The 237,826-nt window shown below is 51.3% G+C and overlaps 1 protein-coding gene, 1 long non-coding RNA gene and 1 pseudogene across 4 annotated transcripts; 2 read left to right on the top strand and 1 right to left on the bottom strand.

The window, feature by feature from the left end:
* Positions 1-22,666: 22,666 nt before the first annotated feature.
* Positions 22,667-237,174, bottom strand: NXNL2 (nucleoredoxin like 2). Of its 3 annotated transcripts, none has more exons than XM_019463790.2 (4): positions 236,891-237,174; positions 236,345-236,663; positions 54,719-54,916; positions 22,667-23,548 (listed from the first exon to the last, which is right to left on the bottom strand). In XM_019463790.2, exons 2-4 carry the CDS (start codon positions 236,644-236,646, stop codon positions 23,473-23,475), a joined length of 576 nt encoding a protein of 191 aa, XP_019319335.1. In that variant the 5' UTR covers positions 236,647-236,663; positions 236,891-237,174; the 3' UTR covers positions 22,667-23,472. The 3 variants fall into 3 exon arrangements, 2 of the variants coding, with proteins under 2 accessions (XP_019319335.1, XP_019319336.1); XR_002084225.2 differs by lacking the exons at positions 22,667-23,548; positions 54,719-54,916 and adding exons at positions 229,226-229,433; positions 229,518-229,765; XM_019463791.2 differs by lacking the exons at positions 22,667-23,548; positions 54,719-54,916 and adding an exon at positions 229,226-229,765.
* Positions 89,475-94,176, top strand: LOC109275542 (uncharacterized). The gene is made up of 2 exons (XR_002084226.2): positions 89,475-89,571; positions 90,924-94,176. It is a non-coding gene; the product is annotated as an uncharacterized LOC109275542 (long non-coding RNA).
* Positions 200,831-201,617, top strand: LOC109275343 (voltage-dependent anion-selective channel protein 1-like; annotated as a pseudogene).
* Positions 237,175-237,826: the final 652 nt, after the last annotated feature.

Below are 237,826 nucleotides of genomic sequence, written 5' to 3'. Positions count from 1 at the left end.
GAAGGCAGGGACCAGCGCTTGGGCTTTGAACTTGGCTGAAAATCCAGAGCTCAGATAAGACTGTCTGAACCCCCCAAACTGAAGGCGTGTACATGAGCCGGAAGCCACGGCCCCCCCCTCCCCGGGGGCACTAGACAACCGGTGAAGGTGAGAAGCCAAGCTCCAGGCTCTCCAGGGCCCCGGATTTTAATCGTCCCCCAACCTGACACTTCCCACCCTCACCTGGGGCCACACTCAGCACCTCCGGGGACGTCACCATCACAGCTAGACGTGGCTTTCAGGGGGCCCACGGGTTTTAAAATGACACTTATTCGTGCAAGTATCTACTTAAGATCCAATGAGGTGAGCTTAAGACAGCCCACCGACTCCCCGGCCATGACTTCTTTGACTTTTGGAACATTCAGGTCAGAGCCCTAAGTCAGAGTCCGCCACTGAGCTCCACTGCCAGGTACCAACACGGCCCGAGAGGGGCTCGTCCTGGAAGGACCCAGGGCTGCAGTGCTGGTGGCCGCTCTCGGAGGAGAAAGAGAGGAAACCGCGGGTCCCCTCAGGGCACCCTCCAGGTCACTGCTCCCCAGCCCCCGGCGCTGCTCAGGGCCCGGGGTGCCGTCAGCCTGCCCTCTGTCAGCGGGGGGGTCGGGTTCTCTGAGACAGAAAGAGGCAGTGCCATTTCTTCTTTGCAGACTTCCCCAGCACGCAGAAGCGTCCATGCCCTGCTGCTTCCAGAAACCCCGGGGGCCCGGCCTCTGGGAGGCATGGGTGTGTCTGGAGGCGCACGGGTCAGCCCAGTGGACGGCTTTGCCACCAGCCTCCCCTGGCACCGGACCTTCATCTAAGTCCCTCCTGAGAACGGCGATGTCCCCGCCCGCAGTGGGCACACACAGGCCCCACGCCAGCCCGCCCGCTGCCCCCTCTGTCCGCTGGCACCGAGACCAGTCTGCCTCACACCTGCGCCCTCACCTGGGTTTCTGTCCCTGGAACTGACCATGGTACACACGTGGTCCACGTGAGTCACGACCACAGGTGAGTGAGCTAGCATCACAACAGTCTGAACCGCAGAAGCGTGTGAGTGTTACCTACACGGACGAGGTGTGCGAACTGCTCGTGAATCGACGAGACAGGGCTCCACACATCCACATCGGGAAGGTTCTTAAGCCTCGGCACAGCTGCAGCTTGTCTCCGGCCCGATTCCCCCGAGAGAAGTCCACGCCACGCACGGTCCCGCCTCTGCACGCTCCCCACCCCCGGCCTTGCGCAGACAGTGTGGACAGAAGGGACCTTCCAAACCTGCTGGGTCTGGACCTCTTGGAGGTAGAGAGGACGCGCAGGTGCAGGGCTGCAGGGGTGCCCTTGCCCGCATATGCGGGGTTCAGAAGGAACTGAGCTGAGCGGTAAAGTCAGGACCCAGCAGTAAACCGACCACAATGAAAACACGGAAGACGTGCCAGAGAGCCACCGAAACCATGCATCTTGAGGGTGGATGTATCTCCCCACTAATGCTTGATTGATCATTTCCCTTGATGAAATATTCATCATTCAAAAAGCATACTTTTTCAGAACATCCTTTGTTAAATGCTATTCTCCGCCTTTTGTGTAACTGGAAGGCATCTGGCTCTCTCTGGAACTAAAAGCTTATTTTCTTTGGGTTTTCAACATTAGGACGTAGATTCCATCCCAAGAGTTACATGCTGGGCTAAAGGCCAGACTGATTTGGGATGCATCTGAGGGCTGCTATTTGTGGGCAAGAGCATCACAGACGAGTTCTGCCTCCATGTCTCAGGGGCGCGGCAGGACCTGAGTTTTCCGGAAGAATACTCTCCCATCCTGCCCCCAACTTCTCAGGGCCAGGCAGGGCCTCAGCCCGCCGGAAATGTCCCTTCTGGGAAGTGTCGGGCTGGCAGGCACCAGCTCCTGGGAAGCCAGCCTGGCCTACCCTGCAGAGAAGCGGACCCCCAACACTCCTCCCGGTAAGGGGACCCCCAACACCCCTTCTGGTAAGGGGACCCCCAACAGTCCTCCCAGTAAGGGGACCTCCCAACACCCTTCCCGGTAAGGGGACCCCCAACACCCCTCCCGGTAAGGGGACCCCCAACACCCCTTCTGGTAAGGGGACCCCCAACACCCCTCCCGGTAAGGGGACCCCTAACAGTCCTCCCAGTAAGGGGACCTCCCAACACCCTTCCCGGTAAGGGGACCCCCAGCACCCCTCCCGGTAAGGGGACCCCCAGCACCCCTCCCGGTAAGGGGACCCCCAACACCCCTCCCAGCAAGGGGACCCCACTGGCCAGCTTCTCATACCCTCGAGGGCCATAGTCTATTTCCGACCTCTGCGTAAATGGGACCCCACAGCATAGAACTGTGCCTGGCATCTTTGTGCCGATGTGATGCTCAGCAGAGTCCTACGTGGAGGTACGTTCAGATCCAGCAATTCCTGCTCCTGTCAAGGACGGCTGCACCTGTCTGTGGACACAGGATGGCTGCCGCATGTCATCGTCCTTAGATGCGCGGCTGGGGCTGGAAGGGGGCGTCCTCAGGAGTCTGTGTCTGTGCTTCTGTGCGGTGCCTTGGATTTCTGGGCATCGTGTTGGTGTCTAGGAGGGGCTCTGATACGGGGGTCCCTATAAAGACTAATGGCACTTGGCTGGCTGGAGAAGGCCCCACGGGGGTGACATTTATACATTATGCTCACGTTTTGTTTTATTTTAAAAGATAAGCATCTGGGGCTGGTAGTGACCGCCGTCTGGCTTTTCATTGTAAGCATCTGATCACTGCTTAATTTCCCCCGAACAACTCAGAAATAACGGCCGAAAAAGGATGCTGAGGAAGGTGGTGGTGGGCCTTCTTGTCTTGTATGGCTCGGCGCGCCGGCCCTGTTCCAGAAGCTGCTGCACGGTGCGGACCCTCGGGGGAGGAACCTCTGCTCGCTGCAGACGACTTCCAGGCTCCGGAGGGCTGATGTCCACCGGCAGGACTCTCGCTCCCACGGGCTGTGCCCACGACCCCGGGACCCCCGCACACCCCTCCCGCTCACCCGTGCCGAGCAGGGAGGTGTGTGCATCTCACGGTGAACAGATGTACTGCCCACGCCCAGTGCCCAGGGGACGGACTCAACAGAGATCACTACCTACAGTTTTCCCAGCATCCTCACGAAGGTGGGGTCAAGTCTGCCTCAAGGCATTTCAGCACCAACGCTTTTTCCCTTTGCTGAGAAGGACTAAGACGCCTTCTAGAAGGTGGTGCCACCGTGAGCCATCCAGGTTAGACCGTGTCACATCAGTGGGGCTCCCCACCCCTCTGTTCCAAGGAGGTGCATCCGCGGACAGGGGCCGGCCCGGGTCGGCCGATGGATTCCAGATGTGCTGTCTACGCTAGTGATTCACTTTCTCTACACATGGCAATTTGAAAGATAAACTATAAAAAGAAGGAAAAGAAAAAAAGTAAAGGAAAATATTTCCACTAAGTCTGGGGTCCGTCTCTCTCCCTCTCCGTACAGGCAAACAAGAAAAGCACAGGAAGACAGTGAGAAATTCCTCCTGGTCAGAGTCAGGGTGAGATTTCTCAAAGGCACGTTCTCCCGGAGAAATCGACTCGTTCATCCTCTAAACTGAGCTAAAACGCCAAGCCTTTGCCGATGCTTGGAAAATTTCTTGGAAAGCAGTACTTTGTTGTTGTCGTTTATGAGAATTTAGGAAGGAAGTAGGGGGCCGGCCATTTCAACGCTCCAGGAAATTCTTTTGCTAATGAGTACTTCCCCTTGCCCCAGATTTCTGAGGTGACCCCGCGGGGCTTTTAGAGGTGGTCGCGGCAAGAGGCTTCACACACAGCCGGCGCGCCCCATGCCGGCACTCTGCTCCAGCCCAGGCTCGGAGCCCCCGGTGAGTAACCCTTGTGAGCAGGCTCCCTGCTACCCGGCGGCTTTCCCAGGAGCCATTCTCCCGGGCAGGTGAGCCTCAGACGTTAACACAGATCTGGCACACTCCAGGCACGCGGGGTGGACCCAGGAGCCCGGGCACAGGCCCCAGGGTCTGCCTCTGCACTGTCTCTCTCTCCTGGGTCCCCAGGCTCGTCCGTCAAGGTTTTGATACAAGAGGGCTTACCCTCTGCCTTCTGTTCAGACTCCCCCTTCTCTGCTTGTTCTTAGTGAGGGCACAGGACTGGACTCCTGCCACAGTTGCCCCTCTCATGCGTGATGGTGTGAGCTCCCCGGGGGGCCCCAGGGCGTATGCAAATAAGAGACATCTGGGCCCAAGAAGCCCTAACTGTGGGGTCCCTCCCATCCTTTCCCAGAACGACGGGGCCACAGCACGTCTGGTCCCCATGGCGGCATCTGCCTTTTGGATGTTCGAAGAAGGAAACTGAGACTGCGCTGTGGCGGTCGCCGTCCCTGGCGGCACAGCCCGGAAGACACGGCTGGGCCGGCCGGCCCGGGGATGTGATCCCCATGCACCATGTTAGGGGGCAGCTCTTCCGGAGCATCCGCCCCTCCTCGCGTTCTTCACCCGGACGGTGACAAGAGTGTCACCAGGGGCCGAATGCCGGAACGCATGCGGACGGACACCGGGGCGATGGGAGTCACGTCTTCAGGCCAAAGGGCCTCGCAGACTGACTCAGGACGGGCACCCGCTCGCGGTGCCGGGCAGACGCCAGAGCCACCCCCAGGTGCCATGCCGTGCAGTGAGCAGTCTCGTCACAGACTCACCCGGTGGCCTGCCGCCTGGCCTCCCGCAGACACGGTGGCAATTCCACCAAATCAGAAGGAAAAGGACAGAGAACAATAGACGACTGCGTGCCCACTGCTGACACGACAGTGACCGAGATACAGGAGTCTCCACAACGGGGCAGAGGTCACCGCGCCTCCCGTTAGCGCGAAAGCTCCAGAGCGTCTCCTGAGGCAATTAATTATTTCAGCAGAAAATGGGGGCCGAGGACCCAAGCAGTGAGAAGTGGCTCCAAACCCATAGGAGGAGGAGGACGGAGCCACAGGAGAGGGCACAGAAGGCTGGGTGACCCCCAGCAGGCCCTCGGCTCCGTCACAGATGGCCTGAGGGCGCCCCGTGGCCAAGCTGGCTGTGTCACAGCACAAAGTCCTGGCAGAAAAAAAGGGGCTTCACAGCAGGGTAACCCCCACATTTTCGAGACGACGGCACGCTCTGATTCTCGTTTCTCGACCATAAAAACACACGCATACACTGTAGGTATCGAAGCATCTTTAGGAGGACGGAAAAGATCCCAGACGACCAAGTCAGTGTCCTAGTTCCCAGGGACAGGAAAAGCGGTGACTGCGTTCCGAGAACATCATTGGGCCAACGTGGGAGGAAACGGGAGTTTCTACTACCCACACGTGGTAGCAAATCAGGAGAGCCACGCACTTTACCAAGTTCAGAAACGCAAGGGGGAAAAGCAGCATTTTCAAAGATGGGACTGGTTGAGAAGCCATTCCTTCTGTCTCTTACCCGGAGGCTCCGAAGGGCTGACTTTTAGTCTCTGGTGTCAGAGGCCGGATGTGAAGGTTTGCTGACTGAGAACACCCCACGTGTGGCCCTCCTACGGCCACAAAATTACTCATTCCGGCACTGCGCTCGGCCTCGGTCACTTGAGACATCGTACAGATCCAGACATCCCACGAGCCGTGGAGTGCCACACACACACACACACACACACAGCCACACCATCAGCCATGACACGGCCGTCTTTCTCCGCCACGTACCCGCAGAACCTAACCCAGCCCTGGTACTTTGTAGCAATTGTTTCCCTTAACCATGCCTGCAAGACCGCCACGAAGGAAGACGAGAACGTTGACGAGCTGAATTACAAGTAGGTGATTATGTACCGCGTTGTCTCCAACCGCAACCTCCAGACTTTAGAAAGATGCCGAACTCTGGAGTTGGTAAGGGTGCACCCTCCCCTTTAGAAATAATCTTCCAGAAGAGCCCCCCGTATCTTCCTAACCCAGTGTGTTCTCCCTTTCAAGAACCCACAGTAAGTTCCTCTCTTACATCTAAATATAACAACCCACAAAGAATATGTCCCCGGGACTGGCCAGCGCCAGAAGGGAGAGGGGAGAGGCAGGCCACTTGGAGCCCGGCGTTAGAAGGGTTAGAGCACGACTTTCCCGCGACGGCCCCTTCCCCAGGCCTCATGTCAGCTATGAAGGCGGGCACCGCTGTCCCATGGGACCCTTAGGGCTGCACCTAGGGGGTAGGGGCCATGACCTCCAGCCCCGAGTCCGGCCGTCTCCACCGCCTACTTTGAGAAACAGAAGGAAAAGGTGGAATTTTGCCGCGCATGTGATGTAAAGGAATGGTTTCCCAGGAGAAGGCCCACCCCCGGAGCCCCCAGGTGCTCGTCCTGGAAGGGCGCCTGGCCTGCTAACCGTCCCGGGAGGGACAGCGGCACTCGGGTCGTTAAGGGGAGGCTCAGTCTAGCCGGTCGGGCCGTGGGCAAAAAGGAACCATCCCCTGTCCGCCGCGGAATGGCTGGCCCGGGGGACAGCGTGATGCTGAGGTGGTGGCTCGCCCTGCCAGGTCCCCGTCGCGCCCGGGACAGGCTGGAATTTGGCGAGAAAGGGCCCGGCTGGACTCGCCCGCCCAGATTCTGCGCCCCGGCCCCGCCGCCGACTCACCTCCGTCTGGGGAGGGCACTGGGGCCGCCCGCGTCCCGGCGACCCCTCCTCCGCTCCCAGCGGCCTGGACCGGGGCAGCGGGGCAGTCCTGGGGCGGGGATGGGGGGGGGGGGGTCGCACTCCGGCCGGGGGTCCCGCCCGCGCTCGTCCTGCCACCGCGCTGGCGCCGCGTCCCCGTCGCGTGTCCACGGACCGGCTGGCTCAGCCTCTGCGCGCGCGCCGGGGCGCAAACTTTTCCAGCGGCCTCGGGGCGGGCCCGCGCTCCACCCCTGCGCCCGCCCCTCCCCGCCTCCTCCGCCCCTGCAACCCGCCCTCTCCTCTCCTCCTCCTTCCCTGACGCCCACCCCCTCCACGGCTCCTCCGCCCCGGCAACTCGCCCCCTCCCCGCCTCCTCCGCGCCCTGCGCCCCTGCTGCCCCCTCCCCGCCTCCTCCGCCCCTGCAACCCGCCCTCTCCTCTCCTCCTCCTTCCCTGACGCCCACCCCCTCCACGGCTCCTCCGCCCCGGCAACTCGCCCCCTCCCCGCCTCCTCCGCGCCCTGCGCGCTTGCTGCCCCCTCCCCGCCTCCTCCGCGCCCCTCCCGCCCGCCGCCTCGCCCCCCTCTCCCCCTTCCCCCGCGTCCTCTGCCCCTGCAATCCGCCCCCTCCCCGCCTCCTCCGCGGCCTGCGCGCCCTCACCTCCCCGCCTCCCTGAACCCTCACTTCCCCTTCGCCTCAAGTCCCAGACCATCTCCCCCCGCCCCCCCGCCCCCTCCGTCCCCCCCCCCGCCCCTCTCACTTCCCCGTCCCCCGCACCCGCTTCCTTGCCCCCCTCCCTGTGTTCTCCCCTCCCCACCTCTACTCCTCATCTCCCCTGCCCATCTCCCCGCCCCCCCTTCCCACCTCCTGGCGCCTCGGCCCGCTCCCCCACCCCCCCACCTCCGTGCTCGGCCCCCTCACCCCGTCTGCTCCTCTTCCCGAGCCCTCCACTCTCTCTCCTCAGCCCTTGGGGCCGAGCTCGTCCCAAGCCCCTGCCCCAGGAGGCTCCAGACGCTGCAACGGGCTGGCGAGCTCCAGGCGGCCGACCTCGGGGTCTCGGGCGGGACCCAGCTGGACCAGGTACCAACCGGGCCCGTGGATAGACTTGGGCCGGGCGTCTGCAGCGCTGACAGCGAGGGTTTGGGGCGACGAGGACGATGGTGACGACGACGGCTGTTACTGTTCCCGTCCTCGTGATCTTAATGATTTCCATCTGAAACTACCTGACCGCGGGCTGGCTGCCGGGTTAGCTGGTGGCTCAGACCCTGTTCGTTGGCTCCCAACCTCGTGTGCACCCCCGCTCGGCTCCGGGGCCTGCGGGCCAATCGCAGTGATCGCTGTCGCACACAGGTTGGACCCTTTTGTGTGGCTGAATAAAGTAGTCCATGGGAGGTGCTGCTGAAGAACACCCGGGGAGGTGACTAGACTACAGAATTTTCCACTGGAGAAGGAAGGTAAAAGCCAGGTGAATGAACACAGCAACCACTCCTGGAAGCTTCTGGAGGTTGGGAGAAAGAGAGGGATGAGAAGGAAAGGAGAGCAAGGAGGCAGGGCCTGATGCCCAAAGCCAGGGTGCACGTCCCTGGGCAGGCAAGATGGAGGCCGCAGGGGTACCAGGAGGGTGGTGGAGGACAGGGGAAGGGTCCCTGGGGTACTTGCCCCAGATCTGGAGGCCTCTTGCTTCCAGAGAACAAGCCCTGTCCAGCATTCTCTGGAGCTGGGAGCGAGTGCTTATTTGGAGCGATTTGAGCCCTGACTGGCACCCGGCCGGGTTTGCGCTTTGCTGGCAGAGAAACCCCTGCCCTGGAGAACCTGGGGCTGGGGGCGCTGCGGAGCTCCGGGTCCCAGGAGGGCCGATGCTGGTCCTCGGTGCTGCTTAACGAGTCCCTGACTGCTGTGAGCCCCCTCTGCGTGGAGGCCTTCCAGGCTGACCAGCGAGCCCTGCGCAAGCTTCCGGAAGCCACTTCTGTCCCAAGTTGCAAGTGGGATCGAACGTGCCTCCTTCAGCATCCAGCCCAGCGGAGGGGAAGAGAGAGAGAGAGACACTCCTTCGGCCCCACGCCAGAGCGGAGGGCACACACGGCGTGCTGGCTTCTGCATCTGCACCCCACCGGGCACTCGGCTTATCAGTAATTCTGTTCAACTAGGTGCCTCATGCCGGGTAAGATGAGCTGCAGGCTGCTGTTCCTTGTGGCTGGTGCCCGCGTCTCCACTCACTGAGGGCCTGTGAAATCAGACGTAACGGGGCAAACTTGAGGCCTGGTGATGCCTCCAAAAACAGCCCCAGAAGCCCTGAAAAACAGTGGGGCTTTTTACCGCAGGCGCCCCAAGGGAGAGGCGGGGACGTGACACAGAGGCATTCCTGAAAATCCTCTCAGGAAAACCTTCCTTCCCCCAGAGATTCTCCCCACACACAGCCCTCTCACTGAAGCAGTGCTCCACCCCCACCCCCACCCCCAGCTCCTCCCTCCCTGGGCCTTAAGGCTCAGACACTGGACCCTGACGGGGGGGGGGCCCTCTGTGTGCCCCCCACAGCCCCTAGAGACATATTCTCTCCCTCCTTCTCTCCAGGAAACCAGCCCTCCCTGAGGGTCTCTGCCTCCCGGAGTAACGAGGGAAAGCTCTTCACAGAAAATGTCAGCTCATCAGTACGGGAGGAATGGAAGAATTAGGAGCTCGGCATTCTGCACCCCTCAGATAACTGAGCGGGACAAGGGGACGTGAAAGTGTGTCAATCACACAGTGCCACCCGGGGAAGAAAAAACACCCACCCTCCACTTTCATCGGAGACGTCTGGCTGTCAACGCCTTCATGGGGATTCAAACTCAGCACCACCCATGCTGGGTCAGTCTGACGGTAGGGGTCGAAAACCAGCTCACGCAATCGCCGACGCTGTGGTCTTTCTGAAAACACTTCAGCCCTCACGTCCAGTTTACGGGAAGGAGGAGGGATAGAGCACGCGGTAAACAACACCAGGAGAAAAGACCAGACAGGTGCCGAGAGCCAGACCTAGCGCATCCCTCAAACAGGGTAACGTCAGGAAAAGGGTAGGATTGGTTCTAGGATGAAAACAGCTAAAAAGAAGCACCATTTCTAACAACAAGCATGAACCCGATCACCTAAGCAGCACGAAAGTATTGTGATGACATTTCGGTATGAACGGAGTATCACAGACCCATCCGTACTGCTAATTGGGTGTGGTGATAGCACAATGCTTATCTGGAAGAATGGCCTTACTTCTAGGAGATGAGCTGTTGAGGGTGAAATGTCTTGATGTCCGAAACTTGTTTTCAAATGACTCAGCAAAGACGATACTTGCACAGAAGGTCGAGAGGACAAAATCAGTGACCAGAGCTGGGGAGCGGACGTGGTGGGGAGTTGTACAACGTGCTCCCCTTCTCTGGATGTTTGAAATTTTTTCGTAACAAAAAGTTGGAGAAAAATAAAATGTCAGGTACCAAATAACTTAAAAATTTCTCCAGCTCTTTTCTCAGGCCGTCAAATCCAGTCTAGACTTAGGAGAATAAAATCAAAAGATAGTATAATTTATATGTGAATGCTTTTGAAAAACCATCTGGCCCCAGACTTGACTACAGTAGGTACAAACTTATTACATATCACATATCACCGTATAAACGTAACATGTACTTGTTTATAAGTTTACGAAAGGAAACATTCACTTTCCCAGCGCGCTGGCGCCTACAGCCTGGCCAGCAGGTGCAGGGAGCTTGGACGTGGAGCCACGGGGGACCTTCCCGGCAGGGCCAGGGTGCTGCAGGCAGTTTGCAGGAGCTGAGTGGCTGCGAAGGCAGGTCGGACGCTTTGGCCTGCAAATGCGCCTCCTCTCTGCCTCCCTTTCCTCTCCCAGCCTCTGCCTCCTGGATCCCGGGTGCTGTTTGGGTCCCCGGGTCAGATTAGTGGGCACCACCCCTGTTTGAGTTCTGCGTTGGCTCTTCTCTTGAGTAAACGTTCACCCCACCTTCCTTGGTTTCCAGACGCCTCTCTGCAGGCGGGCACCCGGGACGATGTGGTGTGAGCTCACTGGGGACGAGCCCTGGGAGGATGGGAGGCGGGGGAGGGGTGCTGGGTAGGAGGAAAGGAGCCCAGCACCGGGGAGAAATGGCTTTCAAACAGCAGCCTGGATACAGATTGGCAAAACAAAAGTTGGCCTTTGTGCAGTAACCCTGGCTGGACCCGAGTGAAGCCTGGGACTCGCTGACCTCTTGCAAGTAAGTATTCACTGGCCGACAAACACCGAGCGAAGCTGAACCTCATGAATTCATGGTGGCTTCCGCAGTTAGCACCTTGGCGACCCGTCTCCCTGCCTCAGTCACACCTCCCTTTCTCCTCCCACGCTGCGCGGTCAGCCAGGAGCCAACGGAGATCCCGAGATTATTCTGTTCACATTTTGTACGGGCACCTAACTAGTGTGTCTGCGTTCGTGCAAGTGTGCGACTGTGTGTGTGCACGTCCGTGTCTATGTGTGTGCACGTGTGTCTGTGTGTGCACATGTACAGGGGTGTGTGCACAGAGGAACTGCACTGTGAGGGACGTAATGTGTTCGACCCTCCACGGAACATGAACACATGGACCCTCTGGTAAAATACAAAATAAATATTTGGTCTTTGTTCTTTTCTCGGCACAGAGCTCCTAAAAGCCTTAGTTTATTTCTCTTGTATGTTAATGAGATGACCGGGGGAGGTGGCTGGGGGAGGCGACCGCCTCAGGATGGGGCTGGACGACAGGGACACCGGCCCTGTGATCAGAGGGCTGGCATTTGCGGGTCTCCCGCCCCCATCCCCGGGGAGGTGTGAACACCCCGGGCTGGTGCTGGGAGGGACACGCGGAGCTCTGGGCCCCCTCCCCTCCCCTGCCTGCATGTCTCTTCCGTTTGGCTGCCACTGAATTGCACCCCTTGAAATAAGCCCAGAGACATCCGTAAAGTGTTTCTCTGGGTTCTGTGGGTGGTTCTAGCAAGCGACCAGACCTGAAGTGGGTGTGGGAGCCTCGGAATTGGTGGTCGGCTGGGCAGAAGGTTCAGTGGGAGCGGGGGGAAGTGTGAAATCAGCCTGGGGAGGCGATCTCATGAGCTTGTGCGGTGTGCATGCACATGCTTTCCTGCAAGCCTGTCTTCTGAGAGCCGGAGGAGAAAGGATGGGCTGGGCGGGGGGTGGGGGGGGTGGGGGGGGGTGGGGAAGGGAGGCGCCCCTGATCCCGTCCCATTTTGAGAGTGGTCCGAGGGCTGGCTGCGGCGTCTGCAGCTGAAGCCTACAAACGGGGGGCCGGGTGGGCAGCAGCCCTCGGACGCTTGCAGTCCTATTAGTCCAAAAAGTGCCCTGTGTTCGCAGATGCCCCTCCTGCAAGACGGGGGCGGGCGTGGGGTGGGGAGCGGCTTGCGGGAGCCGCGGCCCCCGCTTAGGAAGCCTGTCTGCGCACACCGTCTGCAGCGCAATCCAACAAAAACGCCGGTTGTGTTTATCCAATCGCTCGCAGAGCGTGCAGCCCTCGGCGTGGTTGTGTGCAGACCTGTCCGTGCTCTGCTCGGACCGGTTCTGTGCACTCCTCCCGTGCTCCTGGCTCTGTGAACGAGTGTCTGCAGCCGCGCTGAATTACTTTGCTGTTTCGTGGCTGAGAGAGGGTTTGCTTGGGGGTGGGGGTGGGGACACCGGGCGACCATGGAAGTAGGTAACCGTAATTGCAGATTTCCTCACTCCTCCAACATCAAAGGCCTGTGGGTTTAGAGCAGAAAGGACCGAAGGGGTTTGATGAGACCGTGAGAGTGGAGATCAGCGCTGACCCGGTGCTCACTCCTGCCCCAGACCTTCACACAGAATCACTCCTTAACCACACCAGGAGACCCAGCCCCCAAGACTGGGACCATCCCATCCTCCAGATGAGGAAACCGAGGCACAGAGATGGCCGTTCACTTGCCCAAAGTCACACAGCTAGTAAGTGGCAGAATGCCCCCCCAACTTGGACTTTCTTGACCTAATTTGGCCCTTTGGAGGTTGCAACCTTCTTGAAGCACATTGGCCTGAACTTACTGCACGAACGACCAGTACCTGGGGTGCCTGTGGGGTGCCTGCGTAGGGGTCCAGGGGCCGCTCCCTCCACTGCTCTCGGCTGGAGCAGGAGGGCAGGAAGGCGGGGATGATGGACACCATCCGCAGACCCTCACTCTGGCCAGCCCCCACATCTGCTCTCCATTCTGGACTGTGAGCGGCCGGTTTGGGGAGACTGGATGGAATCTACCCGGATCCTTTACGGACGGCCCCTACTTCAGCCTGGAGGATGGCTAGAGCAGGCTGGAGCGCGGTGGTGGGCAGAGGAGTGGGGGACTTGTTCCTACTGTCGTTCTTAATTCTTCTGACACTTGAATTTCTGCGTGTCAGAGTCCCCCTCCGGAAAATGGTACGTTGTACCACAGTCAGTGGGGACCACGTTAACTATCTGGGTATTTCAATGGATCATAGAAGTTTGCAACTTTCTACAGAATGCACATGTGGGGAAAGCTTTCCTTCTTTATTAATTTAATTGAAGCCGTGCACAAACCCTTCTCCTTGATTAAAAGATGTTTTCAAAAGCTGCATTTAGAAAAGAGGAAAAGTCTCAGATCAATCATCTAAGCTCTCATCTCATGACACAAGAAGAGGGGCAGAAGAAACTCCAAAACAAGTGGAGGGAAGGATAAAAGAAAACCAGTCGAAATAAATTAAAACAGAAAAATAATCAATGAAGCAAAAGGCGGTTCTTTGAACGATCAATAAATTGACAAATTTGTGCAAGACGGGATCAGAGATAAGTGAATCTTGGGGATGAAGCGGAAGGTGTCACACCCAGAGGGCCTTACGAGGATAATAAGGGGAGACTATGAACAAGTCGACACACATACGTTTGACAACTTAGATATAACAGACCAGTTCCTTGAAAAGCACAAATCTCCGCAATTCTTCCAATAGGAAGTACACAGGCTGAGAAGTGGAATTCATAATTTCTGAGATCTCAAAAAAGTAATCTTCCAGTTCAGATGGTTTCACTGAAGAATTCTACCAAGACATATGAAAAAAGGATTAATAATACTAATTCCAAAAATCCCTTTCAGAAAATAAAAAATGATTTTCCAAATCCTTTTTATTTATTTATTTATTTATTTATTTATTTATTTTTTCAACGTTTTTTATTTATTTTTGGGACAGAGAGAGAGACAGAGCATGAACGGGGGAGGGGCAGAGAGAGAGGGAGACACAGAATTGGAAACAGGCTCCAGGCTCCGAGCCATCAGCCCGGAGCCCGACGCGGGGCTCGAACTCACGGACCGCAAGATCGTGACCTGGCTGAAGTCGGACGCTTAACCGACTGCGCCACCCAGGCGCCCCTCCAAATCCTTTTTAAAGCAAGAATTATCCTATCCCAAAACCAGACAAAGATGGCATGGAAGAAGAAAACCACAGACCAATGTTCCTCATAAGTATAGACACAGACATTCCTAATAAAATAGTAGCAAGTAGAATTCAGCATTACATGGAGGTTACAATTACCATGACCAAATTGAGGTTATTACAGGAATGGAATGTTGGCTTAACATTCAAAAATCAAGCAATACAATCTGTAATATGAACAGCCTAAAGAAGAAAAACCATATAATCATATCAATTGATGGAGAAAACACATTTGGCAAAATTAACATCTATTTATGATAAAATCCTCAAAAAACTAGGAGTAGAGTAAATCCTCAACTTAATAAAAGAGCATCTGGCATCTATAGAAATTCTATGGCTGGCATCATACTTGATGCAAGACTGAATGTTTTCCTCTAAGATCAGGAACAAGACAAAATGCCCTCTTTCACCACTTGTATTCAACATTGTCCTGGAAGTCCTAGATAAGGAAAATAAAGGAAATAAAATGTATATAGACCAGAAAGGAAGAAACAAAAGTGCCTTCATTTGCAGATAGCATGATGGTGGCGGTCCTCCTAAAAATCCTAAGGAATCTAGGAAAATACACAAATAAAAATTCCTAGAGCTAATAAACTAGGCTACAGGATACAAGATCAACTTACAAAAATCAATTGTTTTTCTCTATACTATCAATGAACAGATGGAAACTGAAATTAAAAATACAGTGCAACTTAAAATCACTAAAAAAATGAAATTCTTGGGTGCAAATGTGACAAAACAGGCACAAGCTGAAGACTACAAAGCACTGAAGAGAGAAATCAAAGATCTCAATAAATGGAGAGACATACCATGTTCATGGATTAGAAAACTCAACATAATAAAGGAGTCTATTCTCCAAAAGTGATATACAGGTTTAACACAATTCCTAACAAAACCCCAGTAATTTTTTTTTGCAGAAATAAACAAAATTATTCCAAGTTATTCTAAATATTCAAAATTATTCTGTTTATATGGAAAAGCAAAGGAAGTAGGATTGCTAACACAATTCTGGAAACAAAGAATAAAATGGGAGGAGTCACTGTACCAGATTTCAAGACTTATTATATAATTACATTAATTGAGACCATGGTGTTGGCAGAAGGAAAGACATGTGAATCAATAGAACAGAGAACCCAGAAATAGCCCCACATGGAATGGTTAATTGATATTTGACAGATATTTGCAAAAGCAATTCAGTGAAGGAGGAATTGTCTTTTCAACACATGAGGCAGCAGCGATTGGATATCCAAAAACAAAAACATATGTGTGGACCAAAAATGTTTGTAAGATGACCTTGGAGAACAAAAGCTGGTGAAGGCGAAGGTGCAGAGAAACTGAGTCACTCTGGTGGGAATGTGACTGGTGCAGCCACTCCAGAAAACAGTTTCCAGAATGGAGCCTGGAATTCTACACCCAGCCAAACTGACCACCACATCCGAGGGAATCACAGAGATGTTCTTCTCAGACGCAGCAAGAATTCAAACTGTCTTGGGGAGCTACCTGCGAAAACACCTGCAGCAAAACGAGGGAGTAAGTGAAGGAAGAGATAAGCCTAGGCCCTGAACCTGAGAAATCCAACCCAGGGAGGCAAATCCCAAGAGGCCTGAGAGGGAAAGTCTCGGGATGGCGGCTGTGCGGGAGGCTCAGGGAGAGGCCCTGCCTTCTTCCATCGGTTTCCTGTTTGGCTATTCCCACTCGGTCATTCCCAATGCTGTCATTGTGTGTGTCTGTGTGTGCCTGCGTGTTTGCATGAGTGTGCATGTGTGTGTGTGTGAGTGTGCTTGTGTCTGTGTGTCTCTAGGTGTACATAAGTGTGTATGTGTCTGGATGAGTGGATGTGTGTCTGTGTGTGGCTGTGCTGTGTCTGTGAGTGTGTGTGCATGCGTGTGAAGCCTGTGTGTGCACATGTGTGGAGCAGAGTCCCCAGGTCCAGACAACACGGTTCTCTGCAGGCAGAGTTTGGGGGCCACCTGGCACCCCCTGAACTCCTTGCTTAGCCGTTATTTCTGATGCCTGGAGGGTCTGATGATGATGTTTAAAGCTTTCCTGCCAGTTACCACTTTGTCTCTTGTGTTTTCACCCCATTTCCTGTAAACTGTGTTGAAAGACAATTCAAGATGAAAACTCCCTTACTTTCTTCCCTCTCTGAGTCTTACTTGATTTGGATTACAATGAGGCAAAGAATTTTCTGTGTTAGCCTAGAATTTTCCAACACTCGTGTGGCATTTATACCACACTCGCCTGGGTTTCCAGGACAGCAGCTGCCCTCCAGCATCCTTCCAGCTGAAGATTAGCTTCACTCACAGGCTTATGCTCTGCCTCCTTGGGCTTTGATAAAGACCCAGTGATGTCACCAGGCCCACTTTTCCCTGCACTGTGTCAGGTAGAGAGTAAACTCCAGGGCCTTGGAAAGATCCAGAAAACAGGGCTTGGACACGAAATGCTCCCCCTCCCTCTCACCTGTCATTCGTTTATGTTTTATTCGTTCCACCAGCTACCATTGTGGTGGCAGGCCAGAACAGGACCAAATGTCTGTCCTCAAAGAGCCAATAACCGATAGAGTGAGGACGACACCCTCTTGGGCGGCTCTCACCCAGGGCACAGTGGGGGAGGGTGGCGGGGTGGGCTCCAAGCCCAGACAGCATGTGCCCTCTGGGCATCACACACAGGTAGAAATGGCTTGAGGTCTGTGGGTGTGAGGGCGGAGGCGAGAGGTCCAGCTGGCAAAGTGGCAGGAAGAGTCAGACCTGCCAGTGGTCACGCCAAGGAGTTTCCAGCTGTCCCGGAAGGTCCGGGCCTTTGTAGCCTTTGAAGCAGGCGGGTGTCCCAACCCAGTGGGCATGTGAGCCCACGTGGTGGCCACACTTTCTGCTCTTGGGATGGGCTCCCTGTTGCAGCCTCGATGGAGAAGGCAGGCAGAGGGCCGGGGGCAGCCCTGGGTGGGGAGGGGGGGTGTCCAGAACATTCACCTCTGAGCCACAGGGTCGGCAGGTGGCCTGGCAGGCGTGGACAATGCTGTGGTCACTCACCGGGAGGGTCACAAACATGGTGACTTGTGCTTCTGGTCGGCTGCTCTCTATAAACAGGTACATTATCTGTCGACATCCAGAGAGCTACAAGGCGTGTTCCACTGGCTGGTGTAAGCGGTCAGGCAGAGGTGAGCCTGGTGGCAGATCCTGCTCTCCAGACCTTCTCCCAGAGCAGGGACAGAGCTCAGCACCACGGGGAGGTCGGGAGAAACGCAGACTTGGAGCCTCGGGACCCTGCAGGATCCAGTCCTGGGCAGCGGGGCTGGGGGCTGCCGAACCGGGTCTGGGTCACCCGAGCCTGCGTCCCAATCTGCTGGAGGAGGTACGGGTCGTCCCACGCCCTTTGGATCTCGAGGCTTCCACCCTCCAGGGCTTCATGTCCCTGTGCTTGGATGGCTCCCCTCACTCTCCTGCTCACGCTGCCAGCTCCTGCCAGCCCTGCATCAGGATGTCCCTTGGGGCTGCTGTGTCTGTCTCCCGAGTGTCCTGGCCTTTCCCCAGGGAGGAAGGAGTCTGTTCCCACAGTCAGCCCCCCCGCCCCCCTCGCTCCAGCCCTCCCAAACTCCACCCTCTCTGTGCGGTCCTGGGAGCGGTTCAGCCAGACCCTGTGCTGACGGCACCACTGGCCGAGCGGCCAAAGGCGGGCGGGGAGAACTCCAGAGCTCCTGCTGATCGGCCCGCTTTACACCCCTGTGGCCCTGAGAGGCCCCCAGCCCCCAGCCCCCTGTTCACCTTGCTCAGAGACAACCTTTCCCCAGCTCCCCTCCACACGTAGATGCCCGCGCCCTTTCCGTCACCCCCTGCTTTGTTCTTCCACTCAGGAAACAGAAGAAACCAGAAGGGACATGTACACGCTCCCATGTCACAGCCACCGACCCACCAGCTCTGCCCTGGACCTCTACTTCCTTCCTGTTGGAAGGGAGGAACTCTACGGAAGCGGCCCACGGCAGCCTTACCGTTTGCTCCCGGGCCCGGCCATCGTCCTCTCCTTGGCAGGAATGTGACAGGCCAGGGCTCAGCTGTCCTAATTAGGTAAAAGCGTTGGCCCTGAGGTGCGTTATGGGTAAAAGCATTCTAAGGAGGAACAGGCCGAGTGAAGGGGACAGGTGGGTACACGGCTGTGCGGTTCTGGTGACAGGACCCTGGGTGGCTCCCAGGAAGATGCAGGCACCCCCTGGCCCCGGTCCGCACTCCCTCTTGGGGCAGAGGGAAGGAGACTCCCCTCCCAGGCTGGACTGCTTGCCGGGGCCCAACAGCAAAGCTCCCAGAATGCCCTGGGCCAGGGCAGGATGTGGTCAGCTGGGGCGGGCTCCTCCGGCCCCCGGCCTCGGAGTTACTCCAAGTCACCAGTCAGTGGCCCGCAGACTGTCCAGGAATTCCCGAGGCAGGCCCGCAGGAGGGAAGTGGGCAAAACCCTGGCTTGGTGGTCTAGGGAAATCCCCCTCCTCCTAACCACCACCTGAACGCGGATGCTTTACTGGCCATGACTTCGGATACAGGAAGAACGGTCAGAGGCGGTGGCTGGGCACAGTGTCTCATTAATGTGGAAAAAACTATACCACAGCAAAGCTCGAGACAGCTTTCTGGCACTCTGAACATAGCTGCTCTTTAAAAAATTTTCTAATGTTTTTATGTATTTTTGAGAGAGAGAGCATGAGCAGGGGAGGGGCAGAGAGAGAGGGAGACACAGAATCGGAAGCAGGCTCCAGGCTCCGATCTGTCAGCACAGAGCCTGATGCGGGGCTCGAACTCACGAACTGCGAGATCCTGACCTGAGCCGAAGTCGGACGCATAACTGACAGAGCCACCCAGGCGCCCCCCTGAACACAGCTGGTCTTTAAAGTTCTGAGGCACTTTGGGGAGATGGATAAGGACAGTGCAGTCAGGAGAGTGAATGACACCAGACAGTTCTCATCCTGGTACTTTTCACAGATGACCCTCAAAGCAAGGGCATTCGTGACGCTTGGCACGGAGTCTGTGAAACGGAAGCCAGACGTTCAACTTAACCTGTGGGCTCGTCGCTGGGGCTCTCCTTCCTCGACTCAGCCCGCTCCCCCTGTGTCTCTCTGAGACGTGCAGACGATTTCTGCGTCAGAATTTCTGAGCAGTGTCCTCTCCCGAATCCCTGTGCAGGCAGAGCCTAGACTGAGAGGACATCCGTCAAGGTGAGGGCCTGACCAGCGCTCGCTCGCGACACGGCACAGAGCCGGGCATGGCAAGCAGGAACGCAGGCCCAGACGCACAATGACAGGAAAGGCTGGTGTGTCAGGAGGCCTTCGGGAGATGGTAGTGCCCCCGGAGCAGGAGGACCCCTCAGCGCGGCAAGCGGGAGCTGGGGCAGATGCCCTGGGCCACAGTCGGCACTCACCGGTGGCCCATCGGATGGACTCAGGCTGGGAAACCGTGTCAGAGTCCCCACGCAGACTTGGCCTAAGTCCACAAGAGGCGCGGAGCCCGTGGGCCCCAGAGAGGCCGTGCACGCGGTGTGGCCGGGAGCGCTTTGCACGCTCGCCCCGCTGAACTCAGTCCGCCGTGGACCCCTTCCCAGGAGTCCCGAGACACGGTGGTCTGCTTCGTGCCTTCCTCGGGGGGAAGCCGGGAGACCTGGCCAGAGCTAGGGGTCACGTCTCCTCTTCGCGAAAGTCCTGGCCAATTTCTCGCTCGTGTTTCAGAAGCTCAACTTACATTTATAACCAAACTGGATTCTGTAAAGCACCCGTCACTGCTACCAATGTCTTCGGCTTTCACCGTGGATTTTATCTTATTTTTTCCTTAGATTGATTCTGCCTTTGACTCAGGACATTGGGGTCAAATACTTTGGAGGGTCTCATGGGGAAGGTCATCCTCTTGTTTCAGGAGTGGGAGCTGGGCACCCCCACCCAGGCCTGGGCCTACAGGGCGAGGGGACAGCTGCTGTTTCCCCGGCCGCATGTGTGATGTCAAAGTATTTGTGGCTTTTAAAAAAAATGTAATTGCAAGGCGTGAATCTCAAATATGGCTGTTACCATGTTCCCAGGGAACCATCTGGAAAGTGAAAACAGTGTGTTTCTACACTGATGCGCTTTGCTTTAACGGCCCCGCTGGGGCCCCTGGGCAGGTGAGACTGGGGGTCGGGGTCTCCAGGAGGCGCCTGCTGGGCTTTCCATTCTCAGCCCGACGTGAAGCCAGTCTTGACACCCGCGAGCTACAATGAGCAAGGGTGTGTCCTCACCAGGGCCAGGTTTAGGGAGCCCATGAAATGTTGCTAGGTGTGGATGCCAAACCAACAGAAGAAACACAAAGGGAAATGATCATGCAAAGAAGAAAAAGCAGTGACTGTGGGAATAAGATAGAAAGAGAAACGACCAGGAGTGAGCACATTCGAGGCTGTGCACGCACATGTCATGGGACGTCGGGGTGAGTGTGTCGGGTTTGATGGCTTTTGTGCAAATCACTGCAAGTCAGAACGGGAGTGCTGAGGTCGGCGAGGAAGACTCTCTGGAGACGCGCTTGCCTGCGGCTGTGGCTGCTTGTGGAAGGAGCAGCCAGTGCAAAGGCCCTGAGGTAGGAATGGGTGTGGCCTGCCGGGAAGAGTGAGACAGTCCTCTGCCCAGACATGCTGAGACAAGATGGGGGGGAAGCAAGCCAAGGTCGGAGGGACAGACCCTGTGAGCCGTGGCATTGGGTTCCTACAGCTGCTGTGACAAGTGACCTCAGACTTGGTGGCTTCAAATCGCACAGATGTGTTACCCCACGGCTCTGCAGGTCCAAAGTCTGACACCGAGGTCCAGGTGCCTGCCTGCATTTCTTGGCTGGTGGCCCTTCTGCTTCAAACTCTGGGGCCGCCGGGCCAGGTCTTCCCATGCTGCCATCTGTCTGATGCTCTCCTCTCCTTTCAAGGACCCTCAGGATTATGTTGGGCCCACCTGGAAAGCCCAGGATGCTATTCTTTCTCCTGAGTCAGCTGAGGGGCTTCCTTCCACAACCTTCGCCACGTCGGGTCACGTACTCGCAGGCTCGGGGGGTTAGGACGCGGCCGTCTGAGGGGCTGGTCACCACCAGCCGGGTAAGCAGCTTGGGTTTTTACCCCGGGTACGGCAGGAAGGCGCTGGAGGAGAGCTCTGGCAGTGCTCTGACTGTGCCTGGGGCACCCCCGAATTTGAGGCTGCCCGCCGTGTGTGTTAGGCACGGAGGAGAAGGGGAGCTGGACAGCACTGCCCTGCACTGTCCAGCTTCCCGGGGCCCCGCTCGGCCCTCACTGCACCCCGAGCTCTCCACGCTACCTGTTCAAGAAGAGAGGGCAGGGTGGGCTTTTCTGTGGAGAAGCCCGGAGACCTCAGAGTGGGGCACGAACCTATGTCCCCGCAGGTTACAGGAGAGAAATCCATACCCTCGGGGCTCCCAGCCTTATTTTTGGCAACTGTCTCCTTTGCTTTTCCGCCCAGTTTAAGATTTTCTGAGTCATCCCTAAAGTATTTAATCACTCACGTGAAGTTACATGCTTCCCAGGATCAATGTTCCGGTACCACGGATGGTCTTTAGAAAGGGAGTCCTATTCAGCTGCGTCCAGAGGCCGGCATACGAAGCTCCCCGCGACTGGCTAGAATCGTGGCAAATTGGTTTTGTGAATTAGCACAGGTCACGAGCCCCCCTCCCCAGTGAAAGTAGAAAACCGTTGTTTCAGGGGTCATCTCCGCCAAAGCCTGGAAGTTTGCGCCCACAGCTCGCGCTCAAGCAGCACACTGGGTCTTACTCTGCAGGACGCGTTACAACATTTTGAGAACCACCCAAAGGGAGGGAGGCTGCTTGCAAGGCAGCCGGGGGCAAGAGCGGGAGAGGAGCCCCAGGTGGTTCCTCCTCACTGTCCAGGTCGTGGATGATAACGCACAGCGGGTCTGGCGCACCTGGGGTCGCTCGCCGACGTGTGGTCCCCGAGCCTCGGAATAGGTGGGTGTCCTGGGAGGCCAGTAGATAAGCTCCTGCGGCTTTGAGCAGCCAGAACTTCCAGGCTGCGACTCCCGATTACCGCTTCTCCCCGCTCAGCCCCCTCAGCCGTCACCCCGCCAGCCCGCCACGGCTGCGATAGCCAGGACCCTCTGATCGTGCCCGCCCGGCACTCGTGGTACAACACGAATTTTCTCTGCTCTGCCCTCCAAACTTTCCATCGTTTCTTGCCCATTCTCACTTTGTTTCGTTTGCTTTTCACCTCTGTTTTTCTGGTTTTCAACTGTTCCGTCTCAATTTTTATCAGTTTTACACATCACATCAGTCTGCGGTCTACTTGTCCTTCCCCATTTTCCTTCCTTGGTAATGTTTGCTCTTCTGGTCTCACACACTTCTTTTCTCTCAAACCTCAGATTAAGATAAACAGTTGCTAAAAATGCACAAGCTTATTTGAGCAAACAAATGCTCAGAAATCATCACTGGGGCATAACTGTAAATATCCTACTCCGTCCAATAACTCGTGCTTAACGATACACAGAAGGGACAAGCTGATTGCCAGAATATTAAGCAAATAAATTCTCAGCAGCCAAAGTCCACAGATGTACGATTTTGGGGCGATTTCCTGGACTCCCTGTTCCAAGGGCCCCGCCGCGCAGAGGGACGCCCTTGTCCCATCAACCACCACCGGGCCAGCCTTTCTCCCAAGTCCTGAAACGCGTTCTTCTCTAGCTAGGCTGACCCCGATGTGCTCACCGCTGTGACCAGCCCCCCAGGAATCTGAGGGTGGGAATGAGAACAACTCGGCCACGGTCGACTCTGGAGAATGTGTGAAGCTCCTGATCCCGTGTCCTGCGGGGAAGTTTTCTCATACAAGGTTTGCTTCCTTCAATTCGTTGCCCCGTCTTCCTGGAACAAATCCAACAGGAAGCTGGAGCTGGCTTCGGCGGCCGTGGAGCCGTGCGGCGGGCGGCGGGTGGGGGGGTGCCCGAGAGATGGGCGGAAACGTGGTGGGGCAGGTGCAAGGCCAGGGGGCTACCGAATGCTCCTCGTCTCAGCGCTCACTGCAGAGTTCTTGGGGCTCCTCATGGACTGGAAACACCTCACAATATGCTGAGGGAGAAAGGGCAGAGGGAGGCGGGCTGACGGCTCAAGATCTCCTAATCTCCCCCTGCCCGTTGTGCGCACCTGAAGCCCGTCCCCGGAGCCGCTGCTGCTCTGGTCCAATGTCGCGAGCTCCGAGCCCCCTCCAGGAGATACCAGTCTTCCTTGGCAGGGGTCACACTGCAAACCCCTTCTCTTCTCGGCCGTCCGGATCAGTGCTGAGCAGAGCGTTTCCAAAGACTACCTTAGAGTGGATTGGCCGATTGGCTCGCCTCTCCCGGTGCGTTTCTGCTCTGCTGGCAAAGCAGGCGGGGTTGGCAGAAGCAAAGTGACCCGTCTCCGTCAGCCACTTGGATGCTGTGGGCGTTCAGTTCCTTCCTCGTGTGACCAGTACATCTGGGGGTTCCCGGGGGCCAGACTGTGGGAACACAAAGCTGAGTGAGGCCATCGCTGCTGGAGTTTATAGGAAAACTGAGGGTTACAGTGCCCACGTTTGGTGGGGGAGGTCAGCTGGGGCAGCGCCCACGGGTGCCCTGCCCTGGCCCCTTGTCCACCCCAGAGGCCACCTGCCGTTTCTGCAGACAGCTCTGGAGAAAGGCTGGGCAGTCAGTTCCTGGGATTTCCCTGCACGGAGAAGGGGCCCGGCCACGGGACAATGCCGAGGAGGGGGTCCCGGCAGCACTGAGCACAGGGGCCCACCCTTCCTCGGTACCCTCCTCTCCCCCTGACCCAGAGCTTCCTGTAATCACCTCCAGATGAATGACTGCCACCAAATGGTCTGGGAACCTGCCTTGGGAAGGACTCAGACTGAGACACAAACACTAACAGCCTGGGGCCAGGTGGGGTCCAGGTCTGTGGCTCTGTGCAGCGGGCAGGGTGGTGGCGGGTGGGGAGGGGCTCACAGCCGTGAGGAACGGACACAGCCCCTGGAGACACGAGACAGCCCTCCACATTCAGAAAGTGCTCAGGAGCCTACATGCCCGAGAACCACTGCAGGGGAGAGATAAGAAGCCTTGCTCCAGGCTCCGCTGAGGCAAGATTCAGCCCGTGCTCCTGAACACCACAGCCAGTGGCCCCTTTCTGCCATCATTCTGACTCCACTTTTCCAGGGGAACCAGGGGATTTCCATTTCTCCAGCTATCTCTCTCCATGCTGGCTTTTCTCCGGCCAGAAACTTTTGTTGTCTGCTTTGTCTGAGACCAAGCTGTGTCTGCCTCCTCTTAGCAGCCTGGCAGCTCTGTTCCCTACTTCCTTCTCTGGCTGGGGACCCTGGAGAGCCAGGACAGTGTCTCAGGGGCAGGGTCGCTGATGGTGACACTGCTTGGCTTCTGCCCAAGAGAAAGGTGCCATGAGCTCATGATCTTGAGTATCAGGGTTCTCCAGAGAAACAGAGCCAAGGTAGATAGATGATAGATGATAGATAGATAATTAATAGATAGATAAATAGATAATAGATGATAGATAGATAGATGAGAGATTTATTTTTAGAAATTGGCTAACATAGGGGCACCTAGGTGGCTCACTTAGTTAAACGTCCAACTTCGGCTCAGGTCATGATCTCATGGTTCGTGGGTTCGAGCCCCGCGTCATGCTCTGTGCTGACAGCTCAGAGCCTGGAGCCTGCTTTGGATTCTGTGTCTACCTCTCTCTCTGCACTTCCCCCACTCACAATCTCTCTCTCTCTCTCTCAAAAAATAAATAAAAACATTAAAAAAATAAATTGGCTAACACAACTGTGGAGGCTGGCAAGTCCAAAATTTGCAGGGTAGGCTGGCAGGCTGGAAACCCAGGGAAGAAGAGCTATGTTGCATCCTGGGTCTGAAGGCTGTCTGGAGGCAGAATTCTCTCCTCAGGGGAGGTCAGTCTTGTTTCCTCTTAAGGCCTTCAACTGATTAGACAAGCCCCACCCACATCATGGAGGACAGTCTGCTTTACTCAATGTCTACTGATTTAAATATTATGCAGATATGTAAAAATCCCTTCACGGCAGTTGTTTGCCCTGGCCAAGTTGATGCGTAGAATTGACCACCGTGCCAGGGCCACCTGCCGGGGAGCAATGTGCTTTGTGGAGCTGCATGGAGACGAGTCAGGCGGCACCATTGCCCAGCGGAGCTGGCCGCAGGTGTGTCTGCTCAGGGACACATGCGTGCACACATGCACACACACAGACATGGGTCACGGGACGTAGCCACGAGCACCCAAGAGTGCCCCTGAGGTGAAAAGATCGTCACACTGAGGTTTTGATCTGCACCATCTCCCGACACGCATCGTCACTCCACCAAAGTGTCACGTGCCAGTCTGTGTTTACGCAAAGCCCAGACGACACCGGCGGGAGCCCAGGGCAGGTCAAGTAATTCAAAACCCACAGAACTTTGCCAGTTTCTGCTCCGACCCTCCTCACCGGCTGGAGGCTGGGTAGGGAAGTAGGCTTAGTTTACGAGGCACAAATTCCCCGGTAAGTACAGCTGACTGGACACACGCCGGCCATCCCTAACCGTGCCACCATTCCCCTCTCTCCTGGTCTCACCTCGCAAGAAGCTCTTCTGTGTGATGCACGACTATCTCAGAGATGGAACTCAGTGCCTCGCCTTGAGTGGGCCGTGAGCTCCTCTCTGCCATGGTCCTTTCGACCACCATTGTTCACGCTCATCCTCAGAAACGTTGGGGATGAAAGTGACCCAAGAGCCACACCACTGATTTCTCCCAGTCTCCAACCGGGCGTCTCGCACGCAAACGGTCGAGGGGCGTAAGTCTCCCTGAGCTTTAAATGCGCGAAGACTTGGCCAATTTAAACTGATCATGGCCCTGAGCGCATGTAAGTGGCATTTTTAAAAGTCGTCGTCCAGCTCAGAGCCTGGAGCCTGTTTCCGATTCTGTGTCTCCCTCTCTCTGACCCTCCCCTGTTCATGCTCTGTCTCTCCCTGTCTCAAAAATAAATAAAACGTTAAAAAATTAAAAAAAAAAAAAAAGTCGTCATCCTGTTTGCCTCTAAGTTGTGTTTGTACAAGAATGTCTCACAAACGGGTTACTGGGAAAGGCACAGATCACGGAAGAGCCTAAACAAGTTCCCGCGGGCCCCGCTGCTGGTGGTTGTGCAGAAGGTACAGAGGGCAGGAGGGAGCCGGCCCAGCCCCGGGGGTCAGGAGCGTGGGGCCCTGAGGACTCTGAGGGGAACAGGAGCCTCTCAGAGCAACGGCCGTGTCTTGAGCAAAGTCAGAGCTTGACGGGGGGCTCTGGTGGGTGGGGGAGAAGCACCAGCTGCTGGAATTGGCTGGGAAGATGTCACTGTGATTTTAGGACAGGCGTTCAGAAAGCCCACTGAACAAGTGCTGTGTTCTCCTCGGCTTTCACTGTCTCCAGGGACCCCTGACCCGGCGGGTGAACTTCACGTCTGGAGAGAGGAGTGGTGCTCAAAGTGAGCTCGAGGGCGGCTGGCGGAGCACGGACACAGCCCTACCGGGTGACGCGGACGATGCTGTGAAGGGTCTCAGCTTCCAGCTGAGTGTGAGGCTGGTGGCCAGAAGCGCTTCTTCAGAAAGGGCAAGCCAGGCAGTGAGACCCCTTTCCAGCATTTATTGCCCTATTGGGCCGGTGTTAATTTGGATGAGTCACTTCACTCTCAAGTCTGCACGTCTGGAAGATCAGTCTGAACTCCCTCTTTGAAATTATGGCAAAGACAGCTTAGGTGAACCTAAAAGAAATGTGAGCTCTTCAAGCAGGCGGCTTCAGTTTTAAGAGTACTGATAAGGTGTGTAACTTTTGGGTGGAGGCCTTAGGATAACCCTTGTAACAGTAAGCATTCGAGCACGAGAACGTTCACACGCACAAGAGCTGGAATGTTGGCATGTTTGAAATATGAAAGTCTGACCTCAATTTCTCTTGGGGAATTCATATATACACTTTTTAGTTTTTAGCATTTTATTTATTTTTGAGAAAGAGAGAGAGCGTGTGCTCGAGCGAGCAGGGGAGGGGCAGAGAGAGGGAGACACAGAATCGGAAGCAGGCTCTAGGCTCTGAGCTGTCAGCACAGAGCCCGACGCGGGGCTCAAACTCAAGAACAGAGATCATGACCTGAGCTGAAGTTGGATGCTTAACCGACTGAGCTGCCCAGGTGCCTTGTGTGTACCTTTTTAAAAAATGCATTTTTGAATGACTTTGTGTTGCAAATAGCCTGACTGAGGCTCCTGTCTGTCTGCTATCCCTGCAGATTTCGGGGACCCTGGTCTCCGGGCGAAGGACAGAAATGTCTCACCTTCTAAGCATGTGGCCGTGTGCAGGTGGGGCCAGCCGGGACGGTCCCGGATTCAGTCACGTAGCGGGTGCTGCCTGGACTGCCGAATAAACATTTCTATGCTGGGAAGCGTCTACTCCACCTACAAATTTTGCCTATCGGGCAGGAGTGTGTGTGTGTGGATGTTATTGTCTTTAAATAAACTGCGGCCAGTCTGCAGGCCAGATTCCAGATGCCGGCCAATGAAAACGGCTCTCGGGAACCGAAGGAGGCTTGTGTCCTGCAGGGGTATCTCTCAGCTGTGCAGAAACCCTGCTCTCCCACTCCTTCCACAGATCAGCACGCAGAACGTCAGTGTGGCCACCTTCTTTGTTTAACTTAGTTACCTTTCTAGAAACTCAGAGTTGCTTCTCAGACGAACTTCATTGATGAGGATGCTATTTTTTGTTTAATCCTTTCCCCCCTTTGAATGCTTTCGGGTGTCGGTGCTTCGAACTGTCAGCGCAGAGCCCGACTTGGGGCTTGAACTCATGAACCGCGAGATCCTGACCCGAGCCGAGATCGAGAGTCGGACGCTTTACCGACTGAGTCACTCAGGCGCCCCAGTTACAACCCTTCTTAAGGGAAAAATGCCCCGGTGGCCACCGCTCTGGGTGGAGCTGGGACCCCAGGCTGCTTCCTCAGTAGGGGGAAGGCCCCAGGACGGGGACGGCGGGAGGGGAGGGGACCAGCATGCTGGGAACACCTTACACACCCAGTTATGTGGTGATTCCTCAATAGGCTCTCCTCCTCCAGCCTCTGATGGCCGACCCCCTTGTTGGAAGTTTCATTTCTTCCGTTTACCGAAGAGTCATGAAAATAGTGCAGAGAACTCTCGTCTTCACCCCGTGTCCCCGGTGGTGCAATCTCGTGTAACCACAGGACATCGGTCACAACGAAGAAACCCGCCCTGGTGGCACATCATTCACTGAAGTCTGGAATATTCAGACGTCACCCGTCTTTCCACCGATGGCCTCCTTCTGCCCCGAGCCCCCTCCAGGATTCCCCGTGGCATCTGCTGTCTGACCTATTCCCCTGGCGTCTGGGGGGTTCTCAGCCTTGCCTGGTCTCCGTGACTCTGATGGTCGGATACTCCGCAGAATGTCACTCGGTGTGTGTTTGTCTGACGCCTTCTCATGGTTCAGGATTTGGGGGAGAACGCCAGAGGCATGCATCCTTTTGGCCTTGTGTTGGGGGTGCGGGCTACCAGACGGCCCCAGCACCTCCTGGTTAAGGGGTGGTCTCTGTGAGGGGTCTGTTTCCTCTTCCGTAAGTTCGAAGCCAGCTGGCACTCAAGCGGAGGACGAGCAGGAACCACCTCCCGGGGGCGGATCAAAGAATCTGTGGACATAGTTACAACCACCGAGGTAATTAATAACCATTTTGTGGTAGGTACTTTGAGGCTTTGCCTGCGCGCACTAACTTAGCATCAGCCGTGGATGTTGCCAACAGCAACAGTGGCTCATGGGGATTTTCTCTTCCCCTCAGTCCTAATGGATTTGTTATTTGTAATTCTTGAAGGAAGATTTGTGCCATTTCCCCATTTATTTATTTTTTAGTCATTTATTTGTACCAGCAGGCACTCACGGATATTTGGTTACTTCTCCGGGTTACAGTCTGATCTCCTCATTTATTTTGTTGCTCAACTCGCTCGGGCTTTGGCCTCTGGGATTTTCCAGGTCGGCTTCTGTGCTCGGTCAGAGCGCCCCACCTCGTTGCCTTTTCCTTCTTTTCCGAGAACTTCCTCAGTTTCTGGCACCACAGAATGTTCCAGACTCATCTCGTGTTTTCTGCCGCCATGCGGGGGGTCAGACGTGTCTCCGGAGGCTTGCTGCTGCACTGATTGGAAATCGGTATTTAGGAACCCAGACCTGGGACCCGGATTCATTTGCTGCTCCCCGTGTCCCTGCTCTGAGGCCCTCGTGGTGTTCAGAGCTGGCCGCCCTGTGTGTCCCCACACGTCTCTATTGTCCCCTGTCTGTATAACAGCAGTCATGGCTTCATGCGAATGGCTTCAGCTGTATCCCACCATGTGCCTGCTGATTCTGCACGAGGATTTAGGACAGGGAAGTTAAAATGTAATTTTGGGGGTGCCTGGGTGGCTCAGTTGGTTAAGCATCTGAGTCTTGGTTTCAGCTCAGGTCACGATCTCATGGTTTGTGAGTTCGAGCCCCGCGTTGGGCTCTGTGCTGACAGCGTGGAGCCTGCTTGGGATTCTCTCTCTCTCCCTCTCTCTCTGTCCCTCCCCCACTCACGCTGTCTCTGTCTCTCTCAAAATAAATGAATAAACTTAAAAAAAATCTTTTAAAAATATAATTTTGGGGGTTCAGACTAATGGTGTTTTTCACAAATCCTTTTGTTTCATACGTGATTTTCCGAAGTCAAGAAAAAACGAACCCACAACCAGAAGTTCACGGATGTGCTGATAAGCATCAGGTTTGAATTCCAGAAAACCAATTCGGGTTAGCAAGACAGACTCACTTCTCTTGTCTTTTCTGAGGACGGACCCAGCATCTCCGTGCTTCTGGGCTGTGGAGAACTGGCCTGGGATCTCCTGCCCACTCCCCACCCCCGCAGCGAATATCCGTTTGTCCCCTTCGTGGCCGATCTTCCAGATGTTCGGGTGACCTGCAGCTCGGTCTCAATAATAGAAAAAAAAAATCCACTTTTGTGATTGTTGTTTTAATATTCGTGTTCCCGGCCTCCTACACATCGAAACTTTGTGAAAGTGTCTTAAAGTTCATTTTGTTCTTCCGTGTTACCCTAGCATTTCATTTTTAGGAATAAATCATTGGTAGTTCCTTAGTTCAAGAGGTCGCTGATTTACATGCAAAAGTTTGGGGGAGGAGAAATCCGCTGCTAATTTCTGTTAGCAGAATTCCTCCAGCTGAGTTAGTGTCGGGGAGGGAAGAGTTGGAAACACATAAACCACCCCTGTGCAAATAGCTCCCGTATCTGCTGGGGTGTTTGAAGCTGCAAATGACAGAGCCCCCCATTACAAGTTTGACGCGGTAGGAGTGGGGTTCAGATAAGGGTTGATCCAGAAGCTATGTGTGGGACCAAGAACCTTGAATACAGGATGTGCCATAGGGTTCCTTTTAAATCTTATTCTTGATAATATTTTTTGAAGGTATAGGTTCCTAGAAATAAAATGATTAGAAAAAGAGGCTGATGGTTTTCATCTTGCTTTTTTGTAGCTCTTCGGATGTGGAACCAATTCCACATTTACACAGTTCTCCCACCAGCCAGGGACAGTGCTGCCGGAATCGGGGACCACTCCGGGGTCTGTGAGCAGCCGGTGAGCTACCGACCTTCACCCATCCACGTGGTACATGCCGTGGGGCCGTCTTGTCATTGCTCGAAGCCGACATGACCCAGCCCTCTGCTTCCTCCCGTGTGCGAGAGCCTCTCTGACCTTGTAGGGGTTCCTGCTCCTTGGCCTTCCCTCCACACCCAGCTCTCCCGCAGCTCTGTGTTACCTCCTCTCGACACCTGCAGACCCTCGTCCCCCTGTCCGGCTGCCTCAGCTTCTCTACCTTGAATCCTTCCAGACACCTGCCTCCTCTCTAACTAAGGCTTCCCCCTCAGGTCCATGCAAACACCCCCCTCAGAGCCACGCAAACACAGCTTTCCTGCTCCCACCCACAGCCGGGCTGGCGGAGCGGATGGGCTGTGCTTGTCCCGCCCATGCTGTTCCCAGGATGGCCCCTGCCCCACAGGTGCCCCCCTCAGGAGACGCCCGCCCTGGGCATGGAGGAAATAGGGGTGATGCACTCCTACCCCACTACCCGTACTCACCGGCCCTTGCCTCCTTCTCCGGAGCCCTCGTTCAAGGACTCTTGTCCCACCATTGAGTTCCTGTCCCCTTCCTTTCCTCCAAGTCTAAGACTGCTTCCTGACCATCCCTCTTCCCGTCCTCACCACCGCCTCCTTCTCGCTCCAGAACGTCTCATCTCATAACAAGATCCATGAAAGACCAGCCCTCCTCTGGCCCACGTGCCCTCTGACCTCCTGCACTCACTGCCCAGAGCCTGCAGTCTCCCTGCACACCCCTCCCTCCCAGCCTCTCCCGAGATGCCCCACCGCCCCGCCCTCATTCTCCTCTTTGCACTTTGGTTCTCCTTTAAATACAGACGAAAAAACCAGAGAAGGGCCTGCTTCTGCCCCGTCCATGCCTCCAAAGGGGTGCCCACCGGACGTGAGAATCAGAAGTTCCCACAACCTGCCACCTGCGGGGACCAGTTAGGAAGAGGCAGTCTGACCCTCGTACCTGCTAAGGAGACTGGAGACTTGGGATTACGGTTTGCCCTTGGAGATACGACTGTGTGACTTGGGAACACATTCGTGCATTCAGGGCCGACACTCCCCCCAACCCTCCTGCGGTCTGAGGACCGTAAGGGCGCTGATGGCAGAGAAGTTGCCCGCTGTCTCCTGAGGGCTCTGCGGGGTGAGTGGATCTCAGATAACCCGCGTGCCAATGCGGACGGTGGGCAGCAGGCTCACTTTCACCCGAATGATGCCGGGATCATAGTCACAGCCACTGCAGGAAGAAAATCCTGTCCGCTGCACTCGGGGCTCAGTAACTTGTCAAGAAAGAGAAGGATTAACTGGGTAGCGTCCTACTTACTAGACAGTGAGAGCCGGGTTCGTGGAAGCCAAAGAGCCCCGTCAGACTCCGCACTCACGCTGGGCACAAATCTAGAAAGTACCTACCCCGCGCCTGGGGGTTTGACAAGCCTGTTTCCTGCTTCTCTGTCCACCCCTCGCCCCTCCCGTGTACAGAACCCCACGCTGAAAGGATAGGCACTTAGAGGAACAACAGAATTATGCGGTTGGCTTTGTCGCCGAAACAAAGAGAAAAAAAAAATCCCCTGTTAAATTGCCCTGTAGAAATCTTGATTGCTTTGTACAAGCAAAATGTTTTCACTTCATTACTCCACGAAACATCACAACAGTTCTGCGCTAGAAGAGAGGCTATTCTCTGAGGATTTACTAAGAGCACCCTCTCACATGCATCAGCAAGTAAATAAAAACCGAAATGACACGTCTTCTCGTCTTCTCGGTGGCGAGAACTCTCGGGGCAAAGCATTGCCTAAGATTGTTTGCTAACTGCAGTGACGCCTCACTCCCCTGGGAAAAGGCTGAGGCATGAACGAGGTATGTGACTGAAGAAGAAAACACCAGGTCTGCTGACTTCTTCAAGAACTGCGTTTACTGCCTTGAAATTTGTGTCCATCAATCCTTCCTTGCTGGTGAAGTGTTGTACCCACAACTGTGTATGGTTTCATACTGTTTACTTTTGAACTTTGGGAAAGGATGCCATCCTCTATAGTCTCTCCCGGGACTCGCCCTTTGCACGCAACTTTGTGACCGACGCCCCGGCTGTTGGGCGTCACTCCTGCTGGTCGTTCGGATGGCAGTGCAAGTCTATTTGAAATAGACCATAGATGGACTTTTTCATGGTCTCAGAGCCTTAGGCTGGCATGGACTTCTCTGTGCAGAGCTCTGGGGCACATGCGTAGGAGTTTCCCACAGACACACACTTAGGAACAGAGTTGCTGAGTCATCTGTATGTGGTTATCCAACTTGGAGAGATAACAATCAGTTCGCTTCCAAGGTGGTCCTGTGATTTGCACCGGCAGGACTGTGTCGGGAACCCTGTGCATCCTCAACCTTCCCCACTGCTGGCGTTCCCGGGTTCCTTTATTTTGGGGGGGGGGGGGTGGCAATCAAATATGAGTATATTAGTATACATTTTGGTCTTAATTTGCACTTTATAAGGGGCAACCTCCAATTTTCTGATACCAACTAGGTGTCCAACAATTCAATTCATTCTATTCTGACACTGTCGACCCAGAGTGAGCCTAGACCTTGCACTTGTGGCACCAGCAGGGGACCCACGTTGTCTGACCAACTGCAAATGTGGGGGTTCCCACTAAACCCTTAGTTCTGATCATTGTTTTAATGTATTGAATGCAGATAAATATACCTTGTGTTAACTTCCGAGGGCTTCTGTAACGAGTATCACAAGCCAGGAGGCTTATAACCGCAGAGGTCTATTCTGATCCATTCTGGAGGCCAGAATCCTCACATGGAGGTGTTGTGAGGACCGTGCTCCCTCTGAAGATGCTGGTCAGGATCCTTCTTTGCTTCTTCTGGCTTCTGATGGCTGCTGACAATCCTTGCTGTTCCTCAACTTATAGCCACGCCGCTCCAACACCCGCCTCTGTCTTTGCACGGCCTTTCCACCCCTAGGGGTCTGTGTCCCAACTGCCTTCTCTTATAAGGACACCAGTTTTGGGATTTAGGACCACCCTCATGTAGTATGACCTCCTCTTGACCTAATGACATCGGTCAAGACCCCGTTTCCAAATAAGGTCGTGTTCATAGATGCCAGGTGGACATTAATTTGGGAGGACACCATTCAACCCAGCACATACCCCTCTCACAGAGTTGTTGCAAGCAGTAGGGTGAGAGGCTGTTTCTCGGTCACTTAGCAGTGTGCATGGTGGGGCACACAGCGAGCCCTTTACAAATGTGTGTGTATGTGTGTGTAGAGACAGAGAGGGTGGGAGCGAGAGCGCCAAGTGGTGCGTGTGTATGTATTTGTGTGTATGTGTGTTTACATACAATGTCTCTGAATGCAGCATGGGAAGCCTGTGGGAAGCTACCACCTGTTGTGCGGCACAACCAGGACTGTGTATCACGTCTCCGTCATGCTTGTTAGAATAACTTGTATTTTTTCTTTCCGCCATTAAAATTGACATAAAATATCACAAATATCATTTCCGGTGGTGTTTTCCACCGTACTGTGACCATTTATGTGGGACGCCCCCTCCTGCCTAATGTGTTCTGACTCTTCACGGGTATCAGTTCTCCCACAGTGAACCTCGTAGGCAGAGCCCCGGAGGCCCTGCGTGGACGCACCTTCCTGCCCTCGAGCCTCCCAAGAAGGACAGCAGCAAACACATGCTTCTGTGTCTTGTCCGGGCCTCTGATTCTGCTTGCTCTGTCCTCTGTGCAGCTGGCTTCACCTGGAGGTCCGGAGTCACCACCTGACCCGAGTAAGTCAATGATTCCCCCACAGGGTTGATGCCTATAATTCATGAACTTGCCCGTTGGCATGTGAGAGCTCTTAGAAATAAGGTTGGATTACTGGAAGAAGTCAACTTGACTTCTACAAATGTAAGCCTTTTTCTAAAACAAGACACAGGAATTCCGTGAATCCAGTTGTACTCAGGTATAATTTACCAGTGGTCTCAAGCAGGATGATTATTTGCTAAGAACTTTTTATTAAACTGAACTATTATCTAGTCCCTGTGAAAGTCACATCTGCATTTAATGTCTCAGGTTACCAGTTACTTCACCCTGAGCTTTCTTTCTAACACTCGGGGGTTAGGCGACGATGAGTTCCTCTGAGCAGATGCGGTCAGGTCAGAAATTGGGCCATGGTGTCCCCCAGCGCCCCTGTTCTGTGGGCAGGAGCAGAGAGAGCCCATGTGCACCTGTGTTCGTCCCCATCCCCGTGGGCCAGGGCCTCAAGGTGCACGCCCTTGGCCACCCCACCCTGGGTGGTGGCTCAGGGGGGAAGAGCCTTTCAGAAAAGCATTTTTCCCATACTTCTCTACAGCTGCTTTTCCATTCTCAGTAGATTAGCAGTCAGAACACAAATCACACTTGCATTAGTTTTCTAAAGTGTCTAAATGACGACGTGTTTATAACAACGTAGAGCGTGTCCAGAATGATGAGTAAGGAGTCCCATGGACCGTCTCTCCAACAAAACCACACCTTCAACTGGTGAAATTATAACAAACAAGCAAAGGATCATTTGAAGTCTCTGAAGATCATCCCACGGCCATCCAGGAAGTGGTGAAACATTCGCGTAAGAAAATCCACCAAATCTCAGGAAAGGCAGTGAGTCTGCAGCATTTGAGCTGTGACCCGTCCCACTCGCCCCTCTCCCGACAGCTCTGCGTGACAGAAGCTCTACTTTGGCTGCATATACCCAAGGATTCGGGGGCCCCTGCCCCCCGCCGTGTCCTAGTCTGAGGTTGCTACAAGACAAGCAGGCTGTGGTGTCTCTCACCCCCCAGGGCTGGGTGTCAGAAGTCCTATTTCGGGCGGGCACAGCTGAGAAGACCAGGTCTCTCGTCCCCCACATGGGCCCCACTCGTAGTGTGGACGTTCTACTCCAGGTGTGACAGGCCACGTATGTGGGGCAGCAGTCACCATCTGCCCCAGTTCACTTGGGTGGGAGTTGCACGCCGGGAGGAACAGGCAGAGAAGACGAGGGTCCGCCATTCCCCACCCCCCAGGGCCTACCTGCAAAGGAGGGGTGTCAGCCCCAGAGGAGCAGGGGCTGGGTCCCAGCGCTGGGACAGTGATGCAGGGGTGGGAGGGCCATGAGGTAGCTCTGCGTCTCTATGGAGTGGAGCTGGCTGTTGGGAACAGAGGTTTGAGAATCCATGACTGAATGGTTTGGGGAAAATGGCTCACATCTTGGTCAAGAGCAATTCAGAGGAGGTTAGTAACTCCAAGATACAGCAAAATGAAGAGAACCACAAAGGAATGTGGGACACCGTTAAACATACCAATATACAAGTCAAGGTGGTACCAAAAGGAGAGGAGAGAGAAAGGAGCAGAAAAGACTGAAGAAAGGAGGGCCAAAATTCCCCAAACTTGATGCAAAACATTTTCCTACCTATTCAAAAAGCTCAACAAACTCCAAGCTGGACAAATAGAGAGAAAGACAGAGAGAGGGAGAGACAGATCCACACTCGAGCATGCACATCATAGTCACAGATGTTGAAAGACAAGGATAAAGAGAAAAAATTGAAATCAGCAAGAAAAACTGACTCATCATGTACAAGGAAGTAAACAATCAAATAAAATTAGCAGCTGACTTCTCGGCAGAAATAACGGTGGCCAGAAGGCGGTGGCTAACATGCTCAAAATGCTAAAAGAACAAAAAAATATCAAAAAGGAATCTCATATCCAGCCAAAACTATCCTTCAAAAGTGAAGGAGAAATGAAGACATCGCCAGATACGCAGAAATAGAAAATTCTTTGTTTGAGGCTTCACTTTATGAGAAATACTAAAGGAAGTTCTTTAGGCTGAAAGCAAGAGACACGAGACAGTAATTCAAATCCACCTGAAAAAATGAAGTACGCCAGTAGAGGCAACTATGCAGGTAATTATAAAAGAGAGTAACATTTTCTATTGTTTCCTCCTTATGTAATTTCCATATATGTACATTATATATATGTGTATGTATGTATGTATGTGTGTGTATATATATATGTGTGTGTGTGTGTATATATATATATATATATATATATATATATATAACTTGTATAAATTGGTGTATATATATTATCTAAGTACATATAATCTGTATTGTTGGACCTATAATATACAAAATGTAATATATTTGAAAATAACAACAAAAAGGAGGTGGCTGAACCAACTCTAAAAAGACACATTTGCTCAGCCTTTTCCTAAACTTTAAAAAAAAGATACAGAATTATGTATATAATATAGCATGGTATTATTGAGTTTGTAACATATATAGACATAATATGTATAGTAATAGTAACACAAAAAAAGGTTATAACCTCGCTGGACATCAGTGCCCATCTGAAGTAGAATATGATACATTAAGATGTATTTTGCAAACCCTATAGCAACCAGTACGGAAATAACTTTAAACAATAGTGGAAAAAATGTTAAAATAATTAAAATGTCACCCTAGAAAATATTCACTACATTCAAGGAAAGTAAGGGAGGAACAGAAGAGCATGAGACGCAGAGAAAACACAGAGTAAAATGGCAGGTGTATTAAACAATCAATCATAAGCAGAGATTGTACAAATGGACAAAAAAATAAAAATAAAACTACATGCCATCTGCAGGATTCACACTTTAGATGATTCAAAAGTTCAAATAGACTGAAAGCAAAAGAATGGAAAAGATATACCTTAAAACAGTAACCACGGCAGAACAGCTATGTCAACTAATATCCCCAAAATAAACTGGAGAAAAAACCTGTTAAGATAAAGTGGGATGTCATCTAATGATAAAAGGGTCGATCTGTCAGGAAGTTATAACCACACATACGTGCGCCCAACCACAGAGATCCAAACACATGGAGCAAAACCTGACCAAACTGAAGGGAGAGACACAGACACGCGGCTGGGCCATGAGAACTGGGGCTGTGACAGTCGCTTTCAACGATGGGTAGAACCACAGCTGAAGATGAACCAGGAAAGGAACACCTGAGTCCCATTGTTCACCAACTGGACCTAACAGGCTTCCAAAGACCACACATCCTTCTCAGGCACACGTGAATGTTCTCCAGTGGAGATCACCTGCTGGGTGACAAAGCGAACCTCAAAAAATGTAGAAGGATTGATATTTTTGTGTATTTTCTGGCCACGATGCCTGCAGTGAAATGAAATGGAAAATTGTTCGCTGGACATTTGGGTAATTCATAAATCTGGGAGAATACACAACACATTCCTAGAGAACCAATAATTCAAAGAAGAAAATCACAAGGGAAATTAGGCAAGTCTTTGAGGTGACCGGACACAAAGGCGTCACAGGCTACAACCTAGGGGAGGCAGGTAAAGTGAGGCTTAGCAGAGAATTTATGGCTACAAACGTCTATATTAATGAGAGAATAACAATCTCTAATGAATAACCTAACCTCGCCCCTTCAGACACTGGGGGAGCAAATTAAACCTAAAGAGAACAAAAGGAAAAGAAATAATAACAATTAGAGCAGAAGAAATGAGCTACAGAAAAGTAAAATAGAAACAAATCAATAGAACTGAAGCTGGTTTCTGAGAAGATAAAAAAAATTGACAAACTGTACCTACACTGATCCAGAAAAAAGAGAGAAGAGATGAATTTACAGAAATAAAGAGCATTTTTAAGGGCTTATGAATTCAGTGCCAGCAAATTAGTTAACTTACATGAGATGGAAAAATTCCTAGATAAATACAAATCATTATAATGAGCTCGAGTAGAAATAGAATATCTACACAGACCTAACAGGTAAAGAGATCAGATTAGTAATTTGAAACACTACCAACAATGAAAACCCATGCTGAGATGGGTTCACTGGTGGATTCTACCAAATATTTAATGAAGAATTAATATTAATCCTCCACAAATTTATCCAACAAATGGAAGCTGAGGGAACACTTCCAAACTCTCCAAGAGGTTAGTATTCTCCTGCTACCCAAACCAGACAAAGACACCACAGGAAACTACAGACCACTACCCCACATAAATATAGATGTAAGAGGTGCTCAGCAAAATACAAACAGCATCTAGCAACATATGAACAGTATATACGCCACGACCAAATAGGATTTATCTCACTAATGCACAGTTGATTTAATCATCCAAAATTAGTGTGAGGCAATATATAACAGAATCAAGGCAAAAAAAAAAGAAAAAAGAAAAAAGAAAAAGATCCTATCAATACTTGCAGAAAAATCACTTGAGAAAAATCCAACACTCTTTCATAATAAAACCACTCAACAAACGAGAAGTGGAAGGGAACTTCCTAAATCTGATAAAGGGCATTTGGGAAAAACTTGCAACCAACATAATCTTAATGCTGAAAACTTAAAGGCTCTCCTTCTAAAATCAGGAACAAGAGGGGGATATCTGTTCTTGCTACTTGTTGTTGTTGTTTGTTGTTTGTTTTTGTTTTGTTATTGTTGCTGTTGTTTTTGTTACTGGTATTCAACCTTGCACTGGAAGTCCTAACCAAGACAATAAAAAATAAGAAAATAAAAGAAAAAGAAAAGAATACATCCAGATTGGAGAAGAGGTAAAAGTAATTTTCACAGATGGCATGACATTGTATATACAAAATCTTAAAGAATCTACCATAAAATCTACTACTGGAATTAGTAAAGGAGTTCAGCAAGATCTCAGAAAATAAGATCAATATATAAAGGAAACTGTATTTCTACATACTGGCAATGGACATTTTGAAAAAGAAATGAAAGGAAACAAATCAATTCTCAATGATATCAAAAAGAACGAGATACCTAGGAACAAAGTAAGTGCAAAACTTTTACACTAAAAACTATAAAACGTTGAAAGTCATTAAAGTAGATCTAAATAAATGGAAAGGCATTCCACATCATGGTTTACAGGAGCAAATATTGTTAAGAGTGCCAGACTCCCCCCAAATCATCTACAAATTCAATGTGATCCTTATCAAAATCCCAGTTGGCTTTTTTTTTAGCAGAGATTGAGAAGATGATTTTATAATTCATATAGAAATGCAAGAGATGCAGAATAGCCAAAACAATCTTAAAAAGGAAGAATAAAGGTGAAGGACTCATACAGCCCAATTTCAAAACTTAAAGCTACAGTAATTAAGGTATAATGATAGACATATAGAGCAGTAGACTAGAATCGAGAAATAAGAACTAACTATTTACATTTATAAGCAATTGCTTTTTGACAAGGTGCCAAGACAATTCAAGGTGGGGGGTGCGGAGAAGAGTCTTCAACAAGTGGCGTTGGGACAACTGAATATCTATCTGCTGAAGAATAAAGTTGGTCCCATACCTCACACCATACAATGAACTCAAGATGAATCATCAACCTAAATGTAACAGCTAAGTCTATAAAAGTTAGAAGAAAATACAGGACTAAATTTTCATGATGTTAACCTAGGCAATGGTTTCTTAGATAGTCACATCAAAGGTACAGTGACAAAAGATAAATATAGATAAATTAGACATCATTAAAATTAAAAGATTTGTGCCGCCAAACATACATCAAAGAGGTGGTAAGACAACACACAGATTGGGAGAGGTATCCGAAAATCACATCTCTGACAGGGGACTTGTATCTAGAACATACAAAGAACTCTTACAACTGAATTATTAAAAGCACAACACTATTTAAAAAATGGGCAAAGGACGTGAACAGGTATTTCTCCAAAGGAGATACACAAATGTCTACTCTGTACATGAAAAGACATCATCACTCCCTAGGGAAACGCAAATGGAAACACAGCTCACTCCACCAGAAGGGCTATAATCAAAACGACAATGTAACAAGTGTGAGCATGTTACACAGTAAATAGAGACACTAGAACCCTCACACTCCGCTGTTGGAAACGTAACGAGTGCAGCCCCTCTGAAAACAGTCTGGCAGTTCTTCAAATGGTTAAACATGGAAGGACCACATCACCCAGAAAGTCCATCCCTATGTCTGTACCCAAAAGGATAGAAACATACCTCCGTGCACACACATGCACACAAACGTTGACAGCAGTGTTATTCACAACAGCCTAAAAGGAAAAACAACCCAGATCCCCGCCAACTTATGAATGGATATATGGTATATCCATACAGTGTTATATTAGTCAGCCATAAAGATGACATTGAAATGACACAGGGTACGTGAACATATCCAGTCACTGAAGACCTCATATTGTATGATTCCATTCATGTACAATGTCTAGAATACACAAATATACAGAGATAGAAACTGTATTAATGGTTACTTAGGGCTGGGCAGGAATGGGGGAGAATATGGAGTGATGGCTAATGGCTATGGGGGTTCTTTTAGGACGGATCAGAATGTTCTGGAGTTAGCTAGTGTTGGTGACTGCATAACCCTGGGAATATACTAAGATGCATTGACTTATAATGGGTGAGTTGTATATATGTGAAATATATTAAAGAAAGCTGTTTTAAAACAAACAAAAAACCCCCACCCTTTTATGATCTCACAGCATCCGTGAATCAGGAGTCCTGGCTCGGCTCGACTTGGCTCCAAGGTTAGGGTCTCCCAGGGCCGCAACCGAGGTCCCCATCAGGCCGTGCTTTCCTCTGAAGCTTAGGGTCCCCTGCCAGGCTCACATGGCTGTTGGCAGAATGTGGCTCCTCACGGCTGGTGCCTTCCGTGTGTCCCTGCCACGTGGACCCAGCCTTCGGCAGTCCTTCATCGAGGACAGCACGAGTGTCTAGGATGCAGCCCCGGACGCCCGCTGTCGCCTCTTCAGGTCAGGGTTGGCCCACCGCCTGCGCCGGGGGCTCCTGGTGAGAAGCAGGCCCCAGGTCCACCCACAGTCACGGGCACGGGACAGCACACGACACACCGCAGGGCTGCAGGTCACCGTGCTGTCTCAGAACTCCCCCGCTCGCCCACGTCCCGGCTCTCCCCTACGGCTGCCCATTCCACACACACATCGTCTTCCCCAACGGGGCCACTTAGCTTTCAACCGAACTTTCTGCCAGAAAGTTCTGCGCTTCTTACAGGGGCCGCTGCTCTTTCTGTCTCCCTGTCCACTGCCATCCCTTCCAACATTTTAACCCCTTCAGAGGAGGCCTACTTGCGACAACCCTTCCCTAGGGGCCAACCGGGAGCCGGGAGAGCTGGAAGCCTCGGGCTGACACCAGGGCATGGGCGGTTCGCGCAGCGGTCGGGGGAGAAGGTGTTCCCACTGTCGCTGCGGCACAACCCCCCCCCCCTGCCTGCCAGAGGCTCCCCGTAATTAATTAGGGAAAGTTTTTATGTGAGGGTTTCCGTGTTTATGGAGACATGAAAGGACCGTGCTAGTTTCGGGGGAACCAGAGAGCGCCGTCACTCTGTGCCCCGTCTCACATCAGACGCCACACACGACGTGCTCCGGCTCGTCCCCACCAGCCCATCCCGCAGCCCGCCGCCACCCTCCACACACGCACGCCCCTCCACATGCCCCTCTACACACACCTATGCACACTCCTGTCCTCTGCGCCTCCCTCTGCACACACCTGTCTCTCACACACTCCAGGATCACCGTCTACGTGCTCTTTTCCTCCCCAAACATACACCCGATTCAGCCATGCTTAGAATCAGCAGTTTATATTTTTATTGCAGGCCCACCTGACATTGCTTTCTGAGAATGATCTCGTGTGATTCACCATTCCAGGGGTCCACAGATGGCACGGCTTCACCTCTGCACATCACGTCGGTGCTGGGAGGAAATGCCCCTCTGAAACTCTTGTCCCCGTGCCCCCACCCGACAGGAGACAGACCCAGCAGAGGCTGTTCCCTCCGGGGCTGTGGGGCGGCCACTTTCTCTGGCTCACGTGTGCACTGCCCACAGCAGGGCTCTGATGTCCGGGGTGAGGGAAGGCTCTGGGGAACCTTGGAACTGCCGTCAGGTGTCTCCAAGAATAATGCTCTAGCTTGGAGGCCGTAGTGTGGGGCACAGGGGCCCTGTAGGGCCCGAGGGACACCTGGGCACAGACAGGGTTGACTCTGCTGCTGAGTGTCTGCTGATAAGCAAGTCCTCTGCGTCACTGACGCTGTGCCCCTCCCCCAGCAGGTGGAGAGCCGAGCTGTCTGGTGCAGAGGGACCGGGGAGTGCATGTGGCGGAGTCCGTGTGCCGTGACGGGCGTTGTTCCCACAGCGGGTGGTGGGATTCGCTAAACCACAATCTTGCCTTCACAGGGAACACGCGAGCTAGGGTTTGAGCCAACTGGCTGGCCCACCTCCTCCCAACAGAAGAACGAGCTTGTGCAGTCGGGCGCAGACAGAGGAAGGACTAGGGGGTATTTCCAGTCTCAGAATGAATCCCTGCCCCACGTCCCCGAAGCCACCGCCCTTTGCTGTCCTCCAGGATTGCTCCTGAGGGGGAATGCCCCCTCCCCCCTGGAATGCGTGTCTCAACCGTCCAGTCAAGTCCCACAGAGAACGCCGCCAAACATGCTTTGCCAAAGGGAACGTGGCTTTATTTATCTTAAGTGTTTGAAGGGATTTTTTAACCAAGGTGCTCTTGACCTTGACACGAACTGGCTTAAACCTGGAATAAAAATAAAAACCTAGGCTGACGGAGCTCTGGACGTGGTTTTCTGCACTGTTTGAAGGCAGGGTGCTCCTGGAGCCGTTGACCAGCAGGGAAGCCTCCCTCTCTGTGGGGAGCACGGGGCTGCTGGGCCTGGGGTCCAGGGGCCTGACCTGGAGCCCATGTGGTGTTCTTGGCTCTGTGTCTTTGGGGAAAGAACCGTGGACCCTTGGGGTCTGAGCTCCCCCACGAATGAGATGACCTCGTAGAATGTTCTTTGTAAAATCAAATACTTGGGGCTCTCACACTCAGAAATATGTGGAGTGCCCCCCAAATAGCCCACCAGCCGCGGCAGGAGTCTGCAAGGGGACCTGGCGGTGGGTTGTCAAAAGGGGGGGAAACGCATCGCCTGGGGAGGGTCAGAGCCGCAAGCCTGCTGCTCCACGGGGCGTGACGTGGCCGTGATGCCCCCAGAGACACCCCGCCGCCCGACCATCTCATCGGACCGTGGACGCGGGGCAGGGCTCCGGGGTCGCCTGACGCTCTGGGCCTGAGGTGGTGGCTGGTCAGCGGCAGAGCGGGCCGGAGCCTGGCGGGCTCTTGGAGTTCTTGCTTTCAGAGCCAAAGGGAGGCCGGTGCCCCCACCAAGTACCCGCTGTCAGCCTGTTAGCTGTTGTCTCCAGGTATGGACACAGGAGACATACCCCTAGGATCTGGCCAGTCTGTCCCGGTCTTCTGGAGAGCTGATTTTCTGCGGGGAGTAAGTCACGTAGCTTCTGGCTACGACTGGCTTTCCACGCGGCACAACCACACAGCAGATGCGCGTGGCCACACGGACAGTAATCGGCCAGGCCCGTGGGCGCGTCAGTCCCAGGACGCTTACAGAAGCGGAAGCTGGTCCATCGCAGACCCACCGTGTCTGGGCCCTGGCGAGGGCGCACCGCAGCGTCGACGCCCTGGCCTGAGTCACTCCCACGTTGTTCCCCATCCGATGGCCACACGTGCAGTGACGCCAGCTCCTCTCCTGCTCCATGTGCAGGGAGGCCACGGCACTGAGCGGGCAGCGGGGGGCCAGCAGCACCCCCCGGGGCTGAGCCGGCGCGCACGTTAACTCCTGGGGCCCAGCAAACAGACCAGTGAGGAAAACACACGTGGGGAGCACAGCCTGGCCTTTTGTTGGTGATTAATGGGCAATGTCCAGCTGTAGAGGGCCCGGGTTATGCTGGTGCTCCCGAGGAGGGAGAAAGCCATCCTCAGCCGACATTCGGGGACAGGAAAACAGGCAGGAGTGAAACGTGTGGGGGAAAGCGGACAGGGGCGTGCCTCCTGGCGGGAGATGCTGTACAATGGGAGGCCATGGCGGGATTCCGTGGAGGGAGTGTCCCCTTCCATCGGCCGTGACGCCGATGAGTGACCTCGCCACCTGCAGCCAGGGCACCGCAGCCAGCACAGACCCACGGCCACCCCCACGGCCCGCAGCGCCTGCCACGGGGCGCCTCCAGCCCGACTGCACGCCCCTCACGTCTGAACCCTCGTCACTATGCCACGGTGTCTGTGTGTGTGGACCTGGAAGGTGGACACACAGACGGCAGAAAGAGAAAGAAAAAAAAAAACCCCTCCTGCTCTGAATCCTAAAAACCAGTGAGTTGTCAGAATACGTAAAAATCAGGAGGGGAGGGAAAAGGGTCTGAAATTAGGGCACATTAACAGCATGAGACTAATCCACATGGAAGAAAGAATTAGAGAGGGAACAGTCAAGCCACAGGATGTTCCAGGAGACTGGGAGGTCCTCTCCTGCAGCAGAGCGAAAAATGAAAAGAGAAATGTCTCTTGTTATACATCTTCCTTCGGGAGATTATCTGGACTTGAGGAATCCGGGATACTTAACAAAAAATATGTTCATTTCCTTGAAACAAAATGTTAGTTTTCAGTCCTTCCAGTGAGCCAGATCTGGTCAGTCTCTCGGCTCCGTTGATGATCTTAGGTGCAAGACTGAAATCTGCTATTTTATTATGTTTAGTAGATTGCACTTAGGGAGACAGTTGGTCAGAAGATTGAGGTTTTAGTTTGTTTCCAAATGTTCCCGGGTCAAAGGTGGTCAGGTCTCCTTCCTGAGACAGAAGAAAGGAGGAACAAAGGAGGCCCCATCAGGGAGCCCCCAAGTCTCTCAAGATGAAAACTGGGCCTTTACTGTCTCAAGTGCTAAGAACCTACAGGGCTCTTGCCTGTGAACTTTCCAGCCTGTGACACCACAGGTAAAATTCAAAGATCAAGTCTTATGGCCTGAAGTTCACCATAAGAAAAGTCATTTACAGCCTCACACCCAGGTGAGGCTTGTGGTTCATTTGTTCTGTCTGGAGAAAGTGGGGGTCTGGTCAGGGTCCCGAGGAGCTTCTGGGGGCATATGGGCAGATCTTCCCCAGAGGTGTTCAGTGCCTATGCTGTGCAACGTCTGGGGGCTGTCCGACCCTCCTGTCCGGGTGTCACGGGCTAGATTGTGTCTGTCCCCCAGCCCTAACCTCCAGTCCTTGAGAAGGAGCCATTATTTGGAGTGAGGGTCTTAACAAAAGCAATCGAGTTAAAAGGAGTTCATCAGGGTGGGTCCTAATCCAGTATGACTGGTGTCCTTACAGGAAAGGGAAATGTAGACACAGACACACACAGCGAGGGTGCAGTGTGAGGGTGAAGACAGCCAGCTGCAAGCTTGGGGGAGGCCCGGACCTGAGCCTCCCTCCCAGCCTCAGAAGGAGCCAACCCTGCCCACACCTTGACCTGGGACCTCCCGTCTCCAGGGCAGGGGGGGACGAGGGATGTGTGTTGTGGAAGCCTCTCCACCCGGCCTGGGTGCCTTGTTACAGCCCTGAGCAAACTCCTAGACTGGGATGGGGGCGGACGGGACCTGGGGTCACGGGAGGGCCGTGCAGTTTTGGAGCCCAGGGATCTGCCTGTCTGCATCCCACATCCTCTTCCTGCTGCTGGTGTGCTCATCACTTCTGGAGAGCTTCCCAGGTCCTCCCCTGGGCCACTGAATCCCGATCGCATGTGTGGTCCTTCAAATCTCCTGGGGTTGCTGTTACAACATCAGTTCCGATTGGTATATCCGGGTGGGCCTGGGTGATGTGAGGCCACCAGCCCAGGGTCACTTTGGGGAATTCAGTGCCTCGACCTTTGTTATTCAAAGCAGGTGTGTGGACCTGGGGGCTTTGTCCATGTCCGGCTGAAGAGGGCTCTGCCCGGTGCCTCACATGCGCTGTCCTTAGAGCACATGGGGACTCAGTGTCTGAAACAACCATCAACCATGAAGCCAATAGGAGAACTCTTTCATGAAGCAACTGAATTTCATGGAATCTCTGGAGTCTTGAAACTATTTTGTCTTGTGTAAAACACCGGTATCAGAGTTTGTTTCTTATACATCATCATCACCCCCCTCACCATCATCATCATTACCATCATCACCACCACCACCGTCATCATCACCACCATCACCATGACCACCATCACCATCATCATCACCATCATCCCCATCACCATCATCAACATCATCACCATCACCATCATCACCATCATCACCATCAATATCATCACCATCATCACCATCACCATCATCACCACCATCACCATGACCACCATCACCATCATCACCATCATCACCATCACCATCATCAACATCATCACCATCACCATCACCATCGTCACCATCACCATCATCAACATCATCACCATCACCATCATCAACATCATCACCATTATCACCATCACCATCATCACCATCACCATCATCACCATCACCATCATCACCACCATCACCATGACCACCATCACCATCACCATCATCACCATCACCATCATCACCACCATCATCATCATCATCATCATCACCATCACCATGACCATCATCACCACCAATATCATCATGTGATTCATACAAAGAAACATGGCAGAGTACATTTTCATTTGGTGTGGGGGTGCCAGGGCATATTTGGTAAGAATTTGCTGGGAATTTGTACCTTTCCATTGGGACTTCCCTTGTGCTAGTCATGGAAATTCTAAATCTTCCATTTATGTGTGCATGTGTGTGTGGTGTGTATATGGGGAGTGTGTATGTTGTGTATGTATGTGGTGTGTGTGAAAAAGAGAGATTAAGGGAAAAGACACTGTTCAAAAACGTGCTTGATTCGAAACACCGAGAAGACACGTTTCTCTTCCCACTGAGGCGGTCGGATGCCCGGCTCTGGCGTCCCGGGGCCTGACCCCCCGAGACACCTTCGGAACCATCCCCTGGCTGCCTCCCCTACGGATGCCATCAGCCAGTTTTCCATCTTGGGCTTCGGTGTCCCTGAAGGCAGACGTTTGGGAATCTCTGGAGAGAAGAGGTTTAACTTAGAGTCAGCGTGGGCCTCCTTACAGGATGCCCCACCCAGGGGAGGTGACAGGGTGGCTGGAGCAGGGCTTGGGCTGCGGTGGCTGAGGGAGTGAGGGTCAGCCTTGCCCCCTCCTGCGTGGTGCCGGCTGGGCTGTTCCAAAATGTGATTTCCCTCTGCCTGGGCACTGTCTGCTCAGAGCCACATGTCCAGCAGTTTGCAGGCTGACAGAGGTCAGCACCCCAACAGGGCCTCCCTCCTCCTCACCCAGGCCTTGGGTGGACCCCAGTCCCTCATGCCCAGCGTCCCTAGCCAGTGGCACGGGCCACACAGCTGCCACAGGTTTGCCGTGGGTAGAATGTCACACGTCTCAAACCTGGGCTGGCCGGCGAATTTCCCGGAGATCCAGACAGGCTCCGGGAAACCTGTTGGCTTTGGGTGCAGGGACCACGCAGGCTCCTCAGGGGCCGGAGAACAGAGACTGGGGCTGGAGGGGAGAAGGTGTGGAATCAAAGCTAGTTCTAGCACCTGCTTCTGAAAGACCAACGGCCTCCAGAGACGGCCTGCCCACCCCCCACCCCACAGTTTTCAAATTGTGGATCTTGGCCGTGGGGGAACTCTGTGACCCCCACCCCCACCCCTGAGCTTCAACCTTCTTCAGGTGGCCGGGGATGTTGATGCCATTTGGTGCCACTGCCACCAGCAGCAGCGTTGGCAGTGACTGGGAGGGCTCGGGCAGAACCAGCCCAAAGCCAGCTCTCAATCCCAGTCCTGCCCAGCAGCCCCACCATCAGGGTCCATCCCTGCTGCCAGCAGCCCCAGGCCCTTTGCTTATACAACAACGAGCATCCACACAAGGCTGAAGGCAGGAAATCCCAGTTGGCCTTTCCCGCATCTTTAAAAATGTTAAAACACTTTTATGGGTGTTTTATTTCATTTTGTTGTCTGATTGCTAAGGCTAGGACTTCCAACCCTATGTTAAACAACAGCGATGAGAGTGGACATCCCTGTCGTGTTCCTGATCTCAGGGGGAAAGCTCTCCATTTTTCCCCATTGAGGATGATATTAGCTGTGGGCTTTTCATATATGGCTTTATGATGTTTAAGTATGTTCCTTCTATCCTGACTTTCTTTTTTTTTTTTTTTAATTTTTTTTTTCAACGTTTTTTATTTATTTTTGGGACAGAGAGGGACAGAGCATGAACGGGGGAGGGGCAGAGAGAGAGGGAGACACAGAATCGGAAACAGGCTCCAGGCTCCGAGCCATCAGCCCGGAGCCTGACGCGGGGCTCGAACTCGCGGACCGCGAGATCGTGACCTGGCTGAAGTCGGACGCTTAACCGACTGCGCCACCCAGGCGCCCCTATCCTGACTTTCTTGAGGGCTTTTATTTAGAAAAGTTGCTGTATCTTGTCAGATGCTTTTTGTGCATCTATTGACAGGATCATATGGTTCTTATCCTTTCTTTTATTAATGTGATGTATCACATGGATTATTTGTGAATATTGAACCAGCCCTGCAGCCCAGGAATGAATCCCACTTGATCACGGTGAATAATTCTTTTTATATGCTGTTGAATTCGATTTGCTAGTATCTTGTTGAGAATTTTTATTCCGTGTTCATGAGGATGTTCATCCAAATTAGCAGAGAAGAAGTCAAACTTTCACTTTTCGCAGGCGACATGATACTCTACATGGAAAACCTGAAAGACTCCACCAAAAAGCTGCTAGAACTGATAAATGAATTCAGCAAAGTCGCAGGATATAGTCAATGTACAGAAATTGGTTGCATTTCTATACACCGATAATGAAGCAACAGAAAGAGAAATCAAGAAATTGATCCCATTTACAATTGCACCAAGAACCATAAAATACCTACTATTAAACCTAACCGAAGATGTTACAGATCTGTATGCTGAATGAAACCCTGCCATTTGCAACAACGTGGATGGAACCGGAGAGTATTATGCTAAGTGAAATAAGTCAGTCACAGAAAGACAGATATCCTATATTTTCACTCATATGTGGAACTTGAGAAACTTAACAGAAGACCATGGGGAAGGGGAAGGGGAGGGGGAAGGGGAAGGGGAAAACAGTTGCAAACAGAGAGGGAGGCAGACCATAAGAGACTCTTAAACACAGAGAACAAAGTGGGGGGGGGAGGGGAAAGTGGGTGATGGGCATTGAGGAGGGCACTTGTTGGGATGGGCACTGCGTGTTGTATGTAAGCGATGAATCATGGGAATCTACTCCCGAAGCCAAGAGCACACTGTATATGCTATATGTTGGCCAGCTTGACAATAAATTACATTTAAAAAAAAAAAAACTTTTGCGGTAAAACACAGACACCATGAAGCCTGTGCTCTGAGTGGGTTTTAAGTGCACAGTTCACTGGCACGAAGCACATTTCACACTGTTACGCAACCATCACCACCGTCCATCCAGAGGACTCTCTTATCTCCCCAAAGGGAAGCTCTGTCTGCACTACACCAGCCCTATTCCCCGCCCCCAGCCCCCACACCACCATCCTCCTTTCTGTCTTCATGGGCGTGACCCTTCGGGGGACCTCACACAACATTTGTCCTTTTATGTCTGGCTCATCTCAGTTGACGTGATGTCCTTGACGCAGCAGGTGTCGGGACCTCCTTCCTTTTACGGCCAACTGATACCCCACTGTGTGAGCACACCGCCTTTCATTTACCTATTTATCCATCCGATGGCACCTGTGTAGCTTCCACCGCGTGACCACAGCGAGTAATATTGCTGTGCACGTGCCTGCACAGATATCTCTTCCAGACCCTGCTTTCAACTCGGGGGGTGGTATAAACTCACCATCTTCTATTATCAACACGTTTCGTGCTCAAGTTCTATCGGAATGGGGGCAGACGCGGGGACGTCTCCGGCAACCGGCACTCAGTGGCTGCTACCGGCCAAGGAGCTGATGACGCTCAGAGTGACTTGGGATCCCAGGCCCACCTTCTCAGCCCCGGCTTCTTCCCGGAGGAGCCGTTCTGTTTCATGAGGAGCTTCAGTTTTCTCCCGAGCAGTGACGTGCTGGTTTGGGGATCCACAGGCGTCACTGTGCGGAAATCCTGAGAAAGGAATTCATGCTCTTGGCCGCTGCAGCCCCCGAAGGGCAGGATCTGGGGCGGTGTGGAGGCCGAGGACGCCTGGAGGGGGCAGCTCGCACACGGTCCCCCTCGGTCCGTGGATCGCTGACACTCTAGCCTCGAAACTATTTACTCAGAAAGAAGATTGAAGTTGATTACTCATGTGTGCCTCTCAAAAAGTTAGAAGAGAATAACAACTTTAAGTGGAAGAAAGTTGACAGAAAGGAATCATGATGAGGGCCAGTGAAACAGAAGCAAACGCGTGACACAGAAAACCCACAGAGCCACCAGCTGCTTCTCTGAAAAGGCTGATAGAGTTGATAGACCCCGGGGCGGGGGGCGGGGGGCGGAAAGACGGGGAAAGGCAGGGGTAACTGAAAACGGACCACAAGTGCAAGCTCGTTCCATCAAAAGACAACATGAAGATTATAAAAAGGCAATTTGCTATTCACACAAATATGTGACACAGGGCTCATATCCACAACATGTAAAGAACGCCTCTGAATCAATAAGGAGGAACAATAATGAGCAATAAAGGACAATGTGCGTCCTGATAGACACACACACGCTCCTGGAAGAAGGAAGATACACAGACACAACTACTTGGGAAAACTGTTGGTCAACACCCCCGGTAAAGCCAGACACAGGCCTGCGGGGCGCCCCGGGAACCGTGCCCGCCAGAAGAACCCGCCAGCCCAGGGAAGAATGGCCACGCGAGCGAGCGGTGGCTGCTGGTGCAAAACATCCCTGCTGTGGCACCAAACGAGAGTGCGCAGACACAGAGGCGCACACAGGGCACTTGGAAACCAGGTGTGGGATAGAAGTCGGGCACGGCGGGTACGTGGGGGGAGGGCGCCCAGCAGGGAGTTGCTCGGGGACATTTGGAGCGCGGGTCAGTCTGTATTAACGTCGCGGGGTCGCCAGCCTGTGGGCATTTCCTGGGCTCTGGGCTTGTGTGTGCACGCCGTGCGGTGGGCGGCCTGCTACCTTCCGTGGGAGCTCACCTCCCCGGGTGCGTGTTCTCCCCAGAGGCTCCCACGGAGCGCGGACACGCTCCCTCTTCACAGGCTTCACAGTCCCGCTCTGTCTTCTTGCTTCTGCGTCAGAGTGCGCACAAGTTAGAGGAGGGAATACTAACAGGCCGTTCCGGGCCCCCCACAGGTGTCACCGCAGGGAGCGAGCAGTGGCCCCGAGACTGCAGTGTGAGGAGGCCACTTCCCAGGCGAGTCAGGCGCCCTGGCGGGATCGAGCTCGAGGTGATCAGCCCGAGTAAGCGCTTCCCACCCAGCACAGAGGCTGGCCTGAGTTTCAACCACAGTCAATAAAAATGAGCTGTATTTAACGTGAAAGAGAATTTAAAATCCTACTTGATATTAATACAAATGCAAATTACTTTCTTTTTGGCTGTTCAAGCCTCTCACTAATAACTCTTTTTCGTCGTTAAGAAATCGTTTTAACAACATTAAGACTGAGTTATTTAAAGACCAATACTTGCAACCGTACAGAACATTTTTTTTCAATGGAAACAAGTTATAAATACAGAGTCAGTGATAGCAAGAAGGATTTTTTAAAAATAATTTTCCTTTTACAGATGGAAAAGGCCTGTCTGATGATTTGCTGCCGTTAGGGGCTCATTCTGAGTTGGGAAAAACAGAGGGAACAGCAAAGAATCACAGAACAGGCTGATGGACGGCATCTCGGCCAGCTGCCAGGGTCAAGGGCTCTCAAACACAGATGCTCCGATCTGCGATCTGTGTTTTTAAAAGCTCTTAAACACTCTAGAAATATCTCTCCGGGTGATTTTAACAATCAGCCAGGATTGGGGACCAATACGGTTTCCCTCAGCTTTTAAAAAGAAAACCTTTATCTTCTCGAAAAGAAACCGCACAGACAGCTACCTTCCTATTAAAGGTATTTTAAAAGAACCCTCTTGCACTGTCGGTGGGAATGCACACTGGGGCAGCCACTCTGGAGAATAGTGTGGAGGCTCCTCCAAAGGTTAAAAATAGAACCAGCCTATGATCCAGTCATTCCATTACTGGGTATTTGCCTAAAGAAGATGAAAACACTAATTTGAAAAGACATACACACCTCTATGTTTATAGCAGCATTATTTACAACAGCGAAGATATGGAAGGAACCCAAGTGTCCACGAATAGGTAAGTGGATAAAGAAGATGTAGTATATATGTAATAATATATATTCAGTCATAGAGAGGATGGGATCTTGTCATTTGCGACAACATGGATGGAGCTGGAGAGTATTACGGTGAAGACAAATACCACACGATTTCAGCCCGTGTGCTGGTCTGGAGGCTGGCCACCACGCACCACCCGGCGCACCCGCGAAGGAGGGCTCTGTGCTTCCCCCCGGGTGAGGTGCGTTCCCCCAACTCCCGCTCTCTGGCTGTGCGTGGGCCTGGGGTGCAGGCAGGCTCAGGCTGGAATCTGCCTTGGCCGCTCGTTCTCTGGAGGCCTTTGAACTTGTCTCCCTGCGTCTGCGCAGAGGAGGGAGAACAGGAGCAGGCGCAGAGCTCGGCCAGGCCTCTCTGGGGAGGGCATGCCAGAGCACGGGGCCGGTGGGAACAGAGCCCGGGTCCCTGCCGCACAGGCCGTAAGCAGGCTCAGCCCTCTGGCCAGCGGCCCTCCAGGCGCCTGAGGTTTTATGGAGCATCCAGGGCCACTGGTGGGGGGCACGGGGTTCCATCGTGCTAAGCTTGCTTTGTCCAAATACCCCGAGATTCCATCAAAAACGTGTCTTCCCTAATTGCCCATTGGGGCCAAGGTTTGAGTTTCCCTCTTTCTCCTCAACCTCAGTTATTTTCAATATTTCTTTAAGGTATGAACATAACTGATCGCTGAGCTTTCACTTCAGGTTCTTACTTTAAAATCAGTTACACGTTTGCAAAACAGCAGAATATTCTAGAGACACATGCAGTGTGGCACACACACACACACACACAGAGCAGAGCTTATGGTGAAAATAATGTATTTTTTCTTAGCTACATTTTGTACTTTTTCTACGGGCCTATGTACTGATTTTTATCTCTTCATTTTGAACAAACGAAGATCTCGAAGGCCTTGTGACTAAATTCTACTTGCAGAACAGGCTCTACCACATGGGCTCAGGGAAGGGACAGTCTCTCCCCAGGACCCTGGAGGACCTTTCCACCTGCAGACTTGCCCCCTACACCGGGGATCACAACGTCTGCCTTGTCAACCTGAGCACTGTAGGTCCTGGAAGGGATTTTAGGTGCTAACGTGTGAGCTGCTTTTAGGTAAGAAAATTGCAGGAAGTAGACTATCCTGAAATTGCCAACTTCACCCATTTTGGGAGAACCCAAGATGCAAACTCACACTTGCGTTTCCTGCAGGCTGAGAGGCCTGTCTCTGCCCCCGGCCTCAAGGAACTTTGCCACTGAACAGGATAGGCATGGGTTTCTTGTTTTTTTGTGCTTGAGAGATGGGAATTCAAGTCCCACCCTGCTAATGGGCTCTATGGTATTTCTTGTCCTGTTTTTTCTGAGTAGGCCCATGGGCAACCTCACAAGAGACTTGACTGAACAGCCAGGACGGGCTTGAAAGGCTGGGTCCTCAGCTCTGGTGGGTCCTGAGTGTTAAGGGAGGAAGCGTGGCCCTTTGATGATGAGGCTTTGTGCCCATCTGTCCCTGTTCCGACTGTGTGCAGCCCGGTGTCCCTGCAGGTGGAGTGGACCCCAGTGGAGATGCCGGCAGGGGGCCTGTAGCCTTGGGAACCTTCCGGATTCATCCAGTGCCACTCACCTTTTCTGCCATGTTGGGTCATGAGGCCGGCGTAGTAGGACGCTGGCCCCTGAGCAGCTCAGGAGGCCCCAGAGGAAAGAAAAGCAAATGTTTCTCTCGTTTAAACCACTCTTGTGTGTTTTTATTCCCCAGGGAGGGAGGCTGGGGGAGCAGGACCAAATGCTTCCACAGCTAACGGAGCTGAACATGAGTTATTCGTAAACTAAGTCACTGAAACGCGGGTTTTCCCATTGTGGCGAGTTGCCGGGACCACGCACCTGTTGTCTTTCCTCGCAAGGCAGGTGGCTGCGTCACTGTCACCCAAATCTCTGGCAAACGGTGAGAAGAGATGGGCCTTCTGTGGGCGTGTTGGCTGAGTGTCCCCTGGACCTGATGCTTGATTCCTCATGGGAGCTTTGGGTAGAGGAAGGTCTTGGCAAGAATTTGATTTCTCGATCGTCAACGTTTTCTCAACTCTGAAAATGTGCAGAGAATATATTGTTTAAAAGATGTTCGGACACCTCTATGTCAAGCACGCAAACGTAGAGATGATAGTCTAAGGAATCTCAAGCCACCCCACGCCCAGTGCGTGATCACCCCTCGACCCCACGCCCAGTGCGTGATCAGCGTGTTTTGCAATCTTGCTGTTTCCTTCACACAGTGGTTCTGAGAGTGTGAACCAGCAGCGTCCGCAGCATCCCGGACTTGTTAGAAACGAGAATTCCAGGTCTTACCCCAGCCCCACCCGACCGGCAGCTCTGGGGGCCCAGCATCGAGTGTTAAACATCCCTCGGGGGGCCCGTGAAGCTTGAGAACCACTGCCTCTCTCCCCCCTCCAACTTCCCCCTTTGTTGCATGGTTTGTGTTTGTTGACCCTCATTGGTGCAAACAATGGGCTCCATATGTTTGTACTGCTAGACTCTTCCCTGTGCGTCTCTAAACCACAGGACATTTGTCTCTGATATGGCAGACGTGACGTTACCACCTCCAACGAGCGCCCGGTGGATATTCAATCTCCCTGGATTATCCCTAAATTGCTTTTTTTACATCAGGCTTTATAATCTGGGATTAGACAAGGTCATGCATTTCTGAGAAGGCGTCATGGGCATTCCAGCCCTCTGTGAGGTTCAGCGAGCCACGCCGTGACCCCACCCTGCTCCCCACCTGGCAGGAGACCCTTCTAGTTTCCAGCCACACCTCGGCTGGCACCACGTCTGCATCTAGGCTGGAGGTGGGGAGCGGGCTGGCGGGCCCCTGACACACGAGCAGGGGCGCCCGGCACACGTCAGGTGCTCTGTCTGGTTGATGCTTGAACAAGGAAGAGAAACAACGAGACCGATCACCTGCGCCCACAGCCCCAGAGGCAACACTGGGCCACACTGCCAATTAGGACGTCAGACGCTTTCTCCTGGAGCCCCGCACACATGCCCAGGTCGGAGACACGCGGGTCCCCTTGCAGGTACTGACCATGTTGTGTGGTTTCTGCTGTGGTCTGGCCACTCCTGACACAGAACAACTGAAGCCACGGGAACTCCCCTTGGTGGCCGGGGGAAAACTCAACGTGGAAAACGGGTAGGTGGTTTCTTAGCAACTGAACTGCCCTTAGAACGCACAGACTTGCCAAATCACTGTGTCGTACATCAGAAACCAATGTGGCACCGTGGTACAATACTCTATTTCAACACAAAACCTTAAGAAAGGAACTAGGAATCGAGAGGCGGACAGAGCGATAAGAGCTAACCTGCTCTTTCTGTGGGACGCAGCCATCAGCGATCACAGCCCACAGTGTGTCTCCAGTGGATAAGAGCACGGATGTCCACACCACCTGCACGCAGTGTTCACAGCAGCTCTGTTCATAATCGTGCCAAGATGTCCTCCGTGGGTGAATGGATAAGTAAACTGTGGTCCATCCAGACAATGGAATATTATTCAGTGTTGAAAAGAAACGAGTTGGAGCGCCTGGGTGACTCAGTCAGTTGAGCGTCTGACTTCGGCTCAGGTCATGATCTCATGGTTCATGGGTTCGAGCCCCACGTCGGGCTCTGTGCTGACAGCTCGGAGCCTGGAGCCTGCTTCCGATTCTGTGTCTCCCTCCCTCTCTGACCCTCCCCCATTCGCTCTCTCTCTCTCTCTCTCAAAAATAAATAGACATTAAAAAAAGAAAAAGAAATGAGCTATCAGGCCACGAAAAGACATGGAGGGACTGTAAGTATGTTCAGTTAGAAGGAAGCCGGCTGGAAAGGCTGTGTGATTCCAGCTATGTGACATTCGGGAAAAGGTAAAGCTGTAGGGACCATGGACAGTCAGGGGTTGCCTGGAGGTGAGGGACGGGGAGTGAAGAGGACACAGAGCACTCCAGGGCAGCGGAAGGACTCTGTGTGACTCTGTAATGGTGACACACATCATCATACATCTGTCCAAACCCACGGAAGGCACATACCCAAGTGAGCCCCAAGTGAGTGTAAACTGTGGACTGTGGGGGATGACGATGTGTCCCTGTGGGTTTGTGGGTTCATCACTTGCCACGAATGCCCCCCTCTGGTGGGGGGAGGCCGTGCACAGGGGGTGGGCGGGAGGCACGTGGGAAATCTCTTCCCGGGTTCGGCGTGAGCCTAAAACCACTCTAGAATAAAGTCTATTTTTAGAAGAAAAGGTGGACAAAGAGAGCTGGGAATGGGAAGCCCCCTGCACCTGCCGGGGCCTCGTCTGGCAGAAACCAGGAAGGAGGCAGCATGTAGGTCCTGGCAGCACCAGCTGCTCCGCTCCCCTCCCCCCCAAGCCCCACGGCCCCCCTTCCTCTGGGGGCACCTCAGGGCCCGCAGGCTTCTGAAGCCTCCCTACCCCCCTTTCGGCAGCATTTCTGCATTTGATGTTTACTCCACAACAGTGTTTTGTTGCTCAAGTTGCTGTGAACACAGACAAAATAGCAGGGATTCCCGGGAATGGCTTTAGATCTTCAGAAGAAAGGCACCCTATAAATCCAAGCCATTACTCCTAATGAAATGATTCACGACCTCCGTCTCCCATTTGTCCACTCCGTCAAATAAAAAGTACTCTCCGTTTTTCCCGCCTCCGCTTGTCCCACCGCCTCCTCCAGAGAATCTGGTTTCGGTTATTTGTGGGGCAGAGTTTATATTTGCTCCTGGAAACCTTTAGAGATTGTGCTCGTTTTGAACCAAACTGTAGCTTCCAGGGTTGAAATGAAGGCGGACGGGACCTGCCACCTTGAATCCTAAATCCTCAGGATTTAATCAGAGTCTGGGGTCTGGCCGGCCACCAGCTCAGGTGACATGTCCTGGGCTCAGCCCCGCTCTGCCCCCTCCCAGCAGAACCGCCTCCCAGCCCGGACGCTCTCTGAATCTTGAGAAGCCGCAAGCCCCCCATTTTCCTTGAATATCCATGACACCTGATGTGAACTTCTGAAAAGATGTTCCTTTAAACCTATAGACTTATTTGCATCATTTTATTATCACTGTTCTCCGTTTCCCCCTTGTTTATGTCAACCTAATAGCACTGCATGTTTCTCGCAAGGATTCAAGGTCTGGGGTTGGCGGGTGGGCAACTGACCCCTTTCACCCCACATCCCCACCACGTTTTCACTCTGTGAAATAAAACAGTGCCATCTTAAAAAAAATTTTTTTTATGTTTATTTATTTTTGAGAGAGAGACAAGAGTGTGAGCAGGGGAGGGGCACAGAGAGAGAGGGAGACACCAAATCCGAAGCAAGCTCCAGGCTCCGAGCCGTCAGCACAGAGCCCAATGGGGGGCTTGAACTCACGAACCATGAGATCATGACCTGAGCCACAGTCGGACACTCAACCAGCTGAGCCACCCAGACGCCCCAGTGACATCTTTTAAAGTATGAATACCTGATTGTTGCAGGACCATTTAGTGAAAAGGCTATTATTTCTCTATTAACTTGCTTTGGAAATTTGGTCAAAATCAGTTGTCCATACAGGGTGGCTGGATTCCTGGACTCCTTTCCACTCCACTGATCTTTTTTGTCTGTATTTTCCAGAAAGGTACACTGCCTCAATTACTGCAAACTCATTATAGTCTGGAAATCAGATAATGTTAGCGTTCCAAATTAGTTCTTATTTTTAGAAATTACCTTGGCTGTTGTAGGTATTATGCATTTCTGTAGGACTTTTAGATTCAATTGTCAGATTTTTAAAAGCCTGCTGGAATTTCTGTTGGGGTTGCATTGATCAATTTGGGCAGAATTGACATGTGATCCATACTGAGTCTATCCACGCCTGATTAATGGGCTTTTTTTTTTTCCTTTGGGAGGAGGGTTCACGATGCACCTGAGTTTTCAAAGGAGTAAAGGGCCTGAGAATCACCGCTGTCGAGGACTTGTGTGAGTAATATCTCGACGGGGACAGGACAAAATGTCCTGGATGTGGGGAGGACACACAGCCCTGAGCACGGCCGGGAGTCTTGCATGGAGGTGCCTCTCCAGGACCCCTGGGAACACCAGGCGGAGGGAGGAAGGGAGGCTCCAGAACGCCGGGCTTTCCGATTTCCAGCTGGCAGGCAAGAGACCTGGAATCTCAGCCAGGTTGAATGGGCGGCCAGAGTTGGGAAGTGTGGAAGCGGCATCCCATCTCCTGGTGACTGCGTCACCAGGTTCCTCGGCCAGCGTCGTGGGTGTGGACGGTCTGCTGGCTTCAGCGGGTGACCATGGTGCACTAGCCCTCATGGGTGTAGACTGCGCATTAGCCCACGCGGGTGTAGACGGTGCCCTAGCCCGCGCAGAGATGAGTCACTGAGGGTGTGCTGCTTTGGGCTGAAGCGTCTCAGGCCCCCCGGGGGAGAAGCACCCTGCCGTGCGGGTCGCAGGCAGGAGGACACCAGGGGTGTGTTGTCCCAAAGCCCACAAGCCAGTGTCAGTTTCAGCAGGCTCCACGTTGATGAGGGCTCTGCTCTGCAGCTCCGTCCGGCTCACCAAGTGGGCCACCATCGTCTGTGGGTGCGGCGGAGTCCCCAGGCGGTGCCCGGCCACCACGGCGGGCCCGTGTGGCTGTCAGCCTCGTGACCCGCAGCGTGGTTGCACCAGCAACGTGTAGCCGGCAGACCTCCTCCGCCGGCGCTCGAACTTTCCTGGTGACTCTCTGGGGGAGACGGTCACAGTCCCCACACTGGGCACCATGCTGCGCGACCGTGACTCCTTCGCCGTGTGTGGCCCGCCGTCGCGGCACACGTGGACCTGCCCCGGAAAGGCTGAGCCGCGAAGAGCACCTTTTACCCCGTGAAATATTTTAACCTCTGTGTTAGGACGCGAGGACGTTTGTCACCAGCCAGGTCCCCAGCGATGTACTTGTGATGACCGCCCTGCCAAACTTGTGCTCTGTGCCAATGCGGTGCTATGGCAACGACCCCGCCGCTCGCTCCCCAGGATGCCCGGGCTGTCCGCGTGGTGACAGCGTGGATGAGAAAGCATTTCACGGTGGCAGCTGCACAGACGTGAACACAAGACAGACTTCTGTTTCCCGAGGGCATCTGCAAACCAGACTGTTCCCGGATGCGGGCGTGGGGGCTGAGCTCCCGGCCATGCCGCATGTGGCTCAGGGTCCACTCATCCCGCGAATCCCAAGACATGGGAGCGCATCTCTCACGATGACAACAAGCACCCGGGGATGCAAGCCTTTAATGGATTTGGTCAGACTTCTTGGGAAATATTTGTACGTATTTCTGAGCCGAACGCTCAAGTGCGGCTTCTCAGAGCTCCTCGACTGTCTTCGGCAAGACAGCTCGAAGAGGGTCTTTCCTCCGTGGGGGAGGGGAAGGCAGGGAGGCCACGTCAGGTCCCGAAAGGAGAGCCTTCCCGGGTAGGATCTGCTGACTCCCAGTGGGGGAGGAAGGCGCAGGAAAGGGGGCAGGAAGGCCACAGCTGTTGTGGCGTTAGGACGGCCTCGGGAAGGAGGGTCTGGCAGACGGGACTCGTGACAGAAGCCTCCCGTCCACCTGCTCAGCACCTGTTAGCTGTGTGTCTCTGGGCACATTGGCCAACGTCTCTGATGACCAGGCCCTCACCTGGAGAACCAGAGCAATAACCGTGGTAGCAGCAATTTCGTATTCACGAGGTCACTGGGGGCAGCCAATCAGATGATGCATTTAAGTCACTTGCAGAGAGCCCAGCGGACAGTGGGGACCATGGACGGTGCCTGTAACTACCAGTGACAGGTTGGTCACTTAAATGTCCTGAGCTCTGCTTCTGGGAGTAACTCTCGGAACTTCTGCATGCGGAGTGCCCGGACGTGGGGTCACCACTTTGTCCCCAGGCGCTGGGCCCCCACAGTGGCCTGCCACAAGGGATCAGGGAGCTGCCGGCCCAACAGGCCCCAGAGAGAGGGCTTCCCCGGCGGGACGGAGGAACTTCTGGTTCCGGCAACGTCACCGACCCCGGGAGCTCTCCCCGCCACTTTAACTCTGTAAAGCGGGGATCCCGTTTCTGAAGGCCAGACCTCAGCTTCGGGCTGCCCAGCACCGAGGTGGTTCCAGCAAGAGGGACTCGGGCTCTGCCACGAAATTCCAAAGCTGTCTGGACCAGAGGGAGCGTTCCCGAGATGAAGTGGGGCAGCCACTTCCCAGGCCACAGGGAGGCCGTGTCAGGAAAGGGGGCTCCCGACTGATGAAGTGGTCGGAGGAGGGGGTGGCCGTGGCCCTGCGGGCAGGTGGTGGACAGCCACCCGTGGCGGGGGGGCTTCTCAGCAGTGGACGTGGGCAGGGTGGGCTCTAGGGGTCCCCGAACCGGGGGACCCCCAGACGCCTGTCAACAGGTGCATGGTAACCAGAACGAGGTGGAAAGGACACGGTGCTGCAGACGTGGAAGCAAGGCTGAATCTCCGTCCTGCTGAGTGGCTCAGCCAGTCCCAAAGGGCCACGTACTGGACCGATTCCTGACGTAAAACCCCTGGACTGACTTTTAGCAAGAAAAAGCAGAGCGGCGCACGCCCGGGGAAGGGCAGAGGGCGGGCGGGCAGCAAAGAGGCGGGAGGAGATGTGGGGGGTGGGGGAGGTGTCCCGTCTGGCTCACTGGGCTGCAGGCGTTAACACGCGCAGGGTGACAGGTGCACGCTGTCCCCCCTCCACAAAGCTCTTCCAGCCTCCGCCTGAACCCGGAGAACCGAAGCCACTAGCAGGTGAGCCATGTGTAGGCGACCTTGCAGAAGGAGCCGCTGGGAGTCACCGACGCGGGAGCACTGGGAGGCGGCCGCGGCATTCTCAGGGCACCCTCGGGCCGCAGAGCGAGAGTCCGCCCCGTGTTTACGGGCAAACCGAGGCAGGTCACTCGCAGGGTGCATCTCTGCGTCGGCACCGAGTTCACTCTGAAGAGTAAAGTTCTTTCCCCGAAAAAGACTAAATGGTGTCCTGAGACAACATTATGTCTCTGAGGAGCTTGGCCACTGGTAGCCACGAAACAGCCACGTGAAGGGCTAAGGGCCTCCCCGGGGGCTCTGTCCCCAACTGCCTGGGGCCCGGGTGCACTTTCCTGGGAGCTGGACACCGCCAGGACACCCAGGGTCAGGGGACCAGGGGACCTCAGCTCAGGCAGGAGAGTCAATCACCCACTGCTCCTGCCCCAGAGGACACAGGACCTCTCCCCAAGAGGGTGGCTCTTTTTTTTTTTTAATGTTTATTTGTTTTGAGAAAGAGAGAGTGGGGGAGGGGCAGACAGAGAAGGAGAGAGAGAGAGAGAGAGAGAGAGAATTCCAAGCAGGCTCCGAAATGTCAGCACAGACCCCGATGCGGGGCTTGAACCCAAGAACCGTGAGATCGTGATCTGAGCTGAAATCAAGAGTCCGACGCTTAACGCACTGAGCCACTCAGACGCCCCAGGGAGGGCAGCTCTTAAGGGAGGAGCGGCCAGAGCAGGAGCCCAGAGCCCAGGGCTGCCCCAGCGGCTGAAACCGTCCTGCAAAACCGCTCAGTCTCAGCAGATTTCCCGTTAGGAGATGACAGGGTTTGGGGGGATGTGTATGATTGCCATCCTGATTATCGTGATGGCTTCGTATGTGATACGAATGTCAGCCGTGTTCTGAAGGTACCTTCTAAACACGCATTTGACGTCAATTATATACATCTCTTTAATTTTCTCTTTTCTTACAAAAGATTTCAAAGGTTACGGCTCCATTGCCAAGTAGGGGGTTACTCTCTCTCCTCCATCTGACTTGGAATTCTCCTGCCAGCTGACCACCTCTCCTTGAGATCTAAGATGTTCTCATCTGAACCACTGCAGGTTCCCTCACTAACGGGTTAGGCAGGTGCTGACTGGGTGCTTGACGGAGAATTGTTTGTGTCATTTTGCAAGCCACCCTTTGATAAAATTTACACCTATAATAATCATATACCTATGACAGTATAAACAACTGTCTGTAAGATGTCAAAACAAATCCTTCAAGAGACGATAGCTACAGACTTCGTATCTGAAATATTCTGTCCTTCATTGCTCACCCCGTGGAAGCAATTGTTTTGCGAGTAGATTTCTGACGACTTGAAGAATTCACAGGAGTATGCCATGAACCTAAGGACAACCAGCAAAATTTCATGACCTAGGGCATGATGTGAAGATGAGGACTAGACAGGATAATACCTGTTTTTCAAAGCAGGTGTCCAGATCTTTCTGGAAACGTGGGGGGAGGGAGGTGCGGAATCCGGGGAAACTGTGTAAAACAGAAAGCACGTGGTCCGTAAAAGGAGGCACGTAGGGAAGTTGAGGTACCGGGATTTGTGCTTTGGTGTTCGGACTCACAGAGACCTGCCACAGGAGCACTCACGTCTATGTTACCCACTCAGAGGATTAAACCAATGCAGGAAAATGACGGGCAGAGATGGGGCGGTGAGAAAAGGGTCTAAGGAGAAAATTGGACAAGACAGAGGGTAACACAGAGGGTTTGACACACTTATCCGCGCTGACTTAGCCTCAAAGGGAGGACCAAACGTCCTGAGGCAGGTCACACTGGTCTGTGCACCTGTCCGAGACACGCACGCGCAGGCTCCCCTCTCGAGGGCTGCTCTGCCAGGTTCACACGAGGCGAGAACACAGCCCCGAGGGCAGGTGACTCAGCAGACGTGCACAGAGGCAGACCCCCACTGAAGGTTTGATCCCACCACACTTCCTCACCACCGTCTGGCAAGTACACTCATGGAAAGAATTACAGAAGGAAAGTTCCCTCTTTCCAATTTTTTTTGAGCAAAGAATGTTCAGTGTCAGATCTGTACATAAATATTATGCTCACATTGATCATGGCTACTACCCTCCTTGAGGAAAAGGGAGAGAGAGAGAGAGAGAGAGAGAGAGAGAGAGAGAGAGACAGGGACAGAGGGAGAGGGAGAAGGGTGGAGGGAGTAAATAAGGAAGAATACATTCCAATTGTCGGTTATACCTCAGCTGGAGGTATATTCAAGCTGGAAAAAACAAATCTAATATCATGAATAAAGGCTACTTTTTAATGTAGATATAAATACACTGCAAGATCAGAATTGTTCAAGCATAAGAAAAAAATTCAAACGATTTGATCTAAGATGTCAAAGAAATGAAAGGGAAGGGAGTTTCGGTTCAAGATGGTGATGTAGGAAGACCCTGAACTCACCCCTTCCTGGAACGTGGCAAATCACACCTGCCCATAGAGCAGCTCCTCCTGGAGAACCGAGGGCTGACTGACGACCACTGAACAACAGAGACAGAGAGAATGGCAAGAGAGAGAGACACAGTAACAAAGGGACCCCCGCCCCGGAAGAGCCAAAGCAATCCTGAGGAAGAACGAAGCTGGAGGCATCACCCTCCTGGACTTCAAGCTGTGGGTCCTCACCCGAGCAACTGCCCCCCACCCCCGCAGCAGCACCAACCCCCCTCCAGAGCCCCGGGGCCTGCATGCGTCCTCACCCTGGGCTCCCCGGGAGAGGGCAGAGAATGCACAGACAAGAGCACGGCGCCTGGGATCTTCTCTCGACCACTCCCCACCCAAGGCCCCGTTTCTTTGTCCCTCCCGCCACCCACGGGTGGCCGGGTCTCTTCCAGATGCTCAGGAACCCAACTGAGCCTCCTGGATCCGCGTTCAGCCTCCACACCCTGTTCTGGGCCAATGGCCTGGCCGGTTCTCCTGGGAGCCCTGCTCTCACCGCAGCACATTCATTCCCTTCGGTTCTTGGCCAGAGACCATCCCACAGATGGTGGGGACAGCAGGAGGTGATACGTACAGTTGTCATTCTCTCCCCATCCAAGAGGAGAACGTCTAGTTTGGCTTCAATTCTTCAAGTACTTACTACATAGTGGGTGTCGGGGAGGCCACATGAACTGAAACACACTTTCCGTCCTTAAAGAGCTTTACTCTTTTAGGCTTTGACAGTTAGCACAAACTGCTCTATGGCAGAAAAAAAGAAGGGGAACAAGTTGCTGGTCTACGTAAAGCTGGTTTTTATCCCACCGAGCAGGCCCTTACAATCATCCTCCTGAAGAGCACACATCTTGGTGAGGCCCCAGGAGGGGGGTTCTGTCTTGCAAAGATTCCCAGCAACAGACTCTCTCTACACTGGCTAAGCCTTTGCCGTGAACTTAAGACGTGGTTCTGTGTCCTTGAGGTTTTTGTAAGGAGCCACGCTGTGGTTTCCCAGGAGTTGAGATTATAAATTACCTGTAAGTCAATCAAAACAGATGGTAAATTCTAGGAGATTTTTTTCTGCCCTCCTATGGCTTTCCAACACAAGAAGAAACATAAATTTATCTTCTCAGCTGCTAGGAAACTGCTGGCTTGTAAAAAGGATCTTAGGGTTTTGGGCAAACAACAGATTGAAGGTCTGGTGATCATAATGCTTGAACACCTCTCTTTTAAAAAAATTTTTTAAATGTTGATTGGATCCTATTAGTTGATGGTGTTATCGAGGTCTTCTATATACTTGCCAATTTTCTTTCTAGTTCCCCTATCAGTTTCTGAGAAAGAAGGGTTGAAGTTGCAAACTCTAAGTGTGGATTTCTATTTCTCCTTTCCTTTCTATCAGTTTTGCTTCACAGAGTTTGAAACTCTCTTGTTTAATGAATACATATTTATTGTTAGATCTTCCTCATAAATTGACCCTTTAATCATTCTGTAATCTTTCTCTCTGTCTCCGGTAATTTTTGTGTGTACTGTGGTCCATTTTATCTGTTATTATTATAACCACTTTTCCTATCCTTTGATTAATGTTTCCACAGCATATGGCATATATCTCCCATCCTTTTGCTTCCAACCTACCAATATTAATATATTTGAAGTGAATTTCTGAGAGACAGAATATTTTGGATTATGAATTTTATCTACTCTGCCACTCTCCATTTTTAATTTGTGTGTTTAAAGCATTTACATGTAATGTAATTACACTTAATGTAATTATTGATATAGTGGGACTTAAACTATGTATATGTGTATGTACGTATGAATGTATTCTGTTCTCTCTTGTTTTCATTTTTCTCTTTTCCTTTTTCTGCCTTCCTATGGGTTACTTAAACATTTTAGACTTTCATTTTGATATATCTAGAGTGGGGATTTTTAGCGTATCTCTTTGAATAGCTTTTTGCGTGGCTAGCTTAAAAGCACTTTCTCTAGTCCTTCTTTTAAGGTGGGTAAGCTGGTGACAAATACTCTTACTTATTCTTCATCTAAGAATGTCTTTATTAGCCCTTCATTCTTAACAAATGTTTTCATTGGATACAGAATTCAGGGTTGGCAGGGTTTTTCCCCCCTAAGCACTTAAAGATGTTGAACTATTTCCCTCTGGCTTCCATGGTTTCTGGTGAGAAATTACCTGCATTTAAATAGTTTTCCCCTATGAATGTGCCATTCTTTATCACTGATCTCAACATTATTTTTCTTTGCTTTAGTTTTCATTAGTGAGACAATTATATATCTTGATATGGATTTCTTTGGGTTTATTCTGTTGGGAGTTTTCTCAGCTCATTTTGTGTGTGCATGATAAGAATACTTGACATGAGACCTACCCTCTTAACAAATTTTTAAATGTAACATATGGTAATGTTAACCAGAAACACAATACTGTACAGCAGATCTCTAGAACCTAATCATGTTGCATAACTGAAGTTTTATATACATTGAGTAGCAAATCCTTATATTCCCCTATACCCTACCCTGGCCACCACCATTGTACTCTCTGCCTCAATGTGTTTGACTACTTTATATAACTCGTATAAGAATAACATCTAGTATTTGTCATTCTGTGACTGTTTTATTTCACTTGGCATGTTATTCTCAAGTTTCATCTATGTCTATATACCACCTTTTCTGTATCTACTTGTCCACCAGTGGATTTTTAGCTTGTTTCCACATCTTGGCTATTGTGAATAATGCTGCAATAAACACAGGAGTTCAAATATCTATTTGAGATGGTAATTTCAATTCTTTTGGACAAATACGTGGAAGTATCACTTTCACATAATAGAGTATATCTGTTTTTAAATTGCGAGGAACCTCCATACCGTTTTCTACTGTTGCCGACCACTTTGCATTCCCACCAACAGTGCACAAGAATCCCCATTTCTCCACATCCTTGCCAACACTTGCTGTCTTTATATACAATAGCCGTCCTGACATTCTAACCGTGTGAGGTGATAGCTCATTGTGGCTTTGACTGCATTTCTCTGGTGATGGGTGATGTTGAGCATCATTTTATACTCCTGTTGCCATCGTATGTCTCCTTGGAGAAACTGATATCTGGGTCCTTTGCTCTATTTAAACTTAGGTATCTACGTATGCTTTTGAATTGAACAAGTTCCTCATACATTTTCGATATACCCTGTATCAGATGGTTTGCAAATATTTTCTCCCATTCTGTCAGTTGCCTACACTCGGTTGCCCTTCCTCTCTTTTCATTGTTTCCTTTGCTGTGCAGATGGAGTTTAGTGTTTGGCTATACTTCATTTTTAGTTTTGTTGCTTGTGTTTTTGGTGTCTTATTCGAAAAATCACTGCCCAGAACAATGTGATGGGGTTTTCCCTCAGGTCTTCGCTAGGAGTCTTAGAGTTCCAGTCTTATGTGTCAGCTTTTCATCCCTCTCCAGTTGAATTTTGTGTGTGTTGTAAGATAAGAGTCTAATTTTATTGCTTTGCGTGTGGACATTCATTTTTCCCAGCACCGTTTGTGGAAAAGACTCCCCTTTCTCCATGTGTGTTTTTGGCACCCTTGACCATATATGCATCGGCCAGCAGTTGTTTCTGGGCTCTCTACTCTTTGCCATTGGTTTATATGTCTGTTATTATGTCAGTATTATACTCTTTTAATTATTGTAAATTTGTAATGCATTTTGAAATCAGGAAATGTGACACCTTCAGCTTTGTTCTTCTTTCGTAAGATTTGAGCTTCTTTTTGGTTCAACATGAATTTTAGAATTCTTTCCTGTTTCTGTAAAAGTGCCACTGTGATTTTGATAAGGATTGCATTGAATCTGAAGGTCATTTGGGGTAGTATAGACATTTTAATAATAATTCTTCCAATCCATGAACATGGATGTCTTTCCATTTATTTATGTCTTCTTTAATTTTATTCATTAATGAGGCACTTTTCAGTATACAAGTCCTTCACCCCCTTAATTCATTCCTAGGTATCTTATTCCTTTTGATGTTGTCATGAGGGATAATTTCTTAACTTCCTTTTCAGATAGTTCATTGTTAGTTTACAGAAATGCAACTGGTTTTTGTATGTTGATTTTGTATCCTGTGACTTTACTGAATTCAGTTACGTTATTTTTTTTTACTTTAAAATGTTTTTTTTAATTTATTTTGAGAGAGAGAGAGAGAGAGAGAGAGAGAGAGAGAAGGAACAGGAGAGGGGCGGAGACAGAGGGAGAGAAAGAGAACCCCAAGTAGGCTCCGTGCTGTCAGTGCAGAGCCTGACATGGAGCTCTTACTCATGAACTGTGAGATCATGACCTGAGCTGAAATCAAGAGTTGGATGCTTAACTGACTGAGCCACCAGGGCGCTCCCCAGTTATTAGTTCTAACAAATTTTTTATGGAGTCTTAAGGATTTTTTACACACTATTATATTATCTGCAAAAGGAAATTAATTTTACTTCTTGCCTTCTGATTTGGATCCTTTTATATATTTTTTTCATATCTAATTTCTCCAGCTAGGCTCCTCATTCTACGCTTGACTTCAGAATCTAAACCTCATTTGCAATCAAAGTCAATCCTGCAGACCAAATTTGTGATTGTGGAGGTGTTTCTGAGAATGGACATTAACTAAACACACAATCAGTTACCAAGATGTTAAATTTGTTTGCTAACATGCAAAGCAGTGAACGAGTATTGATAGGAACAAATGAGCTCACAAACCTAAGTGGCGAAAATACCAGCTACTTAGAAGCACTAAGGTGAAAATACTGATTTGAGTTTCAAAGTGATTATAGGACTTTTTAACTAACTGCATGTTAACATGGTTTTTTGAATGTTGTCTAGTGCATAAATCCATGATGAAATATTTTACACTTGTGCCTTTGATTCCATCAACTCTTGAGAATTTGTCCTATTCTGAGTTTTAAAATTGTCTACTTCTCGAAAATCAAGGACGATATTGTTTTCTTTCCCTCTCTAATATTAGACTCATGGTCATGTTTGTGGTTATGTTCTGGCTGGGGCTTTTATATTCAAGGTATCATTTGGAAACCAGTATCTTAGTTTTTACTTATTACACTAATGAGGAAACTTGGGAAAGTCTTAAGGGGAATTCCTGACATTCTGCAGTTCCCTGCCCCAGATCTGTCACAATAGATGCCAAACAGTGGGTGTTGGTCTGTCGGACTCTGTTAGTTACTATTCTCCTTTTGGCCGGGCCCCACTATTCAAGCTGAAAATATCAGGTATTCATTTTACCAGCTTTCCTTACAGCTAAACATAGCCATGTGACCCAGTTCTGGCTAATGGAATCCAAGGAGAGATCTCTTGGAAGATTTCTGGAAGATTCTGTCCTCCCTGATAAAAGAAGAAAGGAACGTGAGAAGAGATTCTTTTCCTTTTTTCAGCCTTCGTACATACTTGTATGAGGTTGTGAGAGTCAACTGTGGCAGTCCTCTTGTGGTGACCAGGTGACAAGACCAAAGGAAAAGCCAATAGGTTGAGGACAGAGGATGTGAAAGAATGTATGTAAAATGCCAAGATAAGACAGTGAGAGAAAAAGAGAGGAACAAAAGACGTATGAAACAAATAGAAAACATTAACGAAATGGCAATAGTAAGTCCTTACCTATCAATGATAACTGTAAATATATATGCGTTAAATTCTCTAATCAAAAGACATGGAGTGGCTGAATGAATAAAAATAAAAAGATCCAATTATATGTTATCTTTAAGAGTCTCACTTCAGTTTAAGGACACAGAAGGCTAGAACTAAATACATGAAAAGAGATATTTTATGCAAATGGCAACCAAAAGGAAGCAGGATGGCTATGCTCACATATGCTAATATCAGGCAAAATAGTCTCTAAGTTAAAAACTCTCACAGAAGACAAAGTCATTATATAATGACAAAAGGTTCACTTTATCAGGAAAATATATATGCATCCAACACCAAAGCACCTAAATATGTAAAGAATACTAACAGAACTGACGTGAGAAATAGACAGCAATACAATAATAGTGAGGAGCTTCAATGTCCCACTTAGAATAATAGATATTGCAATATCTCCTCTTCCATTTCTGATTTTATTTATTTGAGTATTTGCTCTTTTTTGCTTGGTCCAGCTACATATGTGTTGATTTTGTTTACCTTTTTAAAAACCATCTTACTTTTGTTGATATTTGATATTCAACAAGCATGCTAAAAACACAAAATAGGAAAAGAATATCTCTTCAATAAATGATGTTACTGGGTGTCCACATGCAGGAGAAGGAAGTTGGACCCTTACCTCACACCACACACAAAAACAAACTCAGAATTGACTGGATAATTAAACATAAGACCTGAAACCACAAAACTAGAGAAAATAAAACATACAGAAAAACTTCTTGGACAATAATTTTTGGATGTGACACCAAAAGCACAGGGAACAACAACAACAAAAAAGATAAGTGAGATGACATCAAACCAAAAACTTTTGCGGAACGAAGGAAACAATCGGAAGATGGAAAAAGTAATCTATGGAATGGCAGGAAATATTTGCAAACCCCGTATCTGATAAGGGGCTAAGAACCAAAATATATAAGGAACTCCTTCAACCAAAGAGCAAAAAAGCCAAATAACCCAATTTAAAAAAAAGCAATAGACTATCAGTTTCTTCAAGGAGACTACAAATGGCCAACCGGTATCTAAATGACTCTCAACATCACTAATGTCAGGAAAATGCAAATCAGAACCACATGAAACAGCACCTCACACCTGGCAGAAATGCTATTACCAGAAAGATGAAAAATAACAAGTGTTGGTGAAGATGTAGGGGAGAAAAGGGAACTTTTGCTCACTATCGGTGGGAATGTAAATTGGTACAGTCACTGGAAAACAGTATGGAGGTTCCTCAAAAATTAATAAAAGGACCACATGTGATCTGCCACCCTACTTCTGGGTAAACATTCAAAGGAATGGAAATCAGGATTACCTGAGACAAGACGTCTTCTCACTGCCATGTCCCCTGCGGCATTATTCACACTAGTCAAGGTATGGAAATGACCTAAATGTCCACCAGGGGGTGAACAGGTAAAGAATATGTGTGTGCGAGGCTGTGTATGCACACGATGGAATTATTAACCTTAAAGGAGGAGGAAATCCTGCAAAACCTGCATGGAGCTGGAGGACATTATACTGGGTGAACTAGCAAGACACAAAAAGACGAATATTTACCTGTGAAACCAAAATAGTCAGACCTGAATCAGAGAGGAGACTGGTGGTTGCCAGGGGCTGGGGGAGGTCAAAGGTTACAAAGTTTCAGTTATGCAAGATGAAGGTAGAAACCGACAACTGTGAGGTGATGGATATGTTAATTAGCTTTATTGTGGTGATCGTGGTAACAGTGTATATGTATAACAAAACATCACATTGTGTGCCATGAGTATATACAATTTTTATTCATCACACTGATAAAGGAAGGGCAGGGGAAACGTTTTGAAGACTGAAATCATAACAGGTATCTTTTTTGATTACAATGCAATGAAAGTAGAAGTCAGCAAGAGAAGGAAAATGGGAAAATTCACAAATATGTGAAAAGTGAACAACACACTCAAACAGAGTCAAAGAAGAAATCACGTTGTGGTCAGAAAAGGTATTTGATGTGATTTCAAGCTCCTCAAATTTGGGGATGCTTGTTTTGTGTCCTAACAAGGGATCTATCCTGGAGAACATTCTGTGTGTGCTTGAGAACAATGTGTGTTCTTCTGGTGTTAGGTGGGATATTCTGTGTATGTCGGTCAGGTCCATTTGGTCCACAGTGCTCCAGATTTCTGAATCCTTGTTGATTTTCTGCCTAAATGATACATCCATTATGTTAAGTGGGCTATTAAGTCCTCTGCTATTATTGTATTGCTGTCTCTTTCTGTCTTCACATACATCAATATTTGCTTTGTACCATTAAGTGGTTTGATGTTGAGTGTGTATATTTATAACTGTTGTATCTTTCTGTTGACTGACACTTTTATTATTACATAGTGACCTTGTTTATATCTTATGACACTTTTAGACTTAAAGTTTATTAGTAGCATGGCTACTCTCGCTTTTTTTTTGTTGTTGTTGTTGTTACCATTTGCTTGGAATAGCATATCCCTTCACTTTTAGCCTGTGAGTGTCCTTAAAGGTAAAGTGAGTCTCTTGTAGTCACATATGGTTGGATTCTGGGTTTTTGGTTTTGTTTTGTTTTATTTTAAATTCCTTTGGCTACTCAATGCCTTTTGATTAGTGAGTTTAATCCATTTACACTTGCAATAATTATTAATAGGTAAGGACTCATTATTGCATTTTGTTTGTTCTTTTCTATTTTGCAATTGTTTGGTCCCTCTCTCACTGTCTTCCTTGGATATTTGATGATTTGCTTTGATTCATTTCTCTTTGTCTTTTGTGTGCCTATTATAGTTTTTTTTTTTCTTTTTTGTGGCTATCTTTGGGCTTGCATGAAATATCTTATTGTTATAAACCCTCTATTTTATTTTTTTAATGTTTATTTATTTATTTTTGAGAGAGAGATTGAGAGAGAGCATGAGCAAGGAGCAGACAAAGAGGAAGAGGAAGAGAATCCCAAGCAGGCTCCATGCTGTCAGCGCAGAGCCCAACATGGGGCTCAAACCCACAAACCATGAGACTGTGACCTGAGCCGAAATCAGGAGTAAGACGCTTAACTGACAGTCACCCAGGTGCCCATGAACCATCTGTTTTACATTAATAACACCTTAGCTTACATTGCATATAAAACTCTACACTTTACTCCCTACCACACACTCTTTGTGTTTTTGTTTTCAGAGTCTGCTTCTTTTTCTTTTGTGCAGCCATTAATAAATGTTTATATTTTAACTTTTATGTCAGGGTTAAAAGTAATATCAGCATTATAGTGTACAGCATTCTGAATCTGTCTGCAATTTTGCCTTTACCAGTACGATTTACACTTTCACATGCTTGCGTGTGACTGTTCAGTGTGTTTTCACTTTGCCAGGCTGGCCCTGCTCTCTGTGCCCAGACCTCGGTGGTGGGGTGGGGGTGGGGATGGGGGGGCGGGAAAGGGCTTGGGGTGGAAGTGAGCTACTGGTAAAGACCCTCTTTGGCCAAACTTCAGTCGGGCTCCTCTGAACGCTCTTCCCAGATATGCCTAGGCTTTGGACTTCTGCATCTGCCTTTGCACTGCCCAATTTTAGCACAATTCCTGCTAAGTCAGCTTAGCCAGAAGCCCTCACCCTCAATATCTGATCACCCCCAGCGTCTCTGAGATCCCCTCATCCTTCTCCATCCTTTGGATGATGCCTGATCACCTGCCCTGCCCTCAGAATTCCTGTCAGGTTGGTTCAACCAGAAACCACCCCCTTCCCACCAACCCATGACACTTCCTCTTAGTGATTTTCCATCCCCTGACCCCCACCGGCTCCTTGGCCATAAATCCCACTTGTCCCTGCCATACTTGGAATGGAACCAAGTTCCAGATTGAGGTTTCTTTTCCCCTGTTGCAGTAATTCCTGAATAAAATCTGCTTTCACTGCTTCAGCTTCCGCTGGCTCTGCTTTTCTTTACCACTGTGACCTGGCATTGCCCGAGGGAAATCCAGGCTCTTCCCTGGACGTGCGGGCCCTGCGGCAGCGGCCCACTCATTCTGTGGTCAGTGCATTGTGGGTTTGCCTGGGGCCTTGCCAGCGGTTGTCATGTCAGTAGGAAAATGAGCTGCGGGCTCCATACGACAGACTCCTGAAACCTGATCCAGCTCGGTCAGTCTCAGCCCCTCATTCCGACCACTGCCAGATCCCTCAACTGAGGGTCACCTTGCGATGACCTCCCGGAGCCCCCGCTTTGTTCTCTCCGGAGCAGCCGGATTACCATGACTTGCTGGCCGTGGCCCCCCACTCAGTGGTCACATGTGGAACGGGTACAGCCGCTTGCTTCCTCCCCAGCAGAAGCTGGCCCCGCCCCCTCCTGACACTCGTTGCTTCTCTGCCGCCCCTGTTCCTGTCAAGCTTTGACCCCATCGGTGGGTGTGTTTGGAGACAGCTGAGCTCCTGCCACTGGCTCCCTCTTCTGCCCCTCTCTACTCCTGTGCTCACGGCTGCCTCCTGCCTGGTGTCTGGGGCTCCCCACAACGTGACCTCTGCTCCCTGGTCTCCCGGGACAAAGCAGCCACACAGAGCTGCTGTACCTGACTGGACAGTGTGTACTGGTAGGACACGGGCTCGGGCACATGGAGCTGTCCCTAAGTGTAAGCTCCAGAACCAGTGTTTGCACCGATGGGAGACTCCTCTGTGTCACCAATGTCCAGCCAGGGCCTGACACCCAGCAAGTGTCTGATGGCTGTTTGCTGGGGGTGCAGGGCGGGGGTGGGGGGCGCGGTGCTGAGCTCGGCCCCTGGCCTGAGGAGTGCTGGGGAGAAGGCAATCTGAGCACGCCTTGCTCTAACCTCCTTTTCCCTGGCACCCGTGACCCTGGGCAGAAGCCGATCTCTCTCATTTCTCCAGGATGGAGGGGAAGCCAAGGCCATGTGGTGACTAAATGCCAACTCCGTGTTGGGCACCGTGTTTGGACAGGATCCACATCTGGTCCGGAAGGCAGACCATGAAATAACTGTGAGACAGTGTGGGAAGAGCTGAGGTCGGGCGTTCAGCAGGTGACAACGGTGAGGGGACCCTGGGCAGGTGGGCCACGGCAGACGTGTTCACCGGGACACGAAGCAGACGTTACTCCCAGGGGCGGCACGTGGCTTGGAAAGGCTGGCGTCACTCAGCGGAAGATGGGACCGGGCAGATGTTGGCCTGGCCCTCAGCCCAGCAGGAGGGGCCCGTGGTCAGGGCTCACGCTGCACCTGCCTGCTGGGTCCCTTCCAGCAGACGCATTCACGGGGTCAGGAGGCCACACCACTCAGGGCCTGCACTGCTCCTTCTAGATCACACTCGAGGGACCCTAAACCCTTGGGTGCAAACACCCAAGCCCACCTCCACTAGTCCTCTCCCCGAAGGCTGACCACCCCTCCAGTGTGCTCTCCTGCCCCTGGGGGTGACCCAGAGATTAGAGGGACCGGCTGACAGGCCCACACGCCTGTGCACAAGCACCTGGGTCGTGGGCTCCTTTGGGTTGGGACCAGGGCTTTAACACACTTAGACGTACGATGCGTGGACCATCCTCACTACCCACCCCACCCTGGCCCCAGCAGTCGTGAGCCACAAGATTTCATCTGAGCCCGCGAGCACCGGGGGTCTGGGTGAGCCGCGGGAGGGCAGGTGTGCCTCCCCACACCCTGAGATGCCGTGCGGGCAGGTGATGGGTCAGGGGGCACGGGCCGGGGAGCCGCGCTAGAGGGACCCCCACGGCCGTAGACAACACGTGGCTCTGAGGGGGCCCTGGGCTCTGGTTACTTAGGTGGGCTGGGGCAGGTTCCTTCTCCCTCCAGTCTCGTTTCCCCCGTCACAGGGTCGGTCACCCAGAGTCATCTGCGAATGCGAGCCAGTCCCCCTGCCATCACTAGGGAACACGCATCCTGCTGCACTGGGAATCCCAGAAGCAGCCCTGGGCACACGTCATGGCCTCAGGCTCCTCGCCTCACTGAAAGCAGGCGGCCTATTCGGGAAACGAAACGTCCCCTCGAGCTTCGCCTTGGCCTGCTGGGTGGAAATGTGCAGTGTCCCCCACGTGGGACCCTCGGGGGCCGAGCGGGGACGTCTCTGCCCCACAGTGCGGTCACTAGCAGGTCCGGGCTCCTCCGGGGCCCAGCGAGGGCTCCCATGGCTCGGTTAGTGTTCTGCCTGGAGGGGCGACAGTATTTCATTTCGAAAGCCCATCCAGATGACACATTGTAATGGCTTTTGCAGAAGGTCAGTTGCCTTCTGAGAATCAGACGTCCGCCAATGAAGTGTTCAAGACTTCCTCGAAATATGGTGGGAATAACTGTCTTTGGATTTCCCCTAGGAATTCAGGGGTATTTTTTTCTCTTGTTAAATTAAAAAAAAAAAAAAAAAGGAAAAAGAAATTGCAGCCTGTGCTGTTCTTGGAAAGGAAAGGGCCCCCAGATATTCTCGGTTGTCTGTTTCGATGCAGCAAGGACAGCCTCCTTCAGGCTCTTCTCAGGCCTGAGTGTGGGGGAGAGACCCCCGCGGGAAGGCCTGCAGGGGTCCGGCCTCCTGTCTACCCTGGAGCGTCTGAGGGCACCCGGTGACTTAGCCATGGACTAAGTGGCTAGCTAAGGCAAACGGTCCTTCCGAGGAAACAAGACCAAAACATTTATTTAGTGCTTGCTGTGTGTTAAGCAACGGAAACTGACTTTCTGTGATTCATTTGATTGTTGTGCCCATGGGCCACTTGCCTGCTGGAGGCCCTACTTTCGTCTGCACGATGGGAAGTGCGAGAGAACCAAGCCCTTTAGTTTTTGTGAGAAAATAATGAGTCGCAGAAAAGTAAGCCTCCATATCCTGACATACAGCAAGCACTAAATAAATGTTCTGATTTTCCCGTGCGGAGGTCGGCTCAGGATCGCTGCGCTCAGGGGGCAGCTCTGTGGCCGGCACCCCCTTCTGGGGACCGACATGGCTGTCAGGCTGCATCCTGGGCTCTGGGGCCGTGGACAGAGGGCAGTGATGAGGGGAGGGTTGAGCACGTGGGAAACCACTCCACCTATGATGGCAGGGCGTCCTCTGCCAGGTCCCGTGCCGGGGGTCTGCGTTCGAAAGTACTGTTAGCACCTGTCCCTGCATCAGGTCTGGTTCTGGGTGCGAGGGACGCTGCAGTGCCCACGCGTGCACCCCTCCCACACTTGCTCCCGTGACGACGTTGAGAAGCAGGGGCAGCCACCTCCTTCATACAGGAAGGGCCAGGACAGAAGTCACCCACGGGGTCGGGTGGAGACGCGGCAACGGCTCTGGCCCCAAGGCCTGGGTCTGAGCACAGCCGTGAAGACCGCAGGGCCCGTAACCCTGTGGAGGCTCTTCCTGAGCCAGGACGCCACGAGGACAACGAGACTGGTCCACGCTGTAGGCGTGCACGCCCCTATCGTGTGCATGCGGGTAACCTGATGGAGGACGAGGGCTCTGGGCGCGAAAAGCATGAGGTCATTTGAAAATTTTTTTTTTTTTCTCAACGTTTTTATTTATTTTTGGGACAGAGAGAGACAGAGCATGAACGGGGGAGGGGCAGAGAGAGAGGGAGACACAGAATTGGAAACAGGCTCCAGGCTCCGAGCCATCAGCCCAGAGCCCGACGTGGGGCTCGAACTCACGGACCGCGAGACCGTGACCTGGCTGAAGTCGGACGCTTAACCGACTGCGCCACCCAGGCGCCCTAGCATGAGGTCATTTGAATGGGCATCAGCCCCTGGGGGGACTTATTCTCTCCACCCCTCTCTTCGTGAGAAAGAAAAGCGACATCAATTACTAGTGGCCACACAAGTCCTAGGAAGACTGGCCCTGAGCCAGTGCCCATGGGTCCACTATGTCACAATTCCCACGGGGCCGTGGGTTTCAGTGAAGCCATCAGTACCCGCGGGGGCTACTTCCTTGGCCTGAATGAGCCCAGAATTCACAAAACAGATGTCGTGAGCTCCTGAGCAGAGGCAAGGTGGCCCCACGTCCACCACGGCTGGGACAGACTCATCCTGACGTCCCTCCAGGTCCTGCACGAGCTGGTGGCCATGGGCTGCCGGTGAACACTTCTGCACTTGGCTTAAGTAAAAGTTGCCAGGATCTGCATTTCATCAGGACTTAAACAAAAAAAAAAAAAAACAAAAAAAACAAAAAAAAAAAACCTGACAGGAGGTCTAAAAGGAAATGGTTTTGCTGAGAAGTTTGAAATACCAAGGGAATTAAATACTTCATCTCGTTTTCCAAAAAAATTAGGCAGGCATGTCAGGTTTTCTGACGGCAGAGGTCTGTTCCTGAGGTTTCTTGTTTGTGACTGTGTCCCTGAGGCAAGGTGTTGGTAACAGCCTAGGATGACAAGTCACAGGCAGGCCCTGCTATCACTTGGGCGGGAGAAAGGGACAGGCCTTTCCTTTCTCTGTCTCTTTCCTGGATTTCCGGAGTTTTACATCTTCCTTCAAACCCCCACCTGGCCCTTCCCTTCCTGCTCAGCAGACACCCTGCGCTCCTACCCGACTAGGGGCCGGTGGTAGATTAGGGTGGGGTCCCCCATCATAAAATGATGTAAACCCATGTCACCTGCTGCAAGAATGATGTCTTTCACCATCACAGGCATCTTGTGCACGTTACAACCTGTACAACTGGACATGACTACCCGGCTTGCCTGTGTCTCAGCCAGAAATTCAGCGTGATGCTCATCAAGTGTGGTCTACCTCAGGAGAAGGTGCCCTTGCCCTTGATGGGCTGAGTCCTCTCCTCTCCCGCTTCCCTTCCTGTTTCTCTGAAACCATACATGTGTTGCCTCCCTTGCTCTACCCAGAGTACAGGCATTTGGGGACCTCAATCCCACTGTGGGGTGGCCCCGGCTCTCCTTCCTGCCACAGCGCACATCACCGTCTACACCCACACCCCCAACACCCCTGCACCAGGACCCTCTTCCCACGGCACCTGGCCACACCCCTGCCTCCCAGCTCTTCTGCCTCTGCCCTCCCTGCCGGGCATCACGTTCCTTGGGACCCCAGTCACCTGCGATGGCCCCAGGGTGGGCTGCCGGGGAGGGGGTGTGTCCTCACAGCACCCCGAGGCCAGTGCTGCTATCTACCAGAGCCAGAATCAGTGCAGCTCATACTGCCTGTTCCCATCCAGGATCACCGACCACGACATCAGAGTCCCGGCACTGCCCCTCCCTCAGGCCCTCAGGCAGCTTCCTCCAAAAGGAAACCTAGGGCACGGCCTGCTGAACTGGGGACCTCGGGCTGACCTCCAGGCCCGCCTGATGACCCCATACCTGTAGTGTAGTGCCCCAGCCCATCCATCCTCCACGGAGGCTGGTCTCTCTAGCCCTGGACACCCCCGCCCCCCCGCCCGGGGCCTCCCCAGGCCTCCTCCCTGTTCTGAGGACCTCAGGTTCTGGGTGTCAGGGTCGTAGCCCCAGTGACTGCTCTGAGCTCCCCTGTCCGGCCCTGCCTTCTCTGTGCACTCCAGTCACAGCTAGGGCCGGCCTTGTCCCCTGTCCCCGGTGCCCCGCGGAGCCTGCAGCCACGAGGGGCTCAGGTGTGTGGGGGGCAGGTGAATGAGCACGTGTGTTTTCACAGTTTTGCCCCCACACCCGTGCTTCTCCTTTGCAACCCCAGGCCTGCTCCCGGCAGAAGCCCCTCGCTCACAGACTTGCCAGCTCAGGGCATCTCGTCCTAGAAGGGGTTCCGAGGCAGGGGTTCCCCAGGACTGCCTGGGCCCCTCTGCCCACCCCGCACAGGGCCGCGCCCCCAGCACACCTCGCGGTGCGGGAACCTGTTATTTCCTTCTTAGGCTGCGGCACTCCCACCCCCCTTTTACAAACATACGTTTTTTTCTGAAAAACCAACGGAAGCACCCGCAGCCCATGTCAGCTGACCAGTGCGTGTCCGGTCCTCTCTGCTCCTGCTGACTGCCTCACCGGACAGAGCCCTAGGAGGGGCCGGCTCTGCCCTGGCATTTACCTGCCTCTTAGGAGGCCGGCTGGGTGAGCTGGGGGCCCCGTTCGGCTCACAGCCCCGCCTGCCCACCTTCCTGCTCCTGACAAAGCAGCTGTCTGTTCTGTTGTTAGGTTGCTTTGTAATTGCATGGTTTTCAGTACATACATGTTTGCAAGGTTTCCATCCCACCGCCCCTATTTTCAGAGAGCATGTCTTCCTGGGGACTCTGACCTTGTGCACAGGGGGAAGAGCCCCTGGAGCTGGCCCCACGGCGCTGTGACGATCCCTGCGGCGCCCCCCTCACCTATGCTGCTCCCATCCCCCACTCCTGGGGTCTGGACAGGTGCGGGGGCACCATACCTGGTGACGGGCGTCTTGCTGGGATCTGGGGGTCTGGGCCCCCGTGGCCCTCGCTGCCCCCAAAGGCCACCCTGCCATCCCCACACTCAGGACAGGGTGGGGAAAAACAGACCGTCTCGTAGGCCTGGCACAGCCCCTGGTCTTCGAGGCTGCTCAGGGCACAGTGACAGCTTAGGAGAGGTGGCCGGTGGGAGTCCCCACGTGCAGACAGCTAATGACTGCAGTTGGTGGCAGTCTCCTCAGAATGCCGTCCACAGGGGTGGGTTGTCCAAGGGCCTGGCAGACGGACCCTTCCAGGATCCCTTCCAGGTCTGAGTGCAGGAATCAAGCTCTGGGGGGCCACGGGCCAGGTCAAACGAGACAGACTCAGGACGAAGCACGTGGCAGACGAGGCGGGTCTGGGAGGCCCCTGTCCACTAGCTCCCGTGGCCTCCGGCCCTCGGAGGGCATCTGGGCACCTCCTAGTCATGCAGCCATGGTGCTGACCATTTCCCGGGAGCTAAGACAAGGCTAGCAAAACCGCGAGTTCTTCTGAGACAAAAAAGAGCACAAAGAGATAAGCGACAGATAACAGACCAGGCAGGGGCACAGGGTCGTGCCCTCAGAGGGGTCTGCTTTAATGTTCTGCTGCTACCATCATGACATTCTTACTAATTTTGAACAAGAGGCCCCATTCCCTCCCTCTGTACTGGGTCCTAACGAGCAGCGTAGGGGAAGTGGGTCTCTGAGTCCAGCCAATGGGCTTGGAGCCTTCCCGAGTGCAGGCACACGGGCCGAGGGCATCATTGCAGGTCCCTGGCATCTGAATGCTCTCACTTCTTAATTTTCCCTCATTTGTTCCTGACCTGCCCGGCTCTCCTTTTAACCCGGGGAGACCACCCTGCACATGACTCCGGAACATAAGGAGAGCCTCCGGGTGTTTGAGACGCAGCCTTGACTGGGAAGTGCTTTCTCAGCCATCACTGCGAAGGGAGGAAGAATCCCTCACTGATAAGGTCTTTCCCTAAAGCCCTTCACCAAGTAGTCTCTGTTTTAACTGGGGGCCCAAAGCTTAGAAAGTGGATGTGGATTTCAAGAGATAAAAAATGCAGGGCATTATCTGGTGACCTAATGACTATATTCTTATAAAAGAGGGTCAGCTTTTAGATTTAGATGAAAAATAGAGAAAACGGACTGCATGGCAGAGAATGGAGCGTATTAGTATGGAAATGTTATACCGGGAACTCCAGGCAATAGCTTGTCCGGGGGACCCACGGGCCAGCTCCCGTCCAGACATGCTGAGGGATGCCAGACCCTGAGAATAGGTGGGGAGGGGTCAGCACGAGTCTGAGTTTGCAGAAGGGACGGAGGTGGAAGGTAGAAGGGGGTGGGGTCATGAGGAAGTAGGTGCTGACAGTCTGGGACTCTGAAGGGCCCCCAGGCCCAACTGGAAATGGTTGGAAGGTGTGTGCTGGGCCTGGAGTATGTCCTGAAAGCTGGGGATCGAGCGTGGCGGGAGCTGCGGGGGGGGGGGGGGGGGGTGCTGGGGGGGTGGGAGAAGGAAGGCAAAGTTAACAAAAGAAAGCGTTGCAAGTCTGAGCCGACATCAGCATATGGACGGAGCTGTGCGGGACTGGTGCTCACCAGGGCCTCTTGGACACATCTGTCCTGCCCAGAAGGAGGGGAAAGTGCATTTCCCAAGCTCAAGCCTTGGCCAGAGCCTCTAATTTTCCTTCCATGAGTGTGTGCTGATGCATCCTGAGAGGCAGGAGGTGGGTCATAAATAAAACACAGCCCTCGCGGTAATCAGCGGCAGCTGCTGCTGGGACCAGGCCTGACAGGCAAATTGCATCACGATGCCACATTCCTGGGACCGGCACTTTCTGCTGCCGGCATGCGGGGGCGCGGGGAGGGGGCAGTCTATTATTAGGACCGGCCCAAGATGTGAGTTTGCAGAATTCATTGCTCTGAATTAAAACCACATTTGCACGAACGAACGATGGGGGTGCAGACTTCCTCCGAGCTTGCAGGAGGAAGGCTCTGGGCCGCCATGTTCAAATTCCTTCACCATGTTGTCCGTTTTCTCTATTTTTCATCTAAATCTGAAAGCTGACCTTCTTTTATAAGAATACAGTCATTACGTCACCAGATAACGCCCCAGAGCAGAGACCGTTCAAACAGAACAACTTCCTGTTGAATTCGTCTATCGGCGGACACTTGGGTGACTTCCGTTCCTTGGCTACTATAGAGAAAGCTCCAGTGAGTAGAGAGGGGAGCATATCTCTTTTCAAATATATGTTTTCATTTTCTTTGGGTAATTACCCAATAGTAGAATTACTGGATCATATGGTATTCCTATTTTTAATTTTTTGAGGAAACTCCAGAGGCAGTAGGGACGATAGCTACCCTTGTGGTGAGCACAGCATACCGTGTAAACCCGTGGAGTTACGATGCTGTGCACCTGACACCAATGTAGCATTGTGTGTTGGCTACACTTCAATTAAACATATATAAAGAGAGGGGTGCTTGGGTGGCTTCAGTCGGTTAAGTGTCTGACTTCGTGATTTCGGCTCACGTCGTGATCTCACAGTTCGTAAGATCAAACCCCATTTTGGGATCCTGCCTCTCCCTCTCTCTCTGCCCTCCTCCACTTACACACTCTCTCTGTCTCTCTCTCTCAAAAATAAACATTAGATAGATAGATAGATAGATAGATAGATAGATAGATAGACAGATAGAAAGAAAGAACAGTTGAGGCACCTAGAAAACATGGGTGCTCTGACCATGACCAGTGTCCTGGGGATGCACTTGGCTCAGCGTTGGGCTCTCTGATCATTTTCTAGAGGTTTACACACTCCCTTTGTTTTTCTTGATAAAGAAAATTATAAATCTCACTGATGCATCTAATGCTTTCCACTGAAATAATTCCTTTCTGGACAAGGAGACAGAGGAAAATGAGCATAACAGGGCATTAAAAGAAGCTGTCGTTCAAAACTAAAGGTATATTAATAGCTAATTTCTTTTTCCTTTAAAACCACTTTATTGAGGTATGACTGACATGTTAAAAGCTGAGCGTATGTAATGGACACACCTCCGTGAGTTGGGGAGACGTGTACACCTAGGAACCCAGACCATCATTGGGGCCATAATTAACCCACCACCTCCCGGAGGCTCCTCCTGCCCCTTTTATTATTATTGTGCGCATGTGGCGGGGGGTGGGGGGTAACATTTAACATAAGATCTAATCACCCAGGAAATTTTAAGTATACAAGGCAGCACTGTTAGCTACAGCACTATGCTGTATGGTAGATCTCCAGAACCTCTTCATTGTGTATAACTGAAACTCTGCACTGTTTGACCATCACCCTTACATTTCTGCTCCCTCCAGACCCTGGCGACCACCCTTCCAATCTCTGCTTCTATGAGTTTGACTATTCTAGATCCACATTTGTCATTACATGTCTGCCTTATTTCACTTAGTATATGAACTCCAGGTCCATCCATGTGGTGCCAATTGAAAGAATTTCCTTCTTTTTTATAGCTGAGTAGTAGTCCAGTGTGTGTGTGTGAGTGTGTGTGTGTGTGTGTGTGTGTGTGTGTGTGTGCGCACATGCATATGTATGAGCACATACCAATCTTTATCCATTCATCCATGGACAGACATTCCAGTCATTTTCACATCCTGGCTATTGTGAATAATACTGCAATGAACATGGGATTTCAGATACCTCTTCAAGATCCTCACTTACATTTTTTTGTATAAAAACCCAGATATGGGATTGCTGAATCATATGGTAGTTATATTCAAAAAAATTTTTTTTAATGTTTATTTATTTTTGAGACACAGAGTGAGACAGAGCATGAGTGGGGGAGGGCCAGAGAGAGGGAGACACAGAATCGGAAACAAGCTTTAGGCTCTGAGCTGCCAGCACAGAGCCCGACGCGGGGCTCAAACCACGAACTGCGAGAACATGACCTGAGCCAAAGTCAGATGCCCAACCGACTGAGCCACCCAAGTGCTCCTATGGTGGTTCTATTTTTAATGCTTTGAGGAAACTCCATGTTCTTTTCCATGGTGACTGCACCAGTTTGCATTCCCACCAACAGTGCATGAGGGTTCCCACTCCTCCAAGTCCCGCCGAACTTATCTCTTGTTTTTTAAATAACACTCATCCTTACTGTCAATTTAACTAACACACAGCATATACACGGTGCTCTTGGCTTCGGGAGTAGATTTCCATGAGTCATCGCTTACATACAACACCCCGTGCTCATCCCAACAAGCGCCCTCCTCAATGCCCATCACCCACTTTTCCCTCCCCACCCTAGTCCCCCACCCCCATATTAAAAAAATTATCTAGGTCAGAATGAAGAACTGGGAGACACTGTTGCCTATTTTGGCATTTTCTATAATTCAAACCCAACACTGGGTTGAGAGGGGGATAGTGGTTTTTACTGAGGTGGAACATTAACATCAAGTTTTTAAGATGATTATTAAAATAAAAGGTTTGTATTAAAACAATAATAATAATAGTCATCCTAAGAGGTGTGATGTAACATCTCACTGTGACTTTGATTTGCATTTCCCTGACGATGAGTGATGTTGAGCACGTTTTAATGTACTTATCAGCCATCTGTATGTCTTCTTGGGAGAGATGTCCATTCAGATCCTCTGCCAATTTCTTAATGGGATTATGTGCTTTTTTGCTAATGAGTTGTAGAAATCCTTATATATTTTTATATTAACCCCCTAGTAGATACATGGTTTGTGACTGCCTTCCCCTGCTGTGTGTTCCCTTCTCGTGTTTTGATGGCTTCCTGTGCTGTGCAGAGGCCTCTGATTTCAAGGAGTCTCCCCCGCTTCACTTATTTCTGTTGCCTGTGCTTTTTGGTGTCAAATCTAAAAAAATCATTGCTGACACCAATGTCAAGGAGATTTCCCCCCACGTCTTCTTCTGGGAGATTTTTGGTTTCAGGTCTTCCATTTAAGTCTTTAATCCATTTTGAGTTAATTTTCACGTATGTGTAAGCTAAGAGTCCAACTTTATTCTTCCCCACGTGGCCGTCCAGTTTTCCCAGCACCGCTCTTGAAGAGACTGCCCTTCACCTTGTGCCTTTTTTGGGTTCTTGTCATAGATCAGTTGACTGTGTGTCGGTTTATTTCTGGGATTTGTATTCTATTCTATGTGTGTCTGTTTATATGCTAACACCATGCTTTTTTGATTAGTGTAGCTTTACAATATGGTTGGAACTCAAGAAATATGATGCCTACAGCCTTGTTCCTCTTTCCCAAGATTGCTTTGGCTATTTGGGGGATTTTTATGGTTCCATAAAAATTTTAGGATTGTTTGTTCTGTGAAGAATGCCATTGGTATTTTCATATGGATTGCATCAAATCTACAGATCACTTGTGGTGGTTTTGACATTTTAACAATATTAATCCTTCCAACCCATGATCATGGGATATCTTTCCACTGCTTTGTGTTTTCCTTAATTTTTTCATTAATGCCTTATTGATTTCAGTGTACACATCTTTGGTCTTCATCCCATGAAGCCCCTGGTATATAGATGGTCAACAGATGCACTCACTCTACAGGGGGCCAGGAGAGCTTAGGGAAGACTTGGACCCCCAAGTGTATGCAGGGGACCCGGGCTCTGCTTATCCGGCACTGAGAACACTCATCCGGGGACCTCAGAGTGACGTGCTGTGAATGGTGCTCCCTACAACCCTCCATGCCAGCTGTGTCTTCGCGGTGAGCCTCCATCACACATTTGCATGTTCTCCAGCGACATGTGAAACCACATGGGTCTGGACACTAGGTTTTTTCTGGACATTTGTGGCAAGACACCAAATGAGAGCAGTATCCTGCTGGAGCCATGGGCTTCCACTTCCTCAAGATGAGGTCCCCAAAGGCCCTTAAAAAGACTCCAGTTCAGTGATTTTCACATGTTCAAAGCAGCTGAATACTTTTCTCAAATACAGTTTTATACTGAAGCCAATATATGAAACTCATACAGGAATAGCTTCTCCAGTAGGTGAGGAGAGTCTCACAGCCCAGGTTCCAGGATGCTCTTGGCCTTGCCACTACAGCACCTGGCTGGAAAGCCTACTTGTCCTCAAGTAGGAAAACTCACTGTGCCACCTCAGGCTGCTTGTGGACAGAGGACACGGAGGCCCAGAGAAGCTGGTCACTCTACACACCTCCAGAGGAAGGGCTGAGCTCGCACCTGGCATCACTCTGTGGGTACGGTCCCCAGGCCAGCACTCCCCTCCCACCTGGGTCTCTGTCTCCATGTCCTCTTGCTGGGGGGAGGGAAGAGTTCCGGTCACCTCATGAATGGAGGAAAAGAGAATTGGGGACAAAGAATCTTGGGTCAAGTATCTGCTTGTGTAACAAGTCATTCCACCATTGAGTGTTATTTCTCATAACTCTGTGGCTTCACCACAGATTTTCTGCTGGTCTCACTCTGGGTGACTCATGCATTCAGCTGGAGACGATACTGCCATTTCTCTGGCCTTCTCCAAGAGAAGGGGCATAGGGGCCCGGGCAGGTTTTGGGCTTCCTCAGGGCATCTAACCAAATGGCCAATAACGTCCCAACCAATCTATCCAGCTACATGTAAAGTGCATTCTACAGCCACTTACTTATTAATTCAACAAACATTTGTTAGAGAGCCAGGAACTGGATGGAGGCTGGCTGGCTGGACACATTCCGGATCAGTCCCAGCTCCCACGAGGGAAGCAGAGAGAAGCCAATTATCCCCAGTATCCTGGACGTACTTGGGAAGCACAGAAGAGGAGCCCTGGATGCTGCCTGGGCAGGTCAGGGAGCTTTTCATTAGACGGTATGTCCGTGTTGAGTCTTGAAAGTTGTGCGTGCTGTTTTCAGAGAGACACCACAGGGGAACATGCACGGGGACACGGCATCGAGGGGAAGGCACTGACAGGTACAGAGCTCCTCTCATTTGGGAGCCACCAAGGACCTTTCTACCCAAAACACATTCTTTAGGAAAGGTTGCCACCCAAGGAAAAGAGTCACGTTTCCTGACAAAGGGGAGAGAAAACTGATTGAACCCAAGTCTGAAGCAGAGGGTTCCACCCCAAAGCCAGAATCCAATGTCTTTGTGTGTGTGTGTGTGTGTGTGTGTGTGTGTGTGTGTGTGTGTGTGTGTGGTGGGGGGGTGGATGATGGGGAGGTGCCACGGAGGGACAGCATTATTACCAAACTGTGGCTTGAGGTTATTCATTAGGGACTTATTTCACCCAAAAAATGTGAAATACTTAAGATAGCAGTCCCAGTGTGCCACAGTGATTCCAGGACATCTCAGTGTCCCAGTCTATTGCTGACTTCATCACCTGCCATCTTTGGAACCTACTCTCAGGGTCCCCTCATCCTTGGCCATGGCCCCCACCCTCACGGCCCCCCCATCCTTGACCATGACCCCCACCCTGAGGGTCCCCCCATCCTTGGCCATGGCCCCCACCCTCACGGTCCCCCCATCCTTGGCCATGGCCCCCACCCTCAGGGTCCCCTCATCCTTGGCCATGACCTCCACCCTCATGTTTTTCTCATCATCCCAAATGACTGCTGCACCTCTGATCATCGTATCTGCATTCCACAGTCAAAAACGGGGGTAGTAAAGGAAAGAGATGGGATGAAACAACAAGTCCATTTCTTTACAAGACCTTCCTGGAAGGCCTGCCCACTGAGTCCGTATACCTCTCCTTGTCCACACCTGGGTTGCTCCACCACTCCTGGCTGAAATGCGGGAGGGAAAGTGTCATTTTGTGGCCTGGAAGCTGACACCCAGGACTCTCAAAATCAGAGTCCTGTTAAGGGAGAAAGGAACCACGGGGGCTGAGCAGGCAATCAGCCGTTTCTCCAGGGGACGCACCAGGAGACGTAGAGGGGAGGCTGAGGAGTCCACCCAAAGAGGATGCAGGAGCACTGTGAGAGCATGCCTTCTTCTGCTCGTCTTTGCCGGGAGGCCACGTGCACGGAAGAGGCGTGCACAGACTGCCAGCAAGCAGCCAGCAGCTGCCCTCAGGTGCCTTTTGCAAGCAAATTCCTTTTTGTTTTCTTTTTAAAAAATTTTTAAAATGCTTTTGTTTTCTTTTTGAGAGACAGACAGAGCATGAGGGGGGAGGGGCAGAGAGAGAGGGAGACACAGCATCCAAAGCAGCTCCAGGCTCTGAGCTGTCAGCACAGAGCCCCACGCGGGGCTCAAACTCATGAACTGCAAGATCGTGACCTGAGCCGAAGTCGGACGCTTCACCGACTCAGCCCCCCAGGCGCCCCTCGATTCCTTTTTCTAATGGGTGGAAAGGATGGGCCACAGTAAGTTGCTGTGGTTTTCACTTGGGTTTCACAGAGGGGTGGTGTAGACGGGCACAGAGGACTCACTGTTCCTGTCCAGCTGGCCAGTGGCTGCCCTCACAGAGTACATGGGGGAGCCAGGAGTGGAAAAACCCGTGTCGTGCTTGTGTTTCACCGATATGCTCCGGTTAATTAAAGTGACAGAGACGATTTATCAAGATCCGTAAAATCCACCCTCTCTCTCCAAGTCCATGACATGGCCGCAAGTGACGACACCAAGGCCAGCTTTTTGGCATTTGATCTGCTGCCTTTTGGTGTCACTCCCAAGTCAACATCCTCTCAGATGTCTTTTGGAAGTTTGCTTGCTTGAATGTTGGTGGTGTTTGGAAACTGGGTAATAAAAATGCAAGATGCAGCGGCTGTGCTAACAAAGGAAAAATATGTGATTGAGGGGGGCTGGGGGACTTCATCTGGGCTCCGTCCCTGGCAGTTCATACAAGTTTATGATTGCTGTGGGCTTAGATGATGTGTGGAAAGAAGCTGACAGGCCTGGCTGGTGTACATTTGAACTTTATCCTCTTAAATCCTGACTTTCTGAAATGGGGCGAGTGAAGCAGAAACCCCCTCCAGGAGGACTGAGTGCAGTTGGTTTGGGGCTGTGTGGGGGCCAGCGGGTCACGTCCCCGAGGGCAGGAGCGCCCGCACCAGCTGGTTCCGATCCCGGCACGGCTCCCTGCCTTGCTCCCCTTCCTGAAGGGGCATGTCCAGGGTGCACCGGGGTCAGCTGTCCCCTCCACAAGCTGGCCTGCTCGTGGGGCTACCGCCAACCTAACGGCTCTCCGGGGACAGGCTTGCTGATGCAAGATTTGCCTCCTCTGTCCTTATTCTTCCAAGAATAATAAACAAGTCCATACCCAGACTCCGAGCTGATGTGTATCTCCTGGGCCGAAGAAACATGGAAAGAACAAACAACATCTTCCCACTCACTTGAGACATTCTGCTGTTTGGAGCCTTAAGACACAAGATGTAGGACTGTGAGCCTCCCAGGAAGTAGGGTTGGAACTTGGAATCTGCATGAGGACCTGGTCTCTGCATCCGTGTTTCAGTAGAGTACGAACAGAAAACTGGAGATGAGGTGAGGCCAGCAGCTCAGGAGTTGACCTCCACTGGAGAGGAGGGCACATGCCAGCCACGCAGGGCCACGTGGAGGAGCACCAGGGCCAGTCAGGCCACAGAGGGAGTGAGCAGATGCATGACCAGAACCATACTGTGGTTTCCACAGGAAGGAACCCAGCAGGTAGCGGAAGCAGGCTTGGATCGCGAGTCTGAACAACATCAGTGGGCTCTGGGCTATCCTAGACGTCTGGTGCCTGGCCCTGGGGTGACAAGGTCAGGGGGGTACTGGCCCAGACCGTGAGGGCTGAAAGAGGAAGTGGTGGTTGTGGGCTCTGGGTGTGTTGGTTTGTATTTGAAAAGTGTGCTCCTGGGACAGCCGATGCTCGGTATGCCTGGCCGGCTCCGGATGGGACAGCGCCTCCAGGGCCAGGACGGCCCCAGCTGCCCCAGCGTCAGAAATGGGAAGAGATGTGGTTGATGCTGTACCACCCGGGGCTGGTCAGGTGGGAAGGTGCCTGTAGAGCCACATCCTGGAGCAGGCGGGAAGACTGGCAGGGCACCTGCATGCCCGGCAGACGGATGACCGCCCAGAGGAGGGATGAGTGCCTCACAGAGGGATGACCGCCCAGAGAAGGGATGACTGCCTGGCACGGGGATGACTGCCCAGAGGAGGGATGACTGCCTCACGGAGGGATGACCGCCCAGAGAAGGGATGACTGCCTGGCACGGGGATGACTGCCTCGCAGAGGGATGACCATCTGGTGCAGGGATGACCACCCAATACAGGGATGACCGCCTGGTGCAGGGATGACCATCCAGTCCAGGGATGACTGCCCAGCACAGGGATGACCGTCCATTACAGGGATGACCATCCGGTACAGGGATGACTGCCCGGTGCAGGGATGACTGTCTGGTACAGGGATGACCACCCAATACAGGGATGACTGCCCAGCACAGGGATGACTGCCTGGTACAGGGATGACCATCCAGTCCAGGGATGACTGCCCAGCCCAGGGATGACCGTCCATTACAGGGATGATCATCTGGTACAGGGATGACTGCCCAGCGCAGGGATGACCGTCCGGTACAGGGATGACCATCCAGTTCAGGGATGACCACCCAGTTCAGGGATGACCACCTGGTGCAGGGATGACTGCCTGGTACAGGGATGACTGCCTGGTGCAGGGATGACCGTCTGGTGCAGGGATGACCTTCTGGTACAGGGATGACCGCCCAGCACAGGGATGACCGCCCAGCACAGGGATGACAATCCAATACAGGGATGACCGCCCAGCACAGGGATGACTGCCCAGCACAGGGATGACTGCCCAGTGCAGGTATGACTGCTGGCAGATGGATGATGCTCTCGGGGTTGCTTCTCCTGCAGCACAAGCCTTGCGGGCTGGGAGCAGGCATGGGCTTCCGCACGGCAATGCCAGTGGCAGCAGCATGTGGGACTGCAGGGGGGAGAGGGGCACATAGTTTCTTGATAGAAGGTGTGCTGACGCCATCTTCTTACTTTCTCAATCACAGAGAAGAATTCGCTTCCTGGAGATAGCATGTGGTTACGGAGCAAACAAGAGGCACTCGGGGTGGAAGAAGTCGACCCCAAGTGTCCGTATCTGGAGCCTTCCATGCAGTCACACCCTTGAGTCCTCACTTATGGTCTCCCCGCTACACTCAGAAGACCAAGGTCAGAGAGCATCTGCCCCAGACTCCCCCTGACCCCTTGTGACCTGAAGCAGAAATACAGACACTGGGGGCGGACAGGTGGGGGCGCAGGGCCCCCGGCCCACAGACGGGCATTTTCTCCCTCCACGGCCTGTGCCCTGCAGCCTTGTGCCTGCCTGGCTCCCTGGACACTGGCCTTGGGCAGTGCCCAGCAGTCCCAGGAGGTGACCGCTGCCCTGGAACCTCCTTGTGCCCACGGCAGGTCTGAGTGCATGAGGCCAGGAAGGGTCAGCCCGCTATGTGAACGTGGAGGCTCAGAGGGCCAGCGACTTTGATCGCGTGAGACCACAGCTCCAGCTTCTTAACACCAAGTCACGAACAACTGTTGTGGTGACCTCCTTGCAGCCACGGGAGCAGAGGACTCTGGTCAAAAGAGCTGCACCCAAGGTCAGGACCAGCGAGCCCATTGCGTCCTACAGCTACAGCACAAAGGGAACCTATTGGCTTCGGAACTCAAGGACCCAAAGGGAGGGCTGGCTTCGGGCAACAGCTGAGCAGGTGCTCAAATGCAGGGAGCTGTGTGGGGAAGCTGGAGGGCACGTGTACTGTCTTCCTGCTGAGCCCCAATGCTCTAATCCCACCTTCCTACTTACTGGGTCAGGACTGTTCCTCAAGTTCAACATTTGATCCCCGGGATCTGTGACATAAGGAGTTCATCCAAGAGAGCTCAGTGGCATTGGGTGGACGCTGAGTGCATAGGGCCACTGACCTCTGGAGCCTGGACCACAAAGCGGGTGTATGCTCCTGCACCCTGCACGGCACACCCTTCCTCCCTGTGCACACATGAAGTCAGCTTCTCCCCTGCCCTCTGGTGATGACTCTGGCTCCCCAAGAAAACAACCTGCGGTGTGCTGGGGCCACACTCTGCACAACAGAGCTGCCAGCAAGAAAAGGTGAGCTTGCTAGAGAAGGTTCCGGAAATGATCTGATGAGGGGCCATCTTTTCAAAGCATATTCTCTTGCCACAAAAAAATAAATAAATAAATAAAAGAGATGAAGTAAAACATGGTCCACCCCTCTCCCCCGAGCTTGGTGTCCCCAGGGGAGGATTTTTGAGAAAGAACCTGTGCTCTGCAGCTACCCCTCTGGACAGCTCTGCTCATTCTGTGCCGGGTACAAGGCTTCTCTCATGGACACATGAGCCCCACGTGGTCAGCCGGGCCTTGCCCTGAGCAAGAGGAAGTGAGAAGAGATCTAGCATCCCTCCCCTCTCAACTCAGCCTTCCTTCAAACAGAAAAATCGGAAACAGGCTCTAAGCAAAAGCTTCTACAGGCTAATCGCTATTTTAAAAATACCAAGTAGGCACGTCGTAAAGGAGTCACGGGTCCAAGAACAAGGAGGAAGAATGAGCGTGCCTCTGTTTCTGGGAGGTCGTCCAGCACAGCCCCATGGTCCCCACGAGGAAACCAGACACAGTTAAGTGTTCACGTTCTCAAAGGGCTTACTCACTGTCGGAACAGAGCCTGTCATCCGCCACCCAGTTACTGGTGGTTCTTCCCCAAAACACTCTCTAACCGTGGAAGGGAAGATGGCACGTAAGCCGATCTGACACCAGATTCACGGTCTCAAGATAAGGTCACTGACTCTCCTGACAGTTTACAGGACCCGGCCAATCACCTCCAAGACCACTCTGTGACCGCTGCCAGCCCCACCTCCCAGTCACTGAAGAGCATCGGCCCTGCCCTGTCACCTGTTACCCGGCTCCCATGGCACGTGGTCCCCTTATGTCAGCTAAATAGGGGACCTCACTCGTCCTGCTGCCCCTTAGCGGATGGGAATCGGTATAAATTTCTAATATTATATGTGTATCCCTGGAAACAGCAAACCTGTATGAAAACAAAATTATAACCACATTTCATCCTTTTATCCCAGGACAAACTATCTCAATTACTGTCACTTTTCTTTTTTTTTTAATTTTTAAAAAATATTTGTTTATTTTTGAGAGAGAGATAGAGACAGAGTGCGAGTGGGGTAGGGGCAGAGAGAGGGAGACACAGAATCCAAAGCAGGCTCCTGGCTCCCAGCTGTCAGCGCAGAGCCCGATAGGGGGCTTGAACCCACAAAGCGTGAGATCATGACCTGAGTCAAAGTTGGATGCTTACCCGACTGAGCCACCCAGGCACCCCTCACCTATTGTCAGTTTTCCTTAGGTATATGTGATTCTGCTGAATATACTTTCTAATTTCCATTTTTAAAAAATTCAGAGCAGTTTATTATCACAGTGTAACCTAAACCATAACACGGGTATTTTTTTGTTTAAAAGACACATTTTTTTCCAAATAAAAGTACATGGAATCAATGGGCAACACCCACCATAGCCACTAGTCACACACAGCTACTTAAATTAAACAAGAAGTAAAATTAAAGATTCATTTCCTCGGTTGTTCACAGCCACATGTCACTCGTGGCCATGGCCAGCATGGGCACAGAACCATTCCCTTCACAGAAAGTTCTAGAGGGTGGCGCTGAGGAGGGACCAGCCCAGAACTCAACTTCCAGTCCAGACCTTTCTCCACCCTGAAAGGCCATCACTCTTTACGACTGTTATATATCCTTCTCTTTCACGTGGCTTTGTGGCTTTTCCTATGGTTTTACGTGTAAATAGAGGCGCATCTATGTATACACATTGCTTGGTGACTTGTCTTTTTTCTTTCTTCTTTCTTTTTTTTTGAGTCTAGCTGACACACGATGTTACATCAGTTTCAGGTGCACAGCCTAGTGAGGCAACAACTCTGCTCACCACAAGTGTAGCTGCCGTCCATCACTGACAAAATGTCCCGGACGTCATGCAATGCAAATAAATACAGATGTGCTTAATTCTTATTTCATGGTGAATAATATCGCTCTTAGGGAATCTTATTAATGTTTTAACCATGTTTCTCCTGCTGGACGTTTGGGTGGTTTTAGAAGTAACCACTCAGCCTGTTGATATAGATCCTTCTGGTTCTTTATCTGGGTTTTATCTTTTTTCTATCTACTTTGACATAATCTGTGACATGTGATTTCTCTTTTACTGTGGAAGTTACAATAAAGCTTGAAGATTATTTTACGTTATTTATGTTCTACTAAATCTTCTCTAATACTTGCCTAATTTTGATTTTACATTTAGCTCTCAAATCCAACTAAAATTTATTTTTTTTAAATGTTTGTTTATTTTTGAGAAAGAGAGAGAGAGAGCGCGTGTGAGCGTGAGTGGGGGAGGGGGAGAGAGAAGAAGACATAGAATCTGAAGCAGGCTCCAGGCTCTGAGCTGTTAGCACAGAGCCTGATGTGGGGTTCTAACTCACGGACTGCGAGATCACGACCTGAGCGGAAGTCGGACGTTTAACCGACTGAGCCACCCAGGTGCCCCTCAATATTCCTTTTTAAAACTGTTGTTCCTTGTTCATACATCCCCCCTTTCAGATTTTTAGATGAATTCTAGGCTTGGACTGTCGACTTCCTTTCAAAATTTTTTGTGGCGATTTTGCTCTAATTTTCTTTTTTTATTATTTGAATTCCAGCGTAGTTAGCATACAGTGCAATATCAGTTCCAGGTGTGTAATACAGAGGTTCAACACTTCATACAACACACGATGCTCATCACAACAGGTGCACTCCTCGATCCTCATCATGGATTCACTCTCAAATTTTCACTGTAATTAGAAACATTTTTAACTCACCCAATACAGGTAACGATACACTAGACACCTGCACGCCTGCTGTCAAGATCCAGGACACGTAAATGCTTTTACCATCACTATGGATGTGTATTTAAAAATGACATAGACTACTGCTTCAGCTGCTCTTAAAAACGCACAGTATTGACACTACACTTCACGTATCTTTCTGTCCTAAGCCTTTTCCTTGAATTACGAGGTTTTCTGCTATTTACTTTTGTTAGTATACGTAGATCTGGTCCATAACTGCTCTGTAATATTCCACTGTATGAACGGTTAAACTTAAAAATAAAACTGTTGAGGGGCACCTGGGTGGCTCAGTCAGTTAAGCGTCCAACTTCGGCTCAGGTCGTGATCTCATGGTTCATGAGTTCGAGCCCCACATCGGGTTCTGTACTGTCAGTGCAGAGCCTGCTTCAGATCATCTGTCTCTCTCCCTCTCTCTGTCTCTTTCTGCCCCTTCCACCCTCAAAAATAAATAAACATTAAAAAATAAAATAAAATAAAACCACCAATTATTTTCCCAGCAATAATGGGTTTATGCTGATTCTGACTGGGGACCAGCAAGACGAGTCCAATAAACAAAGGAGAGGAAGGTTGTTTTACGGAGAAGAAGGAGGGCATTAGGAGAGGCTGTTTGGAGTGATGTCCACTGGAGAAAAGCAAAATTTCAGGGCGATGAGGTTTCCCACTGGCTGAGTTGCTGGGATGGTCAGTTTCTTGTAGGAGATGCTGCATACTTCTCTCCAGGTTGGCGTCTGTAATCGACACGGATCACAGTGTCTGTCCTGTGACTGACACTGAGCAGGGCTGCTCCCCGCCCCCCAGCCTCCCCTCCTGGCATCCGGAGTCCACATTAATGCTGTTTTCCATATTCATTGTGTTGCCCTGGGCACAGCGGGAAGCAGGGCTTCTGGCTCAGGGCCTGTGTGTCTCCTGCATGTGGTCCTGCTGGTGAGGTGCTCTCCATGGTGGTGGTGGCGGTACCCTTAGAGGAAGAGACTCACCTGCTGCCCCCGCTGCTTTCCCGCCAAGCGGGGTCTGTCTGCATGGCAGTCGTGGCCGCCCACCCCTGCTCTCTGCCTCAGGGACACAGGAGGGACTCTGCTCTTGCATCAAGGGGCCCCAACAGCAGCCTCCTGGTCCCCCACGCCCCCCTCCACAGGTGGCAGTGGGGGCTCTCTTCCTGGGCTTGCAGCTACAGCCCCTGCCCCCTCCCCACCCCATCCTCCCCATCCTTCCCTGAGTCGGCTGGCGCACTGTTACCTGCAGGAAGTCTTTCTGCTAGAAATGCTTCTATACACTTCTGTTTCCTGCCCTGAACTCTGACTCCATATCTGCCTCCATCCATGTTGAAAAGTTTCTATTTATTTCCCTTGCCGCCAGAGGACTGCTCTGTGCCCATCTGATAGGCGGGAAAACGGCGTTTCTGTGCTGTTCTGCTTTTCATCGCGATGAGCATCTTTTCATTTTTAGAGGCCATTTGGGTATTTTCCACTTCAGTACATCTAATCCTGGTTTTTGCTTATCATCTCAGGCAGGCTAATTAACCCTATTTACTATAATAAATAACCCAAATCTTCGTGGCTTCACATCAAAAAAATAAGGTTAATTTCTCTCACTGCATGTCAGACGTGAATCTGGGCTGTTTCTACTGAGTGACTCAAGCGTCATGGGACCCTGTGCTTCCAGCCGTGGGGACAGAGTGTGAACGTGGATCATGGCGTGGGACACTGTAGGAGCGGGGCCCGTGAAGGGCTGCCCGCACTCCGCTGGCCAGAGCTGGTCACGTGACCAACCCAAGGGCAAGAGTCCCGGAATTTGAAGGTGCATGTGGAGCTGGGTGAGTGCTGGGAGTCTCTGTGGACTCTGCCCTGCTGGTCACACACTCCCCATCCCTCCCCCCCACTCATGCATCACGTGTTCTCATATCCCTCCCAAGGGAGACCGTGTGAAAAGCCATCGTGTCCCCACATCACCTGACTCCTGGTGATGCACATCCCGCCCCATTAGGACCAGATGGAAAGTCTCTCTGTGGACTAAAGAGTCGAGTCTGCCTTCCTCCCGACAGGTCCTCTGGCAGCAGGGGGTGGGGCAGGTGCCTACGATCAACCCTTGTTCAGAAAGGGAGAGAAAGGAAGGCCCGTGGCAGCTACTGGTTAGAAACGGTGACGGATTCCCGCTGGACAGTCCCTGGGAAGTTGCCGGCCCGTGGGGTACAGATTTCTTGATGAAACTCTCCAGGAGGGGCTCCCTGGTCCACTGTTTCTGATGATAGAGCACCTGGGAGGCTCCTCCTCATCCACTTTAGGGGCCACGTATGACACGTGTGTGGGAAGAATAGGAGCGGTCATCCATGGGAAGGTGACGGCGTTCAAGGCCAGCATCTTGCTTGTGGGGCCGCTCTGCTGTTCTACTCCTGCGTGACAAACACCCCAAAGTCAGCAACTTAAAACAAAATCATTTGTTTGGCCAACGAATCTGCAGTTGGGGCAGGGCTCCAAGGTGTGGCCTGGCATGCCTCAGGCGCAGCAGGAGGACCCACGTGCCCTGTGGCTGGCAGGTTGGTGCCGAGCATCAGCTCATCCAGGGCGAGGGGCCAGCAGGCCCGGCCCCTCCCGGGTGGGTGTCTCTGGGACGTGGGGCCTCCTCTCCACATGGTGGAGTGCAAATGTCCCATGGGAGTCCTCAGAACGTGCATCACTATAGCTGTGGCCATCCCACAACAGCGGCTCCGCCATTGCCCCGAGTGTGCCCAGAGTCCTGGGGAGAGAACAGCCCCGTACCTTGGTGGAAGGTGTGCTGGCCCCACAGGAGGAGTGAGGGATGGGAGGTGGTGGTAGGGCCGCTGTGACGATGCCACCTGGCACTGATGCCCACGTGTCGTCTGTGGGTCTCAACAGTCAACGTGGTTGCTGTCGCACTGCCGTCTCTGTTCATGTCTCTCTGGCAACGCGATTCCGCCAGAACCCTGGTCTGTTGGCTTCCGTTTGGGACAAGATTCAAGTGACTATACATGGAGCTGCACCCCAAATGTGGACTCAGGTCTTCACTCCCACCTCCTGGCCGGCGTACTCCTCCCACGCTGCCGGAGGCCCCGCCGTGTGTGGCCTCTTTCTCCCCTGTCCTCGCTGAAGAAGATCTGTGGCCCTCCTGTCGGTACTCTTCAGTCCCCTCTCTCATTGCCTGTGACCAAGGAGCCCTTGGTTTTCTGTTTCCAGCCCCGGGGAGACTGGGACTGTGAAACTGTCCCTGCTACCCCTCCCGGCAAACCGCCCAGCGTCCCGAGCTCATCACAGCCTCGGAACCCCTGCCAGAGTGGCCCCCACACACCTCCTCCAGCACCTCTGCTCCCTGCTCCTCCGATGAGCCTCTGATGAGCCTCCCAACCATCACAGGCAACGGTTTTACCAAAGAGTTACCAGACCACAACGCCGGTTTCCATGTTTCTAGGCTCAGGTGTTAGTTTCCCTTCCACCCGCCGCCCAGAACCAAGACAGTGCAGCGGATTTATTTCAGGTTCCCACCTGGTGCCCACGCCATTGCTGATTTCTGAGCAGATGCTCAGCTGCTCCCGGTAACTGGGGTGAAGGCAGCCGGCTGCTCTAACAGCACAAATAGCTCGGTGGTTTAACATCACGGACACATATTTGCTCATATCCTAGTCCGATGGGGGTCTAGTGTGGATGCTCCAAGTGGATCCAGATGCCAAAGGACCAGTCCATTTAATGCGATCTCATTTCTAGACATGGAGACACCATGTGGGTCACATGTTATGTTTCTAGACATAACGGCTCTCTTTCCGAACACATGCTTTGTACCGTTTTCCTGCTTAGTTATGCACTCTGGAGACAATATTTGTTATTTCATGTTTCTACGTGGTGGTTTTAAACTCATGGAGTTTGTTTTAATGCCTGCACAGGAAATTCACATATTTTTCTATAATAAATATTATAATATTTTTTTTAATTTTTAAATTTTTTATTTTTTAAAATTTACATCCAAATTAGTTAGCATATAGTGAAATAATAATTTCAGGAGTAGATTCCTTAGTGCCCCTGATCCATTTAGCCCATCCCCCCTCCCACAACCCCTCCAGTAACCCTCTGTTTGTTCTCCATATTTATGAGTCTCTTCTGTTTTCTCCCCCTCCCTGCTTTTATATTATTTTTGTTTCCCTTCCCTTATGTTCATGTGTTTTGTCTCTTAAAGTCCTCATATGAGTGAAGTCATATAATTTTTTTCTTTCTCTGACTAATTTCACTTAGCATAATACCCTCCAGTTCCATCCACATAGTTGCAAATGGCAAGATTTCATTCTTTTTGATTGCCGAGTAATACTCCATTGTATAGATATACCACATCTTCTTTATCCATTCATCCATTCAAGAGCATTTGGGCTCTTTCCATACTTTGGCTATTATCGGTAGTGCTGCTATATAAACATGGGGGTGCATGTGTCCCTTCAAAACAGCACACTTGTATCCCGTGGATAAATGCCAAGTAGTGCAATTGCTGGGTCGTAGGGTAGTTCTATTTTTAGTGTTTTGAGGAACCTCCATACTGTTTTCCAGAGTGGCTACACCAGCTTGCATTCCCACCAACAATGCAAAAGAGATACTCTTTCTCCGCATCCTCGCCAACATCTGTTGTTGCCTGAGTTGTGAATGTTAGCCATTCTGACAGGTGTCAGGTGGTATCTCATTGTGGTTTTGATTTGTATTTCCCTGATGATGAGTGACGTGGAGCAGTTTTTCATGTGTCAGTTGGCCATCTGGATGTCTTCCTTGGAGAAGTGTCTATTCCTGTCTTTTGCCCATTTCTTCACTGGATTATTTGTTTTTTGGGTGTTGAGTTTGATAAGTTCTTTATTGATTTTGGATACTAACCCTTTATGTGTTATGTCATTTGCAAATATCTTCTCCCATTCTTTTGGTTGCCTTTTAGTTTTGCTGATTGTTTCCTTTGCTGTTCAGAAGTTTATTTTGATGAGGTCCCAGTAGTTCATTTTTGCTTTTGTTTCCCTTGCCTCCGGAGATGTGTTGAGTAAGAAGTTGCTGCAGCCAAGATCAAAGAGGTTTTTGCCTGCTTTCTCCTCGAGGATTTTGATGGCTTCCTGTCTTACCTTAAGGTCTTTCATCCACTTTGAGTTTATTTTTGTGTATGGTGTAAGAAAGTGGTCCAGGTTCATTCTTCTGCATGTCGCTGTCCAGTTTTCCCAGCACCACTTGCTGAAGAGACTGTCTTTATTCCATTGGATATTCTTTCCTGCTTTGTCAAAGATTAGTTGCCCATACGTTTGGGGGTCCATTTCTGGGTTCTCTATTCTATTCCATTGATCTGAGTGTCTCTTCTTGTGCCAGTACCATACTGTCTTGATGATTACAGCTTTGTAGTATAACTTGAAGTCTGGGATTGTGATGCCTTCTGCTTTGGTTTTCTTTTTCAAGATCACTTTGGCTATTCGGGGTCTTTTCTGGTTCCATACAAATTTTAGGATTATTTGTTCTAGCTCTGTGAAGAATGTTGGTGTTACTTTGATAGGGATTGCATTGAATATGTAGGTTGCTTTGGGTCATATCAAAATTTCACTCTTTGCAGATGACATGATACTCTATATGGAAAGCCCAAAAGAGTCCACCAAAAAACTTCTAGAATTGATTCATGAATTTAGCAAAGTTGCAGGATATAAAATCAATGCACAGAAATTGGTTGCATTCCTATACACCAACAATGAAGTGACAGAAAGAGAAATCAGGGAATTGATCCCATTTATGGTTGCACAAAAAACCATAAAATACCTAGGAATAAATATAACCAAAGAGGTGAAAAATCTACACACTGAAAACTATAGGAAGCTTATGAAAGAAATTGAAGAAGACACCAAAAAATGGAAAAAGGTTCCATGCTCCTCGATAGGAAGAACAAATATTGTAAACATTATAATATTTTAACTTTATTTTTATTTATTTGCTGAGAGAGAGAGAGCAAGAGAGCAGGACAGGGTCAGAGAGAGAGGGAGAGAGAGAGAATCCCAAGCAGACTCCACACTGTCAGAGCAGACATGGGGCTCAAACTCATGAACCATGAGTTCAAACTCATGAACCTCGAGCCAAAATCAAGTCAAAATCAAGTCAGCTGAGCACCCGAGCCACCCAGGTGCCCCTAAAGATTGTAATTTTTATTCATGTATATTATTTCCTCTTATTACTAAAATATTTTCTAATGGTGATTTTTAATAACTGCATATGGTTCATCCGATAAATCCAACATAATTTAAGTGCTTCCCTTGATGAATGTTTATCTTGTCCTTTTTTATAGGTTACTGTTTAATCTTTGCCTGATTTCCCCTGGCCTCCCCTGGGTTTTAAGAGCTTTACGGGCTGACATAGCTCTTACTATCCTTTTCGTCTTTCTGTTCAGAGCAGTTTGTCGAGGGGTGTCCCTGGCACATTCCCTGGGGTCCCTAGGGCTCCTCAGCTCTGCTCCCCTCCCCCGTTACAAACACACACACACACACACACACACACACACACACACACACACACCCCTCCCTAAGTCCCTTGATGTGCAGTATTACGATTTTACAAAGAAGGTATGTGACAAACATATGGTCACATATGTTTTCCTACTTATGGTCACTTTTCACTTTTGCTGAAGACAGTCCACATGACAAAGCTGTGTTCCTCAATGGCCCGGCAGATAAATCCCTACTGGCCATGACCTCGGCGGAAGCAGCACTTTGGGAAAGGCTGGGGGTTGGGTGGTGGAAGGGGGCACCCACGGTCATTGACTGGCTCTGGTTCCGTCTGTCACAGTGCCTGGTCTGCTTCTCTGCTGCTCTGTCACCTGCATAACTCTATTCCCAACCCTTAATACAAAGGGATAACAACAAATCAATGGCATTGTAAAAAAAATTTCATTTGCTTTTAAAAGCTTAAAACTGGAGGCAAGATCAGATATTGAAGCAAAGGGGAAAAACAGCACTTTCCATCTTGCCATGTGTTGACCTGCTTTTTTAACAAGTGTGAGCTGCTTCTGTGCAAAGAGACCAGAAAGACTGCTAAATCCTGCGCTGGCACTTTGAATTAACTCACTAGGACTAAGACAACTCCACTAGGGGTGGAGAGCCGCAGGGGATGGGCGTGGACGCCACGGTCACTCACAGCCAGGGCGATGTCGTGGTGTCACAGGGGTGGGGGGCGAAGCCTTGAGAAGGAGGCAACCGAGGAACAGATGTGAGTCCGAGAGCTGGAATCCCGGAACCCTGGGAAAGGTATGGAGAGTCAAGAAGGGCACGCACCTGCCCCACCCCCGTTAGCCTCAGACTAACACCTACTGAGGCTGCCAGCAGTGCTCTTCCCAAACCTTCAGTCCTCACCGGAGGACTCCAGTGTCACTCGGCATTGTCCACTTTGGAAGAGAACGTCTTCTCACCTAACTGTGCGTCATCACCTCCTGGCCATCTGCGGCTCTAGGAGCTTCTTCTCCGGGAAAGCGCCTCTCCAGATCTCAGGGTGTTGCTTTGATGCATAACCCCAGTTCAGAAGTTTGTCAACAAGTGTCAGTGATGAGGAACGGGGGCTTGGAGAAGACAGAGAAGGGGCGCCTGGGGGGTTCCATCGGTTGAGTGTCCGACTTCGGCTCAGGTCATGATTTCGTGGTCCATGAATTCGAGCCCCGCATCGGGCTCTGTGCTGACGGCTCGGAACCTGGAGCCTGCTTCGGATTCTGTGTCTCCCTCTCTCTGCCCCTCGCCTGCTCACGCTCTGTCTCTCTCTCTCTCTCTCTCTCTCTCTCTCAAAATAAATAAATGAACATTTAAAAAATTAAAAAAGAAAAAGAGAAGCTCACAGCCAGGAAATGGTCTTGCTCATGGCACAGTGGGCGCAAACATCTCCTCGTTCACCCAAGCACAGGGCCTTCCGCTCACGAGGGATGATGGGGCTGGGGCTCGTCTGGCCTCTGAGGGGGCGCTGCTAGGTTAACAGGGGAAGAGAAATCATCCTGCTGCTGCTGTTCCATCTGGCTGGAAGCACGGCCCATGGCAACAGGCCCGAGTGTCTCCTACAAGCTGGACAGCAGGCAGGAAGGTAGTCTGGGCGTCTGTGAACACCTGTTTGCCTGCCCGGAAAGCAGGGGGCTTGGTAAACCGGCAGCTGTATCAAGGTGTTGAGGAATGGAGACAGAGGTTAAAAACAGGATTCAGAAATATGGCGGGTGGTCCTGCGGCTGGCTTTCCAGGGTCAACTCCCTGGCCCTCTGCCCCGGAGCATGGTAACCATGCCCACTGTCACGCACCTGCCTCACCTCCCCAGGTGGGCCCCAAGGGCACAGGGGAGGGGGTAGAGCAGGTGCCCTCGGAGTCCCTTCTTGGAGGCCGGCCAGGCGTGAGCCACCTGCGCATGGCCATGCCTGCCCGGGGGACCTCAGGTGGGCCCCTTGGGTGCCCCTCGACAACAGGCTTGCTGTCGTGATTTCAGCTGCTGGAGACTTTTCCCGTTTTGTTTCTTAGCAAAGATCCGGAGGTAAAGAGAAAGCACAGACGACCAGCTGTACGTCTGCCTTGTTTCCTCGATTGATTTCCAAGCATCTTTGTTTCTGCCTTTTCTGAGTGTAAATCCAGCTCGTCTGGGCGGGAGTCTAAGCTCCCCGAGGGCAGAGAGGACCCGGCTTCCCTCCTGGTCGCAGCAGGACCCTGGATACGACGACACTAACAAGGAGGCGGGTTGACTTGTGAATCTGTGACGTCCCCAATGGTGCACCTTTCGAGAACCCTCCCTGTGGTCATTTCCATGAACAACGTGCAGGTTCCCCCAAATTCCCAGGGTGAGCAGCAGCGTGCACAGAGCACACAGGCGGTCTCATCATGAAGGTGTGCTCAGTGTTACGTCGGCATTCAGAACCCAGACTGCGTTGAGGCCGCCACTGGCCATGCGCGGACTGCAAGACCACCACCGCTGTGTTTCAGGGCGCCAGCCTGCACGGGCCCCGGTCGTTGGGAAGTCGAGAGGCTGTGCGGTGGGCACGGGTCTGCTGTCTTGTTCTGCTGTCACTCCCAGCTTCTGAGATGGCCTTTTGCTTGGTTTCTGTCTGGGAGAGAAATCGATCCCTGTGCACAGCTGCTCTGAGGACCCCTGGTCCCTGGGAGCTGTCACAGCCTTTGCGCAGCACTTCTTCCCCGTGGGGCCCTCGTGTCTCTTGCGCCCCGACCACCTGAGCACAAACCCCAGTTTGAGGGGTTGTCATCATGCCCAACCGGAAACAGCATGGTCCAGGCCTCTTTGCAGGTGAGAGTGGCCAGATCCAAGTGCAGCCAAGGAGGTGGAGGCAGAGCTTCCCGGGCTGTCTCCCTGTGCAGCCTTTGCTCTCTGCCCTTCCCCTTCCCTCTTTCCTCCACAGAACAAGGACCCCTGCTGGTTTAGGCATCATACGCTCTCTGTCCGCATCCTGGAGCCACATCACTACCTGGACATCTATCCCTGGACCTCACGTCACTAGACGAAAACAAAATCCATAGTTTAAGCAGCTGCGTTTGCGGAGTGCCTGGGGGGCTCAGTCGGTCCAGCGTCCGACTTCAGCTCAGGTCATGATCTCGCGGTTCATGGGTTCAAGCTCTGAGCTGTCAGCTCCAAGCCTGGAGCCTGCTTCAGATTCTGTGTCTCCCTCTCTCTCTGACCCTCCCCTGCTCACACTCTCTCTTTCTGTCTCAAAAAGAAATACATATTTAAAAAAAAAAAAAGCCGGCTGCATTTGAGTTTGTTACTGGGATGGGAGTGGAGCCCTCAGGAGGCACGGGCTGTGGGCTGCACCAGCCTGCCCCTCTGGCACCAAGACCAGCTTCCCTCGGGGCACCCGTATCCCCTTCAGGCCTGTTCTGGAGCGAATGGACCATCACTTGCTTTGGCCTCCCGGGTGGTCCTGTTGGGCTCGGGCCTCCTGTGTCCTGTCTGTTCCCTGGCAGCTCAGGCCGGACCTACAGGCCCTATGGCTGCGTGTCTGCAGGCAGGTGTGAGGCATCCAGCTGCCTCCCTGTCCCTGCTGTGACTTCTTGGGGCGTCCCCTTTCAAGGGACAAAGCTGAAAATGGAGGTTCAAAAGTGTGAGCTGCGTGCACATCTAGTAAAATCGGCAGAGCCTCCAGCAGTCTGACTGTACTGGACGTGAGTGGCGACGTCAACGCTGCCCCCACCGCCCTTCCTCCCCCACTTTTTCTTTGGTAAACATGTCAAGCTGATCGAATCTCCCGTTTAGGAGACAAAGAAAAGGGGAATGAGGGAAATCTCTTTTGAGAGGTGGGCTGCCATCCCCTGTCCCTTAGCCGTGGACCAGATGGGGACAGCATGACGGCTCCCAGACTTCACAGCCATGTGGTCACCAAAGGCAGCTGCAGACCTGGCTGGGACTTTCCACCGTCCACACCGATGTCTGTCCTCAGCCCAGCCGGCACCTGCTCATGGTTGGCCCCCCGGGGTCTCATCGGAAGAAGCCCTGGGACCCCAAATCCACCTCCCCTCCCCAGGCAGCCTCCTGCTCTGGTCCTGCCTCTGCTTCCTAGAATCCCCCTACCATCCAGAGTGGGCAGCAAGCCTTCGTCCCTCGGCCATGAGGACAAGCAGGTGCTTACCCCAACATCTGAGGTCCGTGGACGCTGGACCCTGCATGCCGCCTGTCGATGGTAGGTCATGAGCAGCTCCCCTGTGACAACAGGCACAGCATCGGGAGATGCGGAGGGTGGTGCTGCCGTGAGCAATGTCAGACCATCTGCACGTGACACCCACGTGTGCCCCTTGGCGTCGGCCACGGCCTGGACCCAGAAAAACAGTGAGTGTCACAGCTGCCTCCACCCTCTGCCGTCCCCTATCCTGTATAGCACACAGTGTCCATTGCCCTCACTTCTTTTTCCAGAGAAAACATTTTGCTGTCATCGCTCAGCAGCCAGCAGAGCTCACGGATCTTACCAGGTGTCTGAGAGGCGCTCTGTAGCATCAGAACAAAAGAGAGTGCTAAAGTAAAGGGGATCCCCATCTGTTTGATGAGGAACCGCCCAAGACGCCAGCCTACTGCTAGCCGTCAGGACACTCCTCGGGGCTCAGGGGCCCATGCCACCATCGCCAGTCCCCAGCGGCACACGGGAGCCACCTCCTGGGGCCATGAGCCTGTCCGGGTGGGCGGTGGATGGGGGACCCTCCTCCTGGCACCCAAGTTCCCATAAAAACAACAGCCCCGGCCCCACCCCGTGAGCCCTGGGCCCAGGCAGGGCAGGCTGCTCTCCTCAGACATGGGGCCCCACGCTCTGGGTATTGACCTCAGCAGCCAAGCACCCAGCACCCGCCTCAAGCTTATTTGCACCTGAAGGAGAGAAGGCTGAGGTCCAGCCACCGATTTACAGGAAACACAAGGGCAGAGAGGCCCGGTAAGCAACGTCCCCGGGGCGCAAAGAAAGCAGGTTCAAACAGAGAGATTCTGGGCGAAGCTAATAATGTGCGGGAGGGCGAGGGACATCCCCACCAGCGAAGGGACAGTCCTTCAGACGCCGACTCAACAAGCTGCCCAAGGACCATCGTGAGCCGCCAGAAGAGACGGACTCTGACTGGATGCCAACTGGATGCCGACTGACGGGATGCTGAGGGTGTTCAGGTTGTTGGCAGTTGTAGGTGAACGGTGCTCTGGTTGTGGTTCCTAGACGGTCTCTACATTTTAGGTTTACATTGTTCTTACACACCCACATGCACACGCAGGGATGCCATCACGTTCCTCCACACGCTGATGCACATGCAGGCTCACACACTCTCCCACACACGATCTCACACATCCACGCACACACGTATGTGCACACACAAAAAACACACACACACACACCCCTCCACTGACCTCCAGGCCCAGCTGTGTCTCCCTGTGGTGGGACCAGAACTGCCGGGGTCAGGCCCCCCCAGTGCCGCCTCCGGGTCCTGACTGCAGCACCAGGGCCTGTGCTCCTCCCCCGCAGGGCAGCTGGGCTGCGGGTCCTAAAGGAAATTTTGAGAACAGGAAATGATGGTCCATCCGGTGAACTCGCCGGCTGGCCTTTTTGGCCGCCCCTAATCCCACTTGCGGGCTCCAGATGTGCCTCCTGGGATTTGTCTCTCTGAGCTCAGTGTTTTCTGCTCTGGGACCTGTGCCCTCCCACATGTCAGATTCATGGGCTGTGGTCCCAAACACCAGAGAGAAGCAGAGTGAAAACCCACCAGGGCCTGGGGTTTTCTGTGAAGCAGCTGCTGGGAAAGAGAGTGGCCACAGTTGTGCTATGGATGGCAAGGTGGGTGGGGGGCTCAAAGGTGGAGATGGGAAAGTAGGGGACCCGCAGGGCTGAACAAACACGGCCCTGCTGGTCTTGCCCCAGAGTCTCCAGGATGAAGAAAGGGAGAAGAAATTGTACCTAAGAATACCCAGAAAAATAGGGGTTCCCATTCTGCACCATAATAATAAAAATAATGTCTTGAACCAAAAGCCCAAGTATTTAGTAGAATTCTCCAGTGAAAGTGCCTGTGCTTGGAGACTTCTTTTTCAGGAGACTTTCAATTATGAATTGAACTTATTTAATCACTCTAGGACTATTCAGATTATTTCACCCTGGCTGAGTTTGAGCGGTGTTAGGTTTTCAGAGAAGGAGTATTTCTTCTAAATGTTCAAATTTATGAGCACAGAGTTATCTGTAGTGTTTCCTTATTCCCCTTGTAATCCTTTCCGTGGCTGTGGGATGTCTGCAGGGACAGGGTCACCTCAGTCTTGGTGCTGGCGAAACCTCCTGCTGCAGGCTTGTCAATTTTACTGATTTTCTTCTTTGAAGAACCAACTTGTAGTTCTAGTCATTTTCTCTGTTGTTTGTCTATTTTCTATTTCACTCATTTATGCTCTGAACTTGATCTCCTTTCTTCTGCTTCCTTTCTGTTTGCTTTTCTTTTCTTTTTCAATCTCTGGAGGTATGACATTATATTTATGAGACAAGACTTCTCTTTGCTAACATAAACATTCAGTGCTATGAATTTTCCTGTCCATACTGCCTTAGCCACATCTCACATTTTTTAGTACACTGTGTTTTCATATTCATTCATCATTCAGGTCTACACTTTTTTCATTTCCTGTGATACTTCCACTTTAATCCATGGGTTTCTCAGAAGTATGCAGTTCACCCTCCATGTGCTTAGGGATTTTTCTTTTGTCTCTGTGTTATTGATTTCAAGCTTGATTCCATTATGCTCACATAATATTCTCTGTACAGGGACGCCTGGGTGGCTCAGTCGGCTGAGCATCCAACTTTGGCTCAGGTTATGATCTCACCATTTGTGGGTTCAAGCCCCGCATCAGGCTCTGCGCTGACAATGCAGAGCCTGCTTAGGATTCTCTCTTTCCCTCTCTCTCTGCCCCTCCTTCTCTCCTGCTCTGTCTCTCCAAAAATAATTAAATAAATTTAAGAATAATATTCTCAGTATGACTTCAAATCTCTTACATTCTTTGATAATTGCTTTTGGTTCAGGATATGGTCTGTCTTCATGAATGTTCATGAGCACTTGAAAATAAAATATGTGTTCTGGGGCTCTGGGGTCGAGTGTTATATGTGTGCCAATTAGATGCCAGCGGTAGATTGTATTGTTCTGATTATAGCCATGCTGATTTTCTCTCCAGGTGATGAGAGGTGGGTGCTGAAGTTCCCAACCATAGTGTGGATTTATCAATTTCTTCTTTGGCTCTACCAGTTGGTGCTTCATGTATTTTAGGGCTTTGTTGTTGTTGTTGTTGTTGGTGGTGGTGGTGGTGGTGGTGGTGGTGTGTGTGTGTGTGTGTGTGTGTTCATGTCTAGAATTGTGATGTCTTCCTGGGTGGGTCTGTCTTCTTACCTTTATGTTCTGTCCTTCTCTGTCTTTGGTTATTTTCTTTGGTCTGCAGTCTACATTATTAGATATTAATATAGCCTCTCACGCCTTTTGTTCATTGATAGTTTCATGGGATATCTTTTCCCATCCTTTTATTTTCAACCTACCTATGCTGTTGAACTTAGGGAGCGTGAGTTTCTCATAAACAGCACACAGTTGGGGCATTTTTTTAATTCACTCTGCTAATCTTGCTTTTTAATTATAGTTGCTCTGAACAGCATGGTCTGTGGCAGCTCTCTGCAGTGGAATGTTGAGTGGCCCCCAGTGAGGCTACCATGGTTTTCAGGAAATGCCAAGGCTACCTCGAGCTGATTTACAATCCGGCTCAGAAATGCAACCTAACACTCTCCATCTGCTCTGGATTTAGAGCTGCGAGCTTGAAATGTCATGGTAACGACTTCCTTGCCCAGCTCCCAGCCCCTCCCCACGTGAGCATCTCTCTCCAAGAGGACTTTCTCTAACACCACCAGATGAGATTCACCTTTTTCTCTTTATTTCCCCAGGGAACAGAGCCTGGAATGTATCAACTCAGATTTCGGCCTAAATCTGGATCTCATCGTATGCAATCTGGCTCTCTGCTGTTTAACTCCTAAGTGCTGGCTCACACATCTGATCAGTCCAGTGCTCTGTGAGGGGGCTTCTGGGGAATCATGAGTGAACCACAGGAAAGGGGGATTCACCACTTAATACACACACTCCCTTCAAGGCTCCAGTTAGGTGCCCATGACCTGTGGAGGCTCTCCCGCCCAGATCACACCAAGACCATGTCTCTCATCTCAGTAGTCTTGCTGTATTCATTTATACCACTTGTTTTGGTATTTAAAAGTCCAGAGTCACCTGCTGAGGGTCCTCTGGCTTCTTCGGGCTAAGCTGGTGGAGGGGATAAGATGGAAAAGGCTGTTGGGAAGGCATTTGTATTCCACGCAGTCCAGACAAATAACAAACACCATCTAGGTTTCTCAACGACAGTGGAGGGCACTGCGGTGGTAGGTAGAACGGAGTGAGGTTTGACACTACTCATCCAACATCATCCCAGTGTCCCTGTGATGGACGGAGTCAGGCACACTGCAGGCGTGCCTTGACTATTTTCTGCCCGATTCGCTGAAAAGCAGCCAGCATCAGTGTCCTCCTGACCCTAGCAGGAGGACAAGATACCCGGAGGGCATCTTGTACCCCTGCCTGGGCCCCGGGGCAGGCCCAGCGCTGCACACCTTCCCTGCCTGCATGTCCCGCTGTGGCCTCAAGTGGAGGCCTGATGTGGGGAGGATACGGGGTGGACCACAGCCACAGGGAGTGTCCTCCTGCTGCTACCAGAGCTCTGCCTCAGTTCTCATCCCCCAGTTCCCAAAGGAAGACTCACCCCCTGAATGGCAGAAATATGAAAACAAAGTAGCTAGATGGAATAATGAGATCAGCACATACCCCTGGCGTGGCCGATAAGAAAACAGAATGTCACCCCCACAGGGAAGGGCCCAGAGAGCCTGATAGGGCAACGGGACAGAAGTCCTTGCTCTCATTACTTTTTATCAAGACAAACACTAAACGCCAAATGCACACTCAGACATCAGTCCACAGAACAGGGGCAGAAAATCAATCTTGTTTTGGTGGTGAAAGAAAAAACTGAACTTAAGTTAAATCTCCTTCCAAAGAACACAGTGGAAAGTTGCTGCCTTATAAACTTAAGCCATGTGCTGGGAAAAGATTCGTGCTGACAGAGTTTAACGGATTTAACTACCAGCCTTTATTCATCCATTCTATGTGTTTACTAGAACAGATTTTTTACTCTATGGGGACAAGGCCCAGTGTTCCCAATGGCAGCCACATGGTCTTAGGTGTCAGACGACCCCATTGTCACCCCACTCCACATGCCAGGGAAGCAGGTTCTGGGCCCTGTGTTAGTTGGAGAAGGATTGAGCACCGGGAGAGCTTTCATTTTGCCATCAACCAGTGAGTGACAGGTAGCCGTCCTGCTGATGTGTTTCCCACCACCGAAAATCAATCCACCCACCAAACCGAGGCCCCAGTGTAAGACCCCTGCCCTTGCGGAGGCACGGACGTGAGACCCTTGTGTGCATTTTGGATCCAAAGCCTTTCTGACAGGACTCTGGCTGTCAAAACCTACCTCAAAGAAATGTAATTTCACCTACATACTATTCACAGATAAAATGACAAATTAAAACAATGTTTTAGTCTTATATCCCAGTCTTTCAGCTAACAGCGTGGGAGCATTTGGACACACGTAAGGCAAACGAAGCTCAAGGTAAACCTCACACCTTATACAGAAGTAGCTAAAAATGGGTAATGACGTCAAATGTAAAACATCAGCCATGAAATTTCTAGGAAAACGCAGATCCATCAAGGAACAAGATCGGTCCAGCTAGACCTCAGCCACGCTAAAGACTCTCGGTCCCAGAACACCGAGGCGCAGAGGATGAAAAGACAAACCACGGGCAGGGGTGAACGACACAGGGCTTGCACACAGAACACTTACACAGGTCTTAAACTCAAGAATAAAAACAGAACCAACCCAATTGGAAAACGGACAAAAGACACGAACAGTCGATTCACGGAGGAGGCCACAGATGGCCAACAGGCACATGAGTTTACATGTATAATATATTGAGTACATACTGTATTAGGTAACACATTATATTATCTATGATCTATCTCTCTATCACATATTACAACAGCTAATATAGTTACAATGCCAAGTGCTGGTGAGGCTGGGGAGAAACTAGGTCTCACATCCATTGCTGGTGTGAAGGTAAAGTGATACAGCCACCTTGGAAATCCATCTGGCAGTTTCTTAAAAACATAAACATATACTTACCATACGACCTAGCAATCCCACTCCTGGGCGTTGATCCCAGGGAAACAAAAGTCTACACACACGAACCTCTGTATGAATGTTCACAGCGGCCTAACGTGTGCCAGCCCTGAACCTGAAACCACCTCAAGAGGTGATGTTTGAACAGTGGTGCTTCTTGGCTACCACGGAATATAAGGCAGCAGCAAAAGGAAGTGAAGTGTCAATACCCTGTGCAGAGAGGTCTCAGGGCATCACGCTGAGCCAAAGATTGCCCCATTTAGAAGACATTTCAAAGTGACAAAACCATGGATACGAAGAGCAGACCAGTGGTGTCAGGCGGTAGGAGGGTGGGCAGCTGGGACAGGGGCGGGAGTGACAGGGAGACCTCCGTGGTGACGGACAGCCAGTACCTCGAGTGCCACGTGTTGCCAGGGTCTGTCTACACAGGCGATAAAACGGCATGGCGCTCCACACGCGCGCTGTGCCAAAATCAGCTTTGTGGCTTTGATACCAAACTGTAGTGTCATGAAGTGTCCCCTCTGAGGGGAACTGGGGGAAGGGCACGCAGGGCATCTCTCTAGTGTTTTTGCAACGTCTCGTGAAGACAGAATTGTTTCAGAATTAAGTCTTCCAAAATATCTTACATCCCGTGAGTTTCACTGAAATGGAATTGTATCTGTTCTAAAAATGACTATAAATTGTTGACGTAGGCTTCTTTTTGTGTTTGGTAACTAGTCAAAGACATGAGGTTTGGGGTAGATGGCAATAGCACCTGGTTTTTGTTTTTTCCATTAAATATGACTTTGTTGTTTTGGCAGACCCACATTTTCCCCTTAAATGCTGAAAATTTAGTGTGGGGACCGACATGTGCTCTAAGTAAGTTATTCATAAGTTGGCTCTCTACAACTTACGGTAATAGGGTAATAGGGTAAAATATCTGATTAATAATTTTATATTATTACACACTGAAATGATATTTTGGATATGTTGGGTTAGATGAAATGTATTATTAAGATTTCTTATTGAAGTACAGTTGACGCACGACGTTACACAAACATCAGGGGTACAACATAGTGATTCCGCAAGTCTAGATGTAATGCTGTGCTCACAAGTGTGGCTACCATCTGTCACCATATGATGCTCTCACAGTCCCACTGAGTCTAGTCTCTATGCCGTGCCTTTCGTCCCTGTGACTTTTTCATTCCTTAACTGGGAGCCTGTGTCTTAGTAGCACCTACTTTTCCCATCTGTTCATTCATTGGAGTTATCTTGGCAGAATTAATGTTTGAATCAGTGTCATGTCTGTGTAAGCAAACAGTCTCCTATAGGAATCTGGTTTATCATTTCTACAAACTTCAGGGCTGCCCCTCAGAGGGTCCCACTTCCCCTTCTCCATTGGCCGATCAGGCAGGTATGGGGTTGGGGCCCGCCTGGCTGAGAAGCTCAGGTCCTCCGTTGGCCTCACACACAGGTGGGTAGGGGTGATGGCGAGTCAAGACCGTAGACCACGCTTGTGGGTAAGGAAGTCTGGGGCAATACTCTCTGGCACCTTCTACCAAAACAACCCCCGTATTTCTTTAGGGGAGAACCGAGCACCTTCCTGGTTTCCAGGCCCACTCACCGGGGCTAGGGGTGGGTGGCTGGGCTGCCTTCAGGGCCTTCCACGCAGACCCCGGGCTGGGAGGGTGCGGTGGGGGGTGCAGGGGAGAGCAGGTGTGAGCAGTCAGGAAGGGCCTCGATGCTGCCTCTTTCAAGAGGCCAACCAAGTCTTCCAACCTTGCTTTCTGCGTAAGTGAAAATGGCGTTGGAATCGGCATGGAAGGCTTTTCCAGCCCGGGAGGTCCCTAGGCTTCCGAATGCCCTGCTTCACAGCCTGTGGGAGGTGGTGACTGTGCTCGGGCTCTAGGCTGCAGGAGGTCCCCCGGCCCTGACTCTGTTCCTCCGGGTTGGCAGAGGTGCTGGGTTCTCTGGACTTGAGGATGGTGTGTTGACCTTTCATAACAGATTCAGGATAAAGAAAATGCCCTCAGGCTACTGGTATACCAGGAAGGGGCCATGAGAGTGGGGAGTGGTGCTCTGCTCCCTGCGTGCCTATGCTGTTACACCTGACCCCGAGTCACACACAGGAGACAGAAACTGAGGACGGGTCCTCAATGGCTGGGTGTCTACTCTGTGGGGCACTTGCCCGTGGGGTGCCCTGCATGCTCGCCTGTAACCCTCCAGACAGCTCCCCTAGGGAACATCACCCCCAACAGGTGACCGACACCAACAGGCACCCTCTGGTCTTTGGCCCGGCCCCCGCCGCTACCCCGCCCAGCCTTGAGGTGAGATGCTTCGGGACAGTACTCAGGTCAGACCTGCAGAGCTCGGCCCCCACCCAGTGGTCATACTGTCCCGTGTGGACCCGCGGTGCCCACCGGCGTGGCTGTCACCCAACCAGTGCACGTTCCCCAGCACGCGCTGCCTGTGGTGGCCTCTGCGCACGCGCTTCTGTTCCACCCGCATGGCGCTTGTTCCCAGGCGCTCCCGGGACCCCTCCTCATGCCTGGCTTTCAGCCGCTTTGTGGGAACTTTCCAACAGGGTTTGCAGGGAAGCTCTGGCCTATAATTATGGAAGCCGAGTGAGTGCAAATGTTTCCATTCACACCGGTCCGGTAAGCCACTTACTCTTCCAGACAGAGGGGGTCTGGTGGGGGGTGGGGGTGGGTCTCCCCACACGGCCCCAAGCAGTCTGCTGGTAGATCCCCAGCCCCCGGGGTCACAGCGGCTCCCGGCCTGGTTTTCGAGTTGGCTGAAATCTGCACCCCAAGCATCAAAGGGTTTGGGACAGTCCAGCGCTGCCTCCGAAGCCGCCAGCTCATCAAATGTTTACTGAGGGGGAGGGGATGAGGAAACAGCTGTGTGACAGGCCTGGGGCTGGGTCCCCTGAGGGTCACACTTGGCCATCTGCATCTCCTCTTAAGGCTAATCTCCCTGGTTCTCAGAGAAGCAGCCCATTAACTCAGACAGCTGGGAAAATGATGGAAACCATCTTTTTTTTTTTTTTTCTTTTAACATTCTTATTATGCAGTGTTTATGTTTCTGGATCCGGAGGGCCTTCCGAACGTCGACCTTTTACCAGCGGTCCAAGACTGGACGCATGGGTGCTGGGAACTGGAGGGGCCTCACCCCTACTCACAGGCCCCAGGCAAGTCCACAGAGAGCCTGCTTCCACCAGGCTGGCCGGGATTGACATCGGAGAGCTGGTCCGTAGCTCGGAGGCCGTGACTGCCGCAGGCCTGACCTGTCTGCTTTCCTCGCTGCGCAGTCTCCCTGCAGAGTCCCAGGATCTGGAGTACGGGCCCAGCCCCACGAGGCGGGTGCTTCGTTACCTAGCACCGTCTGTGGCGGTGGGACGGGGGTTCTGGCCCCAGGATGAGGTACCCCGAGCCCCGACCCTCACCTGGGCACCTCCCCGCTCTGGCATCACTGTGCAGCAGAGATCACATGGCGGGGGATCAATCCTTTCTCCCCCGGCTCGGCTCAGTGGCTCTACGTGAATTCCCAGATGCTCTGAGGCCTCTCTTTAGAAAAATAAATGCAAAACAGGATGCTGGGTCATGGGGACTCTGAGTACGGAGAATGATAAACTCTTAAGGAAAGTCAAGCACAGTCTACTTCACAGAAGTTCTGGCCCATAGTTTGTAGAGTGATAAAAATTTACAAGGTTCCCACCTACGGAGCACATGGAGTGACAATTCGACATGAAAGCAGGGACGTGCAGGGATGTGCATTTCCCATTGCGGGGCTCCGAAGGGGGGATGACCCATCCCGGGGTCCGTGAGTGATGCGGGCACCGTGGCCTCGCACCGTGGGACCTTCCCTTGTCTGCCTCTCTCTCCCAGAGGCTCTGCTCTCGGAGGACAGGGTGAAGGCGAGTGGCCACGGCAGACCCTTGGGTGGTGAGGCCGTTGGTGGCACACACGTGGCCTGGGTAACACAGACGGAGGGGCCAAGGCTGCATGGCTGTTCAGTGAAAACTTCTGAAAATGGTTCTAAGGACAGAAGGGCCTCCTGCCCAAAGATAAGGAAATAAGAGCAAAACACACTTCAGGCACTTGTGGCCCATTGGGATGGCATGGAAAAGGAGAACGTCAGAATTTTGCAACTGGAAGGGAGCATCTGAATTATCGTCTCTGTAAAGACCGCAAATGCTGAGCATGGGGCTCCGGTGTGGGAGCGTCAGGTACAGGGAGAGAAGCCACGGACACTATTATTCCTCGTGTGCTTCCTGCCGCAGCGTGAAGTCCAGATCAGCGGAGGCAGATCATGTGTCTCCAAAGTGGCCGCAGCGGCATCTCCAGGGCGGTCCCCCCAGGCCTGCTCCCCACTGCTCCGGCCCCAGGTGAGGTGCAGGCCAGAGGAGCAGAGAGCCAGCATCCGAGGGGCCAGGGTTTCAGTTGGGGGAGGCGGAGGGAGTTCTGGAGACAGACGGTGGGGACCTTTGCACAGCAGTGTGGACGCGCTCGTGCGGCTGGGCGCACTTAAAAGCGGTTGAGATGGGGCATTTTGCGTTATGTGTGTCGTATCGCGATTTAACAAAAGAGGTGTCTCTACCCCCTTCGATGGCCCCTGTCTTCCTGGCCACTGCCTCCGGGTGGGGCACCCAGGAAGTGAGGCTGTGCGCTTTCCAAAGTCCCTCCTCCCCCGTCCGGCCCCCTCCCCCTCCCCGCCTCTCCCTTCCTGCTCACTTGGAGCCCAGGGGCACCACGTGAGGCGTGAGGAGGCCCAGGGCACGTGGGCTGTTCTGACCACGGCTGACCTCTCTCTCCGAAGGAGGCCGGGCTGCTGATTCAGTCCTCAGTGGGCGTCCGCTGGGAGCCGGCGGGCCACGCTGCACAGGCACTGGGGACACAGTGACAAAGTGCCTCAGGACGGAGGTGGCCCTGCCTCTCTTGGAAGGACCGCGTGCTTGGAAGTGCCAAGCCGTGTGGACGGCTGCTCCTACGCGTCAGTGAAGGCGCACAGGCCAGGCGTGCTTTAAGACCATCGTGTCGGTGGGGACACGCCCCAGGTGCAGGGTGCCGTTTGTGCACACCCTGGGGGTCCTCTGACCTCGGGCCTGGACACGAGGGGGCCAGGTGCGGGAGGAGGGGTGTGTGGGGTGCTGCAGTTACAGATGCTGGCAGCAGCAGAAGGGACGAGGGACAAGGCACAGGGAGGGTCCTGTCCAGTCCTGCCCCCGCGGCTGCCCTCGGGACCGGCTCCCAGGGGGACAGCGCCTCACAACGGTCTTGGATGGTGCTGGGGTGGGTGAGGGGCCCAGAGCCTGGGGCGGGGCAGAGAGGGGGTCACAGGGGCTCTGAAAGCTCAGCTGTGGGGGTGGGTCTCCTCATCTACCCAGAACCAAACGCTTTGTGGGTTTGGGGTCTTCGTTTTGCAGCCAGTCAGCCTCCCTTTGCTTCAGAAGCTCCTGGATGAAAGGGGGCTCTTGAGGGAGAATCTAGGACCCCCCCCCAGACCCAGCGAGCTCCTCCTCCCAGCCCGGCAGCCTTACCCTGCAGCTGCTGTCCGCCCACGACGAGAAGGAGCCTCCTGACCCTTCTTCTCCCCGTGTGGCCTCTGCTCACAGGGCTGCAGGCTGCGGGAGCCCAGCGAGAGCCCTCACTCTCCCCGTGCCCCCCGTCCAGCTCACTCAACCACAGGAAAGGAAGGAGCACGGAGGACACGCAGTCCATAATGCTGGCCGGCCACCGCCGGTTCTCCCTGCACCGCGCTAAAATGTGGGGTTTGTCTGTGTTCCTCTGAGTCCTCAGAGGCTGGACCCCCATCTCCATCATCTTTATACACTCAGCACCTAGCTCGGGTGGTGGCTTGTCCACGTACAGGGACACATGCAGGGACTGTCACATCCCACTGTGGGTGAGCGTCCCTGAGGAGAGGAAGTTTCTAACAGGGAGGGGCCATCAGGCACGTAAGAAGCAACCACGTCCTCCAGCGTTGGCTGGAGGCCTCCTGTCCCCTGGATTCTCAGTCTCAGGATTTCATCCCAGGATGGACTCTCGTGGCACAAACCCTGTAGGAAGCTGGTGCCATGGCCACGGACCAGCTTCCACGCGGAGGGTGTTGGTGAGTGGCCGGACCCCAGAGGTGGGAGTTCTGGCTCCCCTACGGCACACGACCCAGCTGCCACGGTCACCCCGCACCGGTTCTGGGGGGCTTGGCAGAAGCTGAGGCCACTGCAGACATCGGTCGATTCGAGAGAGACCTGTAGTGGCCACATGACCTCGCCCTCCGTTCCTCCACATAGTCAGGCACCCTGAGGTCTTGCATTTGCAGAGGAAAACAGGCGGAGTCCTGGAAGGATAGAACTTAGAGTGTGTTTGACACCAGGTGCTCTGGGATGCAAGTGGCCAACATTTTCTGCCACTTTCCCGCCCGCGATTGTCTACAGCTCAACAGACCACCCCAGAAATCGGGGGCCTTTTTGTTCACTCACAAATGTGCAATACGGGCTCGCCATGAGCTCCACCCTCACAAGCCGGGTTCCCAGCTGACGGTTCAAAAGTCACATTCTGTCGGTCAGAAGGAAGTCTCGAAGGCCGCCCACATTCACAAGGACTCCACTTTTCGCCCGGAAGAAGGCAGAGGATTTGCGAACATATTTCAACATCACTATAAGCCCCAAACACTGCTAATTAATAATGACTGAGCTGAGACCCCGCTTCAGAATCCTTCTTAACACAGTGTTCTGCTCAGCAACTGGCCTTAGCCCTGAACTTGAGACCCATCGACACGCCTGCTCTACGCCAGTGACTCCAGACAGGCGCTGGGGTGCTCGGTGACGGGTCCGCACGTGTCCATAATAAAACCAAGAAAATGGGCAGTGTATTTGTGTTTCATAAACACAGATTTATCTGTTTAAAGATTGTCCACCATCCTGAGGTTAAGTACATCCGAATTCTGGGGCACTGACCTGTCCTTTCTCTCGGGAACTGAGGGTGCTAGTCAATAGCAGTTTTGCTGCCCGACTCTCCTTTTTAAATGCTGCTGATTCACGGTAAGTACGCTCACCTGTAACCATTTCACAGTACGTGTAAGTCAGGGCATGTGCAGCACACAGACTCACACAGTGCTGTGCACCTGTTACAGCTCAGTAAAACCTGAAGGGAAAAACACTGCTGGTCCATGAAATCGCAAAGTCATGATGCCCTGCCCTGGGCTATCTACTGGAGGTTAAAACGTTCCTGCCATGAACTTATTTGGAGGACCCCATGGGACAAACAGCCTCCCAGAGGTCACCTTTTGCGACCTGGGGGCGGCATTCTTGGGACCTCACCACATCTCTCTGCCGGAGCCCCTGATTCAAGCCCAGTTTTGCTTCTCTGTCCCCTCCCTGCCTCCCCCTGGGCTGCCCTGCCGACCATGTGTAGGAGGGTCTGCTGGGTGATGTGTCTGTGCCTTCGACATGGTCAGGTCTGTTGAACACCCATGTCTGAGCACCCCTCTCTGAGCCCCCGTGGGCATGTCCACTGGACCAGTGGGGAAACAGAGGTCCAGCAAATCATGAGGTGCCCTGAGAGTTGATATCTGAGGATATTATGTGCAGAAAGCTTGTTAAAATGATCCCTTAAATGAAAACCAACTGCAAAACTCATGGTTGTAGGAAATGGCACTGGCTGGGTCTCAGCACCCTTCGTCCACTGTCCATTGGAGACACAATTGGCCATTTGGGCACAGAGCAGGTGCAGGTGTCTGTATTAATGATGGAAATACTGAGGCTACTTTGAAGGCAAATCCTTGGGCAATTTAGACATGCTGGCGAGTATGGATGATTTGGGGTTCCAGAGACAGAGAGGAGCCGAGGCAGGAGGGGAGGGACATGAGAACACGCAGGATCCCTTGGGTTAAAGCAGGAGGCTCGCTCAGGGCGGGGGGAGATGAGCTGGGAGGGGGCTCTGGGCGCCCCTCCCCAAGCAGGCCCACCCACCTCGCTGTATTTCCCATCACGTGGCTGCCGGAGGGTGTGAGAGAAGTAGTGATTCCCACGGTTTCAGGGGAACCGGGCTACCACACTGGTCACCTGCACACAGAAGGGCAAACACAACCAGCCCCAGCCTGTGTGTTGATGACCGCTGCCTCTGTGTGTTCCCCATCCCACTGTGAAGGAAAGAACAAAGGCCCTTCCAGCCCTTACTTAGACTTGGAAAGTGCCTTGTTCCCGGGCCCCTGAGACGCTGGGGCTGAGCTGTGCAATCAGCCTGTCTTGGGCAAAATGCGTGCTGGGCGTGAGGAGGTTGGGGGCCACTCCCTCGACAATCCCACTGACCTCGTGGCCATCAGCTCTCTGAAATTAATTAAGGGCCGGGTGTCAAGGTGCCTTCTGGCTCCGAGTCTCAAGGACACTAGCTTTCCCTTCACTTGTGTGGGGTCTTGCCACATGGCACGGGCGAGCAGCATGGCTCTTTGTGAAGGCCTTCAAACACATGTGTCTTCTCATCATGATGCTTGCATGGACACCATTTCCGATTAAGCTTAAAAAGGCAGTTGGGGGCACAGCCGGTCCCAGCCCTGCCTTTAGGGAGTGTGACCTGTGCACACCCACCTGTGCACAAACTCCCCTCTCTCGCCACCTTCCCCTTCCCTGTGCAATCCCTGTGTGGACCACTGACCGTATGTCTCGTTAGACACAGTGGCCTCCTTCCTGTTCCCATGCAGATAGTCGAGGGAGGAGTCTGCTGTGTTTATTCTAGGAATTGCTTCCAGAAGGCAGAGGACCTCTCTTCTATCTCACAAAATGCCATGTCCTGGAGAAGAACGAACGCGTCGGTCGATGCCCTCTGGCTGTGTAATTGCTACTCTGTGCACAAAGAAAGAAATGAGTGGCCACGGCTAACAGGTAGCTAGTTTGGGAGTAGCCAAAAAGCCCCGTCCCTATGAAGAAATTGCACCGTAGCACAAGCCACAGGGTTTTGTTCCCTCTCTTGAAGATGCAGGCAAAACCACAGACAGCGGAAACAAGGCCACTTAACTACCAGCCATCGTCTGAGAGGGCTGAGCCCGGAGGTAATGAGGCCGCCTCCCGGACCTCAGGCATTCGGAGGGGACAGGACTCTGCCTCCCCCTACAGCAAGGAGCAGGGAGAGTTCTCCTCTGTGGCTTGTCTGGGTCTGGTTCGTAAAACAGAGAGGAGACCCTGGGAGGAAACACTGCCCTGCCACGGGCCAGGGCCGCTCGTGGCACACACAGTGCAGTGGTCAGAGCTCTGTGGTCCAACAGCCCGGGTGGCGTCAGGATGAGGGACTTCTGTCTGGGACAGTGATGTGCAGGAACACTGTTTTCCTCCTTCCTTCAGCTTACTTTTACGGGATTCAATCCTTAAGTTAGGTTGCTTGAGGGAGCTGGTTCTAGGAATTTTACTGGTTTTGCCCAGAGAAGGGACAGCCCTGTTTTGGAGGCGTCTGTCAGGAAAGGAGTCTGCAGTCAAAACCAGCAGGACTCAACCTCATGGAAACCAAATGGCCAGAGTCAGGCCAGGGTCTACAGTCTGGGCTCTGAGGCTGTTTTGTTGGACATCCCTGGGGTCAGGGAAACCTCTTGTCAGGGAAACCTCTTGTGGCCTCCTAGTTACAAGCCATCTCCCATTTTGTGTGCTTAGCACACTCTGGAATTCTCCTTCTGAGCATTTACCACCCTGGCCAATGAATAATTGTGCAATTATTTAATGCCAGTCTCTCACACTGGAACATGGCACAAGGGTCAGTTCTGTACCTGACTTGTTTGCTGCTGGATTCCCTGTGTCTGGAATAGTGCTTGGCATATGCAGAGTTCTTATTCATTACATAAGTGGATGTAACAGGGATGGGTGGGCGGGTGGGTAGATGGATGGGTAGATGGATGGATAGGTAGGTGGCTGGATGGATGGGTAGGTGGGTGGATCGATGGAGGTGAATGGATGCATGGGTGGGTGGCTGAATGGATGGGTGAATGGATGGATAGGTAAGTGGATGGCTGGATGGATGGGTAGGGGGGTGGGTGGATGGATGGATGGATGGATGGATGGATGGATGGATGGAGGTGGATGGATGGATGGATGGAGGTGAATGGATGCATGGGTGGGTGGCTGAATGGATGGGTGAATGGATGGATAGGTAAGTGGATGGCTGGATGGATGGGTAGGGGGGTGGGTGGATGGATGGATGAATGGATGGATAGATGGATGGATGGAGGTGAATGGATGCATGGGTGGGTGGCTGAATGGATGGGTGAATGGATGGATAGGTAAGTGGATGGCTGGATGGATGGGTAGGGGGGTGGGTGGGTGGGTGGATGGATGGATGGATGGATGGATGGATGGATGGATGGATAGATGGATGGATAGGTGGGTGGATGGATGGATGGATGGATGGATGGATGGATGGATGGATAGATGGATGGATAGGTGGCTGGCTGGATGGGTGGGTGAATGGATGGATGGGTGGGTGGCTAAATGGATGGGTGAATGGATGGGTAGGTAAGTAGATGGGTGGATGGGTAGGTGGGTGGGTGGATGGATGGATGAGCAGGTGGGTGGGTGGTTGTGTAGATGGTGGGTGGGTGGATGGATGGATGGGTGGATGGATGGACAGGTGGGTAGGTGGGTGGGTAGATGGATGAATGGATAGATTAGCAGGTGGGTGGGTGGATGGGTAGATGGTGGGTGGGTGGATGGATGGATGGATGGGTGGATGGATATGGGTGGGTAGATGGATGGATGGGTGTGTGGGTGGGTGGATGGATGGATGGATGGGTGGGTGGATGGATATGGGTGGGTAGATGGATGGATGGGTGTGTGGGTGGGTGGATGAGAGGGTGTGTGGGTAGATGAGAGGGTGGGTGGATGAATGGGTGGAGCCCACAGGGTCATGAAGCATTTTCTTCTTCTCTAACCAGCTGAACTCCACTAGCTGTCTGTGACCAGAAGCTTCTATTTGAAGACTGAACTTGCAGGTGCGCTGGACAGTGAGGGCAGCTGGAATGGATGAGTCCACCAGTGTGGCATCCCTACCTTGGCTGCACTGATGGGAGCAGAGAGCTCCATCCCTTGGGACAGCGTTGCCTGGGCTGTGAGGCAGCCCCTGGACCCATTTGCAGAGCTCAACAGAACACAGCCTGGGCTGTGTCAGGACGGCCTCCTCACCCTATAAACCATGCATGTATTTATGTAACACCCCAGGCCTGATGGAGACCAGATGTGGCCAAATGGTGGTTTGGGTTGCCCTGGAATGCTGGAATGCCGGAATGCCAAACCAGACATCTTTATGGCTGTTCCTGTTCAGTAATCTCTCTGGAAGTCTTAGGTTTGAGTCGTGATACATGTCCATGAACTTCATTCTTTGGTGAAGTGGAAACATCTGGCGACCTCTATTTGATCTGCACATCCGCGTGCAATCGCTATGATCACTCAGCCCAGTGCAGTGTTGAGGGATATGGGGGGAGATGAGCGGCCCCGGGGACGCAGCGGGGGGCTCACCCTGGGACCCAGTCCTCCGGTGACAGTTCCAAGAGCTCCTGTGTATTCAACAGCTGCCTTGCTGTAGGCACCCTGCCGCATGCTGAATGAAGGGTGCCACGGAGCTTCCTCACTCAGATGCGCCACTGGACGCAGGGCATGACTTTCCAACAGCAGAGCAGTCGGCAAGGGGCGGGCGTGAGTCTAGACACCGTGAGTCGAAAACGGCACCTTTCCATTTCTAGAAAGTTCTCTGTGTTGTCCTCCAAAGAGAGCGTGGTGAGGGACACTGAGGTGGGGTGCACAGGTATCCTCCATCTGGGGCTTTGGGACAGACGCTCCGAGGACTCCAGGAAAGAACCCTGCTAACTGTGCACTCTGGTGTTCCCCAAGCTAACCGTCCTCCCCAAACCCTTGTCCTCTGAAACTCCTATCAGAATCCCGCGGAACACTGACGACGGTCACGCACAAGCATGTGCCGAGGACCTAGCTCATGCCAGCAGCCTGGGCCTGGTGGCCGTGTGGGGGGAACTTGCACCCGGTGACGGTGCGGCCCCGCGCTGCGCTGCTGTTCCGGGCCTGCCTGTTGTTTACCACACACGTGCGCTCTCACTGCAGAGGACCCGCCCTGGGCACTGCCTCCAGTGACGAGGAAGAAAACGCACCGTGCATCCCCATTAGGGTTTTGCAGCAAGCCTTTAAGAAACACTGGGTCATAGACTTTCCAATCGCTCAGCAGAATCTGCCCTGAAGTCGGCCCCAGCTGCCAGCCCAGCTTTCATCCACGGCTGTGGGGTGGGAGCCCGAGTCCGGTCCAGTCACACCGCATGCCCCGGGCGGGCCATTTCGACTGTCTCTTCGGTCCTACAGGACACCCACCCCCTAGAATGCCCAGCTGCGGTGTGTGTCGCGCCAGATGGTCCGTTTTGTCAGGACTGCTTCATCAGCGAGGAAGGAGCCCCAGGAGGGAGCCCACATTCTCTGGGGCGCACTGACCCAGACCAGCAGTCCTTAGCGCCCACGCAGGACGTGTGAGACCCAGCTTCTGACCCGGCTCATCTGCCAAAGGCCCACGGGGCTGAGGGCGATCCCACACGCGGCGTTCCTCCGGAGCCCTGAGACGCTGCCCAGCTCCGAAACAGTGGGACCCCCTTGTGACATTCTCTGCAAGGTGGTGCACTGTCCACACCCACAGGGGACAAGGCACAGCCACAGAATCTGCCGTCACGACCCCCGCGCCCGGGGTCTGCGACCTTAAGGAAATACCAGCTGTGCCATGCAGCACACGTGCCTCGACCTCCCTCTTAAGATGCACGTTAATTTGGAAAACCAGGAAGAGAGAGACCTCCTTGCCTTCCTGTGGCACTTCCGAAAAACAAAGAAAACATTTCAAGGGAGGGGACGGGACTCCTCTGAACACATGGAGCCCGGAGCTTTGCCCACACCAGCAAAGCCCTAATGGGTGGGCGAGGAGCAGACAGCTCACAACTGCACCCGGCTTGTGAAGGAGCCTTCTGGCATGGTCCACGTGTCCGCTTCCCCATCCTTTTTAACGGTCCAGACGCAAGCAAACACGAGGTCGCTGTGCCCAGAGAGAATTTATGTAAAATGTTTCATTGCGGTTAAGAGTCTATTTTTCCCTGCTTTCTTTCAGTGACATCATGTAAAAGTTACTTTATTGAATTAAACATAAATCCAAACTCTGTCAGGTAGAATTTACGTAATGCCTGACCCCCTTTTTTTACCAAGATCTGATGAACTTTCTGTTTAAACTTAGTGTTATTCTAATTGTAAAAATCAGCTGTGTTTATTAATAAGTAAGACGTGGAGAATACAGAAGGTGCCAAATAAAAGAATAAAAATCGGGGTTGACTGTCCGACTTCGGCTCAGCTCACGATCTCAATGGTTCGTGAGTTTAAGTCCCGCGTCAGGCTCTGTGCTGACAGCTCGGAGCCTGGAGCCCGCTTCGGATTCTGTGTCTCCCTCTCTCTCTGCCCCTCCCCTGCTCATGCTCTGTCTTTCTCTGTCTCTCAAACATAAATAAATGTAAAAAATTTTTTTAAAAAGAAAAGAATAAAAATCACTTGCAACAACCCCATCCTGTCATTTTCCTTCTACAAGAAGTCCTGATGGTCTCAAGGAGATCTCAGAAGCGCTGCGAGTCTGTAGCCCGTGTCCTCAGCGGCATCTGTGAGGTTGGCACTGAGAATGTTTCTGTGGCACTAAAACTGCTGCTTATCATGAAAGAGGAGAAATGAACAGTTTCATGTGAATTTGATCCCTTACCAAGATTGCTGCCCTCAGCCTACCATACCTCAGAAAACTACCAGTTTCAGATAGCGGAACCTGTTTTACCAAAAGCTTCACTTAGCCCAACGCCTGGCGGGAGAGGCTCGTCCCCGCCTCCTTCCCCGGTAGACGAAACGTCAAAGCCTCAGAGCAGTGGGACGGTGTCGCCTGACGGGTGAGCCACTGGGTTTCTGCCCAGCCCTTGGGTCGGAGCACCACGGCCAAACATGTTACCCGGCAACCAGAGCTGGCCGGGGCACTGAGGGCCAACACGAGAGGGACAGCGGACCTGTGATCAGCCAGAACACGGACCCCGCAGGAATCAGGAGCCGTCGAAGAGGGACGGCAGCACATGGCCCCAGAGAGAACGTCACCGGTCACCCCGTTCGAAGCTTCAGGCTCCCCACCGCAGCACGGCGCTGGCTGGCGGTGCCCTCTCTTTCTCCACAACAGCAGCCTCCCTGTCCACAACGCACTCTCCCTCTCTCTGTGCTTCCCGGCTTCCTTCGCTACTGCAGATGGATGGAAGGGCAGGGACTTGGGTCTGTTTCACGTGCACCTTTAGTGTCAGAATGCTGCCTGGCAAAACGAGTGCCAGATAAATATTTGAGGAAGTAAAACATGAATACACGAAACACATCATTCTTTCGTAGAGGAAAACAAAAGGCAACAGAAGCTCGAGGGAAGAAGTAAGAGACAGTCACGGTCCGAATGGAGAGCAGTCACGGGAGCAAAATCAGACGACACTTTCGAGATTTGAGCGTGACGTAAAACACAATGTCAAGGCTGCACTCTTTTTTAAGTTTATTTATTTATTTTGAGAGAGAGAAAGAGAGAGAAGGAGAGAGAGAGAGAGAGAGAGAGAGAGAGAGAGAGAGAGAGAGAGAGAGAATCCCAAGCAGGCTCTGCACTGTCAGCACAGAGCCTGAGGCAGGGCTGGAACTCATGAACGATGAGATCATGACCTAAGCCCAAGTCAGATGCTTAACCGACTGAGCCACCCAAATAAGAGTTTTTAAATGTATTTATTTTGAGAGAGAGGAAGAGAGAGAGAGAGAGAGAGAGAGAGAGAAAGCACATGTGCTCACATGCATGGGAAGGGGTGGCAGAGAGAGAGAGAGAGAGAGAGAGAGAGAGAGAGAGAGAGAGAGGAAGAGAGAGAACGCCAAGCAGGCTTCATGCCATGGGGCTCCATCCCATGAACCGTGAGATCATGACCTGAGCTGAAACCAAGAGTCAGACGCTCAACCGACCGAACCACCCAGGCGCCCCATGGCTGCACTTTTTTTCAACTTTTAGTGTCATTCTATGGCCAGAACATAGGAATTTGAGCGAAACAGAATATAAATGTTACCAGCTTTGATAAGCTAAACGTAAACTACAACCATTCTGACAGAAGACGGAGGCAGTAGATGGGGGAACTTTACACGCTCATGTCTGTATCTTGTGTGGGGTAGAGTTAAGATACCCTGAAAAGTCACTGGGATGGGGACGGGGAACAGAGTTTACGCGGATCATTTAGATCAATCAAGCCCCAGCGGGGAATCAGCGGGAAGGATGAGAGCGAGGGGAGAGAGCTCATGCCCACGGGTTCCTCCCGGAGGCTGCCTTGGACAGACTCCAGGTGCTTTCTCCACCTGACGCCGCCTTTCTGGAACCAGCAACCTCTCTGCTTCCCACACGCCTCCAGCCCAAGGGTGGTGTCTCCCTGCTGCTCGCCGCGGGTCCTTCGCAGCCTTTTCGGCCCATGTCACCCGCGGTGCCTCTGTTAGCACGCTCTCCGAGAAATGCTCGCTAGCATAGCCTAACTTAACGTGCCATCGGTTCCCTGCTAGACTCTCACTAGCACACAAGGCGGTTTGCTAGCTGAGCTCTGGGGGAGCCCAGCCGTTAGTGCCCTTTGCTGTACCTGGGGTTGATATCCCAGCATGGCTCTTAGTCCCCTGGGTCTACACCACAGACAAACAGAGCATCACAGAGCACCTTCGGGGCCACCTCTGGGTCAGCTGCTCGGGACACGTTCTGTGGGGCCTTGCTGAACGTGCCCTCATTCAGGTCAACCCGCTAATCCCTCCCTGGCACTGCTCAATGTCCCCCAGTCCCTTCTCTCTGACAACCTGCCTCTCTTGTCCTTCAGGCGGAGTCACAGAGTCGCTCCCTGGGCCTTCCCACACCCCTGCAACACCTCCCGGGTGCAGTTGACCAGGTGCGCACTGGGCTTCCCTGTCCTTAGGCTCCCATCCCCAAGGGCTGGGCTTCACTGCCTCCTGACTCAGCCCATTGCGCGGCCGCTCCCTGGCATCTCCTCTTAAATGCCGACAGACACCCCCACCTTCACATGTCCCAGATGAGCTCATCCACCACAACCCACGCTCGTGCTGCCCTGTCCCGCCTCCTGATCTCAGTGACCGTCCCACAGCATGTCAGCTTTGCCACCTTGATGGTTTCCACTTCCGAAATAGATCCCAGACAAGCCCCTCTTCCTCTTCTCACTGTCCTGGGTGGATGACCCCACAGCCTCCCCACCCTGGTGTCCTCTGGCCCAGGTTCCACACCAGACGGAGTCCTGTCCTCCACGGTGTCGCCCCACTTCTGGTCCTGCATCATTAGCCCCAGCCCAGCCCGTGTGCTGCCCACACAAGCTCTTTGGGTCCCCTGCCGCTCCCCCCCCCCCCCCCCCGCACAGACCACTCTCCTGGGTCTCCGCTTGCCCGACACTGCGCACGTCTGCATGTAGTCCCCTCCCTCCGGAATGGCGTTCCCAACGATCCGCGCATCGACGTGTCCTTCAGGCCACTCACGGCCTCCCTCGGGGGTCAAGGCTTCGGAAAGTCCTCTGTGACCCTCACAAAGACAGGCCTTCTGCCGCCAGGCTCCCCCCAGTCCAGCGCCAACCGCAGGCCGATGGTAAACACGCACCCCGCCTGGAACACGGCAGCCCAGTTATCCCACCGTATGAGCGCCTCGAGCACGGCCTGGGCGGCCTCCGCAGGAGTTCACGTCTCCCAGCCCCAAAGGCTGGCGGGCCGAGATCCAGGCGCGGGCAGGGCTGCTTTCTCCTGAGGACGCTCTCCCTGGTGCGCAGACGCCGTCTCCTCCCCCTGCGTCCTCATTTCCCCCGTGTGTGTGTGTGTGTGTGTGTGTGTGTGTGTGTGTGTGCGTGTATGTGTGTGCCCTAAGCTCCCCCTTCCTGTGAGAACCCCAGTCAGACTGGATTAGGGCCTCCTATATGTCCTCATGTTACTTTAACCACCTCCGTAAAGGCCCTGCCCCAAGCTCTGCCTCATTCTGAGGTCCTGGGTGTTAGGGCCCAAGCGTTCTGGGGGGCATGGGACAGCAGACAGCACCCGGCCTGCGCCAGAGTGCCCGTGCAGGCCGCCATTGTCCCCTCGCGTGGAGCGGAGGACTCCAAGGTGGAGGTAGGCACCCAGGCATCCTGTTCACACGGTCAAGCTCCCATAAGACCGGGGAAGAGAGTTACCGTAGTGGAAACCGGTCACAGCCGCTCCATCCCACTGAGCCGCGCTCACACTGCCCCTCGGGCCGAGGGCATCTGTGGGCCTGTGAGCATTTGGGACCCAGACGGTGGGAGGGTGGTTTGGGAACAGGGGAACATGCTTAATTTGATGTCTAGGGGTATGTCTTGTGGTGTTAATTGCCTCCCAGTACGGCTAACTTACCGCTGACCGTTGCAGGCTAGAAACGGCCTCCTGGAAGGTCCCCCTGCCCTCTACCCGGCCAGCCCCTGGTGTCGTGACAGGGAGGTGGGATCGCTTCCTGCAGCACCGGCGGCGGGTGGCAGCGGGGACGCGCCGTCTGAAGGGCTCAGGGGCTCCCAGTCACTACGCTTCTAAACTGCAGGCCCTTCCTACTGACGCCCGCTCCAGAGAGGTGTTCTCGTGTCACAGCAATGCTAAAAATGCAGCGCCTTCAGTTATAAATGTGGCACACTGTTTCCCCATTGTGATGAGAATCATGTGCAGGGCAACGTATCAGAACTTCTTTCTTGGAGCAGAAAGCAGAGCGGTGCTGCCAACGCCCATCTCTCCGTGAAACCACACTTTATCCCCCGGGACGCAGCTCCTGAAGTTAGAAATTCTGAAGAATCCCAGCCTCGGACAGTGTTGTTCCAGAGAAAACACGCAGGCTGCCACCAAGGCAGTGACGGTCCTCCAGTATTTCACAAGTGTGTGGATTCATAAGCACATGCTGTTTTTATGATATTGTCACATACATGGTGCTTGTCAGCTTCTGGAAACACATGGCCTGTTGTGACTAATTTTCTAAGTACGTTTTCTCAGTAAGTTCTGTTTATAGCTCTGTGTCCTGCTTCTGCCCTGATCCTCCCCCTCCCGTCCTCTCTGCCCACACAGGAGATGTTTCACAGCTGTGACTCAGTCAGCTGATTTCCGCTCAGGTCACCATCTCAGGGCTCGTGGGATCAAGTCCTGTACCTGGCTATGTGCTGATGTACAGAGCCTGCCTGGGATTCCCTCTCTCCCTCTCCCTCTCACCCTCTGTCTCTCTCTGCCCTTCCCCCTACACAGTCTCTCTCTCTCTCTCTCTCTCTCAAAATAAATAAACATTAAAAAAAAAAAAAAGTGTCCCTTTAAACCTGTGTTCAGGAAGCCAGACTTTTAAATGGCAAATGGATCCCCTGGTCTCAGCCGGTTTGCACTGGTTAGAGAGGAACAGACTTTTGTTTTCTCCATTTGTTGCTCAGGATGGCAAGAGGGGGGTAATTAGCAGAAATCGCTCACAGTTAATAAGGCATCTGGGTTTGGTCTGGGGGTGGGGTCGGTGGGACAAGTGAAAAAGTCATACCTTACGGAGAATCGCACGTCTGGGAGCTGAGGGCCTGGGCAGAGAAGAATGCTGGGAAGTCCCCAGTGCTCCTGGTCGGCAGGATGCAGCCGATGCTGGAATGACGGGGCCCACGCAGTGCTATCAGAGACTTAGATCTTCCAGAGACATTCTTGTCTATGCCACGTGCAGGCTAACACTCGCAAAGCAGGCATGGCTCTTGGGCTTGCAGAGCCCAGAGTCATTTTAACCGTAATTGGCTTGGAAATAGGGCTGGAAAGGCGTCACGGCCGGACGATGGGAATCTGCAGTTAGCAACATGCATATCCGTGTCTCTGAGCTCCTGCCCAGGAGCGATCCTCCATCCCCCTCCGAGCGCCCCTGTCTGCCTCGTCTTGCTCCTGAGCTCAGCCCAAATCTGCCTGCCTCAGTGTCATTTCTTTGGCTGGAAACCACCTGCCTTAATCTCCAAAATAGAATCACATTTGCTAAAAGATGAATAAAGAAGAAATAGGTAAGAAAAAGTTAAGGTCACCCTGTGGGTTCCCAATAGCAGAGATTTCCAACACAGGTGCGTCATCACCAACTTTTCTTGTCATTGTTATTTACATTTTTCTAGAAGAAAGAACCAGTTTGAAAACTTTCTGGAAAAATCCTCCTACACCAGAATTGTGTGTTCCAAAGGAACTTAAAAGTTTTTTTAATGTCCTTGTTTCAAAATGATTAGAAAACAAAGTAAAATAAACAACAGCAGAAAAATTTCTTCATATTATCAAATTCATTATATCCCAATACATGTTAAAAATAGTGCAAAATGTTACTGTTGCTTCTGTCCTTTCTTTCAAAATGTTATGTATGAGACTCTTAAATACAGAGAACAAACTGAGGGTTGATGGGGGTGGGGAGAGGGGAAAATGGGTGATGGGCATTGAGGAGGGCACTTGCTGGGATGAGCACTGGGTGTGGTATGGAAGCGATGAGTCATGGGAATCTACCCCCCAAACCAACAGCACACTGCATACATTGTACATTAGCCAGCTAGACAAAAAATTATATTTAAAAAATTTTTTAATGTTATGTATGGTCTAAAGTAGCCAACAAGAGCTATGTGCAGGAATCAGACTGCCCCCGGAGCCCTGTGCTGGGGGCTGTGGAAGGCAGGCAGCAAACGTGGTTGCAGCCGTCCCCTGCCAGGTCACGTCTGCATGCACAGGCTGCCACAGTGCCTTAGCATGTGCGGGTGGGGCTCCAGCCAGCCTCCCGTGCCCAATCCCTGTGAACTGGGAAGGACCCACGTGCAGGCCGTGTGGGGGATGAATACGTTAATCCCTGCAATCTGAGCAGTGCCTGACCCACAGTCACCAGCGCTAGCCACTCTGAGTGTCTTTGCTCACTTTAGTCCTGTGACAGCCAGCTGACAGGCACCCAGGGGTCAGCTCCTGGAGGGCACACCACTCGGGCAGCAGTTTTAACGTTCTGCTTCATACTTTTTTGGATAGTTTGTTTGATGAAAATGTCATCGGGGCGTCTGGGTGGCTCAGTCGGTTGAGCGTCTGACTTCGGCTCAGCTCATGATCTCACAGTCTGTGAGTTCGAGCCCCGTGTCGGGCTCTGTGCTGAGAGCTCAGAGCCCGGAGCCTGCTTCGGATTCTGTGTCTCGTTCTCTCTCCCTGCCCCTCCCCTGCTCACACACACACACACACACACACACACGCTCTCTTTCTCTCTCTCAAAAATAAACATTTAAAAAGAAGAAAATGTCATCTGGGACAGAGAAAAGATGAAGCTAAATGGGTCCTGTTTCCTTCTTTCTAGAAGAAGATAAATGGGGCGAGCAAGGGGCTTCTGCGGGCGAGGGGAGGGGCGGCCGCGCCGGTCGTTTAGACTTCCTCGGAGGGCAGTGAGCCAGCAGTGCAGGAATGTCCACAGGACACACTCAGCTCTGTGCAACAGTGACACGCGGGCAGCCCCCACGACAGCCCCCGTGGGCCATGCATCCCGGCATTCGGGCCCTCGGTGTGGGACCCTCCGCCCTCAGTGTGGGCTGGACTCAGTGGCCGGCTTCCACCGGGCAGAATATGGCAAAAAGGATGGAATTTCACTTCCAAGATCAGGTTACTGTGGCTCCCACCCGGGCTGCCTCTCGGAGTCCCCCCTCACTCACGCGGAGGGAAGCCAGCTGCCCTGTGGGCGTGTACAGAGGAATGGGAGCGAGCTGGGGAGTGAGCGCTTGCCCAGAGGAGCCTTCAGATGACGTAGCTCCCTCCAACGCCTACGGCAGCTTTTCAGAGACACCCCGCTAAGCCTGGTCCAGGTTACTGACCCACGGGTGTTATTTGAAACCACTAAGTTTTGGGCTAATTTGTTATGCGGCATACACAGCTAGTACGGGTAACTATTCTGGTTAGTATGTACATGAGGGAAAGACTGGATGGAGGAAAACCAAAAAAATGTCGGCCACCATAATGGAGCAAAGGAAGAGGCGGGTCCGACCTAGGGCAGTGTCAGTGATGGAGGAGAGAGGTGGACAGAGAACACCGAGGTCGGGAACACTGCAAAGGCAGACTTGGGGCGAGCACAGCAGATGTATGTGGTGCGCCCAACAAGCCTTCGAGAAGCAAGCTCAAGGTTTGACTCTAAGCTATTAAGTGGCCAATGCAAGAAGAAAATACATACAGAATTCATAAAGTTTGCAATATAGAAACAAACAATGCTCCACTTCCTTATTCCAACACCAGAGAGAAATTTTTTTCCCAATTCAAGAGAAGGTACTGTGTCACATGGGAAGCGTGTCCTCAAGTGAAGTCGGCTCCCGTGGCAGCCTATGGCATTAATCCCACATAAAATCCAGTGAAGGCTCCCTCGTCCCTACTAGTGTGGGGCAATCGGGGCACATGGCTGACTGATGCAGGCACAGGTTGTCGGGAACCTAGGAGGAGAGCTGGGCCACATGACCCTTCTCCACTTAGCTTTTGTCGAATGTCCAGTAGCACAAAGTTCAAGGTCATGCTCTCTAGCGGCAGCTGGAGGGAACCACCTATCTGTGAACATTTAAGTGGCAGCCTGGGCAAAGAGAATGGTCACTAACTGTCACACTGGGGAGGTGGGGGGGGGGAGTTCAAAGGGAAAGAACATTCTAGAAACAGTGAACAAGTCATTTTGGACCACCTTAGCTCCCAATGTTCTGTAACATAGAGATGAGCTTAAGGTTGACCTAGAATCTTTGAGGCAAGTGTAACAAAAGCCAAGAAGGCAGCTGCCACTGTCAGACACCCACGTCTGTGCCAGCAGGGCCTGGGCCCAGTCCTGTCCCTGGACCTGCTAGGGCAGTCTGGGCAGGACCTGAACAGAAAGGCTTACCTTCAGTAGAGCACTATTCCCACTGTCACTTGGGAAAGCCTCATGCTGGGAATTCCAGAGAGGGACAGACAAGAGGGGAGGAAAGAGGCTAAGACTTGCTGGGGAGAAAGCAGTGCTAGGAGGTGATCTGACATTCACGCCCCGCTCTAACGGTCTGTTGTGGCACCCCGCCCTGCTGATGCCTCACTGGGAATGGGGAGGAAGCACTGGGTCTGTCTGAAGATGCTCGAATGTGGCTGCTGGGACTTGCCAAGATAACAGAGAGCAGGGGGACACCGCGATGAGCTGGGACCAGGGCACCCTGCACAGCATTGCCACCCCCCCAGGGATGTGGGCGCCCTGCACAGCTTTGCCCCTCCCTCCAGGGACCTGGGCACCCTGCACAGCTTTGCCCCTTCCTCAAGGGACCTGGGTGCCCTGCACAGCTCCGCCCCTCCCCCCAGGGACCTGGGTGCCCTGCACAGCTCCGCCCCTCCCCCCAGGGACCTGGGTGCCCTGCACAGCTCCGTCCCTCCCCCCAGGGACCTGGGCGCCCTGCACAGCTTCGCCCCTCCAGGAATTTGTGGATGCACAAAGGTTGAGGATTCGGCGGAAGCACAGAGCTGCACAGGTGAAGGAGCCAGGGCTTGAGAGACCCATCTTCTGATGAGCACAAAATGCAGAGACAGGAGCCTGACCTTCTGAGCCAAGTTCTAATTTGGGACATTTGCAGATGTTAAACACTTGGTGCGGTGAACTGAATCGGGTCCCCTCAAAAGTCATATGTTGAAGCCCTACTCCCCAGTGTGATGGCCTTTGGGGTGGCAGTGGGGGCCTTTGGGAAGTAATCGGGTTTAGATGAGATCAGGATGGCGGGGCCTTCATGATGGGGTTAGTGTCCTTATAAGAAGAGACACAAGAGTGTCTGACTCTCTCTCCTCCATGTAAGGACACAGAGGGAAGAGGGCTGTCCACAAGCCAGCAGGAGGGTTCTCACCAGAACCCAACCACATCAGCATCCTGATTCTGGATGTCCAGGCTCCCAAACTGCAAGAAAATGTCTGTTGTCTACACTGCCCAGCCCGTGGTGTTTTGTTACGGCCACTGAACAGACCGGGCCGTCGGCAAACCAAATAGAACTTTGGTAAATTCGCATGCAGAGCGATCGGAATTCTGTGTCTGCCTCTGAGCAGGGTCCTCACAGATTCCCTAGGCCTTGTTAGGACCCTGAGACACTGCACTATGCCAGGACTCCACCCGGCCTCAAATCGGCTCAATCCATAACTGAATGGATGTGACCTTCCCCCTCTATCAGCGTGCCAGAGAAGAGCGACAGTGAATCCTCCCTGGAGGGGGATGTTACCATCTGCAGGACCACATGCAGTAGAAATAAAACTTGAGACGCATATATACTTTTAAATTTCCTGGCAGCCATATTTAAAAAGTAAAAAGAAACTGTTGAAATTAACGTTAATAATGTACTTTTCTTAGCCAACATCTTCAAAATATCATCATTTCAAGATATAATCAATATAAAAATTATTTAACTATTTAACATTTTTTTGCACCAAACCTTTGAAATCCAGTATTTTACACAAAACTAACCACATTTCAAGGACTCATTAGGCACCTAGTGACTACCTTATCGGACAGTGTAGACAGGGCTTCTATAGTTTCTTATACACAATGTCTAGCATGCAATGAAAAGTTTCCATATATACCAAAAGATGAGCCAAGAGAAAAAAATATATATATAATGGATACAGATATGAAAGTGATCATACACAGATTTCAAAATAACTGTGATTCATATGCTCAAGAAATCAAACAACAAAATGGGGATTTAGCAAATAACCCAAATTGGTAAGAAATAAATCAAATGGAAATTCTAGGACTGAAGGACGCAATGGCCAAAATTGCGAGCTTAAGAGATGGGTTTACCACTAGACTGGTTACAGTTTTAGAAAAAACCAGGAAGCTGAAAGAAAGGTCAATAGAAATATCTGGAATGAAATATACAGGATTTAAAGAGCATGAAGGACCAAAAACCATTAAGGGGACAAGAGTGATGAGGGAATGGTCTGACATCACATCACTGAAGTGTTAGTGAGGAGGAAGAGATTAGGAGAGAAGCAGGATCTGAAGGGAATTTCTCAAAACTCACAAAACCCATAGACACGAGAGGTTCCGTGAACCCCAAACAGGTTACATACAAAGAAAACCCTACCTAGGAACATCAAGGTAATCTGCAGAAAACGAACAACGAAGAGAAAGATCTTTGGAGCCGCCAAAAAAAAAATGGAACGACACGTTCGCTTCAAATAGGGCAGCAGTGAGACACAGCCAATTTCTCAGCAGAAACAATGAAAACGGAAGACAGTGGGTGCCTCTTCATGGTGGTGACAGGAAACACCTGTGCAGGGCAAGCAGGTAGGGGAGGGGGGTCCGAGGCTGTGCGCTGCATTTCTACAAATGAAAAATGAACTCCCGTCTGTCTCTTGATGACCATTCGGCTTTGTTGAGAGTTTTTACTATTTGATTTTCACCTCTTGGCTCTTCACTGCTGATTAATCTTTTACTTTCTTTATGCAACCAAGCCACAGCATTATAAGAAGCCTAATTCCAGGGAAGTAAGTTAATTTACGATTGATGAAATTATGAATCTCGTCTTTGAAAACTAGATTTCATTAGTGGGACTTTCCCAGCATCAAAGGCTTACAAACCAATGAGGCCATTGCCAAGTCTCGCCACACACGTTAGTAACTAAGTAGAGTGGTACATAGTTTCTAAACACCGAAGTATTTCACTGACATGGCAAGTGAGGTCATTGAGAGCCCCAGGCTTCCAGGAAGGCTGAGTAGGAATCCAGACTACACCTCCTATTCACCGTGGGATCTTAGACAACTAACACAATATCTCCAAACCCTGGTTTCACACGTGACAAAATATCCATATCCTAGGAGTTTGTGAGAGAGACGAGATCATCCACGTAACAGCCTTCGTGCAGTGGACATTTTGCTTTCTTGTGACAGGCGTGGAATCCACGTTTCCAATCACTTGGCGATACTAACAAAAAAGGAGAGTTCTTTGGGCAAGTGAGAACCCCCACTAGTCACTGATGGCACCGGGGACATGGCGAGCCCACCCTCAGCAGGGAAGCGGATCTGTGTGTCCCCGAAGGCAAGAAGTTGTTTCTAAAAGAAGGGAAGCAGTCACTCTGTAGAACATTCTCACCCTCTGCAGGGCGCTGGGCTCCCTGACACTAGTGACAGCCAGAAGCGTGCAGCCATTTTGTGGGGAGTCTGTGTGTGTCTGTCGGGGGCCTGCCTGCTCCTGCCCCCTGACGGGTGCTGTACTGTGACGACATGACAGCGAGGCTTTAGCTTCTGGGTTTGGGTCTCTGACCATCAGAGTCTTCCTGCCATCCCCTGCTTCTGTCCACGAAGCTCCATTTCTAGCCCACAGCCAAGAGCAATGGTCAGAGCTGACAGATGAAGGCCAGAGATGATGAATTCTTAAACAATCCCTTCGGCAGTTACGGTTGACCCTTGAACCTAACGGGTTTGACATGCATGGGTCCATTTGTACACAGGTTATTTAAAAAAAATTTTTTTTAATGTTTACTTATTCTTGAGAGAAAGAGAGAGACAGAGCGTGAGCAGGGGAGGGGCAGAGAGAGAGGGAGACAGAATCCGAAGCAGGCTCCAGGCTCTGAGCTGTCAGCACAGAGCCCGACGTGGGGCTCGAACTCAAGAACCGTGAGATCATGACCTGATCATGACGTGAAGTCAGACGCTCAACCGACTGAGCCACCCAGGCACCCCTACACAGGTTATTTTCAATTAATACAGGACAGTACTGTAAGTCTCTCCCTTATGACTTTCCCTTTTTTTAATGTTTATTTACTTATTTTGAGAGAGAGAGAGAGACAGACAGACAGACATGGGCAGAGAGAGAATCCCAAGCAGGCTCCACACTGTCAGCACAGAGCCTGACTCGGGGCTCGATACCACAAACCGTGAGATCATGACCTGAGCCAAGATCAAGAGTCGGACACTTAACCGACTGAGCCCCCAGGTTCCTCTCTCTTACGATTTCCTCAACATTTTCTCTTCTCTAGCTTATTTTACTGTAAGAGTACAACATACAACACATATTACATACAAAATATCTGTTAATTGACCACGTTATTAGCAAGGCTTCCAGCCAATGGTAGGCTGTTAGTAGTTAAATTTGGGGGAATCAAAAGTCATATGCAGATTTTGACTGTGTGGGGGCTGGCACCCCTAACCCCTGCATTTTTCGAGGCTCAACTTTTGTCTAAGGTGGGGCAAACTCACTGGAGTTCATTTTAGTTTCATTAGAACAATTACAAACCTGAGAGAAATGTGGCATGATTTTTTTTAATAGTTTTTTTCAGGAAGTGACAGGCAACACACCCACTGACCGGATTCAATTTTGTAATTCTCGACTCTCTACACAGCATGTGATCCACACATAATACTGAGAGCCAAGACTTTATTTTCTTCAAGTAGATGATGCATACTTAACGCTCTCTACCTTTCCTTTTTCTCTTTTATTCAATGAACTATTTCAGTCTTTTGTGCGAGCGTCACCCCCCATACAGAAAAACATACGTGCACAGATGTGGACATGCATTGCAGGTCTGCGCACAGAGCACAGACATCACCCTCTGATGGGTTTACAAAATGAAAGCTCCTGAGAAAATCAATGGGCATGGAGAGCTGGAGGGGCGTTCTGCTCATCCCATGCCACTGTTCACAGCTCAGTCTCCACCACAAAGGCTTGTCTTCTGTCTTAAGGAATATGGCTGGGCACTAGATTTTGTTTGGGGGGGGGGGGGGTGGGAAAAAGGTTCTGTTGGTAAAAAAAAACCACCAAAAAACCCCCAAAGTTTTAAAGTAACAATCTCCTCCTTTGTAAAAATTCAGCAGAACAAGAACCCAGAAGTACAGGATTCCTCTTTGTCCACAGCTGGCGTGGGGGTGCACTGTTGTGACAAGGCAGAGACGCCGAGCTGAGACCAGGAGGCAGCTGTGAGCTCGCCAGCAGGGCCTGGCTGAGCCCAGAGTCCCACATGAGCAAGAAACCCCAACGTAGAAGCAGAGTGTGATCCAGAGACAGATGTGGGGGAGCCTCTGGTCAAGAGCCCAGCCCCCCGTTTCTGCACCCTCCATGCACCAGGGATGTGCCCCCCACAAGCGCAAGAACATTCACTTGGTTGTACTGTTTTTGTACTGTTCTTTCCCATAGCCTTTCCTCTCCTTTTCAGCGTAGTCTTTCTGATGGATTTGTAAAGCATCCTTTCTCTTATTCTGTCTTTCAGAAATATTTCTGCGATTGCTTTAAAGGCTGCCAGATGATACGTATTTGTGCTGCTCAGTTTTTATTCTGCTGCCCTCTTGAAGCACAAAGCAAATCAATCATTAAATTCCTCCCTGTCATTTTTTTTGAGAGACCACAGTTTCCAAACACTAAAAGAGACCTCCTGGGGATAATACAAAGGCTATAAGGAATGAGATGTGGTCTCTGACCTTGAATAAATGGTGAGAGGGCTTAATACCTTACACAGTCAGGACTCAGCTCAGCATTTAAACCATCCCTTGAGTTCCCAAAGCCCCTGAGTAACATCTATGGAAACAGTACTTTCTACAACCCCTGTTTATTAGAACAAAGTTTTCACCTCTTCTCCAGCAGCTCTGAACCATTTCTTACAGCCTAGAACATGAGTGAAGTCTCAATTAAATGTTGTAGGAGAAGTAGAAGAATGGATGATAGGTGGATGGATGGATGCATGGATGGGTGGGTGGCTGGCTGGCTGGTTAGCTAGATGGATGGGTGGTTGTAGGGATAGATGAATGTATGGATGGATGGGTAGGTGAATGGGTGGGTGGATGGATGGATGGATGGATGGATGGATGGATGGATGGACTGATCTGTCAATCAATCAATCGATCAATAGATAGATGTACTACTTTATTTGACATTGGACATCCAAGTAAGCAGTCAGCCAAGCATAGTAGCCTAGTGTGGTTATGTCTATATGAAGCAGTAACTTAACTTTTCTGCATGTATCCCTTTGAATCTGTACTTTCGTATCCCTTGGGTAAATATCTAGTAGTGCAATTGCTAGGTCGTAGGGTAGTTCTATTTTTAACTTTTTGAGGAACCTCCATACTGTTTTCCAGAGTGCCTGCACCAGTTTGCATTCCCACCAAAGGGTAAAAGGGTTCCCCTTTTTCCACATCCTCACCAACATATGTTGTTTCCTGAGTTGTTAATTTTAGCCATTCTGACAGGTGTGAGGTGATATCTCATCGTGGTTTTGAATTGTATTTCCCTGATGATGAGTGATGTTGAGCATCCTTTCATGTGTCTGTTGGCCATCTGGATGTCTTCTTTGGAGAAGTGTGTATTCATGTCTTCTGCCTATTTGTTAACTGGACTATTTGTTTTCTGGGTGTTGAGTTTGGTACATTCTTTATAGATATTGGATACTAACCCTTTATCTGATTTGTTATTTGCAAATATCCTCAGAAGGGAGGAACTTCTGACTTGTACAGGTCCCTCCACCATGCTCTGCCAACGTCACCAGTGGGGCCCATGCTCTCAACATGGAGGGCATGTTGGCTTTTGTCTTCCTTAACTGTCTGCAGCGTGTGCCCCCATCGGCCACGTCCCTCTTGAAACACTCCTTTTCCCTGCTTCTATGGCATGGCACCTTCCTGTCCCCGAGTCATCAATGCTTTCCAGGCTTCTGTTCTCAGTTCTCCTCTCTTACCCTCTGCAAACTCTCCTCAGGATGCTGCCCATTCTCCAGCTTGAATTACAGCAGATATTCTGATGACTTCCGAGCCATGACTATCCCTGAGGAAGAGCACTCATGAGCTTCAGACCCGGGTGTCTGTGTCGTCCGAGGTGTCTGATGAGCACCCAGTCCCAACACACTCAGAAGAATCCACTTCATTTCGTCCAAACTTAATTCTCTCCCCATGTCCTAATATCCGTGAAGCACACATTGTAACCCAGGCGAGAACACAGGGCCGCCCCCATCTCTTCCCACAAATCAATCACACCAGTCTCCAGTCCCCCGGTGGTGCCTCAATGCCACCCCTCAGCGCACATCCACTTTGCCTGTCAACTTCTCTCCACCACCTCTCTTGTCCAGGCTCCTGGCATAACTGCTTTGATTTACTGAAACGACTCTCAAGGAGTGATCCAGAACCCCTGGGGGACGCATCTCCAAGATGCGTTCAGCGTCCTGCAAGGTCACGGCCATGCACGGGTAAGAGCCATTCAAAGTGTAAGAGAGAGCAATGGATTTTAACGTACTAGAATGCAAGTGTACGGATAAGGTTTCAGATTTCCCTTAGCAGCTAACCTTCAAGACACTACCACTTGGTGAGTTTTGGTGTTGTAGCAAAGAAAAATATGCATCATGATCTGAAAAGACTATTAAAATATCCATCCCCTTTCCAACTGCATCTCTGTGTAAATGAGATTTTCTCAGCAGCCATCAGCCAAAACACACAACAGACTGACGGTAGAAGCAGATGAAACTGTCTGCTCCTTCCAGTGGGCCAGACATTAAAGATACTTGCAAAAGGGCAAAACGATACCTTTTTTTGGTTTTTGAAAATGTAGTTATGTTTCATTAAAATGTGCTATAGTCATATGCAATGAATCAATCATTGCTATTTTTAATACATCAAATAATCTTTTTAGATTTACGTTTTAATTTCTAATTGAACAAATATTTGGTAGATACAACCCACAAAAACAAAAGGTTTTTTTTTTTTTTTTTTTATTTTTTAGTGTGAGGGGGGACCTGAGACCAAAATGTTAGAGGACATGAACAATTTCCTCCTCTCCAAGCTAACCCTCCTCGCTGGCCGGAGTGCAGGGGAGGCAGGGAGGCTGAGGTCTTGCCCAGGAAGCTCCTGAGTGTGCCCCACAGCTCGAGGCTAAGCCGACACACAGGGTCCTCTCAATCATCCAGCCTGATGCCTCTTCCTTCTTCTCCCTCCCTTTCAAAGCTCCAGCCAGGCTGAGCACCTCACATGCTCCTGCCACATTTGCTCATTGTCTCTAGAATATTCTCTCCCTTCCACCATCCCTTCTAATGAGTCTGTTAGGACACTGTCAACTACACGCACAGAAAAACCAACTTCAGTTGGACAAGGAAGGACATTTATTGGCTGGTGTTAGCCAAGGAGTTGAACGTGAGGGTTGGCTCTTGTTGAGGGCTGGTTGGCAGCTTGGCAGAGCCCCCTCTCATCCGTCTTCTGCAGAAGATGCTTGTCTCGAGGCCGGCTCCCTTCATGGAAGCAAACCAGGGACACACGCATCGTGCCGGTGACTCAGAGTCCCTCTTCCCAAAGACCTGGTCTTGGAGAAGACCAGGGCTTCCCTCCAATAGAAGTGCCAGTGATGACCAACAACTTGGGCCCCCAAAGTCCTCAGCAGATGACCCCAAGGATTCCCACTGTGCAACACACTTGCCTGCCACTGACCCCCCCCCCACGGTGAGCAGACGGAAACTGCCTACAGAACCAGTTCTCTCCCAGTTGACCCCAGAAGCTGTGTGCCCTGTTCAGTGCTGTGCCCCCAATGCCTGATATAAGGGGGGCTTGGCGTACAGAAGGTGCTCAATAAATGTTTGCTGGTTGGAGAAAGAGCAGAAGACAAGGGGAAGGAGGCAAAGCAGGGTCCCAGCAGAGCCCAGGAGAAGAGAGGAGGCAGGGAGGTCTTGCTCCCAGCGTTCACCTGGTGTGTGTGTGATGACCCATTGAGCATCAAACGGCTCGCGCCTCGCCTGCCCGCTTTATAGAAGGCACAACTCGAAATTCGAATTTGATTCTGAGATTTGTTTAGCTCTGGCCAAAATAACTTAAGGGTTTTTTTCTTTTTTATTTATTTTTGAGAGAGAGAGACAGAGAGACAGAGCGTGAGCAGGAGAGGGTCAGAGAGAGAGGGAAACATGGAATCCGAAGCAGGCTCCAGGCTCCGAGCTGTCAGCACAGAGCCCGATGCGGGGCTTGAACTCACAAACCGCTGAGATCATGACCTGAGCTGAAGTCGGATGCTTAACTAACTGAGCCACCCAGGCGCCCCAAGAAGTTTTATTATAAAATTAACTGTCTAGTAGATTTTTAAAAATTATCTTTAAAAATTATTATCTGGAGAGTTTTGATAAACACAAGGTACATAATCCTGAATTTTACATTTTGACCCTTTCTTCATCTCGTCTCCCAGTAACTACTTCAGATTTCGGTACCCTTCCTTCCGCATCACCTCCTTCTGTGTCAGCTGGCTTGAGTATGCAGATGAGATCTGACTATGTGTTTCTGGGGAAAAAGCACACGTTTTTCTAACTACACATCAAGTACCATGCCAACACTTTGGAAAGAATTCGACCTCCAGGTATAGCTCTAGGTACTATGAAGTTTGGATGACGAAAAAAACACCATTTTTCTGAAAATTTTTCATTATTTGGATTTATGCCTGCAAGGCATTTTTAATGTTTACTATTTGGATCCCGTTATTACTCTTCTGTTCTATATGGGGAGGTGGAATTAAAAGGCAGCTCTGGATTAATCAGGTCATGAGAAGTCTTCCAGATAAAAATCTCAGTTTCAAAAAATGAGATTAATAAAATCTTCTTAAAACAGACGCACGAGTGCTCCCGGGACTGGATGGCATGTGACCGTTCACTGCACTGATCCCGAACCTGGCTAGATCTGGAGCCAGAACCTGCCACCAAGCCCCAGCTGTCCTGCAGCGAACCTCTCTCGCCAAAGAGGCCCCGTGAGCCTCGCGTGGAGCCGACGGACACAGCCGAGCGTGTCTGTGGAAAGGCCGGGCCGGGAGGCATGTCGGATGATGGGAATTCTCAGGAAGCCCCATCCTGACAGGGCAACTCGGTTTCCGTCCAGTGGGAATTGGCAAAAGTGGTGCACAGAGCTGGCCAGGGCCCGGAGGACATCCTTGATCTTCTGTATTTCTGATGCTCTGGCGTCTGGGGCCCTGCTGACCCTGGATGGGCCACCTCTCCCAGGGCTGGGTGACTAGAGGCAGAAGGCTAGCACTTGCCCACCATCCAGAGCCCACGCCACCACCTCCTCCAGCCGTGCTCACCCGCTGGGGCACCATCACCTTCCCTGGTCACCCAGGGCCAGGGGCCAGACACCCGGGCCAGCCCCACGCCCCAGGAGCCTGCTAAAGTCATCCAAACCTGCCAATCCTGTGCCCGCCTGCCCTGCCTCACCCGTTCCCTCCCGAGGAGACGGTAATAAAGGCTCCTGCCCGCCCTCCCCCTCATCTGCCTCCTGACCCGCCCTCTTGCCCCCCCGCCCCCCGCCCCAGGTGCTCCCTCCTCTCGGGAGCTAGGAGTAACAAGCTGTGTTTTCAAGGGCACTTGTCTCCTGACCTGTTGGCATCACTGGACCTCATGTCCTCTACTGACACTTTACACTTTAAAGCAGCCAGAGAAGGACCTTCTCTTGTCCAGCACCTGCAGGGACGGATGCAGGCGAGACAGTCTCTCAGTAAGGGAGCCCCATCCTGAAGGGCAGGGACTGGACCACAGGAACCAGGTCAGGCTGCCCGATGGGGCCTGCAGTCCCCGTCACATGGCATCCACCCACCAGCTGCCGTCTGCCTGAACACCTCATCGCCTGTTCCCAGGTAGGGACAAGGTCTCAGCAGGAGCACCCACGTCCTTCACAGCTCCCAGTGAGTCCTGGGGCCGAAGGGGGAAAAATCAGTGCTGATATCTATGACAGCGTGGCTGTTCTCACTTCTCAAACACTTGGTGAAGTAACGGGTTACCCGTGCCCTCACTGGGGAATGAAGAATCTGCAGTCTGGGCAGACAGTGCGCAAAAGTGGCCTTGCCTGGGAAAATGCTTCCCGGTCGGGAATGGTCTCCCGCTCTGAATCCTGATTCTTTCTCACCAGCTGGACACGTGTCATCCACTTTCATACCTGTCTGTGAGAAAAGACCAAGGTGCCTGGGTTTTCCAGGTGGTTTTCCAGATGCATCTGGGTTTTCCAGATGCACCCCCCAGGCCCAGCTTGCCAACTGTAGGAACAGGTCACTGTGTTACGTGGTCTTTTGGATGAAGACAAGACTCTCCAACCATATAGAACATTCTAAATAACTCATCTTTGAAGTCAAATCTTGTTTCTTGTTATGGATCACACCGTGCCCCCCACCCTCCGCCATTCCTATGCTGAAGCCCTAACCCCAGACGTGACTATATTTGAAGACGGGGCCTCTGAGGAGGTAATGAAGTTAGAAGAGATCATAGGGCTGGGCGCTGACCCACCCTGACTGGTGTCCTTATGACAGGGCACACAAGAGCTCGCTCCAGCACAGCCATCTGCAGGCGGGAAGGGAGGCCTCTTCGGTCCTGCCCATGCTTGGATCTCGGACGTCCAACCTACACGACCGTAGGACATCAATGCCTGGGGGTTAACTACCAGTCTACCTTACTCTGTTATCGTGGCCTGAGCGGAGGGATCCTGTGTGTCTGGGAAAGCGATGAGTATTCAAGTACGGGTGTGCAGAGACAGGAGCTAACGTCCTGCCCACCGGACTGGCCGGAATGTGTGCCACCAGGTCACGTCCACAGTCCTGGGGCATCCATGCTACTGAACAGGGGAGGCCAACCTCTACCCACAGACTCCCTCTCCCACGTGAGCTGCCTCCCGGCTAAACTATAATGAAGGCAGACGGGGCTTGCTCAGGCAGAGGCAAAGTCTGGAAAGATGGCCCCAGATGGCCACATTGCACTCCCAGGGTCCCCCTCGAAGACTGAGGTACTCAGCAGCTTTGGCTGCCGGGCGTGCGGCTGCTGGAGACTCACAGCTCCGTCCCTCCCTGGAATTTCCCTCAGCTGAAAGAAGCCACCCGGCCCAAGATTCACCCCCTCTCAGGAGTGGGGCTCATCCAAGGCCGGTCACTGTGGGGTCACCGAGGGCAGGCTCAGGGCTCCGTGCAGGGCCAAGCCAGCGGCAGAGCTCAGCATGAGTCAGCTGAGGGCCTGGGGCAAACGCATGGCTGCCACCTTCGTGCTCGGCCAGGTCCTGCCTCCCTTACTCTCTGACGTGCCGATCCCGAGAGTGCTCCCCACTACCCGTCCTGGGCACAGCTCTCTGCTTGCATCGACTTTGTGAGAACCAACTTAAAATGGGGAGGCTGACCCGGGCAGGATGGGGTACGCACAGAGGAAATGGACCTGCCCAGTACCTTTGCCTCTTCCAGGCAGTGCTCTGTGACTGCTGCTATATTGAACTGTGCTGCACTGCCAGAGATGATGCTATTTCCTCCCTTTCTGTTTGCAGCCAAGTCCACCCAGGCTCGCAGTGAGGACCAGAGTGTATGTCTTCTCCCACAGCCTGTGGAAATAAGGAGTCATAAGAGGCAAATCTCTCTTAACACGGTGCCCTTAATCTTGGTCCGTGCAGACTCGATTGTCTGTGGTTCAGGGGGTTTAGAGCCAGCACCAAAGTGGGCAGGAATTCTGCTGTGGCCGTCCTGTGCTGTAGGGGACATGGGGTCAGCCAGACCGGGGCCAAGTCCTGGCTGGGGAGCTGCACTGGTAAGTCCCTGGTGAGGACAGGCACCCTGTGCTGCTGATGGTTCCAAACTCAAAGCAACCCTGCAGGTTAACTGCTCTATCCCATACTCGGAAAGAGATCGAAGCAGAGAAAGACTCAGAAAGTGCCAGAGTCATGGAGCTAATGAGCAGTTAAACGGGGCTTCGGACGTGGGTCTGCTTGGACCCAGAGGCCTTGCTCACAGCACAGACAGGCTGCCCTCACAGCAGGCGACCTGGGGCCAGGGAGTCAAACACTGCACCCCAGCAGGTCCGGGAAGGGGGCAGGCTTGGTCACTTAGGTCCTCTGAGGCCCAAGGCATCACTCTGAGGACACAGCATCAGAGAAGACAGGACAGTCACTTTGTGAAGTGCTTTTATCGTAATGATACCACCTCTGTCACAGAAGTCATCAGTTCGGTCCCCCTGAGGTGCCAGCAGCAAGGACAGCCACACGGATCCCCGGTTTCGAGGCTGAACCGTGTAAAGGGTCACTGGTCTGTGCCACGCCTTTGGCCAGAGACTGCTGTCCAGAAACTGCACGAGAACCGCAGCTAATTCGAGGTGAGCAGACACGTCTGAAGTCCGTTCCAGAGAAGGCAGAGCACCAGCCCGCATTCCAAGTGGTGCCACGACGCACGACAGGACAAATGAAGAGGAGAGAGAGCAGGACGGAGAGTGTGACCAACGCCCACCTTCTCCCAAAGACTAGACTCCACATGACAGCGTGGATTCCCTCCGAAGAAGCAATCAGCGCCTTTCTCGCGAGACCTGGAAACCATCTGGGCTTGGCTGTCATCCCACTGATACTTGGTTTTATGAAGGCACCGAGGCTGGGAAAAAATGTGTGGGTGGTGTGGATGAACGTTCCTGTGATTCGGGGGCGAACACATGGATGGATGAGTGTGCAGGCGCAGACCTTCCCTGACCTCACGGCCGGAGGCTCACGAGGGACCCGGCACGTGTTCCGTCCAAAGGTGCAGCCAGAAATGCCCTCCCCCGACCGGCAAGGTGTATCCAGGGTCAGCGGGATTTCCGTGTGGAACTGGTTCCTGCTGAAATGCTTACAAACATACCCTTTAAACTGAACTGGTCGGGGTTTTTTGTCTTTTTGCCAGAGTAGGTATTGCTATGTTTCAAAACCACGCATTCAAACACAGAGGTTCTCCGTAGGCCAAATGTAGCGGGAAAACATTATCAAGTGATGTTTATGCATCGTGTCTGTCACAACCCCAGCTCCACTGTCCTAACCTACAGAAGACGCTGTGTGTCCCGAGGGCCGCCTCTGGCAAGACTCCATTTACATTCATCAACTGAGTGACTTCTTGGTCCCACTTGCCAGGCACGCAGGGTCTCTACTGAGCACCTGTCGGGTGCTGGGGACACAGACATGAGTAAGACACAGTCCCTGACCTTGGGTCACCCTCAGACCAGGAGGGGCTTCAAAAAAGAAAAGGAATTGGGGCGCCTGGGTGGCTCAATGAGTTAAGCGTCCAACTTCAGCTCAGGTCATGATCTCACGATCTGTGAGTTCAAGCCCTGCATCGGGCTCTGTGCTGACAGCTCAGAGCCTGGAGCCTGTTTTGGAGTCTGTGTGTCCCTCTCCTTCTGCCCCTCCTCCCCTCTCAAAAATAAATAAACATTAAAAAAAATTAAAAACAGGATTAGCAAAGATTCTCTCATTTCTATCATAAAATTATGATCATGGGACTATGAAGTCAAAAGTAGGACAAAACTGAGTACCCAAAGGAATTGAAATCAGGATCTTGAAGAGATCTCTGCACCCCCGTGTTCACCGCAGCGTCACTCACGGCACGCCAAATGTGGAAGAAATGTAAATGTCTGCCGTGGATGAGGGGATAGAGACAACTGGCTGTGTGCCCACACTGGAATATCGTTCCTCCTTAGAGGAGGGAAGCAGGCACCTGCCACATGGATGAACCCTGAGTGAGATAAGCCAGTCACCAAATCCAAATCCCCTCTGCTTGTACGAGGGACCAGAACAGTCAGATCCATGACCCTGAGAGCAGCATGGCAGCAGCCAGGAACGCGGTGGGGGTGGTCATGGGGGGGAGGAAGAGGGTAGGGGTGGGAGAAAAGGCACAGGGGTGCTGTTCCAGGGGCTACTGAGGCTCAGCCACACAGAATGACCAGACTCCGGAGACCTGCTTACTGTGCACTCAGCAATGGTTTAGAGGGTAGATCCATATTATGTGTCTCTCACCATGAAGAGGTGCAGGGCAAGGTCAGAGATGAACCTGCAAGGCTGGGCCTCCAGTGAGTCCCAGCTGGAGCCCTGGGAGGAGGACACTGCTGCCCCGTCTGACATGCGGGAGTAAGGGCCTGTGCCAGGCCCACGGGACACGTGATCACAGGGTCGTTGGATCGAGCCCTGTTCCAGGCTCTATTCTGACAGCGCAGAGCCTGCTTCGGATTCTGCCTCCCTCTCCCTGCCCGTTCCCTGCCCGTTCCCTGTTCGTTCTCTCTCCCTCTCTCCAAATAAACAAACATGAAAAAGTAAACAGTGACTTTGGTCCCTAGACTAAGAGGCTCAACACTTCACCACATCCCACTGAGGATCCCATAAGCAGGGTACAGCTATAATGCACAAAAACCTCCAAAACTTCTCCGTCTTTCATTTGGAGTGTCTCTCTCACACATGGGTTTCCCAAAGTTTCAGTGTTTCGTGCTCCCAGCTCCACAAACTCACCCCAATCTAACTTGCCCAGGCTCCTGTTTCTCCCCCTCAAAACCCGACTCTTCAACGCTTTGGCTTTTGTTTGGGGTTGCTTTTTTTGCTTTGTATTATTTTGGGTGTGTTTTTTTTAATTTTCTTGTTCACACATTTCCTAGATTCCATTTGAAAAAATATATATAACAATTGGGCCAGGAATCTGACCCAAGAATCTTTCCTTTCTTGCTCTCCCTCTCCCCTATCCACCTTATGAACCACCTGCCACTGGTGGCAATAGAGACCCCAGGCCCCCATAAGTGAGTGACTTTTCTCCGTGTCACAGAAGTAAACCCTCAACTCTCATTTCACCCAAATTGCTCAGACCTAAATCCAATCCAATCCAAATATCCGTGTTCACTTAACCTCACATGGACACTACTGAAGATGAAAAAATCCATTCTCCTGGTGAGCCATTCTGAATGATCACCAGATCCATGATAGAAAAGTCAGTTTCATGGTCCCTACCTCTTCAATGGTCACTCAGATTGGGGTTAGCCAACGCCGGGAAGGTGGAAGGCTCAACACAAGACACACTGGAGCCTTTAGGCTGAAACTAGTGGGCAGGGTGTTAAGAAGAGGAAGGGGTGGAAAAGAATTATTTCCCAAAGTGCACAGGTGCATGTGTGCGCGCGCGCGCGCGCGCGCACACACACACACACACACACACACACACACACACACACACACCTTTCCTCCTTCATGTGCACCGACTCTGTGTTATGGCCATGGCAACCAAATAATTCACATGGATGTCTTTTTTTAAGTTAATTCACATATTTTTGAGACAGACACAGCATGAGCAGGGGAGAGGCATGGAGACAGGTAGGGAGAGGACCCCAAATAGGCTCTGAGCTGTCAGCACCGAGCCCGATGTGGGGCTTGAACCCACAAACCGTGAGATCGTGACCTGAGCCGCAACCAAGAGTTGGATGCTTAACCGACTGAGCCTCCCAGGCGCCCCTGGATGTCTTCTTTAACTGCACACAAATTAGCAAGGGAGTGAATGCGCAGATCCCTGGAGGGTAGGTTTCCGGATCACCGCAAAGGCAAATCCTCGTGTTCTGGAGACTCCAGCTGTGCTCTGACTACAGACAGCTGTCTCCTCACAGCAGTCTTGCCTCAGGAGTTAGGTCCTTGGACCCATCAAAACACCCATGACTCCCCTTTCCTGTGGGAAAGAGCATCCACCCTTAGCCCTTGTGCTCAAAACCCCACATTCAACTGCCTGCCGCTTGCCGTCCATGCAAACTGTGATTTGAGCATTGGGCATTACAAAGTTCAGGTTCAAAATTACGTAACAAACAACGATTGGGCTGTCGATCAGACCTGCCTCCAGTTTACCTGGCTGTGTATCAGCGTTTCTGTATCTCGTTGCAGCAGGTTCGTTTTGTAAGCACAGTGATAACGAGCTCGTCAGAATTTTAAATATTAGACATGGCACCCATGAATATGTTACATGAGATGGTGACTTTGCAGGGAACTTATTTTTATGGGATCCATCTCTTAACTTACGAAATATTTCAAGCGTACTCAACTACAGTGGACACCCATGTACTCACTATCCAGATTTCATAAATTTTGCCATATCTGCTTCATACGTTTTATAGCTGGAGCTCCACTTGCACTGGCTCATTCATCTGCGTTTCTTCCCACAGTGCACCAGGCTTTTCTTTTTCCTGTTTTTTCTAGTTGGAACCCCCTGTACATAAAACTTTATTATCTATTCCATCTAGTTTATCTCGATATGTTCAGTTAATTTAGAAAATCCTTCCCTTCTCAAAAATAGCTAGTTGCAAGCCTATTGTCTGGATATGAACTCAAAATCACCTTTATCATCATCGTCACCATCACCATTATCATCACCACTGTCATAATCACCACCAGCACCACCACCACCACTGTCATCACCACTATCATCACCATCATCATCATGACCATCATCACCACCATCATCACCACCACCAATCACCACTACCACCATCACCATCATCACCACCACCATCACAATCACCATCATCTCCCAGCACATTTTTGCCCCCCTCCAAGAAGAAACAAGGTGTGGGAAGAGGGGAAATACTCACATAAAAGCTTAGGCGCCTGGGTAGCTCAGTCAGTTAAGCATCTGACTTTGGCTCAGGTCACGATCTCATGGCTTGTGAGTTTGAGCACCACGTCAGGCTCTGTGCTGACAGTGCAGAGCCTGCTTGGAATTCTCTCTTTCTCCCTCCCTCCCTCTCTCTCTCTCTCTCTCTCTCTCTCTCTCTCTCTCTCTGCTCCTCCCCTGCTTGTGCTTTCTCTCTTTCGCAACATAAATAAATGCTCAAAAAAAGTTTAGGAAATAGATTTAAAAAGTCAGCCATGATCTCAAAGTATTTCCTTCCAGTTTTCATCCCCAAGGAAACTCATGGTTCCCTCTTAACTATTATAGTTTATCTGTAATTTTGATTTCTTTTTCATGCCACATCATAAGCATTTTCCACACACTACACGCTTCCATAATTATCACTTACTACCAATTCCCCTACTTGATTGTGTTTCATTCTCATGAACTTTTTACAGCTTATAGCATCTTCTTTTTTTTTTCTTAATTTTACATGTGGTATGTTACCAGGCTCTTGTAACAAGATTCAAACAACCCAGAAGTTCACAGGCTCACGGGCATCTCCATGCCAGTGGTGGCCACCTGGATCCGTGGACTTTCCTCCACACGCTTCCCGCGTCCTCACACGCGTATTGGCATAAACCAAAGGCATTCTGGGGAATGTTTAATACATATATGGAACCGTTTTTATATTAATATTGCAAGGCAATTTAGGTCACAGGATGGATCAGTGAACTTATGTAGTCAAGTCTCTCAGAGCACGGTTTCATGTTCAAATATGCATCAGTATTTCCCCATAATGTATTTAGGATCCTCCTCTACTGTAGGCGCTGGGACATGGAACTGGTATGTTCAAGGTCCACACATTTTATAACTCACTTCTACAAGAGTTTATAAAGGGGCTCCCGGGTGACTTGGTCAGTTAGGCCTCCCACTCTTGGTTTTGGCTCAGGTCATGATCTCGTGGTTTGTGGCTTCCAGCCCGGTGTTGGGCTCTGCACGGACAGTGGGCAGCCTGCTTGGGGTTCTTTGTCTCCCTCTCTCTCTGCCCCTGCCCTGCCTGTGCATTCTCTCTCTGTCTCAAAAATAAATACGTAAACTTAAAAAAAGTAAAACAGTTTATGAAGAAGTGTACTGATGCCTCTCTCCTCACATACTTGCAAACCCCTGAATATAATCAAATTTTTAAAAATTTCCCATTCCAATAAGCAAAAAATGGGTATATTGTGGCTCTCATTTGCATTTTATGATTAGAAACAAGGTTAAGTATCTTTTCTTGTTTGTCGTTTACAGGCTTTGTTTTTCTCTTTTGCAATTACCCTCTTTTTATTCTTTGACTAGTTTGTGAATGAATTGTTTTATCTTTATTGACTTTTAGGAGCACTTTTTTTCCCCTACCATCTTTCCTGTTTGGAGTATGCTGCGAATACTTTCTACTGTGTTACTTATCTTTTAACTTTACTTACCATCTGTTTCCCTACACACAAGACCTAAACCTCCGTGTGAGTAAAGCAGAGAGTGCTTCCACTGATGATTTCGGCATCAGTCCTGGCTTCAAAACCCCGGTGTCCTCACACACGCACGCATGCGCACGCGCGCGCACACACACACACACACACACACACACACACACACACACACACACAATTTTATTTGTAACGCAGAAGTTTCTGGTGCAGCCATCCTTCCTGGCAGCTCTCCACCAGCTCTCCATCTGAGGCCCCTTTCTTGTGTCCTTCACTCCCCCCACCCCCAGGAATGGCAGACGGAAAGCGGCCCCAATGCCCCGAGACCAGCAAAGGGCAGGCGAGCACACATCACTGCCCCCCACTCCCCACCAGCCAGAACTCACTCTTGTGCTGTGTCCCTGCTGGGGAAGGTCGGCGTCCTATGCGCCCAGGAGAATCAGGACACAACTTGGTGACTACATGTCTCTGCTACAGCTCTGGCTTTGTGTCTTGCTTCAGAAATCCTTCCCCCTCCTCAGAGGGCTGAATATTTCTCCTATAGTCCCTTCCGCTATGTTTCTAGGCGGGGTTCCCTTCTTAAATCCAGCTGGAGCTTATTTTTAAATTTTTTTTAAATTTTTTTTAACGTTTATTTATTTTTGAGACAGAGAGAGACAGAGCATGAATGGGGGAGGGTCAGAGAGAGGGGGAGACACAGAATCTGAAGCAGGCTCCAGAATCTGAGCTGTCAGCACAGAGCCCGACGTGGGGCTCGAACCCACGGACCGTGAGATCATGACCTGAGCCGAAGTCGGACGCTTAACCGACTGAGCCACCCAGGCGCCCCTGGAGCTTATTTTTGATAATATATGAAATGTCTCACTTTCACATATATAACCCTTATCTCAGAACCCCGGACTGAATGGTCCCCTTCCTACTATTCTGATACACGTTCCCCCTGGTTTTACTGAGATACAGTTGACATATAACATTGTATTCGTTTAAGGTGTTCTACAACATAATGACTCGATATTCGCGTATATTGCGAAACGGTCACCAAAATAATTCAACAAAAACACCGTATATTGTTACCAAAAAAAATTAAGATCTATTCTCTTAGCAACTTGCAAATACAGAAGAGATGCTGTCAGCTACCGTCACTGTCACCGTGCCACATCTAACACCCCAGGGCTTACTCGTCGTGTGGCTGCAAGTGGCCCCAATACACCTCTTGGTCAAACTGCCTTTCCAAACCGGAATCGTTCTGTCTACGGACTCTCTTCTGCTTCTTTCATGCATCTATCATCCCCAAATCAACACCGGGAATTTAATCTTAATTTAACACCAGGAATTTAATTGTTTCAGTTACTCTAGGTCTGCAGTTTGTTTTCATCCAGCCAACCCTCTCTCTGCCTTTGTGCTCAGGATTTTCGTGGGTATTAATACCCACTTTCTTTCCCACACCAGCATCACTGTGTTAAATACTCCACTACAAGGGCCTGTGATAATTTACTGACACTGGACTTTTCAGACTTTCTTCTGCTGTGAAGCTGCAACTGTGTTCGCCTTACGTGTGCCTCCCCACAGCAATTTCTGGAAGCAACTCTGCTGGGTTGGAAAATATTAGCATGCTCAAGGGTGTTGGGATGTGCCACCGAACTGCCTTTCAAAGTGGCTGTGCCCGACGTACTCCCACCAGCACGCAGACCATGGGGCTCTCGCCTCCATGTGGTTGTCAGCTCTGACTATTCCAATCTTTAAAAAATATTTAATCTGATGAACGTTTTCTTTTACTGTGATTTCATTTGAATTCAAGTAAGGTTAGATTCATATTACCGGATGTGTTCATGTCTGGCATGAATTGGTACTTATGTCTTTATTGCAAATGATCATTAATTATAACTAGTTTGCTGCAAGGAGAGCAACCCAGCATGGCTTTGTGGCTCATTGCCAGAAGCAACCGCTTTGGCCACAGCTCCAGACTGCTGTCTGTGTCACCAATGTGGGAATTTCTGTACATTCCCAATCTCCAGGAACACCCTCTTCTGAATAAATTAATTGGGGCAAGCTTGCTAACTGAAGCGTTGGGGTCACCCAGATGCGTTCACACAGGGCGAACCTTCAGGTGCCTTCCTTGGGTGGGGTCCCTTCATCCTGGGGTGTGGACTGTCCCCACCCCCATACAGCACACAATGACTGGGGAGCAGTGGCCTGCCCCACCCTGCCCTGCACAGCACACGTCTATGCCCAGCATCTGCCCTGTCCGGCCCTGACCAAACCCTCAGGAACTGCCAGCTTGGCCATCTGGCTGCTCCCCACACACAGGGACAGGACACTCAACAAGCACCAGAAGGTTATTCTACCTTTATGCTTGAACCTCTGGCCTGAGGCCCCTTAAACATACGGTGGTCGATGTTTAGGGGGCCTCCGTGATAGTGGATGGGTCTGGGGACTCTTCATACAAATGCCACAGCGTGAGAGGGGGTCAGATGCCATCACAGGAAGCCACTCACACAGCGCCCGTCCTTGGGAAGGGGCCCACCCACTGCCTTTGCCCATTTGAGTCACCGGGTGGGCAGGACAGGGTATACAGAGGCTGAATACCCAGATGTGATTCCTCACCCGGAAAGCTCTCCGGGCCAGCTGCTGGCCCACTTGGGACTGTCCTTTGTGCATTCACCATGAACATTCTGAAAAGGCCTGTTGTCGAATTCTTCTGCTATTTTGCAATGTCAACAGACATGATGCTCTGAAGTGGCAAATGAGGCCGGGCTCTGACAAAGCCCCTTTATCCCCCGGAGGCCCCGTGAGTCAGACACACTTGGGGAGGTGAAAGGTCCCAGAGCATCGGGACGCCCTGCCTGGAGCCTGGCAGGAGGGAAGCCAGGAGCCGGAATGTTCCCGGTTCCTCACGAATGGACTGGGCATGCCTGGGGCCGGAGGGTGGGGGGCGGGGGGCGGTCAGCGGGGGTGGGGGAAACCATCACAGCACAGAATTTGTCTTGCCCTGCTAGAAAGCACTTAACAAAACCAGTGAGGACAGGATTCTGCACTTGCATGGCCACAAGGTTCCAGGCTGAACAAAGAAAAGATACAGTACACCCTGTAGTTCAATCTGAACTTCAATCTGAACTTCAATCTGAAGTTCAATCTGAACTTCACCTAGACAAGTACGACCCACGCACCCTCTCCTGGACTAACAGCTTGGCGTCGACATCGCCTGGGAAGCGCTGTCAGAAGGGCTGGTCGAGGCAGATGCCTGATGAGAGTATGTCAGTGATCACAGGGTAAATCCCAGGAGGGCCTCCCACTGATCAGCAGCAAAGCTCACCCGGAGACCATCTGGTGTCACCCCAACTAGAAAGCTCTGATCCCTGCTTTCGCACTGTCTGCATTTGAGGAAAACATTTAGTAACCCTGCGTTGATAGGTCGTCCCAGCCCCGCTCCCACGTGTAGTAATGAAACGAAGAGCTCAACAGGTCTCCAGGCTACATTATGAGCTTGACAAGAGCCCTGGCGGAGACTCACAGACAGCGTGACAAGGGCCCAGGTCGGGGCAGTCTGTCCCATTCAAGAGAAAGCTCCGAGAATGCACGGTGGATGATACACTTCTGTTGTCTAGGACAACAGTCACACACGCACATTACCTTCTCCCTGATACCAGCTGCTGAAAGGACTCACTCTGTGTATTCAAACACCTGCCAGAGTCCACATGAACTCCCAAGACCCACGATCAACAGGAACCCTATTCTGAAGCCGCAGAGAAGGGGTCAGATGCTTGCTTGTCACGCTGGGTCCTGCCACCCACAACTCGGGCCTCCGACCAGCTCACGAACGGGCCCCACTGTGGTTGAACCCACTGCCTCTGCAGGTGGTGGGTAGGGACAGTGCTCTGAGAAGACACCCCCAAATGCCTCCCACGGTCCGGTGAGTTGATCGCAGAAATACAAAATAAAGGGAGAGAAACTGTAGCTCCACTTGAAAAACTGGCTTGAGGGGTTTTTCATCAACAGTAAGCACAGAGGAGGTGCAAGTGAGGTGTGGCCACTGAGGCCGAGTGTGTGGGCACCTCTGGGGTCTGGCCCCAAACACTGGGTCCTACGGGAACCCGGGGCAGGTGGTCGGCTCTCCCAGCACATTCTTATGGTGGCCACAGTGCCGCCGCGGGTCTGGTCATGGGAGTAGGCACCCCTCTCTGCCTGGCGGTCCACTTCTATTCTAGGACCCACTGCCCCCAGAGGCAGAGATGAACCAGCCAAGGCAAGGAGGCCACGAGGGCCCCGACACAAAGCCAGAGAGGGGGCCTCGGGGGAGAAACCGGGAGACAAGACTGCCGATCCTGCGGTGTAATGACCGAGGGCACAAACACTGTCAACCTACAGCATCTGGAGCCGTGCGGCAGTGTCAGAGGGCATCAGCTACAGGAAGAGAGACTTTGTCTTCAACTAGGAGTTGTTAAAAAATAGTCTGAATATCTGCTCGATGGGACCCAGAACAGGTAATGTTTTCCGAGCCTTCAACCCAGAGAGCCTGAGGTTCTGTGATTTCATTCCCATCTAGTCTCCAAAAAATATTTTAAAAAAAAATACCAACGTTCCCAACCTCTCCCGTGTCTAAAGAAACTAAAACTGCATTTAGCACCCCAACCACACATCCCCACGTATTTCACATTCTGTCCTGCACGCCGGGTCACTTTCAACATTTCCAGGCACTGTGGTTGGGCACAGAAACACACAGACGATGGCGACGCCATCGCCTGCTCTGAGGGGCTTGGTCCCCAGCCACCTCTCACTTTTCCTGCCAGTGTCCCTGCAGTCAACACCAATCACCTGTCTTCGGTCTTTATCTTCTGAGGAATTAGTTCATACTCAAATGTGAATCTGATGTTCAGTAATAATCAAATGGGAAAATGACTCAGTCTTATGAAGCTTCCTGCTTTATCACAATACCCATTAGTGTGTCCACTGAATAAAAGGATTTCTGAACCTTCAGAATCAGACCTTTGCTTGAAGATTTGCTCCAAATCCAGTGCTTCTGGAACATGCACTAATAGCATATTCCCCGTCAGACAGGGACGGCGCCGGGGGGTTTCTGGTGCCTCAGGTTCCCCTGTGCCTGCAAAGGGGGTGGGCCTGCCTTCCACTAAACCCACTCGGTGTCAGACCCCTCCACATGGGAAGAGGACTTAGGAACTGGCCACCAACATAATGACCAGTGATTCCCCACAACAGCCCATCCCTTTGTCCGGGCCATCCTCCTGTGCCTTTCTGACCATACTGTCACTGCATAGGAAGGAAAACAGCCACACCAAACATCAACGGCACCCCACATGGCTCTCACGTGTACAAACAAAAGGCATGCTCCCTCCCCAAGAAAACCCCCCAAAATTTCCTATGAAAGAGAGGAGATCACAACCAACACCACAGAAATACCAACAATTATAATATTATGAGAAAAATTATATGCCAACAAACTGGGCAATCTGGAAGAAATGGATAAATTCCTAGAAACTTACCAACTACCAAAACTGAAAACAGGAAGAAACAGAAAATTTAAACAGACTTGTAATCAGCAAAGAAATTGAATCAGTTATCAAAAATCTCCCAACAAACAAAAGTCGAGGGTCAGCTGGCTTCCCAGGGGAATTCTACCAGACATTTAAGGATGAGTTAATACCTATTCTTCTCAAACTGTTCCAAAAAGCAGAAATGGAAGGAAAGCTTCAAAAGTCACTCTACAAGGCCAGCATTCCCTTGATTCTAAAATCAGACAAAGACCCCCTAAAAAGAATTACAGGCCAATATTCCTGATGAAAAAGGATGTAAAAATCCTCAATAAAATACTATCAAATTGAATTCAACAGTACATGAAAAGAATTATTCACCACGATCAAGTGGGATTTATTCCTGGGCTGCAGGACTGGTTCAATATTTGCAAAGCAATCAACATGATACACCATGTTAATAAAAGAGAGGATAAGAACCATAGGATCCTGTCAATAGATGAAGGAAAAACATTTGACAAAATACAGCATCCATTCTTGATAAAAACCCTCAACAAAGTAGGGATACATAGAACACACATCAACATCATAAAGGCCATATATGAAAGCCCCACAGCTAATATCATCCTCAATGGAGAAAAACTGAGACCCTATCCACTATGGTCAGGAACAAGATAAAGATGTCCACTCTCAGCATTACTCTTTAACATAGTACTGGAAGTCTTAGCCTCAGCAATCAGACAACAAAAAGAAATAAGAGGCATCCAAATTGGCAAGGAAGAAGTCAAACTTTCACTATTTACAGATGACATGATACTCCATGTAGAAAACCTGAAAGACTCCACCATAAAATTGCTAGAACTAATACATGAATTCAGCAAAGTTGTAGGATGTAAAATCAATGAGTAGAAATCTGTTGCATTTCTTTTTTTTTTTTTTTTTTTTTTTTTTTTTTTAAATTTTTTTTTTTTCAACGTTTTTTATTTATTTTTGGGACAGAGAGAGACAGAGCATGAACGGGGGAGGGGCAGAGAGAGAGGGAGACACAGAATCGGAAACAGGCTCCAGGCTCCGAGCCATCAGCCCAGAGCCTGACGCGGGGCTCGAACTCACGGGCCGCGAGATCGTGACCTGGCTGAAGTCGGACGCTTAACCGACTGCACCACCCAGGCGCCCCAAAATCTGTTGCATTTCTATACACCAATAATGAAGCGGCAGAAAAAATACATCAAGGAATCAATCCCATTTGCAATTGCACCAAAAACAAGTAGATATTGAGGAATAAACCTAACCAAAGAGGTAAAAGATCTGTACTCTGAAAACTATAGAAAAAATTAAAGAAGACACAAAGAAATGAAAAAGCATCCCATGCTCAAGGATTGGAAGAACAAATATTGTTAAAATGTATATATTACCCAAAGCATCTACACATGTAGTGCAATCCCTATCAAAATACCACTAGCATTTCTCACAGAGTTAGAATAAATAATCCTAAAATTTGTATGGGACCACAAAAGACCCCAAACAGCCAAAGCAATTCTGAAAAAGAAAACCAAAGCTGGAGGCATCACAATCTTGGACTTCAAGCTGTATTACAAAACTTTACTCATCAAGACAGTATGCTACTGGCACAAAAACAGACACATAGACCAATGAAACAGAATATAAAACCCAGAAATGAACCCACAACTATATGGTCAACTCATCTTCGACAAAGCAGGAAAGACTATCCAATGGAATAAAGACAGTCTCTTCAACAAATGGTGTTTCGAAAACTGGACAGCAACATGCAGAATGAACCTGGACCACTTTCTTACACCATACACAAAAATAAACTCAAAATGGATGAGAGACCTAGACGTAAGATAGGAAGCCATCAAAATCTTAGAGGAGAAACAGGCAACAACCTCTTTGACCCTGGCCACAGCAACTTCTTACTCAACATGTCTCCAGAGGCAAGGGAAACAAAAGCAAACATGAACCATTGGGACCTCATCAAGATAAAAAGCTTCTGCACAGTGAAGGAAACAATCAACAAAACCAAAAGGCAGCCTACAGAGTGGGAGAATATACTTGCAAACAACACATCAGATAAAGGGTTAGTATCCAAAATCTGTAAAGAATTTACCAATCTCAATACCCCCAAAACAAATAATCCAGTGAAGAAGTGGGCAGAAGACATGAATAGACACTTTTACAAATTTTTATGATGTTTATTCATTTTTAAGAGAGAGAGAGAGAGAGTGGGGGATGGGCAGAGAGGGAGACACAGAATCCAAAGCAGGCACCAGGCTCTGAGCTGTCAGCACAGAGCTCAATGTGGGGCTTGAACCCACGAACCGTGAGATCATGACCTGAGCAGAGATCAAGGGTCAGACATTTAACCAACTGAGGCACCCAGGCACCCTGATACTTTTCCAAAGAAGACATCCCAATAGCTAACAGACACATGAGAAAATGCTCAACGTCACTCATCATCTGGGAATTACAAATCAAAACCACAATGAGATACCACCTCACATCTGTCAGAATGGCTACAATTAACAACACAAGAAACAACAGGTGTTGGCGAGGATGCGGAAAAAGGGAACTCTCTTGCACTGTTCGTTGGAATGCAAAATGGCGCAGCCACTCTGAAGAATAGCATGGAGGTTCCTCACAAAACAAAAACAGAACTACCCTACCATCCAGCAATTGCGCTCTTAGCTGGTTACCCAAAGGATACAAAAATACAGATTCCAAGGGGTACATGGACCCCAATGTATACAGCAGCATTATCAACAATAGCCAAACTAGGGAGAGAGCCCAAATGTCCATCAACTGATGATGGATAAAGAAGATGTGGTATATATATACAAAGGAGTATTACTCAACCATCAAAAACAATAAAATCTTGCCATTTGCAGTGATGTGGATGGAGCTAGAATGTATTATGCTAAGTGAAATATGTCAATCAGAGAAAGACAAATACATGATTTCACTCATGTGGAATTTAAGAAACAGAACAGAACATATGGGAAGGGGGGAAAGAAAAGAAAGAGAAACAAACTACAAGAGACTCAACGATAGAGGACAAACTGAGAGTTGATGGAGGCAGGTGGAGGGTAGGGGATGGGCTTGATGGGGGATGGGTACTAAGGAGGGCACTTGTGATGAGCACTGGGTGTTGTATGTAAGTGATGAATCACTGAGTTCTACTCCTGAAGCCAATATTGCACTGCACTTGAACTAAAATTCACAAGTCATATGCCTATCAGATCAACACGTTGTACCCCTTAAACTTACACAGTGTAATAGGTAAATTCTACTCAATGAAGCAGGGGGAAAACAGAAACAAAAGACAGCTGGAGGCTCCCAGAGTGAATGTCCCAGGAGGAGCAAGCAGGGCTGTGTGGCCTTTTCCATCCGGGCGCCACGGAGGCCCACCCAGGTTCAAGGGGAGGCCACATGGAATCTGAGGACATGTGTTCAAACCACCGCAGAATGCTTACTCCTCTGTGATCTGACTCTGAAATTCATCCCTGGGATCCGAGCATAATTGTACATCTGCCTCTTGCAGGGCGATTCCCTTGGGCAAGGAAATTATAGTATCATCGAAGAGGAATGGAGGCCACAGTGGGGGCTGGTTCCTCCTCCCCCACATCCCACTCCAGTGTCCCTCGCCTCTGGTTCCCATACAATGCTTAGCTGACACTGTTCATTGTCATTGTAACTTGGGAAACCACTGGTTCTAACTCTGCTTTTGATTCTTAGCCCCTGTCACCCTGTGGGAACGAGACATGAGGGAGTCTATGAACACATCTTAGGAAGACTCTGGACTGGGGACACACATTGGGACTTGAACTTTCTTTTCTCCCAGTGCCCAACGCAGTCACTCTGAGCCAGAACCTCTGATATTCCATGTTCTGTGTTACACATGCAGCCAGTCAGCTGCCCAAGCTTGACTGTACTGACCACAGTACAGGCAAAATGTGGGATGTAGTTTCCTGTTTAGACACTGGATTCTATTTCAGTTTTCCATACTTGTCTACAAAACCACACCAAAACTTAGTGGCTTAAAACATCACTTTGTATTCCTCGTGGTGGGTTGACCTCTGCCGGCCATGCTTAGGCCCTCATGTGGCTAAATCCAGCTCGTGGGCGGACTGGGCTGGGAGATGCTGGGGCGGACTGGGCTGGGAGATGCTGGGAGATACTGAGGGTCGGCAGGGCAGCTTGGCACCCTCCACGTGGCCTCCATCTTGGGTCTTCCGTGGGCCTCCAGAGAGCTGCGACCCCCGCTCCACGTTCTAATGGGCCTTGGCTGTTGTATCTCTCCTCTGTTGTACCTGTCACAGTTGCGAGTTAATGCCTGTCATGTAATTATGTCAAATGCCTGTCCTTGCTATTGCACAATCTTCGAGAACAGGGTCCATGGCCGTCTTGTGCACAAACTGCATTCTCAGTGCTAATCACCGTGCTTCCTGTGAATCGGGACCAAAAGACACAGGCACAGGAAGAGGAAATAAATGCATGTGGGACAGTGCACTCATGTACTGGTTCACTTATTTAGTGGCTCTGGGCTTCACAGTCAGGGTTCACATCTGTAAAACTGGAAATGTGGTAACTTTCTCCCTTGGTTACTGTGAGGATGGAACCAGAAAACAGACATGTGTGCTGAGCACATGCTGGGCAGCCAGTCGGACTGGGGTTAATTGCATGGAAGGTTTGCTTAATACTCGACCACTGGACAAGGTCGCTCTGGCTATTTGGGGTCTTCTGTGGCTCCATACAAACGTTAGCATTATTTGTTCTAGTTTATGGAAAAGGCTGTCGGTATTTTGATAGAGATTGCTTTGAATCTGTAGGCTGCTTTAGGGAGCATGGACATTCTGACAATATCTGTTCTTCTCACCCATGAGCAGGGAATGTGTTTCCATCTGTTTGTGTCTTCTTCGGTTTCTTTCATCAGTGAGTTATATTTTCAGAGTATAGGTCTCTCACCTTTTCAGTTAAGTTTATTCTGCAGTATTTTATTCTTTTCGGTGCAATTGTAAATGGTGCTTTTTAAAATTTCTCTTTCGGTGACTTTGCTGCTAGTATACGCAAATGCTACCAATTTCTGGGTATTAATTTCCTATCCTGACACTTTACTGAATTCGTTTATTACTTCTAGTAGTTTTTTGGTGGAATCGTTAGGATTTTCTCTGTATAGTATCATGTTATCTGCAAATCGTGACAGTTTAACTTCTTAACGAATATGGATGCCTCCTATTTCTTTTTCTTGTCTCATTGCTGTGTCTAGGACTTCCAGTACTATGTTGAGTCAAAGTGGTGACTCCTCCTCCACAAGGATGGTAAACATCCTTGTCTTGTTCCTGACCTTAGATGAAGAACTCTCAGTTCTCCCTAGTATGATGTTAGCTGTGGGTTTTTCATATAGCTTTTATTTGTTGGGGGTTTCACTCTAGCCCTATTTTGTTGAGGGTTTTTATCATGAATGGATGTTGAATTTTGTCAAGTGCTTTTTCTGCATGTATTGAGATGATCACATGATTTTTATCCTTTGTTTTGTTGATGTGATGTGTCACGGTGATTGATTTGTGAATGTTGAACCACTCTTGTGACTCAGGAATAAATCCCACCTGACTGTGGTGAATGATCTTCTTAATGTATTGTTGTATACAATTTGCTAGTATTTTGTTGGGGATTTTTGCATCTATGTTCACAGATATTGGCTTGTAGTTCTGGGGTTTTTTGGTGGTGTCTTTATTTGGTTTTGTTATCAGGGTAATTCTGGCCTCATAGAATGAATTTGGAATCTTTCCTTCCTCTTCTGTTTTTTGGAATAGTTTGAGGAGAATAGTTGTTTACTCTTCTGTAAATGTGTGGTAGAATTTAACTGTGAAGCCATCTGGTCCTGCACTTTTGTTTGTTGGTAGTTCTTTTATTATCAATTCAATTTCGTTGCTTATAGTTGGTCTGTTCAGATTTTCTATTTCTTTCCGATTCAGGTTTGGAAAATTGTGTGTCTCTAGGAATTTATCTACTTCTTCCAGGTTGTCCATTTTGTTGGCATATAATTTTTCATAATATTCTATTATGATCCTTTGTATTTCTGTGGTGTTGGTTGTCATGTCTCCTCTCTTGTTTCTGATTTTACATATTTGGGTCCTTTCTCTTTTTTTCTTGATGAGTCTGGCTATGGGTTTTCTGTGTTATCTTCTCAGAGAACCAGCTCCTGGTTTCACTGATTTTCTCTATTGTTGTTTTAGTCTTTATGTCATTTATTTCTGCTCTGACCTTTATTATTTACTTTCTTCTACTCACCTTGGGCTTTCTTTGTTCTTTTTCTAGCTCCTTTTGTGTAAGGTTACGTTGTTTATTTGAAATTTTTCTTGCTTCTTGAGGTAGGCCTGTATTGCTTTAAACTTCCCCCTTAGGAACACTTTTGTTGCATTTCAAAGATTTTGGGCCATTGTGTTATCAGCTCTGATTGGTTCTTTTTTAATATTTTCTATCTCTTTATTTGAAGGTCTCCAACCTGGTGAGTATTTTTATGATCATTACTTAAATTCCATCTCAGGATGAGTATTACTCATCTCTGTTTCATTTAGTTCTTTTTCTGAGTTTCCTTCGTCTTTCTTTTGGAGGATATTCCTCTGTCTCCCCATTTTCCTTGACTTCTGTGTTTGTTTCTATGGATCGAGCAACATGGCTGCTTCTCCTGAGGCTGAAGGTGTCTCTTGTGTGGAGTCCCCGTGTAGACCGCATGTGCTTGCTGACTCTGCTGGCTGGAGCTGTGGCCATAAGTGTTTGCTACTCTAAACCATAGCTTTTACAGAGAGAATAAAGGGGAAAATAATAATAAGAAAAGAAAAAGGGAAAGAAGAAAGTAATAAGAGTATCAAAACAAGAGGGAAAAAAAAGAAAAAATAGAAAGATAGGGCGAGAACATAAACCACAGCCTTCTCCAACCCCTGACCTAGACAGCATTCCCACAGCTCCTCTGTCACTTAGCGGAGTTGAAGTGTTGTCTCTTTTACGCGCTAGCTGCTTTTAACCTGCAGCTTTCCTTCTGTGCCCAAACAGAGGGATCTGTCCCCGGGCCCTCAGTACTGTCCCTGCTGCTATTGGCAGTGTTGGGGTGGGGGTTCCTTTTGCTACCATGTCCACATCTCTCTTGCCATTCTGCCCATCTCTGGTTGTCTGCTGGCTGTTCAGTCGGCCTGCAATTCCTCTTCAGGAGGCGCTGTTCTATGAACAGATGTAATTTGGGGTTGCTCCATGAAGGAGATGAGTTCAGAGTCTTCCTACATCACCATCCTGGCCCAGAACTCTCTTCTGCAATGACTTTAGAAGACATCGGGATCAGCCTTAGAGTTGGCATTCGATGCCCAGGGTAACAGAGAACCGGCAGTGGCGATGAGTGTCCACCGAAGGCTGAGCCTTGTGCTGGGTCCTGACACAGTGCCTGGGAACCAGACCTTTGAGGGCCGGAGCACTGGGCCATCTTCAAAGCGCGCCGGTGGAAGGAAGTACAAACTGGCCCAGAGTCTCCAGAGGACAACAAAACAGCACCTGTCAGAAAGGGTCACATCACAGACCCAGCAGCTGGTCACTTGGTCTTGAAGGAACTCACTTTGTCTCTCACCAGGGCTGGGGAGGGGGTAGCAACCTCAGTGAGCTCTCTCATCTGACCAGCAGGGCCCTGATCTCACGACGTTAGGGACACGACAGTGGACAGATAAATGAAAAACATAACTGGATGCAAACGTTTGCATATGAAATCCTCATGTGCAGCTTAAATGTACACGGTGTTATATGTCAATTATATCTCAATAAAGCTGGGAAAAAGATTTTTTAAATTAAAGGTAACTGGAGACGGTGGCAAGATCTGTCTAGAACACAAAGGCTGTACCTAGAGAAAGGGACTGGCAGGGACAGGCAGGGACTCGGCGGAGCAAAGTCTCTGCAGGGAGCCGGGCCCTTGGGGGTGTGAGCCTCGGGAGAGACTGATGTCCGCGTCCGAGGGACAAGCATCAGGCCCGCGGCCAGAGCACAGGAGAGAGAAGCAGAAACCACACTCGGGCGAGGGTGTGGGCCGTGGGTTTACTCCGACTGTGTGGAGAGCCGCAAACGGGAACGGACGCTTCCAAACGCTTGACCCTGCTGCTGGGGGTGAGTCAGCCCCAACCCCACAGACCCATTTGGTCATACTTTTAGTTTTATAACTTTATTTTTTACCATGAACACATATTCATTCTGTAATTAAAAACTTAAATAAACAGAAGCTGTAAAACAGCAATATCACAGCCCAAATTGCCCCTGAGGATTTCCTGGTCCTCAGGAAGCAGAGGCTGGCGGAGTCTGAGCGGCTGAGGCTGCCAGGTGCCCACAGAGGGACGTGCTGTCAGCAACAGGCCAGGAGCCAAGGGGCCACAGCCTGGCTGCCCGCAGGCCCCCTGGCCCCCATCTTCCGAGGCCTGTGCCCCCAGGCCCTGTGGGGGAGGCGGCCGTGAGAAAGGCCAGCGAGGGCTGGGCTTTCAAAGAGCTCCTGGGGTCGCTCCCTGCACTGCTGATGTCGTTTGCGTGGGCTTCCGTAACCTCTCCTTTGAGCTCCGAATATGTCAAGAGGGAAACATTCAGGCAAATAGTCCCTTGTGGCCGTCACCGGGGAAACCCCTGTCCCCTGCACAGGGTGGGGGAGCGGGGGTGGGGGTGGCAGGGGCTGCCTGCACAGGAATGCTGCACACCCACATGTCCCGCAGACACAGCTCTGCTCTACTGCTCCGTCATGCGATTTGCAAGGATTTGGGCGGCATCTGCCCCCTCCTCCCCGAAGACTGTGCATCGTGGGTGACACACGTGTCTGTAGGAACCGCTCATCTGGGATGTTTTAGAGTCTCTTAGAGCTAACTCTGACTTGTCCTCTCCAAACCATGTCCTTCCCCCAACAAAGACCCACGATGTTAGTTATCCAGGTTTATTCTTGCCGATTCGCAGGGTCGGTGCCTCACTTCTGTCTGGAGGAAGCTGTGGTGGCCTCAGCTGTAGAGGGACCGTGAGGGTGGCACCAGCCAAGCTGCAGGGGAGGACTTGGGGGGTGAGACCCCCATGTCTGGCAGGTGGTTCCCAGGGGCCAATGCTGGATCCTCCCACTGGCCTTGGGGAAGAATTGTTCCTGATATGCCTGCAAAGTGAGTCTGAATAAACTCCCTCACATTTCTGCACTGATTTCCATGATAAAATCAGAAATCTTTTCCCACAGAAAAAGTGTTAGCCACGACCTGTAATAAAATATTATACTGTCACACCTGCTACTTTCAAATGAAAATTACAACTTTCTCAGGAAACCGACTAAAAACAAATCACAAAGCACACACTCTGTATTAACGGGTTGGGCGCTATCAGAGGTCACGTTCACTCGGGCAAAGCCCACAGGAAGACACAGGATATTCTCTATTGTGATGCATTTAACTTTAAGCTACTTGTCTTGCAAGAGTTTATCTTGTGAATGTGATCTTTTCAATGTTTCCCAAGCACCCTCTATGTTTTTTCATGCTGGTGGTCTCTGTTTTTTTATTATTAACGTAATTGTCTTGACTTTTTTTTTTAAGTGAAGGTATTTGCACAGAATCAAGGGTTAAAATCTGAGTCAGAGTGGAGTTTAAGGGAATTTTGTTCTGTTTCACCTTTAGAAGGAATTCCTGGGGTGCCCGGGTTGAGCGTCCGACTTTGGCTCAGGTCATGATCTCACGGTTCATGGGTTCAAGTCCGGCATCGGACTCTGGGCTGACAGTGGGGAGCCTGCTTGGGATTCTCTCTCTCAAAAATAAACATTTAAAAAGTTTTTTTTTTTTTGTAAAAAGAAGAAGGAATTCCCTTAGTGACACCCCCAGCCAAGAGACAGCACCGACCCAGCTGCATGCAGTCCAAAGGATGAGCATGTTTGAGGTGACCCACGGGCTGCGCTGGGGAGGAAGGGCCATCACCGAGACCCCACGCTAAGTGAAGCAGGTGGCTGTGTCAGGGTCTCACTCAGTGACAAGGCACCAGAGAGGTGCTCACCGCAGGGCAACCACAGAGCCCCAAGTCCGCTTGTCTGGGCTCAGCAGGCTGCCCAGGTGAGACAGAGTGAGGATACACCTCGAAATGAAGGTTCTCCTTTCTGTGCACACATCCCCACAACTGTTACCTGACCTTGCCCGTCCCCCTCAAACCGCCCTTGCCCCATTCAGCGTTCTGGGACTCATTCCCTGCAGCCCCAGGGATAGCAGGCGGGGCAGAGCGCAGGGGGACATGGCTCATCCAACAGGGGAAGGTGGAAGCAGCTCAAGATGCTGCCCCGAACCCATGGCCCCAGCTCTGCTAAGTTCCAGGAATAAAGCAAGACTGTCTTCTCACTAGGCTGTCTCGGCTGTGCTGGGAAATAAATATGGCACATTATTCAGACCAAAGCAGGGTTTGGAGACAGAAGTCCAGATGAGCCTTCGGTCCCATGGAGCCAGAACTTCCCCTGGCCGTGTGGCACCTGGCTGACGCCACCACCTTGCCTCCTCCAGCGAGCATGGCGAGGCCCCTGCGTCCGGCTGTCCTGGCCCCTCTCTGCTCCGTGATGTTGGAACTCGCCCTAGGGGTGCCGCCAGCTTCTCCCTGTCATAGGCGACTCTGGGCACCAATGATAGCCTTGCTCTCCAGAAACACACAGTCAGGGGTCAGTCTGTTTTTCCAGTCTTCATGACCAAATTCTCCACTTTGCAAACCTTTCTTAAGTTTTTTCAAAAACTGTTTCTTGGGTAGGCTTGTGTTGGGTGCAGAGAACTGTCCTTACTGGGCTCACCCACCTGCCAAGGTCCAGAGGCTAGAGGCACATGAGGGAGAAGGTGTATGTGTGCTTCATGGGAGAACACCAGCTTGCTCCTCCCCTGCTGAGTGGGAGCCCCAGAGGGGAACCCAGGGTCTGTGCTATAAACCAGCCCTCCAGGGTTCTCCCAGGTGTCTGGTTTGAGAACCATGCCCCCATGGGATGTTTTCTAGCTGGTGGTCCACCTGCCATGGACACAAGTGACTACACCATCAGAAGTCAAGTTAGAGTTGATAACCTTATTGTTTCTGTCAAGCGATCCCAGAAGGTTTGGATGAGGCTCTCATACCAGGCATTCTGGAACTTTCTCTGCTCCCCAGGAGCACCGGCAACCTTGCCACCACCTGAGCCCTCCCAGGGTGTGCGAGCATTGATGCTGAGTTTTCTTGCTGTCTGGTCTATACGTTCCTTACACATTTATCACATATTTTCACTTTCTGGACTTCAGGAAAGCTTGTTTCTAGTTCTTTACGTACATCAACAGAATAGCTGGGCAGATGTTAGTGAAAAAGATTCATCATGTGATCTTAAAAAAAATCTGGGGGCTCCTGGGTGGCTCAGTCGGTTGGGTGTCTGACTTCAGCTCAGGTCATGATCTTGCGGTTTGTGGGTTTGAGCCCCGCATCGGGCTCCGTGCCAATGGCTCGGAGCCTGTCTCCTGCTTTGGATTCTGTGTCTCCCTCTCTGTCTGCCCCTCCCCTGCTCACACTCTGTCTCTGTCTCTGTCTCTGTCTCTCTCCCTCTCAAAAATAAATACACATTTTTTAAAAATCTGTTTCTTTAAACCAAATTTTAAAAAAAGAACCCACCAAAAAAGGAATAAAAAACTCGTTTCCTTTTGATGTTCTTTCTCATGCGAACCAGTAACAAGATGCTTCTGCCTCTCAGAGTCCACCTTCTCCCAACAGAAGACACTGAACTAAATACATTCAATGCCATGAGATAGGCACAGGTAAATGAATCAGGGAGATGGGGAAAGATGGATGGAGCAGGGAACAGCAAGATGAAGTTCGAGGGCCCCGAGCGCCCATGGTTATCGACATGGGAGCAGGTTGTGAGCTAGGTACTGACCAGGGAAAACCAACAAACCAACTCTAAACCTGTCCACCTGTTACAGGAAGCACAGCTTTGCCAAGAAAGAATCAGTCACCACCAGCCAAGTCTCAACCCCAAATCTGCAGGTCCTTACTTCTACACTATCCCCCAAGGACACTGGGAACATGTGAGTTTGCTTTTTGGTATACTGCCTTTTCTCCCTAAAACACACTCAATCAATACATGGTAAGAAGTGTTATCTTAACATTGTAGTTTCAATCGAAGACACAACACATCCGACAATTTCGTCCGCACCTGCTCAGTTTCCGGTCCAAGAACATCACGCGGAACAAGCTTGGCCAGTACACCATGTTGGATGAACCCAAAAGCTTTGCCCTATGTGTGAGGGCCAGGGAAAGGGGACCAGGAGACAAACCTCCCGGTCACCCTCCTGTGTCGGGTGCTCTGGGCTATGCCCAGCTCTGGTGTACACCCTTTATTTTGCCTGTAACTGTTTTTCTGCACAATAACCTTACTTGTAAAGAACAGTGTGAGTGAAAAATACCCATGAGACAAAAATTTTGGAAAATCACTGAAGAAACTCATGGACAGGCAACTCTCCCACAGCCCCCTTCGCCACCCCACGCACATCAAATCCTTGCTTGATCCTTTGCCCAGGACAATAAAGCTGCATTCAGCTGTATTTTATGTACAGACTCCATTTACTTGCTTCAGTTGATATTTATTGCTCATATAAACTCGTTTCCGCTGTCTGATTGACATATTTTTCTGAGAAACTTGTCTGATCGCTTGGGCTACGATGGAACGTCTCATACGTTCACCACTAAAGTTAATGGAAGTATTTCTCCTGGAACAGCTTTCTCCCAGTGACTGGGTTTCCAAGAGCGACCTGTGTGCTCATGGAAGGGCCAGGTGTAGCGCAGCCATTCTCACACACCCACTCTCCGAGTGAGCCTTCAGCAGCACCCCGCCCTCTCGATGTGTGCCTGGGTGGTGAGTCTCAGGAGGACCCCCGTTCTGCACTTCCCCTTCTGCTGACCTGCATAGGTTTGGGGTAGCCAAGAACACACTTCCCAGGTGCCATGGCTGCCCTACCCAGGACCCCAGTAGAGACGCCCACCTGCCATCCTCACTTGACCTGATTTTCCTCCAGCCAAGCTCATCCGGCTTTCACCAATATGTGTGGCCCTCTGGGCAAGCCAGACCTCCCTCTCTGGGACCCATGAGTGTAATAAACCCCCAAAGACCCCAACTAAGGGGCTTAACTCCATTCACACAATGATTGGTGTGCTTGTCTGCTCTGGATTTGTCTATGATTTTGCCTTTCTTGACCTAAAAATAGGCCTTGGACAGCCAGAGGCCCAGCAACGCAGTAAAAGGCCATTTTTATTATTTCAAACTGCCCGAAGGGAATCAGACCTTTACCATCAACATTACATGTCCGTTTTAAAATCCTATCAGCCTTGAGCAGCAAAACTAATATTGCCAATGCCGCTGCTCCAAAACCCGGGGTCTAGTCACAAAAATGGAGAACTCATTACCAGCTAACAAATTATGTGACACACAATCACATAAAAGAGAATAATCAAAAGGACCCATCGCTGGCAGGCTGGGTGGATACCCATGGGCAGCTCAGTGGGACCAGGCGTCTCGGGACCTGGGTCCCCTGCTTCATGGAGAAGGCAGAACACTGGCTCACGGAAATGCACCTGCAGGACAGTGTATTGGTTGGACAGTGTATCAGCCAGCGTGAGCTGCCGTAACAAACACCACAGACGGAGTGCCTGACAACAGAGACTGTTCTGTCCCGGTCCTGGAGGCGGGAAGTATGGGAGGCAGGTGTGGGCAGGGCTGGTGTCCCCTGAGGCCCCTGTCCTACCATGTAGACACCGTCTTCCCCCTGCATCCTCACGTGGTCATCCCTCCGTGTGTGTCTGTGTCTTCATCTCCTTATAAAGACACCAGTCGTGTGGGATTAGGACCCACACACAAGACCTCATTTACTCTTAATCACCTCTGCAAAGACCTTATCTCAAACACAGCCACATTCTGAGGCACTGGGGGTTAGGACTCAACATATGGATTTTTGAGGGGACACAATTCAGCCCATAACAGATGGCATCTGTCACTCTGGCGAAGCTGGCCTTAAAGATGGCAAAGAGTGGCAGTTTACAAAAGTGATGTATTTTAATCTGCAGAACAGAGAATAAAGCCCTCTGTGACTCCCAGGGACATGCTCCGGGCCCTTCCTCCAGGCCCAGAGACCAGCAGCACCCTCTCCAAGCAAGCAGGCTGTACAGAGAGAGGCTCAGGTGTCCGCTGGGTCCCTGCACCCAGGGCCTCAAGGCTCTTCCCCAGGGCAGGGTGGCAGCTCCAGGTCCTGAGTCCTCAGACAGAGTGCTTGTCCTCTGCCTCCCACCTGAGCCCACCATCAGCTTCTTGCTCAGGGACCAAGTTGTGTTGTTGTTTTCAGAGTTAATCTCTTCCTTTTTTATCTAAATTTGCCTCTCTGGTTTTCTCCACTCTTGCCCTGTGAACGGTGGGCGGGGCCTTTGCACCTGCTGGGCTGGGGCAGCTCCTCCCTAGGGCAGCCCCAGGCCCCTGGCACCCTGTGCACCCAGAGGCCCTCGGACAATGCTAGTCCTCACTATGGCCTTTGTCCCCAGGCGACTTCCCAGATGCCCAGACGCCTGTGGTGACGCCCGCTTTGCCTTTATGACGACCCTCCTTTGATGCCTTCCTGTAGTGCTGTGGGTCATGATGACGAGCCATGTGACCAAGGGCTGTAAATCAGCAGCAGAGCAAACACACAGCCTTCATTCAACTGTCCCCCCTCCAGCGGCAGCTCTGCAGAGAGGCCCCTGTCACCAGGCTCTGATGCACGTGACGCCCAGAGCCAGTGAGGAACGCCCCAAAGTTCACGGGTGCACCAAGCCACCCACCACACAAGGCCCCCCCCCCCCATTGACGGGCGGCCAGCCCTCCCTGGGGGAGGCGGCCTCAGTGAGGCTTCCAAGTGAATGCTTCAGAAGCTGACCCCCCAGCACCACAAGCGACTCAGCCCCCGTCAATAAGGCCCTGGCCTCAGTTTCCCAACTGTGAAGTGGAGATCGCTTCCCCTCCCTCTTGCTGCTTGGTTTCTGGTGGAAATAAGGTGTGATGAGCATCTGGCCTACTCTCAGGGCTCCCCAGGGAGCTTCAGGGGCTCTCGTTGCTCCCAGGCTTGCCGTGTGCAGGCTCGGTGGCCAGCAGGTATGGGCACCACATGAGCCCAGCCCGTGTTCTCACCTCTCCCATCAAGCGAAGGAAAGATGTAGAAAACCTGCCTTTCCCTGGAACCAATGCTCAGCTGTGCTGAAAGAGACAGGAAGCCATGCTGTGTGGCCATCAGCGCCCAGGGCCTGAGGGCGCAGAGGGGACCTGGCCCCGCCAGACGAAGCCCTTGAACGCTACCCTGGGTGCCGATTCCTGTATTCTGCGTCTCTTACGGCCACTTGCCCACTACGGGCGTGATTTCTCTGGTTTAATGAAAGGCTGTTTCTTTCCAAAGGAATCTTCCTCCCACATTTCTTCACTCCTGCCTGCAGTCTGAAGCCCTGGGTTTACGCACTAAGAGCGAAACAGCGGTAAACGGGCGGGCATGAGCCCAGTCTGTCTGCTGCTGATGCACATGGGAATCGCATGGGAGTCCGTGCTGGGGGAGGGGGGGCGGTGGGTGAGATGGAAGGCAACAAACCTGTGCTGATGGGGCTGGGCGGGGGGGGGGGGGGGGGGCCATGGCCAGGAGGCTGGTACACTTTTCCCCTGGAGTGGGTCCATAAATGTAACATCATTTCATAAAGTCTGGGAATTGCTCAAAAATGCTACGGAAGAAAGGGAAGAGATGAACCACCTGAGGCAGAACCTTGCTAATGTCTGAGTCTAGACTGTCGGTGTCTTGGTTGGGTCCCCCAGAGCTGACTCCAGTGCAAGAATCGGGAGGGAACCCAGAGCAGGTGCAGCAGGCAGGAAGTGAGGAGCCAAATATGGGGGCCGGGTCCCTGAGTAGCACCTGGGACATCAAAGAGATCATGAGCCACCCGAGGGCCCTGAGCTGGAGTCCTGGCTGCCAGCTCCTGACCCTGGGCGACAGGCCTACCTTGGATTAAGGTGCCTCCCAGCAGGCAGGGCCACCAGCATCTGCAGGAGCTGGGCACGGGTCTCTGCGATCAAGGGGCTGGGCAGGCACCATGACCTCTCTGCTGCAGCGGGAACTCCCAGTCCCTCATATACCCTCTCTACTTGTGTATGTGGCAGACGCCCCCAGGCAGACCAGCAGGCTGACGGACCAGTGGAGTGAGAGCCGCAGGCATCACTCACATTTTGCAGGAAATTTTGCAGCAACGGAGGAGGCAGAGTTCTGAATTCAGACCACTTCCCCGCCTGCCCGTGTGCCCTGGTGGCTCACTGCAGTCGGCGCTGCTCTCACACCCGCTGGGCCTTCCTACTCTGCCGTTGTTGACTTTTAAACAGAAGCTAACCTGTATGAAGCCACCCACATCCCAGCAGCTGGGCTGAGAAGAAGCCATGACGGGTCCACATCCAGTAAAAAGTGCAAGTGACAAATATCCTTGATCAAGGATGTAAAATGATGTGGGGACCCCGCGGTGTGTAAAGCTGTCGCCGCTGCCCTGATGGGGCCACATGCTAGTTGAGGACACAGGAGGGCACGAAGGAAGTCCCAGGGGGACAGCACAAGGACGCGGCACATCGTAACACACGTCCCTAAGATGGTCTCATCCGGCCCTCGTCTCCCTGGGGAAGCACAGGCCGGCTGCCTCCTGAGACCGCAGGGAATGTCAGGCCAGGCTCGCGTCTGGTCCCTCCCCAGCCTGTGAGCAGGCTCCAGTATGGTGATGGGTGAAGGACACACACGCCACCGAGGGGAGAAGCTGGCTGCTGTGGCTTCTCTTGTTCACTTGTCTCATCCTGACCCGGCTGGTGTCCGAGCCAGGGGACGTGGGAGGAGGCCCGGCAGGGGTGGCGGCAGCTCCGGGTCGGGGGCAGAGTCCGCTGATGTCTCCCCACCCCACCCATGCCATGCCCTCCTCCTCACACACCCTACAGCTGCCCCTGCCCTGAGAAACCAACCTAGTGGATTTGGAAGGTTCAGAGGGTTAGCTGGGGGGTGCCCTGCTTTACATTCTCCACAGCCCCGGAGAGCCTCCGTGCCCGTCAGTCAGTTGGCCAGTGACCATGATGCTTAGTTTTAAGTGAGGACCAGACTGGGGTGCCCAGACACGTGGCCCAACAAGATTGTGGGTGTGTCTGGGAAGTGTCTGCAGGAGATCAGCATTTGTATCTGTAGACTAAGGCCGACTGTCCTCCCCAGTGCGGGTGGGCCTCAGCCAATCAGTTGAGGGTCTGAACAGAACACAAGGTGGACTGAAGGAGAATTTGCTCTCTGTGCCTTTGAGCTGGGACATGGTCATCCCTCGCCTTCTAACTGGGACCCGGACTGGAGGCACGCCATCGGCCCTCCTGGGTCTCCAGCTTGCCGACTGCGGGTCTTGGACTTCTCAGCCTCCATGACCACGGGAGCCAGTTCTGATAATACATCTCTTGTAATCAGCCACCCCAGTGGGTCAAGAAGGCAGAGCGTCAAACCAAAGAGGATTACTCTTAAGCCTGTGGTATACTGGAATCTGCCTTCTTTTGTTTTGTGCTTGCTTGGGACTCATCACTCCTTCCTTCATTCCAGGAGCTCCCTTTCTGGAAGGGGAACGGCCATCCTCGGCCCATCTCACGCAACTTGTCTGGTGTCACTGGTTCACAGCTGGAGGGGACCTTTGCTTCCGGATGAATTGTACCTCAGGTATACCCCACATCCGACTTACAGGGGGCTCCAGAGTCAGAGTTGAGAGTTGGTGCTGGAATGAATTAAGACTCTAGGGGCAGGTGGTATGGAATGAAGGTATCTTGTAGGCAAGGATTACATAGATTTGGGGGGCAGAATACTATAGACTGAATTGTGTCCTCTCAAAATTTATATGTTGAGGCCCTAGCCCCCAGCATGATGGTATTTGGAGGGGGGACTTAGGGAAGTAACTGGGTTTAGATGAGGTCGTGAGGGTGGGGCCCATGATGGGATTAGTGTCTTCACAAGAAGAGACCAGAGAACTTCTTTCTTTCCCTGCCATGAGGGGACATGGTGGGAGATGGCTACCAGCAAGTGAGGAACCAGATTGGGGGACACCTGATCTGGGACCTCCAGCTTCCAGAACTGAGAGAAATAAACCCATGTTGTTTAAACCATGCAGTCTGGGGTGTGTGTTATGGCCACCGAGCTGGATGAGACGGTCACTTTTGCCCTCACAAAGGCCCTCGGTCCCAGCAGGGTAGCCAGTGCTGAGCAAAAGGACCCAAAATGAGCCCCTGTCTTCACTCAGGCCACCGTGACAGCATCACACCACAGCGGCTTCAAGAGCAGACATTTACTCCCCACAGTTCTGGGTGGGAAGTCAAGATCAAGGTGGGGCCCAGTCCTCGTCTGGTGAGAAAGAACCCGCCTCCCCGTTCACGGTGGCCGTCTTCCCACTGGGTCCTCACACAATGGAAGGCTCCAGAGCCTCTGATGAGGACGCTAACCCCGTTTGTGGGTCTGCACCCCCCAGACCTCCTCACCTCCCAAAGGCCTCACCTCCTAACCCCATCATGCTGGGGGCCAGGCTTCAATCTGTGAATCTTAGAGGAACACAAGCCTCCAGTCCACTTCACCCCCATGTGGCTCTGCCTGGCACGCAGGACCAATACCCAGGTGTCCCCGGCTCGCTCGCTGGCTTTCGCTGTTGTCTCCTGGGGGAGGAAGGTACTGTTCCTGCTGAGTCTGTGCCTGCCTGATGGACTGAGTCACCTGACCAATTTCTGACGATCAAATTGTTTTGACTGGGGAAGAACTTGAAATTCGAATGAAGAGTCTAGTGAATCTCACCTAACAAAATCCATTTAAAATATACAAATCACCCCTCATTTTGTAACTTTTGTAAGTTACATAATGTGCCCAGATTTGCATAATGTGTTTTGGTGGGAGCAGGTGGCTTGGGTCCTCTGCAGGTGAAGGACCTGGAGTCGTTAGCAAGTCCTTCTCTGTGCAAGCATTTTCTCAGCCTAAAGCTCTGCGACCGTTGACCTTAAAGCCTCAGTCTTCCTGAATGACAGTCACATTTATCTCTCTAAGTTAAAGCCTTGGCCCTGTCACAGTTGTAATGGCAGAGTGACAGATACATGAGAAGTTATGCGTCAACATCCGAAGACCACCATCATCGTTCACCCCAACCCCGGGAATCACTACACAAGAAGCTGGAATCTTAAACATCAGAATGGGGGAGTGTTTATAGTCAGTATGACAGGAAAAGGCTCAATATTTTTCTTACAGGAATATCAGGCATTAATTCATAAGAAAAAATCTGTTGCCATAATTGGATAAATGTCCCTGCATAGTTAGTCCAGCCCAAACACCCCTACATAACCCACTGCTGATACACAGAAGTGGACAAAAGACCCATAATTCTCAGGACTAATGACCTCATTAGTCCCCATTGTCCTCACTGCACCCATGATCCTCACTGGCCATGATCCCATTGGCCCCACAGTCCTACTGGCTCCATGATTCTGTTGCCCCCCATGATCCCAAAGGTCCCCATGATCCTACTGGCTCCATGATTCTATTGCCCCCTCATAATCTCAACGGCCCCCATGATCACATTGTCCCCATGATCCTACTGGCCCCATTACTCATCTTCCTTTCACCCAACTGCAGACCTGGTCTCTGCTGCCCTTTTAGGATGCCACTTCTGCTGGGTACTTGGAATTTGTGTAAGTCTCTTTGCCTCCAGATTCCCCACTGGAGTCAAGAATCCCACCTAGGCTTTTTGAAGACACTGCTTAAAACAGAATTTCACAATGTAACTTTACAAGCTCTCCAGGATGCCCCAACAAAGCTGGGGTGGATTCAGGGGTTTGTAAGCACATGATCAAAAGACAATGTTACCATGAAAAAGGGCTCACCATCATTAGTCACCAGGGAAGCATAAATTAAAGCCAAAAAGGGCATTGCTACACACTCACTGGAATGGCTAAACATGACAGACTGACCATATCAAATGTTGGTGATGATACAGCACAGTCAGAACCCCCCCAGCACTGCTGGTGGAAGTGTAAATCTACCGAGAGTTCTGGCGGCTTCACAGAAAACTCAACGTAAACCTACCAGATGACACAGCATGTTCAATCCTAGATACTAACCCAAGAGATGAAAATCCTATATTCACAGAAAGACCCATCCAGGAATGTTCACAGCAGCCTTACTTGTAATGGACAAAGACAACCCAGCCGTCCGTCAACAGAATGTACACGGTGATACAGTCACACAACAAAATGCTTCTCAGCTGCAACACGGATCAAACAATGGGTACATCCAACAACATGGATGAATCTCAAAAATATTATGGCGCATGGAAGCCAGCCACAGAGGCGCACACATTTTATGATTCCATACTGATTAATTTCTTGAACAAGGAAACTATATCTCTGGAGGAAAAGAGAATCAGCCCAGGGTTCGATTCTCAGGTGAGTCAAGGGTTGACTGGTGAGGAATGTGGAACACTTTGGGGTGATGTAAATATCCTGTTGATGAAGTTCGGGTCACATAGGTGAATGCAGTTGTTAAAACTCGTTGAGGGGCACCTGCATGGCTCAGTCCGTTAAGCGTCCAACTTCAGCTCAGGTCATGATCTCACAGTCCGTGGGTTCAAGCTCCACGTCAGGCTCTGTGCTGACAGCTCAGAGCCTGGAGCCTGCTTCAGATTCTGTGTCTCCCTCTCTTTCAGCCCCTACTCCACTCATGCTCTGTCTCTCTCTCTCAAACATAAACATGAAAAAAAAAATTTTTTAACTCATTGAAAGGTACACTTAAGATTTATGCATTTAATTCTATAAAATTTTCCTCAAAACAAAAGAGCTCCATGCAAATACTAAATTCTAATTAGTGATGTACATGCTGAAGTACTGAGGAAGAAAGCCATTAATGTCAGCAAATTGTTTTCAAATGCATCAAGAAGAGGGTGTCAGGATGGCCGAGTGGTCTAAGGCACAAGACTCAAATGCATCAAGAAGATAAGGTTGATGGACAAGTAGAGGAATACACGGGTGAATGTGTAACAGATGAAAGTGTAATAAAACGTCAATGGCAGAATGCGGGTTGAAGAGGTGTTAACTACAAACTTTTCACATTTTCTGTAGTTTGACAATTTTCATAATGAAATGTTGGATGGGAGGGAGAGAGGAAGAAACGTTTAAGATGCCTCTGGTTTATGTTCCTTACAGTAACTGACCCTTCTCTCTGCTGTGTCTGCCCTTGTGACTCCAGGGAAACGAGAGGGTGGATGTGGGGAGGGTGCTTTCAGAGCGGAGGCGGGGGGAGGCAGGCGACGAGGGTGCTGGGAGCGTGTCAGCCAGGGCCCAACCACAGACACAGAACCGCTAGGAGGTACACATTAAGAGTGCCGTCACAAGGAACTGATTTACACGAACCTGGAGTCTGACCAGGTGAGTGTGAACTCTACTGGACAGGCTGTGTGGAAGGGCAGGAATGTGTGTGCACGGGCTGAGGCCGCAGTCTGTCCAGGGCGGAATTTCTTCTTCCTCAGGGAAGCCTCCGCTCTGCTCACGAGGCCCTTCAACTGATTGGATCATGCCCACCCACGTCTTCTAGGCTAATCCTCCTTACTTAGTCACCTGATGAGGGACTTTAATCACACCTGCAACGCATCTTCACAGTAGCACCTAGATGAGTGTTTAATTGAGTAGCTGGGGACTGTAGTTCAGCCAAGTCGATGCCAAAACTGACCGTCCGGAGGAAGCTGGGGCCCAGTGCTGTCTCTGTTCTCCCTACGGCTGCAGAAGGTGACAACCACACACTCAGATACAGCAGCGGTCTCATGCAGGCGTCCTTTCTAAACCCACCGGACAAGTCCCAACTTCTTCAACAGCCTTCTAAACAGCTTAGCTTACTTGGTTTGTCTTCCCTGCTGGTTGCACTGTTAACCAGTTAAAAATGAGTCTCCAAACGCACTATACCGGCGCCTGGGTGGCTCGGTCAGTTAAGCATCTGACCTCGGCTCAGGTCATGATCTCACAGCTTATGGGTTCAAGCCCCACGTCGGGCTCCGCGCTGACAGCTCAGAGCCTGGAGCCTGCTTCGGATTCTGTGTCTCCCTCTCTCTCTGCCCCTCCCCTGCTCATGCTCTGTCTCTCTCAAAAATAAATAAACATTTAAAAAATAAATTAAAGTGCGCTGCATTTAAACCCCTACTTTCGTATGGGAATTTGGTTTCTTAGATGACCCCGGGGAGGCCCCAGGCGCCACAAGAGGGCCGGGAGCCCACAGCCACAGCAGCAGAGGAGAGTGGGCATGGGAACACCTGGGCACATCCTGGGAAGGAGCTGTTCTAAAATGCGGGTTCCTTTCTTTGAAAATCTTAGGTTTCCTTTCCCATCGTGTGAGAAGACAAGATAGGGTGTAGGGAAATGGGATTCTGTGTCTTCCTTGTACATCGGACGGAAGTGATTAAAATGTGCAAGCCAGCTGCCACTGAAGTGGATTCACAACACCAGCCAAACAGCTAGTTAATGAGCACGTGGGCAAGTGTTCAAAATCATCAGTGACTGTAAAGTATAAATCAGAGCAATGATACAGCCTTTTGCCAACCGATGTGGAAAGTAAGGACAGTGGCCAGCTTTCTGGGGCTGCTGGGGGGCGGGCCCACTGAGGGCAGATGCCGCAGTCCCTTGGAGGGCTACTGGTGGTTTGTGGCAGCGTGGAGCCAGGTGTGGCTGCCATTATTTCCAGCAGCACTGAGTCGACTGCATCCCAGCGACCCACCGCGGGGAACAGTTACGGAGATGGGGGTCTGCGTCTGACGGATGGGCAGTGGAAGGCCACTTGTCGTGTCCGAGAGGTGGTCCTTATTGCTTTTACAACACGGAGAAGAAATTAGGAGGCTGGCCAGCTCGTTACGGCCCGTGGGATCCCTGAAACCAAACTTCAGCTGAGGCCCATGAATTCCAAACTGCTTTTTAAATTAACTGGCAGGAAACCTTGAATGCGTATTTTGTCTCCATTTCAGTTAATAGGAACCAGATGCAAAGTTTCAATCAAACCCTCATTGTCTAGTGGTCTGGTACCCATTTATCCATGCGCTCACAACGCTAAAAATATTGTATTCATTTGCATCTTTTGTTGATTAATACCTCGGATGCATAGTAACTGCCTAAGACACATTCTCTCTGTGTAGTAAAAATGAACTTGCAACCAGTAACGTGGGAATGCTAGAAATGTCTCATCTTCCCCCCTAAATCAAATGAAATCTGAGTCAAAATCTCCATCCCACTCAGCTGGTGGAAAATTCAATCTGTCTTTGTGGGAACCTGCCCCCAGCTCTTCGTGGGGCCACATGGCCGTCCTGAGGGCGTCACGCTGAGAAGAATATTCTGGAAGGTCTTCTGCTCTTCCGTCCACATGGCCCACTGTGGGGGAAGTGGCCCACCTCCCTGCAGGTTTGTGAGGATGCCACCACCCGCCCCCCCAAGCAGCTTCGCACCCGGGCTTTCCGGCATTGTGACGTGTCTTCCTGCAGGCCACCACCCCCTCCTTGGTCCCTCCATGCCTGCAGCCTCCTCCCTGGGCAGTGTCCCAAATAGTGTGGTGTAACACACACGAATGCACAAATTACTCACACACACACATCACGCCAGGGAGGAAGAGCAGCTGTGCAAGTCATTTCCGTCCTGAGAGTGGACATGAGGCAAGACCTTTTTGGGGACAGAAGAAGAAAAATGTGAGCTCAAAGCTTTTTGGGTTTTTTTACGCGTTAGTAAGTTATCCAACTCGGCCGGTAGCCGTTCCTTCCTCATTAACACTGCAGACTCCTTACGCAGCATAGGCACCTTCGCTTAATACTAATAAATCTAGCGGTTAATACCACCGGGATATTAACCTTGGAAACGTGAGTTCACCCTGTCGGTCCCAGATTCTCATGAATGGCAGCTGAATCGCAGGATTACATAAGAATTGCGTAAGAATTCCGGTGTCCCGCCTGATGCAGTGTGTGCTCGGCAACCTGGAAAAAGATCCACTCAGTTCAACGCGTCCTGGCAAGTCCCGCGGGATGCCAAAGCCTCAGTCTCACCGAGAAAGCTCTGCGGGGTGGGCGTTGTCAAAAACTCCCCGAAGAGCTCACGGCAGTTCATGGAAGATGCGACGCGACGATGGAGGGGAGGAAGGAGGAAGGTAAATCAAAGCCACAAGGTCGCTTTCCCCAGGCAGGTTGGCAGCAGCCCCTGGTGCCAAGGCGGGCAAGAGGGGCGGAAAGTGAAGCAAACCCTCACAGGGCGGCCTTGCAGAAACCTGACTCCGGGAATCCAGCTGCACACATTCTCCAGGCGGCGGCCCTGAAGCCGAACGTTCAGCGCTTGTAACAAAGGCAGAGGTGTGGAGGCGACCTGGATGTCCACCCGGCGGGACCCTAGCAAATCGTGGCGCCGCCCCTCCCTGCAGCGTCACGCATCTCTACCAAGAACGACAGGATGTGTGTAAGGACGTGGAAGAACGCCCGTCTCATTTTTTTCTTAAAAAAAAAAAAAAAGTGATGGGGCGCCTGGGTGGCTCAGTTGGTTGAGCATCCGACTTTGGTTCAGGTCATGATCTCGCAACTCGTGAGTTCAAGCCCCGCGTCGGGCTCTGTGCTGACAGCTCGGAGCCTGGAGCCTGTTTCGGATTCTGTGTCTCCCTCTCTCTCTGCCTCTCCCCGCTTGTACTCTTTTGCTCTCTCCCTCTCAAAAATAAACATTAAAAAAAAAAAGCAGCATTATGGTATAATCCATTATGCGCTGATTTAAAAATGTGTGTGTGTTTACACGTAAAGGGAAACTACCCTCACGTACCGCCCCTTGCCTTGTCTCTCACGTCGGGCTTATTAGACAACAGCCAGTTCCCAGTCATGCTGATCCCTCACAAACCACCCTCTCTGCACAGAGTGGACAGAAATTGTCCAGATACCATGTCACAACTGGACCTCCAGGACTGTTCTGGACAAGAAAACACTTCTGCAGTGAAGCCCCCAACCGCCACTGCAGTCTCATCTCGTGAAATCGTGTTTCTTTCCAGCATGTGCTTCCCTTTGGAGAAACAACTCTGTAAATGTTTAAAGCCGGCCCTGCTCTGCATGCTGGGTAAAACAGGATTGCACAGAAAGCCAATGCCAGGAAATGAAAAGTCAGTGCACTCTGAGAATGAGAACAGGGTGGAAACGCAGCTTCGCCCATGTTGAGATGCCCGGACGGCGCAAACCAGAGGGACTCGTGACCAGAAAGACAGAATGACAAGGGGGAGCATGTTGTCAGACGTGCACAGAAATGCAGTCGAGTGACAGGGAACGGCTAAGCTTGCCTGTGTCTTGTTTAAAGGGCCACAGACGCAGCTCGCTGCTAATTGCCCCCTTTGAAACCGCTCTTGGTGGCAAGGTGTTCAGGACCATCCCAGCCTGGGGACACACTTTGCTAATCCAGATCCTCACTGAATGTTCCGACTGTTACCTCATTTCAAAGTTACTTTAGTTTTAAAAGTTTGACTCCAGATCTTTAACTGTATCCAGAAGTGTTTAAATCTGCTCAATGTTTCTGGTATTAACTCTCCAAAGTTGAGGGAGATAGCCGCTGATAATATGTCTTTACAAAACTCTAAGAGAACAGCCGCTTACTTCTGGCTCCCACTTTGCACGGAGGACAGGCTACCTTTGAAGGACAGTCTGCCTGCCCCAACTCCACCAGGGCCAGCCTGGGATCAGGTTCTGGGGTTGGGGAGCTGGTTGTTGAGGGGGACAGGCTACCTTTGAAGGACAGTCTGCCTGCCCCCCCTCCACCAGGGCCAGCCTGGGATCAGGTTCTGGGGTTGGGGAGCTGGTTGTTGAGGGCTGGGTCAGCGGGGGAGGCATGGGTCCTGCGCCCCCTTCTAGGGCCCTCTGGTGTCCCCTGTATCAGGACAGGCAACGATCTTGGGATCCGCTCTTGGCAAATTGCAACGGCCCAACCCAGCGGTAGCTGCTGTGAGGACCCGCACCCCCGGGGGAGGAGCATGAGCTAGGCTGGGGGGAGGCTGCCCCCTGGTGGTTGGTCCAGCTCATTCCCTTCTTGGCACGTGGAACAAGGTGCCGGCATGCGATACCTGCGTTTATTGTAACTACCTGTGTCCCCGTGGAGGGTAGGCGTTGTTGCACGGCTGCTCACAGAGGTGTCCCGTGCACCTGGACACTGCTGGCTGATAGCGGGAGCTCAGTGAATGTTTGCTGGTCAAATGGTTCACTGGGACACAAATGTACTCCGGCCCCAGATGACCGGCTGAGGTACTGCCCCCAGGCTGGGCATCGATGTCCAATGTGCCCCGTGACCACGTGTGGTACCACAGGTGCTGCCCTGTGCTTCCAGGAAGATGCTGGGTAGGTCCTCCCCCAGAGGGCCCAGTCTGTCCTTCGAGTGACCATGAACCCCATTTATCCAGGCACACAAGACATATTTATTTCCCGGGCTGAGGCATCCTGCAGGGAGGTTCATTACATGGAGACATGAACAAACAACACGTGAATTCCCAGGGACTTCTCTTCTAGGTGTGCAGTGAACTCTTGCTGGATGGACATCATCTGAAACGCCAGAGAGCGGGTCAGACACTCTCCGGTCTTTGCCTTGGTTCAAACCAATGGATGCTTTGGCTGTATTGGGGCCATAACAGAACTCTGACCATTCAGGTAATGGACATCGCCCCAAGTGCACCTTTTGTTGGCCTGGCCACACACAGGTAAAATTAGATCCTGGAAACCAGAGTGCAGGGAGTGTCTGGTCAAGCCTCACCGGCCAGTTCTCACAACCTCCAGGCCCTCCTGCCGGCATCCATCCCCTGCAGAAGCGAGGGCCCATAAGACTCCAATTCCATGACCTCACATCCCCAGATACAAGACACACGACTCCTCCAGCTTCACCTTAGGGTCAAGGAGAACCTCCTGATCACCGGACCCGACATCCTCTCCTGTGGCCACGGCTTGGGCTGCACTGTTGCTCAGAGCCTGGACTGAGTCTGCCCTGCCTCCGCGGGCTTCACCCGCACCTGCAGGCTGACCCCTCTGCGGTTCAGGCAGAAGCCGACTCACCTCTGGCTCCACGGTCTCTCCATCCCCATCCCTACGGTTACTCTGGGAAACTACGAGATTTTTGTGCGCAACCGTTTTTCCATGGAAATTTCAGGAGTGGAATGTATGAATGAGCCATGCGTTGCTTATTGCCAAGGAGCCTGGGGGGACCCAAAACTCGGATCACAGGGTCTCCGACAGGTCGCCTCCTCCCCACGCCTCCTCCTGACACATTGTGGCTGTCTGCGAGGTCAGCCAACAGCCAGCAGACACGAATCCTCCTTCCGGAAATCCCACACCTGGTGCAACCTGAGCAGTCAGTGGTGCACACGGGAGCGTCAGCACCCTGCTGCCCCATCTGGGGACAGGTGTGGCGCCAAGGTCGTGGGGAAGAAGGGGGAGGGGAGAGGCAGACAGCCACCCGGTGTGCGGTCCCACTAGGAATCTGCCAGAGCTGGGCAGTGGAGCAGGAGCGGAGCTGGGGGTCCCTCCCAGGCTCCTGCTGAAGATTTCCACAGCGTATCTGACGAGCATCTCCAAGAACGAACCGGATGGGCTATCCACCCCACTTCACAGCAAGAGTCGTGGCATACCCCAGGAACGTAAACTTCGTTTCTTCTTCGTAAAAACGTATGGACGCATACGATGGTGCATCTTACATGTCAACTGGACTGGACTGCAGATGCCCAGGTACGTGGTTAAACACGATCTACGTTCACGGCGTGCCTGTCTGGTGCTTTGTAAATGGTCCACGCTACGATGCTCATCAAGACCCAAGATTTGAAAATCGTCAGGCTCTCCCCTACGCTGACTGAACCAGAAACCCTGGAGACTGGGCCCAGGAATGCTCGTCGTTGATTCTGAGGCTCACCGATTCCAGAGCTGTTGAACAGAGCCCTGGAGTGAGGTTTTTCATTCCCAGTGTTTTACAGGCACTCGTGGGCAGAAGACAGAGGCTGACGTCCTTGCCGGAACAAGTCAACAAACAGCCTCTCTGTCCAGGGCACTGCGTGCAATGCCCAGCCCTCTAGGGAGAAACGGTATTTATGAACACGCTCACCCTGTAAAAATAACACTCCCCTTACAGAGGGGTTTATGTGAACTCGGTGGTTCATCTCCTAGGATGCAAACTCTGTCTACACCTACTGTCTCAGGTCAGCCGTCTCTTCCCGACCCTCTCCGACTCCAGCACAAACCAGGTTCATCTCTCACTCAGAAATGTGCCCCAGTTTCCTGACTCAGTTTCCTGCCCCAGTTTCCTCCCCTTCGGAAGCCCCACCGAGCTGTTCTCCACCTTGAAGCCAGAGGCATCTTCCTGAAAATCTCAGTTGCTTAGAACAATCCTTGCTTTAAGGATTACTATTTCTCACAGTATAAAGATCAAAATTCCTAATAATTGTATGGAAGCGCAAAAGACCCCAAATAGCTAAAGAAATCTTGAGGACAAAGAGCAAAGCGGGAGGCATCACACTTCCTGATTCCAAACTGTACTACAAAGCTGTGGTAATCAAAACAGTTTGGTACTAGCCTAAAAACAGACGTGCATACCAATGGAGTGGAATCAAGAGCCCAGAAATACACCCATGCTCATATGGCCACTTAATCTATGACGAAGGAGCAAAAACATACAACGGGCAGGGACAATCCCTTCGGTAAATGGTGTTGGGGGAGACTGGACATCCACATGCATACAAATGAAACCAGACCCCTATTTATATCATAAACACAAAAGCCAACTAAAATGAATTAAATATTTGAACATAAGACCTAAAACCATAAAACTTCTAGAAGGAAATGTAGGAAGTAAGCCTCTTGACAATGATTTTTTGGATTCGACATCAAATACAAAAGCAACAAAAACAAAAATAAGCATGTGGGACCACATCAAACTTAAAAAGCTTCTGCACAGCAAAGGAAGCCATCAACAAAATTAAGAGGCCAACTACAGAATGGGAGAAGAGATCTGCAAATCATATATCTGAGAATGGGTTAATATCCAAAATGTATAAAGAACTCACATAACTCAATGGCAAAAAAAAAAAAATCTGATTTAAAACAGGTACTGAATAGACATTTTCTCCAAAGAAGACATCCAGATGGCCAACGGACACGTGAAAAGATGCTCAACATGACTCATCATCAGGGAGATGCAATTCAAAACCACGATGAGATACCACCTCACACCTGTCAGAACGGCTAACATTAACAACTCAGGAGACAACAGATGCTGGCGAGGACGTGGAGAAAAAGGGACCGTCCTGCACTGTTGGTGGGAATGCAAACTGGTGCAGCCGCTCAGGAGAATAGTTTGGAAATTCCTCAGAAAGTTAAAAATAGAACTACCCCACATCCAGTAACCCCATTCTGGGTACAACCCACAGGAAGTGAAAACAGGATCTGGAGGGGAACCTGCGCTCTATGTACTTGCAGCCACCGTCCAATGCGGGAACAGCCTAAGTTTCATCCACGGACAAATGAAAAGACAAAGGAGCAGCGGTGGGGGGAGCCGCCAAGTGCGGGCAGCCGCGGGGAGGAGTGTGGATTTGATCCAGAGGGCACAGGGAGCCTCACGGACGGTCCAGCTGGGACTGTCCTTCTCAGCCTTGGTCTCCACTCCAGGCACCAGCCCGCGGGGTGCTCCTCCTACCCCCACCTGGACTCAGGCTCCCGTGACGCCAGTTCTAGACCAGGATGGGGGTCCGCAGGAGCAGCCGACCAGGACAAGCTCTGGGCTCTATGCCTGGGGCGGGGAGATCTGTCGCACTCCTGGGGCGTGATGGTGCATCTTATACGTCAACTGGACTGGACCGCGGATGCCCAGGTACGTGGTTAAACGTGATGCCCACCCCCGGGCGGTTCACACCTGAATCTGCACTGAGCAAAGCGGTGAGGGTGGGCCTCGTCCAGTGCACTGAGGCATAAATACGGCAGAAAGGGGAGTGACCCCTCTCCTCCTGGCTGCTGAGCGGGACCCGGTCTCTCTGCCCCAGGATCAGAATCTGCACCTGCTGTGCTCACACTCTAGGGCCTCCCGCTCGGGTTCCGACCCACACCACCAGCTCCCGGGTCTGGGGCTGCAGGTCTCCACAGCCACACAAGCCATTCCTTACAGTGCATGCACAAGTACACACACAGGAACACACACGCACACCACACATATACACACGCACATTCCCAGTTGCTCACGTGTTTTTTCCCCGTCTCCCCACTGCTCCTTCTTCCTTTCTAAAGGGGAGCACCTACAGAGGAGGGCATGCCAGGTTCCCTCTGCCCAGCCCTGCCTCCCGGCCACTCCTGCCCTCCGAGACCCACCCCTTCTCTGAGGCTGAGCTCCCGGCCCTGCCATGCCTCTCGCCAGCAGCTGAGGTGGGCACACGTCTCTCCTCTCCGCACGGGGAGTCAGCGATGCCTGAGGTCCCACGCCCCACCTGACCCCATTGCCCTTCCCCGACTATCGGGACTCCAAGCTACTTTGTGTCCAGGCACCTTCTGCTCCCTCCTGGAAGGGCCTGATGAGCAAGGGAGCCTCAGCTCTCTGAGAGCTCAGAGTGGGTGCCTGTCGTTCAAGACGCTGAATTCATACCCCACTTTGTTTCAGAGTCATACAGATGTAAATGCATGCATGATACTAAGCATATATATGCACGTGCAGACACAGGCTTAGAAAAGTGATCGGGAGGACATTCACTACCATGTCTGGGTAGTACGTTCGCAGGTGACTTCTTAGTATCCTGCATTATCCAGTTTGGGTACGAGCAGTAGGCAGCAGTTTTAGAACACAGAAAGACAGGATACAGAAAGTGCTTGTAACTTTAATTTGTATTTAAAGAAAATCATGTCGTATTTTGAAACCTGACTTTAGGGAAAACTTTGGCCGTGCCATCGTCTTCATTCCATAAAGGTTCAGTGACAGGGCAACGACCATAAAAATGCGCCTGTGTCCAAACAATGTCTGGGCAGTTGGTATCACAAGCTGGTACTTCTCCAAAACATTTCTCAAAACTGTGCTGAGGGCCAGGGTGAAAAGAAAATGTGGCTCTTTTAGAGGACTCTTTTTCCAAATAAAGGCTTTGATTTATAAAAAGGATATTATAAGACTTCACATCATCATTTTGAGCAGCAGTCGGTTTCTTGACAAATATACCTCCCGGGAGAAGAGTTTTGCCTTATAATCAACCCAGAAAGTAACAGCACGTGAAAGACAGAGCCACAGTGATAAGCAGGCAAGCGGTGCGGGGACGTGGTTTCAGGTCCACCCGGTGGACATGGCAGGAGTGGGTGAGGCGCCGAGATGGGGAAATGTCCACACGGAGGCCACGTCTCCCAGCCGTGCACGACTTTGGGGGTGTGTCGAAACCGGTCCCGGAACTCAGTGAGGCTGCCCGCAAGGCTGACCCGTTCCAAGGCCGTGCACGCTGCTCCAGGACAGGCTTCTGTCTGGGCACATGGAGGGCGGCATCCACGCCCAGACTCCTGCGCTGCCCCCTTCTGGGGGCTCTGTGAAGTCACAGCTGTTTTCCTAATCACTTTCTCCCTCTCGCTCTCTTATGTGTACAGGGGAACTCTCCAGAGGTCACACGACGAGGGGTATCACGACAGAGGCCACACAATGAGGGGTATCACGACAGAGGTCACACGACGGGGAGTATCACTGAAGGCAGAAGGAGATTCTTAACGAACAGGCACTGAAGGACCTTTAATAGGCAGGCGTTAAAAATATTTGCAAATGTAAAATGATGTCCCTCTTTCTCACTAAATTTTTTTATTTTTATTAAATTAGTTATTTTTGTTAAAAGATGTCATCTATTTTAGCACGTGATAGTTTATTATTCTTATTTATACATAAGTTAATATACATCCATTCCTTTAATTTTTAAAATGACAAATATCTATAGCCATAACCTGCACGAACAAAAATCGGTGGGACCCTCGATAATCTTCATGAACAGAAAACTGGCCTGACACCAAACCTTTGAGTACCACTCTCAGGAGGAGTACCAACTTTGAGTACTGCCCTTAGCAGGAGTAACGACAAAGTGATTTGTAGTGGGCTTGTTTTACCTGGCCCTGAGTGGGCGAGGTGTTGGGGGACAGGTGTGGTGGCTTCCCAGGGAGGCGACGGCCAGGCCCGACCTCTCCCAGAAGCCCCCTCTCCCGCACATTTCTGGTCAGGGCGCAGCAGACAGGCCCGCCTGCAGCAGCCGCGTGTCCCTCACTCACGGCCCTCGCCTGGTGGCTCACCCCACGGGCACCCACTGCTGCCCTCTCCCCCCACACCCCGTCAGCAGGCCTGACTCCTGTGCCAGAGGCGTGTGTCCAGCTCGCCGATGAAAGGCCCTGACCTCCAGCTGCACGTCCCGTGAACTGCAGGCTCCAGCCCGACACAGAGACAGCCGCCTCGGCCCACAGCCCCACAGCCACACCGGTCCCCGTAACAGCCACTCCTTGGGCCACCCCAGGGCGGCAACCAGGACCCGGCTCAGGGCGGGAAGAAAAGCATGCGCAGACACAGGAAGGCGTGGATGGAGGTCCCCCGGGAAGACAGGATGACCTCCTCACAGTGAGATTATGCCTTTTCGATTTGGGCTTCTGAAGTCGCCTATCCCTCCAAAGGCTGAGGGTCGCACGCGGGGCCGTGTCGCTCAGGAGAGGTGCGAGGAAGGACTCATTTGAAACCATGGCTCTGGCCTTCACGCCCGGAAACACGCCCGCTGGCGGGTCACGCAAGTTGGGGAGAGGGTGCTTGTGGGGTTGCTCTGGGCATCTGTGCAGGACACGCGGCCTCGGTGGGGAAGAAAGCTTCACGTGCACGTCTACGACGTCTATGCTCTGCCTTCCAGCCACTCCCTCCTTTGCTTTCACTTACCCTCCATGTGACCAGCACGGATTCTGTGGGCAAATGCATACACGTTTCTATTTGAGGAACGTACTAGTTACGTATCGCAGCATAACAACTTACCCCAGAACAGAGTGGCCGAAACCAGATGCTAGCAACTCACAAAGTCGTCTCTGAGAGTCAGGAGTCTTGGAATGACTCAGCGGGGTCTCTTTGACTTAGGGTCTCTCGGCCAGGGCTGCGGTCTGGAATGTCTACTTCTAGGAAACAGCTACTCCGAAGTTCAATCAGATGGCTACCAGCCAGAGGCCTCATCATGTGGAATTCTCCACAGAATAGCAGATGGTGACAAGGTGGCTGGCTTTCCCAGAGTAAGTGATCACCAGTGATCTTTTATAGCCTAATCTCAAGTGATACGACATCACTCCTGCCACATCCTACTGGCCACATAGAACAATACACTATACAACCGTGTGATGACAAGCACGCAGGGCACGAATCCCACAAGGCGGGATCCCTGGGGACCATCACAGAGGCAGCTATTACAGGGAATCCATCACCTTATGGCCTGGGGACAGACTGGACAGTGAGGGCATCATCTTCAAGCAAAACAAGTAATTACCCTTTATATTCACACATTAATGACTTCCTTCACTTGATTTTCATGGGAAAAATACTGTGACATCAGCAAGGGAATATTATCATTTCTATTTTGCAGATAAGGAAAATAAAGCAAAAGAGATCTTTGGCTTGCCCAAAGTCATCAGGCGACGATGCACCAACTGGGTCTAGAACTCTCAGCCGACTGGGTTTCCCCCTCTGCTTCCCCATCACAGAGCGAGGCAACAAGAGGCCAGGACACAGCCCCCTCCCACGGAAAAGGAAGAAGAATGGCCAGCAGGCAGCGGATAGGGAAGGAGAGCTCCTACACTGCAGTGAGCAGTTTTCAAACAATGCCCGCTCTCCCTGCCCCAACAAGGGGAAAATGGTGCCATCTTTGACCACTTCATGTGTGCACACAAATATTGGACAGAATTTTCCCAATTTTGAATTTTTATCCTAAAAACTTTTCCTAAAATCTGCAACCTGGTGTCAACTGTCCAGCAAGAGCTGGCAGCAAATGACAGAAAAGCCAGACCCAGCGTGCCTGGGTGGCTCAGTCGGTTAAGCATCCAACTTCGGCTCAGGTCATGATCTCACAGCTTGTGAGTTCAAGCCCGGCGTTGGGCTCTGTGCTGATGGCTCAGAGCCTGGAGCCTGCTTCAGATTCATTCATTCATTCATTCTCTCCCTCTCTCTCTCTCTCTCTCTCTCTCTCTCTCTCAAAAATAAATAAACATTAGAAAAAGAAAGAAAGAAAGAAACACCAGACCTAGCATGATATTTAGTCAAATGCCTTGTGAGTATTTTGTGATGTGCTTGAGATCACTCCATGTTATACAAATGCATATTCCTGTATATTTGACTAAACACACTGGTGTTTCCAGCGGTTCCCCAAGGAGTCCAAGACCCTCCAGAGGTCCGCTTCTTGAACAAGGTCACTACCACTGAAGATGAGACCCAACCCAGCTTGACACCTCTCCTGCATAATAAGATGCTGGTCTGTGGCTTCCTTGAAAACATTGTTGGGAGAAATTTAAGACATTCTTCCCCAGAAGAATACAGATTGGGGAAACATCTGCCCAGCACCCCCCCTCCCCAAGCCAGCTTAACTTTCTCTCCTCTCAGTGAGCCAATGAGGAAGGGGACGATCCTCTTGCCACCTGGGGATCCGTTATCTTCCTCTCTGAGGTGTCACGTGAGCCTGGCATCAGCAACCCCTACGGGCTATCAGCTCCTCCAGGACAGGAATCCTGCATCCTTAGCTCCACACAACAGCTAGGCATGGAAGTAACTCCTCGTTCGGAAGTCTCTGGAAGCCTGAGCCCACTTCCCAAGCTTTCTCATTACGGCCTTTCTCAGTCAGGATTCCACAATACAATTAGCCTACAGACACGTGGTCTGAAGGGACTATTTTCTCAATTTTCCCAAGAATTCTCCGTAGCTAGGGTCACTGTAGAAGGGGAAGAGGTAAAGCTAATTTACGGCGTATGTTGGTTGACTTGGGGAAATGGGCTTTATTCTAGCAAGCACCCTTGTTGAGAAGAGTCCACTGAGGTTTCCCAGCTAACCTGGCTTGTGGTAGGAGCCCACAGGGTGGGTGGGGGTCTCGGCTCTGCCTGGGAAGGACCATCGAGCCACACTCAAGCCCCCACGGTGAGCACAAAACCTAAACTCCACAAGCACGGAAAGTGAATCCATGCTCGCCAAAGACTAGGGGTAAAGGGGTGGGGAGGACTGCATGTGGCCACAAGGGACTCTTCTGAGGCGGTGGAAATGTTCTAAAATTGGGTAATAGTGGTGATAGTTGCACAACTCTATAAATAAACTAAAACTCACTGGAGCATACAGTTAAAACGAGTGAAAATTTATGGTATGTGAATTCTATCTTAAAAAAGCATTGTAAAAAAGAATCTATTTACCCATAAATATCTACTGTAGGGACACTAAGCAAACAGATGTGAAAGGAAAGAGCTCAGGATGAAGTGAACCACAGACTGACTTAGCGCCAGAGTCACACCATTGCCAAGAACAAAGATGGTGAACACAGTCACGTAGTAAAGAGAGACTTTTTTAATGTTCCCTCTTCAGTGGTTTCCTCCCCACATCCTATAAACGTGTTCAATTAAAAACAAACAAAAAACTTCTCTCAAAACTACTCACCCTCCTAGGCACCGCATACCTACTTCCAGTCACGGCCAAGCTTCTCAACGTCTCTGTTTTCAATTCCTACTGATCCATGAGTTCATTTATGCAACGAGTATGTAGCAAACGTCTATCCTGTGACCAAACGTTTGCTCAGTACGTAAAGTAATAAAATACAGAACATATTCTCTCTTAAGAAACTCATTCCTGAGTGATGAAAGCAAAAATTGTTAGGGTAAGGAACTCCACAAATCCACATCTGCATAAAAATCAATGGAACAAAAAAGAGGCAGAATAAACTCCTTTGGAACTCTGGAATCTGCCCCAAACCTTGTGGTAACCTGGGGGACATTCATTCCAGAAAAATGCCTGAATATCTGTAAGCAACATTTCAACTTACCCTAGCCCCGCAGGGTAAGTACCGCAGGACTCAAATGAGTGTTAGCCTTTAAAATAACAGAGGGGCGGCTGGGTGGCTCAGTCAGTTGGGCGGCCGACTTCGTCTCAGGTCATGATCTTGCAGTCTGTGAGTTTGAGCCCCGCATCAGGCTCCATGCTGACGGCTTGGAGCCTGGAGCCTGCTTCAGATTCTGTGTCTCCCTCTGTCTCTGCCCCTTCCCCATTCGCATTCTGTCTCTCTCTTTCAAAGGTGAATAAATCTTTTAAAAAAACAATAATTTTTTAAAAAATAAAATAAAATAACAGAGTACATCCTGGGATGGGCACCAGAGGGGCAGAATGGACCTTACTTGAAAAGAATTGCCATTATTTGATCTGTTTGGAGATTTCTTGGAAGACATGCTCAGAGGGCTTGGGTTTCCGGCCTAATGATAAAGCTGCTATCTGGGAGTCACTTGTTGAAAACCTTTCCAGGCATATGTTTTAGTCACTGATGCATGAGGCAGTGGCTAATGGATCACAAATACATCGGCCAAAACGGCAGGGCAGAAAGACTAGGGAATAAGGAGCTTTGGGGAATAAGGGCTGTGAAAAGCTCCCACATATTTCTGGGACTCTAGAAGACCACATGCATGCCCAAGGCTACATACAGGCTCAGGAGAGATTGTAAGCTCTCACCTGTGGCTGACCCTGAGGCTCTGGGAAAGCTAAGTGTTGAAGCTATGCCCCAACACCAGCCCCTCAGCAAACACTGGGAGTTGGGGGGGTTGTTTGTTTTTTTGTCCTGGTCATTTAAAGAATCTCTGCTAAATCATTAGCTGACCACTAAGCTAACGGGGCAGACAGTTCAGTGGCCATACGTGACAAAGAATACAGATTTACAAAATTCATTCAGAAAAGTCACTAAACAAACAACCACTACCCACTACTACAATAAGAAGCAAGAACAACAAACCTGGGGAAGGGGGAGAGTGCAAAGCTGTCACGCTATAATATACAAAATGTAAAGTTTTCAACAAAAAATTATGAGGCATGCCAAGAAACAAGAAAGTATGGCCCATACACAGAGGGACAGGAATCAGTCAATAAGAACTCACTGAAAAAGTCCAGATGTTGGACCTACTATTACTAGCATAAAATCAGCTATTTTAAATATGCTCAAAGAGATAAAGGAAACACTGTGTGATAAAAACTAGAGTATGGGAATGATGGCCCATCAAATAAAGACTATCAATAAAGAGAAAGAAATTATGAAAAGAAGCCAACTGGAAATTCTGGAGCTAAAAAGTACGATAACTGAAATGAGAGATTCAGTAAAAGAGTTTCATAGCAGATTTGAATAGGCAAAAGAACGAATCCGTAAATTTGAAGATAAGAAAGACAATTAGGCATATCCAGTCTGAGGAACAGAAAAAAATGAAAGAATGAATACAAATTAACAAAACCTCAGCTATTTGGGGGACACCATCAGGCACACCAGTATATGTCTATTGAGACTCAGAAGGAGGGGAAAGAGAGAGAGGTCAAAAGTTTATCGTGAGAAACAATAGCTGAAAATTTCCCAAATTTGATAAAAGACATGAATCTATCTACCAATTTGCTCAACAAGACCCAAACAGGATAAATTCAAAGACAGCCACACCAGATATACCATAAAACCAGAGACAGAGACTCCTGAAGCATGAGAGGACAGACTCATCACGGGTAAAACATCCTCAATAAGGAAGGTTAACAGCTGATGTATCATCAGAAAGCAGAAAGGCCATGGGATAGTGAGATAATGTACTCAAAGTACTGGAATTTAAACACTGAAAAGCAAGAATTCTGTATCCAGCCAAACTGTCCTTCAGAAGTGCAGGAGAAGATTTCTGGTTTCTGATGAACCTAGAAGCCATCATTCCTATCTTCACAAGAAGAAACTGAAAATCAACAACTATTCTTGGGCCCATCAGAGAATTGAGGTCATGGGGCAAAGCACTGCTCAAAAAGTTTGGGGAGATGGGCAGGAGCCATACCAGGTTCCCAAGATGGGAGAAAAATCACCTCCTGCTTATGGCAGGATGAAGAGAAAGTAGCAATTCTGAAACACATCCAGGTACCTGTACTTTTACAGCCTGTCCTGGGAAGAAACTATTTCACCAAAGCCTAACTTATTGGATTTTCCAAAGCCTATCACCTGGGGGAAAGAAAACACACAACCACAGCCACCTCTAGCCTTCCACAGAGGAACGGGAATACCCAAACTGTGGGGGTAAGCTTAGGAATCCCCTGGGCTTACACCAATGAGTTAACAAGGCATAAAGACATACAAAGTCATAAATGCTCACACCCGAGTTTGGGTAAACCAGATTGGCAGTCCAAGAATAGGGCAAAGACACCCCAAGAATAGGGAGGCACAAAGGTGCCAGGAATAGGGAGGTGCAAAGGCACCCCCAAATAGGGAGGGGGTGCTAAGCCCCCAAAAATAGAGAGAGAGAGAGAGGCAAAGGCCTGAAATAGAAACGGCACAAAGGTGCCCAATACACAGGAATAACAAGATTAGATATTCAGGGTGAAAGTACCCCAAATGTAGTACTATAGCAGAAAGCTGCTTTTATAGGAGAACAGGGCCAGGTTAGGTAAATTGGTGAATTGGACTTTGGACCACTGCGCTGCAGGCAAAGCAGCCCAGAGTGGAGATGGTTAACAAAAGAAAAGGTGGCTTATTAACCCTGAGGTTATTTCCCCTATCTGTCTCATCCCCTAGGCTGGCAAAGATAAACAGGCACAGTGCCTTCTGTCTGCTGTTAACAACCATCTACCCATCTGCCCGGCACCTGGATTTGTTTCACATTGACCCAAACCCCAAACACTGTATATCTTCAAAATCCTCTTTCCCCCCTCATATCCACAAGTTAATGTTCCTAGTTTACTTGCCTCTTTGTACATGCCCATCACGTTTGCAAGACTTCTGATCTGAATAAATATGGAGCAAGGACCCTTATTCAGGGCTCTTGTCTTTTTCCCGGACATGAGCCATCTCTTGTTTTAATCCTGCATCTGCTCTTTTGCTAGACAAGAGAACTTTAGACTTAGAGTCTATGACACCAAATCAGTTACTTTTAGCCTGTCACATCCAAGAGGGTAAAAACCCAAGGAACACTTGTAGAAGTCATGGCCCAGGGGGGCACAGGCTCACTAAAAGACTGGGGTCTAGTCATAGGATTATAAAATGTTTCCCTTGTATAAGAACCAAAGAATACAATGGGAAGAATTGCATCTTTTAGATTTTATTTAAAAAGGGTCTCTAGGGGCCCCTGGGTGGCTCAATCGGTTGAGTGTCCAATTTTGGCTCAGGTCATGATCTCACGGCTCATGAGTGTGAGCCCCGCATCAGGCTCTGTGCTGACAGCTCACAGCCCGGAGCCTGCTTGAGATTCTGTGTCTCCCTCTCCCTCTGCTCCTCCCCCACTTGCACTTTCTCTCTCCCAAAAATAAATAAACGTTTTAAAAATAATAATAAATTAAAAATAAATAAATATACAAATAAAGAGTCTCTAGGGAAACCAAAATACACAGGGGAGACAACAACAAGGACACAGAGGAACCATCAGCCTCTCACAGCTACAGCCACAGCACCCAGGAAGCACAGCCTGGCTCCAAGTCAGATAAGCTCCACACCAAACGCCCATTTACTGCAATTCCTTTCACCTGGGAAAACATGTCCAGCTTTCCACAAAAAATTACAAGGCACACGAAAGAGCAAAACAGAGCAGGTGTCAGAACCAGACTCAGATGTGGAAGAGATGTTGGAACGAGCAGACTGGGAGTTCAAAACCACAGCTGATGCATGTAGAGTTCTAATGAAAATGGTGAACAACAAGCAAGAACAAATGGGCAATGAAAGTAGAGATGAAAACTATAAGAAAGAGTTTTTTTAAAATAGTAGAAATCAAAAACACTATAAAAACAGTTAATCCACAGATCAGGGTGGCTAATGAAGGAGGAAACAACAATAAACTTGAAGAAATGCCAATAGGGAGTTCCAAAACTGCAATGCAAAAAGGAAAAAAAAAAACCTAATAACAGGATGGAATGGCCTATCCAAGATCTGTGGGATAATTACAAGAGGTAAACCATACCTGTGATGGAAACACCAGAAGAGGAGAACGGGAGCAAGGAAGAACAGAAAAAATACTGAAGCCTTGGTGACAGAATTCTCCAAAATTAAGGACAGACACCAAACCACAAATCCAGAAAGCTAACAGTCCATCAAGCAGGATATATACCTTAAAAAATCGACACCTAGGCATATCATATTCAAACTGCAGAAAGTCAAAGACAAAGAAAAAATCTTGGAAGAAGCTGAAAGGAGGTGGGGGAACACCTTACACACAGAAAAGCAAGAGAAAGAATGACACTGGACTTCCCTTCAGAAACCATGCAAGCGATAGAGAGGAGTAAAATATTTAAAGGGTTAAAGAAAAAACACACCAACCTAGAATTCTGTATTCAGCAAAACTATCCTTCAAAAATAAAGGAGAAATAAGGATCTTCTCAGACAAACAAAACTTGAGGGAATTTGGTAGCAATAGACCTGCCTTGCAAGAAGCATTAAAAGAGGATCATCAGAAAAAAAGAAAAATATAGGTCAGAAGCTCAGATCTACATAAAGAAAGGAAGAGTGTTACAGAAAATATAAATGAAGGTAAAAATATAATATTTTATTTTTCTTATTCTTAATTGATGTAAGAGAGTACAGTTTGTTCAAAATAATGATAGCAGCACCAAATTTGGTGACTATAGTTTGCTGCTCAGTGAAATGAATGGCAGAAATGTTATAAAGGATGGGGGGAGGGGGTGGAAGACTCCGTGTAAGATCCTTGCACTACTCATGAAATAGCAGTCTTATCTGACAGTCGATGTGGCTTAGTTGTAAACGTATATTGAAAACTCAAGGGCAACCACTAAGAAAAGTAATAAAAGAAGAACAATTGATATGCTGAGAAGGACAATTAAATCATATAAGTGTTCCATTAAAACTAGAGAATGCAGGAAAAAAGTGGAAGACAAAGGAACAAAGAGCAAAAGCAACAAATGAAAACAAATATGGTCAATATTAATCAAACTATATAAATTATCCTTTCTAAAAAAATTTTTTAACGTTTGTTTTTGAGAAAGAGAGAGACAGAGTGTGGGGGAGGGGTGGCAGGGGCAGAGAGAGAGGAAGACACAGAATGTGAAGCAGGTTCCAGGCTCCGAGCTGTCAGCACAGAGCCCGATGCAGGGCTTGAACCCATGAACCGGGAGATCATGACCTGAGCCAAAGTCGGACTCTCAACCAACTGAGCCACCCAGGTGCCCCATAAATTACTCTTTTAAACATCAACGGTCAAAACATACAAAAAAAAAAATACAGAGGCTATTGAATTGGATTAAAAAATAAGGCCCAACTACATGCTGTCTACAAGAAACCTATTCTAAATACAAAGACACAGATAAAATAAAAGTGAAGGGGTGGATAAAGATAAACCATGCTAACACTCACCGAAAGAAAACTGGAGTAGTAATAATTTCAAACAAAGCAGACATCAGAGCAAGTCAAATTATCAGGATAAAGAAGGGCATTCATTCTATGATGACCAAGTGGTCAATTCTCCAAGAAGACACAATAATCTTTAATGTGTGTGTACCTAAAAACAGAGAGTCAAAATACATGAAGCAGAAACTAATAGAACTAAAATAAATGAATGAGTCCACTATTGATTTTTGAGACACCTGCATGCCGCTGTCAGTAATGGACAGATCAGTGGGCAAAAAACCAATGAGGACATGGTTGAACTGAACAACACCATCAATCAACTGTATCTAACTGACATTTAAAGAATTCTTTACCAACAGCAGAATATATATCCCTCTCAGGCTCACATAGAACATGCACCAAGACAGACCACATTCTGAGTCATGAAACACACACGTTTGCTTTCTGACTGCAGTGGAACAAACTAGAAATCAGTAACAGAAGGAGAGCTGGAAAATCCCCAAATGCTTGGTGATGAAAAAACTCAGTGACACATGGGTCATAGCAGTGTCAAGACAAATTCTTTTTAATATTTTCAACTAAGTAAAATACAACTTATCAAAATTTGTAGGATGTAGGGAAAATAGTGCTTGGAGGAAAGTTTATATTGTTGAAAGCATACGCTAGAAAAGATGAAAGTTCTAAATCAATCATCTAAGCTTCCACCTTAGAAAACTGGAAAGAGAAGAGAAAATTAAATCCAAAGTAATAAAGAAGAAGAGGAATTACAAAATTACAGCAAAAATTTATGAAATTGAACAGAGACAATCAACAAAGAAAGTCAACGAAACCAAAAGCTGGTTGTTGTTTTTTTTTAAATACCTAATACTTTTTTAAAAATTTATTTTTGAGAAAGGGAGAGACAGAGCGCAAGCAAGGGAGGGGCAGAGAGCGAGAGAGTGGAGGCACAGAATCCGAAGCAGGTTCCAGGCTCCGAGCTGTTGGCACAGAACCTGACGTGGGGCTTGAACTCACAAGCTGTGAGATCATGACCTGAGCTGAAGTTGGACACTTAACCGACTGAGCCACCCAGGTGCTCCAAAAGCTAATTCTTTGAAAAGATTGATAAAATTGACAAACTTCTAGCCAAGCTACTTAAAAAAAAAAAAAGCAAAGACACAAATTACTATTATCAAAAATAAAAGAAGGGCCACCACTACTGATCCTGTGGACGTTAAAAGGATGACAAAGGAATACTATAAACAACTCTATGGCCCTGAATTTAATCTCCCATATAAATGCATCAAATTCCTTAAAAGACAATTTATAAAACTCACACAAGAAAAACAGAGAGGCACTGAAGCCCCGCCCCCTGCCACCCCAGCTGCCCATAAGCAAAAGACGGCTGTGCCTCCCGTGTATGCACGTCTTGGCAAATCTGCCAGGATCGTCTTCACCAAGGGCTATGGATTTACCTTTAAAAAAAAAAAAACAGATCTGAAAACAAAATCTGAGAATGGTCTGGAATCTACCGGCTCAGGCTCAGCCAACCCTGAGGCCACCGAAGTGACAGGCAATCTGGAAACCAAGTACAGATGGACTAAATATGGTCTGACATTTGTGGAGAGATGGAATCTGACCACACGCTAGGCACCAACATTACTGTGGGAGATCACCTACACTGGGCGGAGGCGGTGGAGATGATAAATTTGAGGCAGGATACAGGCAGGAGCACATCAGCCTGGATTTCGACATCACCAGGCCTTCAATCCAGGGTGCTGTGTGCTGAGTTACCAGGGTTGGCTGGCTGGCCATAAGACAAATCTTGAGACCATAAATTCCCAAGAGACCCAGAGAAACTTTGCAGTTGGCTACAGGACTGAAGAATTCCAGCCTCGCATCAATGTTAATGACAGGACAGGGTCTGGAGGCTCTGTTTGCCAGAAGGTGAACAAGAAGTTGGAAAAGTCTGCCAGTCTCAGTTGGACAGCAGGAAACAGTGACACTCACTTTGGAATACCAGCCAAGTATCAGATCGACCCTGAAACCTGCTTCCTGGCGAAAGGGAATGGCTCCAGCCTGATGGGTCCAGGGTACATCCAGATTGTGAAGCCGGGTATCAAACCAATGTCGTCAGCTCTGCCAGACAGCAAGAACATCAATGCCAGGGCCACCAGCTTGGTCTGGGACTGGAACTTCCAGCATAAATGAATACCATACAATTGTTTGATTTAAAATTATTTTGCAGCATAGCTAACTTCGGAACTTAGCGTGCCTTTCAATATTGCACATCTGGATGCGATTTTGCTGAACACCATGTTAGACCTCCAAGTTAAAGATGATTCAGCTTGAAGGTGTTACCATTTCAAAGGTACATAAGAAATCTGATTCCAAAAACATCCTTTCACCTGTAGTCTTAGGGGGAACTCACAAAGTACAAAGGCACTTTGTAAATCCATATCGAGTACATGAATGAAATTGTGACTTTCTGAGACTTAAACCTGGGTTTCCCGCCCTGAATGAGGAGAGGCTCCTTGTTTGATGCTGTGCACAAACTCATCTGAAAGGGGTTTCTAGGAAGAATCTTCATGACCTCTTTCTACCCTACTCCACCACGTCCTTGACACCAAAGCAGTCTGTGGGGTACAGTCAAGTTTCTTCTATGCCATTTTGGGATAGAGAGGGTGGGTGCGATGAAGGCGACGATTCAGGACTTAATCCTCTCTCTTGCTGGTTTGCTGCCCTCACCCCAAGAGCTCCAACTGCAAGCTGGGAAGAGTGTCTGTCACTGCAGTCACATGGTGACAATCCCTGGGATCTAAATCTGACTTCCGCTGCACGGTCACCACTCGGCAGTTTAGAAGCTTATTGGTTTCATTGTCGTCTTCCCTTTTGTTTGGAGTTAGACTCCCCTTCAAATGTTTTAATTATCATCACTTAAAATAAAACTTGAATAAAATATTGAAACAGAAGGAGAGCCTCAGGATGATCGCTGTCACTGCTCCCATTCAACATAGTACTAGAAGTCCCGTCTAGAGCAATCTGGTAAGACAAAGAAGTCAAAGGCATTCCAATTGGAAAGGACGATGGAAAAATGTCACTATTTGCAAATGATATGATCTTATATATTGAAAACCCCAAAGACTCAACTAAAAAACTATTCAATCTAATCAATGCATTCAGTGAAGCTGCAGGATGTAAAATCAATACACAGAAACAAGTTGCATTTCAATATACTGACAAAGAAATAGCTGAAAAAAATAGAGAAAACTATCCCATTTACAATCGCATTAAAAACAATGAAATACCTAGGAATAAACTTAACCAAGGAAGTGAAAGATCCTTACAAGAAAACTACAAGGCGCGGTTGAAAGAAATAAAAGAAGACATAAACAAATGGCTCATGGATTGGAAGAGTTAATATTATTAAAAGTCCATGCTACCCAAAGCCAGCTGTAAGTTCAGTGCCATCCCTATCAAATCGCCAAGGAATTTTTCACAGGAATAGAATAAACAATCTTAAAATTGGTATTGAACCACAAAAGGCCCCAAATAGCCAAAGCCATCATGAGAAAGAACAAAGGTGGAAGCATCACGCTCCCTGATTTCACACTACACTACAAAGCTGTAGTAATTAAAGCAATATGGTACTGGCACAAAAGCAGATGCACAGATACACAGAGCAGAACAGACAGCTCAGAATTAAACTGCGTGTACGGTTAGTTAGTACTTGATAAGCCCCAAGAACATCCAATGGGGAAAGAACAGTCTCTTCAACAAACGGTGTTGGGAAAACTGGTTAACTACATGGAGAAAAATGAAATTGGACTCCTATCTTACAATACTCACAAAAATTAACTCAAAATGGACCAGAAACTTAAATGGAAGACCTAATACTATAAAATTCCTAGAAAAAACATACACAAGCTCATTGACATTGGTCTTGGCAGTGATTTTTTTTGACATGACTCCAAATGGACAAACAACTAAGGACTAAATCAACAAGGGGGCTACATCAAACCTAAATGCTTCTGCACTACAAAAGAAACAACAAAATAAAAAGGTAACCTAAACAATGGGAGAGAATATTTGCAAACCATGGATCAGATAAGAGGTTAAGATTCAACATTTACAAAGAACTCATACAACTCAATAACAAGAAAAGCCAACAATCCGATTCAACCATGAGCAGACGAGCTAAATGGGCATTTTTTGAAGAAGACATCTAGACGGCCAACAGGTACGTGGAAAGATGCTCAACATCACTCACCATTAGGGAAATGCAAATCAAAACCACAACGAGATGTCACCTTATGCCTGTCAGAATCGCTATCAAGAAAACAAGAGATACCAAGTATCGGTGAGGATGCAGAGAAAAGGGAGCACTTGTTCACTGCTACCTGCATTGTAAACTGGCCCAGCCACTTTAGAGAACAGTATGGAGGTTCCTTAAGAAATTAACAATAGAATTACCACACAGCTCAGCAATCCCACTTGTGGGTATGTACCCAAAGGAAATGACAACAGGTTATGAAAGCTGTATCTGCACTCCCATGTTGATGGCAGAATTATTGACAGTAGCCAAGGTACAGAAACAACGTAAGTTCCAAGGATGGGTGAATGGATAAAGAAGACACACACACACACACACACACACACACACACACACAAATGGACTACTACTCAGCCGTAAGAAAAAAATCATATCCTGCCATTTGCAACAACAGGGATGGATCCTGAGGACATTATGTTAAGTGAGGTAAGTCGTACAGACAAAAACAAACACTATATGATATTCCTTAAATGTGGGACCTAAAACAAACAACCGAACTTGAGAAGACAGTGGATGTGGTTGGTGGTTACAAAGGTTGGGGGTGGGAAATGGCAGAGGTGTTGTCTGAAGGTTGTTCGAGGGTGCATACTTGCAGCCTGTAGATAAATCAGCCCTGAAGATGTAATTAATACACAGTACAGGGATCACAGACTCCCCCCCCCAAAAAAAACCCCACAATTATAAAAATTAAACTTGCTAAGAAACTAGATCTTAAGTGTTCCCATCACTAGAAGAAATGGAAATTACGCGAGGCAGGAGAGGTGTTAGCTAGTGCTCCAGTGGCCATCATATTGCCCTATGAATGCATCACATCAGTATGCTGTAACCTTAAACTTACATAATGTTATAGGTCACTTACATCTCAATTCAAAAAAATAGGAAGAGAGATCTTCCATTCTCTCTCCCTCCTCTCCCTAGCCACCTCCCCCTCTCCTCCTTCTTCTCCCCCTTCCTCCTCTCCCTTGCTCCCTCCCCTTCCTCTCCCCCTCTCCCTCCTTCACACATGCACCAATGAAAGGCCGTGTGAGCACAGAGGATTTGACCATCTGCATTCAAGCCCGGAATAGACCTCTCACCAGACAGAACGTGAGCACATGCTCTGGTTCTCCTCCCGCCTGTCAGGCATATCTACTCAGTCTCCTCCCTGAGTCCACTTTGCCTGCCCTTGGGGAGGGGTCCTGTTCTCACTCGCTAATGTCTCCTTGGACCCAGCTGTGCACTCCTTGGCTGCACTCCACCTCTTGTACTTCTCTCCCTTGCTCTCCAGAGCCGTGTGTCCCTCTGCCCACAGGGCAGTGCGCACGGGACACTCCCAGGCTGTTCAGGTTCCACGCAGCTGATGTCGGATTCCTCGTCTTCCACCGCACAGCTCATGCTCTGCCCACACTTCCGATATGCGTAACAGAAAAACTGCAAACCTAGTAGTAAGACGTCCAACCCCAGGATCCAAAGCACAACACTGGACACCTCTGCGGCCCTCACCCTCTGCCTCAACGCTCAGTATTCAAAGGGCCACTAAATCCTGTGGATTAGCCTCCTGATGCGGCCCTTCCCTAGTGCGAATCTTCATCGTCTCTTTCCTGGGCTTTTACTGTAGCTCCTAAATGGATTTCCCCCTTTTTTCTCCTTTCAGTTCACCCTCCACATTGCAACAGAAGTGACCTTTCCAAAATGAACGTGGTCTTGTTAGTCCAAATACTACCACTCAAGACATGCGCATACACATGTGCACACACACACACACAGAAGTAATGCCAAGTGCATTACTTCGGTGTTTAAACATTGCTGAATACTGGAAGGCTAAAAATGGATGCTCCCCTTACCTGCCAGGCAGTGCCTTCTTCCAGACCCAGTGAAAATACCTCACTTTTTGTAAAAACTTCCCTTAACATTTCTCTTAAAGCCCCACAGACATGATGACACCTCTTCTTGTGCCCTAACCTACACACACACACACACACACACACACACACACACACACACACACACCTTACCTCTTACCCCAACCAACCCCTAAGCTATCAACATCTCCCTCAAACTCCAAGGCCCTCGAAGGATGGGCTGTGGTGTTGGTTCCTGTATCCCCGGTGCATTCATCACTGACATGTAGTGGATAAGAACTCAAGAGATGTTTTCACTTTATTTTATTGATTGATTGATTTAATGTTTATTTATTTCTTTTTGAGAGGGACAGAGCATGAGCAGGCGAGGGGCAGAGACAGGAGAGAGACTCCCAAGCAGGCTCTGCATGGTCAACACAGAGCCTGATGCAGGACTCAAACTCACAAACTGTGAGATCATGACCTGAACCAAAATCAAGAGTCAGACGCACAACTCACTGAGCTCCCAGGAACCCTAAAAATACATTTTTATCACACATACACATGAAGATATGTTTGTATTACCAGCAAAAGTTTCACTTAAAAGCATATACTCTTTTTTTATTTTTTTTAATGCTTATTTATTATTTTTGAGAGAGTGAACGAGACAGAGTGCAAGTGGAGAAGGGCAGAGATAGGAAGACACAGAATCCGAAGCAAGCTCCAGGCTCCAAGCTGTCAGCACAGAGCCCGACATGGGGCTCAAACTCATCAACCATGAGATCATGACCTGAGCCCAAGTTGGATGCTTAACTGACTGAGCCACCCAAGTGCCCTGATATTTTCACTTTAGAACTAGGAGAAAATAAGAAAATATCTAAGTTTTGGGAAAGGCTAAAAGATCATCTTCAACTTGAAAAATGGACGCTGGGGAGGGATTTAAATGTATGTTCAAATGAATTCCACATGGTGAAAAAAAATGCTCTTCGAGCCCAGAAGACCAGGCCTCTCTGCTGACAACCAGCTGTGGGGACTCAGCCTCACTGGGCCTACACTTCTGCTTCTGTTACATCACAAAGCTGTTCTCTGTGACCCTCCACCCACACACTGAGAACAGTAAATATATACAAATACCGCACATCGCATTGTACACCTACAAGTAATTTGATGCTATGTCAATTAGACCTCAACTTAATGAAACAGAATAAAGAAAAACACATAAAGGTCAGCAGAAGGGACTCTGTCAGAATCAAGAAAACCTTTCCCTGGAGTAGAAGCTGTTTAGGAAGGAGAAACCTGACAGGGCCATGGACAGTCGTCTCCTGAAGGCCTGATTAGCAGGGCGTTTTCATCCATCCTGAAGGATTTGTGTTGTGTTCTTCCTGGAGGTGGTGGTGAGGCTGGTGGGGTGGGACTGGAGGGCGGAGCCAGATTCCCCAATCCTGAACCTTTCTGAGATTCTGAAAAACATTTCATGTCTGAGAACGATCAATAAAACGAGTCATTATGAATGCTTCTTGCCATCAAATAATCATGGCTGGTAATCCCATAAAGGGTAGCATGTTATGGCATAAGGGGGGGTACTTTTTGTTTAAAAAAAAAAAGTAGAATTCTATAACTAAATAACTAAACTAACTAAATAATTAACAAAAATTCTATAACTCCAGATACAATCGGGGATGTATTTTCATAGCATTTGAGCTTTTCCTCTAGAAATCAGCAAGGGATGAGCTCTCTGCTTTGTCTTAAGGGAACTGTGTGCCAGGACAAATTTACCACTTTCTACAAAAGACACAAAAATCCAAGAGCAGCTGTGGCCTCTGTCGAGTTCTGCCATGACTCCTTTCTGAGTCTATATTTGACACGATCTGACGGAGTGAGATCACATGCCCGGAGTAAACTCAGCCCAGAGCATCAGCCTTGATTGACTTCCAGAAGCAGTAATAAGCCTTCCCACTGTTGGCCAGGTTCCTTGTCCATTTGCGGTACGCCTCAAAGCTACGGAAACACAGAATGAAGGTGGAATCGAGACATCTGTACCTACACTCCGATGTGCTCCACAGACTGTGTCCTGTAGAAAAAGATCGATCCCTTAAAATATTAACTGTGGTCATTTTCCCAAGGATCCACACAAAGGAAAAACAACAGCTTCCAGTAGCCATCTCCCTCACTGTGCTGTTTCACTGGGAGAAATAAATTCTGAATTTCTCACAGCTGTGGAAAATGGCAAATTCCACCATGGCAACAGAAAAATAACCCTAGTAGGTAAAGATATTTGAGCCAAGTTAGACTTTGGGAACTCAGTGCCCTGGTCTTGGGACAAGGCCAGGGAAACGGGCTCCATGCCCATTTATGGAAACTGGGTTCGAGCTGGGTGGGGCGTGGGCACATGTTGGACGTGACAAGGTTGACATGTGCATCCCAGTGACCATAGCCTGCCCTGGCCCAGGGAGAAGATGTGCGGCCGCCCCTTCCCAGACGACGCTGGACACTCGGCCTGCGAGGATGAACATCCTTGCCCCATGATGCCGGAAGGGCGGGCCAGAAGGGGGATGCATCAACTGGTCTGGGCGAGGCCAAGCTGCTCTGTTTGGTTCCTGAGGTTTGCACCCATTCAAATGCAGCTCGATGTTCCTTCCCACCCCATGGGCTCCCATCCCAAGCCAGGTTAGCTGGGAAGCCTCAGTGGGCCCTTCTCAACAAGGATGCTGCTAGAATAAAGCCCATCTCCCCAAGGCAACCAACATATATCACAAATTAGCTTATCTCCTCTCCTTCTACAGCAGTACTAGCTATGGAGCATTCTTGGGGAAACTGAGAAAACAGTCCTTCAGATGACTCCCCTGCGGCCTGTCTCCTGTGGAACTCGGCTGGAAACGGCTGTTAATTAGAAAGCCTCAGGAATGGGATCAGGCCTTCTGAACTTCTGACCCAGACCCCAGTCTAGAACGCAGCTGGGGGTTGGGGCTGTTTTCTGGGTCTTCTCCGGGCTTGGAATGGAGGTCATGCCTCGTGCCTGCCAAGATTTCACAGCCCCAGCTGACCCTGCCGTCCCTGCGCAGACCCACCACCACACCCCTCCTGCTGCCTGGGGGAGCCACTCATACTAACAAAACATTTCATTGCTTCATCTGGTTTCTGTCCCGTATGTGACAACTCAGGGTGAGCTCCATGCTGACACAGGTAGGCTGAAAATCTTGGTCAAGGGCAAGGATTTATACAGAGTGTGCTTATACCATTTCTCTTTTTTAAAATAACTCTTCACTGGCTTTGTGGGGCGGAGGTTACAAGTGTGGGCCTTGAAATAGAACAGAGTCTGGCATCGCTCCTTGTCATGTAAGTTCTGTGTTCTCAGGCTGCTCGGCCTCTCCACCTTGGACATGAGGCAATGGAGAACAGTGTACCTGAGAAGTGGAAAACCAGCAGGGTGAGTCCCCTACAGACTGACCTGAGAGAGTTACATGAGGCAGGGAACATGGTCGCAGGAGAAGGAGGCTGGCGGGCTCCCGGATCTAGAGGCAGAGCCGGGAGTCCAGGGGATGAAGGTGGCTCCAGTTCACAAGACAGGGCACCAAGGAGAAGAGAGTGACAGGTGACTCCAGAGACCTGCAGAGGGTTGCCCTGAGCATCCCTCCCGAGTGCAGGAGGACACTCCCCGAGGCTGATTCCAGGACGGAAGGATAGCGAGAACTGGGACCAGCGCTCACCCAGGGCCAGGACCGTGGTGTGATTCTGCCAGCCAGGCCCGAATCGTCTGCAGATCACAGGTTCACGGGTAGGGCACTCAGATAATTCTCACCACAGCACTGGGGGTGATTCACCGAAGACAACGCTGCTGAGGTCACAAATCTAAAAACAAATCTTAAAAGGCTAGAAAGAATCAAACTGACTCTGTGAAATACAACTGTCCCAGAACAAAGCTCAAGAATATTTATGAGGATACAAAAATATCCAGCACCCAGCAAGGTAAAATTCACAGTGCCTGACATCCAATCAAAAACTGTTAGGCATGCAAAGCAGCTTATAGATATAAGTCAGAATGAGGAGAAAAGTCAATCAATTAAACCAACCCAGCATGAACACAGATGGGAGAATTCACAAAAAGGGATGTTAAAACAGTGATTATAAATGTTTTCTGTATGTTTTAAAAGTTAAGTAGAGACATGGAAAACATATTTCTAAAGCCACCCAGATCAAACTTTATACATGAAAACTACAATGTCTCTGGGAAAAATGAACTAGATGAAACTAATGGCAGATTAGACATTTCAGAGGGAAAGATAGTGGCTGTGGAAGCATGGCAACAGATAATTTATCCACATGGGAACTGGGGGGAAATGATAAAAAAAATAACGAAATCAGAAAGAATCAGTAAGTTGTGGGACAACTTCACTGGGCCTAATATACATTTGGTTGTAGTCCCTAAAGGAGAAGGGAATGAGGAGGACAAAAAAAAATTTTGGGAAGAAACCATGAACAAAATTTTCCAGATTGGATAAATACCCCCGGATACATGAAACTCAATGACATTTGAGCACAAGAAACAAGAAGAAAATGACACCAACGTACATCATAATCAAATTGCTCAAAAACCAGCAATGAGGATAAAATATTTTCTAAGTCAGAGAAAAACACATTAGGTACAGAGGGGAAAGGTGCACATGACAGCAGATTTCTCGTCAAAAACTATGCAACTGGGAAGCAGAGAAATAACATCAGCAAAATAGTGAAAGAAAAAAAATTGTTAATCTAGAACTCAACACCCAGCAAAAAACACCTTTAATTTTAAAAAAGGCAAAATTCAAACTATTTCAAATTCACAAATGATGACAGAACTCTTCACCGGCAGGCCCACACTTTAGTAAATATTAAAGCATATCACTCAGGCAGATGGATAATAATGTCAGATGGAAACAAGGATCTAACAAAGAAACAAAACACCAAAAATGGTAACTACATGAGTGAACATACACGATTTTTTCATATTATTTCAATCTTTTAAAAAGACAATTGTTCCAACAAAAATAAGAACTATAGATTTTAAGATTTCTAACGTGCATATTAGATAATGTGTGGTGACAATCCCATTAAGGGTGGCAGGAGAAATGAAAGCATGCGACTGTCACACTCTTATATTACACGTACAGTGGTACATCATCACTTGAAAGTAAACTCTGATAAGTATACCCCTAACCCTAAATGAACCCCCAGAAAAACAAAACAAGGAGTTATCCCTAATTATTCAATGAAGAGAGAAGACATAAATCACTAATAATGGGAATCAGAAGCGACATCACCACAGAATCCACATATGTTAAAAAGATAATACGGAAAACTATTAACAACTTTATGCTAATAAATTTCATAACTTAGATGAAGTAAAGAAAAAAACTGACAGAAATAAAATAGATAAAAGCAATACATGAAAAGCAATAAAATTCACCATTCTAAGTAGGTTCGGAGACTCAGAATCCCTGGAGTTTGCCCCACATGTCAGGATGGGGTGACTGCCTTCTGCATTAGCTTGCTATTTAATTCAAATCTTGAAAGCAAGCCCATTTCCATGAAGTTGGCCAAGACACTCCCATGTGCAGAGATTTAACTTGTGGTTAAAACTGTTCCCACAAAGGAAACTCTAGAAAATTAAAGAGGAAGGAATACATCCCAACCTATTTTATGAGGCCAGGTACACTGGTACCAAAACCAGATAGGGACATTACAAGTACAGCAAACTAAAGACCAATATTCCACATAAATATAGATGCAAAAACTCTGAACAAAATTTTAGCAAGTCAAAGCCAATAAGGTACAAAAAGGAAAATACGTTATCATCAAGTAGGGTTTTCCAGGAATGCAAGGTTGGTGTAACACTTGAAAATCAATGCAATTGAACATGGTAATAATAATCTTTAACATGTAAAACTTTAAAAATAAGAAAACTATATAATTATTTCTCTAGATACAGGAAAAACACTCAACAAAATCTCACATCTATTTCTGATTAAAAAAAAAAACAAAACTCTGAAAATTAGGATCAGAAAGGAGTGTCCTCAGTGTGGTAAAGAACATCTACAGAAAACCTACAGTGACCATAACACTCAGTGGCAATAACTGGACGCATTTCCCCCAAAATGAAGAACGAGAGACAGGATGCTTGTTCTCCAGGTGCCCCATCAACATTGTGCAGGAGGTTCTATCTGACGTGAGCAGGCAAGAAAAAGGGGTAAAAGACATTCAGACTGGAAAGGAAACCTAAAGTTGTTTTTCCACAGATGACACAATCATATATTTAAAATATGATGATATCTACAAAAAAATTCTATTAGAACTAGTTTCGTAAATCCGCAAAGTTTGAGGTCAACATACAACTGCCATTTCTGTTTTTTAAAAAAGCTTATTTATTTCGAGAGAGAGAAAACGCATGCGTACACATGCACAAGTTGGGGAGGGGTAGAGAGAGAGACAGAATCCCAAGCAGACTCCATGCTGTCAGCGTGGAGCCCGATGAGGGGCTTGATCTCATGGCCATTAGATCATGATTTCAGCCAAAATCAGGAGTCGGACACTTAACCAACTGAGCCACCAATGCACCTCTATCACTTCTATTTTTATATGCTATCAATGAACAGTCAGAAATAGAAATTATTAAGATAATACCATTTATAATAGCATCAAAAAATACAAAATACTTAGGGATAGATCTGACAAAACTGTGTAAGGCCTGTACATTAATAACTATGAAATACTGATGAAAAAGTTAAGGAATACCTAAATAAATGGGGAAATATACCTTGTTAATGAATCAGGAGGCTCCACGTTACTAAGATGTCAGTTCTCTCCCAATTGTTCTGTAAAATTCAAAAAAAGTTCAACTAAACTCCATACAAGCTTTTTGTTGTTGAAATTGACAAGCTGATTCTAAAATTCATATGTACATGTGAAGTACCTAGAAATGGCCAAAACCACTTTGGGAAAGGACAAAGTTGGGGGCACCTGGGTGGCTCAGTCGGTTAAGTGTCTGACTTTAGCTCAGGTCATGATCTCAAGGCTCGTGGGTTCCAGCCCCGTGTCGGGCTCTGTGCTGACAGCTCAGAGCCTGGAGCCTGCTTCGGATGCTGTGTCTCCCTCTCTCTCTGTTCCTCCCCCACTCACACTCTGTCTCTCTTTCTCTAAAATAAATAAACATTAAAAAAAATTTTTTTAAATAGAAAGGAAAGAGACAAAGACCACAGAACTGACCACACACTAGTCAGAAATTTCCATAAACAAAATTAAATACAGCCAGCAGGGGGAGGACTGTATCCCAGCATCACGCGGGATACAGGCTAACGGCCACGGTGCTTCAACAACTCACAAGTGGGGCGAGAAAACCCTCACTGAAATGTAAAGGAGAGAGCGGGTGAAGGTAGTGAAAAAATGCTGTCTTCGGGTGTCAGTCCTGGGGTGGCGCACGGGATGGGGACCTGGGGACACTGCTCTACGGCTTATTGAAAGTGGCGTCATGCAGCTGTTAACAAGAGCCAGTGAGAAACATTTACGGGAAGGGCCTCGGCAGCACGAACACCGGAGGAAACCAAGGGAAAGCGAGATGTTGGCCGCGGTGGCCGTGGGCGGCTGCCTTGGTTTTCCTTCCTGTACTTTGCAATTCCTGGGGAATTCCTGGCCTGGAGTTACAGGCCCCCTGCCCGGCAAGGGACCTCTAAGAATGTCCAGAAGTGTCTAAAAAATATTACATGTGTGTGTGCCATTCTCCCGCTTACGAACAAGCTGCTGCAATCGTGAAATCTCACTCTTCTGTTCTGTCTCCGACCACCAGGAAAGAAGAGTTTTCTTCACAGGACAGCAACGTGCACGAGGCGCTAAACATTCCCTTCCCTGAGCTCCGAGCATCTGAGCCAGGCTGGACGGGCCCCTTCCCTCTGGCATTTAGGTCTCTGACTCAAGGGCCTCCCTTGTCCTCACTGGGCTGGTTGGCTCTGTACCTTTCGTATTTGTGTGTGAGCATCTCGTCCCCAGCCCCACCCTCACCTGCCGGAACCACCGTGCGTGAGGAGGGGCAGGTGGAAGGGGTCTCTACATCCCCACGGCAGATTCCACCAGCCCTGAGCCTCAGAAACGCTCTACACTGCTTCCTGACTCACAGAATCACTGGAACGAAAGATGTCACCAATCTTGTCATCTGGTTTTTGTCAGTTACTGTCAGGACGTCCCAGGCAGGGGGCGCTGGTGTCTCCCCAGGAAGTGAGGACAGAAGCCCCCCAGCCCCTGCGGAGCCCAGGAGCAGACAGACCAATACGACCCCTCACCGAAGGGACATCAGCCCCAGTGCCCGGCCACAGGCTCTGCAAAGATGCCTGCTGGTCACTTTATCGTGACTTTCTCCTCCTGGCCCGAGAATGCCTTTTCCAGCTGAGTCCTCCCGTATGTTCCCTTGTTGGGCAGTTACAGAGCCAAGGAAAGAGTCCCCACAGGTGCCATGCTACATGGGCGCCGTCATACACATGCCACTTCTCTGAGTGGCCCCGAGACTTTAGGCCTGTCTCTCTCCCAAAGTTGTGTCTGCCATTAAGTCCGTTTTGAATGAGCTGGGTGTGAGGGAACCCTGGCTTCTGAGGTCAGATTTTGGGGGAAACAAAGGCAAGAGAAATGCAGCTTCCTGGACACTGATGGTGTGGCTCGGGGACACAGGTGACAGGAGACATGCCCCCCCCCCCCCAGGCATCACTGTGAATGGGGCAGGGGCCGCAGGAGAGGGCCCAGCTGCCCTGCAGGCCACATCCTCCCCTGCACGGGCATAGCGAGCATCCCTCCAGACGACACCCTCCACGGAGCTTTGCTTTTCCTCCACTTTCCACAATTCCGCAGCTGGTGTCTGTCCTCCTGTCCCTGAGGACATCGGGAGGGTGCTGCTCCAGCCGGCTGCCCACCCCGGCTGCACTCACCCCAGGACGCCAGCTGGGCAGCGGCTGTGGACCCCAGAGGACCCGCGGGGAGGGCAGCGCAGGGTCTGGTTGCGGACAGAAGGGGAACCAGGGCCCCTCCTTGGGGCCTGCCACACGCATGGCCTGGTCCCCACCCCCATTCACCGGACTCCGCTCTGCCCAAGGGCGTTCCAGGCTTTGAACCTCTGGTCATGCCAGAGAAATCCTATGACTGGAGGGTGTCCCTGCAGCACACGGGGTGGCCAGAGGAGGCCACAGTGTCCGCCCAGAGGAGATCTGGGGCCAATCTCGGCTTCCCTCCAGGTTTCCGCATCAGTACGGAGTGGACATCACGTGCCCCCACCGGACGCCCAGGCTGCTCTGGTCCAGACACACGCAGCACAAGTGTGCTGGGAGCCAGGAAGACAGCACAGTGTTCTCCATGGCGGGTGCTCTGCACACACACCCAGCGTCCACAGTGCTCTGGGGCAAGGCGCACCAAGTCCTCAGCAACAGGCCCAACTTCCTAGGGCCACCCCACACAGACCTGAGGCCCAGCAGCACCTGCCCCACAGCCCAGCCGGCCGGCCGGATCCAAACCTACCCGCTTCCTGGGTGTGATGTTCTGGGCATCATCTCCACCAATGTCTTCGGGGGGGGCGCGGGGGTGTGTGGAAATGTATCATCTACTGCAGGAGGGGGTGTGGGGGGTGTGGAAACGTGTCCTCCCCCCATCAGGAGGGACCCCAGGGTCTGGACAGACACAGGCTTGTTCCCCCAGCCTCTGCCCGCTCACATTCACTATGTAAGATCTGAAAGACAAGGCAGTAAGATAACACAGACTACTCGGAAGGTTGTCGGTAATAAAATGACAAAGCAGAGCATGGCCATCTGCATGTGACCCACACTCTGAGTGTGTACAGGGATCGCACATTTGGACAGGAGTCCTTGCGTGGTCAGGAACGTGGGAGAGGTAGACAGAGGTATGTAAATGCATAAAACCACAGTGAGGCCGGGGAACCGTGCGACAGCTAACTTGGAGCCACCACATTTCCAGCCCTATAATTCGATGTTCTCTATTATTTTCTTTAACATAAAGGTGACAACTTGAGCCCATCAGGAACACACTAGGAAGGCCCTTTCTGGTGCTTTCTGGGGTTAATTTGAACATGTCACGGGGTCCCCAGTGCGGCCATAACAGAAGAGAACGCAGGGGCGTAAAGAAGAGAACGTGCTGTCGCGCTCCAGAGGCCTGTCCATCCACAGATGAACGCAAAAATGAGATGCAGTACACCCACACGAGGGAGAGCTACCCGGCCTCAGAGAGGAAGAAAGTCCGCATGCACGCTGCAACGTGGAGGCACCGAAGGGCGTGATGCTGGCTGAAATCAGCCAGTCACAAGGAGACGTGATTCGTAAGAAGAAATGCTGTATTACTCCGCCCAGATGGGGCCCTGGGGCTGTCCGATTCTCAGAGCCAGCCAGCAGAATGGTGCTAGAAGGGGCCTGGGGAGTGGCCAGTGGTTTAAAGGGCATAAAGCTCCAGGTCAGGAAGAAGAAAACTCTTCCAGGCACGGATGGTGGCAATGACCTCACAAAAAGGCGAATGTACTCAACGCCACTGAGCCCTACACTCAAAAATGACCGACGTGCTAAGTTTGTGTTCTGTGAATTTCACGACTACAATCTAAGAATCCAATGAAGTATAAAGTTTAGTTAATAACAAAATGAATGGACCAAGACAGAGATGGATGATAAAGCCCTGCCCCCAACACACACACAAATCCAGCATTTTCGTAGAATCCAGGGGCCACTGTCAACGTGTCCACTCTCAACGTGTCCGTGTGTCTGAACATTTTCTTCATAAAATGGCAGGGAGCAGAGCAGCCAGAAGAAATGCTCTCGGAGGGGAGACAGCCAGGAGGAGCCCAAGTCCCCAGGGACAGGCTCCAAGCCCCAACCCGTGGTTGAAAGAGTGTGGCCCCTGATGAAGAAGCTGGGCTCCAGGCGCCATGTTGGGCAGTGGGGCCCGGTCCTCCCAGGACCCGCGACGTCAATAGCCACGCACTCAGTCCCCCAATGTTTGCAAGGACACCGTTGCTCTGTAATGGCTCGTAAAATGCTTAGCAAGTGCGTGACAGACGGTACTCAACAGTACTGTTGGCTGCTTAGCTGGTTGTAATGGCAGTAGTGTTGTGCTAGTTAACGTGCATCGGTATAGCACTAGTCAACGCGGGTCAGTGTAGCACTACTTTCCTTTCTTCCCAGTTTTATTGAGACATAACTGACACATAGTGTTGTGTAAGTTGAAGTGATGGGCCTCCGGGACACACTCGGGGAGACAAAGCCCTTCCCTTGCTTCCGGACACCTTGCACCCACTTTCTTGGAGCACCAGCACCCCCTGCTGGGCGGGGACCAGGAAGGCACAACCCAGGAACCAGGGACCAAAGTGCCCACTCACAAACCCGAGACCTGGGGTGCAGGGCCCCCTCCCCAACGAGTGCGCACACACACACACACACACACACACACACACACAGGGACATGGAAGCCTGGGGCGCGACCCGCACAGCAGGGCTGCAGACCAGGACTGCACAGAGAGCCCGGTTCCACCCAAGAGGCTTCCTCAAGAGGCCAGTCTGTCTGAGACACACAGAAGACACCAGAAACAGTATCTTGGGGGGAAATAAACTTGCAGTTTCTGTTAGCAACAGACGGGGCCGTTCCGGGCCTGGGGGCAGTTTTAAATCTACTTGGGGAGCACATTTCTGAAGCTGGCTGTGTCTCAGGGATCAGAGCATGGGTTTGTTGTTGTTGTTGTTCAAAATCAGAATTAGTGTCCATCATTGTTACTGCTAGACTTTCAGTTATGTTTAGCACTTTTGGCTACGGGCATGTTTTACACTAACATTTATTAAATTCAGTAAATAGGTATTCCCAATGACGACCAAGCCAACATTTGCCTGTGAAGGACAGGAAGATGGGCAGCGACTGGACATAAAGGTGGGAGGGTAAGTGGCAGGTGGGGCCCTTGCAGCACGGAGGCCAAGCCTTGGAGGCAGGTGCAAAACTCGGGCCGGGGGGGGCGGCGAACCTTGCAGATGTGCAACGTCAGACACGGCGCTGGCTCACACGGACACACCTCGACTTTACCACGTCTTTCTCACTTTTCTAATCCGTGCCAGGATCTGCTTCCTCCTGGTGTCCCTGGACAGCTGGCAGGGGGCGGGCCTTTGTCTGGAATGTGCTGCCTTCGTGCCCAGGAGCAGGACACGTTCAGGGGAACTCTGTGCTATGGGAGCTAGAGAGGTGCACGCCCCGTCGTGAGGGTCAACATGGTCACTGCGGGAAGTGGTGTCCATAGCCATAAACTACCTGCTTGGGTTCAACACAGTGTTAACACGGGGGTGCCTGGGGGCTTAGTCGGTTAGGCGTCCGACTCTTGGTTTCGGCTCAGGTGGTGAGTTGAAGCCCCACGTCAGGCTCTGTGCTGGCAAGCACAGAACCTGCTTGGGATTCTCTCTCTCCCTCTCTCTCTGCCCCTCACCTGCTCAGGCTGTCTCTACCTCTCTCAAAAATAAACTTCATAAAAAAGAATGTTAACACAGTTTTCGGGGAGGAAAAACTCATCTAAGATAATTGTATAGAACTGACCGTTTTCCAAGACAGTGACGGAATTTCAGCTTCGTCTAAATTGTAAGTGGAGCGTCTGGTTCAGAAAGGCTTCTGGAACTAGCTTCTCAATGGGACCTTGGTCGGCGTGCTGGGAGGCACCCCTTTTTCTAATGTTCGCACACTTGAGAGAAGACAGAGCTACAACACAGACATGACAGAATGAGCAAGGATATCCTTCTCCTTATTTTGTTAACACTCTGATGCTTAGTGCCCTGTCGGCCGCGGCTTTGCCACCTCTCCCGCGGCAGATGGCCAGCAAACAGGGCTGGTAGTCTGCGTCCTTGTGTTCACAGCCCACACGGGACTTTGGGCAGAACCAGGCAGCAAATGGGACACCAGCAGAAACCTGAACAGAGCTGCATCTGCTCGGAATCCCGCAAGCCCCACGGGAACCAGGCCCCGGGAAGCACCCAGCTGCCCGCCGCCCATGGGCCACAGCACGTGGGAGAGCCCAGCACAGGCCATCCAGGTGGCCCACCCAGCTCTGGGCTTGTAAGCTGAAGGAAACGGTGGCGATTTACGTCTCTGACCTCCGTGCTTTGTATGCAGCTAAAACTAACAGGGCAGACCCCACTTAAATTCCTCTTCTGACCACGAAGAGCCGCCCCTTCCCCACACAACATTGTGTTTACAGAGACGTGGCTTGGGGGTAGCAAAGAGCAATATCCTTCCAGAACCCAGGTGAGGGATGGAAAACCAGTGAGTGAGCGCAGAGGGGGCTCTGGGGAGAAGGGGTAACAGGAGAAGCCGGGGTCTCCCATAAGAACACAGGCCAGTGTTCCAGGGCACCAGCCACCGAGCCTGTCACCTTGCCCGCCGTGAGGGCTCACCTCCCAACCACGGAGAGAGCACCTACGTCACCACGTGCTGTGCAATGAGGCCCACTTGAAAACATGCTTCAGCTGCCTTCAGGGAGCACATCCACGATAAGTGGGTTGGTGAAACCACCTGTCCAAACCCCCCCGACTAACTCTTAAGACAAGAGCACTACTATCTGCATTGTCTTCGATGCCCTCTGTCTGAGAACTTGTTAATTGGGAACTGACCCCCAGCTTCTCCCCTGCCCCCTCACCCTTTGGCTGCACCTGCCCCTTCCCTGCGGCAGGCCAGGCCGGGGAGACGGAGCGTCTGGCGTTTAAGTAGCGGGTTCACACAAGGGACAAGGACAGCCTCACGGAGAAGCCTGAAGACCCACCTGAGCGCAGCACCAGGGACGTGACCTCCTCACACGTGCGTCCAGATGTGGAGCAGTGAGGGGGCCCCAATAGCACTTTTATAACATTCTCGCCAAAAGGGCATAGCCTACAATCAAGGGCGAGGAGACAGCAGAGAAACCCGAACTGAGGAACCCAAACTGGCCACTGCTCGTCAGCCAGCTGAGAGAGACCAGGAAGAGAGGGGGGCGCTCCCCACCGAAGGCAGCAGGACACGCGGCTGCTGGACGCAGCGCGGGCAGTGGGAGCAGCCCGTGACATGACCCAAGGCGCTAACACTGGGGACACACACGGGAATTGTCTGTACTGTTTTGCAACTTTAAGTTCAAAGACTTTCAAAATAAAAGGTTTTAAAGGTTAAACAATAAAGTGTCTTCAACATTTAACAGGAAGAAAACAGGAGGAGGGGGAGGGAAGGGAGGGGCAAGACCAGCCTGTTCACTCCCCCTACCTGCTTCTCACCGTCATTCCGGGGCTGGAAGGGGGACCCTGTACCCCGTACCATGTGGGAGGATGGCTAACCCTCCTGAAACACGGTCAAGAGGCGGCGGCTCATAGAGACACTGTGGCAGGGTCCCCGGCACTCAGGCTCCGACGCCCGCACGGCTCAGAGGCCTCCAGGCGGCCTGGGGCCCCACGGGGAACAGAGCTCTGCCCCTTCACCCATATCTGGGGAATCCCTCCCTTCCTCCAGAAGACATGAGTTGAACAGCCTCTTTCTGGGGGGCCCCGGGCTCCTTCAATGGGATCTGACAGGTGCCCCCAAAATGAGGAAGGAGAAGCCAGCTGTTGAAGCAGGTGTAGTAGAGAGACCCCAGGTGCATTTAGTTCCACACGGTGGCTCTGTCCATGGCGATGGACCAGATTCTGCCCGATTCTGCCTGTGAGGTCCCGGCCCCCCTGCATGGGGTGCACCCAGGGCTCGCTTAACGGGGCAGCCGCTCCTCTGCAACTTTCCTGCTCTACTCCCAAGAGTAACATCAGAGTGTTCAGTAATCTGCTTTTAACCTGGAAAGTGTGGTTTGGAAATGAATTAACGAGATCTACAAGAAGGAATGACTTAAGGTGCCATCTGGCAGGCGTGCCTGGGTGGCTGGGTAAGCGTCTGACTCTTGATTTCAGCTCAAGTTACGATCCCAGGGTCAGGAGATCGAGTCCCTCATCAGGCTCCACATGGAGCACAGAGCCTGCCTGGTGCTTGGGACTCTCTCTCTACCCGCCCCCACCCCCCCCGGCTCTATCTTTAAAACAAAATTTAAAAAAAAATTTTAAAGTATCACCTGGCTTGCATCACACTAGCATGGCAGAGAAATCTCTGCCCTCGGGTCTTGTCCTCAGGATGGGATCTGCAGACTCCTGTGCTCAGACCACCCAGCCCTGTTTCTGGGTTTCCGGAAACCCGAGTTTCCAGAACACACGGGGCTCCCTGCCAGCCTGGCAGGAACTATCTCAAGTCCAACCACTCCCACCAGGCTGGCCCCTGCCCTGAATACACAGTTTCAGGGAGCCCCCAACCCCACCTCACACCCTATTTCTTTCAGTTATATGGCCCAACACAACAGGCAACTGTCGGCTTCTTTCTTCGTCTCGAGTAACTACTGCTCGCCTGTGGGCCATCAAGTCCTGGGAACGGACGGCTGGTCCGCCTCACTGCCCCTGCACCACCAGCAGGATAGATGCAAGATAATGATTTCTCTCTCCTTTTTATAGTTTATTTTTATTGTAACAGCTTTATTGAGAGTAGTTCACATACTACATGATTTCCCCATTTAAGTATATAAATCATGGTTTTTAAGACATTCACAGACCCCCACTCACTATTTTAGAACATTTTCATCGCCCCCAAAACGATCCACAAGCAACCATCCCCCAGTTCCCCACAGCCCTACCCCTGCCCAAGTCCTAACACACCCCTTTGTCTCTGTGTCTTTGGTGTCCAATCCTGAACACTTTCGTATAAGAGGAATCGTACAAGTTTCGTGACTGGCTGCTTTCACGGAGCAGAATGTTTCCAAGCTCATCCACGTGGTCGCACGTGTCAGTGCATCAGTCCCTCTGGTGTTGATGACAGTACCGTGTGCGTGTGCCATGTTTTGTTCGTCTGTACGTCAGCTGATGGCCTCTGGCTTGTTTCCAACGGTCTGCAAACACTTATGAATATTTATGAGTAACGAGTATTTACAAATAATGCCGCTAGGAACATTTGTGCACGAGTTTTTCCGTGGAAGTTTGCGGTTTCCCTCAGTGCATAGATACAAGCAGAATTGCTGGAACACACTGCACGCCTCTAACTTTTCAACTGTCAAACTGTTCTCCCAGGAGGCTGTGCTGTCCTGCCTTCCCCGCGTGTCTCCGAGCCTCCCACGCTGCTTTCTCACTGTGACTCACGCCCGCCCCCCAGTGGCTGCGAAGTGGCATCTCACTGAAGTTCCATCTGCTTCCCTCCTGACTGACTACTCAGGTTGAGCATCTGTATACCCTCTCTGGACAAATACCCAAACAGATCTTTTTCTCTTTTAATTGTGGTAAAATACTCTGAACACAGATTTTGCCATCTTGATCACGTGTGGACAGCTGGGTAGCATTCCATCCATTCCCATTGTTGTGCGAGCAACACAGAAGTTTCTCACACCTGTTCAAGTCCCCAGGCCCTCAGCCGCCGCCCCACATCCGTCTCTGGGACAGAAGTGGGGACACTCACCCTCTGCACCCCCCTGCTGCATGGTCCCGTGCAAACACTTCCATTGTGTTATGGCACTCTTCCCAAAATTGTTGACCTCTCGTGGGAGCGTCCCTCAAACATCACGAGAGACATCGAGGGTTATTTCAGATCTCAAGAGTATTTTATGTTGGTTGGTCCGGACAGCAGTTTCACTCACCATCGCACAGCAAGCTTAGCCCCCACTCCTTGGATGAACATTCACGTGAAATGAACAACCTGCGAAGTTCGGGGGAGTCCTACGGTTCCCGTCCACATGTCCGGTTAACCCTGCCAGCAGGACGGCTCTCCCTGCTTCCGGAACCACAACACACAAACCTCACAACCAGGGGAAAGCCCCACAGACATGCCCAATCAGCCCAAACACTCCCCTTCACCCATGGGTCCCTGCACTCCTCACTGTGGGACCTCACCAGCAGGTTTTGCTTTTACAAATACCAAGTAGGGCAAGTGGTCTCCAGTCAGACGTTAACGTCCACTCCCAAAAAACCTTCAGCTACAGGACACACAACTTCTTCACAGAGAGAAGGAGGGCTTCAGCCGATCAAGAAAACGTGGGTTCCAAGTCCTACAGCGACTTCATCAGCATGTAAGGCCATTCCACCTGCAGCCCCCAGGCTCCTGCCCACACAGCAGGCTCCCTTCCACACACGGAGGGCTCTGAGCTCAGGCCATGTGAGGCCATCAAGCTGCAACTGGGCTCCTCCAGCTAAACCCAGCATTCTGTGTTGTTAACAAGTGATTAATAGCATTAGCTGCAATAATAGCATTTACATGACGTTTATTGTGTGCTGGACGCTGATCTTACAAGTTTGTGTGCGTTAGTAACCCGTTTACTCCCCAACAGCCTCTGAGAAAGGTGTAGTATCTATTTTATAGAAGAGGACATGCTATTTTTACACTTTTCAGGTGAGGACACGCCCAAGAGTTTATTTCTAAACAAAAGATTGGACCCCAGGTAGCATGGCTCCGTATTCTTTACTTGCCAAAAGAAAAACACATGAAACAAGCAAAACCAAGAGTTACAACCTATGTAAAGGCACCAGTGCACACCACACTGGTGAGTGGACAACCCCCGGCTGGGCACCAAAGTCTCCCGAAGCAGGTGCTGTGCGTGGTGAGCCCGGGTTGCACAGCAGGGCTGAAAAAATAGCACAAAATGAGCAATCTTATATATGAATATCTCTGCAACTAGCCTCAATAAAACCTTAACAAATTTAATTCTAAAGCTCATTAAAATAATAATAAACCATGGCCAAGTAGGATGCATCCCTTAGGAATACAAGGGTAATTCAAACTAGGACATCTGTTCACAGAATTCACTACATTAATAAGACAAAGAAGAAAAACCACATAATTATCTGCAGAGAGGCTAAAATGGCATTTAAGAAACTTCGGCATCCACTCTTGATTAAATTTGTAAAACACCTACCAGAAAGTGGATTATTTTCTTCTTATGATAAAAAAAAGATATCTTAAACCAAAAGGAGCATCCAACCTGACAGCAAAGAACCAGAAACATTCCCACCACGTCCCTGCCACGGTTAAGGGTCAGTTTAATGACAGAGAGGAACACAAGAGGCAAATTGTAACAAGGGAGGCAACGTCCGCTGTTGTGGAAACACACGCGCTGAGAGCACCCAGCGCCATGGGAAACACAACGCGCTGCTGGGGACAGACCCACGTGCCGAAGGGGCCCCTTCTGTAAATAAAAACTAGTCACAGGGAGAAAAGGAGAGGAAAGAGTTCTCTTTATAAAGGCAGGGGCAGCAACCACACAGGGAAAGGCACAGGCACGCAGGGCCAGTGGGGAAGAGACGGAAAAGCGGCGGATCTCAGCAGCGACGGAGCGGGGGCTCTTCTCCTGAGAACAGTAGGCTTCCCCTCCCAACTGGATCGCCACACTTAGCTCGCCGTGCAAAAACTAAGTACAGGAGAATACCCCAGAAAGTTCTGGAAAATAAGACAAAGCCAGGGAAGACCAGCCCTGCCAGACGTCACAACACCTCGTGAAGACGCAGACGTGGAAACAGCCGGGAGCATGCCTTGTGAGGGGGCCAGGAAGATGGAGCGAACAGCTACACGGGGACCGCCGGTGGGAGAGCCGTCTGGGTCCTGGCCAGCGTCCCCACCCCGTAGGACCAGCACCAGGCCCGCTCAGGGCCGGTGCCAGCTGTCTGCTAGGGGTGGCCAGGGGCTGGAGTCTGGGCCCCGGGTCAAAGCACACTGCTGAGTGTGCTGTCTCTGGCACAGTCCAGGCGGTAGCCACCGGCTGCGGGTGGCCACTTAAATGGGACACAAATTAATTACCATGAAGCAGAGCCAAGAACTCAGCTGCAAACACTCCCCGTGCCCAGTTCCCATTGCCATGCGCTCAGTCGTCTTGACCTTAACCAGACACCTCCCCAGGTTCTGCTGGCCAGCCGCATGGGAAGGGGCAGCACGTAGGCAGGGCTGGACAGGACAGGCGTAGGGAGGCACGGGCGCTCCAGGTCAGGGGGGCCAGGCCACCTTGAACACTGAGCACACGCACCCCTCTGGCCTCACACTGCACCCCCCTCGGGAAGCCAGAGCACCCGATGGAGGGCAGGTGTGCCCAGCCTGGGGCCACTCCACTGCACTGCCACACAGACAGGCCTGACTTATTGAAGTGCAGCCCACTGCCCTGACTAAGCCAGCAGGAGAAAGGTCACTCCCCAAATGGCGACAGAACACCACACGGTCCAGAAACACAGAGAGGGCTCACTCCTCCTCTTTACCAATTCACACACAAATTCACTGTGTCCCAACAGCAGCGCTAGGAGTCACATGCACAAGGGCACTCAGTGCAGCACCAGTTAGAGACTGGCATCACGCCCACTGATGGGGGGCCGGACAGAGTAACCTACGGCGTGCCACACGTGATCATGCTCAGCGGACATCAGAATTCAATAAGGCAACAAACAGTCACAGAGCATCCAGTATCCACTCGCTCCAGGAACCAGACAGGAATACAATTTCTGCTCTCAAGGTAGTGATTTTGGTGGTCGGGGAGAAGGATGTAGAGACAGATGACAGATAGATAGATAGATAGATAGATAGATAGATAGATAGATAGATAGATGATAGAAAGATAGATATAGATAAATAGACAAGAGCTAGATAGTAGACAGATGATACAAATATATGGATGGATGATAGAAAGAAGCTAGGTAGATAACAGATGATACAGATAGACACATGATAGCAGATGAACGGATGGATGGATGGATGGATGGTGAATAGGAGATAGAAGACAGATGTGATACAGACATGACAGAATAGGCAGAAAGATGTGATAAATGATTGACAGACGGCTAGAAAGACAGATGGACAACCCAGAGAAGGGGGTCGACAACAGTGACACGGAACGAGGAGGGGGGTGCCATCTAGACAGGAGGGTCAGGGATGAAGCCTCTGAGGAGGCATGTGGGCAGAGTGAGCACAGCGAGGAGATGGACAGGACACGGAGGGACAGGAAGGACAGGGAGGTGTGTCTGGGAGGAGCAAGCGGATGCAGAGAATGGGGAGGATGGTCCCAGAAGGACTTGGCCTCGGTCTGAGGTGCTGGGAAGCAGGGACATAACACGACCCGATTTCCACATGAAGGACGGGTCTAGTTGCTGTGTGGACCTCACATTCCAGGAGATGGGAGTGGAAACCTGGAACTCAGCCAGGGACCATGGCAGCCCTTCAAGGGATAGGTGGGTGGCCAGTTAGGACCCCTGGCCCCCACACAGGAAGCATTCTCTGTGTGTTCTATTTTCTCAGTCTGCAGAACGTGCTCTGTGAGAACAGGTCCCGCCCTCGCGTGGCGACCATGACTGCAGGGTGGGCATCCGCTCGTGGCCTGGGAGCCCCAGGGAGCCCCCATTCTGCAGTGGGCCTGATGGCACTTCTGCACGTCCCCACTGTCCCTTGCCACCCCTGTGGGCGCTCCATGGACAACGTGGGCAGGAGCCCCTCTGCGCTTGGGTCCAATGTCCTATCCCTTGCCCACCAGTTCTGTAAACCTGAGTCCTAAAAGTTGTACTTATCACCTGGGCTCTGGGGGCTCTCCTGACATGATCCTGGGGCCACACCCCCCTCCCCATGGCCCGCTTCTTGTCCAACCCTGAGGGCCCTGCAGTGACGCTCTGGGCCTTTTCAGCCAACTGCCCCCAGGAAGGCAGGCAGGCACCTGGCGGGTGCCCAGCAGGTGGAGAGTGCCTGAGTGCGGCAGGTTCACCTCCACAGGGAAGGTGGCCAAGGGGTGGGGACGCCAGAGCCAGCAGGTAGATGCGTCCAGTTGCCCCAGGAGGAGCTGTGGCGCAGAAGGCGATTCAGCCTCTTTCAACCAGCTTCGCTGAGGCCAGAAGTCACAGGACGTGGCTGAAACCACCGGGGGAAGATGTGCATTCGGGTTCCCTGATGACGAAGGAAAGGGGCCCCGCGATTATTGGTGAGAGGGTGGCAGGCTCCCCTCCCGCACTGGGTTGCTGCAGACCAGCCCGCCTCTGGGGACAGTGATCCGTAAGCAGGCGACCTCCCCCACCGAAGCCTGAGGACAGGTGACGGGGCTGCACCACTCCGGCATGGGGAGCCCACCAGCTCTGCTGGGTTAACCTGAGAAGGAGTCAGACACTTCCCAGGCTCTCAGCCTGGGCACGGCTACATGTCCCAGTGGCTTTGCTCCTCGTGGGGAGTGCAGTGGCCAGGACGGCCAGCTGGAGAGCAGGCACCATCCGGGAGGCTGCCCTGCCTGGAGAAGCGTGGGGCCGCCGCAGGCGCTGACGGCCCAGGCCTGTGGGCACCACGCGGGTGACCATCCACAGGATGAGCGAGCCCACTGCAGCTCCTGCTGTTGGAGGTGCCGGTCCCGGAAGACGGGGCGGAGTAGGTGGTAAAGCTGTGTCTCAGAGGAGAGTCTCCTGTGGGGCCAGCAACCCGTCTGGGGTCTCATTAGAGCGCAGCCTAAAATCAGCATCCAGTCTCGAGAGCTGCTGTCCCTCCTGCTGGTGTCCACACACTTGACTTGCTGTGTCACCTGTCGGCCACTGCGTCCGTGGGCTGCAAGCAGGCCCACCTGCCTGCCCCGAGCAGGGCCCAAGCTCCTGGTCCCACACCCCAGAGACCACCTCAGGGGGGCGGGCTGGACCCTGTCCCTCTCCTTCCTCCTTTCTGTGCTGTTTGCTGGGAAACTCAGCTGCAAGCACATGTGTCTGTCTGTGCACCACAGTTTGCTTTTGGGAGGCCGAGTGCTGGGTGCTGGGGGCCAGGTGTGCCCCCACTAACTCCCAGAACCTCAGCATGTGACTATTTGGATACAGGGCCTTAAGGAGGTTATTAAAGTAAAATGGAGTCACAAGGGTGGCCCTAATCTAGCCTGTCTGGTGTCCTCCTAAGAGAGGAGGCCACAGACATGCACAGAGGGACGACCTCGTGAGAAGGCAGGGAGAAAACTGGTATCTGCCAGCCCAGGAGAGAGGCCTCGGGACAAATCACCCTTCCCACACCTCATTCTGGAATCCAGCCTCCAGGGCGGGGAAAGAAGAGGTCTGTGTTGTTCATGCCGCCCTGTCTGTGGACTTTGTTATGCAGCCCAAGCTGACTGATACAGGTGCCAAGACATTCAAGGTGGGGCCAGAGAGAGAAGGCACGGTCCCCTCCCCCCGACACACACACATCCCCTCCCCCACTGTGAACGAATCCTTGGGGAGTCTGCCGAAGGAAGCAAGGGTGGACAAAATGCAAAGGGGACCCCCTGAAATGTGAGGGGGGAGGACCCCTGTTCAACTGTTTATTATAAAACAGGAGGACCCCTCCCATAAATTATGTTTTCTCCTGGGGACAGGAAGGACAAGCAAGTTCTCTGCAGCCTCTCCCGATAGGGCAAGGGTCGGAAGCGCATCTGTAACCACCAAGACCAATGGGGGCCTGTTTTCCCACCAGGCGGCTGCTGCTGCACCCACCCCGGGGCTGACGGTGGGCACCACCTCAGAGCAGCACCCACCCAGGGCTGGCAGCAGGTGCCACCTCGGAGGAGCACTGCCCTGGGGCTCACGGTGGGCGCCACGGTGGGGGAGTGTCTGCCTCAGGCTGACGGCAGGCCCCACCGTGGAGGAGCACCGCCCCGGGGCTCACTGTGGGCGCCATGGCGGGGGAGCACCTGCCCGGGGCTGACAGCAGAGGAAAAAAGACTGCACATGGGGATGAACCCTGACAGCTTATGTGTCTGCGTGCCGTTTGTTCAGCGGCAAGAGTGTGCCCCAGAACCCCGAGGCAGTGGCCCCCCAGCCCCGAACCTCCTCCACAGAAGCTCCAGGGCGGCTCTGACACCCACCCGAGGGCCAGGTCCCCAAGTCCCCGGGCTCTGGGTCCCCGTGGATGCCGTGACCGGAAGGCGAGAGAGGGGCCTCGCAGGCAGTGTCACAAAGGAGCCAGCAGCCTACAAGGAGCATTAGCACCGCAGACCATCCCCCCAGCCCCTGTCCTGTCCAGCTGTGGCTTGCTTTCAGCTGGGTGGTTACGGTGACTTCCGGGAAAGGCCGCTCCAGGAGACACGTGGTGCGTGTGCTCTGAGCATCGGTCGTACAGCAGTCAAGGCTGCCGGTGGAGACAAGAGCACGGTGTGTGTCTGGTGTAGAGTGTGTCGTAGGGCGTGTGTGTGTGTCTGGGTGGTGTGTGTACGTGGTGTGTGGGGTGAGGTGAGTGTGGTATGTGTGTGTGTCCGTGTGTGTGCATGTGTGTGCGTGCTGGGTGTATGTCTGTGTGTGTATCTGTGTGGTGTGTGTGCGTAGCATGTGTGTGTATGTGGGGTGTAGGGCGTGTGTGTAGTGTACAAGGGGTGTGTGTACGTGTGTGTGTGTGTGTGTGTGTGTGTGTGTGTGTGTGTGTGTGTGTGGTGTGCCAGCGGTGGCCGGCAGTGCGAGGGCAGAGGGCTCCTGGCAGAGCCCGTGGTGGCTCCCGCTTGCCTGGCCCCATCTGCACCCGCAGGAGACGCGGGTTTGACACCGTGAACGTGCGGCCTCGAGCAGCTGTGAGACTGGAAACGGGAGCACAGTGTGGAGACCAGCAGCAGCTCACTGTCCCCGTGCGAGCGCCTGGTTTGCGGGGACAAGGAGGGAGATCAGAGGGCTGTGCCGGAAATGTTTATTAAAGCGTACGGATTCTGCAAACCTCAGTGATACATGAGTCGTGAGAACTTAGCATTAACCGAAGTAGGTCTCCAGAAGATGTATTCGTAAATGTGTTCTTTCACCTGAGGAGTGGTATAAAGATGTGTTTTCCATGGATTCCCAAGAGCCCAACGGGAGCACACTCAGGCTCGCGTGAAGACAGCTCTGCTAAGAGTGATAGAAATAAGGATCCGCAGGCTACGGGATCCTCCCTGGCAGTGTTTCTGTCTGCCGGGACATAAACCGTACCAGTGCGGGCGGGGAGGAAACGGCCGCTCCCCTTCCCGTGCTCAGGATGCAGCAGCAGGTGCCCCCGAGACCCCCGGCGTCACCCGGAGAAATTCTGAAAGATGTTGGCCGCCTCCACCCAGCTCTGGAAGCAGGCCAGCCCCCGCTCCCGGATCTGCTTCCGCCCTTTGTCGGTGATGACCTCCCCGCTTGGTTTCACAATCACCAGCCTGGGGATGGCTGTGATGTGGTACCTGGTCCTCAGCTCCCTGCGGGAGAGAAGAGGGAGGGCCGGGTCAGCAGGGGAGTGGGCAGGCCGCCACACCCACGTCCCCAAGGCTGGCTGGCCGTGCAAAGCCTTAGCCCCCAGCCTGCCCACACCTTCTCTCCCTGCTGCGAGCCTGTTCTGGGGGTGTCCCAGGGAGGGGACAGGTGTGCTGTTCCAGAGGGGCGTGCACAGGGAGGGGACTGCTCTGAGCCTGGGCTGCCCATCCCAGAGCCACAGCTGCGTGGGACCACAGAGCACCCAAGAGGTGGAGGAGCGCCAGCAAAACTGAATTTCTCATCTTCGTTAATTTAAATTCAAGTAGCCACGAGTGGCAGGTGGCTACCATATTGGACGGTACAATTCTAAACCCACAAATATGCCCCAATAAATTTATATCCCTCCTCTGTCTCAAGAGGCTGAAAAACACCAGGTACACACAACCATCAGTGTTAAAACTCTGTGAGTTCCAACAAAGCTGTGTGAGACTTTCTGCCCCTCAAACTCAAGGAGAGGCTGATTTACATTATGGACGACACATTTCTTGGCTACTTTTTCCGTCACGTGTAACAAGTATTATTTGCATTGACGTAGGAAAAGGAGCAACCACCTCCTTTGTCTCTCCCCTTAACCCTCTCCTAAATGAGTGCCCTCAAGACAGGGCAGCTGATGAAGACCCCTCCCCATTCCCAAGGCCACCTTGCAAGTGTCTCTCATTCAGTAATGTGACTGCACTCACCTGTCACCCTAGGGACTGTGGGTCTGCGTGGAAGGAAAAATGCACTTGAAACCCTCCTGTTACCAAGTCTCCCCATCACGTCTCCATCAAGGTCTTCCTGCTGCCTTCTGGCACCCAGGCCAAACACAAAGGCATAAATCAAGCGGGAAGAAGACCTCCCGCCTCCACCCAAAGGAAGAGAGACTCTTCTCAAACGTCCACGGGACCGTGACACACCCAGCATGTTCTCAGCCACCAAGGGATCGTCACAAAATTTCAAATAAGCAAGAGCACACAGACCACTTAACCAGACCACAATGCAATAAAAACGGGACACCAATACAATGCAGCTTTTGGAATGAGTCTAAAAACTAACTAACCATACACTACCACTACATGTGAAACAGCGATACAGACCACAACACAATCAAAAGGGAACAATATGGAATACACTTCTGATCTGCAGCCGTAGACACAATTAGACATAGGAAGTTGTGGTCCTAAACACACTTTTCCAAACGACTTGTAGACGAGCTGTGTGACTGACTCAAAAGGCAAGAACAGGACTGATGCAGCAGACACTAGGAAAGGCAGACGGCGGAAAGAAGTCACAGCAGAGAAACGCACAAGATCTGGTGAGCTTCAAAACGAACCTGGCTGTGGGAAGACCTAACGGGCCAAGGCACTACCAGCACTGCTCAGGGGAAAAGGAAGGCACGGGAACATCGGTCCTGGGCCCACGGCGGATTCCACCCTGCTTGCAGACGCAGGCAGGCGGGCGAGGTTACTCCTACTATACCCGACTGCTGCCAGGACCACCAGGTCCCGAAGGAAACCTGCACACGGCTGCCACTCCGGCAGCTTCTGGAAGCTGTTGCTCACGTGAGGAAGAAACAGCCAAGGAGGAGAGAAAAAGTGTTATGTAAGACTGATCATCATCTGTGGAACAGACACCAGGGCTGACACGCACAAACCACAGACATGGAGAGACGCCAGCCCCGGGACCAGCTGAGGCCTTTGCTGACAAGCCAGCTGGCCCGGCAACTCAGGGGTAGGCTGGGGGGTGGAGAAGACCCCCCACTAGTGTTTTAAGGATGCTGAACAACCCCAGAAATTTGAAGGGCCTATGAAACTTGCTTTCCCCCAAAGCATAAGACAAACACATGGGGAAAAGAGAAACGGCTGCACAGCCCTTGGCCTGAAGACTGCAGGGAGGTGGCCAGAGGCTGCCACCAGCTTTGTCCAGCAGCTCAGGCAGATGGGTCAGTGCAGGGTCTTCACCCTGGGCAAGGCGGGGCGGGCAGTGCCCACCACATCAGAATGGTCCCGCGGGGGTTTTGCTACCCAGGGCCCGGGGCTTACCCCCAAGGCCAGGAGGTGCCCCACGTGTGCAGCAGCAGTGCTAAGGGCACAGGGTTCCCAGACCAGCAGCAGCAGCACCAGGGAGCTCATTACAAGTGCAGAGTTTCCTGTCCCTGCTGGGGTGGGGCGGGTGGAGCCCACAATCCCTTGGGTTCACGCCTGCTGAAGCATGCAACCCTGCCAGTCTCCCAGGGCCGCCTGCATCCCCCTCCCTCCACCATCCAGTCACCCTGGGGATGGGGGAGAGAGCAGGCAGTAAGGGAAGCTGAGAACGGTGCCCTTGATGGCCTGGGCGGTAGAGGCATGTGGCTCCCTGCTCAGCATCCGTGACCCTCCACCTTCTGGTATTCACTAGCTGTAGGACTTGGGCAAGCTAGCTAACCTCCTTGTACCCCAAATTCCCCATCTGTACCATGGGAAATACCTCCCTGGGTTGTTGTGAGGTTTAGATAATTAATATGCATACGGGATAGCTAAGGGATTGGCACGTAAATGCTCAGAAAACACTGGCTGTTATTGATGGAGCCACGTCCAACCCAAGGTGGGCCAGCGGTCCAATGCAGCACAGCCATTGAGTGCTGGCTACACCAACCAGCACCGGAACGGGTAACCAGCAGACTCAGAACTAGTGCGACTGCACGGAACACTTTCGTGTGAGCTAGGAGAGTGGAGGGTGTGAGATTACGCAGCCCGAGGCACAGCAGCCACTCTGCCACCATGAGGAGAGACTGCATTTGCCAAGTGGCCCCTGGCTGCAGCCTCGGCATGAGGCAGGCATGGCAGAAAGCAGAGCCATGAAATTGTCCTCGGTGGTTTCCCACCTCCCTGGAGACCAGCTCCTGGCTGCTGGGCGTGTAACTGAAGCCCATCAGTAAATCTTTATAGTTTAAGCTTTGGGCTGCTGCTGCTGCTGTTTCACTCCCTCGAAACATTAAATCAAGCTCTGACAGGTGTCGGGCAGGGGCGGAGGGGGGTGCAGGCAGGCTGGGCTTTGAGGAGTGAGGAGGAGTCTGGAACAGACATTGGCTCCAGAGTATCTGCAGTCAGCCGTGTGGGCCCTCGAATCCCCAGCCTGGCAGCGTCTGCGTGGAGACGACCGTAACCCTGGAGCTGCACGGAGAGGCTCGCAAGCACTGTCTCCACCAGCTTCGGGCGCGGTGTCCTGCGGGAACGGACGGCGCCTTGGAAGGAGAGCCCCGTGGCCGCACAGAGTGCAGGCATGAGAACTCTGAGCGCGGTATGCTCTGGGGGAGCCCGAGGGCCCAGCTCAGGGCGGGCGCTGCTGCGACAGTGGCTCCCTCCCTTCACCTAATAGCGCGTCCTCCACTGGCACAGCCACTTCTGGGTTGTCATGGCAACGCTGGTTCCAGTCTCTTCCCCTCCCCAGGCCAGCAAATCTCTGCAGTGGCTCCAGCCAAGGAGCAGCCCACAGGCGCCAAGCATGGAGCAGCAGCTGCTTCCACCCTGAACGCTAGAGACACTGCTCACACGGGTGGCACTGGGCGCAAGACAGGCATGGGCCTCCCGGGCCAGAAATGCCCCTCATGTCCCCAGTGGCATGGATGAGGAGGAGGGGCTGCTGGGCGGGGAAGTGAGGGCTCCAGGGTTGGGGGGCTGCAAGTATGTGTACGAACTGTGGAGGTGGGAAAGGTATGGGGTATTCTGGAACACTGCTGTCCAGTCTGCAGAGGGGGTCACAGAAGGCTGGGGCAGGAGGTGAGTATGGGGCAAGTGTGGGAGGGCAGGGCAAGACGTGGACTGAGCCCCCTGGGCCACAGGGACCCCGGAGAGCTGGGGTAGGCACAGCAGGACCAGGCCTGCCTCAGACAAGAAAGATGAGGTGGGTTCCAGAACAAGAGTCCATTAAACATGGACACTGGGGCTGCGGTTAGAATATTCCAACGGTCCAGGCCCTGCCTGAAGGAGGTAGCAATGAGGAGGAAACCAGACTCAGCAGATTCAGTGCTTAATGGGGACACGTTGAGTCAGGAGGCCTGGCAGGTGGGGGGGAGCTGGAACCCAAGGCTGGGGAGATGGCAGGGGGCACAGGCACCCCACCAAGTGGGTGGCTTGGACGGAGCCACTCTCCACCCATGAAACGATGCCACAGCCAAGTGTCTTTTCTGTGCAGTGCAAACCTGTCAGGAGGCATCCCAACCTCCTGGCCCACGGTGGGGGTGGTGGTCAGCGCCAGAGCAGACCAGAGGGGGGCAGAGTCATTCGTGGGGGCCTCCTGGGGTACCAGAGCCCAAGTGGGTACCAGCATTATTAACAAACAATCATAAAGGCCATGAAAAATCACCACTGAGCAGATCTTGCGTGCGACAGCAGGAGACAGGAATTCCTGCTGGCACTGGGCCCATAACGAAGGGAAAGGAGATGGGCAGGACACCTGTCCTTGGTGTCCACAATCAGGCCGCTCGCCCACCTGCACACAGGCACCAGCCGCAGGGACTTCAGTAGACATGTCTGTCTAGGGCTGTCGACGCCCTGCAGCCATGTGGCCTCCAGCCATGCCCAGGGCACCCGTGGTGGCTCCCCAGTGATTCCTCCTCCTCCTCCTCCTCCCCTCACCTGGGACTCAGTGGGTAGCCACTGAGGAAGAAAGCCCCAGGGCCCTGACCATGACTGACCTAGCGGGAGCAGAGCACTATCCAGGCTAGAATAAGGGAGTAGCTCCAAACATTCTCACAGAACATCCCACTTCCTACCACAGAAACTGCAAGGACAGAGCCAGTGCGGTGCAGTCTGGAAAGAGGAAGGACGAGGTCTCACCAGCAGAAAAACTGACACTGGACTCTTCTGGAGACCACGCTGGCCTCCTGCTGCCTGCAGTGGACCCTAAGGGCTCTGACCGCAGCACAGGAGAAGCAGGAGGGAGCTCCGCAAGGCCGTCCCCCAGCGAGATCCCAGGTAGCCCCGAGGAGAAAGAGGGAGGAGAAGCTCTAAGCAGAGACTCAGGTTCCAGAGCCTCAGCGGCACATCTGCGAACCAGGACAAGGTGCTGGCACGTGACCGCCAATGGCTCCAAACTCCCGGATCAGGGCCGCCCTCATACACAACAGGGGCCTCATCACCCGGCAGTGAGCCCCCTTGCCTCCATCAAGCCACAAAGAAATCCCCGACCCTGAGCGCTGCCTAGTTACCCACACGGTCCCCCTGCCACTTTCAAACCTGTACTGGTTCCAAGGCCGTGCATAACTCTGGTGCTAAGCATATCAGAGGCATTCGCAAACACCACCAGAGGAGATGCTACGGCGAATCCCTCTGCCAAGTAAGTCACTGGGACTCACCCTCTCAAAATTGTCACTTGGGTTTGTTTCCACTGTCGCGTAAACTAGACATCTGTAAGATGCTCCTGGAGCGAGGCCTCTAAGAAGCAGGTGCCCACCTGGAAGGCCTGAGCCTCACCTCCTCCTCAGCGTCCCTGCGGCATGTGTTTGTGGGAAGAAACGTTCTTCTACGGACCTTTCCAAAGCCCCCTGCCACTTTTAACTGTTCACGAGCCAATTCATCAGGACAGCTCGGGGAGGGAGGTGGGGGGGTCCACCACAACTGAATGATAGCCCCCCCCAGGACCATAAATGAGAAACATGCCCTGTAAAACACACCCAGAAACTCACTCCATGTCCATTACAAGGATGGTGGGGTAACACCGTGTGCAGAGTGTAAATGCTTTCACCACAACAGGGACCCCAAGGTGCAATCAGAGCCCAGCCACACTCCAGTCCACCAACCCTCCTGAGATCCTCCCCACCCTCCCTCCTCCCCCCTCCTCCCCCCTCTTCCCTCCCAACTCCTCCCTCCCACCTCCTCTGTCCTCCCTCCTCCCTCTGACCTCCCCCCTCCCATTTCCTCTGTCCTCCCTCCTCCCTCCTACTTTCTCTCTCCTCCCTCCTTTCTACCTTCTTCCTCCTCCCTCTTCCATCCCACTTCCTCCATCCCACCTCCTCTCTCCTCTCTCCCACCTTCTCCCTCCTCCCCAGTCAGGTCCCTACCCCCTGGGGATTTTTGTGGCCTCTGACATTAACCCCAGGAGCCCAGGGACCTGGTTCTTCCTACAGCTGTGGAAACGGTAAACACCTTCACTTTCAGGCAATTCCAGGCCTGGCAGCGATAACCAAGCCGCACCCCGGCCAGCAGAGAGGGAGTTCCTCCAGCCTTGGAGTTCTGTGCGCCCCTGGGCACTGGCCCCAGCCGCTCGCGGCAGCCGACGCAGAGACCCAGTTCCCACGCGAGCCTCCCGAGGCACCCTCTCCTGCTTCCACACCCCTCCCCGAGTCCCACCACCGCTAGGCTCCGCAACAGCCACATCACCAGAGCTCCTTGGAAACGCAGACCCGCTAAGTCAGGGCCCGGCTCTCCAAGTCCCCAGGGATGCGGCAGCCCCACGGGACCCCTCGGGGGCCCGGGGTGGGGGCCACGAGCGACGCCGGGGAGGCCCGCCCGAGGGGTGGGGGGAGGGACGAGCTCCACGCGGCCGCCCAACCCCGTCCCACTCACTGCCGGAAGGGATCGTGGAAGGGCAGCGCCAGCCAGGCGCCGTGCAGCTCGCGCATGAAATCCAGCATCTCCTGCGCGCTGCCGTCGGCCGACACAAACACCACCGCGAAGGGAGCGGGCGGCCGCGCCTCGGCCACCAGCTGCGCGTAGAAGTGGCAGAGCAGCGGCGTGAAGTCGCGGCTGGGCGCGCACCAGCCGGCGGCGAAGTACAGCGCCACCACCTTGTTCTGCAGCTCCTCCTCGGCCTCCACCCACGCGCCGTCCCGGGTCAGCAGACGCCGGCCGCCCAGCACGTCCACCATGGCTTGGGCGCGGACACCTGCGGGGGAGGCGGCGGGGAGCGCGGGCGCAGGGACACCTGCGGGGGGCGGGGACGGCGGGGAGCTTGGGCGCCGGGACACCTGCGGGGGGCGGGGGGGCAGGGAGCACGGGCGCAGGGACACCTGCGGGGGACGCGGGCGGCGAGGAGTGCGGGCGCACGGACACCTGCGGGGGCGGCGGAAGCATGGACTTCCACGCAGCACCCACAATTTCGGGGACGGATACCTGCGGTCGCGGAACACCTGAGGGGGACGGCAGTGAGCACGGGCGCACCGACTCTTGCGCGCGCCGGCGGTGAGTGCAGAGGGACGGTCACCCGCGGGCGGGCGGCGGTGCCGCACAGGACCCGCTCGGGCTGTGCCGCTACCTGGGGCCCCACCTGCTCCTCTGCCCCGGCCCCGGCTGCGACACGGGCGTGAATACTCGAGGGAGGAGGGACACACAGACACCCGCGGCGACCCCGAAGCGGCGGCTGCGACAGCACCCGCCTCCCGGAAGCCGGGCTGCCGGGCCCGCCCTACGCCTCGCCCACCACGCCCTCTCCGGAGCTCCGCCTGCTCTCCGCCCCGCCCCTCCTCTCCTCTCCGAGGGCACCCATCCCGCTCGGCAGTGTCCCCAGTGCCCCGCGCCCCGCCCATCTCCGTTGCCCGTGTCCACGGTCCTCTCTGCGCCCCCGCCTCACGTGTCCTGATGACCTGAGAGGTCACAGTATTGACGTACCAAGGCACGCTGGAGGCCCTCAGGATCCAGCAGCGAGCAAAATAATTTCAGCTCCTGCGCGGGCAGGGGCGGGGAAGCGGAGGGTGGGGCACTCGGGGGAGGCGCAGATTTAAGGCATTTGCCACAAAAAACTCAGTGATCAAGATGAATCACATTCTAAGGCAGTATTTTAAAACTTCAAAATCAATGCAAAAAACTTCACGATGAACAAAACATCAAACTTGTAAATAAGGGCAGGATCCTGCCTGCCCCGACGCGCGGCAGAAAAGCGCGTACTGGACTGAGCCCCGCGGGAGGGCGCACCCGCCGATTGGAGATTCGGTCCGACCCACGCTGCCCCCAGCAGCGCGCTGCCAAAGCCGCGTTTCCCTGTGGAATTGTAAGACCTGGGGGAGATGCAGGTGAATGAGAAAAAAGCTGGGAGGGGGGCCTTGCAGGTGG

The sequence above is a fragment of the Panthera pardus genome, unplaced genomic scaffold (assembly GCF_024362965.1).
Source record: "Panthera pardus isolate Hobbes unplaced genomic scaffold, ASM2436296v1 HiC_scaffold_20, whole genome shotgun sequence".
In the NCBI taxonomy this organism is placed as follows: Eukaryota; Metazoa; Chordata; class Mammalia; order Carnivora; family Felidae; genus Panthera; species Panthera pardus.
This window is presented reverse-complemented; position numbering and strand designations above follow the sequence as displayed.

Bases quoted from the DNA above. Each gene is read 5' to 3' on its own strand.
- NXNL2 (XM_019463790.2), bottom strand. From the start codon at position 236,646: ATGGTGGACGTGCTGGGCGGCCGGCGTCTGCTGACCCGGGACGGCGCG. The intron at 54,917-236,344 runs GTGAGTGGGACG...GCACATTTTCAG, and splicing joins TTCCACGATCCCTTCCGGCA to AGTTGAGAAAACGTTGACGA. The intron at 23,549-54,718 runs GTGCGTGGTCCC...GTGTTCCCACAG, and splicing joins CTTGCGAGGAAAGACAACAG to TCTGGCCCCCGGGAACCCCC.